Below are 288,358 nucleotides of genomic sequence, written 5' to 3' on the forward strand. Positions count from 1 at the left end.
CCGTTCTAAACTGCACCCCCCTTATCTTGAGGCTGTGCCCTCTAATCCTGCTGTCCTTTCTGAGCAGGAAGAATTTCTCTACCTCTACCCTATCCATCCCCTTCATTATCTTATACATCTCTATACGATCCCCCCTCATCCTTCTAAACTCCAACGAGTACAGACCCAGTCTATTCAGCCTCTCCTCATAGCTCAACCCCCTCATCTCCGGCATCAGCCTAGTGAACCCCCTCTGCACTCCCTCCAAGGCCAAAATATCCTTGTGGATTTTTTTTATAACAATGGAGTAACATCAGAGCAGGGAGGGAGGGTTCCTCAAGAATAAAACCCAGGACGGGACACCATGGAGGAAATTCAGTCCCAAAAATGAGTGGGTTTGAGTTAGCTAAAGTGTTGCGACATCTGAATCCTGACCCCAAATCACCTCCAAATCACCCACTTTTGGTTTTAAATGAAGGTGGGGTGGGGAGCTGGGAGTAGATTTGGTCATTGAAGGTAATGTAAATATATAATGAGGCTGCATGCCCCACATTCATGCACAATTTTTAATTTACCGCTGGGTGATCAGGTGTACCAAGCCTGGAAAGTTGGGTCTTTGAGGTCTAGGAGATAAGAACCTTTCAGTGGCCCACTGAATTCAATCTACCTGCTTCAAAAATTCCCTCCAGTTGGACTCCTCACACTTCTGGTTCTCCTCCACTCCTTCCCCCTGCCCCCCCTCTGATGCCTCCAGTCAAAACACACCCCAGCCTCCAAACCCTGTCGCCCCCATTACCACCAACCTCTGTTCACCACCCCCCCAACCCCCCACCCCCAGCTCAGGATTCCACAGCTCAAACCCACACCTTCCCCAAATCCCTCATCAAACCAGGGGAACTTGGATCAAATTAAAGAGCCTTTCATTCTTAGTGAGTGATAACATTAAAACTCCTCCCTCCACCAACACACCAGCTTTAATTCCTAATAACTTTAACTCAAAACAAAACATCAATTCACGTTGTTGGTGGAAGAAATGAGTCAACTACTTTGATCAACACTGGAGAAGATAGCGATCAGTCATTTCAATTCCTCTGCAGCAGTTACATGCCGTAGATAACATCCTCATCAAATCATATCACAAATGTGAACACTCACATAAAATAATTTCAAACTGGAATGCTGGCCTTTTCCAATTAAGATATAAACATGGTTGCACACTAAACTCTTCCTTGGCAAAGTTTGCCATTTTTATCAGATCTGTTTAGGAGCAATCAATTTTACTACATGATGCTGGATATTGCAGCATTAAGATTAACTGAAATGGAAACATTTATAATGTTTTCTTAAGCAAAACACAGTACATCTAGGTCAATCATCTGAGACTAATAAAGGCGTCTTTAATCAAATACTTTTGTCCCTGATTATGGTTAAGTATGCAATATGGATGTTTCCAAGTTAAATTTTCCAGACGCCAACATCTATGCTTTACAGGCTTGTATGCATATTTCAGATATTCTTTAGGAGGGGCTGGTTGCAGGCTGACTCAAACACTTCTTTTGCCATGGAAACTGCATTAGACTCTAGATAAGATTGATGGAGCTAAAGTTTCCTTCTCAGCTTTTCGTACGAGTCATACATAGATTAAGTCAGGAGTAGTCTCGAACAGGTTCTAATGCAGATATGAATCCACAACACAAATCTGTCCACAGTTCAGAAATATTAAGTATATCTTCTCATTCAGGAACCATGGCGTGTGAAATAGAAAAGTTCACATTGATGGCATTAGTCCTGAATTTTTGCTTGAAGAATGTTTACAATAGTATAAAATATGTTCTGGCTCGCAACTAATTTGAATTAAACCAAACATGTGGATGTATGATAGTGCAAGATTTACTGTACCCAACTCACACTATACTTATCTTGGAAGCTCGAATTGATGACATGTTCCTGTCCCTTTGAGAAAACTGTCCATTTTATTTTCCCAGGATTCTTCTCTCTTAATTTGAACCATTCTATTCCTTATAACACTTGCATTTATAAGTTTTTTCCCTCTTACACCAGCATAATGTTTGGACAGAGAATTGCGTGATAAATGAGAAAGTGTGAGAGCAGTTGGTAGTGAGCCAGGAGCAGATAGAGTGAAGGAACATGACGATGCCAATAAGGACAAACTTGTACTCACATGGTGCCTATAAAATAATATAACATCCCAGGACACTGTACAGAAAGTTATAAAACAAAATTTGCCACTTGAGTGACATGAGGGGATAGTAGAGCAGATGAACAAAAGCTGAGATGGGTTTTAATTAAAATCAACCCAAATCTATGACATCAATTTGCTTTCAAGTGTACTCAATGCCCTTGATTACAATTTGACAACAAAAGTTTTAGTTTGAGATGAATTTGACATCAAATTTGACAGTGCGCTCAAAGCTATTGAGTGCACACTAAGCTGTCCAGTGCATTCAAATATATCAAGTTCACTCAAAGCTACCAAGTACATTCAAAGCTACCAAGCATGACCAAAGCTAACAAGTGTGCTCGAAGCTATCGAGTGCACTCAAAGCCATTTACCACACTCAAAGCTATTTAGCATGTTTAAAGCTATCCAACACATCCAAGGCTATCTGGCATACTCAGAAATCTGCTTTGAAAAATAAAAGAACATTAATTATCTGAATTTATTCCATTTCCTTTAACTCCAGAAAATTGTTCAGTACATGCTGGCAAGTACTAACTGATCCTCATGGTTCTTCATTCATTTTGGTATGAGGGTTTATACTAACTATTCACCCACTCCCCAGTTTTCAAGGTCCAAGCTCACCCCCCCCAACCACTACCACCATCTCAGGATTTAAACTCTCCTTTCCCACTTCAGTTTCCAAACTCTCCCCACCCCCAACCTCTCCCTTTTCCTCCAGTCTCCACCTCCCTTCAGCCTGTAGTAACTTTGCCCCTTAAGGAGGGGCATTTCCCAAGGGCCACATTGTTGATGAGGACCTTATGGATCGTCCCGGTGGGAAAGTGAGTCAGGAGGCTGTGTAGTACAGGTCAAGGACGGATTTGCAGTTGAAGCCTGGGAGCTGTGTAGAGCGGTTGCCTTGTTATTTAGTTTGACCTTGTTGTATATATTGGCTGGGATTCTCCTGACCCACTGCGTTCCTGATGGTGAGGAGACTTGAGCGTCAAGCATGAGAAGAAGTAAGCTATACTTACTTAGCAATGCCAAAAAATCAAACCATTTGACCCCAAACAAGACGACTGGGAACAACACAGAACGGCTGAGAGCCAAATTCTCCATTTTCACTGGTAACTGGAGAAGGGCATGCAAGACCAGAGAACTCCAGTCAAAATCTTTCAACTAGATTGTGGAGTTGTTCAAAAATCATGTTTACCCCCATCCCTCAATCATTACACCGAGATACAAATTTTATACAGCAAACTCTGAGCCAGGCTTCGTGGAAAGACTGAGGGGACTGGCAGAATGCTGCAAATTGGGCCTAGCATTAGCAGAAATGTTCAGGCACAGTATGGTCTGTGATATAGTCAACTTAATAAGACCAAAAGAGCTACTACTGGAGACCAAAATTACCTTTGAAAGAACCTTAGGGCTGATCCAGGCGAGTGAACGCATGGAGCAGGGTTTAACAGAGAGCAGCTTTGTGACGAGGGCCAAACGAGGTCAATCATTTGTGGTGGGAAACAGCTGTGGTGCAGAGCAGCCCAGGTGCCGGCACAGCAGGGCCTGGCAGAGGCAGTACCACACACAGAGACCCAATGTGTGTCTCCAGTGTGGGGGAGGACACTCCCAAAAAACCTATCAGTGCAAGAACCACATGTGCTTCAGGTGTAAGGAAGATCACTTAAAAGCACAACGCAGAGCAAAGCAATCAGGACAGTCAGTGCAGAAGAAAAGACAGCAGGTGGAATTTTACAGCCTCACTCAACCAGAGACCAGAAAATCCCACCCAAGGTCAATGGACATTTCCGATTCTGTTGCGGGAAGGGCAGTACAATTCTGGCAAGTGACTATTAGCTTAACTCCCTCAACCAATTTGGATGAGGAGCCTGGAAAGTGTCATTCACCCTAAACCAGGTCCAGCTAAACAAAGGTGGCCCGAATAGAGATAACTTTGCAGATACATGACAAAGCACTCAGGATGGAAACAGATACAGGGGCTGCAGCCGTACTCATAGAGGGACAGGCAGATTGTTACCTTCAAAAAGGACTTAGAGCAGCATGGAGGCACAGTGGTTAACACTGCTGCCTCACAGCGCCAGGATTCCGGGTTTAATTCCGGCCTTGGGTCACTGTCTGTGAGGAGTCTGCACCTTCTCGTTATGTCAGCGAGGGTTTCCTCCGGGTGCTCCGGTTTCCTTCTGAAATCCAAAATGTGTGGGTTACGTTGATTGGCTATGCTAAATTGACCCTAGTGACGGGGTTAGCAAGGTAAATATGTGGGGTTACAGGGTAGTGCCTGGGTGGGATCGCGGTCAGTGCTGACTCGATGGGCCAAATGGCCTCCTTCTGCATTGTAGGGATTCTGTTCTATAAGACTCCAACCATTAAGATGAAGTGGGTCAGGTGCACATATACCAGGGAGAGACACTGCAGATTTTAGGCGTTGCAGCAGTAATTGTGACATATCAGAACGAGACAGTGAAGCTGCCTGCATTGGTGAGTGAGGATCACAGACCTTGTTCAATGGGCTGTGCTCGGGATTGCATCCGAGGAGTGCTTAGGGGTTGGGGTTCTGTTTTCACAATTTTTTTACATCGGGTCGGCCTTTAAAAATGGTGCCATAACCTTTAAAAAATGAAGTTGGTGGTCGCACTGTTCCAATCAGAGTTCACCTCACTGCGTGATCGTGTGGGGCCTGTCCCTCGGAGTTCGTTTTTCTGTGAAGCTGCTGTTGTGGACCCACAGCTTCAACACCACTTTACCCACCCGCTGCCACACTCTGCATAGAAATGGACAATTCTGCCCTTAGTCTTAACCGGCTATCACACGGTATTTTGGTGCATCAATTCAAAGCACGAACAGATCACCAGGTACACAGGAACAGAGCATTTTCATTCATTTCCAGAATACAAGAGTCGGGATGTACTGATACAGCTCTGGTCAGACCCCATTTGGAATATTGTGGGCGGTTTTGGGCCCCACACCCAAGGAAGGATGTGCTGGTCTTGGAGGGAGTCCAGAGGAGGTTCGCAAGAATGATCCCTGGAATGAAATGTTTGACCAGTTGAGGAGTCTGGGTCTATGCTTAATAGAGTTTAGAAGGGTGAGGGGGGATCTAATTGAAACTTACAGAATACTGACAGGCCTAAATGGAGTGGACGTGGAGAAGATGTTTCCACTAGTGGGAGAGACTAGAACTTGAGGTCACAACCTCAGAGTGAAGGGACGCTCCTTTAGTACTGAAATGAGGAGGAATTTCTTCAGCCAGAGGGTGGTGAATCATTGACTGCCACAGGGAGCTGTGGAGGCCAGTCATTGAGTGTGTTTAAGTCAGAGATAGTAAGGACCCGGATCAATAGAGGGATCAAGGGTTATGGGGAGAAGGCAGGAGAATGAGGATGAGAATCATATCAGCCATGATTGAATGGTGGAGAAGACTCGATGGGCTGAATGGACTAATTCTGCTCCTATATCTTATAGGTCTTAAGAGCAGGAGTGCAGCATTGAGCCCTTTGAGCCTGCTCTATTATTTAATATCATGGTTTATCTAGTTATGGTGTCAACTCCACATTCCTCTTTGCCCCTCATTACCTCTCACTCCCTTATCCATCAAAAATCAGTACAACCCAGGCTTGAATTAATGAGCAAATATATTTCTGCTCAATAATATATTCCATGAAGGCTTAGTTTGTTGTCCTCAGATTGGACACTGCTTCGTTATTACAATTGTCCCAGATTGTAAACAGTATAGGAGTGTGAAAATATGATATGGATAAAATTAAGGGTAGTTATCTCCACTTACACTTGAATAACGGCTACTTTGGTGAGGTACTGCAGAGCTGTTGAAATCCTTGGAAACGATCCAGAACACACATGGGTGCTTTTAAGGAAAACTTCAGCAGAGGGAGTCAGAGGAGCAAAAAACACTCAAGATGTGAAATGAGTTCAGATGTGTTTACTGTTAGATTTTAAATATTAAAAATAATGGTGCCTATTCATTTCCTGCCACATCTGTAATATTACGTCTGTAATCTCCCCCTTCATTTCATCCCTTTTGAAAAGTTCTCACTTTTTGGAAAGGAGATTTATAAAAATACAATCAATCTATAATCATGGAAAGGAGAAGGTTTGGTTTACTCTGTACCAATTTACATCACTACTCACTGGGAACTAAACATAGCTTCACAGGGATTGATGTCTCTTCACTAGTTCATCAAATGGCTTTTCTTAATAGGGCCAGTGATGTGATCTGGACAGTACCTCAGCTGCTAGTCATGCATATCCTCCTAGAAAACAGTGAGATAATGCAGTGAAACCCGCTCATTATCATTGGTATACCGAGAAGTCACAGGTGCAACCTATATTTAAGATGTTCAAGAAGCATCTCATATATTTTAACTCGTGGGAAGCAGTAATGTATAATGTACAGCGGGAGGAAATACAGAATACCATCAATAAATTCTAAGATCCATAATAAGTGAGACTGAAGAAATTAGGTTCCACATTTGGGTTTTGGGCCCAGTGGAGAGAAAACTTAATTTGATTTGGATTTGATAAATATCTGAAGTGAACTCCAATCCCATTTCCCTTTCCAGTGTTTGTGAAGATATCCTGTCCCAAATCCATGCACACCTTTCCCAGAATTCCATGTTTGACTCCTTCCAATTAAATTTACCCTCTACTGTTGTTTCGAGATGACCCTTATCAAGTGACCTCTTGTATGAATGTGACCGAGAAGGTAAACTATTCACAGAGAGATGTTGGAGGAAGATCATGTGCTTAACTGTCAAAGGTTTGCAGCTTTTGACGCAGTTGACAACAATATCCTCCTCCAACACCTCTGTGCGTTCCAGTTGGGTGAGTCTGTTCACACCTGGTTCCATTCTTATCTGTCTAGTCATAGTCAGGAAATTGCTTGCAATGGCTTGACTTGCCGAATCTATTTCCTCTAGAGTTTGCCAGGGATCTGGCCTTGGCCTATTCTATTGCTCATGTGCAAAAATGAAATCAGATTATCTGACCCAATTCCACCTGACGCCACCTCTCTCGACCTCACCATTCTCTCTGATTGGTCAGGCTGCTTGATTGACACTGAGTAATGAGGAAGCAGAAATATCCTCCGAATATATATCGGAATGAGCAAGGTCATCGATTTCAGTCGTCGTGACAAGGTCACAAGCCACTAACTCCATTCCTCTCCCTCACCACTCTCTGAGGCGGATCCAGAATGTTGCACTTTGGCACCCCAGTGTAACTGAGATAAGCTTCCAAATCTACTCTGATGCCAAAACTACCTACTTTCATCTCCGTAACATTATCCTAGTCTACCTCTATCCCAAACTCATCTTGCGCTTAAATACTCATCCATACCAATGGTTACCTCTAGACCTGACTATTCCAATGCTCTCCTGATTTTCCTTCCGCTTTCTACCTTTCATAAACTTGAGCTCACCCTCTGTTACTCACCCCAGCACAAGGGTGATGGTCTCTTCATCCATCACCCTTGTGCTAGCGGGTCACCATTAAATTCATCACAAATGCCTCATTTTGAAATTCTGACCCCTGTTTCCAAATCTGTCAATGATCATGGCCCTTCCTATCTCTGTAATCTCCTCAAACTCTACAACCCTCTGAGCTCTCTGTCTTTCCTCCACTATTCATGGCCATACCTTCAGCTGCCTAGGACCTAAGTTCTGTATTCCCTCCCTAAATCTCTTCACCTCTGTTCTCTTCTAAAATATTTTTTAAAAACGCATCTCTTCGACCAAGCTTTTTGGTTTTTTATTATGTAGCTTAGTGTCAAATTTGATTTGCTAACACTCCTGTGGATTAATCATTAATCTCACTGTAAGAGCCTCCAGATAAAAGTGATTATAACATGATAAAATTTCTTGTTCAGTTTGAAGGGGAGAACTGTGGGTTTATGACTAAAATTTTAAATTTATATAAAAGCAGAGCTGGTAAAATAGAGGTTTAATGTCATACTTAATAATTTTCAGCAAGAAAGAATCGTCCAAAATTCTTTAGGTTCACTCAACCATGGAACACCTGGATAACATATGTCAGACTTCTATTTATCAACTCTAGCTGTGCCTTCAACACCATTATTCTTACAAACTCATCTCCAAACTCTGTGGCCTGGGCCTCGGCTCCTCCCTCTGTGACTGGATCCTGAGCTTCCGAACTCACAGACCACAATCAGTAAGGATAGGCAACACCTCCTCCACCATCATCCTCAACACTGGTGCCCCACAAGGCTGTGTCCTCAGTCCCTTACCATATTCCTTATGCACCTCTGATCATGTGGCCAAATTCCCCTCTGACTCGATTTTCAAATTTGTGATGACACCACCGCACTGGGTTGGATCTCAGACAACGCTGAGACGGAATACAGGAAAGAGATAGAGAATCTGGTGAACTGGTGTGACGATAGTAATCTCTCCCTCAATGTCAGCAAAATAAAAGTGATGGTCATCGACTTCAGGAAGCGTAGTGCAGGACATGTTCCTGTCGACATCAATGGGGATGAAGTGGAAATGGTCGATAGCTTCAGGTTTCTAGGTGCCTCGGTCACCAACAACCTGCCTTGGTCCTCCAAGCTGACGCTATGGTTAAGAAAGCCCATCAACTTTCTCAGGAGGCTAAGGAAATTTGACATGTCAGCTATGACTCTCACCAACTTTTACAGATGCATCATAGAAAGCATCTTTTCTGGTGATATCAAGGCAAGACTGCAAGAAACTATAAAGGATTGTGAACAAAGTCCAGTCAATCATGCAAACCAGCCTCCCATCCATCAATACTATCTATACTTCGGGAAAGCAGCCAGTATAATTAAGGATCCCACGCACCCCGGACATTCTCTCTTCCACCTTTATCCATCGGGAAAAAGATACAAAAGTCTGAGGTCACGCACCAATCGACTCAAGAACAGCTTCTTTCTTGTTGCTGTCAGACTTATGAATGGACCTATCTTATATTAAGTTGATATTTTTCCACAACTCGCTCTGACTGTAATGCTAGCTCTGCACCCTCTCCTTTCTTTCTCTATGTATGGTATGCTTTGTCTGTATAACGCACAAGAAACAATTCACTTCACCATACACTAATACATGTGACAATAATGAATCAAATTGGTAGAGGCGGACACAGTGGGATCGTTTAAGACTTATCTGGATGGCCACATGAACAGACTGGGAATGGAGGGATACAAACGAATGGTCTAGTTGGACTCATGAGCTGCGCAGGTTTGGAGGGCCGAAGGGCCTGTTTCCTGTGCTGTATTGTTCTTTGTTCAAATCTACTTAAATAGATTCAAGAAGACTTCTAGCAGACTGGAAAATAGCAAGACTCCATAATTAAGCAAGTTATTACAGGTTATTTAGAAATTCATGTGATCAGGCTTAGTGAAAGGAAAATTGTGTTTAATTGATTAAATCAGAGCTTTTTAAGGAAGTAACAAGCAAGATGGATAAAGAGAAAACTTGTAGATGTAGTATACATGGATTTTGAAAAAGCATTTGATAAGTGCCACATCAAGGAGGTAACATGTAACCATGGATAATGGATTGTTAGCTAACATGAAGCAGAGAGTGATGATAAATAGACATTTTTCAGGTTAGCAAGATGTAACTAGCTGTGTGCCAACTGAAGATTAGTACTGGACTCTCAATTGTTTATGATCAATATCAGTGACTAAGATAATGGACCGAACGTATGAAAATTAAATCTGCCAATGACACCGAATAGGAATGTGAGTTATCAAGTGGAGGTAGGCAGTCTGCAAAGGAATATAGATAAAAGCAAAATACTGTGGATGCTGAATTCTGAAACAAAAACAGAAAAGGCTGGAAAATCTCAGCCGCTCTGACAGTGTCTGTGGAGAGAGAATAGAGCCAACATTTCAAGTCAGGATGACCCTTCATTCAGAGCTAACTCTGATCTGATCTTTATTGAACTCAAACAGGTTTGAAAGACCAATGTTCCTATCTGAATCATCTTGAGATATTTGTTAAATACGCTTTATAAATAGTAGTTTTTGCCAATCTACATTATTTGTTTGTTTGGGGGTGGGGGGGGTGGTGGGTGTGATACGTGGCGAGTCTCCAAACCAGCACAGTGGGCCGGGAGACTCGAGAGGAAGCAGTTTTGTGGCCTCCGTGAGTCTTCAGCAGCTGGATTTCTGGTGCCATCAGCTCCACACCAGAAATTGGCATGAGCTGCATATATTATGGAATTCCTCATTAGTGGGCTTGGGACTCAAGTCTCCGGGCCCACTAGTCTCTCCCCTCACTCCACCAGCAGCGTTTCACTCCAACAAGATTTACAATAGCTCCGCACTTGCTGGGAACTGGGGGTGCAACTCCACTGGACTGAAGGGGGCGATTGACGCCCCATCCAAAGGGTCAGGGTACCCCTTAGCATGGTCACAATTGCAGTGCCAGCCTGGCCTCTGGCACCGCCCAAGGGGGGGGAGTGCCAATGCCCAAGAGGCACCTTGGCACAGCCCACCAGGCACTGCCAAGGGAGCAGGGCCTCTTGTGGGGGGGGGGGGGAGGGGGGCGCAATCGGTTGGATAGGAATCCAGCTGCTACTCTGCACTCAGGCTGAGTGACAGAGTGAGAGAGGCCAGCTGGCCATTGGGGTGGAGTGGGAGTCGGAGATGCTGGCTGGGGGCCGAGGGAATTGGGAGATCAGGGCTGCTGGAATTGGGTGGGGTTTAAGGCTTGCTCGAGTATATTTGTGGGGCCAGCAATTGGGCCATGGGGGTGTCAGAGGGCCAAGGAAGTTGGGGGCCTGTTGCGCTGACCAGTGAATGAGCCGGCCAACAATTGGGAGGCTAGCAGTGCGGGCTACTGTGCAAGCGCCAATCTCGGCATTGACAGATCGACACACGCGCAGTGCCTGGGTCAATGCTAAACTGCTGGCCTCTCCAGCAGGAATAGGCCCTACTCCCTGAGTTTTTGCAAGATTTACGCTAATGCATTCTGTACTGTACAGAGTGTGGGAGATTCATTTTGAAATTCCCGCTGAAAAAAAACAGCTGCATTTACTCCAGTTTTTGCGCAAAGTCAACACTCCTATTTGGGAGAATCACCTGATCATCGGGTTCCTTGGGTTTCAGCCCCCAATTGATGGGGGCCTAGGATTAAATCAGCCCAGCCTGTGACTAATCAGCATGGTAACAGTGAATGATTATGATGTTGCTGAGGGAATTACATGAGAGGCCTCAAAATCCAACATGCAGGACCATTAATATGGCAATTAACTCCCAAATAATTAGCTTCATTGCCATGCTCTGAGAGTTATTTTTGTTGCTTGGTCTAAAATGGTAGGAGGAGAGTGAAGGGGCAGAGGGTGTGTATTTTATGAAGGGTTAATTCTCAGAAAACACTCCGGTTTTTCCACTGAATTTTTTAATGGAGAATCATAGTCTGAGCTTTGCAACATAGAAAGAGGCTCTTCAGCCCATTGTGTCTGTGCTAGCCATCAAACACCTATTTGGTCTCATCCCATTTACCCAACACTTGGTCCTTGGCTTTTTAACTGCATTTCAAGTGCTCATCTAAATGTTTCTTAGATGTTGCTAGGGTTCCCGTCTATATCACTCTTTTAAGCAGTAAGTTCCCGATTTCCACCATCCTCTGAATGAAAAGGTTTTTCCTCAAACCCTCATACCTTAAATCTTATTTATTGACCCTTCTACTAAAACGGGAAAGTTTCTTCCTATCTACCTTATCTATAACCCTCAATTTTTTACACCTCGACGAAGCTTAAAATTAAAGTTCATTTACTAGTCACAAGTAGGCTTCCATTTACACTGCAATGAAGTTACTGTGAAAATCCCCCAGATGCAAAACTCCAGCACCTGTTCAGGTACACAGAGAGAGAGAATTTAGCGTAGCCAATTCAGCTAACTTGCACATTTTTGGACTGAGGGGGGAAACTGGAGGACCCACAAGAAAGCAATGCTGACACAGAGAGAGAACATGCAAACTCCACACAGACACTGACCCTCGGCCGGAACTGAACCGGGGTTCCTGACACCGTGAGGCAGCAGTGTCTATCCAGCCACTCTTCATAGCTGAAATGCTCCAGCCTGGGCAACATCCTGGTGAATCTCCTCTGCACCCTTTCTTCCTACAGTGTGGTGACCACAACTGCACACAGTAGTCTAGCTGTGGCCAAACAAGCATATTATGCAGCTCCATCATAACTCCTTGTTCTTATATTCTATGCCTCAGCTAATAAAGGCAAGTATCTCTATGCCTTTCTAACCACCTTTTACTGCCTTCAGGTCAAGCACCTCAAGGTCCCTCTGGTCCTCTATACTCCCTAGGGTCCTATTGTGTATTCCTGGCCTTGTTAGTCCTCCCAAAACACATCACCTCACACTTTTCAGAACTAAATTTTATTTGTCACTTTTCTTCCCATCTGACCTTCCCATCTATATTGCCCTATAATCTAACATTTTTCTCCTGGTTCTTTACCATATCATCTGTGAACTTTCTGATCATATTGCCCACATTTCTGTTTAGAACAATAATGTACACTACAATCAGCAAAGGACCCAGAAACAATCACTGCGGTGTACCATTGGACACAGGCTTCCAGTCACAGAACCAACATTCATCCATCACCCTCTGCCTCCTACCACAATTTTGGATCTAATCTGCCAAATTACTCTACATCCCATGAGCTCTTACCTTCTTGATCAGTCTCCTGTGCGAGACCAGGTCCAAAGCCTTACTGAAGCTCTTGGACACTGCATAAACTGCACTGTACTCATCCACACATTATCTACTGACTTTCTGGGCTTGATACAAACCTGGAGACCAAATGATGCTGGCACAATCATTTATTTCAACTGAGGTCCTTGTTAGCCTCAAACGTCCAATGAGCTAAATCCTACAGCAATAGTCTTGAATTAAAATGGAAATGATAGAAAAACACAACAGGTGTGAGGAGAGAAAATCAGAGTTAACGTTTCGAGTCCAATATAACTCATCTTTGCGACTCTGTTTCAATCAAAAGTTTTTCATTGGAAAATGCAACTGAGAAATGAGTAAAACACACTTTGTGATTTATAGATGTAAGTTTATAGACTGCGACACTCACTATAACTTATGTATTTAAGCAATCAACAATAATGTTCATTTGCTAATACATATGAACTAACATATTGCATCAAATCAAACAGAATGGGATTAATTATAAGACAGTATATGAGTTCCTAACATTGTGTTCGTATTGAAGCCAACTGACCCCATGCAACAGAAATCATGCATGCCAATTATTAAATGTAGATAGTTTTTTTTAAAGACAAACCGGTAGTAGAGATATAGTTTTACGATAATAATTATGGCAGTCACTAAGAGATAATCAAACCGGTGGCTAACAATCAAAATAATCCTGTTGGTGCACTTCCTGTTTGAGTCATGAATCGGTTCCTTTCTCGTTGATCTTTTCAATGCTTGAGGGTACACGAGGAATTCAGAGGTTGAAGATTACAAGACAGTAAATCCACAGGTGCGACCACCCACAAAGTTAGTTATCTGTGGAAGGAAAGGAAGGGAATTGGGTCACTTTAAAAGTGTGCATTAGCAGTGCTGAAGCTTCTGATTAAAGTAGTGGAAATGATCCTGCCCAGTCAGGGTTCAGCACCCAGCACATTTCCCAGTCTGATTAGCCAGGCTGGAGTTGGAATGTTGAATAAACAATTTTTTATAACTACAAATGTGGAAATCTGAGTCAAGAACAGAATGTCTTGGAAATAAACAGCATTGGTATAAAAGCTGGAGGTGAAAGAAATTGTAAAACACATTCATTCCCTTAGCCTAGGTTCTGTTTAAAGTGTTTACTTTTCTAAGATCTCCACAACTTTGACCATTCACAATGACTACTATGGAAGAGCTACAAAGGTCATCCTTGTTGACCTTTTGTCATTAAGCAAAGCTTTGACAAAGGGCCATCTGGATTTGAAACATCAGCTCTTTTATCTCCTTACAGAGGCTGCCAGACCTGCTGAGATTTTCCAGCATTTTCTCCTTTTGTATGTAATTTTGAAGTACCCTGCCCCAATGAGAGTGCTGGAGGCCAGGTTCAAGGGCAGCACTTCCAGATTTGGGGCTCTGCTTTTGTGCGGACTGAGAACTTCTCCATCTGTGTTAGAATTCTCACAAAAACATATCACTGAGTGGGGGTTAAGAATGCTTTTGTAATTTCTGCTTTAGTCACAGGATAGCAATCAGGGAGGGACCTAATTATTTTCAGCTGCCACCCCAGAGATCTTGAAAGCATTCGTGGCAACCTGGCTGTGATCGCAGCTAGAAGTTAGACCATCTTAGTTCCATTATGGGGCAGTAAACAAACAAGCTCAGACATCAGCCAGCGCTAATAATTTTCCACTATTCATGCCTTTTATTCAATTGAATAATTCCACCATATTGTGACCCAAAAAAGAATGTAGGGAAAATACCTTAAACCGATGTTTCAACAACTTCGATCGCCACAGATTTTATTATCTGCTGGAGTTGATTCTGGATGGCAAACAAACCTTGCAAGTTCCTCACGGGAAAAACCAAGTTGCTGGAGTATGCCATTGGCTCCAGTACTGTTTGATCAGCTTCCCTCAGGCCAATTCCAAATGCCACAATTCCCATTTTTCTTAATTTTTCTGCTTGCTGTACAATATCATCATGGGATTTCCCTGAAGTGAGAAGAATTAGAATCTGTGGAACAGCACTCTCTATCCTGCTTCCTGCTGAGTTTGTGAATACATTCCTCATGACATGGTCCAGTGCAAGTCCAATGTTGATTCTTTTGCCACGCTTTAGTTTGAGTTTCTTAATTGCAGCCATAACTTCCTTCTTGGTTGAGTGAGAATTTAGGAGGAATTCAGTTCTTGGTGTCTCACTGAACTGGGCAACACCAAATTGCACTTTTTCCTCTCCAACATCAAAATTTTCAACCAATTTAGCTATAAACTTACGAACGGTTGGAAATGCTTTTCCAGTTTTTGCAGAACCATCGATAAGGAAGACGATATCCCTTTTATCAACAGCTGTAACAAGTGAAGGTTGTAAGCCTTTAAAAATTTTTGCGTAATGATGGCAAAACAAATACAATGCAAACCGAATAATTGCTAGAAAAGCTAAATATTTCGTTTGCCTCTTTCTTTCTCCCCAAATCCAATAGACACTGATTCAACTCCCAATGTCATGTGTTAGTGATAATAGAAATAGGAGGATGTGGAAGATAAATTTGTGGCAGGAGAGATGGCACAGAAAGGAGAGCTTTAGATTCTTGGAACAATGGGATCAGTTTTGGCAAAAATGGGACCAGTACAAGCTGGACCTGAACAGAACTTAGACCAATGTTCTTACAGGGATTTTAGCTGTTAGGGCAGGTTTAAACCAACTTGGCAGTGTTGTAAACTGTGAAGAAGATGGTATAGAACATCAAAACAGTATAAATAGCTTGGTGGAATGGGCAAGCAAGTAAGAGATGAAATTTAATGTAGATAAGTGTGAAGTGATTCTTTTTGGTAGAATGAGCCCAAAGAGACAATATAAAATAAAAGGGTATAATTTTAAAGGGGGCACAGAAAAAGAGAGACCCAAGTATATATGTGTGTAAACCGTTGAAGATGGCTGCAAAGGTTAATAAAGCAATTGGCATCCTGGATTTTATCAATAGGGACATAGAGTACAAAGGCAAGGATCATAGGATCCGTATATGAAGGAGGAGGCCATTTGGCCCACTGAGTCTCACCAACTTTTCAATAGAACATCTTATCCAGGTCCAATCTCCACCCTACCCTTGTAACTCCACACATTATCCCACTAATCCTCCTAACATGCACACCTTGGGACAGTAAGGGACTAAAAATTTGACATGGCCAATTCACCCAACCTATACATCTTTGGACTGTTACATTCAACTTGTCCAAAACACTGGTTTGGAGTATTGCATCCAGTTCTGAACACCAAACTTTAAAAGGATACGGGCATTAGAGAGAGAGCAGAAAATATTCACAAGAATAGTTCCAAGGATGAGGAACTTCATTTACACAGAAAGATTGGAGAAGTTAGAATTGTTCTCCTTGAAGAAAAGAAGGTTAAGAGAAGGTTAAAAGGAAGTTTGATAGAGATATTCAAAATCACGAGGCGTCTTAGCAGAACAGGTAGGCAGAACCTGTTCCCTTTCATGTAAGGATTAAGAACCAGATTTAAGATAATTGGCAAAAGAAGCAATGATGACATGAGGAAAAACTATCTGATGCAGCAATTACTTAGTATGGTGGCGATATTTATCCTTTCCACTGAGACCTGGTCCCAGTCTGGCTCAGGTGCAGGTCCTTCCTGTCCCAGTACTCATGCCATTGTCCCATACAATTCAACACCTTTACCACACAGCACTCTCCCTAATCTGCTTTATCCCTACACCAATTTGCACAGGGCTCAAGTAATAAACTAGAGACCATCACCATTGACATCCCGCTCTTCAATTTAGCTCCAACTTCCTGGAACTCTCCAAACAAAATCTTTTGTGTACCCTTCCCTAACTTGTTGGTCCCTCGTGGATCAGAATGATTAAGTTGTTCTCCTCCCTCATTAATATCCTTTTAAGCGAGTTTGAGATGTCCTTCACTCTGTGAAATTCTTGATCCCACTTACAAAGAATGCTATCTGTCCCCCTAACGTAGAATCTCCAAAAACTACCACATTACACTCCTCCTCCTTCTCTCAACTTTGGACTGTCTCCTGCTCCATGGTCTCATGGCCCATATTAACAAACATTATTGTACAGAAGGAGGTGACTATCTCTGCTAGTTGAGGAAACTAGGATTTGGAATATAACCTAAAAGTTAGACACTGGTCTTTCATAAGTTAACATGCCTAAGAAATTAGGAAATACTTCTACATGTAAAGGGCGGTGAAAGTATGGAACTCTTCCACCAACAGTTAGAACCATAGAACATTACAGCTCAGAAACAGGCCTTTTGGCCCTTCTTGTTTGTGCCGGACCATTTTTTGCCTAGTCCCACTGACCTGCACTTGGACCATATCCCTCACACCCCTCTCATCCATGAACCCATCCAAGCTTTTCTTCAATGTTAAAAGCAACCCCACATTTACCACTTTATCCGGCAGCTCGTTCCACACTCCCACCACTCTCTGCGTGAAGAATCCCCCCCTAATATTCCCTTGTCACCAACAGTGAGTTGTTGGCTCATCGTTGATTTTAAACCTGAGACTGACGGATTTCTGTTAACCACAGCACCAAGAAAACTGAGTGTGATAGTGGCACCCCTTTATGGAGGAGGGGAGTCCTGAGGACCATGGGGTGGGGGGTTCTAAGGACCACGTGGTCGGGCTGGGGGGAGGGCCCCTACAGATCACGTGGTCAAGCTGGGGGGGGCTCTAAGGAGTGTCAAGGCAGGAAGCAGAGCCATTCAAGTGTGAGGGCGAGTATCCTGGGCTTGGGGAGGATCTGCAGTTGGAGCCAGGAAGGAGTAATGTACAAATCACGGAGTTTTCTGTCTGACCCTGTTGTAAATCATCGTAGAATCCTACAGTGCAAAAGGAAGCCATTCCGCCCATCGAGTCCACACCGACTACAATCCCACCCAGGCCCTATCCTCATAACCCCATGCACCCAGAGAAACCCATGCAGACACTGGGAGAACGTGCAAACTTCACACAAACAGTGACCCAAGCCAGGAATCAAACCCGGTTCGCTGATCTTGTGAGGCAGCAGTAAGAACTACTGTGCCACTGTGCCATAAATATATTATTTGTTTGCTGGCAATAAAGCCTTTTGTTCTTTATCCTCATCAAGTCGCCTTTGATTTTCTACACTGAGCAAAAGCAATTGTGCAGGTCCCAAACGAACAATTTTCTCATTGGATTGGCAGACCAGGCTCAGGAGACGGAATGTAACCTCAACTTAGGCCAAGTGGCCTGCCCACGTGCTGTAAATCTTATGTAATACTGCAACACGTTCTTACTATTTATTCCTATTATACATGTAAAGTATTGTGATTTTTTTTCTCATTTTCATTAGTTTTCTAATTCAAATTTGATCACTGCTTCCTGATGCTAACAAAAAAAATCCTGACTGAGAAATATTGCCCATTTTGGTGATATAGCAGCACTGCTTTGTCCTGAATTTGTCTCTGGGGACAGGTTTCAAATTTAAAATACCATCAACAACATTTCAATACAATGGCGCACATGCAGTTGCTGTAATTGAAGATTTAGCCACTCATATATAAACTGCATTGCTGGCTTCTGTAGACAGGCTGAGCCCAGCACACTCAGAGCCAAAACACAATTACTGCAACCAAGTACACTGTGTACCAGTAACACTTAGCTTTGGGTGGCAGCAATGGAAAATCCCTCAGTAAGTGGTCTTCTGTGCCTCCAGTGCCAAGTGTGCTGCCTCATTAATATTACAGTGCTCCCTTCAAAGACAGTGCTACCCCTTCTGGGTTCAATCCTAACACTTACTCCTAAAACTTATAATTAGCACTTCACACTTCTTGTTCAAATAGAGTAAAGTGTTGCTAATTTTCGAAATTGCTTGGTTACCTGATGCAGAAATAGGTGGTGTTGTGACACTCTCCACATTCTGTTTGATGCTGAGCAAATGCAAGTCCAGATCTGAAAGACCCCAGTAGTCGTCCACCTGGAAGGTCAGTTTCGGAGAATATGCCACTTGATTGAGTTCATTTCTGTCCACGTTCCCGACGCCAATTGCGAATGTCACAACCCCAGCCCGCTTCAGCTCCTCCGATGGCCGTTTTACATCATCCTGTGACTTTCCAGAAGTGACAAGCACCAGAATTTGAGAGATGCCCAAGTGCTCCCTGCCCCCACCGGACCTGCTGAAGACATTCCTCCTGACAAAGTCTAAAGCAAAGCCTGTCTTCAGTCTTCTCCCACCTTTCAGCCGAAGCCTTCTGGTCGCATCCAAGACCTGTTCTTCATTTGTGTAAGCATTTAATGGAAATTCAATCCTTGCATTGTCACTGTATTGTACCACTGAAATTTGATCTTTGTCCTTTGCAATGTTAAAGTTGGGAATTAAATTAGTAATGAGGTCACGAATTAAATAAAAAAAAGTGCTCACATTGTCAGAACCATCAATTAGGAACACAATATCTCTCTTGTTGCCTGCAATAAATAAGGAAGAGTAATTATTATCAAGGTTACTGAATGAATATAAATACTAATGCTTTTTTTAAAATTATGTTAATTGTATTGTTTTGTAACCTTGACCTACTTAGCTCCAATTGGAATTGTCCTATCAACAGCCAGCATGCAAAAAGCTTGCTGAAGTATCTGTTTTCTCCTCTCATTCTTCTGTTTTAATTCCTCTCGTACTCCTTCACTAAATTATTTCCTCACAAACCACTCTCTGCTGCTCCAGGGATATCTTGCCGCCTTCCCACATTCCCTCTCAGAGAGTTCTTCAGCCCCCATTGCCCCTCAGCATCCCATCCCCACCCATCAGGCGGCCCTCTCTCTCATTCCTTCTTCCCCAACATTTGCGACTCTCTTTATTCCTTCCAGCCCAGCATTGCTAAAATAATCACCTTGTACACATGCTCATTGGAACATTTTCAGGCCATATGCCACCAAAATATTTTTATTCACATCATCCAGCTATTCCTTCTTTTACAAGGAATATTGCAAAGACATCATTTCGTTCTCATTCCCCCCACCTTTATTTTTATTTTGTTTCAGTCTCTCTCCTTTCTTTGTATCTCACTCTGTTGCTCAACTTCAACTTATTGCAGTTTCTCCATTTTACTTAACGTATTACAATCTTCTAAGAACATAAGAACATAAGAAATAGGAGCAGGAGTAGGCCATCTAGCCCTTCGAGCCTGCCCCGCCATTCAATAAGATCATGGCTGATCTGTCGCGGCTCAGTTCCACTTTCCCGCCCTCTCCCCATAACCCTTAATCCCCTCTCTTATCAAAAACCCGTCAACCTGCGTCTTAAAAATATTTAGCGAGGCAGCCTCCACCACCTCAACGGGCAGAGAATTCCAGAGATTCACCACCCTTTGAGTGAAGAAGTTCCTCCTCAACTCCGTTCTAAACCGCCTCCCCTTTATCTTGAGGCTGTGCCCCCTAGTCCTACTGTCTTTTTTGAGCGGGAAGAGTCTTTCCACCTCTATCCTATCCATCCCATTCATCATCTTATACGTCTCAATGAGATCTCCCCTCATTCTTCTAAACTCTAACGAGTACAAGCCTAGTTTATTCAGCCTCTCCTCATAGCTCAACCCCCTCAACTCCGGTATCAGCCTAGTAAACCTCCTCTGCACTCCCTCCAAGGCCAAAATATCTTTGCGCAGGTTCGGCGCCCAAAACTGCACACAGTACTCCAGCTGCGGCCTCACCAATGCCCTATACAGCTGCAGCAAGACCTCCCTGCTTTTATATTCAATCCCCCTCGCTATGAAGGCCAGCATCCCATTCGCCTTCCTGACCACCTGCTGCACCTGCAAGCTGGGTTTTTGCGACTCATGCACAAGGACCCCGAGGTCCCTCTGCACCGTCGCCTGCTGCAGTTTTTCGCCCCGTAAGTAATAGTCCTTCCTACCATTATTCCTACCAAAGTGGACCACCTCGCACTTGCCAACATTAAATTCCATTTGCCATTTCCTGGCCCATTCGCCCAGCCTATCTAGATCCTTCTGCAGACTCTCCACACCCTCCGCACAATTTGCCGTTTCCCCAATCTTGGTGTCATCAGCAAATTTCGACACCCTACACTCGGTTCCCTCCTCCAGATCATCTATATAAATGGTAAAAAGCTGAGGCCCCAGCACCAACCCCTGGGGCACTCCACTAGTCACCATCCGCCAATCCGAATAGCACCCATTGACCCCCACTCTCTGCCTCCTATTTGACAACCAATCCTCTATCCACGCTAACACCCTACCCCCAACTCCATGTCCCTCGACCTTCTGCAATAACCTCTTGTGAGGTACTTTGTCAAATGCCTTCTGAAAATCTAGAAAGACCACATCCACCGGCTCTCCTCTATCCACCGCCCTAGACACATCCTCATAGAACTCCAATAAATTTGTCAGACACGACTTCCCTTTAATGAAACCGTGCTGCGTCTGCTCTATCAAGCAATTCCCTTCAAGATGCCTCGCAATTTCCTCCTTAATGACAGATTCTAACATTTTACCTGCTTTGTCTTTTTGCCTCTCTCTTGTATTATTTTCCTATAATTCTTTTTCAATTCTTTCCTCAGTATTTCTTTCCCTTTCCTCTGTATTTATTGTTTATTTTTGCCACTTTGAGCATTTATCTTTCTTTGTTGTGTTTACCTCTTGCTCCTGTATACTTGAATAGAATATATCCTTCCTCTCCTGGACTGTTTATTCTTTTTAATCCTCAGTATTTTTTGCTCTCTCACTATTTATCTCAGCAATTGCTGCGGTTTCTTCATTTTCTGGGAAGGGAGTGCTGAGAGCTTGTCCCCATTCTCACTGGAACTTTCTCGACTGTGTTTGTCAGAACAAATCTCGCTAACAAAGAGACTCAACAAGAGATAGATTATCTGGTCTACCTTATTCAAACAGCTATTCTTCATGTGTGAGCGGAGACCGTGAAATATTGATCTCGTTGGTGACACTTTTCAGCACAACTTAGAGACAATAATTGGAGCGGTAATGCCTAAGATGAGGGCTTCCACTCAAAGCTATCCTTTTTGATCTGTATCTTTTAGTCTACGGGCAACAACACACTTACTGAGCGAGTCATCAAACCTCCAAATTACTTCATATATTTAACACATTCCAAAAAAACTCATTGAGAAGTATTCAAACTCAAGTACCTTCAGTGACACTGGATGGCATTTTAATAACTTCAACAATCAATGATTTCAAAGGGTGTAACAGCTGATCCTGAATATCTGGAAGGGAATGGAAGTCTTGAACAGCAAACAGCAAATTAGAAGAATATGCAATGTCCTGTAATTCTTTGCCATCTGCATCCACAGCCCCAATTACAAATGTGACCACGGCAGCTCTTCTTAGCGCCTCTGTTGGCTTCTTAACGTCGTCATCTGATCTTCCAGAAACGAGAAGCACCAACAGCTGTGGTACGCCAGCTTCTCGCCGACTTCCAGAAGCTGCCGTGAAGACATTCCTGATGACGTAGTTAAGGGCAGCCCCAATATTCAGCATTCTTCCACCTTTGGGTTTCATCATTTCCACTGCATCCAAAATGTCATTTTTATTCGAATAGGTGTTCAAAAGAAACTCGACTTTTTGGTCCGTGCTGTACTGTACCACCGCAATGCGATTGTTATTCGGCCCAATGTTGAGCTGTTCAATGACACCGCGAAGAAATTCACGTACAGAAGGAAATGAAGAAGCAGCTTTTGTTGAGCCATCAATCAAGAACACAATATCTCGTTCCTGGGTATCAATGACATCTACCAAGGCAACAGTCAATAGTTTGGAGTTAAAATATACTCTTTAAAAATGTACTGCTGAAACTAACATACCTATTGGTTTTTTTCTCTATTTCTTTCCCGTCTCCTTATAAGTGCAGAATATTTCTGGTTGTGTGCTTAGATGATGAATGAAGACCCACTTTACGAGGTGTCATCAAGACAGAAATAAAAATAAATTAAATGATTGTGGCTAATTGATGGCAAACTTGGGCTTTCAAATCTAACAGAGAGTAGTGAGAGAAAACTTGAAGAGGAAAGGAATTTTGTGGAAAAATTTGAAAATACTGAGGATGCAGGAAAAAGAAAGAATAAACCGTGTGGGATATTCAGTGTTTAGCTGAATCGCCGAAGAGAAATGCTTGGAGTAGCACAGGCCATGGTATTTTAACTAGCATGAGACTCCAGAACTTCCAAATCTATAATCTAACAGTGTTGTTATCCTGTAACATTGATAACAAAGTTACCTTCAGATTATCAGCTTTTTGCACCAAACATTTGGTACGACTAAGGTCAACCAAAATTGCTTTGAATTAGACAATTCTGGCTCTCAGAGTCATAAAATGCAGAAGACCCAAAGATCTCCAAGGCGGCCTTCACGACACACGACAGCGCAGAGTTGCTGAGCAGAGACTGATAGCCAAGTTCTGCACACTTGCGGACAGCCTCAACCGGAATCTTGGGTTCACGTCACACTATCTGTAATCCCCATGACTTGCCTGGGGTTGCAAAATCTCACTAACTGGAGACAATAACATCTCTTTAACCTGTGATTAACCCTCTCTCCCCTCACATTGTCTGTACCTTTGAGACTTGATTACCTGTAAAGACTCACATTCCAACCATTATTCTGTAAATTGAGTTTGTGTCTTTATATACCCTGTTTGTGAATAGAACTCCCAATCACCTGACAAAGAAGCAGCAAGTGCTCCAAAAGCTAGTGGCTTTTGCTTCCAAATAAACCTGTTGGACTTTAACCTGATGTTGTGAGACTTCTTACCAACGGAAACAATCCAAGCCTATCCAATCTCTCTTCATTTTGTAAATGTTCCATCCCAGGCAGCATCTGTAAATCTCCTCTGCACCCCCTTCCAGTGCAATCACATCCTTCCTATAATGTGGCAACCAGATTGCACACAGTACTCCAGCTGTTGCCTCAAAGTTCCATATAACTCCAACATGACATCCTTGCTTTTGTAATCTATGCCTCATATAACAATGTATCAGATGCCATTTTCACTATCCTACTAACATGTCCTCCTGCCTTCAGAGATCCGTGTGGACAAACAAGCCAAGGTCTTTTTGTCCCACAGAACTTTCCAGCATCCTACCACTCATTGAGTACTTCCTTGTCAAATTATTCCCTCCAAAGTGTATCACTTCACACTTTTCAGGGTTAATCCATCTGCCACGTATCTGTTAATTTGACCATCGATAGCCTCAGCCTCACTGTTAACCACCCTGCCAATCCATCTGCAAACTTACTAATCCCCCACATAGTCATCTATGTCATTTATATAAATGATGAATAATAGGGAACCCAACACAGACCCTTGTGGTACACAGTGGATCCTGGCTTCCAATCACTAAAGCAGCCTTCTGTCATCACCCTCTGTCACCTCCAACTGAGCCAATTTTAGAGGTTTACAGCATGGAAACAGGTCCTTCGGCACAACTTGTCCATGCCACCTTTTTTTTTAAACCTATAAACTAATCCCAATTGCCCATATTTGGCCCATATCCCCCTATACCCATTGTACCCATGTAACTATCTAATGCATTTTAAAAGATAAAATTGTACCCCCCTTTACTACTACCTCTGGCAGCTTGTTCCAGATACTCATCACCCTTTGTGTGAAAAAATTGCCCCCCTGGACACTTTTGTATCTCTCCCCTCTCACCTTAAGCCTATGCCTTCCAATTTTAGACTCCCCTACCTTTGGGGAAAAGATATTGACTATCTAGCTGATCTGTGCCTCTCATTATTTTATAGACCTCTATAAGATCACCCCTCAGCCTCCTACGCTCCAGAGAAAAAAGTTTCAGTCTATCCAGCTTCTCCTTATAACTCAATCCATCAAGTCCACTTTATCAAATTGCCCTGTATCCCAAGTATATTTATCTTCTTTACAAGTCCCACGAGGGACAAGTGATTTGCTGAAATCCATATAAACTACATCAACTGTGCCACCCTCATCTATACACCTGGTCACCTCCTCAAAAAATGTAATCAAATTTGGTAAGCATGACTACCCTCTGATGAATCCATGCTACCCAAGTGGAAATAGATACTTTCCAGAGGTTTCTTTGATATTTTCCCTACTACTGATGTGAGACCTACTGGTCTGTAGTTACCTGGTCTATCTCCATAACTTTTCTTAAAAGCAGAACCACGTTGGTTGCTCTCTAGTCATTTGTTTTTAATTCATGACAAAAGAATTATCATTTCTAATCAAACCACCATATGATTTCTGCTGATAGATAAAGCAAACAATCCTATGAAGTCTTTCCAGAATTTAGAGGTGATGTTATGTTAATGACATTGAGCTTGGGGGGGGTGGTGGGGAGGGAGAAAAATCAGCTAAAATCATAGAGTCTCTATATAAGATAGAACGAGGCCATCCGGCCCATTGAGTCTGCACCAACTTTCTGAAAGAGCATCTTACCCAGGCCCACCACCCACCCTATTCCCTTAACACCATGCATTTACCATGGCTAATTCACCTAACATACACACCTTGGGACACGAAGGGGTAATCTAGCTCTCCCCAGTTAATTAGTTTTTCTCTGGATTGTCCATTGCCATTTGATATCATCATAAACCTTACAATACAATGATCACTGTCTCCTAAATATTTCCCCATTGACACTTGATCGACTTGGCCCATCTCATTTCCAATAACCAGGCTCAACACTGCATCCTTTCTTGATGGACTGGACACGTGTTGCTGTAGAAAATATTCCTGAACACACACTCTGGAATTTTGCCCCTGTTCATTACAACTTTCCCAGTCTACATCATAACTACTCCATAGTGTTTGTATCTCTCTAATTTCCTTGCAGATTTATTCTTCTACATCCTTCTCACTATTTGCTGGTCTATACACGACACCAAGCAATATAATTTCAAACTCTGGCCAAATTGATTCTTTCCCTGAATCCCTTGGGACATTTTCTTTCTCCTGCACCACAATGTTCTCCTTAACCAAATACAAGGACTCCTCTCCCTTTCCTTCCTTTCTTACCTTTTCTGAACACCTTATACCCAGGAATATTTCACACCCAGTCTTGTCCTTCCGAGAACCAGGTCCCTATTACTGCCACAATGTCGTTTTTCCACAGTGCAATTTACACCTGCAGCTCCCCAATCTTATTAACTATACTTTGCGCATTCACATAAATGCACAGTAACCTCGATTTAGATTTCATTACTTTCTCCCTTACTCTGGCTCCACCTATTAACTTACTATTCTCTATGCTAGTGATCGTATTTTTTGCAATCCTCTCTATAATTTCTTTTTGGTTTCCAGACCTCTGTTGAGTTAGTTTGAAGCCTTCCCAAAAGCACTAACAACATGCAAGGAACTCAATCTCAGCTCTGATCAGGAGCAACCCACCTGGTTCGGAATGTGCACCTTCCCGAGAGCCAGTCCCAGTATCTTAGGAAGCTAAAGCCCTCTCTCCTGCACCATCTTTCCAGCCACATAATCACCTGCCTTATTCTCCTATTTCTGTACTCACTTTCACACGGCACTAGGAGTAATCCAGAGATGACAACATTTGAGGCCCTCCTTGCTAATTTCCTGTCTAGCTTCCTAAATTCAGGGTCTCAACCCTCTACCTACAGAAGTCATTGGTAACAATGTGGTCCACAACTTTTGGCAGTTCACCCTCCTCCAGAAGAATGACCTGAAGCCACTCTGTGATATCCTTGACCCTAACTGTACCAGGGAGGCAACATACCATCCTGGAGTAACATCTTCAGCCATAGAAATATCAGTCTCTTCCCAAGTAATGAATCCCCTATGGTTATTGCTCTTTCCTTCGTCCTCCTCTATTGCTGAGCTGCTCAAACCTGGCTTGACTGAACTCTGTGGAACCAGCAGTCTCATCAGCGCCCAAAATGGGAAACCAATTTCTGATTGGGACCCCAAGGGACTCCTGCACTACCGACCTAATTACTCTAGACTGCCTGGTGGTCACCCATTCCCTCTTTGCCTTCAGGTGCTGAAGTTGAGGCATGACCACCTCTCTGAACATGCTATCCAAGTAATTCTCAGCCTCAGGGATGCTCCACAATGACTTCAAAACCCAGAGCTCAGCTTTCTGCAGCTGGCAGCTCTTCCTACACCTGTGGCTATCTAGGATATTGATGGCCTTCATGACTTTGCATTTATTACAGGATACAAATTCCATTCAACTGAGCAGCCCTGCCATATCTTAACTTTACTTCCCTTGTGTTAACTTTATTCTACTTTAATTACTTGCATTATCTGACGGTGTAAACCCTAACTTTCCCTTCTCCCCGGTGTTAGTTTTTCGCACACCGCCTCTTGTGCATTCACTTGCCAACCAACTTACCACTTTCCTGTGAGGTCACAGTTCTTTTCCCACTGCTGCCCCACAGCATCTGAAATATTTACCAAATAACTGGACTCATCTCCTTGAGCAGGGCAAGACCACTTTCTGAGGGCTGAAAAGATTAGAAAGCAGAAAGCAAAAGAGCACCTCTTTCCAACTTGATCCAAATGTCCCAATAAACTCACTCATCTCTGTGTATTGCTCAGGATGAGGTTTCTCTCACTGCTCCTGTGCCACTTACTGAAAGGTTACTGTACAAAATGAAGAACTCATGGTGTAGAGGATAATATTAGCATAGACAGAGGATTGGTCAGCTAATAGGAAGCAGAGATTAGGCTCATTTTTGGGTTGGCAAGGTGTAATGATTGGAGTGCCGCAGGGATCAGTGCTGGAACTCACATATTTACATTCTATATCAATGACTTGGATGAAGGGATCAAATATACTGTTGTTAAATTACTGATAACACAAAGAGAGTAAGTCATGAAGGAAACATAAGGGCTGGAATTTGCTGACCATTCATGTCAGCTGGATTTTTCCATCCTGCTGCAGTGAATGGAGGATTGGTTTGTAGCCAAGTTCTCTGTCTTCACCGCAGCGGGACCGTGGCATGAATGATGGTAAGATTGTACCCAAGGAGTCTGCAAAGGGATTTAGATGGGTGAAGCAAGGGGGCAAAAAAATGTCTGATGGTGTATACTGTGGGAAAATGTGAACTCGTTCACTTTGGCAGAATGAATAGAGAGGAGCTGCTTCCACTGGAGGGGGGTCAGTATAATCGGAGGATACAAATTTAAGGTCATTGATGATAGAGGGGGAGGGGATATGGGGATGAGGAGAATTCTTTACACAGCGAGTTTTGGTCCACCTGAAAGGGTCGCAAAAACAGATTCAACAGTAACTTTCAAACTCTGAAATGGGAAAGATTGCAGAAGTGCGAGTTAATGCAGTTTTGGAAGGCAAGCAAAGTAAAGGAATACTCAAAAAACAGAAGGGTTGAGAGGGGTTGAGGAAATGAGAGACTTTGTAGTGAATGTCCACAGGCCACTGAAGGTGGCAGGACAGATTAGCTAAAGCGGTTAAAAAAAGGCTTTCCTTGATTGGGTGAGTGGAAATTGTTAGCAGTCTAAGGATTCCTACTCATTCATTACAACGCAAAATGTCATCAAACTGCAAAGTTTAAAATTCGAGCACCTTTGGTATTCTTTACTGTTGGCGGTTCAGAAATTATCTGCACACCAGTTAGCATTGACAATGGTAACAGCACATCCTGTTGTATCTCTGGAAGAGAACTAAATTCATTCACTGTGTAAACCATGCTGGGCTGCAAAGCAATCTGTTGTAGCTGCTGTTTTATGACATTCTCAGCTCCAATGACTAAAGTCATCACACCAGATCGTAGCAGAGATTCTGATGGCTTTTTGACATCATCTCTTGATCTTCCACCAGTAACTAGTATCAGAAACTGGGGAACGCCTTCCTCTTTCCTACTTCCTGAATATTTGGTAAAAATATATTTATGAACATAACTTAGCGCTGCTCCAGTGTTGAGAACCGTACCGCCTCTCAGGCGGAGTCTGTTTACTTCAGAGAGAAGTTCAGCTTTTGAAAAGTGGGTGTTCAGATAGAACTCAGTGTCTGCAACATCGCTGTACTGTACCAGACCAACTCGCACCCGGTCACTTCCAATATCAAGACTTTCAATTATTCTTGAGACAAAGTCACGAATAGGTTGTAAATTTGTGTTTCCAACATGAAATGATCCATCAATTAAGAACACAATGTCTTTCTTGTCAGTTTCTGTTACAAATAAACATAAGAAATACACACAAGTATTTATAATTTCTATAATTTAAATGCATGATTTGTACAGATTATGAAGAGATTTGATTAGTAAAGTCACGTTGATTTTTCAAGCTGAGGTTTTACATTCAAATCTGAACATTTAGATGCCACACTGACAGATATGGCTCTTTCCATTCTTCTAAATGCTCCTGCACCTGAGATAAGGTTTGATTTAAGTTGGTTGAAGAACTATATCTCTCACACCCAATCTATTCTAGCTTTACCCACTTTGTATTCTGAAATTGAGATCTGCATTTCGAGGATCAAAGTACTGTTGCGCCACCCATGACCAAGCCCTGTTCATTCTTGGCACTGATTCTAAGATAGAATTGATGGCACAATGGTGAGCACTGTTGACTCATAATGGTAGGGTGGCAGGTTCAAACCTGGCCTTGGGTGATTGACTGTGTGGGATTTGCACATTCTCCCCATCTGTGTGGGTTCTCTCTGGGTCCTTCCCCATAATGTGCTAGGTAGATTGGCCTGTCAAGTTGCCCCTTATTGCTGTAAGGTGTAAATAGCCATGGCAAATGTGTGGGATTATAGGGATACTGTTTGGGTGGGATGCTCTTTTGGAGAGTTGGTGCAAGCTGGTTGGCATTCTTCTGCACTGTCGGGATTCTGTAGATCCATGGTTCTAATAAGTTGCTGTGAAAGCCCTTTGATGCAAAGAGAGTAAATGAATTTATATTATAATCTGTGCAGAAAGAGAAGAAACATGAAGAGGTGCAGTCGGTGGGTTGAGGTGACATGTGAAAAAGGATAACTGTTTTATTTTTGTTGTTATCACCACCATGAGTCAGAAGGTGGGGCCTGGTTTTCTCTAGCCTGTGAAACTTGTAAAAGATGAACCATTCATATTTCAGGAATGTAATTCTTTCCCACTTCTTTACAACAATCTGAGGTTCCTATCCGCTTTAAGAAGACAACCAGAGGAAATGAAAGATGGTGCTGGTGTGAGAGGAAGGATGATTCTTCTTGAAATCTGGTTGTTAAATCTGGAGAGAGGTTAATTGACATCAAACAAGCTTTAAACATACCTGGAGTGCAGTTGCAAAGAGCGAACTTCTTCCATCGGGAAAAGGACACAAAAGTCTGAGGTCACATACCAACCGATTCAAGAACAGCTTCTTCCCCGCTGCTGTCAGACTTTTGAATGGACTTACCTTGCACTAAGTTGATCTTTCTCTACACTCTAGCTATGACTGCAACACTACATTCATTTCCTTCTCTATGGACGGTATGCTTTGTTTGTGTAGTGCGCAAGAAACAATACTTTTCACTGTATATTAATACATGTGACAATAATAAATCAAATCAAATCAAGATCCTGCTGTTCTTGCCATGGAAGAACTTCAAAACAGTAAATATAGTGTCATCATATAGATAGAGGGCTTTTCTCTTTGGAGCGGAGGAGGATGAGGGGCGACTTAACAGAGGTTTATAAGATGATGAGAGGGATTGATAGAGTGGACTAGCAGTGGATGTAGCTGTTACTAGGGGGCATAACTATAAGGTTCATGGTGGGAGATATAGGAGGATGTCGATTCTTTACTCAGAGAGTGGTTGGGGTGTGGAATGCACTGCCTGCTGTGATAGTGGAGTCGGACACTTTAGGAACTTTCAAGCGGTTATTGAATAGGCACATGGAGCACAGCAGAATGATAGGGAGTGGGATAGCTTGATCTTGGACATAGGACATTGAGGGCCGAAGGGCCTGTACTGTGCTGTACTGTTCTATGTTCTATTATGTTACAAGGAACAAGAATAACTGCCCTAGTAGACATGGAGCAAATGACACTTGCTGAACTAGAGCAGTATTATTCATCACTAACTGTATGGGGCTAACTAGGAATCCAGATGTGGTGAATTGCATTTCTGATCTGTAAATAAAAAGTGAGTGATAGACACAATGATTGAGCATGTGATCTTGAGCTCAATGCTCATTCATGTAACATCTGCATGTGTACTTCAACCATTTTTTTAGATTTGTTGATAAAATATTCAGATAAAAAGCAGACTGAGTTAGCTTTTGATATATAATTAGGAGGGTTTTACTTGTTTGTTGAACATTGGTAGATATTTGCTTAGGGGAGGCAGTGGCACAGTGGTATTGTCATTAGATTAGTAATCCAGAGACCCAGGGTAATTCTCTGGAGACTTGGGTTTGAATCCCACCATGGCAGATGGTGAAATTTGGATTCGATCAAAAAAAGGGATTAAAAGTCTATTGATAACCAGGAAATCGTTTTATCAATTGTTGTAAAAATCCATCTGGTTCACTAATACCAGAGGAAATTTGTTATCTTTATTTGACTTCAGGAGAGCAGTAGAAATTGAAAAAAGGTACAAAAAATCTGTTGTTTGCCTGTTATTTACAATGACATTTTGTAACTTGCTCCTGCGCATTGCAGAGAGCAACATGCTGTCATACTACAATCTTCTGATAAACCCATGTAACGATCTCTCCAGAAACAGAACATTAATTTTTATCATGTCGGTGTGAAAATAAAAATATATTGTTGTTTGGAACCAAGTGAGTATTCAGAGATTGTGTAAAGCCAAGTTTTTCTGATAAATGTATTGCAGCATAAGATAAATTAATCAAAGCATGGTCATTCAAAATGCGGTTACCTTTGGTGGTTGGAGTTGTCTGCCGTTCCGAAGCTTTCCTCACCTTTAGCGTTGATAAAGGTGATAGTACTTCCTGCTGGATCTCTGGGAGCGAAGTGAACTTCTTCACTCCAAATGCTAAACTGGGGTTTGAACTAACCTCCTCTAGCTGCTTGACGACATTCTCCATTCCAATGACTAATGTTATAACACCAGCTTGTTGCAGGGCCTTCGATGGCTGTATCACGTCATCTCTCGATTTCCCACCAGTAATAAGTACCAGAAGCTGGGGGACACCCTCCTCTTGCCTACTTCCTGAATATTTGGTGAAAAGATATTCAAGTACAAAGTCCAGTGCTTTGCCAGTTTGGAGATTTGTGCCTCCTCTCTGCCTCAGCCTTCTCACATGAGAGAGAATTTCATTTTTCGATGAGTAGGTGTTTAGAAAGAATTCAGGTTCCGCAGCGTCACTGTACTGTACCAGGCCAACTCGAACCTTATCACTTCCAATGTCAAACGTCGTAATTATTCTTGCAATAAAGTCACGGATAGCAGCAAAGTTTCTCTTTCCAAGACTATGTGATCCATCAACAAGGAACACAATATCTCTCTTGTCCATTTCTGCTATAATTACCAAATGAAATACACAATTACTGAAACATAGTATCACATATCTGTAGATTCTAAAGAACAAAGGCATAGTTTGCTCTTAACATTAGATTTGTGAAATAAATTTTGGAGCGGCACGGTGGCACAGTGGTCAGCACTGCTGCCTCACAGCACCAGGGATCCAATTCACTTCTGGCCTTGGGTGACTATGTGGAGTTTGCATGTTCTCCCCATGTCTGTGTGGGTTTCCTCTGGATGCTTCGGTTTCCTCCCACACTCCAAAGATGTGCAATTTAGGCCAATTGGCCATGCCAAATTCCCCTTGGTGTCCTTAGATGTAGGTTAGGTCGATTAACCGTAGTAAAATGTATGGGGTTATGGGGAGAGGGTGCAGAAAAGGGCCTGGGTGAGATACTCCGTCGGTACTCAGAGTTGGCGCAGACTCGATGGGCTGAATGGCCTCCTTCTGCACTGTCGCGATTCTTATGATTCTATCTCTGAAGGTACAGAGATAATTCTTAAGTCTGACTCCTGTCAGGTCGACAAGTGTTGCTTGTGTTGTTTTACTTGCCAATTAAATGATTTGTCTAACTATGAAGTATATTGGTATTTTGGGCAATTCTGTTCCTCCTAACCTCATGCAGTTTGTATTCGGCAGGTCTGTCCCCTGCCAATGGTTCTCTGCTGACTCCTACAATAGACCCGATCTTCACTCGACTCACCAATGGATTCTAAGCAGGTATTTAAAATCAACTGGCGATGAAAACTCACCAATGTCTTATCAAAATAGCATCAGGACTAACCTCTTCTAGCCACTTGGTCTCATTATTAGCTCCAGTGTAACACTAATCTGTTAACTGGGCATTTTCTGGCTGTTTCTGCCAATTCTCAGGGTGTTCAGTTTTAAACTGTCCTCCTGAGAAGGACACCTACCTTATACTAATAGCAAACTACTTTAAACATACGAATCAAGGTTCAGCGACAATGCAGCTCTCCTGCCAATAAAGTAAGCAGGAAGAGAAACTGAGGCCAGAAAAGGCACAACCACAACCCTCACCCATTCCCAAATACAACTGGACCTTCCCAAAACTTGTGAATCATTCGACTGGTCCTGAGGTGGGGTGGGGGAATGGTTCTGGAGAGGGGATATGTCGGTTTACAAAGCAAAAGGATATGGCAGCATTGCAAGGCAGCTAATTAGGTAATGATAATGAGGCAGGAAGGGACAGAATGAAGAAACATCAAAAACAACAGCAAATTTATTTCAAAATAGGAATAAATGGTCAAAATGCAAAATTAATGGCTATTTAAATGCAGTATTCAGCACAAAATAAATGAATTAACGGCATGAAGTGAAGTTAATAGGTATGATCTTATAGCCATTACAGAGATGTGGTTACAAGCAGATAAAAGCTGGGAATTAAATATTCAGGGGTATGAGACCTTTTGTAAGGACAGTCAAGAAGGAAAGGGTGGTGGGGTAGCTTTGTTAGTACAAGATGGAATGAGTACAAGAGCAAGAAATTATCTTGGATCAGGAAATGTAGAATCCATAAGGTGGGAGGTAAGAAATAACAAGGGGAAGAAGTTACTGGCCAGAATAGTCCAGGCCACCTAACAGCAACAATTCTGTAGGATGGAGAAAATAAGAGCATGTTAAAAAAAAGGCAATGCATTAATCATGGGTGAATTTAATCTTCATGTAGATTGGGAAAACCAAATTGGCAAAGGTGACCATCAGGACGTGTCAGCTACGATCCTCATCAACTTTTACAGATGCACCATAGAAAGCACAGTGGTTAACAGCAGGGACCCGGGTTTGATTCCCAGCTTGGATCATCATCTGTGTGGAGTTTGCACATTCTCCCCATGTCTAGGAGCACCTGGAGGAAACCCATGTCTGGGTTTCCTCCAGGTGCTCCAGTTTCCTCCGGCAATCCAAAAGATGTGCGGATTAGGTGGACTGGCCATGTTAAATTGCTCATTAGTGTCAGGGACACTAGCGAGGGTAAATGCCTGAGGTTACGGGGATAGGGCATGGGTGGGATTGCGGTCGGTGCAGACAATCAGCCAGCTGGCTTCCTTCTACACTGTAGATTCATTCTTCCTGGTTGCATTACAGCTTGATGTGCTCTGCCCAAGACCGCAAGAAATGAGAAAACATTGTGAGTGTCACTAACCCATCCTGCAAACCAACCTCCCATCTATTGACTCTGTCTACACTTTCTGCTGCCTCGCAAAGCAGCCAGTTTAAGTAAGGACCCTACACACCCCAGACATTCTCTCTTCCACCTTCTTCCGTCAGGAAAAAGATACAAAAATCTGAGGTCACCAACCAACTAAATCAAAAACAGCTTCTTCCCTGCTACCATCAGACTTTTGAATGGACCTGCCTTGCATTAAGTTGATCTTTCTCTACACCCTAGCTATGACTGTAACACTACATTCTGCACACTCTCATTTCCTTTTGTATAAATGGTATGCTTTGTCTGCAGAGCATGCAAGAAAAAATACTTTTTACTGTATGCTAATACATGTGACAATAATAAATCAAATCAAGATCCTGCTGTTCTTGCTGTGGAAGAACTTCAAGACAGCAAATATAGTGTTACCATATAGATTGTGTTACAAGGAACAAGAATAACTCCTCAATTAAGCATGGAGCAAATGACAATACCTGAACTAGGGCAGTGTTCTCCAATATATAACTAGATCCAATAAATCAAATAACTATCAATACAGAGAAAGTTCTTGGGAAACTTGCACAATGCCACAAGGATTAGTGCTGGAGCCATAATTATTTAAAATATATATTAATAACCTGGATGGTGGGATTTTCCTATGAGCTGATGTTGAGTAGGTTGGGCCTGTGCTCAATGGAGTTTAAAGAATAAGATGTGACCTTACTGAGACATCGAGGATTCTCAGGGGGCTTAATAGGGTAAATTCTAAGAAGTTGTTTCCCCTTGTGGGAGAGTCTAGTACCAGAGGGCATCATCCCAGAGTAAGGGGTCACCCATTTAAGACAAAGAGGAGGAATTTCTTCCCTCAGAGGGCAGTGAATCTGTGGAATTCTCTGGGGTGGTGAAATGTCAATAAAAATCTGGAATTAAAGTCTAACGATGACCATGAAACCATTGTCTCAAAAATGCATTGGGTTCACTAATGTCCTTTAGGGAAGGAAATCTGTCATTCCGGTCTGGCCAACATGAGGGTCCAGACCCAGAGCAATGTGCCTGAATCTTAAATGCCCGCGGGGATTGGCAATAAATGCTGGCTCAGCCAGTGCCAGTCACATCCCATGAACAAATAAAACAATAAACATTGATTGGCAATAATTGTCACACAGGAATTTATTATCTTTTAAATGCAATATATTGTCTGATTGATGTGAACAATATATTTGTCTCCAGGGGAACCTCACTAGGGGAATCCTACATTTGACATTCACTTTATTAAGTGTGATTTAAATGCAATGCAGAAATCCAGAGCGAAAGCGCACAACCACTTCATATGAAATGCATTTTCATAGAATCTCTACAGTGCAGAAGGAGGCCATTCGGTCCATCGAGTCTGCACCAACCACCCAGGCCCTATTTCCGTAACCCCACATATTTACCCTGCTAACCCACTGACAATCAATCAACCAACCTAACCTGCACATCTTTGCACTGTGGGTGGAAACTGGAGCACGCAGAGGAAACCCACACAGACACGGGCAGAATGTGCAAACTCCACACAGACTTTGACCCGAGGCCGGAATTGAACCCGGGTGGCTAACCGCTGTGCCACTGTGCTGCCCCCGTGCCACTCCCCAATGCTGTTTTATTTTAGTGACTCTTCAACATAAAATAAGATCTTGCATAAGATCACTACATTTCTCAGCATTGTATTCAATAATAGTTATTTAAAATACCCAAACCCAGAGCGGCTGTTAAAATTCTGGATACCTTTTTTAACTGGATCAGTTGGCTTCTCATAAACTATGGTTACACCAGCCAATGTTGAGAGAGGTGTCATCAACCGTTCCTGTAACTCTTGTAGAGAATGGAAATCATCAACACTGAAAACTAAACTGGAGTCAATCGCAATCTCATTTAGTCGTTCTGGATCTGTATCTCCGACTCCAACTGCAAAGGTCATTATAGCAGCTCGCTTCAGGGTCTCTGCAGGTTGTTTAACATCATCATCAGACCTTCCACCAGTGATAAGCACCAACAACTGGGGGACACTGTCCTCCTTCCTGCTTCCTGCAGCTGTGGTAAAATGGTTTCTGTACACATAGTCTAGAGCTGCACCAGTGTTACGTGTCCACCCACCTCTCAAACTCAGTCTTTTCAGGGCAGTTTGTAAAGCAGATTGTGTTGAGTGGGTATTTAAGTGAAATTCAGTTGTTGCACCATCACTGTACTGTACCACAGCAACCTGAACAGAATCTGGTCCAATTACAAATTTTTCAGTGATACTCATGATCAGTTTGCATATTTGCAAAAAATTTGCATATCCCACACTGGAACTGCCATCAATCAGGAATACGATGTCCCTTTTGCTGACTTGAACTGCAAAATAACCTTAGGTTAGTTGAAATTTTGGTTTAAGTCATTTCATGCTCCAAAACAATAAACGTTTATTTGTAGCTGGCAGCGTAAAGTGAAGGATTCTTTTCATGCAAAGGGTTTGAACAATTTTGAACTGATTGAAGCAAGGCTAACCATGGCACACAAAGAATTGTACAGATTTGAAATCCCAGAACACAGCCTCATATACTGGGATAAAATAAGTGGAATTTAAGCACATGTTCAATGCGATTTTCCAAATTATAGCGGCAAATGATCTAGTCTAATATGCAAAGGGATATGAAATTTAAAATGAATTCTGCCAAAGATACATCCCAAAGTATTTGAAAATTTGTAATTTACAACTCACGTTAAGAGCTTAAACAAATGGTTACTTATTTAATAAATAAGCACACAAAACAACAAATTAGGCAAACGTAGGCACAGAAAATAGGCAAACCTAACAAAGAGCGATAAAAGGTACAACTCTAATTGTAAATTATATACAGAGCAGAAGCAATATCTGTGTCCATTGATACATGTCACATAAAAAGATCTGTTACTGAATTATTCCTAAATGGGACTGAATACATTTCTATTTGGCAGGCAGGGTGCAGAATAGTGAGAAGCATTAACACAAAGGAAAAATATTATGCATCTGAAATAGAAATAGATAATGTGGGAATACTGACCAAACTGAACAACGTATGTGGAGAGAGGAACAGTTCTGGCCAGAGGCCGCCTGCCTGAATTGGTCACTCAAGGGTTTTTTTCCCTCTGGCCGAGCATTTTGTTTCAGTTTCCAGACAATTTATCCAAATCTGGTCATGTGCCAACTTTAGGTTCAAAGACAAAACCAGAAAACAGAAAATGCTGGAAAATCTCAGCAGGTCGGACAGCACCTGTGGAAAGAGAATGGAGCCAATGTTTCGAGTCTGCATGTCCCTGTCCTCTCTCCACAGCTGCTCTCCAACCCGCTGACATTTTCCAGCATTTTCTGCTTTTGTTTCAGGTTCCAGAATCTGCAGTATTTTGCCTTAATCTTTAGGTTCAAAGTCTTGGGTAATACAGACCCAAGCAAGCTAATCATTGAGATGTATCTTGAAAAGGCCAACATCTCTCCAAAGTGAAATAAGAACATAAGAAATAGGAGCAGGAGTAGGCCATCCAGCCCCTCGAGCCTGCCCCGCCATTCAATAAGATCCAAAGGAAAGATATTTGATTAGGGGCAATGTCTCCAATTTTGTTGAATGCTATTTATACAATTATATATGTAAGTGTTTACAGAAAGCTACACACCTTCAGATTTAGTTTCTCCCACCTCGATCACCAATTGTTTGGTGGCCACTAACGAAAAGAGCGACATCAACTCTTGTCTCGTTTTAGCCATTTGTTGGAAATCGGGAATGTGCAGAACAAACGAAGGATCGGTAGCTATCTGTTCAGCTTCAGCTTTATTCACGTCTTTCATCCCAATAACAAATGTAAAAGTGCCACGTTTCTTTATTAAAAACACTCCCCGTCTGATATCATCACTGGACTGTCTTGCAGTCATGAGCACCATCACCTGAGGAACCCCCTCCTGTGCCCTGCTCCCGGCTGATGCAATGAAATGATTGTCAATCAGGAACTGAAGGGCCTTCCCAGTATTGCCTTGGTTTCCGCCTTTCTGGCGAAGACTTTTTATGGCATTGAGGACTCCTGTTTTTGTGGGATAGGTGTTTAAGTAGAACTCTGTACGGGGGGTGTCACTGTACTGCACCAAGCCAATCTGAATGGCATCAAAGCCAATATTGAGATCTTGAATGAAATTTGCCACGAAAGAACGTATGAGCTGAAACTCGGCGCTTCTCAAATCTCCCGATCCATCAATTAGGAAAATTAGGTCAGCTGATTCCGACACTATAAAGAGAATGGTAAATGTAAAATATGAACATTTTAAAATAGATAAAGCAGTACAGCAAAAAGGAAAGACTTACATGGGTATAATATATTTCATGTCCTCACGATGCCGGTATAATATGATCCTGGAAATTTAAATGGCCTGTTGCATCCGGGAGGAGACACTCTGTGATGGAACCATTAAATCCTGGTCTCAAAGTATTTCAGGCTCGCTCTGCACCTCCCCCACTTTGTTCCTAATTGGACCCAAACTGCTTCTTTCTACCCCCACATACTATTTACATAAAAGTTAAAGATTTTTGGGTTTCTTTTCATGTTGACTCCCACACTAATCTCACCTTCTCTCTTTGCCGGTCTTATTTTTCTCTTTGATTCCTACCTCGACCTATTATATTTGGTTTGGTTCATGCTTGAAGAATTCCCTCACATGCATCCTACAACCTTCATTTCTGTTTCATCAATATCTCTATCTCCCTCATCATCCAAGGAGCCATTCTTTTGTTCCCCTCCCTTTCATCCTTGTTAGAATGTACATAGCCTTTACTCGAACCATCTCCTCCTTAAAAACCCATTGTTCCATTACACATTTTCTTATCAGTCTCCCTGGCTAGTTCTCGTCTTTATCCCATTGAAGTTAGGCTTCTTCCAATTTGGAAGTTCTTCTTTAGATTGGCCCTTACACTTCTCCACTACTAATCTGAACTTTCTGATATGATGGTCACTCTTATCCAAGTGTTCCCTCCCGGATACTTGGTTCACTTGACTCAACTGATTTCCTAGCTCTAGACCAAGCAAAACCTTGTTCCAAGTTGGATAAGAATGTACTTGTCCAACTTGAAGCTCTCCTGAACACATTTCAGAAATGATTCTCTCTAATTTTCCTTTAATATTATTCCAGTTGATATTTGGGTAGCTGGTGTCCCCCAGTATTACCACTCTATAGTTCTTGTACATCTCTGTGATCCCCATGCTCCTCTATTTCCATCTCCCAATATTTTGCAGCCTATAGAATACCCCCAATAGTCAGACCATACTTTTGTTGTTTCCAAACTCATACCAAATGGATTTTATTCTTGCTCCCACAAGGACATCCTTTTTTTCCAACATAACAAAGCCCTCCCTAATGAATTCAAGCCACATCAAGTCACCCTCAATCTATTACACTGGGGCTCCTGCTATCACTTGAAACTCAGCACAATGAAACCTCTGTTAAATGCCATATTTTTGGATGAAAATTGGTAGTGAATCAATTTCATATACATTTTATTCTTAATGCTCTAAATATGGGAAACATGCTTTGATTTTATTTGATATCAGACAAAATGAGGTAGTTGTTAATAGTTTGGGCAATAAAATGAAGCCTTGCACAAGTCTTTCAAAGGAAACTCAGCAGTTAATGAAGACTAATAATTGAAGTGAGAGATAATGGAGGCTCCCCTGCAGATTGCAATATATGTTGCAGCATTTTAACAAATGACTTTTTGAAAACTCTTTGCTCACCTCTACTGAAGGCAATGAGCTAGCTTGGTTTTTTTGTTTCTAGAGGAGCAGATGATGAACAAATGTCTTGTTCTTCACATATCGGATAATACATTGAGACCAAGATTCTCTGATGTTGCATGCACCAGCAAGAATGGAGAATGTAATGCTCAGCTAAATCTCTATTTGTATTGGCGAGGTCGGAGAATCCCAACCACAGGCAAGATCAGAGAGTCCAGCCTGAATGTCAGTAGGCAATGCACGCTCTAGATTGTCAAAACTAATAATGACTTTGTTTTAAATCATCAATGTTTTCACACAAACATTGGCTTGGTTTCTCTGGCCTCCCATGGTGCGTTTTTCAGTGACGGGGGATGGATTGCTGTTTGCTGATGGTGAGATCTTCTGGTCCCGCTGCTGTCAATGAGATTCCCCACTGAATCCAGTCCACGCTGCTGGCAAATCTGGGGCAGGGATGTGCCGTTGGGAGGGACCAGGATATCCCATCAGCATGAAGAGCCAGAAAGTTCTGTCTAGTAAAATCATAGTTTGGCCAGAAGGAATCAACAAATTATATGGCATTTTTAATTTATTGTAACATGGTGCATTAAACATCTGTTTTCACTCATGGACTTTGCAGCATTTAAGTTATTTTGAGATGCTTTGACAGGTCTAAATGCCATTAGGCTTCAAATATTGAAAATAGGATTAGTGATGTTGGCTTGTCAAAGTGGAAAGCTTTGGTCACAGTTCTCCGGTTAAGTACAATAAACTTGGAAGTGCCTCCGTGGAATTATCAATTGTGTCTAAATTGACAAATTCCCAATAGAATTTATACTATTACAGAGGATTTAGCGTGGAAAGCAGGGAATGGCATGATACAGCATCCATTCCAGGGCCCAGGAGAATGTTAGCTGCAAGAGTCCTAATGAGAAATAAGTCTAATTTTAATGAACTTGTGCATAATTTACCTCAGCCACTGAAAATCGGCAGAGGTAAGGTTTTCACCCATTAATCTGTTTGCTTATAAACAATATATCTCAAAAACGAATGGGTGGATTTTAATGAAACTTGGTACATGGATATGGTGTTGTCCAAGAAAGAACTGATTGGGTTTTGACAAAGATGTAGATTGGATTTTGCAATTCTTTTCATGAATCTCTTACCACTGGGAAACAGGGTGAATTGACTTTTAGAATTTTTTAATTCATTTGTGGGACATGGGCATCGCTGGCTGGCCAGCATTTATTGCCCATCCCTAGTTGCCCAAGGACAGTTGAGTATCAACCACATTGCTATGGCTCTGGAGTTAAATGTTGGTCAGACCAGGTAAGAGGGCAGATTTCCTTTCCTAAAAGACATTAGTGAATCAGATGGTTTTTCTGACAATGATTTCATGTCATCAGTAGATTTTTTAAAAATTCAAATCCCCCCACCTGCTATGATGGGATTTGAATCGAGGTCTCCAATCGAGGTCTCCAGAGCATCAGCTGAGCTTCTGGATTAATAGTCTAAGTGATAATACCATTAGGCCATCACCTCCCAATAGGTTGTTGAGTACATGGTACTACACAGATGGCATGGTTGCACAGTGGTTAGCACTGCTGCCTCACAGCGCTAGGGACTTGTGTTCGATTCCAGCCTTGGGTGACTGTGCAGAGTTTGCATGTTCTCCCTGTGTCTGTGTGGGTTTCCTCCAGGTGCTCTGGTTTCCTCCTACAGTCCAAAGATGTGCAGATTAGATGGTTGGCCATGAAAAATTGTCTTTTAGTGTCCAAAGATGTTGCAGTTAGGGGGATTATCAGGGTGGATGAGGTGACATGCACTTCAGCCAACTGCATTTTACCACCCAGTATAATGATATTTCATTCATCCATTAAACCCAGTCACTAACTCCCATCTTAGCTAAAGTCTCTTCCTTGTTGCCTGGTTACCCTAGATGCTATTACAGGGGTCAAAGTGGATGTTCCCATCAGATCATTGTCAAATTGGATTGACATGTGATCCCATGTCTGGGCATGTTCCTATCCTAAGTCTAGACAATAAATACACGTATTCATTAATATTACAGTATGTTTTCCCACAGAAGAAACTTTCTGATATGAATTTTCCTAACTGCAAGATTCCTAGGCCTTTAATTCTGAACTATTTGCCTTTACCATCATCCTTGCGGTAACCCGCTTTTGGCTGAAGTGAAGCATAATACTTAAAATATCTTAAAATATCAGTTTATATGTTTTGAAATCATAATGACTTGTTTACTCCTCTCACTACATTCACATATGTGTAAACTATTCTCTCATTGTCTTATTAACTTGTTTCAAGAACCATTTAACTCTTTACTGGGAGCCCTGTCAGTGCCATTATGTATTCTATTAAGTGGTCAGAAATCTCCCATTTCATTTCCTGATTCACAATTATTTTTGGGATGTTATCCACTACAGTAAAGACAGACACATAGGGTGGGATTTTCCACACAATCCACTGCATGTTTAGTGGCAGTAGATGTGGTCCCCTGGCCGGCAGTGAGATCTTCTGATCCCATTGCTGTCAATGGGATTACCCATTGAATGTACCCATCGTCGCCAGGGTACCCATGGTGGGAGATCCTGCTGGCGTGAATGGCTGGCAGGTTCTGGCCAGAATATCTGTTCACTTCATTCGTCATTTCCTTATTTAAGATTAGTCCTAGATCTATTCCTGGCTTCCGTAAACACAATGTGAAATTCAATCTTATCATAATCACTGCTACCCAGTGACAGCTCCATTGAGGTTAGTAATTAATCCTGCCTCATTGCACATGACTACATCTAGTGTAGCCTGCTCTCTAGTTGCTGTTCCAACATGCAGCTGTAACACACTGTCCTAAAAACACTCCACAAACTCATCATCCAAGCTACCTTTGTCAGTCTTATTTGTTCAATCTATATGTAGATTAAAATCACCCATGATTATCACCTTTCTCACATTAGGAAGGGCTGGAAAGTCCCAGCCTTTAACCAGTAATTAGCAACTTAACTGGGAGTTAGCGACCGGATTTAATGGATGAATGAAATATCATTATATTGGATGGTAAAGTGCAGTTGGCTGAGATGCATGTCAGGGATTATTATTGATGTATATATACTAAATGTAATTGATTTTAAGATAATGTAAGGCGGGAACGATTGATAAGAACTATAATTCCTCTGTTTTTGATTGTGTACATCACATTCATCAGAGAGGTTCTGTCACTCTATCTCAGAGTTACTTAACCCTTCTGCTGATTTGTAGCTGCTTGTTTTTCTTTTAAATAAATGTTCCATCTTTACACAGAGATATCTGCCTCTGGGGTTTTGTATTATCTATAGTTAAGACAGCACCGGTCATCTCTTGGTTAGGCTGCACTTGGAATATAGCGTTCAACTTGGTCGCCGCACTACCAGAAGGATGTGGAGGTTTTGGAACAGGCACAGAAAAGATTTACCAGGGCGTTGCCTGGGATAGAGGGCATTAGCTTTGAGGAAAGGTTGGAGAAACTAAGTTTGTTCTATCTGGAACGACGAAGGTTGAGGGGCGACCTGATAGAACTCTACAAGATTATGAGAGGCATGGACAGAGCGGAGAGTCAGAAGCTTTTTCCCAGGGTGGAAGAGTAAATTAGTATGGGGCACAGGTTTAAGGTGCGAGGGACATCTTAAACGAGATGGACGAGGCAGATTTTGTATACAGAGTAGTGGGTGCCTGGAACTCGTTACTCGTTATAGGATGGGAATAGAGGGATATGGTTTTAGTTCAGTCGGGCAGCATGGTCGGTGCAGGCTCGGAGGGCCAAAGAGCCTGTTCCTGTGCTGTAATTTTCTTTATTCTTTTGTTCTTTGGTGATAATGTAGAACATAAGAACATAAGAAATAGGAGCAGGAGTCGGCCATCTAGCCCTTCGAGCCTGCCCCGCCATTCAATAAGATCATGGCTGATCTGAAGTGGATCAGTTCCACTTCCCCGCTCTCTCCCCATAACCCTTAATTCCCTTGTCTATCAGAAACCTATCTACCCGTGACTTAAATATATTTAGCAAGGTAGCCTCCACCACTTCAACGGGCAGAGAATTCCAGAGATTCACCACCTTTGAGTGAAGAAGTTCCTCCTCAACTCTGATCTAAACTGACCCCCCTTTATCTTGAGGTTGTGCTCTCCATCCTTTCTGAACAGGAAGAATCTCTCTACCTCTACCCTATCCACTCCCTTCATTATCTTATACGTCTCTATAAGATCCCCCCTCATCCTTCTAAGCTCCGACGAGTACAGACCCAGTCTATTTAGCGTCTCTTCAAAGTCCAACCCCCTCATCTCCGGAATAGAAATAGAAATTTAGTTCAACGATGAGAAACCCAGGGGGATGGTAGCAGTGTTCATGGCACAGTTAAGGCAGCTAGCTGAGCAATGTGAATTCAGATCGACACTCAACAAAACATTAAGAGATAGGTTAGTTTGTGGTGTGAGGAACCTCAGCATGCATAAAAAAAATTATAGAAAACAGAAATCACTGTGAGAAGTGTTAGAGGCTGCCCAGGCTACAGGAAGTCTGGTCTCAATATTCCTTTCTCATATGCAGCCATTTTTTAAAAAAATCAAACGTGTCAATGGTTTTCCCGTGTTTCAGACGTCGCCTAATTTTGAAATTAATTCAACTGCAAAATATCTTTATGCACACGGGAAAACTAATGATTTGGATTGTGAGCTAATGACTATACTTGTCGAGTTCTGAAGTTATAGCCTGTCTTCACAGCGGGAAAGTTGAGACTATGGGAGAGTCCACTGACCAGGCAACCTGTAGTACTGCATCTACAGTCACAATCTAAACGGGATTTACTGTACATTTAACAATATACCTCTCTCCTAATTCTTACCATTTCCTTTCATAAAATGCATGTAACTTGAGTTGTATCAGGTAATGCTAAGCCTTTCCTTCATATCAGAAGACCCCATGCTGGCTATGTTATTGTCTGGGAGGTCCTTACTATCAGACTGCTGTCTACAAAATGTGCACTATAAACAGAATATCTTGTGTTTTTTAACAGAATCGTAGAACACCCTGTGTTTTTTTTGAACAGGATCTGTTTATAAGACAGCCAGAATTTACCCAGCAATACAATTTTAATATCTCACAACCCACGAGTGAACGGCAAACCCAACTTTGAAAAAGCCCGTCTTAATTATTACCAACTGACAGTAAACTCTGGAAGAGTATCAGTTTTCTCTCGTGTTTACTCTTCACATTTCAAGGCCAGGTTGTGACTCACGCACGACTTTAATTTTTATGACTCCTTACCCCGCTGTGTTTCAGTCACAGAGTACGAGAGGACAAGGCCCAGCATGACCAGCCGGAACACAGAGCGATGCATTCTCATTGTTGTTACCATACACTTTCTACACGACCTGGAATAAACAGGAAAATTGTTAATATAAAAATTCCAATTTTCATATCCCTACAGTACAGAAGGACAGCAACAGAACCATTGCTGTCCTACTCATTCAAATTTATAAGCCGCTTCCAAATACAGAACAAGGTTGAGGTGACTCCAAAGACACTAAAGCGAATCCAAAGATGTGCAGGTCAGGTGGATTGACCATGGTAAATTACCCCTTAGTGTCCAAAGATCTGTAGGTTAGAGGGATTAGTGGGGTAAATATGTGGGGCCACATGGATAGGGTCTGGATAAGATGCTCAGTTGGAGAGTCGGTGCAGACTCGATGAGTCTGTTTCTGCACTATATGGATTGTGTGACTCCCGGAAACTTTGAATGTTGTAGGAGAGATTAGTTACAAAGCACAGATTTAAAATGTGAATGCAGACAGAGTCAGGATGCTGATAAGTATCATACAAATATTGAGTAACTGTTAATCTCATGCAAAAGTAGATCTCAACTTTTGGCCAAAATGTTCTGAATGTTTCATTAAACAGTATTTGGGAAATATTAGAATAGTGCGGTGTGACATTTTCCATTAGCTTGGTTCTTCCCTTTTTCTCCCTTCCCCTGACATCCGAGCAACACTGAAACCGCAGACCCGGCAGATCCCATCATTTCATTTCTGGCTTCATCTCAATGCTTTGCCAGTGTCACAGCAGCACTCAGGTGAGCGAGGAAAGGGTCACCAAGAAGAAGGTTTAGGATGGGAGTCAGCATTGGCTGTTGGTATCCATGAAGGGGAATCATGAAGATCACTTCTGGGGGGGACACTCAGAAGGTTCAGGTTCTACATCCTACCCAGGGAACATGTTCACCTGCAGGAATAACCACAGTATGCATTACGCTTAGATTCTATTAGGTTATCAAACCAAATGGGACAATATGATGGAGAAGCAGAAGCTAGAATCGTGATGAATGGCGGAGCAGGCTCGAAAGACCAGATGGCTTCCTCCTACTCCTATCTTCTGTGTTTAAAAAAAAAGGGAATTGTACAACCATAAAACACCCAGCCCTTTGACTGCAACAAAAAACACACCCAAACTCAGGAAGTGGAATTGTGGAAAGCCACCAAGAAAACAACCAAGATTCTGATGAGATGCAGGCAGCCAGCACACCCACAATTCAACAACACCCCAGTGAGAAGTCCAGATCTCAGCAAGTTCAAACCAGGAGGATTGCCTCTTAAATATTATACAGACCAAAGCAGAAATCCATCTCTTGTGTAAGTAGCTTTCAGAATCACCCGACAGTACAGATAATTTTACTTTAAAGTATGTAATGGTGTCTTGGTGGGGAAAAAGAGAGGCTGTTGTGATATTACTTTCAGGGAATATGAGTAAATAACAGAGCTATAAAACAGAATGTGGCCAATAGCTGGTAGTGTGTGTGTAAGCCTGTGGCTAATAGTTACTGAACCCATAAATTAGATGTCTGCTGAGCCATCAGTAAAATATGGGCTGGGATTCTCCTAAAAAAAACGCAGTGTCCAACGGGTGGGAAAGCAGGAGGTTTTCCTGCCTGGTTTTTGGGTGTACCTTCCTGAATGAATCTCCGACACACTGTGCACCACAGAGTGCCTCAGGGTGATTCACACTTGGGGGGCGGGGGTGGGGGGGGACAGAACAGAGCGCTGAGTGGGCCCTCTGTACATCTGTCAGTGGGAAGATCACACGTACACTGCCCATCCCCTCCCATTGCCGACCTTCCGATTGCTGGCCTCCCAATATCTTCCCAGGCCCCATCCTTCCTGATCATTGGCCTCCCACCCCTGATGGATGGCTTACCAGACCACCACTGCCCCTCCCCGCCCCAATCTCCAACCCACACACTCATGGCCAGCCTTGATTGATCATCTAGTCCCTCCCTCTCCCACCAAATCTATTGCAGAGTGCACAGTGGATCCCCATCACCACTAATCAACCCCCCCTTCGAATAGGCCCTGCCTTCCAGTAGCCCTGCTCCCTCTGGTCCTGCCCCCTTGGCACAGGCTAGTGCCCAGTGGGCAGTGCCAGGGTGTCCCTTGGGCAGTGTCAAGGTGTCAGGCTGGCACTGCCAAGGAGCACTCCCCTTGTCCCCAACCTCCCAGGGCGGGGGGGGCCTCAATGGCCTCTGTCCCCACCAGAGGGATGAGCAAACCTTTTCCCCTTTGGTTGGGAGCTGTTGTAAACCCCTCTGGCTGGAACCTGTCCTGATTGGGGGAGCATGGTAGAGGGAAGCTAACAGACCTGGAGACCACCAATTTCCGGCATGGAGCTGATTATGCAGAAAAAAGAGCTTCAGAGACTGAGTCCCACTGAAGTTGATGTTTCTCGGCCTGCTGTGTTACTTGAGCAGTGCAGCAGTCTGGGGAAAATCCCCGCCATGGGGATTCCCTTTAATGGAACAGGTCTCTGAAAGTGTCATATGACCCAGGCTGACCAATAAGGAACAGAGTTGGGGCTTCAGTCCAACTTGTTTCAGCTTGTCCAAGCAGTTAGAACCTGGAGGTGTGACTGTGAACCTGGAATCTCCCTTTCTCCGCATATAGTTTTAACAGTGAATAAATGTTCTTTGTTCATTAATAATTGGTGGAAGCAAGTCACTCTATTTGGGGTAAAAAGCAGCAAGTGTATGTGTAGAATCTTCAGCGTAGAACCAGGTCCAGTCTAAGTCAAGCTCGCAAAGTAAAAAAGAGCTGCAAAGAATTTGGAAGAATGGGTCCCCTTCAACTCCTCTGAGGATTGGGTACAGGGCATTGAGTAGTTACAGTAAAAAGGAAGGGGATATCACCAAATATGTCTGGGGTCCAAATGTAAAATTTGATCCATAATCTTATGTCACCAAATACGTGTGATGCAGGTTCCTGAGCAGGAGTCATGCAGTTGGTAACAGGCCACCACCATTCTAAGCCTGCTGTGATTTTACAATGATTTAAGTTCAATGAAATGGGGACAGCCCAGTGGAGGACACTGCAGTTTGTATAACACAGCTTAGGGAAATTGTGAAACATTGTGACTTTGGACAACATCAAATGAGGGATTGATTGGTTTGTGGAGTAAATGTTGAGGCAATATAGAGAAAGCTGCTGGAAGAAACTGAGATTGATTTGAAAAGGATCTGGACACAGCAACGGGGAGGTCTGAGAAGGGCACCCAGGAACGTCAGAGCGAGCAAAATGGCACAGTCCACCAGTTAGGGAAGGAAACTGCAGACAGCAGCGGCATCAGAAGTAAGGGCATCTGTTTAAATCAGGAACCAGATACCGAAGCTGGGAGAGTTCGGAAGTCCAAGAGAATGAATCAATTGCCCAGGGTCAGTCTACACGTTCCAAGCGCAGGGGAATCCACCCCGCAGAGATTTGCAGGTTCGGAGATGTGGAATGCTTCACGTCCTACTGAAAGGGACATTGACGCACGGATGTAAGAATAGGGAGAGCCTGTCCAATAGCAATAGAGAGGACAGAGCAGCATCTGTACAGGGATAAATATAAAATACTGCGGATGCTGGAATCTGAAACAAAAACAGAAAAATGTTGGAAAATCTCAGCAGGTCTGCGAAGGGGCGCCTAAATTCGAAACATTGGCTCTATTCTCTCACGATGTGGAGATGCCTGGGTCGGACTGGGGTAAACACAGTAAGAAGTCCGACAACATCAGGTTTAAGCCCAACCAATTTATTTGATAGTAAACTCACAAGCTTTCAGGGTTTGTCCCTTCGTCCGATGAATGGAGAGTTCTGGCCGCAGACAGAGCATATAATGGCACAGACAGTTTACAGATTACTGATTAGAATGCAAATCTTTACAGCTAATTACATCCAGGTCATCCCCTGAAAAATAAGACACGTGGTTCAGTGCAAGAGAGGGTCAAGTATTTGTGCAGATCACAACTTACTGGAGAAAGATCATTGTGTATAAAGGTTTTGTAGTTCCTCAGTTCTGGGGTATACACTGATCTGGCTGTCGGGTGTGGCTCTCTCCTCCCACTCCCCTGAGAACCCCATAACAGGCTCCTCGGAGGGAGTGAGGAGACGCAGCTCAGAAACTCCACTGCCAGTCTTCTCCTGCACCTTCCTGTCGTGGGCCATCTCCTCCTGCAGGGACACTAGTGGGAGGCTTGAAGGACTGATGAGTGGAAGATCACATGAGGTGGGGGGTGTTGGGAGTGCGGTGTCAATGTGCCTGCACCATGAGGTGGGGGGTGTTGGGAGTGCGGTGTCAATGTGCCTGCACCATGGGGTGGGGGGTGTTGGGAGTGCGGTGTCAATGTGCCTGCACCATGCCTTGGCAGGTCGGGGTTGTCATGATGTGGGTGTGCCGGCGTTGGACTGGCGTAAACACAGTAAAAAGTCTGACAACACCAGGTTTTAGTCCAACCAGGGGTTACCAGATGTGTTGAATGAAGGTGCCAGGTAGTCACGTGCTGGAAGGCCACAGGGGGTCAGGGAGTGGGTCGATGTGGACATTCCGGGAATGACAGACAGGACCGATGCCAGGACAGGATGGACACTCACCTTTGCTGCCTGAACGAGATCATTCATTTTATATCTGCACAGCCCTTTGGTCCTCTGTGCCAACGTGTGGACGCTCACTGACACGGCCACTACTTCCCAGGCCACATTGTCAGCCTGACCCCTGGGTTGTTAACCGTCCCGGGGGAACAAGACGGCCCTCGTCACCTCCAGCAGCCGTATCAGCTCTCCTTCGGTAAAGTGTGGAGCTGCTCTGTGTGCTGCCATCTTCCTGGTGTTACTGACTGTGACGGCATCAGGAACATTTAAACACAACTCCCCCTGTTTAACGGTGTACAGTTTTAGCCATCTTGGGCGAGTCTTGCGCCTGGAGCATCCATAATAGTGTGATTCACATGTAGGCTCTTTCGTAGCACTGAGTGTCAAACGATTATGGTGTGGGGCTTGCATGGTTCATCCCAATTCTCTCACGGTTATGACACTTCGAAATTTCGGGGGGAAATTGAGCCCCCAACTTGTGTAAGCTTTCATCATAAGACAATCCCTCCATCCCGGGGATTATCCTAGCGAACATTCTCTGAACTGCCACTAATGAAATAATATCTTTCCTTAAATAAGGGGACCAAAACTGCTCACAGTGCTCCAGATTGGTCATTCCATTAGTCTCCCTGTGGACCATTTGCCTGGACATGAGTCATCCTGAGAGCCCGTGTCACAGGCCGATTCATTGTTACCAGCTGGAAGTTGGCTGTCCAAGCAGTGAAATATCCAACAGTCTGTGACAGGCCAGAGTATTGTTCTGAATGGAAAAGTGGGGGTTCAAACATCCGTCCCAGAAAACAGACCGACTGATAACTGTTCCTACAGGAAGAACCCCAGCAGAAACTCGCCAGCTTGTGGAGCTGTACTGCTCAGTGAAAATCAGAAGCCAACTGAGAGATTGAGTTTTTAATGGACTGATTACTAATTGCTGTATATTATGGGGAACTATATAAGTTAATTTTCATTTTGTGTTTCAGGGAACTTGGGAGGAGGGCTGTAGAAAGCAAGCTGGGCTTCAGAGACAGGGGAGTAGAAGGGTCTAGGAAATTCTGCAAGACATATATCAGAGAAGCTCCTTGTTCTGTTGCCTTGTTGCAGTTTTACCAGAGGTAGACTTCCAGTATGGCAACGGCTGGCATTGGCCAGAAGCCAATTAAGAGATTTGAAATATCAATCAGCCCCAATTTTGACACTTTAATTGCATTTTCCAATGCCAAACGAGACCCCCACAGTGTATGGAGCTCGCCACCTTTCAGGAAGCAAGAGTTAAACAGGAGGTCAGAGTGCCACGGCACGTGTATGTTGAACAGGCTTTCAAAAATCCAAATCCTATTTTGCAGCACACATTCTGGGAAGGACTGTTACCTAGAAGTGAGTGCCTGAAAACAGCTTCAATGGATTATGTTGAGAATGAGGGTGTGACTGCTGGTTCCAGCAGTATCAGTGTCGACCTTCCATCCTGAACCACTATCTCCATCTCCACATACCACAGCAGGACTGCACTCAGCGGAGCTGTCTATCCCTTCAGCCACTTTGACCGCTCCTCATAAATAAAAGCAAATTACTGCGGATGCTGGAATCTGAAACCAAAAGTGAAAATGCTGGAAAATCTCAGCAGGTCTGGTAGCATCTGTCAGGAGAGAAAAGAGCTGATGTTTCAAATCCTGATGACCCTTTGTCAGAGCTCCTCCCCTGTCCAGTCCCCACCCACCCGTCCAGTGCCCACCCACCCGTCCAGTGCCCGCACACCCGTCCAGTGCCCGCACACCCGTCCAGTGCCCACCCACCTGTCCAGTGCCCGCACACCCGTCCAGTCCCCACCCACCCGTCCAGTCCCTACACACCCGTCCAGTGCCCACCCACCCGTCCAGTGCCCACACACCTGTCCAGTCCCTACACACCCGTCCAGTGCCCAACCGCCATCGCTAATTAGCTGCGAATGCTGAGACAGAGATTGAACGGTTTGGAAATGGTCCCTACATTTAAAATGTTTTGTTTGGGGAAAATTATTGCCCAGATGTGTGCAGTGATTCAAATGAAAAATCGTGAGCATCTTGAGGTACTGTTGCTCAGTAATGTCGAAGAAATTGTTGTGGATATCACCTTCTGTCAGCTGTACCACTGAGCTCAGCCTCTCTTTCCTAATTTTACCTGTGAGGAAAGATCGGATAGGCTGAGGCTTTCTCTTCAGAAGAGCAGAGGCCAAGGCGAGATTTAATAGATCTGTAAAAACATGATGAGGTAAATGACAGGTTGATGTAAGAAGGACTGTCTCCCTCAGCAGAGGGATCAATAAGCATTGGGTATAGATTTAAACAACTGGCAGAATTATTAGAGTGGAGTGGCGAACATTTTTTGCTGCGTTATTCTGGGGTTTGGAACTCAGCATCTGAAAGGCTGTTTGAGAATGTACCTCATCACATTTACAAAACACTTGGCTCTGCATTCAGAATGCTGGAACCTGTAGGGACACAGACAAGGGATTAGGCTGCTCAGCTCATTTTCTGCTGGCACGGATACACTGGGATATTTAATTCCCTGCTGAGCCAGGAATTTTCCATTTTCAGATTTCAATGTTTGTAAGAACTGCAGCTGTCGGACTGCCTGTGGGTAATGCTCCTGTGGGTAATACTCCTGTGGGTAATGCTCCTGCTGGTAATACTCCTGGTGGTAATGCTCCTGTGGGTAATGCTCCTGTGGGTAATGCTCCTGTGGGTAATACGCCTGTGGGTAATGCTCCTGCTGATAATACTCCTGCTGGTAATGCTCCTGTGGGTAATGCTCCTCCTGGTAATGCTCCTGCGGGTAAAGGTCCTGCTGGTAATACTCCTGCGGGTAATGCTCTTGCGGGTAATACTCCTGTGGGTAATGCTCCTCCTGGTAATGCTCCTGCGGGTAATGCTCCTGCGGGTAATGCTCCTCCTGGTAATGCTCCTGCGGGTAATGCTCCTCCTGGTAATGCTCCTGCGGGTAATGCTCCTCCTGGTAATGCTCCTGCGGGTAATGCTCCTGTGGGTAATGCTCCTACTGGCAATGCTCCTGCGGGTAATGCTCCTGCGGGTAATGCTCCTGCTGGTAATGTTCCTGCGGGTAATGCTCCTGCTGGTAATGCTCCTGCTGGTAATGCTCCTGCTGGTAATGTTCCTGCAGGTAATGCTCCTGCGGGTAATGCTCCTGCTGGTAATGCTCCTGTGGGTAATACTCCTGCCGGTAATACACCTGCGGGTAATGCTCCTGCTGGTAATGCTCCTGCTGGTAATGTTCCTGCAGGTAATGCCCCTGCAGGTAATGCCCTTGCTGGTAATGCTCCTGTGGGTAATGCTCCTGCGGGTAATACTCCTGCGGGTAATGCTCCTGCGGGTAATGCTCCTGCAGGTAATACACCTGCGGGTAATGCTCCTGCTGGTAATGCTCCTCCTGGTAATGCTCCTGCTGGTAATGTTCCTGCAGGTAATGCCCCTGCTGGTAATGCTCCTGTGGGTAATGCTCCTGCAGGTAATACACCTGCGGGTAATGCTCCTGCGGGTAATGCTCCTCCTGATAATGCTCCTACTGGTAATGCTCCTGTGGGTAATGCTCCTACTGGTAATGCTCTTGCGGGTAATGCTTCTGTGGGTAATGCTCCTGCTGGTAATACTCCTACTGGTAATGCTCCTGTGGGTAATGCTCCTGCGGGTAATGCTCCTGTTGGTAATGCTCCTGTTGGTAATGCTCCTACTGGTAATGCTCCTGCAGGTAGTGCTTCCGTGGGTAATGCTCCTGCTGGTAATACTCCTGTTGGTAATGCTCCTGCTGGTAATGCTCCTGTGAGTAATGCTTCTACTGGTAATGCTCCTGCAGATAATGCTTCTGCAGATAATGCTCCTGTGGGCAATGTTCTTACTGGTAATGTTTCAGTGGGTAATGCTCCTGCTGTTAATGCTCCTCCTGGTAATGCTCCTACTGGTAATGCTCCTGCGGGTAATGCTTCTGTGGGTAATGCTCCTGTGGGTAATGCTTCTGTGGGTAATGCTCCTGCTGGTAATGCTCCTGCTGGTGATGCTCCTGTGGGTAATTCTGCTGCTGGTAATGCTCCTACTGGTAATGCTCTTGTGGGTAATGCTCCTGCCGGTAATGCTCCTGCCGGTAATGCTCCTGCTGGTAATACTCCTGTGGGTAATGCTCCTGCGGGTAATGCTCCTGCCGGTAATACTCCTGTGGGTAATACTCCTGTGGGTAATGCTCCTGCCGGTAATGCTCTTGCTGGTAATACTCCTGCGGGTAATGCTCCTGCCGGTAATACCCCAGTGGGTAATGCTCCTGCGGGTAATGCTCCTGCGGGTAATGCTCCTGCCGGTAATACCCCTGTGGGTAATACTCCTGCGGGTAATGCTCCTGCGGGTAATGCTCCTGTGGGTAATGCTGTTATTCCTCACCAGCAGAACACTATAAAGCAGCACTGTTCTATTTGTTAATTGATGTATCACGGATGGAAACTGAAGATTAGAAGCTCAAGCCAGCAAAACAGTAGAAATGACTTTCGAAATAGTGGAAGGTTGTTCTGAACAATAACTGTCAGCGAAAAACAATCACTTAGGCGAGGAACCTGGTGTAAAGTCTTGGTATTTATGGGATTTCTTTAGCCCCGTTAATCGCTGCCTCGAACTTACCTTATTTTACCCAGTGAGATCCAGAAATCCAGGAAACCAGTGCACCTTCAGTTGAAGTGTAAACCCTTGTTAAAACATCAGTTTATTTCCTCTTAACGTAATAAATTTGTTCACCAATCTCTCCTGTGTATGTTTCTCATATGTAACAAAACACATTGCACTTAAATGCAGTATTTGGTTGGGCAGCTTCTCAAACTTCTGTCTATTTCTGCACCTTTAACCACAAACCCACTCATATATCTGCCTGTATCAGGTCTGCGACAGAAAAGGTGACTATTTTCTGCAAAGCTCTCCAACACGGCAGATTTTTTTTGGGGGGGGGGGTTCCTTTTTCTGGGCTTCTCTGTGCCTGTTGCAGACCGTAATCCCAGAAGACCATCCCCCTATGAGGTGGGGAGCTGGCTGGTTTGGTGATTTAACCTGGAGATCACCACACCTCCACTGAGAGAAAAGGTTAGGAAGGTGGGACCTTCACAAATAACCCCAGCCAATTTGGGAATTGAACCCATGCTGTTGGTATTGCTTTGCATCATTAGTCAGCTGTCCAGCCAGCTAAGCTAAACCAATCTCATATGGTAGCTACTAACTGTGTTCTCATTGCATCTTGTGACAGCTAGGTTGGTAGAAAAAGAACTCCAAGGGCATTAATATTTTTCATTTACAATTTCTGTGCCGTTGCATATCAGTCAGTATATATATGAAAACCTCTGTTTAACAGTTAACCTGAAATATAGTGTTGCACAGAAATGGTCCCATTTTTTCCCATCAACATAAAGGCAAACAAGCCCCTCTTTGCAGTCACAGGGAGCATTGGGTGGCAGAGTGATGAGCACTGCAGCCTCACAGCACCAGGGATCTGGGTTCAATTCCATCCTCGAGTGATTGTGTGGAGTTTGCATATTCCCCTGTGTGGGTTTCCTCTGGGTGCTCTGATTTCCTCCCACAATCAAGAACATGTGTAAATTAGGTGGCACAAAAATAGACCCACAACATTGGCTCTGTTCTCTTTCCACAGATGTTGCCAGACCTGCTGAGATTTTTTCCAACATTTTCTGTTTCAGATTTCAGCATCTGCAGTATTTTGCTTGTATATAGGTTAGACGGCTTGGCCATGTCCATAGAATCATCGAACCCTACAGTGCAGAAAGAGGCCCTTCGGCCCATCGAGTCTGAACCGAACACAATCCCACCCAGGCCCTACCCCCATATCCCTACATATTATACCCACTAATCCCTCTAACCTACACATCCCTGGAGACTAAGGGGCAATTTCTTAGCGTGGCCAATCAACCTAACCCGCACATCTTTGGACTGTGGGAAGAAACCGGAGCACCCGGAGGAAACCCGTGCAGACACGAGGAGAACATGCAAACACCACACAGGCAGTGACCCGAGCCGGGAATCAAACCCAGGACCCTGGAGCTGTGAAGCAGCAGTGCTAACCCACTGTGCTACCCTGCCGCATCCCAAGATGGATTAGCTGCAGTAAATATGTGGATAGGCCGGAAGGAAAGTTGGAAGCTTCATTGCAGAGATTGGAAGAACAACCCTTCTCCTTCTGAAGCTATAAAGGGCCACTTCTGTCTTCAGACCAGCTAAAAATCTCTCCTTAAGCCTCCCTTCTTATCTTTGTTCAAATGTTGGAAACTTGACCAAGAAATGCAATGAAAGCCAAGCATTGGATTGGCCATTCAGTTCCTTCATCAATATAACTTCAGCCTTGCCAACAAGAGGATATGCATTCAGCCAATATCACTGTGACCACCAGGTACACTGGAGCTTTAATATGGAAGTCTAAATATCTGCATCTTCATTGTTGACTCAGTAAAGAAAATGCCATTACTTCCAATGAATAAGGCAGCACAGGAACAAAAATGCCAGTCCAAAAATCTATAATACATCTTTGCAATGGTATTATTTTCAAAGAAAAATAACAGCAACTTGGATCTACAACCTGAACAGCAGTTCAGCTCTGAATGATGCCACCCTGTATTAATATAAATTGTTGTGAGCTTTGAGGGGCAAATGTTCACTTAGGATCAGAATAATAACCTCATGCTGTTAATATCTAACCTACAGCTTCCCAAACAGTGGGGGACATCTCATTTGCATTGCATAAACAGAGAAGGAGGTCCAATTGGTCCATTGCAGTAAGTGAGGTGCAGACTGAGAGGGGTTTCTCAGAGTTTTCTATCATCGGGGAGTATGGAGAACTTGCCTAAAATCTACATAAGTATGTGAAATTATAATTCTAATTTAAAGTACAGAATTTCATGCCTTATATGTTGATCTATAACATGCAAACTTTAATAATTATGTACTAAGTGCTCGAATGCTGGTTTGTTGCTGCTTTATATATTGGAAAATCATTTGGGAAGAACTGAACCAGCCCATAACAAAAAGTACACAAGCACGGTGACACAGACACTGCTGCCTCACAGCTCCGGGGACCTAGGTTCAGCTCCCGGCTTGGGTTGCAGTCTGTGTGGAGTTTGCACGTTCTCCCTGTGTCTGCATGGATTTCTTCCGGGTGCTCCGGTTTCCTCCCACAGTCCGGCGATGTGCACATTGGATGGATTGGCCATGTTAAATTGCCCCTCAGTGTCCCGGGATGTGTATGTTAGAGGAATCAGCAGGGTAAATCTGTAGGGTTTCAGGGATAGGGCTTCAGTGCAGATTCAATGGGCAGAATGGCCTCCTTCTGCACTGCAGGGATTCTGAGATTAGTAAATCTAAGAAGCAAATTACTTACCCAAACACAATCTCAGCTGTAAATAGTGTGTGACCAAATCAGGAAATAATTATCTCTGAAGTAATTTCAGTCACAATAAGAAATCTCACAACACCAGGCTAAAGCCCAACCAATTTATTTGATAGTAAACTCACCCTGACAAAGGGGCAAACCCCGAAAGCTTGTGAGTTTACTACCAAATAAACCGATTGGACTTTAACCTGGTTTTGTGAGACTTCTACTGTGTTTATCCCAGTCCAACGCAGGCATCCCCACATCGTAATTTCAGTCAGACAGCAATGATTTTTAAAGAACTTTTAATTCAGAAACATTTTGCCAAATCTTTACAAAAATGTAATCTTTTCTTCCAAGACATTTTGGAGCTTAATGTATTACATTAGTTGCAGGAAATGAAATAGTGATTGCAAACTAAGTATTTAAATAGCTTATATTCAGTCTAAATGGTTCCTAGCTTTTTAAAGCTGGAGCTCAGGTGATACTGATATGTTTTTACAAAAAAAAAAGAAACCTCAATGAAATCTTGCACAACATAACAAAATTCTTAAAACTTGATGCTTGTTAAAGAAGTTACTGTCTGCTGCATAGTTAGATTTGTGAAATAGGCACTTACCTTCACGGCAGCTCTAATGAAGTAAATAAGTACAAGTTGTGCATCTGCTAAATACTTCTGATGAATGGTGTTGAGTCAGTGCTGCTCCTCATTGTTTGAAGAATATTATTTATAATTCTTTTCTATTTAACACGGCACATGAGACATGTAATGAGTTGAATGCGAGAATCCACCCACTCATTGGTAGATATTTTGGGAATGCTTGCAATAATTATAGGTTCTGACAGAATTCATTTTCCTGTTTTTTTGGCTGTTTTGATGTTTTGCACCTTCTTCCCTTTGCCTGTGTTCATGTGTCCAGAATTGAGCTATTTGTTACGCAGAAAGCGGTCTGTTAGGAATGTGTGGTTGCTAGGCTAACCATTCTACTAAAATCTGCCAAATGTGAAGAAAATACTATGATATTTATTGTTCTGTATTGACGCTATGACACTCTGGAGTCAACAGATTCAACATCTCCCTCTCTTGCTTTTACTTTCCCTGATTTCTCTCTCCTTGTGTTGTCTTTCAGAATTGTTAGCACTCATTCAAATGAAAAATGCTCCAAAATTTAATCTGTCCATTGTCCAATGTGCAACTAGCTAGTGCAAAGGCTAGAGGTGAAATAAGAATGAATAAAGATGAATACTGAAGGGATCATTTTAACTCCGGCTGCTCCAGGAGCCTTACCTGCTGACATCCTGTCCTGCGGTATTCCAACCTGCGATCCTGCTCAGGCAAGGGAGATTAACAAGAGAAACCAGCGAGATGCTTTATTAAAAGTACACTGTTAACGATCAGGGTTATTCTAAGAAAAGAATTCATTGTAGTATTCCCTATAGAAGAGACAAAAGGAAGTAGGAGACCCATAAGGTCGGTTTTGAGGCTTTGGGTGGGATTTTCTGGCCATTCCTTATGTTCCCACCAACGTTGCCATCCCCACCCCTGCCTACAGGCTGCCTGGTGATGGGGGGCACGAACAACAGGAAACTCTGTTGACTGGAAGATCCCACCACTGGCCAATGGCGAGCAACCTCCGCCACAATAAACATGCCACAGGAGGGGGGTGGGGGATGGTGGGGGGAGGAATGCTGCCCTTTTTAGTATTCTATGGAGGGAAGGTGAACAAGAATCCCAAATCTAGAAACCTTCCCAAAAACCTCTACCTCTCAACTTACTGAGTGTCAGGGACTGTTGCCACAATCCCACCCGTTGGCCAATAGCTAGGGATATAGGAACATTATTAGCCTATTAATCTCAGATTTACAGTAAACAATTAATCTAGTATCAAATGCTGTTTTCTGAAGGGAATGCTCAACTTCTGCTTTCCCTGTGGAAATATTTCCTAATTCCATTGCTGAAAAATCTGATTCTTCCACAGTGAGTTCCCTGGCAATGGAGCTGATGAGTCATACAAACTACCATCAACTTTTGCAAGACTGGAAGATCCCACCAGTGGCCAATACCTTGCTGCCTCTGCCGCTGGGGTGGCGTGGGGGGCGGGGGGGAGGTGGGGAGGGTGCAGGCATGGAAAATCTCAGCCAAAGAATTCACCAGTCACGCACCCTCTTTTGTTTCATCATCACCTCTACCTCCTTTGTCATGCAATTAGTCTTGTTTATCCGTGACAACTTGCAGTTAGCTCCGGTAATAATCTGTGGGTTATAATCCTTGATGTTGTGTTCTTTAGATTCTTCCCCCCTCTCCAACATCCTGTCAAGTTGAGTTAAGATGTCCCTCACTCTGGAACCAGGGTGATTCTCTCAATCCTGCTTAAAAATGGTGATCTCCGACCTCCTAATAATTAAATTCCTTACAAGTACCACATGACCATTCTTTTGCTTCAAAGTGTCTGATCAGCATTCTGCGTGGCCTTCGATAGTTTTTATTCCTGTCCTCAAAGGTAACAAGTATCTACTGAATAGGATTAGTTTCTGAGGATCCTCATTCTCTATCTCACTTTGTTTCCCCTTACACTGTATACTGTCAGTCATACCAAGCTGTTCAAAACCTGACCCTCTCTGTGACTCATGACCAAAACCAGGAGCAAACTGTCCAGATACAACTCCCCTCTCTGTGTCAGAGTGTGTCTAACACTCAATCCAGTGTAATGGCTCTGTATCAGAAAGACTCAAGACAAAGACATCAATCCCAGCCAGATGTGTTTGCTCAGGACAGTTCTGCTGTCCAAAAAACTCCCACACACATCAGTCCATACACACAGCTTGCTCTGCTGTATCTCAATCTTCATTATTTATATATCATTATTTTATGAGTTTGTTTTTTTCCCTTTTCGACACTGAGCATGAAACAGTGGAAAACAACTTTAAATACCACTGTCTTATATAAGCAAATACAACTTTTGGAGGCAAAATATCAGCACATCCTTCCCCCTCTGCTTACAATTCTCACTCTCACCAAACTCCCAACTTTTTCATTTTAGTTAGATAGCACTTCTCTCAGGACCTCTCTGTGAGAGCACTCTTGTGCAACTTGGAGCAGGAGACAGATTGGCATATGTACGTGTAAGGGATTTAGTAATTAAGGGGACAGACAGCTGTTTTGTCAGCAAAGTTGAGAGTACCACATGGTAGGTTTCCTTCCTGGAGTCACGATGAGGGACAATCCAAACCAGCTTGAAATGACCTTGGAGAGGATCTGCAGCTGACTGGATGAGGACACAATAAATCATCTAGGTCTCATCTTGCCAAGGTCATAAGTACATAGGAACTAGGAGCAGGAGGAGGCCATCTGGCCCCTCGAGCCTGCTCCGTAATTCAATAAGATCATGGCTGATCTTTTTGTGGACTCAGCTCCACTTACCCACCTACTCACCATAACCCTTAATTCCTTTACTGTTCAATAATTTATCTATCCTTGCCTTAAAAACATTCAATGAGGGAGCCTCAACTGGGCAGGGAATTCCACAGATTCACAACCCTTTGTGTGAACAAGTTCCTCCTCAACTCAGTCCTAAACCTGCTTCCCCTTATTTTGAGGCTGTGTCCCCTTGTTCTAGTTTCACCTGCCAGTGGAAACAACTTCCCTGCTTCTATCTTATCTATTCCCTTCATAATCTTATATGTTTCTGTCAGATCTCCCCTCATTCTTCTGAATTCCAATGAGTATAGCCCCAGTCTACTCAGTCTCTCCTCATAAGCCAACCCTCTCAACTCCAGAATCAACCGAGTGAATCTCCTCTGCACCCCCTCCAGTGCCAGTATATCCTTTCTCAAGTAAGGAGACCAAAACTGTACACAGTAACTCCAGGTGTGGCCTCACCAGCACCTTATACAGCTGCAACATAATCTCACTGTTTTTAAACTCCATCCCTCTAGCAATGAAGGACAAAATTCCATTTGCCTTCTTAATTACCTGCTGCACCTGCAAACCAACTCCTTGAGATTCCTGCACAAGGACACCCAGGTCCCTCTGCACAGCAGCATGCTGTAATTTTTTACCATTTAAATAATAGTCCATTTTGCTGTTATTCTTACCAAAATGGATGACCTCACATTTACCAGCATTGAACTCCATCTGCCAGACCCTCGCCCACTCACTTAGACTATCTATTTTCTTTTGCAGACTTGTAGCGTCCTCTGTACACTTTGCTCTGCCACCCATCTTAGTGTCATCTACAAATTTTGACACATTACATTTGGTCCCCAACTCCAAATCATCTATGTAAATCATAAACAATTGCGGTCCCAACACTGATCCCTGAGGCACACCACTAGTTACTGATCGCCAACCAGAAAAACACCCATTTACCCCCCCCTACCCGTGCTTTGCTTTCTGTTAGTTAACTAATCCTCTATCCATGCTAATACATTACCCGTAACACTGTGCAACTTTATCTCATGTAGCAGTCTTTGGTGGTGCACCTTGTCAAATGCCTTCCAGAAATCCAGATACCCCACATCCACAGGTTCCCCTTTGTCCACTGCATATATAATGTTCTCAAAGAATTCCACTAAATTAGTCAAACATGACCTTCCCTTCATGGACCCATGCTGTGTCTTACCAGTGGGGCAATTTATTTCCAGATGTCTCTCTATTTCTTCCTTGATGATAGATTCAAGCATTTTCCCTACAACAGAATTTAAGCTAACCGGCCTATAGTTACCTGCTTTTTGTCTACCTCCTTTTTTAAACATTTGCTGTTTTCCAATCTGCGGGAACCACCCCAGAGTCCAGCGAATTTTGGTAAATTACCACAAGCGTATTTGCTATTTCTCCCGCCATTTCTTTTAGTACCCTGGGATGCATTCCATCAGGACCAGGAGACTGGTCTACCCTTAGCCCCAGGTCAAACAATTTACAGGTCACAATCAGCCATGCCCAATTTCCACCCCAAGTTAAAATCAGAACTGGAAAATAGAAAATAGTTTCATCAGGGCCATTGACTGCTGATGTCAGGTCCCATCGAGAAGCTTTATCCTCTCAAATATCAATTCAAGTGCTACGAGCATTTCCTACATTTCCTCTTCCAGTTCTCAACAAACATGTTGACTGTTGATATGTTGTGAAGAGATTTCAGGCTTTGTTAAGAACAAGAAATATTTATTGATAAGAGAAACTAGGTATAACAGTTGCAGCTCTTGGCTGCCCTGGAGCAGAGCTCCAGTCCTTGTGATGTTAACCGATTAACTGGAATTAAGGGTTATGGGGAGAAAGCGGGAAAGTGGAACTGATCCACTTCAGATCAGCCATGATCTTATTGAACAGCGGGGCAGGCTCGAAGGGCTAGATGGCCAACTCCTGCTCCTATTTCTTATGTTCTTATGTTCTTATGTTATGTAACTACATGGCTGCTGGAAGATTCTGCCTGAGAGAGAACCCTTAGATAATCACTCACTCACAGTCCCATTGGTTCCTCAGGTCAGGTGTCCAACATTTGCTGTACTGTCTTAAAGAGACAGACACCACATAAGACAACAGCCATTGAAAATGACAATTATTTGACGGCGAAACTCAGTTTCACAAAGCACTGCTTCACTCTTGGCTGCAAAGTCAGAGGTCTAGAATTCAAATTTTCTGGATGCAGTGAGTTATCGCTGCTACGTGGTGTTAGACTGCAGAACAGAAAACCTGAGAAATTATTTACAGTCAATTTCAGTCACCAGGTAACAACAATCCAGTCTACGGAAGCCTCTGAGGCATTCCTGAGAATACAGCTTGGAAATAAAGTCAGTTCTAAAGTACCCGCCCAGAAAAACATCCTTCCAGAATTTTTCAGTTGAGTGAGGCCTTGGCGGGAAGCCAATGGATGATTTAAAAAGATGGTTGCGTACTTGGTTTGCGGTCACTCAGAAGATTGTATATTTTGATAGACAATGGCTTAGAGTTGGCAGATGGGGTAATCAGGTACAATAAGCAAAGGCAAGCAGTTGTGTTTCTCAAGCTAGTGGGTATGACATTATCACCTGTGACACTACTGGATATGGTGCTACAGAAGGTGATCAACCTCCTGCTAATGCACATGATGTCTGATTTGACCCATGCTGCACCTCATCTTGGGAAGAATGTTTGTGCCGATTCCTCTGCCTGCGGCTGGCATTGGTTGTTGTGATGATCTTTTTACAGGCCCATTCAGCTAATTTGCATATCGCTCATCAAAAAACAAGTGTTCAGCTGCAAGAGGGTTACAACCTAACATTACATAAAGGACCAGGCCTCCAACTGGTGTGAAGAGTTTCTGCTCTGGCAAGATCATTGGGATTACTGTAAAAGGGTTTTGAAGATTTCCAGCCATTCACGCCAGTGGGATTCTCTCTGCAGTGAACGGAAATTTGGCTGAACGCAAAATTCATCGTCCTCACTTGCCACACAATGAGATGTGAACAGCAGAAAGTTCAGTGGTTGTGGTTTTTGGAGTGGTTTTTGCATCTTCACAAGGAGGGCAGAGGTCGAGGTGACCTGTCCACACAACAGGCAGAAGGACTGCAGTTCCAGGACAACAAAGAGACGTAACAGGAACTGCAGAGAAGACATGATCTGCACAGTGCCCTCTGCCAATGTACCCAGCATCTCGGTGTGCATGTCCATCAGTGTTCTCCCATTAAGGCCCTTACTTGAGTCCTTTGCAGCAGAATTTGTCTGTCACCTAACTCTCTAGTGAACTGGCACATTATTAGTCAGTTTCCCTGACATGGCTGCAGCTATGAATGCCCAATAAACTAACTACACGCAGATCTCAACTCTATGCCACTGACTATTGCAATGGAGTCCAGCATCTGAGCTGGAAGCTGTTAGAATCAGATAAATGACAGGCTCTCTTCCTCAATGTTATGATGTTTCCCTCCTTCTGCAGCTGTAAGGGGGCAGATGAAATGTTTGAAAGCAGAAAATCAGAAGGGATGGTTGTTGCCGGCAGGGTTGTAGGGGTTGGGTATAAAGCAAGAGGTTCAGGATCACAGAAATGTAGAAAATAGGAGCAGGAGGAGGCCATTTGGCCCTTTGAGCCTGTTCCACCATTCATTATGATCATGGCTGATCACCCAACTCAATAGCCTGATCCCACCTTCCCACCATATCATTTGATCCCTTTAGCATCAAGAGCCATATCTAATTCTTTGAAAACATACAATTGAAACACAGAAACAAGATCTATGTATACTTTCTTCTTGAAATCAAACAACATTTTGGCCTCAACTTCTTTCTGTGGTAGTGAATTCCATACATTCACCACCCCCTGGGTGAAGAAATTTCCCTCACCTCAGTACTCAAACTATGACCTCTAGTTCTGGACTGCCCCACCATTGGGAACATTTTTTCTGAATCTACCCTGTCTAACCCTGTTAGAATTTTATAATTTTCTATGTGATCCTCCCTCATTCTTCTAAACTCCAGTGAATATAATCCTAACCAACTTAATCTCTCCTCACGTGATGGACCTGCTATCCCAGGAATCAGTCTGGTAAACCTTCACTATACCCCCTCTAGAGCAAGGACATCCTTCTTCAGATAAGGATATCAAAAGCGCACACAATACTCCAGATGTGGCCTCACCAATATCCTACCCTACTGCAGTAAAACCTCCCTATTTCTATACACAAGCTCTCTCATTATGAAGGCCAACATACCATTTGTCTTCTTTACTGCCTGTTTTGGCCTGGACTACTCTCTGCAGGTGAGAATTCCACAGTCTCACCACTCTCTAGGTGGATAAATATCTCTCCATCTCAACCTTAAAGAATTTACTCCTTAATCTTAGACTGTGACTCCTGGTTCAGGGCACCCCCACAATCAGGAACCTACCTTCTCGAATCCTTTTTGAAATTTATAGGTTTCTACTCCCTCATTCTTCTGAACTCTAGCGAATATAATCCCAACCCATTCAATCTCTCCTCATATGTTGGCCTGCCATCCTAGAAACAACCTGGTAAACCTTCACTGCACTCCCTCTATAGCTAGAGCATCCTTCCTCAGAGAAGGAAACCAAAACTGCACACAATATTCCAGGTGTGGCCTCACCTGCGTAATTGGAGTAAAACATCCCTGCTCCTATACTCAAATCCTCTCGCTATGTAGACCAACATACCATTTGCCTTTTTTACTGCCAGCTGCACCTCCAGCAACTGATGCATAAGGACACCCAGCTCTCATTACACATTCCTCTCTCTCAGCCATTCAGATGATCTGCTTTTCTGTTTTTACTACCACAGTGGAGCCCTCACCTTTATCCACATTATACTGCATCAGACATGTATTTGCCCACTCACTCAGCTTGTTGGAATCACACTGAAACATCTCTGCATCTTCCTCACAGCTCAACCTCCCACATAGCTTTGTGTAAACTGCAAATTTGGAGATCTAAATCATGTTGTGAATAACTGGGGTCCTGATGCTGATCCTTGTCGTACCCCATTAATCATTGCCTGCTGTTTTAAAAAAGACTCATTCATTCCTACTCTTTGTTTCCTGTTTGCCAACCAGTGTTCTATCCATTTCAATACTTGTTTTCCAAGTGCTCTGCTATGAAATCCTTGATAATGAAGTCTAGAATTTTTTCCACCACCAATGTCAGACTGGTCTATAATTTCCTGTTTTCCCTCTACCTCCCTTTTTAAATAGTGGGGATAGATCACTAAGGGGCTGGGGATTTATTGGCCTTCAATCTCATCAATATCTCCACACCATTTCCCTAATACAGATTTCCTTTAGTTCCTCCCTCTCACTAAACCCTGTGGTCCCCAATATTGCTGGTGCATTATTTGTGTCCTAACAAAGAACAGAGAACAGTACAGCACAGGAAACAGGCCCTTCGGCCCTCCAAGCCTGTGTCGCTCACTGGTCCAACTAGACCATTTGTTTGTATCCCTCCATTCCCAGTCTGCTCATGTGACTATCCAGATAAATCTTAAACGATCCCAGCGTGTCCACCTCCACCACCCTGCTTGGCAGCGCATTCCAGGCCCCCACCACCCTCTGTGTAAAATACGTCCCTCTGATATCTGAGTTAAACCTCACCCCCCCTCACCTTGAACCTGTGACCCCTCGTGAACGTCACCTCCGACCTGGGAAAAAGCTTCCCACTGTTCACCCTATCTATGCCCTTCATCATTTTATACACCTCTATTAGGTCTCCCCTCATTCTCCGTCTTTCCAGGGAGAACAACCCCAGTTTACCCAATCTCTCCTCCTAGCTAAGACCCTCCATACCAGGGCAGCATCCTGGTAAACCTTCTCTGCACTCTCTCCAAAGCCTCCACATCCTCTTTTATAAAAACACAACCAAAGTGTATATTTCATTGGTCAGCCATTTTTCTTTGTGCCCCTTTGTTCCTGACTGTGAGGGATCTACATTTGCCTTCTTCAATCTTTTTCTCCTCACATACCGACAGAAGCTTTAACAGTCAATTTTCATGTTCCCTGCAGGCTTATTCTCCTACTCCATTTTCTCCTTCTCAATCAGTACCTTGGTCCTCCTTTACTGAATTCTAAACTGCTCCCACTCCTCGGGTCTATTGTTTTCTTGTGGCCAATTTGTATGCCAGTCCCCTGGATCATCCTCAGCTTCTCTAGAGTGATGGTGAGCTGGGAGTTGAGAAAAGCACAAAGCATGAACGTACCATCACCGCTATGTTGTCAGCAACACGGCCTCTGCATTCAGCGTCACAATGCACACAGCCATTTCCTCAGGTACCTGCACGCTCCCTACCGTGACATCAGCAAGCAAATTGTCCCCCTCCCCCCCGCCAAAATTGCAACAACCAGTTGTTAGCCTATCAGGCAGTTTCATGAGGGTGTAAGGAAGACATAGAACCATAGGAACTCGACTGTGCAGAAAGAAACCATTTGCCCCACTGAGTCTGCATCAACTTTTCAAAACAGCATCCCATCCCCGCCCTTCCCTCCGCCCTATCCCTGTAACACCTCACTGTCGCCATGGCCAATCCACTTAGCCTACACATCTTTGGACTATGGGAGGAAACTGGAGCATCTGAAGGCAACCCATGCAGAGATGGGGAGAATGTGCAAATCCTACAGAGGCCGGAATCAAACCCGAGTCCCTGTCAGCCGTATTAATCACTGGGCCACTGCGGAGATTTCAAAAATACTGAAGGAGTGTTTCATGGCAAAGCAATCCTAATGAAGCAGATGACCAAGTATGCAATTTCTTTAGTGATTCTCAACAGAAATACACTGTACGTTTGTTTCACCAGTATACACCTGCAGCTCTTACATGACATCGAACACACTGCCATTTCAGTTAGGCACATATTTAAGCTAGGCTCATCTTTCCAGCAGTGTTAAAAATCAAACCACTAAAATCTAAATGTAATCAGTGAGTAATATACAGGTGTGCTTGTACCGTTAGTGATCAGGGAAACTGAGTATCGTGGCATAGTTTACCAGCTGGCTCTCACTACTGACTAGGAAAGAAGTTGAGAACACAGTGACTGGAAACATCAATGTAAGCAGCATAAAAACTGATATTACCATGCTGGCTGGGCAGTGAAGCTTGTGCGTAAGAGTTGAGGGCAGTGGTGCCAATAACCGGTAGTAAAATCCTTATGTTGCAATTGTTGCCTCTGGTTACACGTGCTGTAGATGTAAAATTACCATTTTGAACTCCTGATCCACAATAAGCTTTTGATCCAGGACCCGCTCACAGTCAAGCAGATCACATCAGCCTTGGAATCAGAAAGTCCCTACAGTACAGAAAGAGGCCATTTGGCCCACTGAGTCTGCACTGACCACAATCCCACCCAGGCCCTATCCCTGTAAACTCCACTTAATTATCCTGCTAATCCCCCCTGATACTAAGGGGCAATTTACTCTGGCCAATCAACCTAACCCGCACATCTTTGGACTGTGGGAGGAAATGGGAGCACCCGGAGGAAACCCACGCAGACACGGGGAGAATGTGCAAATTCCACGCAGTCATCCAAGGTCGGAATTGAACCCGGGTCACTGGCGCTATGAGACAGCAATGCTAACCACTGTGCCACCATGCCACCCTCTTTATTGGGTGGGGAGCGTCACTCCCACATATCCAGTTTTTGGTTCATTATAGATACTTGTACCCTCCAGTTTCTAATTCTTGTCCTGGTTCCCCCAAACCTCCCTAGCATCTTCAGGACATCTGACTTGACAGTAAAGGGAACTAAGGATTGATGTGCCCAGTTCCTGGAGAATCAACTGTATGGTCATTGAGTCTCTCCTGCCAGGTAAGTATGGTAGGTTTTAAAAGAGTTTTCTAACTATTGCTCCAGTTTCAGTGTGTATGGTGGTGGATCAGTGGAAATAACTACCAACACTTTTCCTAAATGAGTAAGGATGCAGTCCATTCTGAGCTCAAATAATTGAGTGTCTGCCATGCAGATAATTGAAAAAGATACAAAGTGCAAGTTTTACCTTGTATAGTTTCAACTCTCACTATAATAAGAACATAAGAAATAGGAGCAGGAGTAGGCCATCTAGCCCTTCGAGCCTGCCCCACCATTCAATAAGATCATGGCTGATCTGAAGTGGATCAGTTCCACTTTCCCGCCCTCTCCCCATAACCCTTAATTCCCTTGTCTGCCAAAAACCTATCCGCCCGTGACTTAAATATATTCAGCAAGGTAGCCTCCACCACTTCAACGGGCAGAGAATCCCAGAGATAATGTCAACCTCGATCATGTAAGAATGAAATGTGATTTTCCCAGCTGTAAATGTTCACACTCATGAATTTGACAATGTAGCATTTATCCACAAATCTGGGCTCTATTCTATTCTTTACTGTTTGACACCAAAAAGGGCAACTTTTGTAAAGTAAAAACAGAAGATGCTGACAGTTCCCAACAGGTCAGGCTGGTGGGATGGTGATATACCTGAACCCTGCTATCTTTCTCACTGATCAGAATTAATTCCGGACAGGAAGACCCGTGTTAACCTATCCGGTCTTCTGCCAATTCATAACCATTTAAGGGCCTCATCCCTCCATCACTGGGATTAACTTGGCTGCGAGGAGGCTCATCACCATGCAGTGTATGACAGATGAACTTGTCTCCTCTCCCCTGACCCTGTGGCCTTGGTCACTCCACGATTCTGGGGTCCCAAGGATGGGGTGGAATAGAACAGTTGCCGGCTACCGATTGGGCAGCAGCCTTACGCTAGGCATGACTTCTGCTCCTAGAGTTTGGATCCAGGCTCTCTTTGAAGTGGTGTGCAAAAGAGGCAGTAAAATAACAGGCTGTCACTCAGGATTAGACTCTGTCTACATTGGCCAGGGTCAATGGGGTACTTGAGGTACAGTCAGCTCTGAGGAGATTTCAAAATAAACAGGAATGATTGGATGCTGATAGAAAGCATTTGATCTCTCAGCTGGATCTTCAATGAGGCACTATAGTGGAACTTGTTACAGATCAAAGACTTTGAGTGCAATGGAAAGGGTTTCAACTATTTCTGCGTACTGGGAAGACTTAGTAACTTCAATTCAAAGCTGCGTGCACCGCTGGGCAGACTGGAACTCCCCCAAGTGAAACTGACACCAATGGTTGTCAAAGGAGTTTGCTGTCACCCCCAGCTTCTAATAGGGAGGAAGAGAAATGTCTGCTACAAAATGAAGTGCTGCAATGATTTAAAATCCGGCCAGGTGACCAGGAGGCTTGGAGGTTAAAGTGACCAGGCCACTTCAGAATTCTCACAGCTGACAACAAGAATGCAGATATTGATCACAGGGTCTGCCCGAAATCACAGTGCCCGGGGTGATCTTCAGGTTTGTCAAGACTAGAAGGGGCAATCCAGTCATGACTCTCCCATCCTGGCTGAGCTTGGTGAGGTCAACCCCTTGCCCCAGCCCAGGTTTCCACTGGTATGGGCACTTAGCCCCAGTTCAGCAAAAATCTCATATTCTAATTTACTCCATGCTCAATTCTAATAATTATGGCATCACCCTAAAAATTCCCTTCTGAGAGTCTCTGGTCTCTTCAAATCCAGTCTTTGTACAATCTAGTCACTAACTGCAATGTATTTCATCTTCAACCTCATTCTTTGCTATCCTTGAAATATGGTCCTTGACTGTTTATTTGGATATCTCAATCTTGAGCTGCTGCAACTTCCGAATAAGAACACGTAACTCACTTCAGTAAGTCTGTTTGATGAATAATATTTTGAAATATTGATATTGAGGATGAGATAAATCAAAAAGCCATGTGGTTAGGTGAATCAATCCAACTCCTACTAATTCAAATCATAATATTTTCCATTGTTTAAAATTAAATTGTAGAATTCTGAAACTTATCCAAGGTAGAATAATTAATCATAATATTCAGAGCATGTAAATGGAAAAAGTTGAATCTAAACCAATTTGGAACTGGTTTGGATAAATACATTTAACAACAGTTGGTGTTACTCTAAAAGCGTCTGTATTCTGCAACACAGTCCCAATTTCCAACATTCAGAATTAAATTGCTTATCCCAAAATCTTCTAATATTAGTATTTTCATCTCTTACATCCAGTTATGTTGAGTTACAGGTAGCCTATAGCGTAGAATTAGGTCATGCAACCCTGTGCTGTCTATACAGGAATATATTTTCCACACAAACTTCCTCTTCTTCTTCACTAAATGCTATTAACTTAGTCTTCTATTTCTTTCACAACAAAAGAACAGAGAACTTAGGAGCAGGAGTATATTATGGGGCCTTTGAGCCTGTTCCAACATTCAATAAGACCAGGCCTGGTCTGGGTTGTGGACTTAAATCCACTTCCCTATTGATCCCCCTCCATCACCCTCAACTCCTTTTTCTAACAAAAACCTAACTCAGCCTTGAATTGATTTCAAAGACCCAAATTTCACTACCTCTGGGGAAGAGAATTTCACGCTCTAATAACCTTCTTAAGAAAGGAATTTCTCTTCATCTCTGTCTTAAACAGGAGACTTTTATTCTTAACCAAGGCCCTGAGTCCTAGATTCTCACCTGCAAGAGGAAACATCCTTCAGGGACCTATCAAGTCCCCTCAAGGTCTTATATGCTTCAATAAGATCATCTCATATTCTTCTAAACTCCAATGATAAAATGGTCAAACTTTCTTCAAAAGATAATCCTTACATCGAGTCAAGTGAACTCTTTCTAAAGCAATTGTACCTTTGTTCCAACAAGGAGACCAAAACACATTAATCCAGGTGTGGGTCTCACCAAAGCCTTGTAGCTGCAGCAAAAGTTCCCTACATTTATATTCCATTCGTCTTGCAACAAATGCCAACATTTAATTTGCCTTCTTAATTGCTTGCTCTACCTGCATACTAACTTTATGTGATTCTTGTACCCGAGAATTCTGCAATCTCTCTCCATTTGTATAGTATATTGCTTTTCTATTCATCCAATCAAAATGGAAAGGTTCACATTCACTTACTTAATACGCTATCTGCTAATTCTTTACTCTCTTAATCAGTCTATATCCCTTTGTAGACTCTACACCACACTTTCCTACCTGTCTTGGCATCATCAGGAAATATAACTTCCAAATATTTAGTCCCTTCATCCAAGTCATTGATATAGATTATTGATAGTTGAGGAATTATCATTGATAGCTATGGCACCCTGCTAGTTACAACCTATCAATCTGAAAAATGCCCATTTTCCCTGATCTCTGCTTCCAGTTATCTAACCAATCTTTTATTTATGCTAATATGTTACCCCTTACACTATGTTCTCCTGTCTTCTATAATAACCTTGGCTGTGGAACCTTATCAAATGTCTTTTGGAAATCCAAGCATACCATATCTATGAATTCACCTTCACCCATCTAGAATGTTACTTCACCAAAATAATAATAAATTAGTTAAACACAATTTCCCTTTGATAATACCATGATGGCTCTGTCAGATCACATTGTGATTTTCTAAATATTCTACTATAACCTCCTTAATATTGGATTTTAGCACTTTTCCGATGACAAACATTAGGATAACTGGCTTATAGTTTCTTGCCTCCCTCCCTTCTTGAGTAAAGGTGTTACATTAGCTACATATTCTTTACTATATGTAGGGGAACATTTTAGTGATAGCGAATGCAACATGGTACAAGAAAATAGACAAGCTGTAAAAAAATGTTTTGGATTGGGGGAGACCGGATTTTAGTAAAATGAGACAGGATCTGGCCATGGTAGACTGGGAACAGCCACTAACGGGAAAATCTACAGAAGAGAAGTGAGAGACATTCAAAAAGAAAATCGGGAGGGTGCAAGTCCAGCATGTTCCTTCTCAGGTGATAGGTAGGAGTAACAAGCCAAGAGAATCATGGATGGCCAGAGATATTCAGGATCCAATGAGAAGGAAAAGAAAGGTTTTTAAAAAGTACAAGGAGAACAAATCAATGGAGATATTAATTAGGTGTAGAAAGTGCAGGGTGGAGCTTAAGAAACCAATTAGGAAAGCAATGAAGGGAAATGAGAAAACTCTGGCTGGTAAAAGAAGGGACATGCCCAAAATATTCTCTAAGTATATCAATGGGAAAAGAATAACCAGACAAAGAGTCAGGCCCATTAGGGACCATGGGGGACAATCTGTGGATGGAGCCAGGGGAATTGGTAGAGTGTCAAATGAATATATCACATCCGTCTTCACCCAAAAGAATGAGGACAGGGGTATGGAATTCAGGGAGAGAGACTGTGAGATCCTTGAGCACATTTACATAGGGAAGGACAAGGTATTGGAGGCGTTAGCAGCCTTACAAGTGGATAAATATCCAGGTCTGGGTGAATTGTGCTCTAAGCTACTGTGGGAGGGAAGGGAGGAGATTGTAGGGGCTTTGGCCCAAATTTTCAATTCCTCTCTGGCCACAGGAGAAGTCCCTGATGACTGGAGAACAGCTAACGTGGTTGCATATTTAAGAAGAGTTATAGAGATAAACTCAAGAACTACAGACCAGTGAGTCTCATGTCAGTGGTAGGGAAACTATTGGAGAAACCTCAAAAGGAGATCATCTATCTCCACTTGGAGAGGCAAAACTTGATGAAGGATAGTCAGCATGGTTTCATCAGCTGTGGCATCTCCAACTGGTGGTGCTCACAAAAAATAATTATAGAGTGCTGCTCCCCAACCACACCGTGGCTGGGCCATAATAATGCCTCCCCCTAGCCCCCACAGACATTGCCTCAGCCCCACAACATTACTGAACCCCCTATCCCCCCATCTGTCTGCTATCCAGACCAATCGCAGTCCCCTCCCCACCTTCCCCCATATGATCTCAGGCAGAGTGGCAGCGGACCCCCCCCGTCCCCCTCACCCATCACAGGCAGAGTGGCAGCAGACCCCCCTCCTTCCCCCTCACTCATCACAGGCAAAAAGATCCACCACCCACCCTTTAGATACCAGGCAGAGTGATTCCGCTCAGGATAATCCCCCTCACCACCACCCCGGACCCTCCCGCACAGGCCCCCAAGTCCTCCAAACTCCAATAGCTGCGTGAGACTTTCCTCTCTCCCCCCTGTCCCCACTCATTCCCCCTCCACCTCCCCATCAGTACATCTGCGAGTGCTCACTTGCCTTCCCCTCGATGCTAACATGCAAACTGCATGGAACTTGCTGGAATGTTCTGCCAAATCACCTGCAGCTGATCTGCCCTAACGAGGGGCAGCTCCATTAAACACTCAAGGATGATCAGGTAGGCGTTCCTGTACAAAGTGTGTGTGTACCCAGTCCCCCGATTCCACTACTGGATGCAGTAGAGACAAGATGGGACACCCTCTTCCCTCCAGGAGGACACAGACCAAGGGGGGGATGGAAATGTGGGCTGGGAGGAAGTTGCCACCTCTATTAGAGCCAGGGTGCTGTCCCCTGAACCAGGAAGCAGTGCTGGAAAACAGTCAATGACCTCATCCATGCAGCAAGGATGAGTGCTGAACCCCATTTTGCATCTTTCTCCCCACCCCCCACCCCCAGATCTTTCCATTCCCAGCACTCTGCACGCTTCCAGCTCCTGACCCCTGCCCCCCCCCGCCCCCCTCCCCCCAGTGAGCCCCACTGTGTTGGCTCTCTAAGGACCACCATCTGATACTCTGCAGGAGTCACGCCATTTCTTTTATGGCTCCTTCTGTCTCCACAGGAGAAGACCGAGCGTTACACCTGTGAAAGGGTGAAGCCAGGGAGTGGTGAGCCAGTCCTCTGGGTCCCTTTGAGGAGCAGGTACCGGAGCTCCCCGGAGAAGGGGAGATGCAGGCTGTCAGCAACAGCAACAGCAAGGCCCAGCTGCCGTCAAGACGTGAGCACCTGTCATTCCTTCAATCGCTTTGAGGCAACTTCTCAGGGGCATGAGTTTCAGGTGCAAGGGGCAAGTTCACAAGAGATGTATGAGGCATGTTTATTTGTGCAGAGAAGGCAGTGGGTGAGTGGAACTCAATTTGGTATCATTTATTATTGTCATATGTATTAACATACAGTGAAAAGTATTGCTTCTTGTGCGCCACACAGACAAAACATATCGTTCACAGAGAAGGAAAGGAGACGGTGCAGAATGTAGAGTTACAGTCATAGCTAGGGTATAGAGAAAGAGCAGCTTACTGTGAGGTAGATCCATTCAAAGGTCTGACAGCAGCAGGGAAGAAGCTGTTCTTGAGTCAGTTAGTACATGACCTCAGACTTTTATATCTTTCTCCCACTGGAAGAAGGTGGAAGAGAGAATGTTTGGGGTGTGTGGGTCTTTAATTATGCTGACTGCTTTGCCGAGGGCAGTGGGAAGTGTAGACAGAGTCAGTGGATGGGAGGCTGGTTTGCGTGATGGATTGGGCTACATTCTCAACCTTTTGTAGTTCCATGTGGTCTTGGGCAGAGCAGGAGCCCAGACCAAGCTGTGATACAACCAGAAAGAATGCTTTCTATGATGCATCTGTAAAAGGTGGTGAAAGTCATAGCTAACATCCCAAATTTCCTTTTTCTTCTGAGAAAGGAGAGGCTTTGTTGAGCTTTTGTAGCTATAGTGGTGGCATAGGAGGACAGACAGGTTGTTGGTGATCTGGACACCTAAATACATGAAGCTCTTGACCCTTTCTACTTTGTCCCTGTTGATGTAGACAGGGGCACGCCCTCCTTTACACTTCCTAAAGTCAATGACAATCTCCTTTGTTTGACATTGAGGGAGAGATTATTGTTGCTGCACCAGTTGGATTGCTGGTTTTGTAAATTGACTGCAAACATTCCCTCGATTAATTCTTAAAGAGATCTTCCAGTGAAGAATTACTGTGGATATTTTTTGAAATGCAGCCCCTGGCTGATGATACCTTGTGAGAGGCATAAACTCCCAATCATGTTATCATAAGCGAACAATTATAGTTTTTGTCTGGAGGCCTGTTCCATTTTATTTTATTATATTGTTTAAGGTTTATTGTCCTGTTTATGTCATGTTGAGGAATAGAACAGATTGTTCTTTTGCACCATGTGTCACTCTGACCTTCTGATTCAATCATCTTTGGGACAAATACAGACTCAATTCCTGCTTCTCTGCTCCAACAAGAGACTGAGACTCATCTTCATCTCCCAGGACTGAACAATACAAATTAACTCAGTAATTAATCCATAGGGAATCCAGGCACTGCCTGGGCCTTGGGAATGGTGATTAAAATCTGAAAGGGGTGGGACAATGAAAAGCCCAAAACAGCAGGTTAAACAGCCTCTCGGGAAGGGTGATTTTGCTATTTGAAAATCCATTCACTCACTAAGACTGTCTGTTAATGAATCATTAATATCTATTGCAGGTTCTGTGAACCCAAAAGAGAAACTGCTAGAAAATCTCTGTCTGGCAGCGTTTGTAAGGAAAGAAGAGGGCTGAGTCCCCATGACCCGTTGTCAAATCTTCTTCACAGGTTCTGGGAATGCTGCTTTTCCACAGTCACATCAACCCAGAACCTAACTTTGAGCGTGGTCCTGTGGTACCAAGGAATAAGTGGACAAACAAGGAAAACAAGTGTGGGATGCAGACGACTGATTAAGAAACAGATATATCTTGACTGTGAGGCTTATTCAATTTGAGCTGAAACTGTTTGATGTGTTTGGGAGAACAAGTGCTTCCTTTTGTGGTAGGAAACGAGTTATAGCTCACCGTTTCCTTATTCAGTACAAAGTATTACATTGCGAGATGCCACCTAGACTCAGTCAGAGCGGTTTACAGCATGGAAACAGGCCCTTCGGCCCAACTTGTCCATGCTGCCCTTTTTCTTCAACCCCCAAGTTAGTCCCAGTTGCCTGCATTTGGTCCATATCTCTCTATACCCACCCTACTACACTTTAAAAGAAAATTGTATCCACTTCTACTACTACCTCCATCAGCTTTTCCATATACTCACCACCCTCTGAAAAAATTGTCCCTCTGGACCCTTTTGTATCTCTCCCCTCTCACCTTAAACCTATGCCCTCTAGTTTTAAACTGTCTGACTATTTAGCTGATCTATTCCCCTCATTATTTTATCGATCTCTGTAAGATCATCCCTCAGCCTCCTACGCTCCAGAGAAAACAGTCCCAGTCTATCCAGCCTCTCCTTATAACTCAAGCCATCAAGTCCTGGTAGCATCCTAGCAAATCATAGACCTCATTATTTTGTAGACCTCTGAAAGATCATCCCTCGGCCTCCTACGCTCCAGAGAAAACAGTCTGTCTTTCCAGCCTCTCCTTATAAGTCAAACCATCAAGTCCCAGTAGCATTCTAGTAAATCTTCTCTGCACTCTTTCTAATTTAAATATTTACATTCTATAATAATGTGACCAGAACTGTACACAGTATTCCAAGTGTGGCCTTACCAATGTCTTGTACAACTTCAATAAGACGTCCCAACTCTTGTATTCAATGTTCTGATCAATGAAACCAAGCATGCCGAATGCCTTCTTCACCACTCTGTCCACCTGTGACTCCATTTCTGCACTTTCAAGGACCTATGAACCTGTACCCCTAGATCTTTGTCTGTAACTCTCCCCAACACCCCACCATTAACTGAGTAAATCCTGCCCTGGTTCAATCTACCAAAATGCATCACCTTGCATTTATCAAAATTAAACTCCATCTGCCATTTGTCAGCCCACTGGCCCAATGGAGCAAGATCTTGTTGCAATCCTAGATAACTTTCTTCACTGTCTACTGTGCCACCAATCTTGGTGTTATCTGCAAACTTACTAACTATGCCTTCTGTATTCTCATTCAAATCATTAATATAAAAGACAATAACAGTGGGCCCAGCACTGATCCCTGAGGCACACCGCTGGTCACAGGCCTCCAGTTTGAAAAACAACCCTCTGCAACCACCCTCTGGCATCTGTCAAGAACCACATTACAAAAACAAAATACTGTAGCTATTGTAAATATGAAATAAACACATGGGGTAGGATTTTACAGCCTTGCTCACCCCAAAACTGCAAAATCCTGCCCAAGGTCAACAGACCCTTCCACGGTCCACCCCTGACCCACTCTGATATCCCCTGGCAAGGAGGATGTAAAATTCCAGCCATGAAGTTCCAGAAATGCTCACCAGAATAGGTAGCATCTACAGTTAGAAAGTAGAGTTAATGTTTCATCTCTATGACCTTTCATTTGCTATCAGGTTATACTACAGAAAGCCACATGTGAAGGATAGAATTACAGCCAATCTTTACATACTTCCATAGCATTTATTTACAGAGATACACATTGCAAACCTGCCCCTCCAAACCCAACTACCACAGATTCAGTCTGTTCCCATTTATAATCTTTGTGTGTAACCAATTGATTTCCTATTTGTAGGATCACAAGTGAATCCCCAGTTAATGCCCACCATCTGCATACAATTAACACCTCTTCTCCCCTGTACATGCAGAATATTCCTCTTCCTCTCCAAAGCTTGCTGCAAGGCCTCCATTCTCCATTATATTAAAACACAATTCAACTAAGAAAGGTCACCGACCACAATACACCTGTCCTTTACAAGATGCCGGTTGCACCGGCAAGAATCCGTGCTTCCCAAACGATTTCCCCATTTTAATATTTAAAAACTAATGTGACCCCCAAATGCCAACAAAAAGGCAACACTTAAAACATAATTATTAACATTCTGCATATTACAGATTAACCTATTTGAATAACAGAGGCAGCTCCATGGCTCACCGTGTTTTGAAGCTTAATAATGAGCTGTTTCTCGTGACAGTTTTTGTTGGGGTGTTTGGGATCTCAGAAGCAAGAAGAGAGGCAGGTCCCTGGACTACCTCAGCCGGAATGGGAATTGTTCTATTGGCTTTACTCCGGACCACATGCTGTTCATCTAGCCAACTGAGATAACTGGCCCCAACATCCACTTACAAATAGGAAAATCTATGTTTTTAAAGCAGTTTATAAAGTGTTATTATTCTGTGCACTCACCAGCTCATCACAGCCACTCTGGAAAGTAACATGTAATAATGATTGCATCCCATGCATTTGGCATAACTGATCTATAGCAACATCACACCAAGGTTCCCTAATTTTAAAGCACAATAGATATGGTTTTAAATGATTGTTTTGTGTTAATTTTTTAGAGGAAAAAACCTTGGGCACAATCAAAATTTAACTTGTTTAGAGGACAGCATATGAGGGCTTGCTGTTATGTTTCAATAACAGAATCAAGTAAAATTTAAGAGGACAAAGGAAGAAGCTTCTGTAGTTTGTGTGCATAATTGGCTAGGAATACCATTACTAACGTTCCAAATGCCTCAGTCCTGGACAATATTTCACACACCCTATTTTGACGTCTTTGATTGTAGACATGTGTTGACCTCATTCGCTTACCACCAACATGATAAATTGCTATTTTGCAATCTAGTGCATTTTAATTGCTAAAGTTGGACATGTTTCACTGTATGGCTACTATCAAACACAGCCACTCATCAGACAAGGGCCGATAAGTTGGTTGTATACAGAAATGTTGGTTTATGGGGCACGAAAAACTTTGAGAGAGATATGAAAGCCAGGTAAGTTCAAAGCTGTTTCTGACCCTCCAAGCTTGGCTTTCCAAAGTACCACAGTTTGAGAGTTTAGAAGAGGGTCAGTTGGAGGAGGAATTGCTGCATTGTGGTTTGATTTCAGTCTAATGTGGATGCAGGGAGAAGCAGGAACATGTCATAGGAGTTATGATGGAGGAACATAAGAAATAGGAGCAGGAGTAGGCCATCCAGCCCTTCGAGCCTGCCCCGCCATTCAATAAGATCATGGCTGATCTGTCGTGTCTCAGTTCCACATTCCCGCCCTCTCCCCATAACCCTTAATCCCCTCTTTTATCAAAAACCCATCAACCCGCGTCTTAAAAATATTTAGCGAGGCAGCCTCCACCACTTCAACGGGCAGAGAATTCCAGAGATTCACCACCCTTTGAGTGAAGAAGTTCCTCCTCAACTCCGTTCTAAACCGCCCCCCCTTTATCTTGAGGCTGTGCCCCCTAGTCCTACTGTCCTTTCTGAGCGGGAAGAGTCTCTCCACCTCTATCCTATCCATCCCATTCATCATCTTATACGTCTCAATGAGATCTCCCCTCATTCTTCTAAACTCTAACGAGTACAAGCCTAGTTTATTCAGCCTCTCCTCATAGCTCAACCCCCTCAACTCCGGTATCAGCCGAGTAAACCTCCTCTGCACTCCCTCCAAGGCCAAAATATCCTTGCGTAAGTACGGCGCCCAAAACTGCACACAGTACTCCAGCTGTGGCCTCACCAATGCCCTATACAGCTGCAGCAAGACCTCCCTACTTTTATATTCAATCCCCCTCGCTATGAAGGCCAGCATCCCATTCGCCTTCCTGACCACCTGCTGCACCTGCAGGCTGGGTTTTTGCGACTCATGCACAAGGACCCCCAGGTCCCTCTGCACCGTCGCCTGCTGCAGTGAGCAGCAGGAAGTGAGGCAGATATGGCAAGTGCCTTCCAGAAACAGCACCACAAGTCTCCAAGGCAAGTTACCCAATAAGAAAGGGAGGCGCAATGGTTAGCGCTGCTGCCTCACATTGCCAGGGATCCGGGTTCAAATCTGGCCTCGGGTCACTGTCTGCGTGGAGTTTGTACATTCTCCTCGTGTCTGTGTGGATTTCCTCCAGATGCTCCGGTTTCCTCCCACTGTCCAAAGATGTGCGAGTTAGGTTGACTGACCATACTAAGTTGACCCTAGTATCAAGGGTAAGCAGGGTAAATATGTGGGGTTACAGGAATAGGGTCTGGGTAGGTGCAGACTCGATGGGTTGAATAGCCTCTTTCTGCACTGTAGGGATTCTATGATTCTGTGAATAACAAGTGAATTTTCTCAGAAAAATACCATACATCTGCAGACAATTTCAAAAAGAAGTTCAAAGATATTGTCAGCCAAAGTAATACTAGATAAGTAGTCATTTCTTCCAAGTAAAGTCTGAAGTCATTGTTTTCAGTCTCCACTGCTGATCCCTAGTTACTGAGTCTATCCCCCTAACAATAGTCTCAGGTTAAACCAATGTCTTTGCAAACTTTGTATCACATTTGACCGTGAGGTGAGCTTCCAATCTCATACTTACGGCATCGTGAATATCGCTTTTTTCCCACTGCTTACATTACTTGTCTCAGATCATCTACTGTTGAAAACCTGGGGCCAAGATTTCAACAGCAGAGCCAGGAAGCAGGTGTCACTTGGGCTTCTAACCCGAACAACTGATTGAACAGCTATTTAAAACCATCTGCCCAATTAACTGAGGGCAGCTGGATAGGGCAGCTGTTCCAGGAATGGAGGCCGGCACTGAACCAAAGGCTATGGGATTCGCTGATGCTGATCGGTGTGCTGGCATCATTTTGAATGGACTGCCAGCACTGGAACACGCCAGAGCCTCCCTTGATTGCAGCCAGTCTTGCCTGAAGATCCAGCCAGGAGTCCAGGACTACCAGTGGGAGAAGGCAAACAGTCCGGCAGTAGCGATGCTTCCACAATCACTTCTGAGTGGTCTCGTACTAGGCATGTTCAAGTGGCTCAATATGGATATCGAGGGTGCCAGTTGGTTTTGCGTTGTCTCTGTTATTGTGACACAACCAACATTCCTCTTCCTTCTTCCCGCAGGAGAAAACAAGGAAAGAAAGGATGAGACAGGAAATGGGGTTCCATTTCTCGTCATCTCATGACCGTGAAAGAGGCGGCTCTGGAGATGAGGGGGCAGCATGATGGCCACTCCATCACAAATAGTGAGGTAGAAATGGGGGTGCAAGAGACCCTTAGCTGAGTATGATGGACGGTGTTCCAGTGTCCCCCGGTGTAAACACAGTAAGTTCCAGATTTAAATCACCTGGTTCAATGTTGTTTCATTTTAAAATACTTTACTCTTTATGGCCTGGATTCCGATTAAAATTGTGTTTGACATTTACGTCATTATCATGTTTTGCTTTGTCATTAGCCTTCAGCATGATAATGGAACAGTGTCAGGAGGTTTGTCTGTAGCCTGACTGTTGGCATGGAGGTTCATGGATCAGATAACTTCCCACGCTGCTCCCCATCTCCCTCACCGCCCCCGCTCGCACTTTGCTTTCTCCCTTATTTACTAAAGCCTGCTCACACCCTCATTCCCACCCTGCTCGCTATCCTTCCCATCCTGCTGAGGCCTTCACTCCCACCCTCCTACCAGCAGTGTTCCCTGTCTCACTTCCACTCTATCCAGGGTGCCTCTGGGTACTTTTGAACATGGGCCACCTCTTCCCAGAAGTCTTCAAATACCTCAAAGGGGTGTGTACCTTGGGGGGTTTGTGAACAGCAGCTTGTCACCCAACGGCATTGTGGGGGTGGGGCGGAGCAGGGTTTGAAATGCGTATACTTTAATGCGAGGAGTATTCGCAATAAAGTGGATGAACTTGCAGTGTGGATCAGTACCTGGGACTTCGACGTTGTGGCCATTTCAGAGACATGGATAGAGCAGGGGCAGGAATGGATGTTGCAGGTCCCGGGGTACAAATGCTTTAGTCGGAGTAGAGAAGGAGGTAGAAGGGGGGGTGGAGTAGCATTATTGGTCAAGGACTGTATCACAGTGTCAGAGAGGAAGTTTGATGAGGACTTGTCTGTTGAGGTAGTATGGGCGGGGATTAGAAATAGGAGAGGAGAGGTCACCCTGCTGGGAGTCTTTTATAGACCTCCAAAAAGTTCTAGAGAGGTTGAGGAAAGGATTGCGGAGACGATCCTGGTTAGGAGTGAAAGTAATAGGGTAATTGTCATGGGGGACTTTAACTTTACTAATATTGATTGGAATTGTTATAGCTCTAGCTCGTTAGAGGGGTCAGTTTTTGTTCAAAGTGTGCAGGAAGGTTTTTTGACTCAGTATGTAGATAGGCCAACTAGAGGTGAGGCTATATTGGATTTGGTGCTGGGAAATGAGCCAGACCAGGTGCTAGACTTGGAAGTTGGTGTGCATTTCAGTGATAGTGACCACAATTCGGTTACGTTCACCTCAGTGATGGAAAGGGATAGGCATGAACCTCGGGTCAGTAGTTTTAGCTGGGGGAAGGGTAATTATGAGGCTATTAGGAGAGAATTAGGAAGCATAGGTTGGACTAGGAGATTACAGGGACTGGGAACATCCGAAATGTGGAATTTTTTCAAGGAGCAGCTACTGCGGGTCTGCAATAGGTATGTCCCTGTCAGGCAAGGAGGATTTGGTAGGGCTAGGGAACCATGGTGTACTAAAAAAGTTGATTTGTTGGTTAGGAAGAAAAAGGAGGCTTATGTTCGGATGAGGCTTGAGGGCTCAGGTAGTGCATTAGAAAGCTTTAGATTGGCTAGGAGGGAGTTGAAGAGGGAATTAAGAATGGCTAAAAGAGGACATGAGATGACTTTGGCTGATAGGATTAAGGAGAATCCTAAGGTGTTCTATAGGTATGTCAAGAACAGAAGGTTGGTTAGGGCAAGATTAGGGCCAGTTACAGACAGTAGAGGGAAGTTGTGTGTGGAACCGGAAGAGATTGGAGAGGCATTGAACCAATATTTCTCTTCGGTGTTCACGCAGGGGGACATGAATGTAGCTGAGGAGGACACTGGAGTGCAGGGGTGTAAAATAGAAAGTATTGCAGTTGATACCGGGGATGTGCTGGGCATTCTAGAGGGCTTGAAAATAGATAAGTCCCCTGGTCCGGACGGGATTTACCCTAGGATTCTCTGGGAGGCTAGAGAGGTGATTGCAGGGCCTCTGGCTCTGATCTTCAGGTCATCGTTGGTCTCTGGTATAGTACCGGAAGATTGGAGGACAGCGAATGTTGTCCCATTGTTTAAGAAGGGGAACAGAGACTTCCCTGGGAATTATAGACCGGTGAGTCTTACTTCTGTTGTGGGCAAGGTTTTAGAAAGAATTATTAGGGATAGGATTTATAGTTATTTGGAGAGTAATGAATTGATTAGAGACAGTCAGCATGGTTTTGTAGCAGGTAGGTCGTGCCTTACTAACCTTATTGAGTTCTTTGAGAAAGTGACCAAAGAGGTGGATAGGGGTAAGGCAGTTGACTTGGTATATATGGATTTTAGTAAGGTGTTTGATAAGGTTCACCATGGTAGGCTTCTGCACAAAATGCAGATGTATGGGATTGGGGGTAATCTAGGTACTTGGATCAGGAATTGGCTGGCAGATAGGAGACAGAGGGTGGTGGTTGATGGTGAATATTCGTCATGGAGTTCGGTTACGAGCGGTGTGCCTCAGGGATCTGTTTTGGGGCCACTGCTGTTTGTAATTTTTATTAATGATCTGGATGAGGGTATAGTTGGGTGGATTAGTAAGTTTGCTGATGACACCAAAGTCGGAGGTGTGGTAGATTGTGAGGAAGGGTGTCATAGTTTGCAGGAAGACTTGGACAGGTTGCAGAGCTGGGCCGCGAGGTGGCGGATGGAGTTTAATGCAGAGAAGTGTGAGGTAATTCATTTCAGTAGGAGTAACAGATGTGTCGAGTATAGGGCTAACGGGACGACTTTGAATAGTGTGGAGGAGCAGAGGGATCTAGGTGTATGTGTACATAGATCCCTGAAAGTTGGGAATCAAGTAGATAAGGTTGTTAAGAAGGCATACGGTGTCTTGGCGTTTATTGGTAGGGGGATTGAATTTAGGAGCCGCAGCGTCATGTTACAACTGTACAAAACTCTGGTGAGGCCGCACTTGGAGTACTGTGTGCAGTTCTGGTCCCCACATTACAGGAAGGACGTGGAGGCTTTGGAGAGGGTGCAGAGGAGGTTTACCAGGATGTTGCCGGGTATGGAGGGGAGGTCCTATGAGGAGAGACTGAGGGATTTGGGGTTGTTTTCGCTGGAAAGAAGGCGGCTAAGAGGGGATCTTATTGAAACATATAAGATGATTAGAGGTTTAGATAGGGTGGATAGTGATAGCCTTTTTCCTCGGATGGAGAAAGCTAGCACGAGGGGGCATGGCTTTAAATTAAGGGGGGGTAGTTATAGGACGGATGTCAGGGGTAGGTTCTTTACCCAGAGGGTGGTGAGGGATTGGAATGCCCTGCCTGCTGTGGTTGTAAATGCGCCTAGTTTGGGGGCGTTTAAGAGATCTGTGGATAGGTTTATGGACGAAAAGGGATTGGTTTAGATTAGTGGGTCAGTGTTTTTTTTTAAAAAAACTGGTCGGCGCAACATCGTGGGCCGAAGGGCCTGTTCTGCACTGTTATGTTCTATGTTAACCCTCAACCAAACTCACTGCAGGGAACATTTTAAATTTTGCCCAAAGAGTATGCAAAGGGATTAGGATAGGTTAAATCGGTGGGTGAAAATTTGGCAGATAGATTATAATGTGGGAACATGTGAGATTATCCACTTCGGTGGAAGAATTGAAAAGTAGACTCTGGAGAGACATTGTGGAACTTTGAAGTGCAGAGGGATCTGGGTGTCCTACTGCATAACTCACAAAAATTCAATGTGCATGTACAGCAAGTAACAAATAAAATAAACGCTCAGTAGTGTGAATAATCTGCCATGCTGTGTTACTCAACATTATTACAATTAGGCAGCTCTTCTTTTAGGCTTTTCCCTGTCTGATTGATGGTCTATAATGAGAAAGCTGAAAAAAATCATAAAGAGCACATCCAACAGTCTGCTCTGAAAACACTGCTCAGCTCTCGCTGTGACAAATTCCACCCCAGCTGCTGAGACAATATTGTAAAAGAATCTACAACATTCTAAATTAAACAACTCATAACATTCTAAGATAAAATTTATTCACCCTAATAATGGATTCTTTAAATCAGTTCCAGGATCCGGATAAGTTACCGAAAATGAATCAATTCTTCCTCAGGCCATACTAATTTGTGTTCCAAGTTTTATTGAAATCTTTTAGTTTTTGAGATATATTTGTTTACAACCATGCAGACAAACAGGAACGAAGTCCTTACCTCGAACCACCTTCATTGGCAGGGCTAATTAGGAAGACAGTTGGAATGACAGGCTTTATGTGCAAAGAGATAGAGTATAAAGTTGGGATGTCTGATACAACTGTGCAGAGTATTGATGAGACCACATTGTTTTGCTGTCCTCATTTAATAACGGATAGACTTGTATCACCTGCCATGTAAGCTGTTCGGAATGAGACATCTGCAAACAATGAACCTGCTCCTGACTCGCCATGGTAAATGCCGAGAGGACATTGTCCCTCGTGGTGGAATCTAGAACCAGGGAGTATAGTTTAAAAATAATTCTTCTCCCATTTAAGATGGAGATGAGGGGAATTTCTTCGCATTGAATTTCTCTACCCCAGAGGGCAGAGGAGACTGGACCACTGAATATATTCAGGGCTGAGTTTGACTGACTTTTGATCAAAAGGGGAGTTGTGTGCTTTTTGCGGGGGGTGGGGGGGAAAGAGCAGCAAAGTGGAACTTGGACCACAATTAGATCAACCATGATCTTATTGAATGACATAGCTAACTAAAAGGGTCAAATGACCGAGCCAGCTCTATTTTTTATGATCTGTTCTTATAGCTCAATGCTCAGCATGCATTATTGGCCATTGGTTATTCAATAAATCCTTTTCTCACCACCATCTCTAATTTTATCTCCTCCTATTTCTTAAAGTGTTGATTTATTTTCATCCGAGTGCTACAGGTACCAGCAGTCCTTTTTTAATCTCATTGAAGTGGAAATTCCTCTATACTGATGCCAGGCAGTGAACGTTGGCAGGCTACTGATTTTGGAACATTCTGTAATTACCTCAATCCTTGCTATAGTTTCCTGTAAAAGTCATTAGTTATCATAAAGAAATGGAAGCCTTGACTGATGCATTAAGACCCCTCCAAGGCACACACCATCCACACTCGGGTCAAGGTCCCCTTGTCTTTGGAGCAAAATACCGTAACTCCCCTTCTAACACTATTGTGGGATTCCCTTCACCCTACAGGATGCAATGGTTCATGAAAACTAAAACCACCTTCTCAAGGGCAACCAGAGATGACCAGTAAATTCTAACCCTGCTTGTGATAGCCAATTCACAGAAATAATTATTTTCTGAAATTTAATGCAGTACAACTCAGCAGTATGGGATATGGGCCAAATGTGAGCAATTGGGAATTGCTAGGAGGGCACCATGTTTGGCATGGACCAGTTGGACAAAAGGCCCAGTTTCTGTGTTGTATTGCTGTATGATTCAGTGACTCTAACTGAGCCTGTGGCTTATTTAGTCTATTTGCCGCATCACCACACTCAGCAACGCATAATCACAATAATCAGAGTGGGAGATAGAAACTGGTATCTAAACCTTTTAATTATGGGGACAGGGTTACATAGAAACATAGAAATTAGAAGCTGGAGTAGGCCATTCAGTCCTTCGAGCCAGATCCACCATTCATTTTGATCATGGCTGATCATCAAATTTAATATCCTAATCCCCCTTCTCCCCATATCTCTTGATCTCTTTAGCCCCAAGAGCTATATCTAATTTCTTCTTGAAATCAGACGTTTTGGCCTCAGCTACATTCGGTGGTAGTGAATTTCACACATTCACCACTCTCTGGGTGAAGGAACTTCTCCTCACCTCAGTTCTAAAAGGTTTACCCCTTATCCTCAAACTATGACCCCTTGTTCTGGATTCCCCCCACCATTGGAAACATTCTTTCTGAATCTACTCTGTCTAACCCTGTTAGAATTTTATAAGTTTCTATGACATCCCCTCTCACTCTTCTAAACCCCAATGAAAGTAATCCAAACCGACTTAGTCTCTCCTCATATGACAGACCTGCCATGCCAAGAATCAACCTGGTAAATCTTCGCTGTACTCTGTCTATAGCAAGGACATCCTTCTTCAGATAAGGACACCAACACTGAACACAATACTTCAAGTGTGGCCTCATCAACACCCTGTACTATTGCAGCAAAATATCCCTATCCCTATACTCAAATCCTCTCACTATGAAGGCCAACATACCATTTGCCTTCTTTACTGCTTGCTGTACCTGCATTACTTTCAGTGACTGACATGTAAGGAGTCCAAGGTTTCGTTCACTATCCACCTCTTTAAATTTACACCCATTCAAGTAATAATCTGTCTTCGTATTATTGCTACCAAAATGGATAACCTCACATTTATCCCACTATATTGCACTTACCCACACACTCAGCCTGTCCAAATCACACTGAAGCATCTCTCCATCCTCCTCACAGCTCACCCTCCCACCCAACTTTGTATCATTTGTAAAAATGGAAATAATACATTCAGTTCCCTCTTCCAAATCATTAATATATAATGTGAACAGTTGGGGTTCTAGCACAGATCCCTGCAGAACCCCACTAGCCACTGACTGACAATCAAAAAAAGACCCATTTATACCAACTCAGGGTTGTGTCCTTCAGGTAGTCCTTGCAAGTCTGTGCTTTAGGTTGGATCCTGTAGCCTTTGGCCCCTGCAGTTGGTGCAGACGGATATTTCATAGTGTCATCTGAAAAGATAAGTTTCACATTTAAATACGAAACACTCTTTTATCTTTCCATTTGCTCCTACTGTCCTGTACCAACCATCAACTTCCTAACCAGGGTGACATCCGCACTATTTGTACTGTAATACGTTGACTTTCTATTGGGAGAAATAGTTCCAACGTTTTATTTTGGAACAATTTTAACTGTTTAAAAACTTGAATAAAATGTCATTAAAGAAGGATGAGTATCTATGAGGGAAATAGTTCAATCCTTGGAACATGATTTCAGGTTTTGGTTATGTATATAGAATTAGGCTGAAAGATTAAGCTGCAGAGTCCCAGTGTCAGAAACCAGCCTGTATTGTACCAGTGACAGTCCGTGTGGTGTCCTATTCTGGGAAGAGTATCAGCATTGGGCATGTCACGTATGTGCCAGAGGCTTTTAACATGTGCAAATCAAACAGCCTGTCTGTTTCCCTCGTATGGAATAGTTTCCACACATTTCTGATTTTTAGATTGTGCTGAACCAGTCTCAGCTAAACGTGCAGTGATTTGCACAGGAACCTCCTGTTAATGCTATTCGTAGCTTCAGACATCCAACATGCAGGTGATTTACAGTTTCAGACTTTGTGGAAGTACGGTGGAGATATTTTTTGAGAAGTTGTGGTGAGTTGTTGAATTTGCCAAGAAATGTTAGTGAATCTGGAAACCACAAACAGCTCTGAGGCCTCTGACTGTAACATGGTGGCAGCATTCCGGGCTGGCTGGCTGGCAACAGAAAGAGTCCTGGTGGAGAGAGTGACAACGATGGGAACAACACAAATGCTGTCGTCCTGTGAGCAGAAAGCGGAATCTCTGCCCTTCCCCCAGGGTGGGACCTCAGTAATCTGTTGGTAGGCAGATTGCTGGATTTCTGCAGGAGTCTGTGGGTGAGCCTTTCAGCGTTCTGAGCCTTACTTATCACACACACGACAACCGTCTGAGCTTCCAGTGCAGCACTCAGGCCTCGGGGTGACCATTCCCCACGCTGCTGTGAATGCTGAGAAGGAGGTTACCAGCTACTGCAGCATAGATGGGCCCACAGGTGCTGCCGTGGAGTTGGCCACCATTTGTTCAAAGGGAAGGGTGGGCTCCAATGTCTGCACCGTGCCCTGTGCCACAATGAAACTGAACTTCTCTTCCATAACAGCGAAGAGGAGCTGTCTTACAGATCTGCTAGTGGACCATACTTCTCAGTATGCACGGCTCATCAGCATTCTCTGGCATGCAGAATCCTCACCTACAGCAGAACTCGTGTGCAATCGTGTCCATGGCTGAGCTGGTTGATGAATGATTCTGTCCCCCCCCTACCCTGGCTGGACTCACTTACCAGGTAAAGATCCTGACTCTAGACCATCTTCCAAAGTTCACATAGTGTTAACATCTGACTGACTGGCTGTGAATATCCAGTCAAATGCATCCTGACGGTGTTGTGCTATTGTTTTCACTCCTCCTGGTTCGACTGCCGGGACCCGGAGAAGGTTGGTATCTGAAAGTAGAAGGAGCACATTGAGAAAGGGAGAGTGGAGGTTTGGGGTGAAAATTAGGAAGTCCACAGTCACACTGTAAGCAGCTTGAATCTCATTCCAGACGGAGGATGAGGTGGGAGTTCAGGAAGAGTAAAGACAGGAACAACCATCATCCTCAATATTCTTTGCAATGCTTGATGCAATGGGCTGGATTGCTCCATCTCCATGATCTAGGAAACCAGTTCTTTCACAGGGCTAAAGAGATGTATGCTTCCCTGGCACCTGCAGTTGTGCTTGAACCTGTCCTACAATGGGAGCGAGAAATGTTTAGTGGTTACATTGCATTGAGTTTGAGTGATGTGTTTAGCTGGAGGTATGTGGCAACTGTGGGAGTTGGAAAAGAGGGTTACATCATTGGAATTGTTTGAGAATCTGAATGTTAAACCTATCCACGGCCCCACCCCCACCCCTCACCCCCTCCACTGAAGAAACATGGCCTCCATCATAAGAACATAAGAACATAAGAACTAGGAGCAGGAGTAGGCCATCTAGCCCTTCGAGCCTGCCCCGCCATTCAATAAGATCATGGCTGATCTGTCGTGGATCAGTTCCACCTTCCCGCCCTCTCCCCATAACCCTTAATCCCCTCTCTTTTCAAAAACCCATCAACCCGCGTCTTAAAAATATTTAGCGAGGTAGCCTCCACCACTTCAACGGGCAGAGAATTCCAGAGATTCACCACCCTTTGAGTGACGAAGTTCCTCCTCAATTCTGTTCTAAACCGCACCCCCCCCTTTATCTTGAGGCTGTGCCCCCTAGTCCTACTGTCTTTTTTGAGTGGGAAGAGTCTCTCCACCTCTATCCTATCCATCCCATTCATCATCTTATACGTCTAATGAGATCTCCCCTCATTCTTCTAAACTCCAACGAGTACAAGCCTAATTTATTCAGCCTCTCCTCATAGCTCAATCCCCTCAACTCCGGTATCAGCCTAGTAAACCTCCTCTGCACTCCCTCCAAGGCCAAAATATCTTTGCGCAGGTGCGGCGCCCAGAACTGCACACAGTACTCCAGCTGCAGCCTCACCAATGCCCTATACAGCTGCAGCAAGACCTCCCTACTTTTATATTCAATCCCCCTCGCTATGAAGGCCAGCATCCCATTCGCCTTCCTGACCACCTGCTGCACCTGCAGGCTGGGTTTTTGCGACTCATGCACAAGGACCCCGAGGTCCCTCTGCACCGTTGCCTGCTGCAGTTTTTCGCCACGTAAGTAATAGTCCTTCCTACCATTCTTCCTACCAAAGTGGACCACCTCACACTTGCCAACATTAAATTCCATTTGCCATTTCCTGGCCCATTCGCCCAGCCTATCTAGATCCTTCTGCAGACTCTCCATACCCTCCGCACAATTTGCCGTTCCCCCAATCTTGGTGTCATCGGCAAATTTCGACACCTTATTCTCGGTTCCCTCCTCCAGATCATCTATATAAATGGTAAATAGCTGAGGCCCCAGCACCGACCCCTGAGGCACTCCACTAGTCACCATCCGCCAATCCGAATAGCACCCGTTGACCCCCACTCTCTGCCTCCTATTTGACAACCAATCCTCTATCCACGCTAACACCCTACCCCCAACTCCATGTCCCTCGACCTTCTGCAATAACCTCTTGTGAGGTACTTTGTCACATGCCTTCTGAAAATCCAGAAAGACCACATCCACCGACTCTCATTAAGACCTTAGACCTCAAGCTGAATCCAGGAATCTTAGAGTCCTCTGTCCAAAGACGTGCAGGTTAGGTGGATTGGCCATGCTAAGTTGCTTCTTAGTGTCCCAAGATAGGTGGATTAGCAGGGTAGATACATGGGACTATGGGGATAGAGCCTGAGTGGGATGATTGTCAGAGAGTTGGTGTAGGCTCAATACCCAAATGGCCAACTTCTGCACCAAACGGACTCTATGATTGTTGACTGTTGCCCCACTTGTTCAGCTTCTGCTTGAAGCTAAGACTGCCACAGGGTGTCAGCAACAGGATTGCACTCGAGTGCAGCTCCCTGGAAGGAGACAATTTTCCTATTAAGAGGTCAGACTGTCTGAAACCCGTACTCATCAGACATACTGCCCGCCACACTGAGTATCCTGTCAGCCAGCAAAGCAGCTTGTGTTCAGCTGAATACTAAAATAACGCAAATGAGGAACAGCATGAAGCTTCTACCTGAAAATGTGAGGAAAGCAATTTTTTACCTAAAAGTTTCCTTCTACCTGATCTTACTGTCCAATTAAAAAGTTAGAGCATAGCTGTTTGTTCAGAAAGAGCTAGTGGAATAGCTACCATTTCCAATTGAATATAACACATTCCTGTAACCATCTGTTATGTATTATGATTCATGCTCTTAAAAAATATAGTGTTCCAGTTATTTTGAACTTTTTGACAGGCCGAAAGGCCATCCAGGTTTCAAACACTGACTAAATAGGATTAGTCATGTCAATTGCTCAGAATGGAAATTCAGTTATGGCATTAGGATGATATGATGAATTTAGAAGGGATCGCTTCGAAATATCAATCATGTCTAAAAGATTCACTGTTAAACTGATGCTGTAGTCTGAAAAACAGGGATTTACTTGGGCTTTATATCCTACTTAACGAAGCAATTTCTTGGAATTTATTAGAAAGGTGTTTACTCTCATTTCCATTCCCAGACAGAAGGAAAAGTTGGTTGCCCAGAGGACAACTGCCTTCAAGTCCATAAGGCTCAGAACTAATTTCACAAATCCTCCGATTTATGATAAGTGTGCCCAGCTTGATGTCCGGTGACTGATGACTATCTGCCGTTATGCCCTGTTCACTAATGGTGAGACGAAGTGAGCTTTAATCTTGTATTCTGGACAACTAAACATCTGTGAGATATGTGTCAGTTGAAAGGAATATTGTGTGGACTTTGCTTGAAACTGATACATTATCAGGACAGATGGACCTCCTTCCCGTGTGCCCACTCTGCCCTGACAGTAAACCCATCATCTCACCCAAATTAGATTCACCATGGCATCAAAGTTGTTGGAAGTTTCCAACTTCACACCCAACCCTCCAAAAACACCTGAACACTATCCTGCTGCTAATTACAAAGAAATAATATGCCATTTTTTTTTTGGCTGGAACTATTAGTCAGCAAATTGACATCACATGTCCTTTTACACTGTTATAATCCCCTGTACAACATTCTCTGGGGGGTAATTTTCACTTCAGTTCCACTGAATTTAGGAGGAAAATGGGACAGGTTAGCCAATTATAATCAACAATTTTACATCCAGGCCAACAAAGCAGGAGAGTTCAGAGGATCCGATACTATTGGCATGGTATCTTACCACCTGCTGCCACTGTATATGTTGAGGATCTTGATGTAGATCTCAGGGGATTTGTCTCTATGCTATCTATGCCAAACAAGATATTGAGAATGACAAGGGTGCTGGTTGCAGACCGTTCAATGAAGCTTATTACTCGCAGCACTTTTGTAACACCTTTGCACAGGCCCTTGGTCTATCCTAACAGTTACATTAGTTGATTCCTTGATTCTATTCCTGACTCATAAAGGTATATATGGAGTGTTTCTGATACAAGCAATAGTGAACTCCTGCAGCAGGGATTACAAGCCATAGTGAATGTCTAACGTGGTAGCTGGACCTTTTTTCCTCCAACCTTACACACAGTGATGCCACAGGCATGTAACTCTCCAGCTTCTTAAAAGCACATGTCATTGTCTGCATGTATTCAATATCACAGCTGTCATCATACCATCTGGAAAATATTAAAAAGTTGTTTGTAATGGAGAAAATGTTGAGACCAGAGGTTAAAGATAAAGCACCTTACAGATAGAATCCCTAGAGTACAGAAGGAGGCTATTCGGTCCATTGAGCCTGCACCGACTCGTCCAATAGAGCAGCTTACCTAGATCCTATCCCCTAACCCCGTATATTTACCCTGCTAATCCCTCTAACCTACATACCTTGGGACACTAAGAGGCAATTTAGCATGGCCAATCAACCTGCACATCTTTGGACAGTGGGAGAAAACCAGAGCACCTGGAAGAAACCCATGTAAACTCAGGAAGAATGTGCAGACTCCATACAGACACCCAGGGCTGGAACTGAACCCGGGTCCCTGGCGATGTGGAGTGGCAGTGCTAACCTACTATGCCACATATGAGATAAGTAGCTTCATCTTGTATGGGATGTGTATGTCACTGGAAAGTCCAGTATTTGGTACCAGTCCCTAATTATCCTCAAAATGAATGACTTGCTAGGCTATTCCAGGGGCTGGTTAACAGTCAACCACATTGCTGCAAATATGAAGTCATCTGTCGGCCAAACCAAGTGAGGATGGTAGATTTCCTTCCCAAAATGACCTCAGTGAAGCAGTTGGGTTTTTTAAACAATCAGTTATAGTTATTGTCACCACACTGCCATCAACATGATATCACAAACGTGTTGATTAAACTGAAATCCCACCCGCTGTTATGATAGGATTTGAGAATGAATTAAAAGTCTCGCGACATTACCGTTACCATCTCCTCCTTTGCAGGAGGTAAAGAAAGGTGCCCAAAGAGGCTCCTCTGAGCTGTGCATAACATTCAAGAAAGTAAATGTTGGACAGAAACGAGCAATATTTTTGGAGACTGCTTGAACAATAGGAAGGGATATCGGAATTCTAGCTGTATCTAATTCGGATGGTGAGGCTGAGAATGATTTGGTGAAAGACAAAAGGTGGGAAAGTATTGAAGGTAAGAGTTTGTAGCTCTTGGTTGATCAAAACTAAGCAACATTTTAATAGAATTAGATGCTCCAAGTGGAAAGACATTGTGAAGGGTCAAAGATAGGTGTAAAACATTTACCCACACTCTTTTCTGAGTATTACAATTCACAAATAAGTTATTTAATTAAAAATTCATATGTCGACTTTATAATGTTCATTATCCAATAAAGATCAGAAGGAAAGAGAAAGTATGGGAAGATACTGGCAGCCAACATAAAGGGGATTTAAATGTCTTTGTTAGCACGTGGATAGTGAAATGGTGAATAAAGGAGGACCAAAGATGATTAGGGGTTTAAAAGAGGATTGATACAATCCTTCTATTGGATACAGAGGTGTTGCCAAGAGTGGAAAATTGCACATGTTACACCTTTGTTCAAAAAAGGATGTGAGGATAGGCCCAGGTACTTACAGGCCAGTCAGTTTAACTGTGGGAGTGGAAAGTGTTTGAAATACTGATCTGGGACAAAATGAATAATCACTTGGACAAATCTTGATTGAAGCCAGCAAGGATTTGTTAAGGGCACATCATGTTTAACTTGTTTAAGTATTTTTAATTAGGTAACCGAGAGGGTTGATGAGGATAATGAGGTTGATGTGATGCATATGGACTTTCAAAAAGTACTTAGTAACGAGCCACAAAGTTAGAACTCATGGAGTAAAAGGAACAGTAGAAGTATGGATGTGAAATTGGTTGAAATACATGAAGAGAGAAATGCCAGGCAATGACCAGCTCCAATAAGAGAGAATCTAACCATTTCTCCTTGCCATTACTGAATCCTCATTAGCAACATCCTTGGGGGGTTACTATTGACCTGAAACTGAACCAGACTAACAATACAAGTACTGCGACAACCAAAGTAAACCAAACCAATCAGAGATTGGGAATTCGGCAGCAAGTCACTCATCTCCTGACTCCCCAAAGCCTGTCCATCATTTTAATATCCTAATTATATTGGATGTTGTGGGTTTTAACAGAAAAAAGAAAAGACTTGGTTTGCATAAGTGGCAGCAAGTTTGATTTTTTTTAAACTTGTTCATGGGATGTAGGTGTCACTGGGTTGGGCCAACATTTATTGTCCATCCCTGTGTTGCCCGAGGGCAGTTGAGAATCAACTACATTGCCATGGATCAGGAGTCAGATGTAGGCCAGACCAGGTAAGGATTTCCTTCCCTAAAGGACATCAGTGAACCAGATGGGTGTTTAAAACAATTGACAATGGTTTCATGGTCACATTTCTAGTTTAATAATATGCTTTCTATAATAGGGTGACCAGAACTGTATTCTGGAGCAGGCAAAAAGCTTTGTCAGGAAGGAGATGGTGACTGTGGTAAGGCCACACTTGGAAACTTTTCAAATGTCTTGTACAACTTCAACAAGACACCCCAACTCCTGTATTCAATGTTCTGATGTGGATGTGCCGGCGTTGGACTGGGGTAAACACAGTAAAAAGTCTGACAACACCAGGTTTAAGTCCAACCGATTTATTTGATAGTAAACTCACTAGCTTTCGAGGTTACCTCCTTCTTCACCTGAAAAAGGGGTTAACCACAAAAGCTAGTGAGCTTTCAGACTTTTTCAATGTTCTGACCAATGAAACCAAGCATGCTGAATGCCACCTTCACCAAGACACAAAGGAAGAGCTGTGAATACCAGGAGAAAGTGTCAGCGACACTCCAGCAACTGCAAGACCAGATGGAGGAACCACAAAGACTCAGTTGCAGTACACGGTGCCAACAATGAGAGGACCCAAACCAATATTGCAAGGGTGACATCCACAGTGGAGTCTGCAGCAAGGGGTCAGATACAGGACAGGAATATTCTGAAGCATGGTTCAGTTCCTGAAGGCCATGGCTGAAGGCTTCAAGCGTATGGTGTAGACAATGATGGGCCTCCAGGATAGGCAGCATCAGATGACGTTGAGGGTTCTGGAGCTCACTCCAGTTGCCCCTCCATCTCATGGGGCAATCCTGGAGCCCACAAATACCCAGTAGGAGAAGGAACCAATGGAGCACAGCATGGGTCTTCCAGATTGGCTGGAGACTCCCAGGAGCCCATGGGAGTCTCCAGCCAATCCGAATCTCCCTTTCCTGAGACCAGTGCAACTCAGGCACAGGAACAGAACAGGGCGATCCAACAATATCAGTGCCACCTGGAGATAAGCCTTTCGGACTTGATCTTCTAGGAGACACCTGCCCAGGGCATTTCAGGCAACAGGGCACGGAAAGTAGCAGCTGCCTTCACTTCTGATGTGTATCCTGGGGATAGACCTAGACATAGTGGAAGGGTTCACAAGGCTAACGAATCATAGAGGCACAGCCTGGGCATGGGTGAAGGTAGGAGCTCGTAGTTGGGGGACATTGTCACTTGTCACAATTTGAGATGCCACTAAATTCAATATTATTGCTGCTCACCACTTTAATGTTCCAGAATCTTTAATCCACCTCCATGGTATCGAAATACTACCATCACCAATCCTGCTTCTGGCCTCATGGCATTTAGTGGCTATGATGGGATTTGCGCCTGTGGTTAAGGGGCCCACTAAATTATATCCAGTGATATAAACCAAGGGCAACAGGATATAAATGGGCAGACAAGTGGAAAATGGAATTTAAAAGGATGAGATGATGATTTTGGCAGAAGGAATAGGCAATATAGGTTGAGATTTTCCAGTCACACCTAAGAACATAAGAAATAGGAGCAGGAGTAGGCCATCTAGCCCCTCGAGCCTGCCCCGCCATTCAATAAGATCATGGCTGATCTGAAGTGGATCAGTTCCACTTTCCCGCTTTCTCCCCATAAACCCTTAATTCCCCTGTCTATCAGAAACCTATCTACCCGCGACTTAAATATATTTAGCGAGGCAGCCTCCACTACTTCAACGGGCAGAGAATTCCAGAGATACTGCCTCAAGACCCTAAATTCCCACCCGAAATCAATGGACTTTTGATTGTCCATTCTGCCTGCAACAATTCCTACATCAGGCGTAGCCAGAAAATATACCCAAAGCCTTAATAATACAACTCTAAAGATTGTGCAGGGGGTGCACGTGCACAGAACTTTGAAGTTGACAGGATACATTGGGTGGTTCATAAAGACTATGGAATTTTGGGCTTCATAAATAAGGATATGAGGCAGGGATATTATAGTGAACATTTATAAAGTTCTCGTCAGGCCACAACTAGAGCACTGCATCCAGTTCTGATCATTGCACTTTAAGGAATGGAAAGCCCTCGAGAGGGTGCAGAGAATATTTATCAGAATGTTTCCAGTGATGAGGGATTTTAGCGACAAGGTTAAGTTGAAGATGCTTTGGTAACAACCCCTTGGTGCAAAGGAGATTGGGGGAGACTTGCTCGAGTTGTACAAGACTATGACATGGCTGGATAAAGCAGACAAGGAAAAGAATGCTCCCTTCAGGTGGTGTAGGAGGAGTAGGAAACATAGATTTAATATTTTGAGCAAGAGATACCATGGAAATCTAAGGAAAAATGTTTTTACATAGTAAATGGTAACAACCCGTAACTGTCCATGAGGGTACTGGAAGCAGACAATGATTTCAAATGGAAATTAGAAAGACCCTGGAAGAACACACACACATCGAGTTATGACAGCAGTGAAATGGGACTGATTGGATTGCTCTACAGGGAGCTATCGTGAACCTGATGGACTGAATGGCCTCTTTCTATGCCAAAAATAACTCACTGATTTTGACACCATTGGCTAACTGTCTCCTAACACCGTAAAATGAGCTTCAGAGGTAAAAGTTGAGTTGTCATGGGGATTTTAACAGATACAAACAGTTCCATCCCTGTTTAACTGGAGCTCCAGTTCCAGCATAGGTCTTAACCCTGTCACAGGCCAATAAATGTCAACATATTTCCCACTAGAACACACAAGATGTAAATTTTATTGGTACAAAATGGCAGTTCTAAAACCCTTGGCAGATCACATCAGACTTTAAAAGTATGAACTGCAGTTTGTAAATGAGTATGATACTAGTTTGTGACTCACCTCAACACTTTTGTGTCGACTGGCACAAAACAGTAGCATTCATAAGAGATGGTGGCAATCCAAAATGTGCTCTTCTGTAAATGTTTTGCACAAATTAATGGCCCGAGATTACCAAGGGGCTATTGTGTTGCTAACTGGGATGTCCTCACCATCCTCAAATGTCTCTGAAATTAACTTCATTTTAGCCCACCCATCTTTGGTTTTGAAACTTTACTGGTGTTCAGCTTTTCTAGAATCTTTCTAATTGCATTCCTACAGGAGCAACATTGACTTTATGTGGGGGAAGTTTGTATCGTACCTGTTAATGCTCAAATTATTCATTAGCTTGAAAGTTCTTGATTATTCCATGATCATCTGTAATGTATTTGTCATCACATTTGGACTAGTCATCATCCATTAACTCAACTTGCGGCACTTGGGTGAATCATCTATCATTGTCTTGGATATCTCCCAGAATCTTTCGAAATGACCGAGATTCTCAAAGTATAAACTTAGTTATATAACTGAATTTTTTTATTGCTCTCTGCTGTTACTGCTGGCTCACACTTCAATTCCCATTAATTCACTTGTCTCCCAAGGATCTGTTCTTGACTCCCACTTCGTTCTCTGTTCTGATGAAGGTCTACAGCACCGTGGTACTCACTACCCTCCTGTATGCCTGTGAAACGTGGACTGTGTATCGAAGGCATGCAAGACAGCTCAATCATTTCCACATGACTTGTCTTTGCAGAATGTTACGCATCAGATGGAAAGACAAAGTACCAGACACTGAAGTTCTCTCTCAAGCAAGTCTACCATCAGTCCACACACTGCTGATGACCCGGTGGGCAGGTCATGTCATCTGTATGTCAGACGAGCGCAGACCCAAGCAGCTCCTTTTTGGGGAAGTCTCTGCTGGAAGACGCTCGCATGGAGGGCAGGAGAAACGTTTCACACTCAAAGCCTCCCTGAAGTCGCTTGACATTGACACGACCACCTAGGAAACGCTGGCACAAAACCGCCCTACCTGGCGCTGCCTCGTCCACAAAGGCTGTCAAGCTCACGAAGCAAGGTGCATTGCTGAAGCACAACTTAAGCGCGAGCTGCGCAAGTCCAGAGTCACCAGAGCAACAACTACAGCGTCTACACAAGTCTGTCCAACATGCGCCAGGACATTCTGTGCCCGAATTGGCCCTGATCAGTCATCTTCGGACACACCGCAACCAGCCTCAAAATGACTAATGGTGTCGAGGTCCTTATCGATGATGATGGACGAACAATGTTCTCTGCTCACATCACTGACTTCCTGCACTCACCCTTAAATCTCATTGACGTTTCTCCAACTAATGTTACTTTCTCCATATTGAAAATGAAACATGATCTCATTGTCACCTTTTTCTTCTTCCCCCCAGGATCTCAAGCTTTGAACAATTGAGTTGCAGTCTTCCTATAATCTTCAAGTGGTCAATAATGGATGAGAGATTTTATCCACTTAATTTATTCTGAATGTCTCGCCTCTTTGCTTTGAATTGTTGGCCTTTTTGACCTTGATTGCTGAATTAAAAATGAAACCTTTCATAGAAAATGATCACCATTGGAATTTGTGATGGAATATTCAATCAGAGACCCTGCAGCTACAAGTCTGATGCAGCATTTGGGAGCAAGCTGCCCTTTCCTCCTGTCTCCTAGACTGACCAGGCAACTTTAACAAACTCCACAGATCAGGCACCTGAACTGTTCATATCATAGCTTTAACAATCTGATGTGGTAATCTGAGAAAGCATCGATCTCCATCCCTGTTACTCAGGTTAGTAGTGTGATTTTATGATCTCGTTCCCAGTGAGCAGGTTGAGTGAGTTGCAGGTTGTAACCTCTGAGATTTTAATACAAGAATCGGCAAAGGGGGGTGAATGCATCTCTGGGTGAAATGCACATGACATGCTGCCCAGTTCTCAAGTTGAGAGCTGCACTTCCAAAAGTAATGCTGCTGAAATGGAGGTGAGTGTCAGTTGGGTTGTCATTTTGAAAACCTGAAGGTGTAATTGTTGCGACCATGGATTTAATGAGATGAATATCCGTCTAATCCTTCAGCACATTTTCAGCTCAACAGAAGGCAATTCCATTGATAGGACTCAGTAGCTGGTGATAAAATATTAGTTCCTCCTCCTCATTCTTCCGATTTCAGGAAAAAAAATAAACATAAGAACACAAGAAATAGGAGCAGGAGTAGGCCATCTAGCCCTTCGAGCCTGCCCCACCATTCAATAAGATCATGGCTGATCTGAAGTGGGTCAGTTCCACTTTCCCGCTTTCTCCCCATAACCCTTAATTCCCTTGTCTATCAGAATCCTATCTACCAGTGACTTAAAAATATTTAGCGAGGCAGCCTCCACCACTTCAACGGGCAGAGAATTCCAGAGATTCACCACCCTTTGAGTGAAGGAGTTCCTCCTCAACTCTGATCTAAACTGCGTTTCCACCCCCCCCCCCCTTTACCTTGAGGCTGTGCCCTCTAGTCCTGCTATCCTTTGAGCGAGCAGAATCTCTCTACCTCTACCCTATCCATCCCCTTCATTATCTTATACGTCTCTATAAGATCCCCCCCTCATCCTTCTAAACTAAGGAATCTAAAATAAGATAAAACACAAGATAAAGTCTTCTAAAATAAGAATTACTTCCCTTTTTTAGAAGGCTGTTTTAAATCTGTAGCGTGACACAAGGAACAGAATTTCACAAGATTTTTTCTAAGTATCCAGCGAGCATGATCGGTTTTTTTTTGACTGAGTTTTCACTCCTAATCTTATGCACCCTGTCATTGAAAATATGGGCGAGACTGTTTGACCCACTAGAGGCTGCGGGTGGGCTTTAACTCGACGAACAGTCTGCAGCTCAGATCAGAGTTACAAACTGCACAGGCACAGAAAAAGCATTAAAAAAAGCTCCCCTGGAAGAACCCTCCCCAGGCCGGACACAGCTACCCCACACTGACATTGGGGGCCCCCCAACATTACTGACCCTCTTCCTTACGCCCCCCCCCCCCCCTCCAATCCTTGCACAAGGCCCACTCATCAACCCCCTGGCCCCAACTGCTGAGTGACATGACCCTCTCTCTCCCCCACCTCATCACAGAGGCACATTTCATCCACCCCACGTTGACTTCCCCTTCACGGTAGCAAGGCAAACTGCACTACGTTTGCGGAATGCTCAAACGGGCGCACGACCCACCCAACCTGCCAGTGACTGATCTGCCCTAACAAGGGAAAGCTCCACACGAGCCCCAGGGATGGATGGACAGGCAGTGCAGGAAGAGAGGGCCTCCAGGAAGACAGCTCCCAGATTTTCTCTAGTGCGCAGGACACCTCCGCTGATGTACATCGAGTGAAGGAGGGAATGTCCAAGGTCTCTGGTGGTGGGAGGGGGGGCCTACCAGACGTGAGGACTTAGCTGGCCCCAAGCTATAGCTTCACCCTCAGCTGCTGGAGATGCAGCAACAGAGAAAGAAGTCTCTCAACACCCGGTTAAAATCACCTGACAAAAGGGGCAGAGCCCCGAAAGCGAGTGGCGTTTGCTACCAAATAAACCTGTTGGACTTTAACCTGGTGTTGTGAGACTTCTCACTGTGTTTACCCCAGTCCAACGCCGGCATCTCCACATCAGGGATTGCGGGGGGGCTGAAGCAACACTGGACCGATTACAAGGAGTCCCAACGCTTTCAGGCAGACCAGCTGTTGCCTGTCTTGCATAGTTTCCAGGCCAACACTGTAAGGGTGGTGACTGTTGTGGTAAGGCTGGGCAGGGGATCCCTACCATGAGTGGCAGGTCCCAAGTGACGGTCGAGTCACAGCAGTCCACAGCGGAGTCCCAGAGAGCCTCAGTAGGCTTTTCCAGATTCTGCTGCCCACGGGCGAGAGGCTGAGAACTTGAAGGAGGCGCGGGGGGGCCAGTGCGGAGGCGCGGGGGGGCCAGTGCGGAGGCGCGGGGGGGCCAGTGCGGAGGCGCGGGGGGGCCAGTGCGGAGGCGCGGGGGGCCATGGCTGCAACCCCTCAGAATGTGACCCAATTACAGAGGGTCATGGCTGAGGGTCTGCAAAGCATGGCCTAGTCTCAGAGGGCACTTGCTGCAGGTGGCCCCAACTCAGAGGGCCATCGCTTAGGGCTCTCCCACCATGGCAACTTGGCAGGTGGTCCTTTTGGACTTGCAGGGCCAAGCGAAGTCAGAGCTTCTGGAGCTCACTGCAGAAGCACTATCATCCTGTGGGATAATCGAGGGGCCCATAGGAGCCCCGAGGGAGGAGGAAGGGCTCGAGTCCGAGACTGCAGGTGTGGCTACACCTTCTGTTTCCCCGCTCCCTAACATCAGGGCATCTCAGGGGCAGTGGGATGAAGAAGGTGGCACGGATACTTTGACACCTGGAAGGCAGCCAGGGCCCTCAAGGTTCAGGCCCTCTAGAGAATGATCACCAAGTGCATCACAGGCCATGGGGCAGCTGGTCACCTCCACCTCCGATGTACATCCTGGGGAGACACTCAGACATGCCGGTAGACCACGCAAAGTTACTAGAAAAGCTACAAATGAAAGTAAGATGGATTATGAGTAAGCTTGCTCACAATATAAATAACAGATAGCAAAAGTTTCTACAAATATATAAAACAAAAAAGGGCGGATAAAATAAACATTGGTGCTTCAGAGGATGCGAAGGGGGGTGTAATAACTGGAAATGAGGAAATGGCTGTGGCATCGAACAGGTATTTTGATTTGGTTTTCACAGTGGAAGATACAAATAGCATGCCAAAAATTTGTGACAAGAAGATTATGGCAGGTGAGGCACAGTGGTTTGCACTGCTGCCTCACAGCTCCAGGGACCCAGGTTCAATTCCAGCCTCAGGTCACTGTCTGTGTGGAGTTTGCATGTTCTCCCCATGTCTGCGTGGGTTTCCTTGGGTGCTCTGGTTTCCTTCCATAGTCCAAAGATGTGTAGGTCTGGTGGATTGGCCATGCTAAATTAACTCTTATTGTCAGTGGGACTAACAGTGTAAATATGGGGGGTTATGGGGATAAGACCTGGGTGGGATTGTGGTCAGTGCAGGCTCGATGGGCTGAATGGCCTCCTTCTGCATTGTAGGGATTCTATGAGGACCTAGAAACTATCACTATCACAAAAGAGGGAGTGTTGGGCAAGTTAATGGAGCTAAAGTTAGACAAGTCTCCTGGCCCTGATGGAATGCATCCCAGGGTACTAAAGGAGATGGTGGGAGAAATAGCAAATGCACTAGTGGTAATTTACAAAAATTCACTGGACTCTGGGGTGGTTCCCGCAGATTGGAAAACAACAAATGTGACACCACTGTTTAAAAAAGGAGGTAGACGAAAGGCAGGTAACTATAGGCCGATTAGCTTAACTTCTATAGTAGGGAAAATGCTTGAATCTATCATCAAGGAAGAAATAGCAAGATACCTGGATATAAATTGTCCCATTGCTAAGACACAGCATAGGTTCATGAAGGGAAGGTCATGTTTAACTAATTTGGTGGAATTCTTTGAGAACATTATATGTGTGGTGGATAGTGGGGAACCTGTGGATGTAGGGATCTGGATTTTCAGAGGACATTTGACAAGAGCCATACCAAAGGCTGTTGCATAAGATAAAGGTGCGTGGTGTTACAGGCAATGTATTAGCATGGATAGAGGATTGGTTAGCTAACAGAAAGCAAAGAGTAGGGAAAAATGGGTATTTTTCTGGTTAGTGATCAGTGACTAGCAGTGTGCCTCAGGGATCAGTGTTGGGACCGCAATTGTTTGCAATTTACATAGATGATACGGAGTTGGGGGCCAAGTGTAATGTGTCAAAATCCGCAGACGACACTAAGATGAGTGGCAGAGCAAAGTGTGCAGAGGATGCTTAAAGTCTACAAAGGGATATAGACAATCTAACTGAGTGAGCAAGGGTCTGGCAGATGGAGTACAATGTTGGTAAATGTGAGCTCATCCATTTTGGCAGGAATAACAGCAAAATGGACTATTATTTAAATGGTAAAAAATTGCGGCATGCTGCTGTGCAGAGGGATCTGGTTGTCCTTGTGCAGGAATCACAAGGAATTGGTTTGCAGGTGCAGCAGGTAATTAAGAAGGCAAATGGAATTTTGTCCTTCATTGCTAGAGGGATGGAGTTTAAAAACAGCGAGATTATGTTGCAGCTGTATAAGGTGCTGGTGAGGCCACACCTGGAGTACTGTGTACAGTTTTGGTCTCCTTACTTGAGAAAGGATAAACTGGCACTGGAGGGGGTGCAGAGGAGATTCACTAGGTTGATTCTGAAGTTGAGGGTTGGCTTATGAGGAGAGACTGAGTAGACTGGAGCTATACTCATTGGAATTCAGAAGAATGGAGATTTTATAGAAACATATAAGATTATGAAGGGAATGGATAAGATAGAAGCAGGGAAGTTGTTTCCACTGGCGGGTGAAACTAGAACTAGGGGACACAGTCCTAAATCTGCTCCCCCTTATTTTGAGGCTGAGTTGAGGAGGAACTTCTTTACACAAAGGGTTGTGAATCTGTGGAATTCCCTGCCCAGTGAAGCAATTGAGGTTCCCTCACTGAATGTTTTTAAGGCAGGGATAGATAAATTTTTGAACAGTAAAGGAATTAAGGGTTATGGTGAGTGGGCGGGTAAGTGGAGTAGAGTCCACGGAAATATCAGCCATGATCTTATTGAATGGTGGAGCAGGATCGAGGGGTCAGATGGCCGACTCCTGCTCCGAGTTCTTATGTTCTTATGAAGTGATAGCGGCACTCAGAAAGCACGGGTGAAAGAGATAGATAGAATATTTAGGCAATTTAAACTCTATCACTTATTTTGAAGGCATTTACTTTGGCACTAATAAATGTTATTTCACCCCATATCTGTGATTAACTTGTCTCTGATTAGCCTCCGACAGGAATGAAGTTACCCTGACAGTTACTTGGGGGGGGGGACCCTGCATGTTGGTGTCAGTGGGGGAGGCCTCCCAGCACACTGCTACTGTGAAAATCAAGGTGCTCAAATCTTTCACTGGCTACAGCGGGTGACAGCGAGGTACAACATCTGCCATGGCACCCCCACAATCCACACTGGGAACGGGTGATTTGGAAACAGCGCAAAGGTCTCCAGTGGCCGTCTGCAAGCACCCAGCGGTGTAAAGGTTTCAGGCAGCCGTCACTTCCACAGCCCCTGGGAGTGAGTGCAAACCTGTGCCCCGAGGTGCCAAGTCCTGCAACAGATGGCGTAGGTGTCGTACTGTCTCCATTTCAGAGCTGGAGCCATCAGCGGCATGTGATAGCCAACATGCTCAAAGGATACTCGCGTGTGGAACTGCCAGGGTCTCTGTCCCCTCCTTCTCCTACCCTCTACCCACCCCCTCCTCCTCCTCCACTCACCCAGGCGAATGGCGGCTTCTGACATCCGTCTTTCCTCCTGTGAACGGTAAGGCCTCCTCCTCCTCCTCCTCCTCCTCCTCCTCCACTCCTTTGTTGTCCTTTTGGTTGTTGAACCAAAAGGACAACAAGGTCAATGGGTTGCACTTGTCAACCTGAAGGTAGCGGGTGGGTGGGGTGTTGGGGAAGGGAAGAGACAGAAAGCGAGATTAAAGAACTCTGCTCACCCCCAACCCAGCAACACACAATCCCCAAAAGCCCCCCCAGCCACACACACTCCCTATAGCCTCCTGAATGGCCACACAACCTCCCCCACCCACCCCCATCACAAGCACACACCCAGAACCCATGCAGTAGTGGCCCCAGACATCGCTGCTTGACAAGTCCTGAGGCTGCAGCACTGCCACTTCAGAGAGATCCAGCCCACTCCCCACCGGTAACGGTATCTGCTGCTGGCCTGCACTCGGACCCAGAGTTAGCGCTCACACCCAGGTACACGCTGAGAACAAAGAAAATTACTGCACAGGAACAGGCCCTTCGGCCCTCCAACCTGCACCGACTGAACTAAGACCCCCGTACCCTTCCAGGGACCATATCCCTCCATTCCCATCCGATTCATATATTTGTCAAGATATTGTTTAAAACTCACAATCGTATCTGCTTCCACTACCTCCCCCAGCAGCAAGTACCAGGCATCCACCACCCTTTATACAAAACTTTTCCACGTACAAGTCCTTTAAACATTGCCTCTCACACCCTGAACCTGTGCCCCCTAGTAATTGACTCTTCCACCCTGGGAAAAAGCTTCTGACTATCCACTCTGTCCATGCCTCTCATAATCTTGTAGATTTCTATCAGGTCTCCCCTCAACCTCCGTCGCTCCAGTGAGAACAAACCAAGTTTCTCCAACTTCTCCTCATAGCTAATGCCCTCCATACCAGGGGCAATATCCTGGTAAATCTTTTCTGTACCCTCTCCAAAGCCTCCACATCCTTCTGGTAGCAACCAGAATTGAACACTATATTCCAAGTGCGGTCTAACTAAGGTTCTATAAAGCTGCAACATGACTTGCCAATTTTTAAACTCAGTGCCTCGGCTGATGAAGGCAAGCATGCCTTATGCCTTTTTGACTACCTTCTCCACCTGCATTGCCACTTTCAGTGATCTGCGTATCTGTTCACCCAGATCCCTTTGCCTATCAATACTCCTAAGGGTTCTGCCATTTACTGTATATTTCCTATCTGTATTAGACCTTCCAAAATGCATTATCTCAATTTGTCTGGATTAAACTCCATCTGCCATCTCTCCACCCAAGTCTCCAACTGATCTATATCCTGCTGTATCTTCTGATGGTCCTCATCACTATCCGCAAATCCACCAACCTTTGTGTTGTCTGCAAACTTAATCAATCCAGTTACATTTTCCTCCAAATCATGCATATGTTACATATACATATGTTACAAACAGCAAAGGTCCCAGCACTGATCCCTAAGGAACGCCACTTGTCACAGCCCTCCATTCAGAAACACACCCTTCCACTGCTACCCTCTGTCTCCTTTGACTGAGCCAGTTTTGTATCCACCTTGCCAGCTCACCTGTGATCCTGTGTGACTTCACCTTCTGCACCAGTCTGCCATGAGGGACTTGGTCAAAGGCCTTACTGAAGTCCATGTAGACAACATCCACTGCCCTACCCTCATCAATCATCTTCGTCACTTCCTCGAAAACTCAATCAAGTTAGTGAGACGCGACCTCCCCTTCACAAAACCATGTTGCCTCTCCCTAATACACCCACTTATTTCCAAGTGGGAATAAATCCTGTTTCAAAGAATCTTCTACAATAATTTCCCTAGCATTGATGTAAGGCTCACCGGCCTGTAATTACCTGGATTATTCTTCCTACCCTTCTTAAACAAAGGAACAACACTGACTATCCTCCAATCCATGGGGGACAGCCCCCTCCCCTGCCCCTCCACACACTTACAGGCCCCCCCTGCCCCAAACCGAAACGCAACACCCCTTGGAGCAGCATGGACCAGTTTGAAAGCAGAGACTTACCTCCTGACTCACCCTCACTGCTTCAGAGCCCCAAATCGACTTATATTAAGGGTCATTTCTTCACTGATTTCAGCTGCAGCACGAGGTGGTTAAGACAGGTGAGCTGGGACAATTGGGAGTGAAACTCACTAATTACATTGTGATGAATGCAAAAAAGTGCAAACTGACGTTTTGGGGGGGAGGGGGTGCTGATCACACCAATTTTTGGTGAGGGGTGACACAAGTGGGTGCCATTTCCACCAGTCACAATGTGCCCAATTTTATGACTTTTTCCCGCTGCAAAATGAGCACAATGTGGTCATAAAATTCCACTCAAGCACTCTGTCACTGGGCATCTACTATAATTGAATATGCCGTTTACAGGGGCATAAATAAAACCGGCAAGATGTTTGGCGATAAAATGTAGAAAAATCAGATGGGTTCCCACTTCAGATGACCGTTAACTAACCCCTGCAGGAAGAGGTCATAGTGTCATCGAGGTTTACAGTATGGAAACAGGCCCTTTGGCCCAACTTGTCCAAGCCAGACTTTTTTCTTTAAAACCCTAAGCTAATCCCAATTGCCCACATTTGGCCTGTATCCCTCTATACCCATCTTATCCATGTAACTGTCTAAATGCTTTTGAAAAAGCAAAATTATACCCACCTCTACTATTCCCTCTTGCAGCTTGTTCCAGACACTCACTACCCTCTGTGGAAAAAATTGCCCCTCTGGACAGTTCTGTATCTCTCCCCTCTCACCTTAAACCTATGCCCTCTAGTTTTAGACTCCCCTACCTTTGGGAAAAGATATCTATGTCCATTATTTTATAGACCTCTATAAGGTGACCCCTACGCTCCAGAGAAAAAAGTCCCACTCTATCCAGCCTCTCCTTGTAACTCAAACCATCAAGTCCCGGTAGCATCCTAGTAAATCTTTTCTGCACGCTTTCTAGTTTAATAATATCCTTTCTATAATAGGGTGACCAGAATTGCACACAGTATTCCAAGTGTGGCCTTACCAATGTCTTGTACAACTTCAACAAGACATCCCAACTCCTGTATTCAATGTTCTGACCAATGAAACCAAGCATGCTAAATGCCTTCTTCACCACTCTGTCCACCTGTGACTCCACTTTCAAGATCAGTAAATGACACTAATGAGGATGAGTTTGAATTTGCTTATGAAGACATTTTTAAATTGATTATTTCATGGGATCCAGGCATTGCTGGCAATGACAAGCATTTGTTGATTCTCTCTAATTGTGCTTGAACTGAGATGCTTGCAATGCCATTTCAGATAGCAGATCAGAGTCCATCACATTACTTTGGATCTAGTCACATGAAGGTCAGGGTGGGAAGGATGGCAGATTTCCTTTCCTGAAGAACTTTAGTGAACTGGGTGAGTTGATAATAGTTTCACGATCACCATTGCTAAGATTAGCTTGCAACCTTTGGTTCCTCTGTAATTAGATAGGTGCCAACACTCATGGCAGTTCATAGCAAAAAGGGCCAAGATAATCCTTAGTATTACCTGAGACCCTTCTTGTGGAAGCAGCTACACAATTGGGGATGTATCCCACATCAGCTTCCATCTCTGGAGATGAGAAGGATGGATAGAGAAGGGGGTTCCAGTTTTGACTTCATGGCTTTATCTGCTGGAGTGTGGCAGATTAGATCTCATCAAAACCTGCTGTCTGGTTCAATTTTGGAGGCCAAAATGAGCTGAAGGCTGCTGACGCAAGTCGAGACTCCAAATCACAGAAGTCAGTGGCATCTAGTGATGAATCACAGAAACATATAGTGAGGATGGTGAGACTGAAGGTAAACATGATGTTCTGATCTTTGGTGATACAGCAGTTTGAGTCACTTCAATCTGATTCTACCTATACTGTGAGATATTAAAGAGAATTCATTTTGCAAACTAACTAAAATTGCATGTCCTAACCAAATCCTCATGGAAGTCTGTGCCCTCAAGAACATACCAACACTGGGAGCTCCTTTCTCATTGTTCTTTGATGGGTTGTGAGCTTTGTGGGCAAGTCCAAGTAATTCTTACCTGTCACGAATTGCCCGTGCGAAGGTAATGGTGAGCTCCAATGATACAACGACTCCATGGAAAGGATGAGCAACAATTGTTTCTCTTTGGTCATTTTAAGTAAGACAATATTGACATTGTACTTCAAAAACTAAAACCTCCTTTTTTGCCATCAATGTCACAACAAATCCAAAGCACAATGGGTTAAATAATGATTATTAGCGGGGAGGTGTATTCATTGTAGCTTCAGTATACCTAAGATTGAGGTGAAGGATATATTCAGGATAGACTGGGTTCATGCCTGAGACCACGGGAATGGGCTTTATCCTGAGAGAACATAAATTGAAGTTAGGTTGAGGGAGCTGGGACTCTTCTCCCTGGAGAGACGAAGGTTGAGAGGCGACCTGATAGAAGTTTATAAAATGTTGAGAGGAATAGATAGGGTGGATTCTCAGAGGCTATTTCCCCGGGTTGAAATGGTCGCTACGAGAGGACACAGATTGAAGGTACGGGGAGGAAAGTACAGAAGTGATGTTAGGGGTAAGTTTTTCACTCAGAGGGTGGTGAGTGAATGGAATCGGCTGCCGTCAGTGGTGGTGGAGGCGAACTCGCTGGTGTCTTTTAAAAGACTTCTGGATGAGTATATGGGGTTTAATGGGATTGGGGGTTATAGATAGGTCTATAGATTGGTCGGTGTTGATGTGATCGGCGCAACTCGTGGGCCGAAGGGCCTGTTTGTGCTGTAGTGTTCTATGTTCTAGAAGGGAGATGACATGGGAGTTTCCCTACAACGTACAATTGTGCTAATTGCAGATACCTCGTGTGTATGTGTGTGTGTGTTTGACTCTGTACAATTAGGATGATATTTTCCCTGAAACAAAGGCACCCAGTTAACTGGAGTCAGATTGTCCCTGAAGGCACAGGCTTCTCTGAGAATTTGTTAAGGACATGCAGTTTTCATTAGTTTGAAAAATGAGTTCTATTGATATAAGATTGGCAACTGAAATTGCTGTACCACCATCACCCACTTGAGGGCAGCTGTGAGAAGCAACTGATGGAAATATAAAGTTTAAAATAAAGTCTATTAGTCACAAGTAGGTTTACATTAACACTGCAATGAAGTTACTGTGAAAATCCTTTAGTCGCCACACTCTGGTGTCTATTGAGTACACTGAGGGAGAATTTAGCATAGCCAATGCACCTAACCAGCACGTCTTTTGGACTGTGTGAGGAAACCAGAGCACCCGGATCTTGGGTTCATGTCACACTATCTGTAACCCCCGTGACTTGCCTGGGCTTGCAAAATCTCACTAACTGTCCCGTCTGGAGACAATACATATCTCTTTAACCTGTGCTTAATCCTCTCTCCACTCACATTGTCTGTACCTTTTAAGGCTTGATTACCTGTAAAGACTCGCATTCCAACCATTATTTTGTAAATTGAGTTTGTGTCTTTATATGCCCTGTTTGTGAATTGAAATCCCATTCACCTGATGAAGGGGCAGCACTCCGAAAGCTCGTGGCTTTTGCTACCAAATAAACCTGTTGGACTTTAACCTGGTGTTGTGAGATGTCTCACTGTGTTTACCCCAGTCCAACACCGGCACCTCCACATGGTTGACTACTGTGCCACCATACCCCCGAGTATCTGAATGAACTGGGGAATAGATAGAAAAGATACTCAGAACACGTCCATTGAGCAGGGTGCGGATAGAGTGTTAAATATTGCTGACTACAAGAAGGGATGGTGGGGTTTTTATGTTGATCATAAATACTATAAAGACAATAGCAATAAAAGACGTAACTAACAAACAGCAACAAATGGATCGTGATTAAATGGGGGCCACAACAGCAGGAAGCATGGCTTCATTAGGCAGGATGTGACATTTTGATTTGCTGAGATACAGAGATAAGGTGAACATGGCATGTTGAGTATTACACCAGCACATCTGTAATATAGTTGCTGCCATAAATACTCCTTAGCTTCAAACAGTTTTTACTGAAGATTTACCCTCAGGATAAAGTCAGTGGAGTACGAGAATCTTGTGGTACCTGGTTCACAATTGTTTTTTTAAAAGGTGAATTGAAGCAGATGTGGGTAAGGCAGAGGCTTTTCCTTGTTTAATTACGGCACAAGGGATGGGAGCAGGAGGATGGCATCTTAAATGAAGGCTCAGGATTGGCAAGGGTGAGTTAGTGCTGAGAGTTATGGAGTGGGGGCTGGGGCCTGTAGGAGTAGGAGAGGGAGCTGGGGAGGGAAAAGACTGGGTCAGCGGCATGGAGGAGTGAAGTGGGAAGAGCCTTGTGTGCTGGGTGTGGTAGAGGACACTAGTGGGGACAGTCAGTTCCAGTAATGACATCAAGGATGGCACATCCCAGTCAAATGATTTTTCTCCCCATTCTACAGAATGTGGGAATGAAGGGAAGGGAAAAGTGTGTAGACATGTTTCCGAAATAAGTGAAAAAGACATACAGCTTCATAAATACGGGATTTGCAATTATGTATCACCAACAAACTGGGAAGACCTAGCAGTGAAAGGGATGGTAATGCACAGACTCTTTTCTGCCCACTGTATATGAAGACCAGTGAGGAAGGGAAAGCTACGAGACCTGCCAATAGAAAAGAAATCCAATCAGATAATAGAAATAAACAAATGGAAATATACTAAGTTTAGAAACTGGCATGACAATAATGCCAGGAGCAAATAAGAAATTAAAATACCAAAGCCTATAAAAATAAAGTATCCTATGCATGCAAACGAGAATTAAGTGAGGAATAGGGCCATTAAATGATGAGCAAAGTGGATTCGTGAGATGATACTGAAATGATAGCGATATTCTAAACACACTTTGCATCAGTTTTTAGAGGAGAAGAAATCAAGGTGAATAACTGATAACTGATAAGACAGAAAGAAAGGAGATACCAGCCAAACTTAAAAAAACACAAGTCCAGATGAATCATACCCATAGATACTCAACAAAACTGGAAAGGGGATTACAAGGCTAAAAAACTGTAAAATTCAATAAGAAAAAAAACATTGCCAGAGAACTTAAAAACTAACCTTATTGAATTATTTGAATACCAGAAAGTTCAGGTATGTGTAAAGCAGAAGCTATGGTGCACATGGACTTTGAGAGGCTGAAAAGGTGTCATGGGGACATAATAAAGATCAGGGCATGTGAATCAGAGACCAGTTAGCAGAAGGATGCAAAGATGGTCCCCTTATTTGTGAAAGGATATATTAGCTTTGGAGAGGGTACAGAGAAGGTTCACCAGGTTGATTCCAGAGATGAGGGGTTTAGCTTATGAGGAGAGATTGAGTAGACTGGGCCTGTACTCATTAAAGTTTAGAAGGCTGAAGGGAGATCTTATAGAGACATATAAAGGGCTAGACAGGGTAGAAGCAGCGAGGTTATTTCCACTAACAATGGAAACAAAAACTAGAGGGCACAGCCTCAAAATACCAGGGAGTCAATTTAGAACAGAGCTGAGGAGGAACTTTTTCTCCCAGAGGGTAGTGAATCTTTGGAGTTCTCTGCCCAATGAAGCAGTGGAGGCTACCTCGTTAAATGTGTTTAAGTCACAGATAGATAGACTTTTAACCAATAAGGGAATTAAGGGTTATAGGGAGTAGGCAGGTAAGTGGAACTGAACCCACTATCAGATCAGCCACGATCTTATTGAATGGCAGGGCAGGCTTGAGGGGCTAGATGGCCTACTCCTGCTCCTACTTGTTATGTTTGTGGCTACAAAACAGAAAGTAAGAGGAGTTACGGCAAGTTTCTGAATCTGGCAAAAAGTGTGAAAAGGTGTTCCATAGGGATCCAAACTGGGAGCATAGTTGTTCACAATATATGAAAATTATCAGGAATCAGAGGTATGGTTTCAGTATTTGCAGATGTTACCAAATTGGGGTATAATATATATGATTACACTATCGATCAAAAAGCATAGATAGAGATGATAAAGTGGATGGATAAATAACACAGTAAAATATGAGGTGGTCTAGTTGTGAAAGAGGATTCAGGGGGTATTTACTTCTCAGAAGGCAAAAAAATAAACAAAGAGATAGCAGAATAAAGAGATCTGGAAACAAATATAAAAGTTTTTGTAAGCGCAAATCAGCAGGGCCACACAGGGTATAAACAAACTGTTGGGAGTTTATTTCTGAAATACAAGGAGATAATGTTAAATTTAAGAGTCTTAGTGAGACCGTACTTGAAGTCCTTCAATCTAATCTCCGTGCCGTTAAAAAAATATACTGAAATACTTTGGAAAGCACAGAAAAAAAAACAAAATTGTTATCAGGATTGAAAGAATGCAAGAATCAGCAAAGGTTGAGGAGGCTGGGACTCTGTTCTGTGGGAAAGAAAATCAAAGGGAGATTGAATAGAATTCGAAGATTATTCAGGGATTCAGTAAGGTGGACATGGAAAAACTGTTTCCATTTTGCGAATGAGTTCAGAGTTATTTAAGTTAGCCACCAACAGAAATAAAGAAAAAGTACTAATTAAAGAATTCAGGAGGAACTTCTTGTCAGCAATGAGAATGTGGAATTCACTCCCTTGTGGAGAATTGAAGTAGATTGCACTGACATTAAAACTGAGGCACGATGATGAAAAGGGAAGTAGAGAAGAAGAACAGGACTCAAAGAGCTGATGAGAGGATGAGGAGGCTCTTGGGTGGGACAAGATGAGGTACTCATGGTGAATTAGCTTCAGAGCTGTCTGGTTTGACAGTACCGGCCTTCAAATCAGATGGTTGTGGATTTGACCCTCGTCTAAGGAAAAGGGATGGTAATTTAGATTGACTCCTCAGTGTAATATTGTTGTAGGAGCTGTGATAAGAATTAGCTTTTGAAGAGGAGCTGGGGAATTTCCCGAGTTGGCCGATATTTACAAAAACAGAACAGATTTACTGGTCACTTGAGTTTTAGCAGTTGTACAGGAAGAATCTTTTGTGATTTTGTCATTATTTTTCCTGTTATTTAGCTTTTCCTTCAACTCAAGAACATATTACAAAATAGTTTATGTTCCAGCTGAGATCTTTCAAAAGCAGGTTGTTTCCATTTCCTCCCTCCACGAAGGAACAACTGGGAGACAGTGTGTACAGTTAGTTTTATGAGACGTGCATGTAGGGAGAAGTGAACTTACAATCAAGGATGATTAGTCTCCTAAATTGTCTTGGCAGACTTGCAAAGTTGTGAGTCCCAATGGTAGGGCTTGATTGATACACTTCCAATGAATTGCAAAAACTAAACAGACTAATGAACTTTTTAAACGGTTCAATGGGTTTCAGAAGTAAGAACTTTCACAGCTGTAAAGTCCAAGGTTCCACATGTGCTGGATTCCAGATAGCCTCTACGTGTCTGAGTACTGGATATGGAATGTGAAAGCAGTCAGCTTTCACTCTGGTGATGGTCGTTCCACTTGTGGGCAAAGTAGATTGGGGTCAAATTCAAGACCTTGCAATAATATACCATTTTTGCGATCTCTGGACGTCCCAAAACATCTTACAACCAGTGGAGTACCTTTGAACTTTCACTGTTGAACTGCAGGAGTTGTCCTGCTGAGTCTTTTCAGTGTTTTCTGTTTTAGTTTGAGATTCCAGCACCCGCAGTATTTTGCCTTTATTTTGGGGTTTATACAATAATGTTGATTTCATCCATTTAAAATGTGTCGATCACTCAGGATGATAAAAGAATAGATGAGATGGTCCAAATGTATCCAAAATGTATTCAGTGGTGGGGTGTTTTAGTAACTGAAAGGCAGTTTCCAGAGGGGTTCTGCAGGGTCCATTACATTTTACAATAAATATCATAGATATAAAGTAAAATATAGGGGCGTGATTAGGAAGTTGCAGATATATAGACATTGGTTTTGTGATTGGAAATGAGAAGAAAATGGCCTCAGACTGAAGGAAGATATCAATGGACTGGTCAAAATATAAGAACATAAGTAATTGGAACAGGCCTGGATTATTCATCCTCCATTCAATATCGTAGATAAACTTTTACCCTAACTGTACTTCCCTGTCTGCTCCCTGCAATCCCCTGATTTCCTAAAAGGTGAAAGCTCAACCTCTGTCTTGAATATAATCAACTGTGGGGCATCCACAATCCTCTTGCACAGACAATTCCAAAGACTGGCAACCTCTGAATTAAGAAATTTCCCCTCATCTCAGTCCTAAATGATTGATCCCTTACCCTGAGTCTGTGTCCCCATGTGTTAGATTCCCCATATTTCAGTTCCTACCCTATCAAGCCTCCCACCTATGCAGTAGAATGGTAAATTGGATTCAATCCAGAGAAATGTAAGATTATGCATTTGGGAAAGCAGACAAGGCAAGAAAGTACACAGTAAATGGTGGGACATTTGAGAATTTGAGATATCATGTCCATAGATCCCAGAAGGTGAGGTAGATAATGTGGTTAAGAAAGCCTACGGATACTTCCCTTCGTTCAATGAAACATGACTATCGTCTGGTGGCTCTGACATCCATCATTATGAGGTTCAAAAGGTTAGTCATGACACAAATCAGTTCCAGCCTCCCAGATTGTCTGGATCCACTACAGTTCAGGGGTGGCATGGCAGCACAGTGGTTAGCACTGCTGCTTTACAGCTCCAGGGACCTGGGTTCGATTCCCGGCTTGGGTCACTGGCTGTGTGGAGTTTGCATGTTCTCCTCATGTCCATGCAGGTTTCCTCTGGGTGCGTCGGTTTCCTCCCACAGTCCAAAGATGTGTGGGTTAGGTGGATTGCCATGCTAAAATTTACCTTAGTGTCCTGAGATACATAGGTTAAAGGAATGAGTGCATACACATATGGGGGTAGGGCCTGGGTGGGATTGTGGTCGGTGCAGACCTGATGGGTTGAATGGCCTCTTTCTATACTGTAGGGATTCTAGATTCTAGGGTTTGCCTACTGCCGCAGCAGGTCCACAACAGAGAACATCTCCTTAGCCCTGCACTCAACCCTGGGACACCTAGATAACAAAGACACCTATGCCACACTCTTATTTATTGACTACAGCTCAGCCTTCAACACCATTATTCTTACAAAACTCATCTCCAAACTCCATGGCCTGGGCCTCGGCACCTCCCTCTGTCACTGGATCCTGAACTTCCTAACCCACTGAGCACAGTCAGTAAGAATAGGCAACACCTCCTCCACGATTATCAGTCCCCTACTATACTCCTTATACACCCAGGACCGTGTGGTCAAATTCCACTCCAACACAACTTTCACGTTTGCTGATGACACCACCGTAGTGAATCGCATCTCAAACAACGATAGAGTACAGAAATGAGATAGGAAATCTAGTAAACTGGTGCGACGACAATAATCTCTCCCTCAATGTCAACATAATGAAGGAGATTGTCATCAACTTCACAAAGTGTAATGGAGAACATGCCTCTGTCTACATCAATGGGTTTGAAGCGGAAATGGTTGAAAACTTCAGGTTTTTAGGTGTCCAGATCACCAACAACCTGTCCTGGTCCCCCCCATGCTGACACGATAGTTAAGAAAGCCCACCAATGCCCCTACTTTCTCAGAAAACTAAGGAAATTTGGCATGTCAGCTATGACTCCCAACAACCTTTACCGATGCACCATAGAAAACATTCTTGCTGGTTGTACCACAGCTTGATATGGGCTCCTGCTCAGTCCGTGACTGCAAGAAACTACAAAAGGTCATGAGTGTAGCCCAATCCATCAGGCAAACCAGCCTCCCATCCATTGACTCTGTCTACACTTCCTGCTGTCTCGGAAGAGCAGCCAGTATAATTAACGACCCCACGCATCCTGACATACTCTTTTCTCCCATTGGGAAAAAGCTACAAAAGCCTGAGGTGCAACCAACTCAAGAACAGTTTCTTCCCTGCTGCCATCAGACTTTTGACATTAAGTTGATCTTTCTCTACACCCTAGGTATGACCGTAACACTACATTCTGCACTCTCTCATTTCCTTCTCTATGAACGGTATGCTTTGTCTGTATAGTGTGCAGAAAATACATGTGACAATAATAAATCAAATCAAATCATAGAATAGAAGATCAGGGGGATTATGCTAGAACCGTATTAAACATCAGTGAGTTTGGAACTATAGAGTGTGCCGTGTTCTGATCATCATATTGCAGAAAGGAAGTGAGATTACAGACAAGATTTATGAGGATGCTGTCAAAATTAAAGACTTTTGTTTCTGAGGAAAGACTGGATAGGCTGGGATTGTTTACTTTGCAACAGAGGAGATAAAGAGAAGATTTAATTGAGGCATACAGAATTATAAGGGAGCTAGATAGAGTGGATAGAAAAGATCTATTTCTATAGCACAGAGGTTAATAACCAGGGTGTAGATTAAAGGTAGTTGATGGAAGGATTACAGAGGAGTTTGAGTTCTAACTCACTAGCTGGAAGAATGAAAGAGGCCAGAACTGCCTTTGCATTTAAAAGGCATTAGAACAGGCACTTGAAGTGCTGTAACATATAAAAATTATAGGTTGGAATGTAGGATAATGCTTATTCAGACAACACAAACATGCTGAGTTAAAAGGGCTCCTTATATTTTGATGATTCTGTGGTCCTATGAGAACATGGCCATTGGTTTGCTCCTATATCACTGCCAAGTCAGACTGCAATTCACATTTATTTTGTTCACACCAGTGTGCTCTATTCATTGCAGCTGATACAGTCTTTCCAGCTGCAGGCACCTGTCTGTGTCCAGCCACTTCAATCACTCATCCCACTGGGACTCTGATCTCTGTTTTTAGCCTTCTAGACTGTATCTCTGAAGCTTAGCACACACTGAAGGAATAGCTATCATAATAACAGAAAATGCTGGAAATACTCAGCTGGCATTCTGTGGAGAGAAAGAAGAGTTAGCTTTTCAGATTGGTTGTCGCAGGTGAGAGATGGAGGTTGAAGGGGCTCCTTAGTTTGAACACTATTCTGGGGCAAAGATGGACTGCAGCCTGGCATCACCACCTTCTTCCCTTGTTTCCAGTTCCTAGGCAATTGAGTCCTGCTCACTTCACTTTTCTATTTTATTGCCATATCAATTCTGACAAAGGGTCCACCTGGACTCGAAACGTCAGCTCTTTTCCCTCCTTACAGATGCCGCCAGACCTGCTGAGATTTTCCAGCAATTTGTCTTTTGGTGTCCCTTCACTAATCTGTCTGAAATATTCCTACGTGTTCTGTAAAGTTTTCGACAGCCATATGGATTCAGTCAAGAGAAAGGTTACACTGTTGGATTTGGTTCTTTGAAGTGAGGTGGACCAAGTAGATTAAGTGTCAGTGTGAAAACAATCAGGAGAGAGTGATCACCGTGCCGTGATACTTAGGATGGTCACAGAAAAGGACAATAGTCAAAGATAATTAACTGGGAGAGAACCAACTTCAATAGGGCAAGAACAGAGCTGGGCCAATTAGACTGGAATGAAAAGTTGGTGAGAAAAACTGGAGCTGAACAATGGGCTACCTTCAAAACAGAAATGGTTCAGACACAGGCAAGGGATATTCCCCTGTGAGGGAAATGTAGGACAAACAAATCCAGATCTCCCTGAATGATAAAAGGAGATAACCATCAATTAAGACTCAGGTAGTTCTTTTCATGTGTCAAATGAGTAAAATGAACTCAAATTAACTTAGGGACAAATTAAGAGGGGCAGCCCCCCAAAAAGGAAGTGGGGGGGGAAACGGCCCAAACAAAAACCAAAGTCCAAAGGAAACTTAAAACATTAAATCAAAATGTGATTGTCAGGATCTATAACGCACCTCAGCCCCTGCGGTGCCCAGCGGGCGCGGAAGGCATCAACTGCGCCCGTGGACACCTCCTCACGGTCTGGAATGCGGTGGCCTCACAACGCAGCTCTCCCCCGTCAGGAGTAGTGGCTCTCGTGCGAAAGCCACTGCTCGGGAATCTGTATCTCCAGCCTTACAACTTCACTTTGCTACTTTATATTCCAGTTCTTTTGTGATGAATACTAATATTCCATTTGCCTTTTTACTACGTGCTGCACCTGCAAACTGATTTTCCCAGTCCACTTGCATATCGAAACCCCCATGATTATTGTAATATTGCTTTTTTTTGTATGCCTTTTCTATCTCCTGATTTATTTTCTGCCCCACATCCTGATTACTGCTTTCAGGGTCTTTTTATCTTTGCAATTCCTCATCTCTACCCACAGAGACTACGCCTTCTGATCCTGTATCACTTCTTGCTATCGATTTAACTTCATTCCTTACAAACATAGCAAGGACCCCCACCTTTTCCCATCTGCCTGTCCTTCTGATAGGACACATATCCTTGGATATTTAGATCCCAGTCCTGATTCCCTTGCAGCCACATCTCTGTGATGCCCACAACATCGTCCTGGCCAAGTTCAATGTGTACAACAAGCTCATTTACCTTCTCATACTTGTCATCTTTTTGGCTCTGTGTGAGGTTAGATTCCTGCCACCTTCTATACTCTCTGTTCTATTACATGGTCTGGAAACTTTACTAACCTCTCCTGAGCCCTCAGCTCCATTAACCTGCACTTCTATCCTCTCCTTTAATTTTGATTTTCTAATTCTCCATACAACTGAACCCTCCCCCCTACACACACTATTTAGTTTAAAGTTGGGGAATGGTGAGGCGAGGGACCACAGTTGTGGGAACTGGGGATGATGTGGAGATGCCGGCATTGGACTGGGGTAAACACAGTAAAAAGTCTGACAACACCTGGTTTCAGTCCAACCGATTTATTTGATAGTAGACTCACACACTTTCAGGTTAGCCCCTTCGTCAGGTGAATGGAGAGTTCTGGCCTCAGACAGAGCATATAAAGCACAGACAGTTTACAGATTACTGATTAGAATGCGAGTCTTTACACCTAACCTGCTGTTCAAGTCTTAAAGTGGCCGACAATGTGAGTGGAAGGAGCACTGATCACAGGTTAAAGAGATGTGTATAGTCTCCAGACAGCACAGTGAGGTTTTGCAAACCCAGGCAAGTCACGGGGGTTACAGATAGTGCGACATGAACCCAAGATCCCTGTTGAGACCATCCTCATGTGTGGAACTTGGCTATCCAAGCCGCATTCATGTCCTCATACGGCTTGGTGTTGTCAGACTTGGAACTGGGGATGCCAGGGATGGCCGTTTGGGGGGTGGTGGGTGCCAGCATCGATCGAGTGGGTGGATGGGGTGGAGAGAAGGGGTCCGATGTTCATGGGGAAAGTGGAGGGTGACGCTGGCTCCAATCAAGGAGTTGGGGGAGGGGAGGGGCGGTACTGGGCTCTGATCGGGGTGGGGGTGGAGAGGTCTTTGTTTAATTGTCTAGTGATTAAAGTTCAGTTGTTAATAGTTTCTCCCATCCACACAAGCTTAGGATGGACATACAGTAGAAGTTGTAGATGTCCCTAGTGGTGTGGGAGTTGCTGCCCATTTGTTAATTCTGTGTGAGGCCTGAGCCATGTTAAGATGCAGACCTCTGGCAGTCACCTCCTGTTACTGTTCTGCTGTGTACACCAAACTCCCAGCTCTGTGTACACCTATGTCCATCAACCTCCCAACTTTGAGTATCTCTGTGTACATCAAACTCCATGCTCTGGGCACTCGTGCTTACATGAATCTTGCAGGTCTGCGTACCACTGTGTGCGTCAAACGCCCAGCTCTGAGTAACCCCATGTTCAGCAAACTCCCAGCTGAGTACGTCTGCATCCATCAAACTGTGATGTGGAGATGGCCGTTTTTCAGTATGTCGTCTGCCTTCTTGCATCTTTGTAGAAACTTGATGTCTGTGTCGACATGCACAATCTTCTTGGAGATCCTCTCCACTTGGAGCCGGCAGTTTGTGGTGTCGAACTGAAATGGACTCCATCAGTCTCACAGAGGACACAGAGGGATTCATCAGGCGAATGAGGCTGCTTCACAAACCCCAAGAGGCCAATAGTGAACACAATGAGACAGCCAATGAACTGGAACAGCCGACAGAGAGAGCCGCAGTGCAACAACCAAAGAGGAAAGAGTGGAATTGGACTCCTCCAGAAGACCACTGCCCTCGACTGGACTTGTCTGCCCAAACCACCAGGAGGTGCATCAATGCCAAATTCATTAGCTGCACTCATAAGACAGCCCTGAATGTCACCCAAGCACAACACAACGTCATCCACGCTGTCAAGACCAACTGCAACATTGTAATCAAACCAGCAGACCATATAGAGGGCATCGTCATACTGAACAGAACGGATTACTGCAAACAAGTGTACCGGCAACTGAGCAACCACGAACACTACAGACTGTTACCCGCAGATCCAACCAAAGAACATACCCGTCAACTCAACTGATCCAGGCCTTTGATCCGAACCTCCGTGCTCTCAGCCCACATACTCCCCACATTGGAGATCTCTACTGCCTCCGAAGATACACAAGGCAAACACACCCGGCCATCCCATCGTATCAGGTAATGGGACCCTGTGCAAGAACCTCTCCGACAATGTTGAGGGCATCCTGAAACCCACTGTACAAAGAACCCCCAGCTTCTGTTGTGATGCTACGGACTTCCTACGGAAACTCAGCACAGATGGAGCACTCCTCGTCACAGTGGATGTCTCAGCGCTCTGCACCAACATCCCCCACAATGACAGCATTGCTGTGACTGTCTCAGTACTCAACGCCGACAACTACCAATCTCCAGATACAATTTTACAACTCATCTGCTTCATCCTGGATCACAATGTCTTCATCTTCAACAACCAGTTCTTCATTCAGACACATGGAACAGCCATGGGCACCAAATTTGCACCTCAATATGCCAACATCTTCGTGCACAGATTCGAACAAGACCCCTTCACCGCACAGGATCTTCAACCGATGCTATACACTAGGTACATCGATGACATTTTCTTCCTTTGGACTCATGGCAAACAATCATTGAAACAACGATATGATGATATCAACAAATTCCATCCCACCATCAGACTCACCATGGACTATTCCCCAGAATCAGTTGCATTCTTGGACGCACATATCTCCATTAAGGACGGTCACCTCAGCACCTCACTGTACCGCAAGCCCACAGATAACCTCACAATGCTCCACTTCTCCAGCTTCCACCCTAAACATGTTAAAGAAGCCACCCCGTACAGACAAGCCCTCCGTATACACAGGATCTGCTCAGATGAGGAGGATCGCAACAGACACCTCCAGACGCTGAAAGGTGCCCTCGTAAGAACAGGATATGGTGCTCAACTCATCGATCGACAGTTCCGACTGTGCCACAGCAAAAAACCGCACCGATCTCCTCAGAAGACAAACATGGGACATGGTGGACAGAGTACCCTTCGTCATCTAGTACTTCCCCAGAGTGGAGAAGCTATACGCTGCAGGAAAGGATATCCCGAGGCATGGTACACTGGGGAGACCATGCAGACACTATGACAACGGATGAACGAACATCGCTCGACAATCACGAGGCAAGACTGTTCCCTTCCTGTTGGCAAACACTTCAGTGGTCACGGGCATTCAGCCTCTGATCTTCGGGTAAGCATTCTCCAAGGCGGCCTTCATGACACACGACAGCGCAGAGTCGCTGTACAGAGGCTGATAGCCAAGTTCCGCACACATGAGGACGGTCTCAACCTGGATCTTGGGTTCATGTCGCACTGTCTGTAACCCCCGTGACTTGCCTGGACTTACAAAATCTCACTAATTGTCCTGGTTGGAGACAATACACACCTCTTAAGCTGCACTTAACCCTCTCTCCACTCACGTTGTCTGCACCTCTAAGACCTGATTACCTGTAAAGACTCACACTCTGATCATTATCTTGTAAATTGAGTTTGTGTCTGTATGTGAGCTGTTTGTGAACACCATTGCTCACTCACCTGATGAAGGAGCTTCAGACTCCAAAAGCTGGTGCTACCAAACAAACCTGTTGGACTTTAACCTGGGGTTGTGAGATTTCTTACTGTGTTTACCCTTGTGTATACCAATCTGAGTGCTGCTGTATATCAAACAGTCTCTCTGCCGTTCCCCTGGAAGCTGTGTTCATTCTTTGGGAGAAGTTGGTTGCGTCAACATCATGCGGTTGGAAAATCATTTGAAACATTCCTTGGGTTGCATGTGACTGTTTTCTCGCCGGCCAGCCTGCAGTCTGTGAGCCTGTGGGTCAGGATCTGAGCCGTGACATGTGATGTGGAGATGCGGGACAGAGAACTCTTGAGGCTGAGTGCAGAGTGTGACACTGCAGGGCTTCGGCAACACCGTTCAGCAAACACACCCATTCCTCATCAGCAATTTGAAATTTCTACTTCTCCACCAGTTAACTGCATCCTGGTGGCGGCTTGCTCTCAAATTGGTAATGTACTGAATTCTGAAATTAAATCTGGGAAGTTAATAGCGAGGTTATAGATAACATCGTAATTATTAAAGTTAAATTGTCAGTGCCTAGTATAAAATTATTATAAAAATGGGCTGTAATGAAAATATAAAATCATCAAAGTTGGTTGTTGTTACTGAGTAATATCAGTGTTATACAGTTTAAGCAGGTGACATTAATAAGGGAACTGTGAGGTCTGTGTGTATTTTATTCAAGTGCTAGACCTTTCATACTGAACGCATTGTGGGAATCATTTAGTTGTATGCGTGTGTCTTGTCATAACAAATATTTTGGTACTTTTTCTTGTCATTTTTAAAAGAACAGGTACAATTACAACAGAAATATCAGGGTAAATCTTCACAAATATACACAGTGCCTGAGAGAGGGGAGAGTATTATAAAAATCTACTGAGGAGCAGATCAGGAAAGGAGAAACAGGTTTTATTAGTCCTCTAGAATGCAAATTAAACCTTTAAAAAAAATTATATGAATTGTCAAGGGTTTACAACATGTTTTTAAGTATATTGCTGTTTAAAATGATATTTTTGATTCTTTCATGGAATTTGAACATTGCAAGCTAGGCCAGTATTTATTACCCATCCCTAACTACCCTTAAGCCACCTGCTTGCACTGGTTCATTTAATGTTTCCACTGCAAACTTCCTGGTCACCGCTTGTGTCGCGATCTCTGTTTCCAGGCTGGGCAACCTTGCCTGGAAATATTTCAACCATTGTGTATTTCTAAAAGGTTTTGGATGAGTCTGTCTGTGGCATCGATTCAATATCCAAAACTTTACATTTTTAACTTCTCTTCCTTAGACAGTTACGAGTTTCGATGGATGCCTGAATTATAGGAAATGTTTCTCCTTTAACAATCCCCTCAGTGTGACTTGTTGGCTTCTGACCTTCATTTGGAACGTGGCCTCACATTTTTAAGCGGTTTGCTCTCTCTCACTTCAAATTGTAACGTTTGCAGTGAGTTGAAAGTTGAAAAATCATACTTTCAAAAACAAAGGAGCTCTCTAAGATATATGTATGTTTAGTGGAGTTTACCCTATTCTCGTGTAGTTGTACCTTTTTAGAAATAGCAAATAGAAAAAAGTATCAAATTAATATGTCATATTAAACTGACATATTAAACTGAAGCTCCATTTGAACTCTTAGGTGAATATAAAACAATCCTGAGCACTTTCTGAAGTAGAGCAGAGGATTTCTCCCACGATCCCAGCCAATATTTATCCATCAATGAGAATCACTAGGAATTATTTGGCAATCTACTCATTGGCATTTGTGGGACCTTGCTGTGGGCAATTGATATAAGAACATAAGAACATAAGAAATAGGAGCAGGAGTAGGCCATCTAGCCCTTCGAGCCTGCCCCGCCATTCAATAAGATCATGGCTGATCTGTCGTGGCTCAGTTCCACTTTCCCGCCCTCTCCCCATAACCCTTAATCCCCTCTCTTATCAAAAACCCATCAACCCGCTTCTTAAAAATATTTAGCGAGGCAGCCTCCACCACTTCAACGGGCAGAGAATTCCAGAGATTCACCACCCTTTGAGTGAAGAAGTTCCTCCTCAACTCCGTTCTAAACCGCCTCCCCTTTATCTTGAGGCTGTGCCCCCTAGTCCTACTGTCTTTTTTGAGCGGGAAGAGTCTTTCCACCTCTATCCTATCCATCCCATTCATCATCTTATACGTCTCAATGAGATCTCCCCTCATTCTTCTAAACTCTAACGAGTACAAGCCTAGTTTATTCAGCCTCTCCTCATAGCTCAACCCCCTCAACTCCGGTATCAGCCTAGTAAACCTCCTCTGCACTCCCTCCAAGGCCAAAATATCCTTGCGCAGGTGCGGCGCCCAAAACTGCACACAGTACTCCAGCTGCGGCCTCACCAATGCCCTATACAGCTGCAGCAAGACCTCCCTACTTTTATATTCAATCCCCCTCGCTATGAAGGCCAGCATCCCATTCGCCTTCCTGACCACCTGCTGCACCTGCAGGCTGGGTTTTTGCGACTCATGCACAAGGACCCCGAGGTCCCTCTGCACCGTCGCCTGCTGCAGTTTTTCGCCACGTAAGTAATAGTCCTTCCTACCATTCTTCCTACCAAAGTGGACCACCTCACACTTGCCAACATTAAATTCCATTTGCCATTTCCTGGCCCATTCGCCCAGCCTATCTAGATCCTTCTGCAGACTCTCCACACCCTCCGCACAATTTGCCTTTCCCCCAATCTTGGTGTTTCCCACTATTATAACTGTGTCTGTAGTTCAAAAGTTGTTTATTGGCTAAGAAACACTTTGGAATGTTCTAAGGTCATAAAATGTGTGATATAATTCCAAGTTATTTTACCTTGTTAGATTTTTGACTGTAGGCCTCCAAAGAGATGTCAAATTAATTGCACTAAAATGTTGCTAACATACCCAGTTGAAATATTTGGAGAGAATGATGGACCCTGAACATCACCTTAAGATAAATGTAATAAATAATTTTACTGCCATTCACATTAGCACTGTGTGTGTTTGTGTGTGTGTGTGTCTGTGTTCTAATACCAAGTGCTCCCTATGTTGGAGTAACATTGACAATGTGGTGCTCAGCTCAGTGTGAGATGCGTGGGTTACAGATGGCCTACTATCTTTATCTGTGACTGACCGTGCAACATCTGCTAAAGGTTTTCACATTCTTCCATTATCGTTAAATGTAATAACTTTCCAAGTGAGTTGAAGCTAGCCATTATGATGTGGACTGAAGGATAAATATGAGTCAGCGCATCTAGGCTAACTTCAAGGCTCTTCAAATAATGCAATGCAATCTTTTATGGTCATGTAAGAGGGCCAGGGACAGCTTCAGTTTATCATCTCAACATAAAGATAGCACATCTAATAGTGCAGCACATTCCCTCAGTACTGCACTAGTCTATTAACTTTGATTTTTCAACTCGAGTCCAGGAGAAGGGCTTCAATCCATAATCTCCTGACTCAGGACAATGATGCTACTCACTGAGCCACAGCTTATACTGCCTAAGAGAGAGAGAGATTTATTGTATGACTGGAGGAAAAGGAATCAGGGCCTCCAGGGGACAGGATTACATGACATTGTTAGATGGGCAGGAGCTCACTCATATGAGGTATGAGTACTGGCAAAGATTGCTTAAGCCAAATGGTCTATTTCTATGTTGTAGGTTTTTTGCAAGTCTTTGTCTTCAAAAACTATTTGTGAAGCTTTATATTGCTGTTCATACCTTATTGTTTTTGGTCTTTTTTAGATTCTGCAACATCTTCCAGACCATTTTCCAGGTTAGTGGACGTTATATGGACTGTTTATGTCAAACTACTGTTATATTTGCTCCTAATGTCTTCTTTCAGGATGTCTCCCTTTGGAAAAAAAAACGATTCTCATGTTTCTACATCGTATGGATTGTTAACACTTCACAGTTAGTAGCAGTATGAGAGATGGCCTTTCTTTCATGCCTAAAAGGTGAATAAAATTCAGGGTTTTGCTGATATTGGTGGGAGTACACAGTGATTTTGAGGCCAGTATGAGGAGCATTTCAATATGATATTTCCAACAAAGAAGGAATGTTGGATATTGTTGACTCATGCTTTTGCATGAATATATTTAATCTATCGTCCAGGAATTTTTTTAGTGTACTCCTAAGGGGTGGCTTATGTTTATTTATTGAATTCCAACCATTTATATCCAATTAATTCTTGGCACACTAAAAAAAGTATTTTCTGATTACACATACAAAGCATTGTTGACTTATAGTAAGGTGGGCCACTTGTTTCATCTGTGAAACAGTCTTTGTGATTGAGATGAATTTGCTCAGTCTGGGAGGTGGTGATTTCATGGTAATGTCCCTGGACTAGGTCCCCAGTATCACAGATGCCAATCTTCAGCCAATTCGATTCACTTCACAGGATATCAAAAAATGGCTGAAGACGCTGGATATGCAAAGTCTATAAGCTTGACAACATTGATAGGATGCAGAGCTGGGCCGAAAAGTGGCAGATGGAGTTTAACCCTGATAAGTGCGAGGTGATTCATTTTGGTAGGACAAATTTGAATGCAGATTACAGGGTCAATGGCAGGGTTCTGAGGAATGTGGAGGAACAGAGATCTTGAGGTTCATATCCACAGATCTCTGAAGGTTGCCACTCAAGTGGATAGAGCCGTGAAGAAGGCTTATAGTGTGTTAGCATTTATTAACAGGGGGTTTGAGTTTAAGAGCCGTGGGGTTATGCTGCAACTATACCGGACTTTGGTGAGACCACATTTGGAATATTGTGTGTAGTTCTGGTCACCTCACTATAAGAAGGATGTGGAAGCATTGGAGAGAGTGCAGAGGAGATTTACCAGGATGCTGCCTGGTTTGGAGGGTAGGTCTTATGAGGAAAGGTTGAGGGAGCTGGGGCTTTTCTCTTTAGAGCGGAGGAGGATGAGAGGAGACTTAATAGAGGTTTATAAGATGATGAGGTGGATAGATAGAGTGGACATACAGAGACTATTTCCTCGGGTGGATGTAGCTGTTACTAGGGGGCATAACTATAAGGTTCATGGTGGGAGATATAGTAGGGATGATCGAGGTAGGGTCTTTACTCAGAGAGTGGTTGGGGTGTGGAATGCACTGCCTGCTGTGATAGTGGAGTCGGACACTTTAGGAACTTTCAAGTGGTTATTGGATAGGTACATGGAGCACACCAGAATGATAGGGAGTGGGATAGCTTGATCTTGGGTTCGGACATAGCTCGGCACAACACCGAGGGCTGAAGGGCCTGTACTGTGCTGTACTGTTCTATTATTCTAACATGACAGTAATAGTACTGAATGCTAGTGCTCCAGAACTACTTGCATGTCTAGCCTCTAGCCAGTACAGCTACAACACTGGCATCTACTCAACGTTGTAGAAACGTGCCCAGGTGTGTCCTGTATACACAAAAGGCAGCAAATCTCATCATTTCCCCTTGTTATGCAATGGCATTAGTATAGAATGTTATCATTAACCAGAAACTTAACTGGACCAGCCCTATAAACACTGTGGTTACAGAGTCAGCAGCTGGGAATTGTGCACTGAACAACTCAATTACTGACCCCCCAAAGTCTGTCCATCGTCTACAAGTGGGAAGTGTGATGGAATATTCTCCATTTGTTTGGATGAGTGAAGCTCCAGCAATGCCCAAGAAGTTCAACACCGTCCAGGACAAAGTAATCCGCTCAGTTTGGCACCCCACCCACCACCTCAAACATTGACCCCTCCACCACTGGGCAGACAATAGTAGCTGTGTGCACTGCAGCAACTCGCAAAGACCCCTTCAGTAACAAATCAGTGACCTCCAACTGAAAGGACAAAGGCAACTGATGCATGGAATCACTATCAACTACCGAGTTTCCCTCCAAGCCACACATCATCCTGACAAGGAACTGTATCAGAGGGAGGGTAGCTAAATGGTTTATGAATTTCAAAAGATGGCCAGTCATGTATGATTCCTTTAGGTCGATAACTTGGATGGTTTCAGGCTGCGTTTGATGCTCTTCCAGATTTTGTGTTGAGACCATTTTAAATATTGATGGACAATTTCAATCTCTTCTTCTGGAATCATCTGCTTCTTTAATGTTAAAGATGCTGCCCGTGGTGTTTGACAGGGCAATCTTGCAGAATACATGGAGAGAGAAAGAAAGGGATCAGGGTCTTGTATTCTCCTTGTCGTTACACACACATGGACTGGATTTTCCGCTCCTGTTTGCTGTAGACATCATGCTGGGTGGAAAATCTTGTGAGATTGCAGGTATTGGTTTATGCAATCATAAAACCAGTTTGCGATTCTCTTTTTTTCCTGCCACTGCTAAACATCAGGAAGGTAGATTTGCATCTAATTATAACCCCTCCTGTCTCTGGAATCATCCCCCTCACCTTGGATTGTGAAACCCCTGCTCCTCCGGAATCAGGAAGTGCCTGCTGACCGGAATTCTACTTCCGCCTCCCCCTTCCCCACTCCTGCCCCTGCCCCTCCACCCACCTATGGTCCTAACAATTGAATCCCCTATTACTATAGCCCCACCATTCATTTTCCTCCCATCCCTCTGAGCAGCAGAGCCACTCAGTGTTGTGAATCTGCTGCTGCTTTCCCTCGAGAGGCCATCCCCCTCAACAGTGTAGAAAAATAGTATATCTATCTGGTAAGGGGCTGACCACATGGGGCTCCCTCACTACCTTCCTTAGTCGTTTATTGTTTGCGGTGGTCACCCGTTCCCTTTCTGCCTGTGCAGAGGTGTGAGCGCCTTGCTAAATGCACTATCCGTGACTCGCTCAGCATTGCGGATGCTCCACAGTGAGCCCACCCTCAGCTGCAGCTCTGAAATCCAGTTAGCTAGAAGATGCTCACATTTCCCACTTTGTGCGAGGGAAGCATACCAGAGGTCTGAGATGACCAGCCCTGACGTTCCTCCTGATTTAAGCTAGGTCTCTATCTTGTTTCAGGGGATTCATTGCCAGGCTTCGCTGGCAGCACCACACCTGGTTCAGAGGCACGAACGCAAAAATATTAATCCACCAGACCAGCAGGAAGGTGAAGATGATTTTTCAATGACTCCAGGATGAGGGCTTGCTTGGCAACAGAGAGAAAATCCCAGGGTGTGTGTGGGGAATCATATTTAACAGTACAAGTGGCCCCGTGATGTTGAGGGCTGAGGTGGACATGGGACAAAGACACCTCCACCCCAATGTCCATGGGTTAACTAATGGATATGCACCAGAAAAGTAATGTGATCAAGGGATTATAGGGGAAGGGTTAAGAGGTCTATGAAGGAAGGTAATCCCTATACTCATTTCTTCAGCAATGAAAGCGGTTGGGTGGGGTGGGGTGGGGTGGGGGGACAGCTGGGAGTCCCATTACCTGCACAGGGAAGCTGGCTAGACAGTGAGACCTCACACAAACACATCTTTATACCTGCCGCAACTGCACAGAGAAAATGTAGAATGAGAACAAACCCTGTTTGCTGGAGTTAAGTGTACTTGGACACCTAGATAAGCTCTTGAAGCATGTTGCAGTAGTGGCACAGACGGTTTCCAGAAGACAAATCTCAGACAGCCTTCAATGTGTTGGGCAATCTGTTTAAAAATTGATGCTCGTGTATTTTCCAAACATTGTTTTGTTCCAGTGCTGTGTATGAGGATGCCAATACCTGGGCTCAGCACATCCAGGCACCTGGCCAATGCAATCACACAGCAGTGGCTCATGATTAGATGGGAGGGGGAGCACCTTGGTGCGGGCCCCACATTGCAGATCATTTTGGTGGTGAGTAGTTAGTGACACCAGAACTAGGGCCATGGACCCACAGAGTCATTGACAGAAAGATTAGTTTTTGCAAGTGAGTGCTGTCCCTTGCAAGGTTATCACTAATACTGCAGAGAGGAAGCCATCAGGAAAATGGAGCCAGGATTCATTGTGTAATTGCAGACAGGAATGAAGAAGGAGAGGATTTCAACTATAGGAGGCTGGTTCACCAAAGGATGGAGCAAAATCGAACCTTCCAGACCAAGGACCAGCAGGGCCCCTTCCAAATGTAGAGGATGTGGATAGAAGAAATGTAATGTGTAAGTGCCTATCTAGAGCCAGGATATACAGACATCGCCTGTCTTATCTGTAAGTGATGGAGAACCAGTGTCGTTGACTCCTCCGCATGTTCAGAGACCTGATAACTCCCATTTGCTGCTCTCTCCGTGAACTGGCAGGGATTGAGAGGGTGTCCCATTTCTAGTGATTGTGACAGTAACAGCCGCACTCACCTTCTATGCCATTTGGTTCCTTCCAGGGTTTGACTGAGGACTGTGGGATCTCTCGGGCATCTGCACGCCCAGGTATTCGTCAAGTCAGCTTTTGCTAAGGCCCACATTTACATTAACCTCAGAGATCAAGCACATCAAAATGGCTTTCACAGAGATTTCCAGGTTTCCACGGGTGCTATTGACCGCACTCATGTGGCAATCAAGGCTCCCTGGCAACAAGTGTTCCAGGAAAGACTTCCACTCATTCAATATTCAGCTGGTATGCAATCATAACAAGTAAAGTTTTACAGGTTTACATCAGATATCCAGGAAGCCTCCACAACTCATGTATCTTGAACCGATTGTAGATCGCGAACGTCTTTGCAGAACCATACAGATACCAGCGCTGGCACCTGCAGAGTGTTTGTACAAGGCTCATACCACTACAGAGACATTGGTCAAGCACACCATAGGGATGCGATTCTGATGGCTGGTGGATCACTCACCAGAGGGTGTCACAGGTCATTGTGACTTGCTGCACACTACGTAACCTAGAACTGCAAAAGGGGGACGGCTAGCCAGATAACCAGATAGAGGAGCTGAATGTCTCCTCCGATGAGGATGATCTTAAAAAGAATGACAACAATGAATTTGAGGAAACCAATATGGCCAATGAAGGGGCCATTGTTGAGAGGCCAGCCCGAGACGGGAGGGCCCCGTAGTCACCAGATTACAGGAGAACATTGAGATGGAATGAGCATCCTCTTGGACAAGGGACCGACATGAGGAACCAACATGAACATGAGCTTTTGACTGTTATCATTTCAACTATACACTTCAAATGAGAATCAGTTATGAAGTCTGTCAGTGAATACTGTGAGCACCGTCCGAAACATGGTAAGAGAATTGATTTTTTTTTGGAAGATGTTGAAGCTGAGACATGCTCCCTCGTGAGATGAGGTGCTGTCTGAAGGAGGACATGTTGCCATCTAAGGTGCCAGGGATGCCAGCCTGCATTTGTTCCCATTGTAGAATGGATGTGGACCATCCAAGGATTACAGCATTCGAATAATTGTGTGTTAGGCACTAACTTGCCGCCTATTTAATACAGAGATTGTGGCCCATGGACAGCGCTGGCCCTGACAATATGTGACACCATGAAGCTCTCAAGGTAGTTTCCAATATAAAGCACGTTTAAGCTTCAGTAATCTATCGCTCATACCCCATTTCTCCCGTCGATATTGTGCGAAGCAAAGACTGGCGGCTCCCCATCATGCTCAATGAACCCATGGTCCACCATGTGACCATTTGGAATTAGCATTTGTGACTGTGGTTACCTGAGAGAATGCACAGTACTGATTTCTGTACTGAAAATAGAGCTGTGTGGCTGCAGCAACAGAGAATTAGTTGATGAGAGATGCTCAGGCCTATAGGTTTGAGCACCAGAATATTATTTTGGCTGAGAGGGCCAGAGTCTCATAGACTTAAGGTGGCAAGGTGCTCATGCCTATTGCTCACCTGATTTGACGTAAGCAGGAAGTCACAAGTGTGGCTGCCAGACAGAAATGCACTCTCCCTTATAGTATGGGCCATAGAATGGAAGCTCTGGCAGATGGAGTTCAAGGACCTATCACCCCTTCAGAGTTCTGTCCTCCTACCTTTCAATCATGCGTACAACTTGGGAGAACACCTCTGCCTCTATGTCACACGACCAAGAGTCAAAAATGAGATGATGCTGTACAGCATGCCTTCCACAAGCAAATGAACATTACTGACAAAGCATCGCCAATATTGGATCTGATACAAAAACAGCCAAACACTGGTGAAATGAAAGCAGACAATACGTGAACATCTGAACACACCCATGATAGCGACATCTGCAATAAGTGGGGGGGAGGATATGGTCTTTATAGAGTGAAAAAATTGAAAAGTTGAAGTTATGCTGAACCCGTATCAGACTTTGGTTTAGATCACACATTGAAGTATAGCTTGCAGATTTGGTTGCTGTAATATAAAGAGGAAATAGAGACATTATGGGGAGTGCAGAGAAGATTTGTAAAATGATAGCAGAAATTTGTCAGCATACATATCGGGCAAGGATAAACAGGTGGGCTGGAATCTTACCACTGTTCACCCCGGTAGGGTTTTCCCATCCTGCTGCAGTGAATGGAGATTTGGCTGGCCACCAGATTCTCCAACCTTGTAACAGCTGAAGCGTGGCGTGAACAGGCAGTAAGATCGCACCCCCAGTCTCTTACTACCTGAGCCGTGGCAAAAATTCAGCCAAAGGTTTGTGTTTCAGGTCTCACTAAAGCCAATATAGTGAAAAGGGAAAATTGTCAATTCTTATCAATAGGTTAAACATAGACCAAGATTAGCAAATTAAGTTTAATGACTCATTTTGATAATTTCATACCTTTAAGTCTGAAGGCAACTGTGAATGAGATAATCATAGCAACATGAATTCAGGCATTTGGTTCAATTTACATCACAGTGTTCTTTTCAATATTTCATTAAAATAAAATAAATTTTAAATAAATCAGCTTCTGATATCTCAGTTGCCCTTCCATGTAGAGTCATTAAAGTTTGTTGGAAGGAGAGTAGTTTTTAAGATACTGTTTCTGAAATGTTGGATGAAAAGTGATTTAGGTGTGTGTGTGATTTGTAACCCTGTCACTTAATCATTGATTACTCATAATGAAGAATTACTCATAGTGAAGAAATTGATTACTCATAGTGAAGAATTACTCATAGTGAAGAAATTGATTACTCATAGTGAAGATGCGGGTAGATAGGTTTTTGGTAGGCAAGGGAATTAAGGGTTATGGGGAGAAAGCGGGAAAGTGAAACTGAGCCACTTCAGATCAGCCATGATCTTATTGAATGGCGGGGCAGGCTCAAAGGGCTAGATGGCCTACTCCTGCTCCTATTTCTTATGTTCAAATAGGCAAAGTAGTTTGTGATTGCCCTCATCCGTGTATTCAAGCATGATTCACACCCGAAGGGTAGAAGAGAAAAGTTAAGTGTATGTGATCTATTATGAGCTATTTAGTAAAGTATGTGGGTGCATCTACTACAGACTGTCATTTTGCAATGAGCCTTTTGCCGAGAAGCCTAAAAACCAAGGCCCATTGTGGGATACTCCCACACTTGAAAGAGGTAGAGGAGAATAAGCCCTGTGCCCATCATATGATCCACCTTGGGTCTAACCATGGGCAAATACATACTACTTTTTAAACCTATGTCAGTGTCCAACATGTTTTAAGATGGGTGTAAATTGTGTACCTCTCCTCTAAACTATATCAAAGTCTTTGTCTTACCTGTTATGTGAAGGACCTCATAGAAGAATAGACTTTTTTTTATTGAGTCATATGGGCAATATAACCTAATGCCTTCTTGCTTTGGTTATCACTTTACAACATTGCTTATGAACCATAGGAGAATCATTTGCCATAACACCTAATCTTTCATCTTGTCAATAGATTTCAGTTCTATACCCAGTAGGATGTATATATACTTAATGGTTACATACATGGACCATCAATATGTCCCATTTTGTAGATGGAGGCCTATTTCCTCAAAGAGGGCCTATGCCCCAGTCTGATCAAGATTTGCTTAAGCTAATCTATTTAGTCTATTCTTGTGCACACTCCTAACGCTCGCACAAGTCATCATATCATCTTTAGCCATTATAGGTAATTTGTATTTGTAAATTCCCCCAAATTTATAGCCATTAATGGAGAAAATTTACAGCAGTCACTGTAACACGATTCCCTGAGAAACACTACTAATAGATAGACATTTCAGGCAAAATAAAACATTTTCTACCTCCAAGAATTTAGCCAATTATTAATCCATTGAAGCAACTTCCCATTGATCCCAAATAATTCTATCTTGTGGAGCTGGCTTTTGAAAATCTATAATATTATGTCTATTTATTTTATTTTCATCTATCAGCATTGTCACTTCTTAAGAAGAAAATTCATTCAAATTAGGAAGTCAGATTCGGAGTACAGTGCCTCACAGCGCCAGGGACCCGGGTTTGATTCCCAGCTTGGGTCACTATCTGCGCAGAATTTGCACTTTCTTCCCGAGTCCGTGTGGGTTTCCTCCAGGTGCTCTGGTTTCCTCCCACAGTCTGAAGATGTGCAGGTCGGGTGGATTGGCCATGCTAAATTGTCCATTGGTGTCTGGGGGGATTATCAGAGTAAATACATGGGGTTCCAGGGATAGGGCTTGGGTGGGATTGTTATCAGTGCAGACTCGATGGGCTGAAAGGACTCCTGCACGGAAGGGATTCTATAATCCGAAACCTTCTCCAGAAGCCAAGTTGAACACTGAAATAATCCCACCAAGGCCAGTCTTCCATCACCCAAAATCCTTTATTCACAAAACAGAAAAGAGCCGCGTCCATGCTCACAGAAACAAATCCAAACCCAAGTTCCTACAGAATGACGGTCTGTCTTGAAGCAGTGGGTTTTAAACCCCCACCGCTTGTATCTCATTGGGAATGCCCCCACTCGCTCAATAGTGGAGTTCATACTACACGAAGCCCATAGAGTGACCTAATGATGATCCTCCATGTCTTTTGTGGCCATCATAACAAATAGCTGATGACTGCTTGATTGAAATAGTGATAATGATGTTGTAAGCAATGATTAGCGAATCTCGGACAAGGAGAATGCTACATGAAGAGAGAGATTAGAACATTTTTGGCCACGTGGTGGTTGAGTATAAAATGGATGTATATAATTTGACGGGGTACGAGTTGGCCAAGTATAAATTAACTGCTATGAAATGGCTGGACCGTGTTGAGAAATCAATTGCCATCAGTAAAATCTCCGGCCATTAATTTTGACCTGTAATTTTCTGTAATCGTGGAATTTGCCAGAGCAGTGTACACATTATCATAACCCAGGGTCAGATACTGACTCAACAGTTTGTGCTTAATGTTTTTTCAAACTTACAAGAATTTATTTCAGAACTGTTCCTATGTTTCTCAGATGTGGCCATTTAAAATAAGAACAACCAATTAAGTTGTCCTGAATGTATAGAGCATCCTTTTACGTTTTGACAATGATGGTTCATAATAAATGTTTTTGAAAAAAAGCCTGAAGTTATAATAGAAAGGATTTCTGTAAGTTCAAAAGGATCTGCAGCAGATTATTAACAAAAGCCTCCTTTCACTGAAATCTGTCACATGCTGGACTCATGCTTTTCCTCACTGTGCTAAACTTGATCAGTAAATAGCACAGTAATTTGTCTCAAAAAGCATCAGAATATTTAATAAAATGGATTATTAAACAGTAGCAAGACTATAGATCATCAGTATAAGTTAACAAAGAGCTATTTGGGATGAGGATCAATGCCCACATGCTATGCATTAACAAATTTTTAGAAAATCACCGGAAAGTCATTAGGGAATTTGGAAGAATCTTCTTTCATCAGCACAGAGTGGTGAGATTTCCACCACTACAAAGGCAAATCGTACAGATGCATTTAAGGGGAAAAGAAATAAAGGGTTATGCTATTAGATTTAGATGAACAATCTGAATTGTTACACACCTGTATACACCTAAATTGTTATACACTTCATAGAATCATAGAACCCTACAGTGCAGAAAGAGGCCATTCGGCCCATCGAGTCTGCACCAACCACAATCCCACCCAGGCCCTACCCCCATATCCCTACATATTTTACCCACTAATCCCTCTAACCTAAGCATCCTAGTACTCTAAGGGGCAATTTTAGCATAGCCAATCAACCTAACCCGCACATCTTTTGGACTGAGAGGAAACCCACGCAGACACGAGGAGAATGTGTGAACTCCACACAGACAGTGACCTGAGCCGGGAATCGAACCCAGGTCCCTGGAGCTGTGAAGCAGTAGTGCTAACCACTGTGCTACCGTGCCACCCGCACGGTGTAGACTGGTTGAGCTAAATGTCCTGGTACTGTAATATAAGTTCTATGTAATTCTCTGACAGTTGTTTAAGACTTGCCATACTTTCTGCTGCTGAAATAAATTCTCTTGCAAGTTATGAAGTCTTTTAATTTTTAATTTCTCTGAAAAACACCATTGGAGTCACCTAAATACTAATTCTTGATTTCTCCTGAGTTTTCTTCTGGTCTTTTATATTGTATTAAGTGTCACTGTAATGGTAATATAAAAATGTTTTTAAAAATCTAAAGTGCAGTTAAAGTTTATTTATTAGTCACAAGTTCAGCTTACATCGACAATGCAATGAAGCTACTATGAAATTCCTCTACTCGCCACACATTGGCACCTGTTCGGGTCAATGCATTTAACTAGCACATCTTTCCAACTGTGGGAGGAAACCAGAGCACCCCGAGGAAACCCACACAGACACGGGGAGAACGTGCACTCTCCACACAGACACTGACCCAAGCCGGGAATCGAACCTGGGTCCGTGGTGCTGTGAGGCAGCAGTGCTAACCACTGTGCCACCATGCTGCCCGTATGTTTATGTTTATACACAGGCTCCCATTTTGAGGTCCAGTCTGAGACGTAAAAAAATCATGTTTTCGTTTTATTTTATTTGAAAGATTAATTTCATATCTAATACAGGTATAATATATATGAAGAAACACGTACAAAATTTATATCATAGAACATTATAAAACAGTCTACCGTTGGCTGCATTTAATATACTTAAAAATGATGTGTTTGTTAATATTACTAACATTGACTAAGTGATGTTGAGATGACCATTACATGGCACATGGCTTGTTCCAGTCCTGCCCTGGGTTCACCCATTGGCACAGCCCTGACATTATATTCTCCAATGTGCATTATTCTCTTTTCCTTAGGGTGGAGTAACTGAATGTTTCCAATCTAGATCCCACCATTGAGATTGAATTGAATAAACTTGGATGGAATTCCCCAAAATAAATTCGGGACTTTCAAAATGAATCTCCCACACTCTGTGCATCACAGAGAGCTCCAGCGTGAATCACAATGAAAAGTTGGGGTGGAGCCTTTTCCCTCTGGAAAGGCCGGCAGCACAGCACTGAGTGCGCCACTGCACATGCGCCAATCTGTCAGCACTGAGATCAGCACATGTGCAGTAGCCCCACATTACCGGTCTCCTGGTCGCTGGCCAAACCCACATTGGGGCCTCCTTTCTGGACCAACCCCGACCACCCCTTCCCAACATTGATCTCCCCACCCCCCCCCCACCACTCCCCAACCCTGCAGTTTCCACCCCCCACCCAACTGGCTGACCTCCCCTCATCACCCCCCCACCCCACCACCCCAATGGCCAGCCCTGATCGTTGGCTTCCCTCCCTCTGTCACCAATCCCGAGTGCAGAGTGGCAGCCGGACCGCCACCCCCCATCGATCACGCCAAGAGTCCCTGCCCCTATAGGCTCCGTCCCCCAGCTATGCCCCTTTGGTACTTTCCGATGCCCATTTGACAGTGACAAGGTGTCCCCTGGTCATTGCCATTTTGCCCCTTAAGCAGTGCCAGGGGGTCAAGCTGGCATTGTCAGGCTGGCAGTGACCAGGGGACATTCCCCTTTATTCCCGACCCTCTGAGGGGCCTCCATGGCTCCCCTTTTTCAGTGGGATCGGGCCACCGGCTCCCCATTAGGGAGGAGCTGTTGTAAACCCCACTGTAGTGAAACACTCCTGGTGCGGAGGAGAGATGCCTGGAGACTTCAGTCCCGAGGCCACTAATGAGATGTAACTGAACATTTAAATAATTTACTCCGTGCCCATTTCTGGCATGGAGCTGATGATGCTTGAAACCTGACAGAGATCCAGAGACACGGTCTCTGCTTATGTACCTCTGGCCCGTGCATTGCTAAAGCAGCACAGTAGGCTGGGAGAATCTCACCACTATCCCCACCCCAAGTCTTTTTAGGTTGACACCATAAACATTAGCATGGAATCTTCGAGGTTGATGTAAAAAAACCCATCTGATTCGTTGATGCCTGTTAGCGCGAGTGGGCGGACACGACCACTCCGGACTCAGGGTCAGGTTCAACAGCGGGACAGCTTTATTTTAACGTCGACGGAGGTGCAGTCAGGACAGACAGACCGAACTGTCCCGAACGCACTCTAAAGACCCACCGCAATGGGTTACAGTTATACCTGAACTTCAATACATTGTACAATTCAAATACTAATGTTTTGTTTACAGTGTTCGACTCTGACCATCCTGTTTCGATGTCTTCAAGTATTGTAATGATGTTTTTAAGTGTGTGTTAATGGTTTCTGTCTGATGGGTTTATTAATGGTCTAGAATCTCCGGGGTTTGAACAATGGGTGTTTGACTGATCTCAGGAAGTTTGTGGGGCCAGGGATGCTTCCTTAGTTATGCTAATCTTCAGGTGTCTCCATAGAGGGTTGCTTGCTTAGATCAGAGGTGCTGATTTGGTTAGATGGGGGTGTACTTTTTAATTTAGTTCCTGTAGGTGCCATCCTGTCCGGTTCCCTTTGTGTGCGAGCCCTCATTTGCATTCTAAAAGCATGTCCTTGCCTGCGAGTCTGTGTCTGTTCCCTTGTGATCTTTAGTGGGGAGGCTCTGAGTGCAACTTTAGTCTGCTTCCATATTGAGTACCCAATTTCATAAAATTTGTTGTCCGATAACAGTGCCCTACAGGGGAGGGAGTCTGTGGCTTGTACCCCACAGGACAGAATCCTGGAACCAGAGGTGATAATGTTGACACGTTGGTGAATTTCCAATGGAGAGAAGGATTTCCTGTGTCCCAAGGCAAAGCTCTTTCAATCAAAACTCAAGTCTTTGCTCCCGAGGATAAAATGGCTGATTCACACTAGTAGGGTTCTCTGGTCCTGCCTGTGGTGCACCTCCAGTCACGGGTTTTCTAACCGCATGGAGTGGCTTCAATGGGAGAGACCAGAGAATCTCACCCAGGGATTGGCCAGCACTACACTCTGAATGAGATCCTTCTGAATGATGGTTGTTGTGTCATTCAGTGAACTATAGTCTCTCAGCAGAATAAGTATCTGAAGCTCTCTAATAATCTACACAGGTTTTTTTTATTCCCAAATTCATGCTTTCTGCAAGGAAATTGCCTGAAAAACCAATCAGAACATGATGAGACACTCTTCAAATTCCTCCATCTGTTAATTTTAATAGTTGCCTGATACATTCTCACAGCAGGTGAGACTCTCTACCGTAAACTGTACTTGTAAAATGTGCCTTTAATGTATTTCCTATCCAAATAACATGTGTACTGTTATTTAAAAGGATTCCTAAAACAATATAAGCTAACAAAAGTCAGCATGATTACTCTGCCTCCAGTCAGCTAATACATAATTCTTCTTGTAAGTTTCAGAGATAAGTTACAAAGTTGGTTCTACTAATCAGGAATTTAGAATTTGATGAAACTTTAAAATGTTGAACTTGTTTTCCTTGGAAAGGAAACTTCATCCAAAATGTCCCAATTTCAGAGCACTAATCCAGAAAAATATTAATTCTGGTGAAGAACTGAAATAATCAGTTGATAAACCTGAAAAGTGGTGGGGAAAAATCCCAGCTACTTCTGCCCAGAAGTTAGTCCAGTTTTAGAATAAGTCACCGGGGAGGCATTTGAACCAGAGAGCAGATGAATCTGACTTTAACGAGATAAAGGGTTGAAGGATATGAGAAGGTGAGGTTGAACTATATGATCATTTGCTGATTTTAAAAATCCTGTGTAATGATTTAAAACAGTGTGATATGTCTTGTTACCATTTCTGAAAAGATCTGAAATATGTGTTTATGCAGGTTTCTTCACTTGTGACTATTAAAATCAAAAGAATACTTAAAACTATGGCAAGGAAGCTGGATCTATCAAAACTAACAGAAGATGAAGCCCAACATGTCTTGCAGGTTGTTCAACGGGATTTGGACCTGCGCAAGCAAGAAGAAGACAGACTTGGGTAAGCAGAGCTCAGTAAATTAAAAGGGAGAGACCAAAATGAAGCATCACAACACGAGATATGACCAGGGCTAGAGAGCAGGAGAGAAACTGAGTTACGTAGGTGACGGATAATTGGGATTCTTAAGGTCTGTAGCTTATAAGAAGATGGGATGTTCCACAGACTTGATGTTCTATGATGAAGTTATTGAACTGAAAAGGTGCAATTTTGTAACAGACACTGAGATGGGATGGAGGGACCTGCAGAACTGTGCATTTTGAATGGAACAAGACTGGCCCTAGAATATCAAGTTTTACTATTTTGCTAGTGGTGCTCCAGTCTGATCAGAGCATTGTCACAAGTTGGCAGCTACTGATCTGTTATAGCCATTCTATAAAATTCAGGTGGGCACTTAGTCCAGCACAGCATGTGTTTCATTTGCACCTGTGATATTCACAGCACTCAGAAGCCAAAGTTTTCTCATTCCTGGTTACTCATGAGGTTGAAGTTGGACTGGGTTCTCAATCTTTTCTTGTTTAGATTCGCACATAAAATATGGTGACTTCAGTGAAACACTGGAGGGAGATCTCTGGAACCATCTCCGCCATAAGGAGAGGCAAGAGAATGAGGGAAACGTAATGAATTAGACAGCGGTATCAGTACATCTAAGGAGATGCTATTTGGAAAGATTATCTGTGCTTGATTACTGGAATACTATTCTGAAGCAACATTCCCAGGCCTTTGTTTATTGAGGGTCAGACTTGGAGCTTTCCAATGCCTAGTGACACATAAGGCAGATAAAGCATCTATTTGTCTTTTTACATGGCCTTTCCTCCCTGGAACAGATTGCAAACCTGTCACCAGAGGTTGTAACTTAAGGGGTGTCACTGTGCACCAAGCTTGACGAAACTCCTTCTCCTATTGCCTGCCTGCCATCAGGTGTATTTCAAGGATTGAAAGGTTAATAATCAAGCTGTTTAACCATGTTAAGAACACCCCTTTGGTGGCCATGGGGAGGGACTCAAACTCACAACTTAGACGATCAGGGAGTGGAACCCTTGCAGTTGATGAGGGAAAATCCCTGATGCCACAGGGCTCGTAATGCCATCTATAGCTCCCTGTGTCAGAGGCATTCCTGCGATAGTGGCAAAGCCTGCAGCCCAGGCATCTTGCTGGGCCTTGCCCAAGTCAAAACGAATGTGGTGGGGTGCCCAGCCATACATGGCATCCATGAGTTTCTGGGTGCACTCAGGCTGATGCCTGAGAGATGCCTGCTTGAGCCTTGGAATGATCCAGTGGCGAACATTCAGGGCTGCCTTGATCTTCACAACCACCGGTGGTGGGTGTTCTCCTCCCCCATGAGGCACCAGGCCTGTGAGGATGTGGCACAGGGGTGGCACAGTGGTTAGCACTGCTGCCTCACAGCGCCAGGGACCACGGTTCAATTCCCGACTTGGGTCACTGTCTGTGTGGAGTTTGCACATTCTCCCCGTGTCCACGTGGGTTCCCTCTGGGTGCTCCAGTTTTCTCCCACACTCCAAGGATGTGTGGGTTACATAGATTGGCCATGCTAAATTGCCCCTTAGTGTCAGGGGGAACTAGCTAGGGTAAGTGCATGGGGTTATGGGGATAGGGTCTGGGTGGGATTGTGGTCAGTACAGACTAGATGAGCCGAATGGCCTCCTTCTGAACTGTAAAGATTCTATGTGGGGATTCTTGATGCCGCACTGTCTCCTTGATCAGGCAGAGTCTCCAGCGGCACTGCTGTCCAGCAGCTCATTACAGGACCAGTGAGTCTCATACAGCCGGGGTCTCCTCCTCCGTATGTTCTGGCTCCCTCTTTGGGCTAGTGGGTGGTTAGGTTCTGACTCTGGCCAGCAGCCCCATTGTTCCGGTTTGGCCTCCAGCCTAGGATGGCCTGGCAGCCACCACAGTAGCAACGACAATTGCTGCCAACTCTACTGGCTCAGTCTCCACCGTAGTGATGATGTGGAGATGCCGGCATTGGACTGGGGTAAAACAGGAAGAAATCCCACAACACCAGCTTAAAGTCCAACAGGTTTATTTGTAGCAAATGCCTCAAGTTTTCGGAACAGGCAGTCCCTTCATCAGGTGGCTGGGAGTTCTGATCACAAACAGGGCACAAAGACACAAACTCAATTTATACGCATAATGATTGGAATGTGAGTCTTTACGGCTGATCAATTCTTAAAGATACAGACAATGTGAGTGGAGAGAGCTTTAAGCACAGGTTAAAGAGATGTATATTGTTTCCAGAGAGGAAAGTTAGTGAGATTTTGCAAGTCCAGGAAAGTTGTGGGGGTTACAGATAGTGTGACATGAACCCAAGATCCCGGTTGAGACCGTCCTCGTGTGTGCGGAACTTGGCTATCAGTCTCTGCTCAGCGACTCTGCGCTGTCGTGTGTCGTGAAGGCCGCCTTGGAGAATGCTTACCCGAAGGTCAGAGGCTGAGTGCCCGTGACCACTGAAGTGTTCGCCAACAGGAAGAGAACAGTCTTGCCTGGTGATTGTCGAGCGATGTTCATTCATCCGTTGTTGTAGCGTCTGGGGAGACCGTGCAGACGTCATTGGCATTTGAATTTTGTAGCATGATTTAATACAGGATTTTTTCAGCCACGCTGTCTGGAATGAGATTGCTGAAACCCCTTTGACTTAACACCCTTGTAGCCAGACGCCACAAAAGACTTGTTTGTGGTTGGCTGATTTTTATTTTTGCACTAAAGCAATTCTGCTTGCCTTGGGCATGTATTGATTCAACGATAAGGGCAATGTAATGTTTAGGAAAACTTTTGTGATATTGACTGAATGTCCAAGGACCTAAACCACCCACTGAACAAACAAAATGTTTGATTTTTATATTTGGAAGAAGCATGAGTTATTCCTATGACTAAAGTATGTCAAACGGAAGTTTTTGTGTTCTTTAAGCTTCATAAAAGATCTTTGGATATTTAACAGACTTGCCATAGAATTCTCAGATTTCATTTTGACCTGGCAGAAAACCTAGTGTTGAGTGAAATTTGTGTTTTTGTTTTACCGATTACAATTGCCTAGCCAAAGAATTTATAAGAGGGGAAAATTGAGTGCTTAGCTAAAAAAGCAGCTATTTATCAGTTACTAGCACTGACTCCGAGGTATGAGTCACAAGATGCTTGGAGTTGAATTAGACTTGGGTGGGGACAGAAACCATTTAGAAACCCTATTTACCGACCTCCATACAACACATCCTGTTGAAATTAATGGAACTAAGTATGGGGCAGTGAATGAACAAGCAACCAATGTAATGACACCTGTTTTGTAATTCTCCCACTACCTCACCACGATGTCCAGTTCCATCTCCCATGTGTTTAAACCTTCAGAATTGCAGCAGGTAATTCAGACCAACACCTCAGCGACACTCCTGCATTGTTCGAAGTTTTGAATAAGAAACTAGAATGGATGGCCCTGTGCTCAAACCTGTGGTGTGACTTTTCAGGTATCTGCGCCTCACTGCTTCTGAACAGGGTGTGGCCTTGTCAAATTCAAGCAAATGCATGTCAAAGAGCTTGTCCACAGATTTCCAAAATAGGTCAGGGGCAAACTGGCAGCAAAAGCCCTGATAATGCTAATTCCTAAGTTGCTGATTGAAGTGATATCAGCTTCAAGAAACATGTTGGTCTTGTCAAGAAAAGCCTTTATTTTTGACCTTTTGAATAAAAAAACTGAAGTGGGAGAATTCATCAAAGAACATCGAGCAATGCTGTTCTGAGGAATTGGATGATCTCCTACAGGGCTGCTTGGAGTCAGTGGACTGGTCAATATTTAAAAACTCTGACCAGTCTGAATGCGTACGTCACTACACTAACTGACCTCGTTAGTAAGGAGACTGTGTGCCAAAGAAGCAAATCCACTTGTTTCCCAACTGCAAACCATGGATGAACAGGGATATCCACTGCTTACTGAAGTCCAGGTCTGAGGCATTCAAGTCAGGAGACTCTGACCTATACAAGAAAGCCAGATATGATCTAAGGAGATTCATCAAAGATGCCAGAAGATAATACCAGACCGAGCCAGAGTCCCAGGTTAGCCATGCAGATCCCTGCCAACAATGGTAAGGTCTGCAAGACATAATAGGCTACAAGATGAAGACATATAAAATCACTGGCACCAATTCAGGCAATCTGGAAGCCAGCAGAGGATAGACGTTAAGGCATGATCATCATCTTGAAGCAGATACAGACCTCAAATTGTTGTAAAGAGAGGTTGAGGACGTCTGCGAATACCCCACCAGCTGATCCGCGCAGGATCTGAGCGTTCATCCAGGCCAGTCACTTTCCGTGAATTGACTTTCGAGAAGGCTGCTCTGACATCTGCAGTGGACACCTCGGATATAGGTTCATCCGAGGCTTCCAGGGTAGGTGCCCCAATCAGCTCAATGCGATCTGTGCCTATTTTGAACAAGAAGTCAGTGAGAGCACGCCTGCACATCCTGAGCAGACCAGCAGGTGGAGATATTCACAGACACCTTCAACCTCCCTTTACAACTACCTGCTTCAAGAGAATGATCATCATCCCAGAACCTAAGGAAAGCCGAGCAGTGTGCCTTAGTGACTATCCTCTGCTGGCTCTGACATCCATCATTATGAAATGCTTCGAAAGGTTAGTCTTGGCACGAATCAGTAACAGGTCCACGGCAGACACCAACTCCTTGGTCTTGCACTCAACCCTGGAACACCTCAATAACAAGGACATCTATGTCAGACTCCTATTTATCAACTACAGCTCAGCCTTCAACACCATTATTCTTACAAAACACATCTCCAAACTCCAGGGCTTGGGGCTCGTTCTGCCGGACTGGATCCTGAACTTCCTAACACACACAGCGCAACCAGTAAGGATAGGCAACGATACCTCCTCCACGATCATCCTCAACCGGTGCCCCACAAGGCTGTGTTCTCAGCCCCCTGCTATACTCCTTGTACACCACGACTGTGCGGCCAAATTCCGCTCCAACTCGATTTTCAAGTTTGCTGACGACACCATCGTTGTGGGTCAGATCTCAAACAACGATGATATGGAGTACAGGAATGAGAGAAAATCTGGTGAATTGCGGTGTGACAACAATAATCTCTCCCTCAATATTAGTAAAATGAAGGAGATAGTCATTGACTTCAGGAAACAGCCTTGTCTGTATCGATGGGGATGAAGTAGAAATGGTCAAGAGCTTCAAGTTTGAGGTGTCCAGATCACCACCAATCCATCCTGGTTTCCACCACCCCACCCATGCCGACACTATAGCCCACCAACGCTTCTACTTTCTCAGAAAACTAAGGAAGTTTGGCATGTCCACTATGACTTTCACCAACTTTTACAGATACATCACAGAAAGCATTTTTTTCTGATTGTATCACAGCTTGGTATGGCTCCTGCTCTGTCAAAGACCACAAGAAACTACAAAGGGTCATGAACTCAAACCAGCATCCCATCTATTGACTCTGTCTCCACTTCCTGCTGCCTTGGAAAAGCAGCCAGCATAATCAAGGACCCCACACACTCCGGACATTCTCCCTTCCACCTTCTTCCTTCGGGGAAAAAGATACAAATGTTTGAGGACACTTGCCAACTGCCTCAAGAACAGCTTCTTCCCTGCTGCCATCAGACTTTTGAATGGACTAGCTCGCATTATGTTGATCTTTCTTAACATCCTAGCAATGACTGTAACACTACACTTCTCACTCTCTCTCTCCTTTCCTTCACTATGTACGGTAAGCTTTGTCTGTATAGTGTGCAAGAAACAATACTTTTCATTGTATATTAATACATGTGACAATAATAAATCAGATCAAAAAGTAGTTTTGTAATTTTAATAATGATTGCAGAATTTTCTTCGTGTTTTAGTAATGGAATCATGTTTAGCCATGTGTCACTGCCCTCTTCTGAAATGTTTACCTCTTTGTTGAATTAAACAAAGGAACTTTTGTCAGCTGCTAAAGTCAAATTCTGGATGTCCCCAATGCACTTCTTCTTATTTGCTCCCCGATGGAGTGGCGTAAAACTGACTTTTTCATATATTTTTGTATCTATTGTTAGGGTGAGAGACAATGGTCTAGTCTTCCTATCTCCAGGCCTGACGCTCTGGGTTCAAATCCCACTTCAGGACTGGATGGCCTCAGAGGGTGTCTTCATAAGGTGGCCATGCAGCCTGTAAATCATTCCAATATGGCAGGCAGAACAGGAGAGTTTCCTGGTCATCCATACTGCAGAAGGTAACGGCTAAGCCACTCAGTACTTTGCCAAGTTTAATCATGGACCAAGCTGATGGATGTCCATGGGTGCTAAGAGGTAATGGGACCAAGAGGAGGAGGAGGAGGAGGACAGGCACTATTTCATGTATAGCATAGTTAAATGTGTTAGCTCTGGTTGCATTGCATTATTAATGAAGCACTCCCAAGGTAAGTAAAACAGAATAAATTCACTTTAGATTGGCCCATAGCACAGGTTAGGAGAAAGGCTGTTTCACACATCAGGCAGATGTCTCTCTTTACGTTACCTATTATGTATAGGAATATCTAATAATGAGAGACTGAGATAAAGATAATGAGATAAAAACCAATTTAGCCTGTCTCAATTAGTTATGATGCCTTGCCTGTCACTGACTACATACTTGCAACCATGTAATCTAATCCAGACCAATGATATTCTCTCTAAAGTGTGTTGAGCAGAGCTGGACACGCTGCTCTGGTTGTGGTCAAATGAAAGCTTTATAAAGGTTCAGATCACTTTCCTGATTTTGTCCTTCAAACATCTATGCCAGGAATGCCCAGGTCCCCTGTGTCCTTGCATAATCTTTAGAATTGTGCTATTATACTTGCTGCCCGTACTCCTTTTGCCAAAATGCATCATCTCATACTTTTGTTTATTAAATTCTATTTGCCATTTGTCTGCTCATTCTGTTAACCTATCTATGTCCTGCTGCAATCAATTGATATCATCCTTATGTTTGCCACACTGGTGTCATTGACAAATTCCAATATCCAAGTTATTTATAAATATACCAAAAAAGAGTGGTTCTCAGGATGTTTATGAGATGTGGAATATTCACCACACTATTTCTTCTCCTTATTGTCCTAGATCTGCTGGCCTGACTGAATCATTTACATGGTGAAATCTCTAATTCTCAAATATAGACACATTGAGCAAGATTTATACATTGCAATGTTACATCTGAGAGCAGTACTTTTTAATTGTGTCTATTCCATCACCAGCAGAGGTCACGTTTGGCAAACCACAGCATACTCATATACCTACTCTTAACAATTCTACTCTCTCAGATACTTCTAATATTGCATAAGAAGATGATAAATGTTCACAATAAAAATGCAGTTACGAAATTATCAAGTGTACAGTTGAGACAACAAATTCACATCCAGGATTCCACAAAGTGGCACCCAGCTGAGGTGATAAGGACTTGTTCAGCACTAGGGTTTTATGAAGTTATTATGCACAAGGGTGCGATGGTAGGACGTAACCAACAAAAAGTCAGATTCATTCCAGTTCTTCCACCACTTTACCACTCTATCGTATCGAGGACAAAATCCCAAATGCAACCAGGAACAACATCCAAGAATGACAATCTCACAGTTTGCTGTGAGCAATTAAAGAAACCTCCAGACAAGATCACCATCACTAGACCTGTATGTACCAGCAGATTACCTTTATATTTACCTTACCTTCAAAAATCTGTTTGTTTTGTACACATATCTGAGGGCAACTAAACATGAACATGTATTGTAAATAGTTATACTTCTCTGGAAGGGACAAAACTAAAGGGTGATGTTGTAATATGTCTTTAATGAATAGCAGCATGACATTGCTAGAAGTGAAATTATCTTATGATCCACTCGTAATTTTACTTTATCTTTGAGCAGAGCACAGCAGACAGCTGTATTGCCTTCAACTTTATATTGATGTCTAACTATTATCGTGTGCTGAGTCTTAACAAATGAACCCATAATGTGTCGATCCATTCCTTTATTAGGTATTTTATCATTATAACACGACAGTGGTGAGGATATATGGTGGTGGGCAATAATTGGCCAGATTGGATTTGTCCTGCCCTTTTTGTAGCCAAGACATATCCAGTAAATCATTCACAAATTTGCCGTGTTGTGGCTATAGCAGAAAGCTTGGATAGGGGCATGGCTAGTTCCGGAACACAATCTTCATTCAGTTCTACAACTCTGATGCTGTCAAGGCCAATATCCTTTGCTGTATCCAGTATCTTCTGCATTTCCTTGATAACACATGGAATGAATCAAATTATCTGAAGAATAACATCCTTATTGCAGGGGATCTCAGCAGGAGGCTGAAATGGATCATCCGTTTTCAACATTTTAGCCTTGTGTTTTCACTGATGTGTTGAGCTGTGCTGTCACAGAGGGTAGGAATATTTGGAGTGTCCTTTTCTTATTTGTTGATTGGTTGACCAGCTCAATTCATGACTGGAATTGTTATGACTTTTAGAGCTTTGATCTGATCCATTGGTTGTGAAATTAGTTAATTATGTCTATCATGTGTTGCTTCCGCTGCTGAGCATCCTGTGTTATAACTTCACCATGGTTACATCTCAGTTTTAGTGATTGGTGATGGTCCTGATATATTCTCCCATGTTCATCATTGACCAAATGTTTGTTCTCTGGTTTCATGGTGATGGTAGCATGAGGGATGTGACATGCCACGAGGTTACAGATTCTGTGAAAGTTGGGAATCTGGCCAGGAAAGTATTGGGATAGTCAAACCTAGAGGTGAAAAATGCATGAATGTGAGTGTCAACAGCAGGGAAGCTGAGGCAGGATCATAGGTGATTTTATGGAAGTCAAGGAGGTGTGTTACTGATGGAACATGTATGTAATTGGAAACTCTTCTCGTACCGAAGGAAGTCATTTAGCCCATCAAATCTGAACTGACAATTGATATATCTAATTATTCCCAGATCCTATTTGGGTGCTGCTGTATTTCAGTTAAATTTAATTTCAGACAAGCAATATCCTTCTGTCACCAAACTCGAATCTGCATTTTCTCCTCTTCAGTTTCATTGGGGCAGTCAGGATCATGGTCTCTCTGCCCAGTGCTGTAACCTTCACTCTCCCCTGGTATTGAGCACAATCCACATACCTGATAGAATCATGTAAGGAAATCATAGAGTCCTGCAGTGCATAAGAGGCCATTCAGCCCATCTGGCTAAGATACTCAGTCTGCACCGACTTAGTATCTTACCTAGGGTCTCTCCCCACCCTAACCCTACAACCCCGCACATTTACCATGGTTAATCCATCTAACCAACACACCTTGGGACACTAAGGAGCAAGTTAGCACGGCCAGTCCGCCGAAGTTGCACATCTTTGGACTGTGAAAGGAAATCACAGCACCTGGAAGAAACCCACACAGACACGGGGAGAACGTGCAGACTCCACACAGACTGTCACCCAAGGTTGGAATTGAATCCGGGTCCCTGGAGCTGCGAGGCAGCAATGTTAACCGTGTGCCACCATGCAGCACCGGCACAATAACATAATAAGAAAAGGTAGTTTCAGTTATCGGATCTCTTTCCTCAGTCACTGGATCATAGTGAGGATTGGTCATTTACCTAGCTCATGGGCACCGCGGCCAACTTTGACCAAGTACCTTTATGACAAATTGTAGTTTCTGTTTCAATTCAAAATATTCCATAATGTTACTAATGTCATTTCCAGAATTTATTCTTTTGCTGCATCAAGATTGAGAATTGAGATTGAGAGGAGACAAAACTTAGCTGGAAAATCAGTGCCTTTGGGATATAAGTCATAAGGAACAGTAAACATCACATGTCAGTGACAATCTGTGGTTTCTTCACTCATGATTTCCCTGTTTTATCAGGACAGAAAGTGCCTTATTCATTCTGTCCACAAAGCTTAGTCTGTGTCTTTCGATAGTTTATAGATCAAAAGGTCAGCTTCAGTGTCAGTAATGTAAGGGCTGAATTTTCGGGAAGCCTGAACTCAGGAACGTGGGTGCTGGTTGGGATGCAGCTGATGCAGGGAGGAAGTGGGGAGTGGGGGGAGGGAGTCCTGAAAAGACGGGCACCGGTGCCAGCGTATCATTTTTTAAAAATTCTTTCCATCTCACCATGGAAGATCCCATTATCTCACCACCTCAATGCACTTTTAAAAAGAGGCCCAGACATGTGCCTTAATGTGTTATCATTTATACAGGGTACATAGAGGAAATCAGTTCAAATTCAAGAGGAAGCTACCACTTAGTGCTCTGCGTGATGCAATGGTCTCTATGCTTGGTCACTCCTACATGGTTTGATTTGATTTATTATTGTCACATGTATTAGTATACAGTGAAAAGTATTGTTTCTTGTGCGCTATACAGACAAAACATACCGTACATAGAGAAGGAAAGGAGAGAGTGCTGAATATAGTGTTACAGTCATAGCTAGATTGTAGAGAAAAATCAACTTAATGCAAGGTAGGTCCATTGAAAAGTCTGATGGCAGCAGGGAAGAAGCTGTTCTTGAGTCGGTTAGTATATGTCTTTAGATTTTTGTACCTTTTTCCTGGAGGAAGAAGATGGAAGAGAGTGTGTCCGAGGTGCGTGGGGTCCTTAATTCTACTGGCTGCTTTTCCAAGGCAGCAGAAAGTGTAGACAGAGTCAGTGGGTGGGAGGCTGGTTTGACTGATGGTCTGGGCTTTATTCATGACCTTCTGTAGTTTCTTGGACAAGGCAGGAGTCACACAAAGCTATGATACAACCAGAAAGAATGCTTTCTGTAGTGCATCTGTAAAAGTTGGTGAAAGTCGTAGCAGACATGTCAAACTTCCTCAGTCTTCTGTGAAAGTAGAGGCATTGTTGGGCTTTCTTAATTATAGTGTTGCCATGGTTGGCCAGGACAGGTTGTTGGTAATCTGGACACTTAAAACCTTGAAGCTCTCGACCATTTCTAATTTGTCCCCATTGATGTAGACATGTGTCCCCCTTTGTGTCCTGCTCCCTTGTTTCAGCCTGAGGCTGAGATGCAATTTTTAAAATATATCCTTTCAAAGGATGTGAGCATTGATGACTAGGCCAGCATTTATTACCCATTCCTAATTGCCCTTGAGATGACAGTGATGAACCACTGTGTAGTATAGACACACCCCACAATGCTGTTAGGGAGGGAGTTCCAAGGTTTTGACCCAGCGACAGTGAAGGAACAGTGATATATTTTCAAGTCAGGATGGTGAGTGACTTGGAGGTGAACTAGCAGAAAGTGGTGTTCCCATTGTATCTGCAACACTTATCTTTCTAAGCAATAGAGGATTTGGGAAACGCTGTCTAAGGAGCCTTGGTGAGTTGCTGCAATGTATTTTGTAGATGGTATACGCTGTTGCCACTCTGTGCTGGTGGCAGAGGGAGTGAATATGTTGAGTGGTGGATAGGGTACCAATGAAGCACTGGCTAGTTGTCCTTGTTGTGGAAATGTTCGTAGGGTCCCATCCAGAGGCTGCTGTAGCCTTTGTCACTTGTTGTTACTCAGTTAGAGTTAGTGGTTTCTCAGTTACAGGGGACTGGCATTGATTAGGACATCCCATCAGTGGTCGCACTTTCAGTCTCCTCTGTGACACCCTCAGCCCTGGCTGGGCATGCTCAATGCCTGGTGGAGATCACCAATTGGGGAGGTAGCTGGCATTGCCTCTCCAGATCTCTTCAGCACCAGCGCCACTAATCAGTGCAAGCTGCCCAGAATTTCCAGTATCCTATGGATGTCAGTGCATCAGGTCAACTCCTCAATTCTCTGCCCGGTGCCCTGCAGTGCCCGAGGGAACTCTGGCAGAGCGAGCATAATCCCCACCAATGGTCAATGTGGAGCCTCCGGTTTAGCAAAACCCAGCGTCCTCCTGTTCCACTTTGGTGCTAATTCAGTAGAAGGACAGCACCTCACCTCCCATGCGATTCTGTCCCCTTAAGGATATTGTACAGCCATTTCTCCAAGGAGGACAAAGAGATTGAGATAAGACTCAGCAATCCTCAGTGTCCAATACCATTTGTCTCTATCCATTCAAAGTTACCTGTCTCAGAAGTGACAGATTCTTACTCTGAGGGGTGTGTAAGTAAGTGCCCTGGGCGCGCACACTGTGATAAATTGCCATATCAAAAATTATTGCAGAAAATAGAAGCTCATGTTATAGAGGGTACCATATTGGCAAGGATAGAAGACTGGCTGGCTAACAGAAAGCAGAGAAGAGGCATGAATGGGTCTTTTTAGATTGGCAGTGAGTGGTGTGTCACAGGGATCATTGCTGGAATCTCAATTGTTTACAATTTAGAGAAATAACTTGAATGAGGGGACTGAAGGAATGGTTGCCAAATTTGCTGATTACACAGAGCGGTAGGAAAGTAAGATGTGAAGAGGACATAAGGAAGCTATAAAAGGTACGGATAGGTTAAGTGAGTGGGCAAAAATCTGGCAAATGGAATATAATGTGGACAAATGTGAATCGTCAACTTTGGCAGGAAGAATAAAATGTCATTCTCACATCAGTGGTTTGGTCTGGAATGTACTGCCTGGAAGTGTGATGGAGGCAGGTTCAAGAGGGCATTAGATGATTATTTGAGGCAGGGAAGCGGTAGTAAGTCAAAGTGTTCATTTTGAGAGTTGGCGTGGACACGCAGGTCTAAATGGCCTCCATCTGATCGTAACAATTCTGTAATTATGGAAAGCAGTTTATAATAAATTAGGATTAAGGTTGTTCAAATTGCTATCATATAGCCACCAGTATCAGGTCGCAGTTGAGAAAAACAGATGACAGAAGTTGTGACTTTGTGACTACGATAATGCTTTGCTGTACAATTTACAATCCACAGTTTGAAAGTTAAATGTACTTGAAGTTTCTAGTGGAAAATAAAATCTCTTGTTAAAGTAATTTTAGAATTTATGTCATGTAGTTGTATAATGGATATTAGCACCTTGAGAAGATTCTCATTCAAGCAATAAAGATGAGCTGTGGGTAATTGTGTTTAACTCATGATGCAGAAGTCAAGGAAGTCAGGCTTGTTCTCTTCAGAAAAATTAGACTTTGATGTGAACTAATTAAGGTTTTATTTAAAGATTACGAAAGGAACGGGCAAAGCAGATCCCAGTAAGTTTTACACTTTGGGGGGGGGGGGGGGGGGGGGGTGCAGGGAGGGTGCAGAAAGCAGCAAAAATGTGTAATCGAAAAGGTTTATAAGGTGGGGTAGTGGAATATTCTGCAGTCAATGGTCTTGTGAATAAGTTACCATGGGATGGATTGAAACAAACAGCATAAATGTGAGTAAGAAGCAATTCGCTATGTTTCTGCAAAGCTAAGACATTGGGGGGACAGGGGGTGCGCTGGGAGCTGACCAAGCTGTTTAAAAACCCATGTGTTCTTATCAATAATGCTGGGAGATCCTAGATAAGATCAAATATATTTCCTTATGACAATTGATCCGCAGAATTCTTAATTTTTCATTGAACAACGAATTTAGATATTTTGTCGATAAGAGTTCTGATAACATAGGTGTCCATATGATTTGGGATGAGGAAGTTGAATTGTTCGGTCAGATAACTATATGGGTTACCCTACCCTATGCAGGGATGTAGCTGGGTTGGGTTTCTATTTTTGGAGGTGCATTTCTGTTTTACATATAGGTTAGTGTGGCCCTACTCAGATATGCTGCAACATTCACAGGCAGTGAGTATGGGGAAGTTTAATTCTCTTGGCTGAATTTTATGTTGGGGGGGGGGGAAGGGGAAGGGTTAGGGCAGCAAGGTGGGATGTTGCAGGGTTGGGCTTTTAGTGAAAAAGCCAATGGTGGGTCCCATCTGCGTTTAGCCAGCCCACCCACAGTGATCCACTGGCCATCAGAACGCTCATCGACTTGGGTGGAGCTTCCACTCCCAGCAGAATGAAAGATCTATCTCTGAGCGATTAGACAATACAATAGAGAGAATCTCTTCCCAGCAGCACCATCTGAACAGAAAGCATTCCACCACCCCCCCCCACGCCTCTCACTCCCCCCCCTCCCCCCCCACGCCTCTCACTCCCCCCCCCCTCCCCCCCCACGCCTCTCACTCCCCTGGCCTGATCAAAAGGCCACCAGGTGACTCTTGGCACAGTCTTCCCATGCTGCAGGAAAAGTCCCAGCAGTGTCAGGTGGAAACCCTTATTCCCCATTAATTGGCCACTTCCAGGTCTCCACTAGCCTACAGGACATGAGCACGCCATCCAACACCTGGTCTGCCATGGGTATAATACCCTTGTGGGATGATGGGGTCAGTCTAGGGATGGGCACATTGCATGCATCTGTGGGGGCATTGCATCTTCATACATAAAGGATAGATTTTAATAATTTTCACTAAGCTTGTACACTGGGTATTCAGCTTGGGTTGTTGATGAATCTCATAGGATTGTCCATCTGACCCAATCAATTTGTAAATTTTATCCTCTAGTTTTTATAATCCTTAAATTTAGGGAAGTAATTTTATAATCAGCTTTAATAATTTTATTGTTGTGGCAACCATATGAATGTACGTGGGGGCAACTTATACACCAGGTTTTATAGTAGATATCTTTGTTTTACTTTAATTCATTCATCTTTTTTTCCTGTATTTCCTCCTGTCCCTTCTATCCTGCTCCCTGCTGTCTAGGGAATTAAGGTCTAAAATTGAAGAAGAAACAACTAAGAGGAAGTTTCTTACGAAGCAAGCCAAATTTAATGAAGGTCATTGCATTCACTGCCTGGAACCCTTTCAGTTCCTGGTGAACAGCAAACGTCGATGTCTGGATTGCTGTCTGTACACCTGCAAAAGCTGTAGCAAATTCAACAAAAAGGAGTACGGCTGGGTGTGTGATTCCTGCCGGATTGCCAGGTGAGGCAATGCATGGAACCAGTCTCCCGTATGCATGGACATCTCACTTATTCCCCATTTCTCTTTGTTATGCATGCACCTCCCAGTTTTTCTCCAAACCCATCGGAATCCCTATTCCTGATGTTTTACCTTCCATTATTCATTTGCCCTGCCATTCTCTCCCTCAAAGTTGCTGGCTTGTGCTCGAGTTTCCACAGCTGCAAGTAACGCCCATTACCGTTGTACATTGATACATTTTGCATTCCTGGAGCAAGTCAGAGCAATTCAATGTTAAACTTGATCTGGCTCTGGTCCAATATTATCCAAAGACGCTTTCCACTGTGACCAGGAGTGACACAGACTGATCAGCTCAGCAACACTGAAGACAACCATAGTCTCCCAGCTTCCAATGACTTCAGCACAGATCCTAGGCTGTGTTGTTCAATACCTTTTCAAAAGTTGTGTCGTAAGGACGAGATACAATAGGACAAGCAGCTTAATTGTACAGGGCTACTTCTATTGGTTTTGCACAGACATAGCCAATCATAGAAGTATGGGAAATGCCCCTGCTCCTCCCCTTTGTGCACCCAAAGAAGGTGAAAGGGTTTGATCATGGCATCAGACATCAACAGGGTGACAAAATTCACTGGCACTAAACTGGGTCAACAAATGTGCACAGAATACGTGAAGCAACAAGTATTATGAAGCAAAGTAGATCCTGTTCTGAAGCCATTTGAACAGCCAATTAACAAGTTGCAGCTGAGGTTCTTCTGATCTAAAAGCTCAGGCAAAGTTGGTGAAAGCATTGTGGTACGCTGTTATACTGCCCACGTGAATTCAAAGATTCTGTTGAGCACAGAACGGCGGGAAGAATTACATTGCTTACATAAGAATGGGGCCAGTAGTTAAGGTGCTACTTGCTGTGTGGAATGTGCAGAGCAGACACTGGAGGAGGAAGCGAGGGGAACCTATTCAAGGAGAGATGATGAGGAGAGCTTTCTTTAGTAGGCCTTACCCCAAGAGCATCTTCTGGAAACATGCCTCCTATATTGAGATAAATTGGGAAGAATGCTCCTTCACTAAGGAGTTAGTGAGCTATCAGGGCAAGGGCAGCTATCCCCACTGGTTGTGATGATCACCTTTCATTCTTCGCACCTAGTTCTTTCTAGCTAGAAATTGGTAACAGCACAAATCGTCATTGACAGAAATGTTTTGAAGGAGACTCAGACATTCTGTAGGAGTTGGAATCAAAGGGCGGGAATTTACAGCCTTGTTCATCCTGAAACCATCAAATCCTGCCCAAAGTCAACGGACCTTCACATTGTCCGCCCCTCTCACTCGTTTCACTTCCTGTGGCAGGTAGGGTGGTAAAATTCCGGCCATAGTATTTTACAGAACGGAAACCTATTGTGAATAAGCTATTTTGCCGATTGTGTCTGCACCAGTTCCTGAAAGAGCTCCAGCTAGTCCCATTCTCCAGCCCTATCTCTATAGCCCTTTAAATTCATTACTTCCAAATATATATCCACCTCTCTTTTGAAACCTGCGATGGAATCCACTCCACCACTCTCCCAGGCAGCGCGTTCCAAATCCCAATAACTCTCTGAATAGGGAAGTTTCTCCTTATCTCACTCTGAGCTGTCTTGCTGACTATCTTGAAATTGTGACCCCTAATCACTGACACCCAGCTGGTAGAAACAGAATATCCTTCATTACCCTGTTGGGAGGACTTCATCTTCTATAACCTAAAGAGGAAAAACTGGGTTGAAAAGACACATGGATTTGCCAGGATAGCAGATTTCTCAAGGGGTGCAGGGTACCCCAGTGTAGCACGGCGTTGTCCTGTGTCAATGGGGAGCAATGCCACAATCACTCAATAAAATGTGTTTTGGTGTGTGACCACAACAAGAAATCCAACTCAGTGATTTCTCATTAACCTGGCACACCCACAATGCCATCCTCCTTCAACAGTCTGCCATAAGATGGCTGCTTGGTGAAAGAGCTACCCACTCCACCCATGGCTCAAGACCCCATTCTATTATCCCATTACACAAAGGTAGCAGAACTTCAACAAGAGCCATGGAACTGCACTTACATAACACACACTTTGGATCTGCAAATGGAATTTCATTGCTTAGATCACTCAGTGTCCTCGTAGCCCACATTCAAGAGGGTCTTTACAAAGACCCTGGCAAAGCCACGTGTCTTTTCACATGGGAAAGTCCTCCCCAACAGGGTAATGAAGGATATTCTCTTTCTGTTAGCTGGATGTCAGTGATTAGGGGTCATAATCTCAAGTTAGAGAGCAAGAGAGCTTGGAGTGAGATGAGGAGAAACCTCCTTACTCAGAGAGTTATTGGAATTTGGAATGTGCTGCCTGGGAGAGTGGTGGAGGCAGATTCCATCGGAGGTTTCAAAAGAGAGCTGGATACACGGGTTTAGAGAAAACATAACTCGTTTATTTACAGGTTAAAACTATACAGAGACTTGCAGCCTCAGGGCTATCAGCTCCTGAGTATAGAATGCCGTGGTTACCAGAGTGATCCCCCACCCTGCTCTCTGATCAGTTCCTCGGGTCATGTGACCCTTACTCTGTCAGTTGATCCTTTAAAGGGACAGTCAGCACTCCATGTTTATATTAGTGTGTGGCATCCACCATAACCTGACAATCATGAGGACCCAGCTTCCCCTTCCTGCAACCTGTTTTGCTGATACCTATTATACACCAAAATTTTCTGACAGAATGCCACACCACAGACATTTTGGGCCAATCAGAGTCAGAAGTACTTATCCAGAAACAAAGCCACTTCCCCTCCAAATGTAGTGTGGGGTAGGGGTGTCAAGTGGTCAGTGGTAGTGTGTTGAGTGGGCGGGGGGTGTGGAATTAGTTAGAGGATTATCATTCGGGGTGGGGGTAGTCAAAGGAAGGTGGTTGGGGGGGGAGGGGAGTCAGGAGATTGGGGGAATAGACTGGGAGATGTAGCGGTGAATGGGGTGTGTAGTTGGTGGGTGAGGGATATAGTCTGAATTGTGTCATGTTTACTTGATCTTTTATATTCAAACATCTGCCCTGTGCTCTGATTACACGTTGTCCTTGGTTGCCAATACATAGAATATTCCACCCCACAGTGAGAAAGAAAATTGTAATGTATAAACTTAATGTATGACATATAATGCTAATGTTTTGTGCAGTGTAGCATGTCTTGAATCACATTATGCAGTGTTTTATGTCAATAGATAGCTTAGTAAGATCATCAGTAAAAAAATAGGGTGTATAGGAATAATCTCTGTATCTAGTTTGTAAGTGCAGTTGAGAATGGAGCTGAAGGGTTTGAATCATTTCTCAGCATGTGCTGGCAGTGTGGGATCAGTGAAATTTGCCATTACGTGTACGTTGATCACAGTGCTGAACATTCGCAATACTTGGTCACCATCTTGTGGTAGGATGGAAGTATTTAACACTTCTTTGCATCAGTGAAACAAAATGTTGACTCCAATATCTAAACAACTGCAAGTTTTTGCAAGACTTAGATCATTCTGCAATATATTCATTATTTGCATTGTTAGCAAATAATTTCCTTGTATGCTCACTTTAATGACAAACCAATCTATATTCCACTACACATTCTCTCTTGTCCCTCCTATGCTCCAAATACTTTGTCTTGTATGTTCCTTCTCTTCTCCATTTAACTCTCAAAATCTCCTGGTCCAACTTTCTCACTCCTTCATGGGATGTGGGTGTCGCTGGCTGAGCCAGCACTTGCTGCCCAATTACCCTTGAATTGAGTGATTTGCTAGCCATTCCAGAGAAGAGTTAAGAGTCAACCACATTGCGATAGGTCTGGAATCACATGTAGGCCAAACCAGATAAAGATGATAGATTTCCTTCCCAGTTGGGTTTTTACAACAATTGATAATAGTTTTGTGCTTATCATTACCGAGATTAGCATTCAGTTCCAGACTATTTTCAATTGATGCGTTTAAATTCACTGGCCCCCGTAGTAACATTTGAACCTATTCCCTAGAATAGAGCCTGGGCCTTTGGATTATTATCCAGTGGTATCATCGTCAGCACAACACCACCACCCCAGATTATTGTCCAGGGGTACAACGCTGTGAACTTTCCTATCTCCTTCAGCTGAACCCTTCCTCCTGGAGGGCACAACACGTAGTTGCCCAATCGCTACTTCTAGATTCATTCTGTTTTCTCTCCTGCCATTTTCAACTTTGGTGCTAACTTGTAATGGAAAAGGTGACAATTTGTTAGAAAATTCGAACCTTGTGTTGTGGGGGGGGCTGCGGGTTCAGTTTTCCTCCATCCCTAACGGGAGATCAAGGAAACAGTGCAAATATCTTAAAAGATCAGTCCATGCTAATTCTCCAGGCTTTCTGTTCATCTCCCACTGAAGCTACACAAGGATGTCACGTAAGTCGGGGGTTACATCTTTTAAGTGAGATTTTAACTTGGCCAATACCTGTATTGTTTTTCAAATGGATTTCAGCCAGTGATCCCCTGGGTTTCATGATTGTTTTTGTAGCTTGAAATATGACGTTGAGTTGCCTGGCTTGTAGCCGAGTTGGCATTTGAACGCTAGTTAATAAAATCCTGGATCCTTACGAGAACAATGTACGTGCTATTCTGTAAAGCATATCAAGTATCAAAGATTCAGCATCAAGCCACGTGTCAGAAGCCAGCCACGCACGCACTCTCTGCTTGGAAAATATATATACTTCGTTTGAAACTTTGTTTAACTGTTTATTGAGAAAGAATTTGGAACTCCTTAGAAGAAGCTTAATGATGGAAATAGTCGTTTGTCTTCAGTAAGCTGGCTGGAATAGGTAAACGTACGTATCTACCGTCAGAATACGCATAGGAAGCGTAACAAAGACTGAAGAACAAAAGTGCTAGAAATCTCGGATGACGTGATCGGTGCTGTTCAGGATATTTCTATATTATCACCTGATACTCTGTGAAATGCTGTATCTTCTTTGTATTATTACCTAAGCAAAAAAACATAAACTATAGAAGTGAGAGTAGACCATTTGGCCGTCGAATCCTGCTTTGCCATTTAATCAGATCATGGTTGATCTGGTTGTGGCTTGAATTCTATTTCTCTTCCTGTTCAGTCATAATCCTTAACTCCTCTGTTGATGAAGAATCTGTCTAATTCAGCCTTGAATATGATCGATGATCCAATATCAAACCCAGTGAGGATATCTTAATTTTTTTCTTAACTTTCAAAATGCAGTCTTCAGTCAGCATTTTCTTGAAATTAAGTTTAATAAGTGGTTAAAATGCTGCCCGAGATGCAGCAGAGGGACAGATGATGTTTTGTGATTTCCAGAGAGGCAAAGGGTTAACTCGTGTTTGAACATGATTGGGGATCATGGTGGGGCTGAACAGAGCAGATAGGAAGAAAACAGTTCAACTCATAAAAGGATTAAGAACGAGAGGACACAGATGATGTAAGAAAATCTTTCTCATATGATTGGATTGAGTCAGAAAGGCACTGCCTACAAGTGTGATGGGGGCAGGTTCAATTGAGGCATTGGATGATTATCTGAGTGGAAACAAAGTTCAGGGGTATGGAGAAACAAAGAATGACACACAATGCTCGCTTGGAGAACTGGTGCAGCTATGTTGGGCTAAATGGACTCCTTTAGTGCCTTAATTCTGAGATTCTGAACATGCTTCTGGAAAGTTCTTAAAATATAAATAACCATGGGTGGAATGCTCTCCCTTAAATGGACAAGACAAAATCCATTTGTGGCATTTGCACCTTCTATTCTTTGTGAACATATCCAAAAGCCATAGGAAAAGAAACCATAGTGAGGTAATGCATTTTGAAAGGTCTAATACAGATAGGAAATATAGAAAGAACCCCTAAGAGTATTGATAGCAGAGGGATCTGGGTGTACAGGTACACAGGTCACTGAAAGTGGCAATGCAGTGGGAGAAGGTAGTCAAGAAGGCATACAGCATGCTCGCCTTCATCAGCTGGGGTATTGAGTTTAAAAATTGGCAAATTATGTTGACACTTTATAGAACTTTAGTGAGGCCACACTTGGAATATAGTGTTCAATTCTGGTCGCCACACTACCAGAAGGATGTGGCGGCTTTGGAGAGGGTACGGAAAAGATTTACCAGGATGTTGCCTGGTATGGAGGGCATTAGCTATGAGGAGAGGACCATATCCCTCTATTCTTCCATTATACATGCCAAAAGACAGTACTGAATCAAGCTAGAGTCCCAGGCCAGCCACACTGACTATGGCAAGGTCTGCAAGACAAAGCAGGTTACAAGCTGAAGGTATGTAAAATCACCAGCTCCAACGCACCCCTTCCTGATGAGCTTAATGCATTCTATGCCCATTTTGAGCAAGAGGTCAGCGAGAGCATGCCCTTCACCCCGGAAGCCCAGAATGAACCTGTATCCGGGGTCACCATTGCAGATGTCAGAGTATCTGTCTCGAAGATCAGTCCACGGAAAGTGACTGACCCGGATGGGGTACCCGGACGTGCACTCAGATCCTGCGTGGATCAGCTGGCGGGGGTAGTCACAGACATCCTCAACTTCTCTTTATAACAATCTGAGATCCCTATCTGCTTCAAGAAGACGACTGTCATCCTGGTACCTAAGAAAAGCCAAGCAGTGTGCCTTAATGACTATCGGCCGGTGGTTCTGATATCCATAATTATAAAGTGCTTCGAAAGGCGAGTGATGGCACGAATCAATTCCAGCCTCCCGGACTCCCTGGATCAAATACAATTTGCCTACTGCCGCAACAGGTCCACAGCAAACGCCATCTCCCTGGCCCTGCATTCAACCCTGGAACACCAAGATAACAAGGGCACCTATGTCAGACTCCTATTTATTGATTACAGCTCAGCCTTCAACAACATTGTTCCCACAAAACTCATCTCCAGACTCTGTGGTCTGGGCCTCGGCTCCTCCCTCTGTGACTGGATCCTGAACTTCCTAACTCACAGACCACAATCAGTAAGGATAGGCAACAACACCTCCTCCACCATCATCCTCAACACCGGTGTCCCACAAGGCTGTGTTCTCAGCCCCCTACTATACTCCTTATACACCTATCACTGTGTGGCCAAATTCCCCTCCAATTCGATTTTCAAGTTTGCTGATGACACCACCGTGGTGGGTCGGATCTCAAACAACAACAAGGTAGCAAGTAGAGATGAAATAGAGAATCTAGTGAACTAGTGCACAACATTAATCCCTCCCTCAATGTCAACAGAACAAAGGAGATTGTCATCGACTTCAGGAACTGTAAAAGAGAAATGCCTCTGTCCACATCAAATAGAAAGGGTTGAGTGCTTCAAGTTTTTAGGTGTCCAGATCACCAACAACCTGGCCTGGTTGCCCTATGCCAACGCTACAGTTATGAAAGCCCCACCAAAGCCTCTCCTTTCTCAGAAGACTAAGGAAATTTGGCATGTCAGCTACCACTCTCACCAACTTTTATAGTTTCACCAGAGAAAGCATTCTTTCTGGTTGTATCGCAGCTTGATATACCTTCTGCTCTGCCCAAGACCTCAAGGAACTGCAAAAGGCTGTGAATGTATCCCAATCCATCACACAAACCAGCTTCTCATCCAGTAGAGGAAGTGTAGAGTCTATCTACACTTCCCGCTGCGTCGGAAAAGCAGCCAGCACAATTAAGGAACTCACGCATCCCGGACATTCTCTCTTCCACCTTCTTCCATCGGGGAAAAAGATACAAAAGTCTGAGGTCACACACCAACCGAACAGCTTCTTCTCTGCTGTTGTCAGACTTTTGAATGGATTTACCTTGCATTATGTTGACCTTTCTCTACACCCTAGCTATGAATGTAACGCTACATTCTGCAATCTTTCGTTTCCTTCTCTACAAATGGTATGCTTTGTTTGTGTAGCGTGCAAGAAACAATAGTTTTCACAGTATGTTAATACGTGACAATGATACATCAAATCAAATCAAATATTCCCAAGCTATTCACGTATTTGTCAAGATGCTCCTTAAAAGTCACTATCATATCTGTTTCCACTACCTCCCCTGGCAGTGAGGTCCAGGCGCCCACCACCCACTGTGTAAAAAAAACTTGCCTAGTACATTTAAACTTTGCCCCTTGCACCTAAACCTTATGTCCCGAGTAATTGACTCTTCCACCCTGGGAAAAAGCTATTGATTATCCACTCTGTCCATGCCCCTCATTATCTTGACTTCTACCAAGGCCACCCCTGAACTTCCATCCTTCCAGTGAGAACAAACCCAAGTTTCTCCAACCTCTCCCCATAACTAATGCTCTCCATACCAGGCAACATCCTGGTAAATCTTTTCTGTAGCCTCTCCAAAGCCGCCACATCCTTCTGGCAGTGTGACAGCCAGAATTTAACACAATATTCCAAGTGAGGCATGACTGACCAATTTTTAAACTCAGTGCCCCAGCCAATGAAAATAAGCATGCTATACGCCTTCTTGACTACCTGCTCCATCTGCACAGTGATCTGTGTACTCGTATATCCAGACCCTGCTACCTATCGATGCTCTTAAGGATTCTGCCGTTTACTGTGAATTTCCCATCTATGTTAGACCTTCCGAAATGCATTACCTCACATATAGCATAACATGGATGCTAATACGAAGTTATCCACTTAGGATGGAGAAACAGAATGGCAGAGTATTATTTAAATGGTGATTGATTGGGAAATGTTGATGTGCAGAGGGACTCGGTTGTCCTGGTTACTGGGCAAATGGAATGTGGTATTTAGTTCAAGAGGATTTGAATACAGCAGCAAAGATGTCTTACTGTAGCTGTACAGGATCTTGGTGAGACCACACCTGGAGTACTGTATGCAGTCTTGATCTCTTTATCTCAGAAAGAATACACTTGCCACAGAGGGCAAGCGGTGAAGGTTCACCAGACTGATTCCTGGGATGGCAGAATTTCGAATGAGGCAAAATTGAGTCAACTGGTCATATATCCACTGGAATTCAGAAGAGAGGTGATCGAATTGAAGTGTATAAAATTCTGACATGGCTGAATAGACTGGATGTTATTCCCTCTGGCTGATGGATCAAAACAAGGGATTATGGTCTCAGGTTAGGGGGGTAGGCCATTTAGGATTGCAATGAGGAGAAGTTTCTTCGCTCAGAGGGTAGTGAACCTATGGAATAGACAACTACAGAAGGTTGTGGAGGCTACATCACTGAATATATTCCAGAAGAAATCGATTTCTAAACTTTAAGGAATCCAAGGGGTATGGTGAGACCACAGGAATATGGAGCATGATCATATTGAATGGTGGAGCAGGCTTGAAGGATCGAGTGGCCTACTCCTCTTATTTTCTATTTTCTTTGTTTCTATGGGTGCAATTTTCCTGTATTTTTTCAGTATCAGGCTCGAGCTGAAAACCAGTATGTTACTCTCCAGCTGCACAGACCAGATTTCACTCCAGATCTTGAGCCTCTCTGAGAAAAAAATTGAGTGATTCTAACGAGGGAGGGTTTGATAGAGCTGGCAAGACCAGCTCCACAGAAATTAGAATGCCATTTTTAAAGATGGCACTGGAAGTGGAGCCCGATTTCCACACACACACACTGCCCCCCACCACCCCCCCCAAGTCCGGATATAAACACGAGGACCCCTTCACAAGCACCGGGGGTTCCTTACTGCCACCACAGCACAAGCTGTCTATCACCATAATGTCAACATCAGGGCAACTGCGCCCCCCTCTCCCAGTTTCCATGGCATCAGCGCAAGCCTCTCTCATCCCCAGCTCCTTGCAGACATTGGAGCCACCAATGGGGTCACAGGGGTCAGCCCTCCCCAACACTAAGGGGAACCCCTCCCATGGAGCTGTATGGAGTTTCTGGCATGGTATCTTCTGATCTAGAAGTGACAACGAAACCAGCCTGCAAACATGACCATGTTTCTGCCCTAACGCTGTTATAAAAAGATATTGGGTGGGATTTTCTGGCCACGCGTGCCCCAAGACCTGACATTCCCACCTGAGATCAAAGGACCTTTAAACAGTACTCCGAATGTTCTGTTCCACCTGCTATGATTCCTGCAATAGACAGAACAGGAAAGTTCCATCCATTATCCGTAAGATATCCCACCTCCCAGTTTGGATGACTGTAAATCACTGGAACTTCACCCAAACGGATGTATTACTTTGTGCCCTTTGACCTGAAGTATGTTAATGATAGAGGAACCAGTTAAAGCACTGATTGGAGAATTTCTGAGCGTTAGGAACTCAGAGAGAGGGATCCTGGCTAGCCAAATCTAACCTTTCCCATTTTACAGTCCCAATGAACATTAAGCAACAAGCTCCAAATCAAGAAAGAATGCTAATACAGTTAGATTTTAAAAGCCTGTCGACTGGAGCAGGAAAGAAAAGAGGAATAAGAAATCCCAAAGAGAAAGAACATTGGATGAGGAGCCAAACAGGGAGTGGGGGCGAAAGGAGAAGATAAAGTGCGGGAGAGTGCATAAAAATGTGGGCAGAGGAACAAATAAAACCAAAGAAGAGATTAAAAATAAAACATTTGGCATTTACTTCTTGTAGGGAGTTAATATCAGTGAGAGATGGTAATTGTATTACCCAATCTGAGTAACTCTGAGTGGTTTTCTGCTAAAATATAGAATATTGGTTTTAACTAGGTACCTTTTTTTTTCAGGATTGTAAATACCGGGTCACTGGACTGGTTTTATAACCACGTGAAATCTCGCTTCAAAAACTTTGGAAGTGCAAAGGTGATGCGCTCTTTACACAAGAGACTTCAACTTGGAGAAAAACATCGCATTCTTCGACATTTAGGTATGCTATTTATTCTTTCTAGTTGTGTTATCAGTGGCTTTTTATCCAGGATGCACTTTAAATGCTCAAAAATATAGATCTAATTTATCATCAAGCGAACAAGGTGATTTGCAGAATGCCTTGAGTTGTAACCACTCAATGTTAATGAGGAACAGTAAAGAAGATAACACATTAAATCTTAGTGATAATGTGATGCAAAGGGTGAAGTTAAAGAATCATAAGTTTTCAGCAATTTATTTCAGAATATAAGAATGCAGCCACTCGTGCTTGGCCTGCTATTCATTTGATTTTGACTGATCTGTGTTCAATTCCAGCCTCGGATGACTGCCTGTGTGGAGTTTGCACATTCTCCCCAGGTCTCCATGGGTTTCCTACTGGTGCTCCAGTTTCCTCCCATGGTCCAAAGGTGTGTGGAGATACCTTTGTCCCTGCAGAGACACCTTTACGTCAAGCCTCCTCCATGATGGTTGCCCTGGCGACGTATTTCTTCAGCCAGTGGCGTGGCTTCAATTATGACGCGCAGCTTCTGCGTATCAACCTGGGGCGCGTTTCGACCTCCTTGCAGGAGTTGCCCATCTTTTACCAGGACCTCCTCACTATCTGCTGCTGCACACCTTCCACTACCGCATCCTCGCCTGTCGCCCGGATACACCTTGGTGGGCCTTGTTGCCATGGGGTGGCGGAGGTCCCCAGTGGAGGTCCCTTTACAGAGGGATCTCCCCCAATTACATCGGGGACCTGGGGTGGAGGGTGATGCATGCAGCAGTTCCGCAGGATTCACTGGTTCACAGGCTCCGAAGCTTGCCCCTTCTGTGGCCTTGTGGAGTCCGTGGACCATGTCTATGTTTCCTGTCTTAGGTTGCTCTCCCTTTTTGCTTTCCTGAACAATCTTTTATTAATGTTTTGTTTGCATTTCAGTCCTGATCCAAGGACGCCTGCCGCGGAGAGGGGAGGGTCGGGATGGCAACCTCCTCGTGAACCTGCTCCTGGGCCTGGTGAAACGCGCTGTTTACAGGTCCAGGCAGCGGGTGATCGTTGGGCCGTCCATCCTGACTGTCTGCCCCTCTACTGCGGCTACGTTCATAGCCAGGTGTCCCTGGAGAGGGAGCACGCAGTGTCCATGGGCGCAGTTGATGCCTTCTGCAGCCGCTGGGCACCGCAGGGGCTGGGGTATCGACCCTGATAATCACATTTTAATTTGACGTTTTCAACTTTCCTTTGTACTTTGATTTTGTTCGGGCTGTTCCCCCTCCTTTTGGGGAGCTGCCCCTTTTACTTTGTTCTGATTTAATTTGAGTTTGTTTGTTTGATTTGACCTTGAAAGAGACCAAAGGTGTGTGGATTAGGTGGATTGGCCATGCTAAATTTCCCCATAGTCCCCCTGACACTATCAGGGTAAATACAAGGGGTTAAGAGGATAGGGCCTGGAAGGGATTGTAGTCAGTGCTGACATAATGGGCTGAATGGCCTCCTTTTGCACTGTAGAGATTCTATGGTTAAAACTCCATGTACTCATCTTTGCCACAAGTTCTTTCAGACCTTTAGTGAATACAATCTATTGCTATCATATTAACAATCCAGCACCATTGCTGTTTGCAGAAGAGAGTTCCAAACTTTCACCACTCTTTGTGCGTAGATGTGTTTCCTAATTTTCTTCGTCCAACTTTTAGTCATCGTTTCCACAGCTAGCAGAAATATTTCCCCTCTATTTCCTCTCTGTTTTCTTAATGCCAGAAGACTCCATTCAAATCACCCCTTTGACCTTCTAAATTCCAGAGTACACAACCCATTTTTATCTTATCATTCCTTGTAATTTAACCCTTTGATTATCTGATCACTCTCATAAATCTATGCCACACTCCCTCCAGGACCAATGTGGCCTGAAGTGTGATGCTCCAAACTGTTCAAATACTCTGATTTAACCTGGGCTTTGTGTAGCTACAGCACAACTTCTACCTCCAGTAGAAACCCCAGCTTCCCGTTAGTCTTAGTCATTTTCTATCTCTGAGCGTGCCATTTTAATGATCTCTGTACTTACCCAAGTTTTTCAGTGGACCTTCACTGTTTCCAACCTTCTCCCATTTACAAAGTACTCTGTTCTATTCTTTTGAGCTCCAAAGTGGATGACCTCACATTTACCTGCATTGCAATTGTTTTGCAACATATTCCCCAATGTTATACTTGCAAATGCGTTGCTTACCTGTCTTTGTGTTGTTATCACATTAGGATCTTTGACTTTCTATTCCTTTTGAGGAAGTTTGGTCCAGGGGAATAGGGGAAGGGGGGACAGAGGGGGAGGAGGTTGATTGAATGGGTCAATCTGAGGTGGCAAAGGAGGGGCTCCTCAAATTGATTGTGGGAAGTGAGGGTGGAGGGAGCAGGAGAACAGAGTGAACAAGGATGGTTGGAGCTGAGGAATTACCTTTACATTCCAGGATGATTCTGGAACTGTGAGTGGAATCATAGGATCACAGAACCCCTCCAATGCAGAAGAAAGCCATTCAGCCCATCAAACCTGCACCAGCAGCAATCCCGTCCAGGACCTATCGGCATATCCCCATGTATTTGCCCTGCTAACCACACTGACACAAAGGGACAATTTACCATGGCCAATCCACCTAACTATGACACCTTCGGGATTGTGGGAGGAAACCAGAGCATCCAGAGTAAACCCAGGCAGACACGGGGAGAATGTGCAAACTCCACGCAGACAGTCAATCGAGGCTGGAATTGAATCCAGGTCCCTGGTGCTGTGGGATAGCAGTGCTAACCATTGTGCCATCATGCCGCCCCCCACCCCCCAGTAGTTTTGGCAGAAGAGAGCAGTGCCCAGTTGTGCTTCGTATGTTACAATCAGATCCAGTGATGAATGGCAAAACCAGTTCTGCCATAAAGGAGGAGGGTCGTACTGGGCAGTGCAAGTAGGGTGAGAGAGTACTGGTTTAAATAGGGCTAGAGCATTAAAGGTGGAGGTGAGGATGAGAGATCAGTGGCTGCAGAAATGTTGTAGTGAATGGAGGGTCAGAGCAAGGTTAGTCAGAATTTGAAGGTGAATTAAGAGGGAGATTTTCCAGAGGCAAACACAGAAGTGGGTAGGTTTGGGAGGGGGAAGGTTGATGTGGGAGAGAGCAGGAAGTTATGGATAAGGCTTTGACGCAAAGCCTTTTGAGCTGGCAAGGTGAAAAGGTTTATTGTGAATAGAGGCTGGGAAATATATATGGAAGAAGAGATTACGGACCAATGGGAGAGCATTGAGCTCAGGAGAGAGAACACAATGGAGTTTAAAATCGCTATGGATGAGAATTCACAGAGGAGACAGGAGGAAAGCAGTGAAGATAACGCAATGATAAAATGTAATGGTTCTTCAGTGGTCAGTAGAGAATTAGGATTGTATGTGAGAGTTGAAAGGATTGGAAGGAGGTGCCAGAGGAGTAAGGCACCTGGTGTGATTTGATCATTTGAGTAACAATCTTGGTACAGCGGGCGGTAGAAGCTATAATCAGGCTATTATCATCTCTCTTCAGCACTGTCTACATCAATACTGATGAACTGGATATCGTTGAGGATTTCAGTTTCTCGCTGTCCAGATCACCACCAACCTGTCCTGGTCCCTCCATGCTGACACTCTAGTTAAGAAAGTCCACCAACACCTCCACTTTCTCAGGAGGCTAAGGAAATTCAGCATGTCCGCTACACACTCACCAGTTTTTACAGATACACTGTAGAAAGCATTCTTTCTAGATCTGTCACAGCTCCTGCTCTGACCAAGACTGCAAGAAATTACAAAGGGCCATGAATAAAGCCCAGTTCACCATGCAAACCGGCCTCCCATCCATTGACTCCATCTACCATCTCCTGCTACCTCAGAAAAGCAGCCAGCATGATTAAAGACCCCATACACCGGACACATTCTCTTCCAACTTCTGCTGTCAGGAAAACGTCTAAGTCACTGACTCAGTAATAGCTTCTTGCCTGCTGCCGTCAGACTTCTGAGTAGGCCTAATGTATTAAGCTGCTCTTTCTCTACACCCTGGCTATGGCTGTAACACCATATTCTGCACTCTCCCCTTTCCTTCTCCCCTATGTACTCTATGAACGGTATGCTTTGTCTGTATAGCGTGCAAGAAACAATACTTTTCACTGCATCCCAATACATATGACAATAATAATAAATCAAATCAGGTTTCTAACAAGGTTATTATATCGATGCAACCATGTATAATGTATTCTTGGATGGCTAGAGCCTTATCCACAGGTGAAGGGACAATCTAGTGGGCGATGCAGAAAGGAGCAGCAATACCTGATTCAGTGGCAGAGTTCACAATGTCAGCACCAAAAGGGATGATTGGGATGGAAAGGAAGTGGGAAAAATTAGTCTACACCAGCTGTGCGAGGTGGGAAAGTCAGAGAGAGAATAGGACAGAGCCGTTGGGTTTGCTCCTTGTAAGAAGTCAGAGCTGAATGTCTTGATGGACCCTTAGGAAGATTTTGAAAAGGTAATAAAAGTGGTGGCTTGGGTCAAGAGTGAGTAACAATTGAACACATGAATAGACATCGGAAAAACTCAAATTACATAGGCCGGGTTGTGTAGCCAGATTAAGATATAGAAATCCTTGTGATAGATGGGGAATATGGAGGAGGCAATCACCAGAATACGGGATTGACCTCTGACTACAAACAATACGAGCTATGCTAACATAGATTAAACAAAATATCATGACACTTGACATGAGTGATTGAGAGAGAGGTTAATGGTCCTTGTAGCATTCTAGATTACTGTGTAAATTAGACATCATTGATCACAATGTAGGAAGAAATGTGCTGCCTTTGAGTTAGCTTTCTACATTATTAGCAGATGGACGATGGAGTTTCCTTCCATACCCCCCCTCATCCATCCAAGCAGCTGAGATATGGGGCAGGATTTTACACCCTTGCCCATCCCAAAACTGTAAAATCCCATCTGAGGTCAACGGACCTTCCCATTATCTGCCCCTCGCCTGCCCCGATTCCCGACCCAGGTGGTGTGGTAAAACTCCAGCCATTATTGCCAGTTCTCTCTCAGGTTTTTAATGGTATCCAGCATGGGAGCGGTGAAAAATCTGCTGGACTTTCCGAGATTGTGGAGGCAAAGCTCCCCATTGGAGTGCCGCTAGTTCCTAATGGGGATGGAATAGTTTGACCAGCGTAAGGCGGAATTTATCAACCGGTTATTGAAAGGTTGTGATATGTAATAATCGGTAAACTAATTTATATGCTCAGGAGAGATTGTAAACTGAGCTTTTCTTACTGAAGGGTATCTTGAGTGGTATGTCAGCTTTCTTCTAGGCTAATGAACTTCGTGATATAATGCGATGTGTTCAAGTCTCTGCTGTATTCAGTTTATACTTTACTTTTAATTCATTTTTTACTTCTTATAGATGCATGCTATGAACAAGATGGATTTGACAATGTATCAGGTAATTACTTACATGGTGACTAAACAATAGAATACTTCATTTGTCTTTTTTTAATTTTACAGTAACCCTTGTTATAAATTGATGAGGAAGGCTCCCCCTCTTATTCCTCATTTCACTGTAACCTTTTTTTTGTGTGAAAAGGATGCGAGAAGCAGGTTTTTTTACACAGAGGGTGTTAAGAGCCGGGGATGTGTTGCCAGAAGAGGGGATCGAGGCATGTTGACAGATACGTGAATAGGCAGGGAATAGAGCTGCTAGAGGCAAAAGATCTTTAGTTTAGAAAGGCATCATGTGTCGGTGCAGGCTCCTGGGCTGAAAGGCCCTGTTCCTGTGCTGTACTTTATCTTTTGTTCTTTGATATATTTGAGTATTGCTGAAAAAAGACATTTTGTTGAAGTTTTTTGTCATCACAATGAGGGGCCCATCAGGAGGGCCCCAATGCCGGCAACCCATGTCAGGCAGAGGGTGCTGATTGGTGGGTTTGAGGGTGGGGAGGGGATGGGGTCACGGGTCATTTGCAAAACGATGCCCAAGCTCTGAAGCTGGGCTCACTGGCGTGTTTAGGCTCCGCTCCCCAATACCAGAGCACAGCTCACCACTTTGACTGGTTGTGGGACTATTGAGGTGTAGAGTGTGCCTAATGGATTGACACAGAACACTACTATGACACTTAGGGTTAACTTCTCTAACCTTGCTCGGAGCTGGGATTCTCCTGTCCCATTGCTGTGAATGGAGATTTAGCTAAGCACCAAATCCTCCACCCTCACTGTCAGTGACAGCAGGGCCTGAGTGGCCGGAGAATTCCAGCCTTAGTCTTTTTGGGGGAAAGCTCTTCCCCAAGCTTAAAGAAATATTGTTTGACTTAAAGCATGTCTTTGTGACAATTTATTGATGCCACTGTCTAGCTCCCAATTGTATTCGGTGAAAGTAAGGCAGCATTGACTGCCTGTCCATCTATGACCCTCAGCAGACTAGGTGACCTCTGCTCATTGAGATGAAGAGCACACAGTACAGAGTGGGTAATTGTTGGAGTGATCCCACTTGGTATTATTCAACAGGGCAGCATGTCACCCAAGTCCTGAGTGTGACTTTCAAGTGCGACATTGATTGAATTTGTGGTCTGTAGCAAAGAGTTAATGAATAACGTGGGGCTATAAACTTGTGGAGGAATTTAAGTGCATGTGACAGCTTGATACAGAATAACGTTGTGTTGGAGATAAGAGGATTCTGATGATGTTGATGTAATTTCCTACATAAGGTCCTGGGACACCATTTGCTCCATGTGCAGGCGTGTGAAAGAGTTTCTGACTCACTACCAACTGTTTTTCATTATCATACAAAGCCAGGAGTTATCCTTTTGGTTTGGAAGGCTGAACTGGGAATAGATGGCTAAACTGGTAGATTTTGATAAGAAAAGATGGGCAGAAGCTCAATGCCGCAAAAACACCAGCACAAGGACCAAATAGCCTGTGATTGTGCAGTGTGAACCTGTGCCCAGATACCAGCTGTAGCTCACTGCACGCACTGATACTACAGCATTCACATTTACAATGCTTTGTTAACCTGCAGTGTATGCATTGACAAACAAAAAAAAAACATCCAATTGTTCCTAAGATAAAAGCAAAATACTGGATGCTGGAATCCGAAACAAAAATAGAAAATGCTGGAAAATCTCAGCAGATCTGACAGCATCTGTGGAGAAAGAACAGAGCTAACATTTAGAGCCTGGATGATTTCATCAGAGCTCTGTTCTCTCTCTTCACACGTGCAGCTGTGATCCTCCAGCCTTTTCTGTTTTTGATCTACTTGCTCCTTCTGGAGAGGAGGAAGGAGCAAAGAAATATGTTTTCTATGAGTACCTTTTTATTCCTCCAGAACACATCAGAGTGTTTCATCACTCATTCATTAATACTGCAGCCACTGGAGTGTAAGTAGACACAGCTCATTTGTCCATCCAGCCTGTTTTTATTGTCTTAAAACTAGTGGACAATGGCAAATGTTCACCTTCTGATGTGGAGCTCATGATCAAAGACAAGAGCAGCTGCACCGGCTCCTGAAAGAGTGACCCAGCTCGTCCCATTCTCCAGTTTTATCTCCGTAGCCTGCTAAATGCATCAATTTCAAACATGTATCCAGCTCTCTCTTGAAACCTCCAATGGAATCCTTATTAGGATCCAGCGTTGCTACGTCCTCGTACCCTGTTACCGATACGGTGACTGCAATTTCCGTGTCTTTGGCTGGAATTTTCTTGTTCTGCCCACCACAGGACCAGAAATTCCTGTCCAAACTCATCAGATCTTTGGCTATTTCATCAAATTTTCCATCCCGCGCTTGCAACGATTTCTGCTACAAGCAGGACTGGAAAATCCCAGCCTCTGGGTCAGCAAGACAATCGAGGATGGAACAGAGGCCGAAGAGAAAGGAAACTCATCGTGGATGGATAAGGAGGTGGAAGAGGCATTTCCGACATTTCTCCAGATAAGCTCCCTTGAACACCTCTTTAGACCACACCCCAGCTTCCTATTCATCTGCCATTGGCCGTTTAAACAAAATCCTGCAATAAAAGAAGCTAATAGCTTATAGGATCTTTGGGTTTATAAATAGAGGCACAGAATATAAAAGCAAGGAAATGATATGACATCTCTACAAGTCATTGGCCAGAGTGCTGTGTTCAGTTTTTGGACACCTTGTTTAAGGAAGAATGTTAAAACCCTAGAGAGAATGCAAAGGAGATTTACTAGAATTATATCAGGAATGAGGAGCTTAAGATGCAAGGAAAGATTAGAGAAATTGGACTTATTCTCCTCTGCTCTAAAGAGAATAAGAGATGACCTTTTTTTATTGGTGCCTTTCGGTATTTTATTTCTAATCAAAAGTCCAATCATGATCCCCACATGAGGGACAAACCAAATCTAAGCTGACAAGACAGGAATATTGCATCCCATCTTGGGCTAAATCAAACAAGATTTAAGCTGACAGATTAAAACACTACATCCCCCTCCTGGGCGTGATCTAAAGCTTCGTCTTCACCAAAAGGCTGAGATGCCTTTGAAATTGAGATGTTCAAAATCATGAACGTTAACAGGATAAAGAAGAAAATTCTATTCCCATTAGTTGGCATCTCAGTGACTAGGGGGTCACAATTTCAAAATAGCCAGCAAGGAAGCCCGGAGTGAGATGAGGAGAAACCTCTTGGAGAGTAGTTGGAATTTGGAATGTGCTGCCTGGGGAAGTGGTGGAGACGGATTCCATTGGAGCTTTCATGTTTGAAACTGATGAGTTTAGAGAGCGACGGAGATAGGGCTGGAGAATGGGACGAGCTGGGTCACTCTTTCAGGAGCCAGTGCCGACATGATGGGCTGAATGGCCTCCTTCTGTAAAATTCTACATGCTTTGCTATAGCATTTTTATCAAACAACACATTTGATCACACAAACAAAATTAAACAATTTATCCTTGTATGCCCCATTGTAGGGCAGGTGTCCTTGCCTGCCCTACACAATACTAGAACAGCTGGTGGGAGGTGGTTGATTTTAATGGGGAAAGGCCACAGTTTGGCTCAGGGCAGCTCTGCTGAGCCTTGATGACCTGACTTCAGGCTGTGCCACCTCAGCAATGGGTGACAGCAGTCTTGGCAGGTTGACTGATTGCCAAAGCGTAGATACTGGTGGAATGGCAGCAGTGGGAGCAGCACAAGTGCTGTCAGAGGAGAGCAGATTGGCTCTCCACTGCCAATTCCCTCCAGGCAGTTCCTCAGCAAATTATAATTCTGTTTGAGGGCAGTTTGTGGTAGGAGGCAGCATGAAGACAGTTCCAGTAGCGTCTTACACAGGGAGGAACATGTTAACCATGATTTACCCCTTTCAAATCCACGCTACCTTTTTAAAGTAACCCTTGTTTCCCACAGTGATTATTTATTTGTGGGCAGCGTGGTGGCACAGCGGTTAGCACTGCTGCCTCACAGCGCCAGGGACCCAGGTCCAATTCCGGGTTTGTGCCACTCTGTGCAGAGTCTGCGCCTTCTCCCTGTGCCTGCGGGGGGTTCCTCCGGTTTCCTCCCACAGTCCGAAAGACATGCTGGTTGGGTGCATTGGCCGTGCTAAATTCTCCCTCAGTGTACTTTAAAACTTTAATATTGTCATTTCTAAAATCTCCCCAACACCAAGGTTAAACTGATTTACATTAGTTGCTGGGTTTATCCTGGTACCTTTTTGTTTCAACATAGGTATAATATTTACAATCCTCCAGTCCTCTGACACCACCACTGCATCTAAGGACAATAAGGGGTTTAAGGCCTATAAACAATGAGCCCCTCAAGCTGCCTTCACCATTTAATGAGATCATGGCTGTCTGATAACCTCAAATCTCCATCCTGCCAACTCATGATAATCTATCATCTCTTTGCTTACCAACAATCTATCCACCTCCTGCCTTAAAACCATTTATAGACTCTGCTTCCACCACCTTTTCAGTGAGAGAGTTCCATGTTCTCCCCATTCTGCGAGGGTTTCCTCCCACACTCCAAAGGCGTGCAAGTTAGATGGATTGGTAATGCTAAATTGGCCCCTAGTGTCCCACGGTTAGGGGGATTAGCAGGGTAAATACTTGGGGTTACAAGGTTAGGGCCTGGGCTGGGATTGTTGTTGGTGCAGACTCGATGGGCTGAGTGGCCGCCTTCTGCGCAGTGGGGATTCTATGAAAGACTCTCAGAAAAATTTGCAGTATCTCCATTTTAAATAGCTGACCCTTTATTTCTAAACAGTGACTCTTTAGTTCTAGATTCTGCCGGAAGAATCCTTTCCACATCCACCCTGTCAAACCCCTCAGGATCTTACAGATGGTACAATACTTTTATCTGAATGCTCTGGGGACCCCAGATGTATGGGTTCTGATGTAGTAACATCTCGTCTATCAGCCCCAGATGATGAAGGTGTCCTAATTTCCCACCCATTTAGATTTGTGTCCTTTGATTGTTTTTCCTGTAAGAGAGAGGGTTGTATATGCCAGAGAGTTTGTCACACTGTGTGTTTGGTTGGTTTGCCTGCTGCGGCTAAATGCCTGGAGGCTTGGGGAAGGAGAAGAAGGCGGGAATGAGGTTGCTTATCCTTGGAAGATTGAGTTGGGGCACTGAATCCCCCCTGAGCGCTTGGAGTTGCTGATAGGTGAATGATGGGGATGTTACAATCAGTGACATTGTAAAAAGTATGTGTGCTGCTTGCTTCAGTGAGAATGGGCAGGTTGTACATTGCAACCCTTCCACCCAAAAACAGGTCTGAATGGATTTTATCCTAAAACATTTGTTGATTTTAAAATATTGGTTTTGGTTTCTCAAAATGTTGGAGATGTATGAAATTATATCATAAAACTTTTCTGAAGTAAAAATGAAGGGAGCTGATACTTTTATACTAGGTTCTTTTTCATGTCTTACATCTACACATTTTGAAGAGGTGCAATTATTCTGGCTGATTAGTCTCTCTGATTGGTAGGTAGATCTGCCCAATGTGCACCACATGAGACAGATCTAATGGGATATTTGGTAAATAGATATACAGACAAGAGTTGACCCAATCCTTATTCCACACTCATTTACTTGCTCACAAACAGGGCAGTGGGGATGTGCTACCTTTGTGTTTCTAGAACAGACCGGTCATAAGCCAAAAAATACCAGCCAAGGTTCCCACCTCTGGCTCTCATACCACAACCAGATTTACATGATGACAGGACTGGGGTCAGTAGTGATGGCTCTTGCAGTGGAATAGCCCACCAGCATTCACGGTCACACACGAATGATGATTTGAGTGAGGTTCCTGGGACTGGCTGACACCTGTGAAACTGTACTTTGTCATGAGTCAATAACTTCAAACTGTCTCTTTTGTTGAAGGGATTAATTGAAATGGTGTGCTTTTGGAAAGATTCTAAGTGAAATAAATTGAGCAGTCCTGGCCTAGTTTTTGAGGATTTAGGACCATGGCATAAACTGCCCACATTATTTATACAACTGATCATCTCAATCAGGATACAAGGATGGCTGATTAACTGTCAGAGAACAGGGCTACCTTTTTGTTTCATAGAGGAAAGCAAAGGAAGACTTACAGTTGAGTAATTATGGTACAGCTGAACTTGGCAGAACCTGTCCTCTAAATACTTGATGCTGATGATGGAGGGAAAAAGTGCTCATTAGAACATAAGATGCTCCCTTCATCTTTGCCAATAACCATCAGATTCAAAAATAAATATTATTACTATATTTTTCAAAATATTTCACCGCTATAATAAAATAATCCAATGTGAGAAATGTTCAAGCCCAAGTGTTTTACTATCATTGACTTCCTCCCTCTTCCTCCAGCAGGAGGGGAAAAAAAAAGAAAACTTAAAGGATAGTCTTTTGCTCATCAAACAAACTATTTCTCGGAGCTAGATAAGACCTACTGCTATACTTCCTGCCAGCTCCCACCATCTATTATCCAATCTGTAGTTAACGTCATTTGTTAAGTGGAAGAGATTTGATTGATTGAATATCTACCGAATTCAAAAGACATCCCGTTGTCGTCAACAAGAGCAGAGGTTGCCTTAATTCCTCACACTCACTAATTAGGCATGGAGTTGATTAATACTAGTTTATGTCGAGCAGTCACATTTGCTTCCTGTGTCATGGTCCAAGCGTGTGCCTTCTGGTTTGATGTGCGTGCCAGAAGAAGGGTAGCGTGGCATTAAGCAAAATTGATGTTTTTTACCCATTTCCTGGAGTACACGACACATTACATGATCTTCGAACACACAGCTTTGTGGGGTGTTAAGTATCATTCGCAACATTAATTGTGTGTCTTTCTCATCTGTTTTATGTTCCTGTAGGGGAATACAATCCTCAGAAGATAACAGGAGTTATTGAAGAGGATGAACCTTTCTTAGATCATACAGAGGCTCGCCGCTTTATTGAAGTAATGTCCCTTTTAGCTCTTCTATTTTGAAAATATTAATCATGTGTGGAGTAAGGTTTTACTTTAAATATTATTTTCAAAGGACTTCCTTAAGCATGAATAATTTAGTAATTGCATTTATTGTTTGAAATAACTGCTGTCATCCACCAGTTACTGGAGATGGAACTTAACTGAGGCTAACTGTAAATTTCAAAATATATCTATACAAAGGTCTTATTTTGACAAGAAATTAGAATTATGGGCTGCATCTTAATTATTATTGGCTTTAATTGAACACTCAATGTTTCACTCTATATTGAAAAGCAAGTTTGAATTTGATGTTCTATTGGGCTAAAAATGATTTGTTCCAGATTCCGCTCCCAATCTTGCTGCTCCTGGTTCCATTGTTACTTTCTTTCTCTTATCTGTTTCCATAAATAACTTGATGTTCCCAAAATCTCTACACCTGGTTTGTATTACTAACTTCTGTTCTCAATCTCTTTAACTAGTTAATTTAATGATTTAATTACCTTCATATCCATATTTGATTTGTGTTACAGACTCCATAATTCCCAAAATCTATGTCTAGTTTACAAAGAACCTAGAAAGGTACAGCACGGGAACAGGCCCTTCGGCCCTCCAAGCCTGTGCCAATCATGATACCCTAACCAAAACAAAGACCTTCTATCCTTACTCGGTCCGTATCCCTCTCCATTCGTGTTCCTGTTCAAATGCCTCTTAAATGTTGTTAACGTGTCTGTTTCTACCACACCCTCTGGCAACGCGTTCCAGGCATCTGTCACTCTCTGCATGAAAAATCTTCCCCCACACGTCTCCCTTAAACTTTCCCCTCTCACCTTGAACCTGTGCCCCCTTGTAATTGACACTTCAACTCTTGGAAAAAGCCTCTGATTATCCACCCAGTCTGAGCCTCTCATAATTTTGTAGACCTCTATCAGGTCTCCCCTCAGCCTCCATCTTTCCAGTGAAAACAATCCTAGTTTATTCAACCTCTCCTCAACACCATCGAGATCAGGCAACATCCTGGTGAACCTTCTTTGCACTCTCTCTCTAAAGCTTCCACATCCCTTCTGGTAGTGTGGTGACCAGAACTGCACACAATATTCAAAATACAGCCTAACCAATGTTTTATATAGCTGTAACATGATTTCCCAACTCTTGTACTCAATGCCCCAGCTGATGAAGGCAAGCATGCCATATGCCTTCTTAATCACCTTGGCCACTTTTAGGGAACTCTGGACCTGCACACCCAGATCCTTTTGTCTGTTAATGTTCCTAAGGGTTCTTCCATTTACATTTCATACCTAAATTTGATCCTCCAAAAAGGCATTGCCTCGCATTTGTACGGATTAAACTCCATCTGCTATTTCTGTGCCCAAGTCTCCAATCTATCTATATCCCGTTGTATCCTCTGACAATTCTCAGCACTATCAGTAACTCCACCAATCTTCATGTCATCTCCGAGCTTACTAATCAGACCACCTGTATTTTTCCCCAGATCATTTATATATGCTACAAACAACAGAGGTCCCAGCACTGATCCCTGCAGAACGCCACCAGATACAGATCTCCACTCTGAAAAACACCCTCTACCGTTACTCTCTGTCTTCTATAACCAAGCCAGTTCTGTATCCATCTAGCCAGCCCACGCCAAGTCCCAGGTGATTTTAGTGTTTGTACCAGTCTCCCACGTGGGACCTTGTCAAATGCCTTACTAAAATCCATATAAACCACATCCACAGCCCCTCCCTCACCAATTTTCTTTGTCATCTCTTCAAAAAACTCAGTCACGTTGGTGAGACATGACCTTCCCCGAACAAAACCATATTGCCTGTCACTAACTAGTCTGTTTTCCTCCAAATGTGCGTATATCCTGCCCCTCAATATCTTCTTCAACATGAAGGAGATTGTCATCGACTTCAGGAAGCGTAAAGAAGAACGTTTTCTATCAACATCAATGGGGACTAAGTAAAAAGAGTCAAGAGCTTCAAGTTTTTAGGTGTCCAGATCACCAACAACCTGTCCTGGTCCCCCATGCCAACACTATAGTTAAGAAAGCCCATCAAAGCTCTACTTTCTCAGAAGACAAAGGAAATTTGGCATGTCAGCTACAACTCTCACCAATTTTTACAGATGCATCATAGAAAGCATTCTTTCTGGTTGTACCACAGCTTGGTATGGGCCCCTGCTCTGCCCAAGAGCGCAATGAACTACAAAAGGTCATGAATATAGCCTATCACACAAACCAGCCTCCCATCTATTGACTCTGTCCACACTTCCCACTGCCTCAGCAAAGCAACCAGCATAATTAAGGACCCCACACACCCCAGACATTCTCTCTTTCACCTTCTTCCATCAGAAAAAAGATACGAAAGTCTGACGTCGTGTACTAACCGACTCAAGAATAGCTTCTTCCCTGCTGCTGTCTTTTGAATGGACCTGCCTTGCATTAAGTTGATCTTTCTCTACACCCTAACTATGACTGTAACACTACATGCTGCACTCTCTTGTCTCCTTCTCTATGAATGGTATGCTTTGTCTGTATAGCGCACAAGAAACAATACTTTTCACTGTACATTAATACATGTGACAATAATAAATCAAATCAAAAGCTTTCCCACCATTGACATCAGGCTCACCAGCCTACAATTTGCTGTATCATCCCGGTTTCCTTTTTAAACAAGGGAACAACATTGGCTATTCTCCAGTCCTCTGGAACCTAGCCTGTGGTCAAAGAGAATGTGAAGATATCTGTTAAGGCCCCAGTTACTGCTCCCTTACCTCCAGCAGTAACTACGGATAGATCCCATCTGGTCCCATGGATTTGTCGATCTTAATGTAATTTAGGATACTCAATACTTCTTCCTTTGATACATTGGAATTCTCCAGAGAATTCACACACCTATCCCTGACTTTAACATCAGTTATATCTTTCTCCTTGGTGAATACCGATACAACATAGTCATTCAGGATTTCACTCCCTTCCATGCATAACTTCCTTCCCTTATCCTTGAGTAGACCTACTCTTTCTCTTGCTATCCTCTTGTTTGTTTTAACAACTCAATTTTACCAATCTCTTTCTGGTTTTTATTAAGAACTGTTTTTTCCCATCTTTATATCTGCTATTGCGTTTCGAATTCTATGGGCAGGATCTTGTATCTTCCCCCACTGTGAGGGTGGGAAAGAGGCATTTAATCAGGCATCCCATTCGCCAACAATGGGAAACAATCCATAGAATCACAACAGTGCAGAAGGAGGCCATTCGGCCCATTAAGTCTGCAACGATTCTCCAATGGAACAACTCAGTCAAGACAATGACCCCACCCTATCACTGTAACCCTGCATATTTACCAAGGCTAATCCACTGAACCTACTCATCTTTGGACGTGGGGATGATTTAGCACGGCCAATACACCTAATCTACACATCTTTGGTGTAGGAAAGTAAGTTATGATGAGGTCACAGGGAGGCCACAGAGGGCTATAGATAGGTCAAATGAGTGGGTGAAGATCTGGCAAGTGATTGTATAATGTGGTCAGATGTATAATTGTCCATTTTGGCAGAAAGAATAAAAGGAAACATTTTATTTAAATAGTGAGAGATTGCAGAGCTCTGAGAAGCTGAGAGATTTGAGTGTGCTTGTGGAAGAATCACAAAAGATTAGGTTGCAGCAACACCAAGTAATTAGGAAAGCCAATAGATTCTTCTTTATTGTAAGAGGAATTGAATATAAAAGGAGGGAGGCTGTGCTTCAATTGTAAAGGGCATTGATCATGCCACACCCAGAGTACAGTGTAGAGTATGGGTCTCATTATTTAAGAAAGGATGTAAATATGTTAGAAGGAGTTCAGGGAAGGTTCACAGCACGGTGGTACAGGGGTTAGCACTGCCTCACAGCACCAGGGACCCGCATTCAATTCCTGGCTTGGGTCACTGTCTGTGTGCAGTCCGCACATTCTCTGGTGTCTGCATGAGTTTGCTCCACGTGCTCCAGTTTCCTCCCACAGTACAAAGACATGCTGGTTAGGTGCATTGGCTAAATTCTCCCTCAGTGTACCTGAACAGGTGCCGGAGTGTGGGTGACTACGGGCTTTACACAGTAACTTCATTGCACAAGCCTACTTGTGACACTAATAAATAAATTTTTTAGACTAATACCTGGAGTGAATGGGATGTGTTATGAGGAAAGAGTGGACAGGCTAGGCTTTTATGCACTGGGGCTTAGAAGAGTAAGAGGCAACTTGATTGGAACATTCTGAGGGATCTTAATAGGGTGAATATGGTGAGGATGTTTCCACTGTGGGAGAATCTAGAACTAAAAGTCACTGTTGAAAAACAAGGGGTTGCCCATTTAATTCAGAGATGAGAATTTATTTTCTCTGAGGGTAATGAATCTCTGGAACTCTTCCTTAAAAGGCAGTAGAAGCAGAGACTTTCAATATTTTTAAGGCAGAGATGGATATATTCCTGATTAACAGGGGGTGAAAGGTTATCAGGGTTAGACAGGAGGTCACAATCCATTCAGCCATAATCTTATTGAATGGTGGAGCAGGCTTGAGGGACCAAGTGGTCAACTCCTGTTCTTAATGTGTACATTCATACTGTTGGGCCCTGGACCAGAATCCCAAATTACATTAGGAAGCCAGATCACAACACAATTTTTCTATTTTGGCATAAATGTGAGGACAGTGTGCTTCACTCCAAGAGTAATTCAGCTGATAAGTTAGGGATCCTTTATCGTAAAAACATTTTATTTAATATTTGAAGTGTAACTCTAACAAAATGAAGCAGCTTAAACCATTAACAGTTGAACAATAGTTACAAAATGAAAGGAAACAACTTTAATTTCTAACCTATCACTGTCAGGATCACTGTTTCTGTTCCAAATAAGCAACATTCCTTTACAGACTGAAAATCCCACTTTAAATGCAGTTGGGAACCATAAATATCTTTGCTGCAAGGAGCTTTCAGAGAAAAAATTGAGTTTCAAAGCTGTTTGCAGAAAACCTCTGTCGGTTAGTCATATCCACATAGTTCTATTTAAAAAGATTCTTCTTTTTTCAAAAGAGAGGACTGATGCAGGCAGTATTTTTAATTGGAAAGTATTTAACACTTTTACTGACTATATTCCTTAGTTACGCAGAAACAAGCGCCTGCTCTCCGTGCATCCCATTGACTTTGACATGGACTCGGAATACTCTGCCCAGTCTCGACGGCAGTCTTTCCAGCTTTCTTCCCCACATTACGATGGGAGTGGTTTACAGGTAACTCCACTCAATTCCTTAGCTACAATGAACCTTATTATTTGTGTCATTTCAGGATGGCTGCAAAGGACAGTTGCAGTGTTTAATAAGCTACAGATCCCTGCAGCCCAGGGACTTACTGCTGAATTAGTTGATATTCTGTGGGGATAATAGTAAGTTGCTGTAAAATAAGCCTTGGTTGCTTTAACTAGAGTCATGGAATCCTGCAGTACCCAGGGAGGCCATTCAGCCCATTCTATCATTGCCGGCTCTCTGAAAGTGCTATCTAATTAGATCCAGCTCCCTGATTTCATCCCCTGTGTGTTTATTCCTTTTCAGGCATGTAGTTAATTACCTTTTGGAATCTGCTTCCATCACTTCTTTGGGCAGTGAATTTTAGATCCCCCAGCCTTAAAAACACTCGACTTTTCTTTTGTTCCTTTGCAAAATCATCTTAAATCTGTGCCCTCTGGTTATTGACCCTCCTGTTACTGACGAGAGAGACGAAAGTGAAACCAGGTTCCTGATTTTTTTTTTAATCCATTTGTTCCAGCTGGAAAATGTTTATGTATTGGAGGAAGTTGAGCCTCAGCCGTGATTCCAATCAGCTGAAGTTATCTGGGATTTGACATGAACAATGATCCTTCAAGCCAAAGTTCCGGAGAGTGGCTTAAACCTGTACCTCTGAGCCCCAGTATGCGTTAGTACAAAGTACAGCACACAAACAGGCCCTTTTGGGCTTCCAGGCCCATGTTAATCATGATACCTCTTTCCACCACTTCTTCTGACCGTGCATTCCAGGCACCCACCACTCTCTGCGTGAAAAAACTTCCCCTGTACATCTCCCTTTGATCTTTCCGCCTCTCACCTTGAACCTGTGCCCCCTTGAAATTGACACTTCCACCCTGGGAAGAAGCCTCTGACTCTCCACCCTGTCTGAGCCTCTCATCATTCTGTAGACCAGGTCTCCCCTCAGCCTCCGTCTTTCCAGTGAAAACAACCCTAGTTTATTTAACCTCTCCTCATAGGCAACACCCTCGAAACCTTCTTTGCACTCTCTCCAAAGGTTCCATGTAACTTTGGGGTAGGTGCAGAAAATGGGGAAAAGCCCCCAGATTGGACTCTATTTTCATTATCAAACCGACTAATCTGATTAAATTCTGGATACGTTACGTTCTTCTTCAAATTTCAAATGTCTAATATTTTTGTGTTGATGCAGGAAAGTATTCTCAGTTTTCAAAGTGTTAATTGATGATTGCAGTAGAACAGTGTGTTGGTGGAATAACTGAGGAAAATTTACTTCCTTTTTAAAGTGCATGAAAACAGTAGACCAAAAGATGACAGTGATAAAGATGTTCCAAAATACATACAATTGATTTTCAAAACCAGCTAGAAATCTACACACATGACTGCACCTATGGTTTCAAGTTAGCATTTGGACAGGCCAATTTTTCTAATGTGTTTTTTTAACTGTGCAGAATTTTGTGTTTATAAATGTTTTGCACAAAATTACTGGGAACTGAGACATTTTCCCATATTAGGCATCAAGTTCAGCATTTGCAATCCCAGCTAATTAAAGCAGCCAAGCACCCTCTAGTCTGTGTCAGCAAGCTGTCTTGCAACATGAAAAGACCATTCTTGCTAAAACCAAATGTGAAATTGTTCCACTCCTTACAGCAAAAGCCTGAAATATGTTATAAAGTCCTGGAGAACCGTCCATCTTTCAAAATGTGCCTCCCTTCAATTTGCTCTGGTCCTTTCACTCCTGGAAGCATTTACTTCGGTTGGGATATTATTCCATGTAAACTGACAGCTCTCCAATACTTTCCTCACCTGGCTCTTTTTTATTCGGTGGCCTGAGCAGCAGCTGCCTATGTATTTTTGCAAGAAGCTGATCCTTAAGCAGCATTGACACGTACACACGTTGCAGTGTGGGCCATCGGATAGAGATCAACAGCAAGGAACTTGCCTGATTTTTCCATTCTCCAGTTCCTGCGTTCTATTCTACCCCAGACATCTTTCACTATCACTCCCCAGACGCTATCTCTCCCCAAACACCCTGCACTTCCTCTCCCCAGATGCTATCCCTCCCTGGACATTATCCCTCCCCAGCTTCTATTCCACCCCAGCTTCTATTCCTCCCCGGACACCTTCTCCCACCCTGGACCTTCTCCATTCTGCCTTCCTTGGACATCCTGCACAATCCTTCCCAGGACAATCTGCTGTATCCCTTCCACCTTCTTCCGCTCCTCCCTTCTCCATTAATCCTCCCTTCTTTCCTTTGTTATCTTGCATCCTGCATTGCCATTACCCAGCCTGCATGTGCCGGGCAGCTATTTTTATGCCAGGTATCCATCTTTTTGGTCTTTTTCCCATCACAAAGTCTAAACGCCATGTTTGTTGGATGCTGACATGACAGACCTCTCTAAAGGAAAGCTGTGACAGTGATCACTGTTCTTCATTTCCCTTTCCAAACAGTCATTTTCAGAGTTTTCATTTGCTGGCAATGGTTTAGCAGAGGGGAAATCCAGAAGAGGGTCTTTGATTGGAGAAGCAGAGCTGGCTTCAGTATTTCGGAACATCCTACATGAGAAAGGACAGAACTTATTGCCAGAATCTGAGTTTGACACTGAGGCCCGGTTGGAGATGAACAAAAGGAGGAGAAGTTTGGACAAATCTTCCAAATCCGGTATGTTTCTTTATCCTTCACTTCAAATATATTGTACACAATTAAAGTATATAGTAATGATTAACTATCAAAAAAGTTCTGAAATGAAGAGCTGAATTAATTATTGTATCAGAGAATCATACAGCGCATCGAGGCCTTTCGGCCCATCAAGTCTGCACCAACACGTTAGAAACTCCTGAACTCCCATCTAATCCCATCTGTCAGCACTTGGCCCAGAGCCCTGAATGTTATGATGTGCCAAATGTTCATCCAGATACTTCTGAAAGGATGTGAGGCAAACCGCCTCCACCACCCTCCCAGGCAGCGCATTCCAAACATAAACATAAGAACATAAGAAATAGGAGCAGGAGTAGGCCATCTGGCCCTTCGAGCCTGCCCCGCCATTCAATAAGATCATGGCTGATCTGTCGTGTCTCAGTTCCACATTCCCGCCCTCTCCCCATAACCCTTAATCCCCTCTCTTATCAAAAACCCATCAACCCGCGTCTTAAAAATATTTAGCGAGGCAGCCTCCACCACTTCAGCGGGCAGAGAATTCCAGAGATTCACCACCCTTTGAGTGAAGAAGTTCTTCCTCAACTCCGTTCTAAACCGCCCCCCCTTTATCTTGAGGCTGTGCCCCCTAGTCCTACTATCCTTTCTGAGCGGGAAGAGTCTCTCCACCTCTATCCTATCCATCCCATTCATCATCTTATATGTCTCAATGAGATCTCCCCTCATTCTTCTAAACTCCAACGAGTACAAGCCTAGTTTATTCAGCCTCTCCTCATAGCTCAACCCCCTCAACTCCGGCATTAGCCTAGTAAACCTCCTCTGCACTCCCTCCAAGGCCAAAATATCCTTGCGTAAGTACGGTGCCCAAAACTGCACACAGTACTCCAGCTGCGGCCTCACCAATGCCCTATACAACCGCAGCAAGACCTCCCTACTTTTATATTCAATCCCCCTCGCTATGAAGGCCAGCATCCCATTCGCCTTCCTGACCACCTGCTGCACCTGCAGGCTGGGTTTTTGCGACTCATGCACAAGGACCCCGAGGTCCCTCTGCACCGTCGCCTGCTGCAGTTTTTCTCCACGTAAGTAATAGTCCTTCCTACCATTATTCCTACCAAAGTGGACCACCTCACACTTGCCAACATTAAATTCCATTTGCCATTTCCTGGCCCATTCGCCCAGCCTATCTAGATCCTTCTGCAGACTCTCCACACCCTCCGCGCAATTTGCCGTTCCACCAATCTTGGTGTCATCAGCAAATTTCGACACCGTACACTCGGTTCCCTCCTCCAGATCATCTATATAAATGGTAAATAGCTGAGGCCCCAGCACCGACCCCTGGGGCACCCCACTAGTCACCAACCGCCAATCCGAATAGCACCCATTGACCCCCACTCTCTGCCTCCTATTTGACAACCAGTCCTCTATCCACGCTAACACACTACCCCCAACTCCATGTCCCCTGACCTTCTGCAATAACCTCTTGTGAGGTACCTTGTCAAACGCCTTCTGAAAATCAAGAAAGACCACATCCACCGGCTCTCCTCTATCCACCGCCCTAGACACATCCTCATAGAACTCCAGTAAATTCGTCAGACACGACTTCCCCTTAACGAAACCGTGCTGCGTCTGCTCTATCAAGCAATTCCTCTCAAGATGCCTCGCTATTTCCTCCTTGATGACGGATTCTAACATTTTACCTACAACAGACGTTAAACTAACCGGCCTATAATTCCCCGCCTTTTGCCTGGCACCCTTCTTAAACAACGGCGTAACATTAGCCGCTTTCCAATCTTCCGGCACTTCCCCGGAATCCAGCGACGTCTGGAAAATAACCACCAAGGCATCCACTATCACCTCCGCCATTTCTTTCAGAACCCTCGGATGCATTCCATCCGGTCCTGGGGACTTGTCCACAATCAGTCCCTCCAGTCTGTCGAGCACTGCCTCTCTAGTAACAGTAATGTCATCGAGACCCTCCAGTCCTACCACCTTTCCATCGCTAACACCCGGCAAATTATTCACGTCCTCCTCCGTGAAGACCAAAACAAAAAAGTTATTCAAGACCTCAGCCATTTCCCCATCCCCTACCACTAAGTCCCCCTTCTCATCCTCTAAGGGTCCCGTCACCATCCCCGGGTAAAATAAATTTTCCTCACATCTCCCCAAAATTTCCTGCCCCTCACCTTGAAACTAAGGCCCTTCGTGACTGACCCTTCACCTAAGGGGAACAGCTGGTCTTTATCCACCCTGTCCATGTCCCTCATAATCTTGTACACCTCAATCAGGTCACCCCTCAGTCTTTTCTGCTCCAACGAAAACAACCCTTGCCTATCCAACCTCTCTTTATAACTTAAATGTTCCATCTCAGGCAGCATCCTGGTGAATCCCCTCTGCACCCCCTCCAGTGCAATCACATCCTTCCTATAATGTGGCGATCAGAACTGCACACAGTACTCCAGCTGTGGCCTCACCAAAGTTCTATACAAATATAACATGACTTCCCTGTAATCCATAACCGATTGATAAACACGAGCCTTTTTCACCATCCTACTACCATGCATGGTGTCAGGGAGTGATCATGATTTGAGAGGTGGATGGAGAAAGCTCTTCTTTGCGAAGGAGATAGCAGTGCTGTCCTGGACTCTTGGGGTCCAGCATGTCAGATCCACATTGGTGATGACCAACACCAAAACCAGCCTGGTGCATTTCCTGCTGGAGAGGTGGGTGAATGGTGGGAGCTGGGAACAGGCTGTCAATCACTAATTGGAGCACAGTTAACAAGTCTGACAGGAACCCAGTGGGGCAGGTGGGGTGGATCCTGACAGCTCTCACACCAGCCAGGAATCTCACCTTGACACCCAATTTAGCAGGCGATCAATATTCATCAGCGATCGGGTGCAGTGAATCCTCCCCCTGTTGTGGGGAGTGGGCTGTGGACCGTCTGCTGAAAGTAGTCAAAATCGGAACTGTGGCAACACTGCCATTGTCACCTTTACCCAGAATGTTTGTTCACCTACATGATGGGGTTTGCTGTCATGTGCCCTCTGATTTTTACATTAAAATTAACAAAAGAAGAATTTCAATCTCAATTTGGCCATTTTTTGGCAATTGAGAAGAAATTAAATGGTTTACGCCAGCATCAGGGCAGCACAGTGACACGTTGGTTAGCGCTGCTGTCTCACAGCACCAGGTACCCGGGTTCAAACCCGGTCTGTGTGGAGTTTATGCATTCTCCCTGCGTCTGTGTGAGTTTCCTCCAGCTGTTCCACTTTCCTTCCACAGTCTAAAGATGTGAAGGTTAGGTGGATTGGCCATGCTAAATTGCCCCTTATCGTCCAAAGATGTGTAGGTTAGATGGATTAGTCATATGTGGGGTTATAGGGATAGGGCGTGGTAGAGGACTTAGGTGAGATACTGGCTGGAATTTCACCATCCTGCCTGCCACGGTTTTTTTAATCGAGGGAGTATTAACACAAAACTGAGTGAATGCTATTTCCCCATGGTCATGATTTAGATCAGCAAACTCACCCTAGACCAGGAAATAAGCTCGGGACTTCCATTCTCTGTGTGCCTCAGAATCTTTCCTTGTAATTTTTTGGCATTTATAAATGCGCTAAGCAAAACTCTTCCTCCTTTTCCTTTGAAAATCTAACAAATTTTACAAAGAAATTCAGTTCCAGTGTTTTATATTAGATTACGTAGGTTTTAAGGCACATTTGATAAAAGGTTCTAACCTTCGGGCATCTATTGCTACAACTAAGTCAAACCCTTCTCAGATGTACTGGAGCAATATTGCAGACATGTGCATATGTTTGGTGACAGAAGGTGGTTCCTCTCCATTTGTTAACATCTCCTTTTATTTGTCTTTGTCCGTCACTCGCATGGTAATTGTATTCAGACGAGGTGCTGCATCATGAACGCAGACTTCCCCGCACTCGCTCGGTTCCCGGAATATGGACCTCCCCTGGGGAATCAGAGCTTCACCATTCACTGCCTTATCCAATGCATGGTGCCTCATATTACGCTGACATGGAGAGCTCTGACAACGATGAGGCTCCTGAGCATCCAGTTTATCAACGGCACTTTGTACGTCACAGGAATAAAAGTTTCTCACAGGAAAATTCAGCCTCTGGAGGAAGTCAGGTATATCTTCAAAGAATTACAAGCAATCTGGATTCTACCGATGTACACTTTGCTTCTAATTAAATTTGGCATTTATATTGTAGCCTTTAGAGATAGCAAACAATATGACAAGAGTGATGTGTGTCTGATGGGATTGGCCAAGTGACTGGAAGAGTCTTTTCATTCAGTAGGTTGGTGTAAATTAAATGTAAATGCACTGGCTAAAGGAAAAACCTGAACCTGTGTTTGCAATTGCACTGAGTGTTGATTTTTGAATCACTGTATGTATTTTCAGCTTTGAAGCCGTCCCAGTTCCAATGAATAATTATTTCGCTCTGGGGATGGGTTTGAGACTCAAAAACAGTTCCTTTTTCAAGTTTCCTATCCCCAAACTGAAAACTCAACTCATTAACGTGTCGACCACATGGTGTTACAGTGAGTTCCAGCTAAACTCCTGTCATTTAACTTTTGAAAATCCATGTGCAGAAGTCAATATTGCCCTGAAATTAAAGCAAAACACTGTGGAGCTGGAAATCTGAAACAAAAACAGAAAATGCTGGAAAATTCAGCAGGTCTAGCAGCATCTGTGGAGTGAGAAATAGACTTTCACCATCAGAAAGTACAGCGACGCAGGCAGAAGATACAGAGAGAATTAGAAAGTACCGTTCTCACCAGTGAGATCAGCGTCCTGATTTTCCCCACCACTCACTGGTGATATAATGAGATGATGTTTACAGGGCTCCGTCCCCATATTCTCTCCCTCACACAATATCAAAACATTGCCGATGTGATATCACCTTGGTGAGGTTCACAACAGTTTGTGAAGACAGGGAGCGGTCAAGGGATCCTGCTGGGGGAGGTGCGGTGCCAAGCTATGTATAGCCCCGAGTGGGTAAGGGATGTGCCTGGAGCATTATGCCTGCTACTGGCATTGGGGGGGGGTGGATTGCCCCCAATGTTCACATTGTGTGGGGGGAAAGAGGAGAGCCTCATTGCTTTTGCACTGGCAGTGGGGCAGGAGGACCAGTGCTTGTGAGGGAAGTCCTAACATGTCCATGGGGATGGGGGGGCCATTCGGTTTTTGTGCTGATTGGAGCACCCTTTAAAGATGGCTCCCCGATCACTATGGAGTTGGTCTTGGCAGCTCTATCAGGCCACTCCCCACCAGAGTGATGCTATAAACCCCGCCACTCGCTCCTTTTCACAGAGGCTCGAGATCGAGAGTGAAAACTTGTCTGTGCAGCTGGAGAGCTATCCATTGGTTTTCAGTCAGAGCCTGACACTCGGAAATATATTGGAAAGTTGCCCGCAGTGTTTCAAGTCTGTATGACACATTGGGCTCGATTTTACCATTGCAAAAAACGGGTGCGAAAACTTGGTGAAGTCGGGCGTGATGCCATTAACACGATCTGTGCCCACGCAGACACCCACTTTACCAAGGCTCAAAGGGCCATGATCCAAATCGCGCCCACAATGGAAGCAACGGTGATTTAAATGCATTTCGATGTATTGACATTGAATCAGTGGGCTGTCCGCCCACCTTTACCAGCATTTCCCCTCTTACCATCGCGTTCGCACATCCAGATTCAGCGCAAAGCAGAAATGCTTGGCAAGGGTCTGTTTCAGGCACTCCAGCGGTTGAAGGGGTAAGTTCAGAGCATCCAGCGTCTCTCTAACACAGACTGGGGCGGGGGGGGTGATGGGGGGGCCAGTTCATTCTCTGGTGGGTGGGGAGGGAGGCGGGTAAGATGTATCTCTGCTGGGGGGGAGGCCAATAACTCACTGGAATGGGGGGGGAGGGAGGGAGGCCAGATGGATCTATGGTGGGGGATAGGGGGGCACCGCTCACACTCTGCGGGCAATCGGTGGGGGGGGAAGGGGCAGAAGGTCGCAATCGGTCTGGGTAGGGAGGGTCGATAAGGGGGACAGTTATGTTGTGGGGGCGGGGTGATGTCCGTGGGGGCCATCTCTCCCGTGTTTTGCTCCTAAGCCGCTGTATCTGTTTTTTGCAGCATGGGAGCGATGTGACTGGGGCGCATTTTTCACATTTTTTTTCTTGCTGTTTATGCGCAGTTTAAAGCTCCAATCGGAGCTGCAGTATTTCGGGTGCCGTAAGCCCTGCCCACAGCACAATTCAGACCCACGATTTTTTTTTCCAGACTATTTGCGTGTGGGGAACATATTTCCAGGTCGGATCTGAATTGTGCCCAGATTCAGCAGTTAGAATGAAAATGGTAAAATCAGGCCCATTAATTCTGTTTCTCCCTCCACAGAGACTGGCCACATTTCCTGTTTTTGTTAAGTTTTGCCCTGATTTCAAGGATATACAATCGAGATGCAGGGTTAACAACTTTTTTAATTGGTGATTTACCCAATTATAACTTTCCCAAAATGTTGCAGTAGTTATCCCATTCTCTTTCTCTCAGTTTAGGTAATTTCTGCATCTCATTTTCACACTTGTGACTTTTTGATTGTCTTCTACATGCTTTGCTTGTAACTCTGACAGGAGGTCTGTAGTGTACGAGGAAATATGAGGAATGGTACACACCACTCCTTTGGCACTGTGGTAAATATGATTTATCGTTTTAAATTTAGCACAACGCCAAATCTTTGGATTCAGTAAACACCATTTCCTCTGACACTAAAGATCCTTCCTAAACAATTGAGTTACATAATCCTGTTCATCCTGGGGGTGGTGGTGAGCTGGTGATGGTTTGAAACTTTTCTACCCTAAAGCTTTCAGATCTGTCCAAGCGCATGTCTTCCATTGAGCGAATGCTGTGCAGATTGGAGGAAAGGATGACTCTCAGCTCTGAAGAGGTAATCAATTGCAAGTGTAAGATTGATTAATCACAGAAAATAAAAATAAAAAACATGCTAATATTTATTAATAAATATAAAACATGTTTGATTAGAGACAATCCAAGAAAATGATTTGTATAATCTCATTTGAATTTGCTGCCCGACTGCTAATGTTTTTTTTATTTTTTTAAAATCCCAGAGATCGTGTTAATATTGATTCCTGAATGATCATAAGTAACCAAGACAGAACATAGAACGTTACAGCACAGTGCAGGCCCTTCGGCCCTCAGTGTTGTGCTGTGTCCAATCTGTCTGTTAAGGCAACTAAACCAGGATTGCTGAAGAAAGTTAGGTGCAATTTGTAACTTGCCTGCTTATACCCAACATGTTGGATCTCCCAAACCAATCCCACATTGCTGCTTATTTCTTAATATCTGCCTTGTGTTAGTTTAATGTGACAAAGGAGGGACATAAGGGCCTAGAACCTTCTCTTTCTGAATCAGCAAAACTTGCAGCTTGTTCTCGTGTGTATTGTGTTTTCCATAGGTGGACAGGGGATTAGGAAAATGATTTACTTCTCTACTAGGTAATTGCTTCAGAATAAAAATTAGGCCTCCTGATATAAACTGGTGAATAGAGTATTGCCATTCACCAGATTTTGCAGAAACTTTTTAACTCTCACTGGAAGTTGAACGAGAACTGTAATTTGTGAGTGGCAGTATTGGAATGTATGATGAAATTTTCTGATGGAGTTATCACCTGAGGCACTTCAACACACAATGATTAGGTAGCATTTATGCTCGATTCCAACTGTTTTCCCCTCAATGGACTACATTATCAAGCAAGGATTTTATAGAAGGAAAATTAGGCAAGAAATTGGAATTAGTTGTAACTGTTTTTGGGCTGTATATGGGCTCCAACACTTCTGGAGAGAGAGAGAGAGAGAGACCTCTTGCTTCTTTCAGCATAACAGCAACTGCTTGCTTTTCCCCTTTCAGCTCAGCTCCTCCTATGACTCTGTCTCTTGTCAATCAGCCTAACCCTACTCTGAAACCCTAGGGGAAAAACAAAAAGTAAACAAAAATGCATTAACTCAGCTTGAAACAAACACTGCATTAGTTAAGATCAGTTATTAACCTGTATTCTCAGCGTGTGAGTTGCCTGATACAGACAAATAGACATGGTGTAAACAGAGCTGAATTCCACACATGCCTTACAGGAAACATGATAAAAATACATTTCTTAAAGACACAGTATCATCATACCCCCCTCTTAAAAAATCAACTAACAATATGAAAAGATGGATTCATTTTTCAAAACCTCTAGTTTCATTCCACAATATGTATTTTGTGAAATCTAAGTTTGCAAATATATTAGTTGTATGAACCAGTTCAGGCTTTTTCTTCCAACATTGAACAGTCCTTCCTTTAATAAAGCTGCGATAAAACATCGGTGATCACATTCTTTCTTCCTCTTCTTCTTGACACGCTGCTGTTGTTCAGCTACTTCCGTTTTCTAAACAAAGTCCTCCGTCAGTTCTTGATCCCACTTTAATTCCAGGTCTGAGCTCAATTTCATCGTCATGATTGTAAATTTGGTTCTGGTAATGTCCTCAGAGTTATGCAGGACCTGGACGGTTGAACTTTACATTGGATGCAAACTAGCACAAACCACTTTGAATTTGCGTTTTAATTTCTTTCTCTGAGTCCAAACAGTTCTTCTGATTTTCAAAGTCCCAAAAGATCAAAATGAAGTCACCTTTCATTCAGAATGTTGAGCCGTTCACAGACTTTGTCAGAAATAACCTGCCCCTTTGTTTGCTTTCTCAAATTCACAAGTGTGTGCTCAGAAAGGTTGTTTTATCTCTGTTCCCTTTTCGTGCTAACTGCTCCTAGTTCCTCTGTCAGGCAGTCCATCTCCTGTTGTGAAATGGTACACTCAACATTCTTTCCAGAGTCTCCCATTGTATCTCTTTTTGTTCCAATGCAGTTTATCAATTCCTTTGTTTATTCTGGATCTTTATCAATATTGACTGCATAATCTTTGGCAAAGATATTTAGCAGATTGGCTTCTTGGTCTACGTCACTGTCCTTTTCATTTTATCTGCAGTCATAAAATACTTCTGCTCCTCAGTCTCCATCTTGAGATCACATGTGACTCAGCATGGGTGGCACGGTTAGCACCACTGCCTCACAGTGCCAGGAACCCGGGTTCGATTCCCGGCTCGGGTCACTCTCTGTGTTGAGTTTGCACGTTCTCCCTGTGTCAATGTGGGTTTCCTCCGGGTGCTCCGGTTTCCTCCCACAGTCCAAAGATGTGCGGGTTAGGTTGATTGGCCAAGCTAAAATTGTCTCTTAGTGTCCTGAGATGTGTAGGTTAGAGGGATTAGCGGGTAAAATATGTAGGGATTTGGGGGTAGGGCCTGGGTGGGATTGTGGTTGTTGCAGACTCAGTGGGCCGAATGGCCTCTTTCTGTACTGTGGGGATTCTGTGACTACCTCACAGATCATGCAGGAAGTGATTGGTAATGGAAGCTGTACATGAAAAACAGCACAAAGTCTCCGGTGTAAGGCACTTTCACACTCCACTTCTTCTTTGTAAGAGGCTTCACTAAAATGCAGTGATCGTGCGTATATTTCCTTATCAGACTAATTAGCTGCAACCTCTATGTACACTTCCAAAATAAAGCTAATGACTGATCAGGGAAAGGTTGAGTCAGTTGTTGTGGACTTTTTTCTCCTTACAAAGCTGAATCATTTTCTTGCAAAGCATTTTAATTCCTAGAATGTTGAGAGACATTGATCATTTCCATTAAGACATTTGAATAAAGATGCTTTTAGAAGAAAATGAAGAGCAATGTAATTGGTAAGCTTTTCTGTAGTTTTAATAGAGAACTCCCTTTGGGCTAATGTTCACAGAGTATCTACTGAGAGAAACAGTTTGTTCCATATTTTTGTTATGGTGACATTTTCTGCTGGTTTGGAAAGCTTCATTAATAAAGTTGGGAATAGGGAGCTGGCAGGATGGGATTCATTGAGTTGCACTTTCAAAGATCTCTCATAAATATCATGGGCTGAATGGCCAATTCCTCCTGTGCTATTTGATTCCACAGCAGTGCCCATTACCACTTAGATCGTGGTTTGCCTAATCTAACTGATTTCTTTTTGTGAAGGATTAGGTTGATGAAAGGAATGCAGTAGATATTTTCTGTATGGATTCTAAGTGACAAAACACAATATAAAAAGGCTGCTTAACAAAATTAAAACTCATGGAATAGCATCAGCTTGGAAAAAAAAGATTGGTTGAAGGAAAGAAGACGCTGGGCTGTGAGAAGTGGTCGTCTTTTTCAGGCTGGACATCATACTCCCACGCTCTCCCCATACCCTTTAACACCTTTAGAGTCTAGAAATCTAATTACTTCTTAAATATATTCAGTGAGTTGGCTCCCACAGCCTTCTCTAGCAGAGAATTCCACAGGTTCATCACCCTCTGATAGAAGACATTTTTCCTCGTCTTATCCTAAATGACCTCCCCTCATTCCTGATACTATGACCCCTTGTTCCACACTTCCCAGCCGGAGTGAACAATAGGTGGGATTCTCTGGCCTCCCAGCCACGTGTTAATGGTAGGAGGTGGTGTGCCATTCGCTGGCAGTGGGATACTCTGGTCCTGCCACTTTCAATGGGATTTTCCATTGAAGTCACCCAGTGTCGCCTGGAATTCTGCAGGTGGGGGTACGCTACTGGCAGGACCAAAGAATCCCATTGATGTGAGAATTCCAGCCAAGATCTCTGCATTCAGTCTATCTAGGCCAGTCGGAATTTTATACATTCAACTTGTATCTCCACTCATTCTTCTAAACTCTTGTGAATACAGCTCCAGTTGATTCAATCTCTCCTTATATGACAGTTCAGCCATCCCAGGAATCAGGCTGGTGGTCCTTTACTGTACTTCCTCTATGGCAGGTATGTCCTTTCTTAAATAAAACCAAAACTGCAAACAATACTCCAGGTGTAGTCTTGTCAAAGCTCTGTACAGCTGCAGTAAGACATCCTTGCTCCTGTACTCAAGTCATCTTGCAGTGAAGGCCAACATACTATTTACCTTCCAAAGTGCTTGCTGTAACTCCATGCTTGCTTTCGGTGACCGGTGTACTAGAGCACCCAGGTTCCCTGGTACCCCAACATTTTCCAAGCTATCACCATTTAAATAATTCTCCGCCATTCTGTTTCCCCATCTGAAATGGATAACTTCATACTTCTCCACCCTATGCTGCATCTGCCACATATTTGTTCACTCCCATTCCCACCTTGTATACAGGGATCTTGGTTTCAGCACGAATGTCTTGGCGTCCAAAGACGGTGCTCGTGGACTGGATACAATGTTGGGTCTCCACATTAAGATCAGTGTTAGATGAGCGCTAAGGGATGTATTCCACATTTGAAAGGGTGGCTCCATTGATGGAGAGACCGGATCTTGTCCTGGGGCAAATTGGTAAAGAACTTGAGTCTAGTTGTGGCTGAGACCAATTCTTCGATATGCTTCCACAAAGGAGTCAAACATGTCTTGAAGATTCTTTCCTGAGAGCAGTGAAGTCATCCACATTCTGAAGTTCCACAAATAATGTCCAGTGTCATTTTCTTCTTGGATTTGAGGTTGAAAGATTTTCCTGTGGATGACGTCCACTCCACTGCGAAACTTGTCCTTGACAGGATGAAGGATGGTGGCGATGAAGATGGAGAAAAGGGTGGGGATGATGACACGTCCCTGCTCGACTCCAATCTTGACCTCAAGGTGCCTTATTTCCATCGGTGAGGACTGTCGTCAACATCTTGTCATGGAGGAGTTGGAAAATGTTGATGAAATTCCCTGGATAGCCAGCCTTTGACAGGGTCTTCCATAGCACTTCCTGATTGACTGAGTTAAACATAAGAACATAAGAAATAGGAGCAGGAGTAGGCCATCTAGCCCTTCGAGCCTGCCCCCCCATTCAATAAGATCATGGCTGATCTGTCGTGGCTCAGTTCCACATTCCCGCCCTCTCCCCATAACCCTTAATCCCCTCTCTTATCAAAAACCCATCAACCCGTGTCTTAAAAATATTTAGCGAGGCAGCCTCCACCACCTCAACGGGCAGAGAATTCCAGAGATTCACCACCCTTTGAGTGAAGAAGTTCCTCCTCAACTCCGTTCTAAACCGCCCCCCCTTTATCTTGAGGCTGTGCCCCCTAGTCCTACTATCCTTTCTGAGCAGGAAGAGTCTCTCCACCTCTATCCTATCCATCCCATTCATCATCTTATACGTCTCAATGAGATCTCCCCTCATTCTTCTAAACTCTAACGAGTACAAGCCTAATTTATTCAGCCTCTCCTCATAGCTCAACCCTCTCAACTCCGGCATCAGCCTAGTAAACTTCCTCTGCACTCCCTCCAAGGCCAAAATATCCTTGCGTAAGTACGGCGCCCAAAACTGCACACAGTACTCCAGCTGCGGCCTCACCAATGCCCTATACAGCTGCAGCAAGACCTCCCTACTTTTATATTCAATCCCCCTCGCTATGAAGGCCAGCATCCCATTAGCCTTCCTGACCACCTGCTGCACCTGCAAGCTGGGTTTTTGCGACTCATGCACAAGGACCCTGAGGTCCCTCTGCACCGTCGCCTGCTGCAGTTTTTCTTCACGTAAGTAATAATCCTTCCTACCATTATTCCTACCAAAGTGGACCACCTCACACTTGCCAACATTAAATTCCATTTGCCATTTCCTGGCCCATTCGCCCCGCCTATCGATGAAGGCCATGTAGACTCATTGATGTTGCTTCTGGCATTTCCCTTGAAGTTGTTCCACAGTGAAAATCATGTCCCTTGTCCCATGGTTTCATCAGAAGTTACTCTGGCTTTCCAGGAGGATTATTTCAGAGATTGGAGAAGATGGCTGGCTTGGCTTCAGGAGGTGATCTTCCCAGCATGGAGAGTAGGGAGATTCCTTGGTAGTTCCCAGTGTCCGGTTTATCTCTTTTCGTGAAGACCGTGGTGATGACAACATCCCTGAGGTCAGCAGGAATATCCAGTTTTTTAGGAACAGCTGATTCCTAATGAGGAATCATTTCTCCTCCAAGTTTGAAAATCTCCGCTGATTCCCCATCCACTCCTGTGGCTTTTCCATTCTGCACTTTGACTTTGTCTATGCCTGGTGGGAGTCCAAGATTATATTTGATGGAGAGTTGGGAGGTTAGGTCAAGCACATACTCAACAATGATTGCATCATGGCTTAAAGTTTATAGTTTATTTATTAGTGTCACAAGTAGGCTTATATTAACACTGCAATGAAGTTACTGTGAAAATCCCCTAGTTGCCAAATTCTGGTGCCTATTCAGGTACACTGAAGGAGAATTTAGCATAGCCAATGCACTGGGAGTTTTTTGAAGTATTCCCTCCACTGACGGTTGATATTTTCTCTGTCTCTCAAGAAGGTTCAATGCTTACTCTGCACCGGTTTGAGGCAGAGGGTGTTGTATATATTGTCTTGCTGGTACTGCAGAAGCCCTTACTTTTCAGCAAAAAATTGCAGCTCCTTAGCTTTCTCAGTCCATCATTGGTTCTTGATTTCCCTGGCTGTTCTTTGTACCTCCGCTTTTTCTGATTGATGAGCTCTCCTCTTTGCCTTGCTGGTTATATCATTTTGCCAGGCATAGAGTAGATAGAGTGAATAGTATAGATGTGTTTGCAAAGAAGCTAGATAGATGTAAGAGGGAGAGGGGAATAGAGGGTTAGGTTGATAATGTTAGAAGAGGAAAGATAGGATTAGGCTTCAGGGGAGTATAAATACCAGTTTGCTTGAGTCAAATGATCAATGTCTGTGCAATATATTCTGTATAATTCTATGTATTTTTTTTAATTCTCATTGATTTCGCAGTCACCAGCCAACGCAGGTGGGCTTCCAGTGTCACCTCCAGTTGACTCTGAGGCCTCAGGTCTCGATTTGACGGATGCAGACATAGAAGAAAAAAAGCTAAAGCAGAAATTGGGTGAATTAGCCAGCAATATCAGTGACAAAGGCGCTTCATCTGATGAGGAAGAGGTAAAAAGGAAAACGGAAAGAACACGAGAACTTACTTCATCCAGTGAAGACCTGCACAGTGAGGCTGTAAAGGTATGACATACTCTTGGAAGTGAGACTATGTTTATACTCTTTAGAATGCTAGAATTATCCAGGTAAAGCACGCCTGGTAAATTCTGCTGGCGGGGCTGAGTGTAATATTAGCGTTCAATGGTTTATTTCCCATCTCTTCAGCAGATTCTGGGCACTGTGGTGGGAGAGGAGTAGCTATATTCTTCCGACCTCTTATCTATGCATGTTCCCCATTTTGTAGCTTCTTTTCAGGGGAAGGCATCATGCAAAGACTGAGCAGTATCCAATTGTTTGAGAATATAAATTCTATCCTGAAACCAATATGCATGGCTAATTTGCTAGCAATGTTGAAAGAAGCATGGAAATTTAACTTTGCTCCCCTTCTAATAATTAAATGGTGTGGAGAAAAGGTAAATAGAGTAAACAAGACCTTCAATTATTAAAATCTAAATAGTTGAACATCAACAAATGAGTGTGAAAAGCAAAGCAAAAACTAAACAAGAAGTTTATTAAATATGGAGACAGTGGGATGAGGGGTAAACAATATGGGTAGTGTGAGAGCAACTGAGCAGATAAATGATGCAAGAGAAATGAAAATAATTTTTAAACTTTCCCAATTGTTCTTTAGATCCCGTTACTGATCTTCATTCTGTTAGATGTTATCAGCAAATTATGTATTGGGATGTCACAGTTGACATCAGTTAGAAAGTAGAAAGGGGTAAGTCAGATGAACCTGATTACAGTTCAGTGACCATGCTGGAGAGGGTGTTGAGTGAAATGAGGTTAGGACTTGGTTGAGATGCCTGCAGTGATCTGCACTAACTACATTTACGTAACAGCTGTTTAAGTATATTAGCAAAGAGCTGCCAATATCTACCCAGGAGTAATCTCCAACTTCCTGCATTGTGGGATGAAATTGCTGATGAGAGAGGAAAGATTTCCATGTTATCATTGCTGTTGCTGAATCCCCTTCAATCAAAGAGAAAAGGTTGGGTTTGGCTGACAGCATCAATCTAAAAAGACATATGTTGTAGGTAAAATAATACCTCTGAGACTTTTAGTGAGTCAAAATACAGTGGTTTTTATTTCAAAACTCTAGCGTACATTCCAGGATTTTGAGAGAAGTAGGACTATAGACTTCTCATAGAACACAAACACAAGACTGGTCCCTCAAGGGTCTTGGGGTTGAGTGGGCTTGGATTGGGGGCAAAGGGTTGACTTTGCCACTCTTTGCTGGAATGGGGGTATTGTGCCCCACCTAGCCCTGGTGGACCTGAATATTTTTAGAGTCATTTGCAAAAGAGGAACTTAAATCACAAACTGTCAATCAGGCTTCAACTCTGTCAACATTGTGGTCAGGATCAATGGGGTACTTGTGATGCAAGGAACTAACTCCCTGACACCATTTATCCCTAACTGAACACCATTAGAAAACAGATGATCTGATTGTTCTGTCATTGTAACTCTTTCTGTGCATAAAGTGGCAACCATATTTACCTACATAAGTGGTTTCACCTTTATACGCAATATATGTCAGTAAAACATTTGGTAACATCCTACTGAGATGTGTGCTATTGTAGTTAAGTCGGGGAGAAGCAGCTGGGGTTACTCTGAACTGACCATTAGAAAATCTGAGAGATTGACCCACTCTTTGCCTGTTCCCCCTTCCCATTATGTCAGAACTTATTACCATTTTGATTATTGTGTATCGTTATCAGCCATAGCAAGACGGCTGATATTAACAAAGCAGCATCAATAAGTAATGAACATCTTTCCTGTACCAGTGATAAACAGTAAATATTAATTTTTCTGGAATCAGTTTACTAACAGGCCATCACCAAGAAATCTAATGGGCCTTTAATGTAGAAAGGTAACATGTTTGTTCACAGCTCAATGATGTGACAGTCCATGCGATCCACATCTTAATGAATGGAAGCTTTTCTAGTGTTCCATTAGCTCATTATTAAAAGGGAGACGGAGCTAGCCCTTCGCCTCATTAACCTGAAAAGCAACTCTGCGTAATTTGGTTTTATAATGGTTCTTTTGTCTCATTTTCCTTTTGGTCATAAGTAGTGATGGAGAATATCTGACTGTGGTGTGTTTTTTTTTGTTTTGATATTAACTGATATAAATGAGACATATAAACATTTTCAGATTCATTCTGGTGCTGACAGCACTAGCGAATCAATTAACAGAATCAGCAATAAGCAACATCTTACCTAATATTGACCTCTCCCCTCCCATAGTTCTCATCAATGGACCATCTTGTTGTTTTGAAAATGCAGCAAAAATAAGGCCTTGTTATTCAGATATAAGCATTAGTTGGAGTTGAAGGAGTGGAGTGGCTGGGAGAGGGGGGTTAACAGTGCAGAAATATACTAAGAAGTAAGTACAGTAAGATCATAATCATTCTTAACTGTCTAGACCCAGAATTAATTCAACCTATGCTGTTAGATAATGCCAACTGGTGCAGTGTAAGAGGTACAATTGTTGTCCATTTCAATCATGGGTGAGAAATAACAGGTAATTAATCATAATTTCTACTCCTTCCCACTAGCCAGTGGTTATATAGGGCTAACAGTTGAGTGGGGACAAGACTGGACTTGGCCATGTTATCCTACATGACTGTGTATTCTATTAGTACTCTCCAGGGTCACACATAAAACACAACAGCATATTTGAGTACAGGATAGTGTGTTGCCTCCCAGGTGCCAGGGTCAAGAATATCTCAGAGAGGCTGCAGATCATTCCCAAGGGGAAGGGTGAGCAGCCAGTAGCTGTTGTGCAGGTTGACACAAATGACAAATAGAAATAGGGATGAGGTCCTTTCAAAAGATTTAGAGCACTAAGAAAAAGGTTAAGAAGCAGGACCTCGTGGGTGCTAATCTCTGAATTACTTCCACTGCCACATGCTAGTGAGAGTAAGAACAAGAGAATGAGGCAGATGAATGAGTGGCTAAAGAATTGGTTCTATCATTCTCGAAAACCTTGTATCCAGGAGTATTAAACATCCAATCATCCCTTTTTTGAGTCAGATCTTAGATATGATCAGTCCATCATATTTCTAAAGGGCTATTTGTGCCTGCAGCTCACATATACACTCTCATCTTAATTTAGGCTTCTATGTATTTGAGCAAAGAAGAATCTGTCTCTATTTAAAGATGCAAGGTTTGATCAGGGATAGTCAGCATGGTTTTGTCATGGATCTTTGAGTCCGTACCAACACATGAAAGGTGCTGGTCTATCCCAGCAAATCTCACTTGGCCCATTGCTTTGAATGTTATGACGTGCCAAATACTCATTCATGTGAGGCATCCAGCTTGCAGCACTCTCCCAGGCAGTGTATTCCAGACTGTCACCACCCTCCTGAGTAAAAAGTTTTTCCTAAAATACCCCATAAACCTTCCACTCCTAATTTTTAACTTGTGTCCCCTCATGACTGACCCTTCAGCTGAGGGGAACAGCTGCTCCCTATCCACTCTATCCAAGCCCCTCATAACCTTGAGCAATGCAATCAGGCCAGCCCTCAGTCTTCTCTGCTCCAGAGAAAACAATCCAGGGATATCCAGTCTCTCTTTATAACTGTAATGTTCCACCCCAGGCAACATCCCTGGTGAATCTTCTCTGCACCCCTTCCAGTGCGATCATATCCTTCCTATAATGTGATGACCAGAACGGCACACAGTACCTCGGCTGTGGCCTCACCAAAGTTTTATACAACTCCGTCATGGCCTCCCTGCTTTTGTAATCTATATCCCGATTGATAAAGGTGAGTGTGCCATATGCCTTTCCGCCTTCAGAGATCTACAGACAAACATGCCAAGGTCCCATTGTTCCTTGGAACTTCCCAGTGTCAGACCTTTCATAGTATACTTCCTTGTCAAATTACTCCTTCCAAATTCACCTCACATTTTTCAGGGTTAAATTCAATCTGCCACTCATCCATCCATTTGACCATCTCGTCTATACCTTCTTGTAACCTAAAACACTCAACCTCACTGTTAACCACCCAATCAATCTTTGTGTCATCAGCAGACTTAATGATCTACACCCCACGTACTCATCTATGTCATTTATATAAATGATGAACAGTAGGGAGCCCAGCCTGGATCCCTGTGGTATGCCATTGGTCACTAAACTCCAGTCAGAAGCAGCCATCTGTCATCATTCTCTGTCTTCTACCACTAAGCCAATTACGAATCTACCTTATCAGATCACCCTGTATTCCATGTGCATTTGCCTTCTTAATAAGTCTCCTATGTCAGATTTTGCTACAGACTTTGCTGAAATCCATATAAACTACATTAACCACATTACTCTCATCCACATACTTGGTTACATGCTCAAAAAATTCAATTTTATTTGTTAGGTGTGACCTCCCTCTGACAAAACCATGCTGACTATCTCTGATCAAACCTTGCCTCTCCAAATGGAGATGGATTCTCTCCTTCAGAATCTACTCCAGTAGTTTCCCAATCACAGATGTGAGACTCACTGGTCTGTAGTTCCCTGGCTTGTCTCTATAACCTTTCTTAAATAATGTGACCACATTAGCTGCTGTCCAGTCCTCTGGCACCTCCTGGTGATGATGTGGAGATGCCAGCGTCGGACTGGGATATAAACAGTGAGAAGTCTCACAACACCAGGTTAAAGTCCAACAGGTTTATTTGGTAGCAAACACCTCTAGCTTTCGGGGCTGTGCTCCTTTGTCAGGTTCATAGGGAGTTCTGATCACAAACAGAGCATATAAAGACACACACTCGGTTTACAGAATACTGATTAGAATGCGAGTCTTCAGGCATTCGACCACTGATTTCCGGGTAAACATTCTCCAAGGCGGCCTTCACGACATACAACAGCGCAGAGTCACTGAGCAGAGACTGATAGCCAAGTTCCACACGTGTGAGGACGGCCTCAACCGGGATCTTGGGTTCATGTCACACTATCTGTAACCCCTGTGACTTGCCTGGGCTTGCAACATCTCACTTACTGTCCTGTCTGGAGACAATACACATCTCTTTAACCTGTGCTTAATGCTATCTCCACTCACATTGTCTGCACCTTTAAGACTTGATTAGCTGTAAAGACTCACATTCTAATCAGTATTCTGTAAACTGAATGTGTGCCTTTATAATGCTCTGTCTGTGATCAGAACTCCCCACTCATGTGATGAAGGAGCAAAGCCCCGAAAGCTAGTGGTGTTTGCTACCAAATAAACCTGTTGGACTTTAGCCTGGTGTTGTGAGACTTCTTACTGCTGGCCAGAGAGGAATTAAAAATTTGTGTCAGAGCCTCTCAGTTTCCTCCCTCGCCTCCCACAACATGTAGATTTTATTAACCAATCTCTAAACATGCCCTGTCACCTTCAGTGAGTTATACACCAAGGACTGTCTGTTCCTGCACTTCTTTAGAATTGCATCCTTTACTTTGTAATGTCTCTCCCTACCAAAATGAGTTATATCACACCTCCCTGCATTAAATTTTATTTGTCACTTGTCCTCCCATTCCACAAATGTATTTATATCCTTTCAAAGTTCTACCCTCCTTACAGTTCACAATGCTTCCAAGTTTTATATCATCCACAAATTTTGAAAATATGCTCCATACACCATGGTCTAAATCATTAATATACATCAGGAAGAGCAAGAATCAGAACACTAGCCCCTGGGGAGTTCAACTACAAACCTCCCTTCATTCTGAAAAACATCCATTAACCATTGCTTTCTGTTTTTTTTGTCACTCAGACTATTTTGTACACATGTTGCTACTATCTCTTTTATTTCAGGATCTATAACTTTGCCCAGAAGTCAGAAAGTCAAAATTTAAATATCGACAACATTATGCTCATCAACCTTTTCTGTTATCTCATCAAAAAACTTCAGAAAGTTAGTTAAACACCATGTTCCCTTAATAATCCATCTTGGTCATCTTTAATTAACTCACATTTACCCAGGTGACTATTAATTTTGTCCCAAAGTATTATTTCTGGAAGCTTCCCTAGCACCGAGCTTAAATTGACTAGGCTAATTTTACACAATTTTTGAATGAGGCTGTAACTTCTCAAATTTTCCAGTTCCTTGGCACCAGACCTGAGTCTCGGGAAGATTAGAAAATTATGGACGGTACCTCCACAATTCCACTCACTTCCCTCAGTATCCATTCCATTCAGTCCTGGTGCCTTATCGACTTTCCAATATCTCCTCATTATCAGTTTTAAACCCTTAAACTGTCTGAATTACCTCCTCTTTCACTACGATCTGCACAGCATCTTGTTCTTTAGTAAAGGCCAGGGCAAAAGTATTTGTGATATTTCAGCTATGTCCCTGCCCCGTGAATAAATCCTGTTTTGGTCCCTAACTGGCCCAAGTATGAGTTGGTGCAATCAAGAGGGGAGGAGTTGATTTAAAAAAAAAAGTTAAAGGTGAAATAGAAGAAAACTCAGAAGTAGACGTACCTGGAAAAAACAGAAGAGAAAGTCCATTGTTTACTTTTCAGCTGTGAAGCAATAGGAGGAGAGAAGGGTAGAGAATACTACAGGAATCTCTGATGACTAGTTCCACCCAGGCCACCCCACTGCAGCTTCTAGTAACCAGAACTAACATTTTTTTCTCTGGTTGTCTATAGGACCTTAAGTTTGTGAGGCAGGAGGCAAAATAAAGCTCCTCTGAAGGGGGAAAAATAAATTTAACATAAATTTAGCAGGTGCAAGTAAACATGATTTGTCAAAAAGTGTATGTTGATGCGTATCATCAAGGACCTCCTAAAATGTGATGATTTTTACCAGTGTAGTGTGCCTTTTGTTTGTTTTGGTGTGAGTGGAATGCTGGTAAATGTGAGAAGTGTCCATTCTGCGGAAGAGCAATTTTTACACAAGTGTCAGCATCCAGTAGGCATTAATCAGGTCGATTATGGTCACGCTTTCACAACACTCACCCAACAAGAATTCCCAGTTCAGGCATTGTACATACCAAATATAATATAAAAATCCCTACACACTCAGTCAACATTGTGCCATAATCTCAACTTCAGAAGAGCTTGTCTCTGCCACATTATTAATTTCTTTCTCTTCACACACTTGCTCCATGCAATGAAGCAGAATTATGTCAGAGTAAGAGATCTACTTGAAAACAGTGATCACAATATAATAGAGTTCCACTTTACCTTTTGAAAAAGTCATTCTCCAATCACAAACTAGAATCTTAAACTTACACAAAGCCAATTACCGAGGAGTGAGGAGAGAAGAAAGTTTGATTGGATAAATAGACTAAATGTTATGGTGGAAATCAGCGCAGGGAAGCATTTGAAGAAACAAATCAAAATGTTCAACAGTAATGTATTCCATTGAAAAACAAAACCTCAGTGAGAAAGATCTGCTCGTGGCTCAGTAAGGAGGGTCAAAGATAGGATTAGGTTAAAAAAGAAGTTTGTGATATTTGCAGAGAATTGGTCAGGATTGGCAGTGTTCCAGACGTCTGCAGAGGGTCCCCAGAAAGTTGATAAGAAATAAGTAATAAAATATTGTAAACTAGCCAGGGAATGAAAAGAACATTGTGAGAACATTTACAAATGTATAAAAAGGAATAGCATAGCCAAAATAAACATTGATCCCCGAGCAGCAAAGACAGGAGAAAGACAGAGGAAAGGGCAGAGGACAAATACTTTGTTGTCTTCACAGTAGGAGACACAGGTGGTAACCTAGGGGCCAACAAGTGTGAGGTAATTGATATCTGCAGAAAAACGGTATTGGAGAAACATAAGAGATTGAAATCTGGCATATCCACTGTTGGCCGATATCCCGGGGTTCTAAAACTGATAGCTGCAGGGACAGTAGATGTGCTGGCTGTGACTGTTCTAGAACCATCCCCTCAGATTGATGTTAGCAAACGTAACACTGTCATTTAAGGAAGGAGGGAGAGAGAAAACAAAGAAATACAGGCTAGCTAGCCTGACATTAGTCATTGAAAAAGTGCTATTATTTAGGAAGTTTTATCAATGCACTTAGAAAAGCAAGTATGGTTAGAGCCAGTCAATATGGTTTTACGAATGGGAAATCCTAATTGACAAATTCAGTAGAGGTTTTTTTTGAGGATATAACTGGTAGGGAAGATAAAGAGGAAGCAGTAGATGGAGTATGCCTGGATTTCCTAAAAAAAAAATTTGATAAGCTGCCACAGAAAAGGTTAATACAAAAGATAAGAACTTGTGGAGTTACAGATTATATATTAGCAGAGATAGAGGATTTGTAATTGATGGGAAGCAGAGAAAAGTGATAAATGGGGCATTTTAGAGTTGGGAGGCTGTGACAATGGAGTGAATGCACCAGCTGCTGTTGGTCTTCTGGTGGCATGAGAAGTTTCAGTGGGAATTTCCATTGACAGTGGCGGAACCACTGAGAAAAACGCTTAAGGGAGGCCAGAGAATCTCACCTATCTAATGAAATGTAGTGGGAATTCAAGGTGTGAGGAGGACACAAAGAGATATAGATAGGTTAAGTGAGTGGACAACATGGTGGCGGATGGGGTATAACGTGGTAAGTTCACTTTGCTCGTAAAAATAGAAAAATGTGCTTTCAATGTAACTTTCAAATTTTGCCAAGAGGCTTGGATGTACTTGTACAAGATACACAAAGTTTACATACAGGTACAGCAAGCAAATAGGAAAATAAATACATGTTAACCTTTATTTCAAGGGGATTGGAGCACAAGAATAAAGAAATCCGACTACAGTTTTGCTGGGACAACATCTGGAATATTGTACCCAATTTTAGCCTCTATAATTAACGAAGGACAGCTTTACATTGGAGATGGGGCCAGGAATATGCAATAAGTTTATTCCTGGGATAAGAGAGTTGATAGGCTGGGTAATTGGGTCTATATTCTTTTCAGTTTTGAAGAATGAGAGGTGATCTCATTGAAACATTCCAGAATATGAAGGGGCTTGACAGATAGGTAATGAGAGGTTGTTTCCCTTGGCTAGGAAACCTAGAGCAAGGGGAATAGTTTAGGATTCAGATGAGGAGAATGTGCACGGTTACGGTGTTAAGGCAGGGGAGTGGGCTAATTAGAATGCTCTTTCAGAGAGCTAGTACAGAATAGATGGGTCAGATGGCCTCCTTCTGCATTATGGATATTCTGTAATTCACTCAAATTGTTTTGAATCTTTGGAATTCTCAATTCCAGGGGTTATGGATGCTCCATTATTGAACATATTTAATGGACAGGTTTTTGGCCTCAATGGATAGAGTAAAATTAGAGTAGAAGGCAAGAAAGTAGAATTGTGGTGGAAATCAGCCATGATCATATTGAATGGCAAAGCAGGTTTGATGGGCCAGGTGGTCTTATTTCTTAGCTCAATTCACAGGAGAATTACCAAACAAAGTTTGACACCGAAATACAAAAGAAGATATTGAGAAAGGTGACCAAAAGCTAGGTCAATGAGTTAGATTGTGAGGCATCTATTACAGAAGAGGAAAAAGGTGGGGAAGGGGGTGGGCAGAGATATTTAGGGAAAAAAAATCCCGAGCTTAGAGCCTGCACAATTGAAGGGCAATCGTGGAACAATGAAAACCAGAGATCACAAGATGCTGGAATCAGAGGGGCACAGATTCAATGGAGGATTGCATTGGCTGGGTGTCAGGAGGGGCGAAGCCATGGAGGAATTTGAATGTAAGATTGAGATTTTTGAAATTGAGGTATTGGTTGACTTGGAGCCAGCATAGCTCACTGAGCACAAGATGGGTGAATAGGACAAGGGTTAACATAGGATACAGGCAGTAGTGTTTAGGATAAGCTCACATTTATGAACGATGCAAGGTGGGAAACTGGTGAGGAGAGCGTTCGAACAGTCTGGAGTAAACAAGAGCACAGATTACCCATTTTCTGAGCACAAATTAAAACTTGTCTTTTCCACAGGAATTACAGGATAGTGATCAGAAGTAGGGACTTGCCAAAGAACATTGAAGTCAGTTGTAGCTACTAATCAATGTTACGAATGACTGAGGTCAACAGTATAGACTGCGAATGAAATCTTCAGAGGTTGCACTCAGACCCAAAAGCAATAACTGTATATAGTCCCTTTAATGTAATAAAACAATATAAGGTGTTTTAGAGCAGCATTATAAAACAAGGTGTGATATTGAACTACATAATGAGATATTGGCTGGAATTCTCTCCGCCAGCAGTTTTCTCTGATCCTGCCAGCAGTGCAACCCCGCCTGGGGTTTTACCGCAGCATGGGTGACATCAGTGGGAAATCCCATTGACAGGGGCGGGACCAGAGAACCCCTCTGATAGCAAACAGCCCACCGCCGGAGAACAGAGAATCCTGCTCATTAGGGTCAGTGACCAAAAATCTAGTCAAAGACGGATTTTAAGGATTGTCTTAAAGGAGGAAAACAAGGTGTAGAAGCAGAGAGGTATAAGGAGAATATTCCAGAACTTGGGATCTAAGCAACTGAAGACCCAGATGCCAATTGATTGGAATCGATGAAAATTGGGATGCACGAGAGGCCAGAATTAGAAAAGCACAGATATCTTGGCGGGTTGTGGGGATGGAGGAGATTATAGAAATAGAGACAGGTAATGGAGGGATTTGAAAACAAGGATGTGAATTTTAAAATCAAGATGTTTGCCCAGGAGCCAAATGTAATTCAGTGGTCACAGAGGTGATAGGGGAACGTGACTTCCTGCAGGGAAAACAGGAGCAGCGCCCATGCACGTGTCAAAGAGTTAAAACCCAAGGTACGATTTTGATATCATCTCAACACTTCATAAATTGCAATCTTAACTGAAAACATGAAATAGAAAGAGGCAAAAGGATTGAAGAGGATGGGAGACTGAGCAGGGCTCAGCATTATATAACCTATTAAGAAGGAAGCCGATGAAAGTGTAAGCTTAATACACATAATAAAGCACATCATTGTTGAGCCCTGCAGACTTCCACTGAATCAATAGCAAAAACTCTTTAACTAAATAAATGTGCATTACAGAAGCATGTTTACTAATCGCAAAGTGTGCTTGACAAATGCTCCTTGCTCTTGCTAATGACTAATGTCAAGTTTAACCTTTCAAATTAATGTACCTCTCGCAGTACCGTATACAATTCAGTATATATCATGATGATCTGAGTGCTGGAAAAAATGAACATTTCCCATTTCAAGCAACCTGTGTCAGAAACAATCATTCTCATGGCAGCCTTTTTATATATAAAATACTGTTAGATTATGAATAAAGCCATTAGCCTAGTTCAATAATGTTTGTCAGTCCTAACTTTAATGAGCCATGCCGAGATTAATATAGTTTCTTTTTCATTTTGTACACTAGTGGGGGAACGGGGGCAACTCCTTGTTTAAAGATAGATGTTACTGCTGATGATTTTAAACAGGTTAGAGCCTCCACTAAGAGAACAATGGGCAAGTCGACATTAAATGCTTGCATTAAATATTTGAACCGGAACATGGCAATTTTCATCCAAACACACGTAATGAGAAATAGGTTTGTGCTGTGAGCCAAGGTTCACTAATAACTGAAACAAAACAGGATATATAAACCCTCCCAGTTTAATGGACTAAAAAACATTAAATCCCTCAGCCAGGGTGAATTAAGACATCTTTTGCACTCATACTTTATTTTTAACTTCCTGAGTTTTTACTAACTTTTGTTTTCTACTTATGTATGTGGCATTCACAGCGCTCATCAGCAGTGGCTCTTTGTGACATCACAACGAAAGCTTTAAGGATCATTAACGCAACTGAAAAAGCATTGCATGACTTTGCAGAAGTAGATGGCACAGTTAATGAACCTCTCTCAAATCCCAGTTTTCATCTAAAGTCCAGTGAAAAAGACCTAAGTGTGAGCGAGGCTGATGAAGCATACAGAAAACTTGAGGAAAACGTAAGAACAGTCTACCTCACAGAAGAAATATATTTTAAAATTAGTACCTATGAGATATCTTTGCATTTTCTGATAGTTTTTATCTTTAGTTAATATAAAAGGGTCTGAATTGATCTTTGTGGATGTGAAACGTACTTAGGTAACTGCATCTCTTGGCATGGTACTGAATTATGGAAAAGCACATGTTACATCCCTCCATTGCTGAGCTCGTTGATCTCAGAAAGAGAAGGAATTAAGGCACTTCCATTGACTTCAGCACCTCTTGGATAAATAGCTTTCCAGTGGTTTCTACTGAAAAGCTAACAAATGCGGACATTAGAGCAAGCTTAACTGAGCTGCCTTTGTGCTAAAATAACCTGACAGCACATTGTCTAAGTTGATCGGGCTGGGAAGCTGTAAAAGTTTAAAGTTTGTTTATTTGTCACAAGTAAGGCTTACATTAACACTGCAATGAAGTTACTACGAATTCCCCTAGTCGCCACAATCCGGCGCCTGTTCGGGTCAATGCACCCTAACCAGCACGTCTTTCAGAAAGTGGGAGGAAACCCACGCAGACATGGGGAGAACGTGCAAACTCCACACAGACAGTGAACCAAGCTGGGAATCGAAGCCGGGTCCCTGGCGCTGTGAAACAGCAGTGCTAACCACTGTGCCATCCCTGCTATCATACCACCCAGGATGGGAAGAAAATTAGGGCTGACTTAGGGAATAATTTGGCACATTATCTTCTTGTAGGTGTATATGGCAGCCAGCACAAATTATGGCCTTGAAAGGCAGCTGAAGGACCTGGAGGAGCGAGCGCGAAGCAGACAGAGTCACACCACAACAACAACAGACTCTGAGCTTTCAGAACTGGAAGATAAGGTGGCTTCAGCTGTTGCTAAGGTTCAGTACACTGAAAGCGAGGTACAGTGTAACGTGCTACACATCTGGAAGACAGTTCAGCAGCTGCATGTTGAACCTGAGGGGAGATGATTCTCTATCTCTAATGACCCTGTTGGTCAAAACATTGTCCAGTGCATGTACAGTGCAAAAAGCTTTCCAGGTTTGATCTTTGATCTGTAGCTGGTCTCAGCTGGTAGGGTAGAAAAGGAACTGGAATTGGCTTTAGATTCCCCTGGATTAGTGAGGGGTTAAGATAAAACCAGTATACCTGAAAATGTTCTCAAAACTGATTGCTATCCAATAGTTTCTGCTGGAAGTGCATTGTCATCGACATTGAATGAACTTAGGCTTCATTATAGTGGTCAGCATTTTTAAGTATACCATTAATTACATTGTCTCGACAAGATTTACTCAGCACATTTTGTAGAGAACCAAATTCACAATCAATTTCTTGCTCAGAGGTAGATGTTACACCACTCAGTCACGGGTGGGTGTTGAATGCTTTTCCTCAAGACAGCGAACTTCTGATTCCAGCCATCTCAGCCTGGGGAGCTGATGAATGGAGGCTGAGCACTCTCCCATAGAAAGAGGGAAGAAAACTACACCTTAAATGAGTATCCTTTATCTGTAAATCTGAAAATCGAGCATATCCAAAAACAGCACTTCTTTTGAATCTCATCGACCTTTAGCATGGGGCATCTGTGATCTGAGCTAACACGACCTGCCCAACTGCACCTTATATTTATTAATTAGTGGTATATCTTACTTTTCTAGCCATTTTCTTTCACTTAGACTATAGCTAGCCTAGGCTCCAACCATTGTAATGGAAGTAACCCTGGGTCTATATCCATCAAATTCCAGAGTGCTGCTCCGAGACATGTTTTATCTGTTTCCATAGCTAATAATTCCCGCAACAGTCTGTCACCGGGGCATATAGCTCGAGGGGTACCACTGCACATCAAGCATAGTCAACCAGGAATCTCTCTTGCTCTTACCGCCAGCCATTGGCGTGTTTGGAAGGATTTGCAGTTGGCACACTTCACCTGTTTGACCATGTTAAAAATGCAACTTCTTTGGGGTGGGACTCAAACCTGCAATTCAGAGGCAGGGGTGCTTAGACCCCTTAGGCCTAAATGCAGTATGAAAAAACCAAAATTATCTGAAGTGCAAAACACAATGAGCCCCAAGAGTTTTGGATGATGGTTACTCAATCTGTATAAAGAACAAAGAAAATTACAGCACAGGAACAGGCCCTTCGATCCTCCAGCCTGCACCGACCATGTTGCCTGACATAACTAAAACCCTCTACCCTTCCAGGGACCATATCCCTCTATTCCCATCCTATTCGTGTATTTGTCAAGACGCCCTTAAAAGTCACTACCATATCCACTTCCACTACCCCCCCCGGCAACGAGTTCCAGGCACCCACCACCCTCTGTGTAAAAAAAAAAGTCTGTCTTGTACATCTCCTTTAATCCTTGTCCCTCGCACCTTAAACCTGTGCCCCCCAGTAATTGATTCTTCCACCCTGGGGAAAAGCTTCTGACTATCCACTCTGTCCATCCTCTCATAATCTTGTAGACTTCTATCAGGTCTCCCCTCACCCTCCGTCACTCCAGTGAGAACAAACCAAGTTTCTCCAACCTCTCCTCATAGCTAATGCCCTCCATACCAGGCAACATCCTGGTAAATCTTTTCTGTATCCTCTCCAAAGCCTCCACATCCTCCTGGTAGTGTGGTGACCAGAATTGAACACTGTATTCCAAGTGCAGCCTCACTAAGGTTCTATAAAGCTGCAACATGACTTGTCAATTTTTAAACTCAGTTCCCCGGCCAATGAAGGCAAGCATGCCGTATGCCTTCCTGACTACCTTCTCCACCTGCATTGCCACTTTGTCATCTGTGTACCTGTACACCCAGATCCCTTTGCCTATCAATGCTGTTTAGTGTTCTACCATTTAGTGTACATTCCCTGTCTGTATTAGATCTTCCAAAAGCTCATGCTACGAAATAAACCTGTTGGATTTTAACCAGGTGTTATGAGACTACTTAAGGAGTTTGCATTTCCCTGCCCACTAGTTTGCTACAACATTAACCCAATTATTTTAAATGCATCAATTTGGAATATTTCAACTTCCACCACAATAGCATTTATGAAGAGAGAACATAAGAACATAACAACTCGGAGCAGGTATAGGCTCTGCCATTCAATAAAATCAAGGCTGTTCTTTTTGTGGACTCAGCTCCACCTACCCGCCCTTAATGACCAAAACCTTTAATTCCTTTACTGTTCAAAACTTTATCTATCCTTGCCTTAAAAACATTCAATGAGGTAGCCTCAACTGCTCCCCTGGACAAGGAATTCCACAGATTAACAACCTTCAGGTGAAGACGTTCTTCCTCAACTTAGTCCTAAATCTGCACCCCTAATTTTGAGGCCATGCCCCCCAGTTCTAGTTTCACCTGCCAGTGGAAACAACTTCCCTGCTTCTATCTTATCTATTCCCTTCATAATCTTATATGTTTCTACAAGATCTCCCCTCATTCTTCTGAATTCCAACAAGTACAGTCTACTCAATCTCTCTTCATAAAGCAATCCTCTCAGCTCTGGATTCAACCCAGTGACTCTCCTCTTTACCCCCCCCAGTGCGAATATATCCTATCTCAGGTAAGGAGACCAAAACTGTACACAGTACTCCAGGTGTGGGCTCACCAGCACCTTATACACTGCAACATAACCTTGCCGTTTTTCAACTCCATCCCTCTTGTAATGAAGGTCAAAATTCCATTCATTACCTGCTGCACCTGCAAACCAACTTTTTGTAAATCATGCACAAGGACACCCAGGTCCCCCTGCACAGCAGCATGCTGCAATTTTTTAGCATTTAAATAATAGTCCATTTTTGCTGTTCTTCCTACCAAAATGGATGACCTCACATTTACCAACATTGTACTCCATCTACCAGACCCTCACCCGCTCACTTAGACTATCTATAAACTTCTGTAGACTTTCAGTGTTCTCAGCACACTCTGTCACTCATCTGCGAATTTTGACACATTGCACTTGGTCCCCAATTCCAAATTATCGATGTAAATTGTAAACAATTGTGGTCCCACCACTGATTCCTGAGGCACACCACTCGTCACTGATTGCCAACCCATTTCCCCCACTCTTTGCTGATCTTAGTAACAAGGCATTGATTCCATCAACCTCTCTTTCTGCCAGGAACCTTGGATTAACAAGTTATCATTTCAAGTTGATGAATTTATGAACAGTTAGCTTTAATGAAAGGTCATCGACCTTAAATGTTTGCTCTCTTCACAATCACATTTCCAGAATTTTCTGTTTTCCTTACCTACCACTTGATATTTTCTTTCACTGCCTTATTTTCACAGTCACAATGCAACACGCAATGATTTCTTAAATAAAAACAGAAAATGCTGTATATATGCTGAAACCAGAGGTAACATTTCATATCTGTGATCTTCATCAGAATGGAATCACTTCTTGTTGGATTACAGTTCTCCATGTAACAGGTGTGTTTGAGGAACTTGCCCAAGTCCTCATTATTCAGAGCTGAGCTCTTAACAGAATCTAATCACATTCTCAACTGTGTACTTCCAGCAAGACCACTAGATAATGATCAGAAACAGGAAATCTGTTTAACATTCCCTTACTGAGGGGAATTATAGTGCCCTATTGGCAGCCCAACTATGAACAGTATAGCTGAAGGATCAAATCTAGGATTTTTAGGAGGCATTTTCATTGCCATTTTCTTGGTCAGCATAAAATCAGTATGTTGGCTATCCAAGGTTCAGCAATGTCCATTTAGACGCTTGCTTTGTTCTCAACTTGACTATTCCCTGATGGCAATGGAAGCAACGGCAGAGCTACCATCTGGTCAGGGAGCCTATGAGCATAAATTGGTTGCATCCTGCAACTCACTTGCCAGCTCATTATGTTGATCAAGGAATGATGATTTGGTTTGTGGGGAAAGACAGTCCAAATTCTAAAGGGAGAAGTGGGCAGGGGGAGGGGGATTCTTACAATTAGCACATCATCAAACGCTGCCTGCAGACTATTTCGCTTCTTTGGGGCCAGATAGTGCTGTGGGTCACTAATTGTGTGATCCGTGTGCCAGTCATCATTGACTAGGCCTGGATCATCTGTGGAGCAGCAATTATCTGTGGATTGCTGACGTGTCCAGAAATGTTCTCAACCCGACACTGCTACACATTACTACCAGGCTTCCGAACCCCAGCTGTGGCAGAAATGTGGAGTGCATACTGGAGAATTCCATTGGATTGTAGTAGAGTTGGGGAAAGACAAGACATGCCCCCTTTTTTCCACACTATCTACAGTATGGTAGGTTTAAATGTCCAGTCTTACTGTTAGTTAACAAATGTTAGTGAATGGTTGAGTGAGTGAATGGATAGTGAGCTGTGTAGGGGTGCAAACGGGTAGGAATAGGTGGATGAAGTGGGCAAATAGAACATAGAACATAGAACATTACAGCGCAGAACAGGCCCTTCGGCCCACGATGTTGCGCCGACCAGTTACAAAAACAATGACCCACTAGCCTATACCAATCCCTTTTCGTCCATAAACCTATCCAGAGATCTCTTAAACGCCCCCAAACTAGACGCATTTACAACTGCAGCAGGCAGGGCATTCCAATCCCTCACCACCCGCTGGGTAAAGAACCTACCCCTGACATCCGTCCTGTAGCTACCCCCCCTTAATTTAAAGCCATGCCCCCTCGTGCTAGCTTTCTCCATCCGAGGAAAAAGGCTATCACTATCCACCCTATCTAAACCTCTAATCATCTTATATGTTTCAATAAGATCCCCTCTTAGCCGCCTTCTTTCCAACGAAAACAACCCTAGATCCCTCAGTCTCTCCTCATAGGACCTCCCCACCATACCAGGCAACATCCTAGTAAACCTCCTCTGCACCCTCTCCAACGCCTCCACATCCTTCTTGTAATGCGGGGACCAGAACTGCACACAGTACTCCAAGTGCGGCCGCACTAGAGTAGTGTACAGTTGCAACATTACACTGCGACTCCTAAATTCAATCCCCCTACCAATAAACGCCAAGACACCGTACGCCTTCTTGACAACCTTATCTACTTGATTCCCAACTTTCAGGGATCTATGTACACACACACCTAGATCCCTCTGTTCATCCACACTATTCAAAGTCCTAGATCCCTCTGTTCATCCACACTATTCAAAGTCCTATTCAAAGTTCAAATGGATAGGAATAGGTGGGTAAGGTGGTAAATGGACAGCGGTGAGCTTGTGGCTATAAGGGAGAAGTGGGTGAATGGGTAGTTTGGTCAGAGGATAAATGGATCAGATTGTGAGAATAGTCAGGTTGGGTGGAGGGCCATCAAGAGGATAGTTGGGGGGTCAAAGCGGGTGGTCAGATGTCAGGAGAGGCAGTTGGCCGGGGATCAGGAGGAGCTGGGTGGGTAGACAGGGATTGGGGGGTTGGTGTTGGGAGAGGAAATGAGAGGGTAGTTAGGGAGGTTGGGGAATGGTCAGGTCATAGTGTGAGTGATTGGGGGCCCTGTTCGGTAGATACCCAGGAGTTAGACTAGGATTTTTCGTCAATCACCTCCTGGTTAGGAATCCAGTCAAGTATCTTGGAACTGTTCGAAGACTCCAACTGTAACTTAGATTTGGAGACATTCACGGATGAGCTTGGGAATTACCCATCCGAAGTTGGAACTTCCCAGGCATTTTCCAGAGAAGGATGCACATCAGGACTTGCACATTTCACTCATCTCTGGCCTTTGACAATCCGGAGACCAGAACATTTGGCCTGTACTATCTGCCCTTGAAGAAGCGACATAGTCTGCACGCGGCACTATGTGAATGCATTTTTCTCCCAGTAAGTATCTTTACACAAAAAATGTTAATGTGTTAGCAATTGAAATGTTAGTGCGGTTTTGTACTGCAGGTTTCTGACATAGAAAATCGGATTGCAGCACTGAGTGCAGCTGGGATGAATGTTTCAACTGAGGATAAACCCAAAAGGAAACAACATGGACAGGTGTGTGTGTGTATGTGTGTGAGCGTGTGTGTGTGCACGCACGTGTGTACATGTATAGTGTGTTAGTATCAATGTGTTACATCACTGATGCTGACTAAATTAGAGAGTGGGTAACACAGTCCTAGTCCATGAACTGGAAACATCTGTGTGTATTTGGTTGCCACTTCCTGATCACTGTCCAGTTGCTCTACGCATGTGTGCAGACATCAATTGAGTAAAGACTGCATCTCTCTCAGACTCCACTGTTTAAACAGCTTGCTCATTGACACTCTTTTGCTTAAGTTCAAACTTGAAACATAGTCACTTAGAGGAGACACTGGATGGGAGACAGTGTATGGAACTGTTCTTCAGGGAAATGTGGGGGAAAGAGAGACAGTGATGAAACACCAACGGACGTGAGAAGGTATCTATTTCCCATCCAAAACCCCCACATGATTTTGTATGAGAGTGGTGAAGGATACAGGAAAGGACTTTTTCATCGACTGTTGGGAAAAGTGATATTTTTTGGTCCGACCTGTGTGTTGAACATCACGTATTCCTTTATCTTTTAATATAATTAAATATTTGTGAGTAGGTTGATAAAATTGCTTGGGCAAGAAACATGATATCTCGTGATAAATAATTCCATTTCTTGTCTCAGAATTTGACAGTTTTTGTAGCCTCAACCTGCCTGTAAAAGCACTCAATCTCAGTGTCTGGTTTCTACACTACTTTAGATTCCCTTTGTCCAACTTTACAAACTAGAATTACCGGAAGAATTTCTACATATAGCTTATTGGTTCCAAGAATGGCATTTCAAGCAATTCAAAGGTTCACCAGGCTGATCCCTGGGATGGCAGGTCTGTTATATGAGGAGAGGATTATGTTCACTGGAGTTTAGAAGAGTGAGAGGGGATCTTGAAGAAACTTATAAAATTCTAACAGGGTTAGACAGGGTAGATTCAGAAAGAATGTCCCTGATGGTGGGGGAGTCCAGAACTAGGGGTCATAGTTTGAGGATAAGGGGTAAACCTTTTCCAACTGAGGTGAGGAGAAATTTCTTCACCCAAAGGGTGGTGAATGTGTGGAATTCACTCCCACAGAAAGTAGTTGAGGCCAAAACATTGTCTGGTGTCAAAAAGAAATTAGATATCGCTCTAGGGACCAAAGGGATCGAGGGTTATGGGCAGGGAGGGGGAATCAGGATATTGAATTCAATGATCAATCATGATCTAAATCAATGGCACAGCAGGCTTGAAGGGCTGGATGGCCTACTGCTGCTTCTAGTTTCTATGTTGTTGTGGAATTTATCCTTCAATCGTCGAAACGTTCATGCAATTCAGTTGAACAACACTGTGGTAAATGTTAAGTGGATGGCGTCTTTCAAAAGTATAGAAATATTTTTCGCTTCACCACTTTGAAAATGAAATCAAGGAATTTGAAAAGCTCTTTGCCAGTTTTCTGTAACGTGAAAGGGTGATTTGCATCATCAACTCTGTGCTAATTATTAGCTTGTGGGGCTCCGGAACCCACCCTGACATTGCAGTCTGTGCCACATTTGCTGTGAAGATAAAGTGCGCTGGTGTTCTGCTGGTGGGTAGAAATGAACGGAGATTAAATGTGATTTAGAAAGTGTGGTGGTGCTTGTTCACCTGGACAGTAAACATCTCACTGTGGGACTGAGTCAACAGATCAGGAAACTTTCAGTTTTGATGTCCAGTGTGTTCCATGTTAACTGATCGTGAAGTGTTTCAATTAGCTTGTGCCTCAGTTCTATTGGTGCAATTTTTTTGCTGAAAAGTGGGTGTTTTATGAGGACAGTGTTGGGCTCAGCTGCAGTACCCTCCAGAGAAATATCAATGTGATATTCACTGCCACACTTTAAACTGGGAAAAATCATAGCTTGGGCAAAGCACCAAGGTATGGAAGATCGTCATATTCAGGAGAGGAGTGGAGAAAGCTGAAGGTGGGACTAAGGTTTTTTATAAATGTGTCTAAATTGAAGTATAAAGTTTCAATATATGGTTATAATATTTTATCTGTATTCTCAGTAGCCGATACTTCCCTGAATAATTAAATGCAGAGGCCCACTCTGTGCCTGAGGTATGTACCTCAGGGAGTGCAGGGTTTGTGTCAATGTGAATGAAGCCTTGTTCTCATTGAAATGAGGCTTGCTTCCCACAAACAGACCGGAAGCCTGAATATTAGTTCCTCAGGATTATGTGCAAAAGCACACGCAAGAGAGGACCATGAGAATTTTAAAAACTTATCCCGTGGCTCATCCAACTTACCTGCTGCCAAAATATTAGTCCTAAGTGTCATTTTGGCCATCTTCACAGCAGCACCACATCCACCATCACCAACCCCTACGTTTTTTCTCCATGAAGTGTCAGCAGGAATTCCCACCCTGATGAATTTTGCTGATCTCTTAGTGTAGCGCATTGAGGGCAATATTTAAATATTACAATACATCTTGCGCCAAGGACCTGGGTCCGCTAGATGCCTAGGTCTGCACAGAGTGGCTCTGGCAGCACGGTGGCACAATGCTTAGCACTGCTGCGTCACAGGGCCAGGAACCCGGGTTCGATTCCAGCCTCAGGTGACTGTGAGAAGTTTGCATGTTTTGCCCCATCTGCTTGGGTTTCCTCCGGGTGCTCCGGTTTCTTCTCACACTCCAAAGATGTGCGGATTAGGTGGATTGGCCTTGCTAAATTGCCCCTTAGCGTCCCAAGATGTGTATGTTGGATGGATTAGCCATGGTGTGAATATGCGGGTTTACAGGGATGGGGGGGAGAAGGTCGGACCCTGTCAAAGAGTCGGTGCAGAATCAATGGGCCAAATAGTCGTCTTCTGCGTTATAGGGATTCAATGAAAAACACTGGTTACATTTATCAATCCCACATTCTCTTTAGCCTTGAGAGTGATGTTATATATGAAGGCTATGTCTGTGCTTAGATAAGTGAGCTGTGTGACATGTGTGGATGATGATTCATTTCACCACCAATTTGTTTAACAAACGTGCATCTCTTTTACAGGCAATGATGGTGCACCAGTATCCTCGCCGAAAGTGTTTAAATTCAACTGGAAATAAGGAATCAAAAAGTCAGTCAAAAATAGTAGCAATGTAATTTGAATATATTTTGAATAGAATATTTATAATTTTTATTTGAAAATGGGTTGGGTCTTTTTAGATTGTAATACAATGAGACATCTCTTCTATGCCCCACCCAGGTGTATCGAGATACTTATGGCCTGCCTTCTCAAACATACTTCTCTTTTGCCTGTTCTATTTCCTCAATCCTACAACGATGAGCAGACTCTCCGGTGCTTTATTTAATCTTTCCTCCTTTTCTCTCACCTTTTCACTGCCTGAACACACATCACTTTCTTTCCCCTTGTCCCATTCATTTCTTATGGTCCTCAACCCTCTTGCATATTCTTCTTCTTTTTCTGCATCTTCATACTGAGAGTTTGTGACTCTTAACTCATTTTCTTTTCCCCAGCATCTCAAAAGAATGAGTCTTCTTATTCTCCAGTCTCCCTTACCTCCTCCTATTTTTGGTCTTGAAATATAACGTAACAATAAGTTGAACAGTTGTGACTGCGACCAGATTGCCTTGCTCCAGCCCTACTTAACCTCAATAACAGTTACATTCCATTCAATTTATACTGCCAACATGACTTAAAGGGGAAGGAATTTTATGAAACAGCCACTGCCCAAATCCATCCCTCTCTAAATTATGTCTTATCGTTAGTCTTAATGCTTTTAATAAAAACAAATTCTAGGTATTTGCTATCAAATCCATACTTCTAATTTTGTATTATTGTAGCTATTAGTCCCAGGTATGACCATTTAATTTGGGGAAAGTCACTTTGATGAAATCTAGTTAAGGAAGTGAGTGATTTTTTTGTTTAATGCAGTAAACACATGGTGATCACTTTTTAAAGCACTAAGAAAGATAGTGGAGAGTTAGGGTTAGAACATTGTAAGAAAATTTTTAACAGCGATGTTATCACCCTGGCATCAACTAGTTAAATGATAATACAAGGAACTTTCTTCTAACACAAGGTTTTGTGGGGTATTTATGATCACTTAATTAAAGACAGTAAGGGTAATTGTATATAATTTTTTGAAAGTAATTGTTTCACCTATTTCTCTTCTTTAATGATGAGGGCTAATGAATGACCTTGTCCAGGCCCCTTCTGAAACAGTCACCATCGAGTACCTGTGGAGAAGCAGAGTGTTGTTTGAAAGGAATTATTAATATATTAATGTTTAATATTAAGAGCCTCTTGAAAGAGAAAACTCACACAGTCAATGTCAATTAGGGTGGATTATAATTTCAGATTTTCACAAGGACAAAATACAATAGGGTTTTTTATTGATCTTGAAGAATTGTCTATCAGACCAGCATTGAGGTTCATTTGTACTTTTGATGTATTTCAGTTACCGGTACATTTTTAAGGCTCCTTCTCGATGCTTGTACCACACAGTGTTTATTTTACCTACATGGAATGCAGAGTTTCCATAAGCACACAGCCTACCCTACGTTAAACAGAAAGCTGCGGTGCTCACAGAATTATATGAACCTAAAGCCTTATCCTGGGTCACTGCCTTATTATGTCCAGTGACAATACAACTATGCCACCACCTTCCCTGGCCACTGGCCCACTCTCACAAATATATCCCTCAGGAATTGGTCAACTCAGGCAGTAATGCTGATACCGAGCCCCTCTTCTTTATGGGCATTGAAGTTCCCTCCCAGAATACATTCTGTACTCTTGCTTCTCTGGGCTTTTTTTACTGATTCTTCAGCTGAGGGGGTGGAGGTGAGGCGTGGGGCATGGGGTGTAGTGGGGCTGGCTTTGTGGCTTCATATAATTAAACTGAGCCTTACAATCACACTCAATCCTCAGTCTGTGCTGAGTTGGTTAGTCTCAGCAGAAGCAGTGGTAGGAGGACTTTGGGCAATTTTATACATGCATTCATTTGGGAATAACTAGCAAGACTGGAAGCATTTATTGTTTAAACCTAGCTGTTCTCAAAAAGGAAATGGTGAGTAACCATTTATAAACCCCCATAACTCCCCACAATGCTGTTAAGGAGAGATTGGAGGACTCTGTGGCTCTGTAGACTCAGGGCAATGTCATTCACTCTTTGCTGTCCTCTGAAAAGGCCTAACAAACCATTCAGTTGTACCAAACCACTAAAGAAAAGTCAGAAAGGAATGAAACTGGACAGACCACCTAATACTGACCCATACATCAAAAAAGGCAAAAGCACACCTAGCCCAGTTGGCCCTGCAAAGTTTACCTCATTAACATCTGGGGCTTGTGCGAGAATTGGGGGAGATGCCCCACAGATTAGTCAAGCAAGAGCCTGACATGGTAAACCCCGGATTCCTCCTCCACATTCCGGAGTATACTATCCCAACAGCCTGGAAGATCTACCAGAAATGGTGGCACTGGGGTATACAGTTGGGAGAGAGTTCCCCTGGGAATCTTTAACATTGGTTTCAGACCCCAAGAAGTCTCACGGCACCCTGCTGACTATCATCCACAAAGCCAGCCCCACTACACCCCATGCCCCACGCCTCACCTCCACCCCCTCAGCTGAAGAATCAGTAAAAAGCCCAGAGAAGCAAGAGTACAGAATGTATTCTGGGAGGGGACTTCAATGCCCGTAAAGAAGAGGGGCTCGGTATCAGCATTACTGCCTGAGTTGACCAATTCCTGAGGGATATATTTGTGAGAGCGGCCAGTGGCCAGGGAAGGTGGTGGCATAGTTGTATTGTCACTGGACATAATAATCCAGTGACCCAGGATAAGGCTCTGGGTTCAAATCCCACCACCGCAGATGGTGAAATTTGAATTGGGTAAAACTCTAATGATGACTATGAAACCATTATCAATTATTGTAAAAACCCATCTGATTCACTAATATCCTTTAGGAAAGGAAGTCTGCCATCCTTACCTGTCCTGCCTTCTGAAATGGCCTGGCAAACCACTCAGTTCAGGGGCAATTAGGGATGGGAATAAATACTGGCCCAACCAGCGATGCCCATAGCCCGAAAACAAATAGAACACAAGTGAGAGAAAAATCTACCAATCTTGCCCTCACCAATCAAACAGCCACTGGTGCATCTCTCCATGATAAAAGGGGGCGTACACACTCCTTATGGAGACAAAGGCCCATCTTCAGACTGAATATTCCATTGTGCTGTGTGGCAATACCAGCATGTGAAGTGACAGAGCAGATCAAAACTGAGCATCCAGGAGATACTGTGGGCCAACAGCAGAAGAATTATATCCAGACACAATCATGGCTCAGCATTTACCATGACCATTGAGCTGTTGGTTCAATGAGCAGGCCAAGAACAGTCGCGACACACCTGAAAATGAGCTACCAGCCTGGTGAAGCTACGATACAGGACAACAATCATTCTAACCATGGGAACCAGCGTACGAACATCAGAGCTAAACAATCCTCCAATCAACAGATCAGGTCAAAGCTCTGCAGTCATGTCACATCCAGTTGTGGATCCCGAGGGGGCCTCAATGGACTCAGTCCCACAGGGTGGTCATCACTCCTGCTCCCTGTTGATGGGGACCAGCTTTAATCCCCCCTGGTGGGAAACATTAGCGAGCCTGGACAATAGTGTCCTGGGTTCACTAATAATATGAAATGTCAGTTTCAATATGGTAATCAGGCTCCCGTTGATTTCCAGCATGAGGCTGATTACACCATAAAAAATGGCATGGGAAAGTTGCAATCAGCTAGACGCTGGTTGTGAATCCCATTACATCCCCTCTGCTGACTATTTCCCGGTCTACTGTGCTACTCGAGCAGTCATGATGTGGGTATGCCGGCGTTGGACTGGCGTAAACACAGTAAAAAGTCTGACAACACCAGGTTTTAGTCCAACCTATTTATTTGATAATATACTCGCAAGCTTTCGGGTTAGCCCCTTCGTCAGGTGAATGGAGAGTTCTGGCCTCAGACAGAGCATATAAAGCACAGACTGTTTAGAGATTACTGATTAGAATGCGAATCCTTACACCTAACCTGCTGTTCAAGACCTGAAGTGGCTGATAATGTGAGTGGAAGGAGCACTGATCACAGTTTAAAGAGATGTGTATTGTCTCCAGACAGTACAGTAAGTGACAAACCCAGGCAAGTCATGGGGGTTACAGATAGTGCGACATGAACCCAAGATCCCTGTCGGGATCCCTGTTTGCAAAACCTCACTTACTGTACTGTCTGGAGACAATACACATCTCTTTAAACTGTGATCAGTGCTCCTTCCACTCACATTATCAGCCACTTCAGGTCTTGAACAGCAGGTTAGGTGTAAGGATTCGCATTCTAATCAGTAATCTGTAAACTGTCTGTGCTTTATATGCTCTGTCTGAGGCCAGAACTCTCCATTCACCTGACGAAGGGGCTAACCCGAAAGCTTGCGAGTATATTATCAAATAAATAGGTTGGACTAAAACCTGGTGTTGTCAGACTTTTTACTACTCGAGCAGTGCAGGGCTGGGAAATCTACACCCTTCATTCCAGAGGTGAAGTGAGAGTGACCGCCCTTGGCATCAAGGCGGCATTCGGCCAAGTGTGGCATTAAGGAGGGCCAGCAAAACTGCAATCAGTGGAAATCAGAGGGAAACCCCTTTCTCTCGACTTGTTTGAATAATATTTAGCAGAAACGAAAATGGTTGTTATGTTTGAGGTTGATCCAAAACATCGCTGCAGAAGATCCTCAGGGTAAGTATCCGAGACCTGATCATTTTCAACTGCTTTGTCCATGATATTTCCTCCATCGTGAGAAATGGGGATCTGCTGATGCTGGCTCACTGTTCAATATCATCCACAACTCCTCAAGTACTGGAACAGTCTATGTCCAAATCCAAATGCAACCAGACTTGGACAACATTCAAACTTGGTCTAATAATTATTTTACTTGTCAGGTAATGACCATCTCCAACAAGAGAGACTCTTACAATCAGGCTTGACACTCACCAGCATTACCATCAATCAACCCCCCACCATCAATATCATGGGGGTCACCATTGACCGGAAACTTAACTGGACAAACCATGTAAATACTGTAGCTATAAGGGCAGGTCACAGGCTGTGAATTCTGCAGCAAGTAACTCACTTCCTGACTCCCCAGAGCCTGTCCCTCGTCTACAAGGCACAAGACAGGAATGTAATAGAACACTTTCCATTTGTGAGTGCAACTCCCATGCAACGTTCATGAAGCTCAACATCATCCAGGACCAACTTAAACATTTAATCCCACTACCAGTGCACAGTTTCAGCAGTGTGTACCAGATGGAGGTACACCCCAGGTGGAGTTGAGACCACACCCAGATCAGTCAGGATCTTACAAATGGCTTAAGGGGTCAAGTTGCCTGGTCCTGCCCCAGGTCCTGTGTTCCCATATTTCTATGTACAAGCTGCACTGTGGCAACTCGCCCAGCCTCCTTCGACAGTGACTTTGAATCTAATGACCTTTGCTACTGAGGTGGACAAGGACAGCAATGCTTAGGAATAGCCGGATCTGCAAGTTCCATTCCAGCTAGACTTAGAACAATATTGCCTTTCCTTTACTGTCACTGTGTCAAATCTTGGATCTCTCATAGTACTGTGGGTGCACCTACACAAAATTGACTCCATTGGTTCACCATTGATGCAGGGTGAGGTATCTAAATGGATACAAAATTGGCTTCTTGATAGAAGCCAGAGGGTGGTTGTGAAAGGTTATTTTTCAAACTGGAGACCCTGTGACCAGCCTCAGGGATCAGTGCTGGGTCCACTGTTATTTGTCATTTATTTCAATGATTTGGATGAGAATATAGGAGGCATGGTTAGTAAGTTTGCAGATGACACTAAGATTGGTGGCACAGTGGACAGTGAAGAAAGTTATCTCCAATTGCAATGGGATCTTGATCAATTGGGCCAGTGGGCTGATGAATGGCAGATGGAGTTTAATTTAGACAAATGCGAGGTGATGCATTTTGGTAGATTGAAAAGGGCAGGACTTACTCAGTTAATGGTAGGATGTTGGAGAGAGTTACAGAACAGAGAGATCTAGGGGTACATGTTCATAGCTTCTTGAAAGTGGAGTCACGGGTGGACAGAGTGGTGAAGAAGGCATTCAGCATGCTTGGTTTCATCGGTCAGAATACAGGAGTTGGGACGTTTTGTTGAAGTTGTACAAGACATTGGTAAGGCCACACTTGGAATACTGTGTACAGTTCTGGTCACCCTATTATAGAAAGGATATTATTAAACTAGAAAGAGTGCAGACAAGATTTATTAGGATGCTACCAGGACTTCATGGATTGAGTTATAAGGAGAGGCTGGATAGACAGGACTTTTTTCTCTGGAGTGTAGGAGGCTGAGGGATGATCTTATAGAGGTCTATAAAATAATGAGGGGCACAGATCAGCGAGATAGTCAATATCTTTTCCCCAAAGGTAGGGGAGTCTAAAACTAGAGGGCATAGGTTGAAGGTGAGAGCGGAGAGATACAAAAGTGCCCAGAGGGGCAATTATTTCACACAGGCAGTGCTGAGTGTCTGGAACAAGTTGCCAGAGGCAGTAGTAGCGGTGGGTTCAACTTTTGTCTTTTAAAAAGCATTTAGATAGTTACATGGATAAGATGGGTATAGAGGGATATGAACCAAATGCGGGCAACTGGGATTAGCTGAGGGGTTTTAAAAAAAGGCTGGATGGACAAGTTGGGCCGAAGGGCCTGTTTCCTTGCTCTATGACTCTATGCCTTCTCGAGGACAGTTAGGAATAGGCCACCAAAACTTACATCCCATGAAAGATTTATTAAAAATTGACCCAGTGACAGTAAAGGAACAGCAATCTATATCTGAGTTAGGATAGTGTGTGACTTGGAGAGGAAATTTGAGAGACTGCACTTGTCCCTGTTCAGGTCACAGCTTTGGAAGATGTTGTCAAAGAAACCTTGGTAAGGTTTTCAATGTCACGTTTAGATGTTAAACACTTCAGAGGAGAGAAAGAAACCTTCTGGTGATCCTGGTCCTAATCTCTGTTCAGTCAATATGCAGCACAGTGACTGCCACCTCGGTTAGATTGTCAATAGTCTGAATCTATGCTCGAGACCGGAAGCCTTTGTCGAACCGTAATTTCCAGGTGTTAGATTCTTTAAAAGAAGAGTTGTGACAATTTCAACAAACACACAATTCCACTGAATGCTTTGTCTGCAAATCGATATTAGAGCCATAGCGACATCAGAGTCTGATTCATTGAGAAGGAGAAACTTTAGATGTAACAGGAGATTTTTTTTGAATTCATAATGATTTGAGGAAGGTACCAGGTTCCTCTGAAATTCTCATTATCTCGCTCCTCTGGTTCAAAACATGAGGCCTCATTACCTAAGTTTTCAAACTTTCCACTGATGTAAATGCAATACTTCCTGTGCTTCTGAATGATGCAGAGCGGAAGGCCATGAGTTTAATTTATGTGCACAGTTGTAAATCAATCTTTTACTGCCTGGTTTAGAGTTGTTATACTTATCACAGGAAAAGAGTACGTGAAGAACCAGACAATTTGCCATCTGAGGGAAATTGAATAAATGGGGAGGGAGAAAATAGATGGGTTCACAGACCCCTGCTCTTCAAGAAAAAAGGTCAACATCAAGATTGGCATACTTTCATAGTCCGTCATGTTATTCAGATTCCCTTTAAAGGCCTATGGCCTATGGATGTTGCAGTTACAATAACCATTACTGGGTTGTAAATATACCATTACATAGAATTTATGGCACATAAAAACCAGTCAACCCCACACATCAGCATTGGTGTTATGCTTCACATAAACTTTCTTCATCTGTATGTGATCGTGTATATCCTTATATTGTTCTCTCCATTACGCACCTATCCACCAACCCCTTAAGTGGATTTATGTTATTTGCCCTTACTACCTAAATGTAGTTCAGTGAGTTCCAATTTTTCACCACATCCTAGAGAAAGATATTTTTCCTGAATTGCTCGTTGAATTTATTTGTGACTACCTTATTGATGACCCCAGTTTTGGATTCTGTCAAAAGTGGAAACACCTCTAAATATTACATCATTAAACCTCCAACTGAGTGATCTCTGTTATAGTCACCAGAGAGTCTCAGCCTATATGGCTTTTTCTTCATTTTTAAAGCTATGAAAATATAAATATTGTTTTTCAGTAATTAGTATTCCTTCTCTACAGCTGCCAAGAATGATACATTTCATCAAAATTTACAGAACAGAGGATCACTCACCCAACGGAATCCAAGTAATAAAAGAGGAAGATTGGACCGTGTTTTTGGGGTACGCTGAGGTTTCATCCTTTAGGAATGTTCTGGTGAAACAAAGCACAACATTACTTAGAATATGGCGTGGAACTTTGTTATTTGCTTCCCCTTTGCCTGTAGTCCTCAGCAGACTGCAGCGCCAAGCCTCCAACTCAACCCTGTTCAGCTCTCGGATATCACCAATACTCGAATTCAGATCCTTCGAAAATTGCCAAATGTTAGACGGTTCAAATTTATGGTACAATATTTTGGAATCAAGGGGATCAATTTGGGAATGTGATTTTCGACTGAGGGTCGGGGAATATCCCCTGGTCTGAAGTAATTACTTTCTCTGAAAGGAGAAGGTGATGAAGGTGATCTACGGAGGGTAGAGAAGTGCATGGTGTCCACGTGGATTTTAGTAAGGCTTTCAACAAGATCCCTCATGGTCGGCTTTTCCAGACAATTAAGATGCATTGGATCCACGGTGGCTTGGCCACTTGGATTCAGAATTGGCTTGCCTATAGAAGTTAGAGAGTCGTGCTGAAGGATGTATTTCTGGCTGGAGGTCCATGGCTAATGGTGTTCTGCAGGGATCCGATTGTGATGAAATGTAAGTTTGCAGATGACACAAAGATAGGTGGAGTTGTGGATGGTGCAGGAGGTTGTCAAAGGGTTCAACGGGATTTAGATCAGCAGCAGATACGGGCAGAGAAACGGCAGATGGTATTTAATCCAGGCAAGCGTGAGGTGCTGCACTTTGTGAGATCAAATATTAAGAGTAAGTATACAGTTAATGGCAGGACCCTGAACAACATTGATGTAAGAGGGATCTTGGGATCCAAGTCCACAACTCTCTGAGAATGGCCACACTAGTAGATGGAGTGGTAATGAAAGCATATGACAAGCTCGCCTTTTATAGATCGAGGCTTGGAGTACAAATGTCAAGATGTAATATTGCAGCTTTATAAAACTTTGGTTACACTGCACTTGGAGTATTACATTCAATTCTGCTCGCCATATTATAGGAAGGATGTGGAGGCTTTGGAGAGGTTGCAGATGAGGTTTACCAGGATGCTGCCTGGATTAGAGGGTATGAGCTGGACAAACTAGAGTTGTTTTCTCTGGATCAGCGGAGGCTGAGGGGAGACCTGATAGAAGTCGATAAAATGATGGGAGATATAGATAGGGTTGACAGTCAGAATCTTTTTTCCAGAGTTGAAATGTCTAATACTAGGGTGCATACACTTCAGGTGAGACAGGGAATGTTCAAAAGAGACGTGAGGAGCAAGTTTTTTTGCACAGAGAGTGGTAAGAGTGTGGAACACGCTGCTGGGTGGTTGTTCAGGCAGATGCAGTAGGGTGCTTAAGGAGTTTTTAGATAAGCACATGAATATGCAAGGAATGAAAGGATATAGATCAAGGTCAGGCCGAAGCAATTACTTTAATTTGGGGTCCATGTTCAGTACCACATTGTGGGTCAAAGGACCTGTTCCTGTGCTATACTGTTCTATGTTCTATGACAGTGGAACGGTGGTTCCTTTGACTGACCTTCAGATTGTCAGGCTGTTTAGCTGCTTCAGTTAGACTGTTCTTTACTTGCTTACTGACCTGTGCCTCTACTTTCCTGGAGGCTAAAGCAAGTTTGGAAAATGGAAACTCTTGCTAAGGAAGGGAGATGTGTCAGATGGAGGCAGTGATCAGAAGTGTCCATCTGCCTGTGCACATCTGTGGGGAGAAAGGGAAATGATTGTAAATGTACAGTATGGGTGAAGGCAATCTATTTCTGCACTCTGAGAAGGAGAGCTTGTTTCTCAACCTAGAAAACATAAAACCTTGTAAGTTAAAGGAAAGTTTGAGTAGTATTGTGTACAGCTATAGAAGAAAATGTCTGTGAGCATTTTTTTGCTGAAAATGTAATGTGAGGAATAACACACATTTATATACATGTTTTTTAAAAAGCCCTTTTATTTTAACGGTACATTGAACTATTTGCTATTTGGCATAATAATTCAAGGAAGTGTTAATAGGTATCAGGGTCAGATCTGTACCCTTCTCTAACTGATAAAATTTCACATCTCTGTTCCAGCTGCAGAAAACAAAAGTATCAAAGCTTTTTTTAAAAAAAATGTGTCCAGTATTATTATTGCAACCCTGAGATCATGCACACAGTTCTTACTGATCTATATGCAAGTATGGGAAGGTTTCCCTTAGCTGGGACAAAGACTCAGCCATTAGCCTGGTCATTCAAACAATGGCCTGACAAATGGTAAAAGATTTAAAGAACTTTAGCTGAAACCAAAAGGGACAGAGCAATAGCTGACCTGTTAACTTGTACTTATTGCTGTTCTCCCTGATTGTTTACATTTTATTTGTTTCTTTGTTTGTTTGCTTAACAGAAACCAGTCATGTCTATGCGACCTTGAAGAGAAAAGCCATTAACAGGAGTTACGTGCTGCAGCATTAGAAAAGCCCAGAATCGGAATAAATATCTACATTTCAAAGAGCTTGTTAAATGATACATCATACAAAACAGTTTGTGTTATATGTTTATTTTATGCAGAGTTATGTACAAATGATCCTGCGTAGTAATGGATTTGTGTAGAGTTACGTCCAATTGATCCTTTGAGTAATGGGTATCCCTTCCACTGAAATATATGCAAGTACATTCTAACATAGTGCATCAACTCCAATGCCTTTTACAATTGTGATGTTTTGATACAGCGGTGCTTTGCATATTATGGCTTTTTAATATTACTTTTGTGATAAATTAGGTGACAAGTCTTAAATCCTTCAACAGCTCAGTTGCTAAATGAGAAACTAAGCTACAAGGAAAGTTCCAGCCTCATTCCTGGTCTACACTGAAATAAATGATGGTTGGGTTGATAGTTGGGGGATACTATTGCCATTATTATCCTTGGCCATTGCAGGGAAAAAATAAATCATGATTTTCAATCACAAAACCAGTTCTGTTACTTTAGATTGGAAAACTGCACGTCACTCTAATATTTAAGGAAGATGACAGAGAGATATAAAGGAATTTTAAACCAGTTCACTGAATGTATCCCCACTCTACCTCTTTCACCCCAACTTTCCCATTCCTAATTTTTGTGTCTTCCGATAATCAAGAACTGCTGCCTGCGCAGCCAAAGCAACCTCAGGAGAGAGGGAGAAAATAACACCATACCATTGATGCTCCATCACTTTAGCTGATGCTTACACCCAGCAGCTCAGATACTGGCAGTGTGAGAACTTTAGAGGCTACAAGAAGCATAGAAATTCCATACTGTTAAGTCACTGGACATGAAGAGGCTGCAGTTAAGGCAGGGGAAGCCTAACTCGTATGCCAGCTCACGGGAGAGCTCAGTTGTAGACGGGTTCTTTGACAGGAGACTCAGATAAGAAATTTGATGGGGCAACATACAGGAAAGTGCTGATGAGAACATACAATGAGATGCCTGGTAGGTTGATGAGACTGTCAGACAACATCCATGAAGCACAGAAGAATTTGGTTAAAAATAAATTGACAGAGAACATTGTATAGAGCTTAGACTGCATTCCCTTCAGTCCTGAAATGAAGGACAATTTCAAAACAGCACTTTCAGACCCAGTCATGACACAGCGTCTGGTGGTAATTGACTCAATTTCCACTTCAGTATCGGTCAGAGCCCTCTAATGTTTCAGAGCTGCAGATGGAAGCTATGAGATCCGTGCTTGCTGTTATATAGGCTCAGACTGCTGCCGTCATGGCTGCAGATTACAATTTCTCAGAGGGGCACGCAGTTGCTGGAGGGATTCCGAGAATTTGCTCTGCAATCAATGACTAGGATTAAGAATGACGTGGGTGTGGCAGTGTGACAAAGCTGCTCTCAGCTCTCACCCAGCAAGCCGAGAATAATGCCACATATTCCAAAACAGCGCAGTCAAAAATTCAACCTCCTGGTCTCAGAGCTGCTTAAGGCCATCTCCAAATCAGCAGGCATGCTGCACTCACTGGATAGTACTGTATAGAAGCAAAGTTATCCTCAATTCAGGCACTTTGGGAATGCACAAGGATAAACAGATCATTTTGGTTTGTATAACTATAGGTGTGTTTTTGGATAAGCAGGTAAGGAAAAGGATGATGACTTTTATTGCAAGTTCTTGGCCAAGGTGATACTGTGATGGGATGGCTCCTATGGATGTTAAAGTGGGGAATGGTGGAGTTAAGGTGGTGAAGAGGTGTTTACGCCAGGGAAGCAGAGTCTGAACTGATGTTCATGGACAGTCTTTATAGAAGAAATGAGTCCTGGCTGTATACTGCCTGCCTCATTTTTAACCACCCCTTTTTCTTCTTCTTTCCAAAATGGCATCTGGATGCTTGGCTATGCCCTGGTGACGGCAAGGTTGTGGCGGGTACAGCCAACCACCATGAACTTGGAGACATGTTCCAGTGAGTATTTTAGGGCTCCTCCCAATCAGTCCAACACTAAGAAAGCCACTCCCAAATGATTGTGGGAAACCCCCCACTCCTGACCCCAAGTTGAACCTATCCATGTCTCCCAAGGCCTGTCAGGTGCCCCCTGAGCAGGGCACACCACGCAAGGTGTTGGCTGCCTCAGTGCTCACCTCTGAAACCCCCTCGGAGGTGAAGGCACCAAATATCTATGAACGATAAGCTTTGTCTGTATAGCATGCAAGAAACAATACTTTTCATTGTATACTAATACATGTCGTAATAAAATCACAAAGACTGGAACTCTGAAACTCGCTGGTGTGAATCGTGCTCTCTGGATTTTGAGTATTGGTGTCATTCTGCAGACAGAGAGTGCGGGCTGAAAATCTCCCCCAACAGCTTTTGAGCTCACACCATCCTGGTCACTCTGTGTCCTTTCATCCTATTTCTCCCTGCTTAGAACCTTCAGCACCTTCCTGTTGGAATGATGGACACTATCCTGGGAAATGTTCACTGTGACATGCCACAACTTTAATTAACCCAATGAAATCAGAGTTTAATGCAGGGGTGACCTTTATACCACTGGCACTGCTATCCTTACTCTTATCCAAGCCTGGAAGTCATCTTAAAACAGGTGAAATTTCTACGACATCTTCTTGCTGAATCTGAGTCACCTCAGACAATGTTCCCGAGTGAGGTGGAGATGGGAGAAGTGTTCTCTGAAAACTGTGCTGGGTAGGACCTCCTGTGTAGAGGGGTCTTCCTTCCTCATTGCAGAGCTCATCCGCTCTGCAGCCTGCATTCTACTTGTTGGTCAGCTCCAGCCTTCGTACCTTTTTCAGACTTGGGGCAGATTTTAATTCAGCCTGTTGCAGCTGGAAACACGTGTCCAGGCCTACTAAATCATCGGGAAAGAACATGCATCGAGTCTGGTTGTGGCAGCAAAGTCAGTGATTTGGTGATGGAAAGAGGCTGATGTTCACAACTCGCCCACTTGCAGTGGGGATATCAAGTGGGTTCATTAATGATCATTGGATACGACAAACAAGTACCTGGTCTCAAAACCCAAACCAACAGCTGGCTGATTTCAGTCTTCCAAGAAAAGAATGGTCCACCCTCCATAGGTTCAGGAATGACCACAGGCTCCTGCTTGGCCAACCTCTATGGATGGGGCATTAGTGTCAGCTCCCTTTGTGCCTGTGGGAAAGAACAAACTCTATACCACATCATAGAAGAGTGCCCAATCCAGAGGCTCAGTGGAAGCCTATCTGAACTCAACACAAAAGGACCGGAAGCTTAGGAACTTTGCATTCACCAATAAAATAAAATGAGCCACTTGATACCAATTATCCTTAAGGCCCCCACCAGAATAAGCAATTAAATGACAATCGTGTAGTTCTCTCATGCCTCCTGTGGATTGCCCTGTCCAAATCTTTTTCCAGGAGCCTACCAGGGCAGGAACCTCCTTATCAGGAAGTCTGTGCCTGTTTGAGGGATGTGCCATTGGGAATTATAGAATTCCTACAGTACAGAAGGAGGCTCACTGAGCCTGTATTGACAACAATCCCATGCAATCTCCATAACCCCATGTATTTACCCAGCTAATCCCCCTGACACTAAGGGGCAATTTAGCCTAGGCAATCCACCTAACGTGTATATCTTTGGACTGTGGGAGGAAACCCACACAAGAGGAGAACGTCTGTGAGAAATTTGCACAATCATCCAAGGTCAGAATTGAACCCAGATCCCTGGCACTGTGAGGCAGCAGGACTAAACACCATGCCATCCCTATGAAAAATGGGAAGGGATGAGGCCATTGAAAGCCACCTGCCTGCCTGTGCCTCTGATCCCCTTTCCCTCTCACAATCACTTCCCCACAATCCCCCTTACCACTCTTACTTAGCAATGTCCAGGGATCCAGTGATGACCATTACTGACTGTAGCCACCACCTCTGGCTGCCCTCTGATGAGCTGGCAGTTTCTGGGGGCAGAGATTCTGCCCCTGGTATCCTAAATTTCAGGATTGGCACAACACTGGTCAGATAAGTGTCTAATTTAATTTTAGGCCTACCCACGGAGGTTTTCTGCAGTTTTTTTTTTAATAGTAGGTGAAACTTTCATCAACCCCATTACATCCAGTTCTTAGTGTCCACGGATGGCCAGATCCTCTAATCTCTAAACGGATTCCACCAATTCACTCCAAAAACAAACCACAGCACTTCCACAATCTTTGCTAGAGAGAAGTAAATCCAAAGTACCTTCCACACAAGTTGAAGGTCTGGTCCTTTAAATAGGATTAGTGGATAGGTTGGTGGGGGGCGGGGAGTGGAGGCTAATGACCCTTGTGCAACTGAACCCATTTTCAGCTGAGAATGATTAATATGTACCTTCCCTGGACTGGCACAGAGGAAGTTTCAGAAATGGCTGCCCAGCATCCTGATCTGACTGCTCCTGACCACATATAGCATGGCTAAACTAACACCTTCCCCAGCATATACCATGCCTGAAACAGCTTGAAGCATGGCGGCAATATAGAACTCAATTTCACAATCTATAATTAAGGATAGAGTGAATACCATGAAATATTCAGCTAATTCAAGAGTGCTGAAATAGTGCCTAACAAAGCTAATTAAATATTTTGATGAGGTGACTAGTGGACAGGGGAATATTTATGAATTTATGACTCCCTGAATTATATGATAAAGTTCCGCATAAAAGATAGTTAAAGCTGAATCTCGTGGAATTGAAGACAAATTATTGATCTGGTTAGGAAATTGGCTCAGTAGCGTGGGGCTAGCAGGAAGGATGTGAGTAGTGATGTCCAGCAAAGATCAATAGTTTGGCCTCAATTTTTTAATGCTATTTATTAATGATTTCAATAATGGGATAGAAAGCCACATATCCAAGTTTTTCAATGACGCAAAGTTAAACAGTAGATGGAAGGTTAAGATTACAAAGAGATTATTGATGGATTGAGGGATCGGGAAAAACTGTGGCAAACGGATTTCAACATCAGTAGTTGTGAAATCATCCACATTGGACCTGAAAAGGATAAAACAGCTCACCCTCAAAGTGGTTAAAAAAAAACAAAGACGGTGAAGTTCCAAAGAGATCTTGGAGTTCAACATTCATAGATCATTGAAATGTCACTGACAGATACAGAAAATAATCAAAAAGGCTAATGAAATGTTTGTCTTTTATATCTACAGGACTGCAATACAGGAGGTACAGCCATATAAATCATTGGTTAGACCACACCTGGAATATTCTGATAAGTTCTGGATACCACATCTTAGGGAGGATATATTGGTCTTGCAGATATTTACTAAATTTATACATGTACGCTCATGGTCAAATTAAGATAAAAGATTACACAAAGTAGGGTTGTCTTCCCCAGACATTAAAAGGTTATGGTGTAATTTGATCAAAATTTTCGAGGACATAATTTTTTATCCATTCCCGCTGGCAGGATCTTCTCAGTCTGCTACTTGGGTAATCTATGATTATAGAATCATTATAGAAACCCTACAGTGCAGAAAGAGTTGGTCCATCGAGTCTGCACCGACCACAATCCCACCCAGGCCCTATCCCTGTTTCCCTACATATTTTTCCACTAATCCCTCTAACCTACTCATCTCAGAACACCAAGGGGCAAGTGTTTTTTTAGCATGGCCAATCAACCTAACCCGCACATCTTTGGACTAGGGGGCAAACATTTCAGGATTGAAGTTAGGAAACACTTCTATCCCTAGAGGTAGTATCCAGTAAACCCATCTAGTCTGCTTGATTCCTCTGTAGGAGGGAGTCAGTTGATATATCTCTGAATAATTCAATTATAGAAAGTTTAAGATGCAGAGCTAAAATTGTCAATTAAAATATCAAAGAGTACATTTTAATTTTGGTGAATTGTGTACTGCTTAGATGATGAATGCCTGTGTTGGACTGTGGAACATTTTCCAATTGTAGAGCTTGTGGGTAAACTTGAGCTGTGATCCCTTAGAGAAGAAAGCATGTTGCTTGTCAACCTTCTTCCTCAACAGCCCAGTAAACAGTGAAACTTTGCAGTCCTTCACACATCCTTTTATTGTATCATCTCCCAGAAGAAGCAAAAAACATTCCAGTTAATTTGGGAAAAGTCTCAAAAATTCATCTCTGATCCCCTAAGGCAATCAAGGGAAGCTCTAATAGACAATGGTTCTTGCTGGCTCCTAAATGTAACTAACTCGAACTAGAAATGACCTCTTTAAGAAAGATTCTTTATCGCGAGTCTGTAACCTCTCTAGTTCAACACATCATTACAGTTCATTTCAGAGTGTGATAATGCTCCATAAAAGGAAATATTTCCTGGCATCTAAGTAGAACCTGTAGATTTTATTATCAGGATGTTTAGTTTTACCATTCCAATCTGTTTCAAATGTCCCTTTGAACGAGCAGCATATTAAGTGAAATTTTATCATGGAAATAACTCATCTGCTACATGTCACAGCTTGGAGCAAGGAAAAGAATTTCAAACTGGACTTTGCCCCACCTTTTATCTTTTAAAAGTTCATGTTGCCGCTACGTGTGCGTTTCTCCGAAGCAAATCAGGTAATTCTTCCAGTTTGTCTTTCGAACTCAAGGCTCTTCACTTTGGAACAATTTGATCTGCGTGTGCTGCCTGTCCTAGTAATCATCTGGAGGTAAAACACCACAGTGCCAATGTGCATGTATCAGAAGCTTGTATAGGATAAATGTATGACTCTTGTACTTGATTCCCTATCAATATATTATTTGCTTTTCCTGTAGCTAATTAATACAGTTTGTACACCTTAACGAGTGAACATTTATTATCCCAGGATTATCGGTGACCACAACATAATCCAAAGAGAATCCAAACAACTTCTACAAATACATAAGAGCTTCTACAAAAACAAAAGAGTAACAAGGAAGAGAACAGGGACTCTAAAGGATCAACAAGGTAATCTATGTGTGGATCCACAAGAGATGGGTGAGATCCTAGATGAATATTTCTCATCAGTATTTACTGTTGAGTAAAGCATGGATGTTAGGGATCTTGGGGAATTAAATATTGATGTCTTGAGGAGCGTACATATTACAGAGGAGGAGGTGCTGGAAGTCTTAAAGTGCATCAAGGTAGATAAATCTACTGGATCTGATGAGGTATATCCCAGGACATTGTGGGAGGCTAGGGAGGAAATTGCGGGTCCCCTAGTCGAGATATTTGAATCATCGATAATCACGGGTGAGGTGCCTGAAGATTGGAGGGTGGCAAATGTTGTGGCTTTGTTTAAAACGGGCTGCAGGGAAAAGCTTGGGAACTACAGGCCAGTGAGCCTCACATCTGTGGTGGGTAAATTGTTGGAAGGTATATTGAGAGACAGGATCTACAGGCATTTAGAGATGCAAGGACTGATTAGGGACAGTCAGCATGGCTTTGTGAGTGGAAAATCATGTCTCACAAATTTAATTGAGTTTTTTGAAGGTAGATGAGGGCAGTGCAGTTGATGTTGTCTACATGGACTTTAGCAAGGTCTTTAACAAGGTACCACATGGTAGGTTGTTGCATAAAGTTAAATTTCATGGGATCCAGTGTGAGGTATCAAAGTTGGCTTCTTGACAGAAGGTGGTTGTAGAGAATTGTTTTTCAAACTGGAGGCCTGTGACCAGCGGTGTGCCTCAGGGATCAGTGCTGGGTCCACTGTTATTTGTCATTTATATTAATGATTTGGATGAGAATACAGGGGGCATGGTTATTAAGTTTGCAGATGACACCAAGATTTGTGGCATGGTTGACAGTAAAGAAAGTTATCTCCAATTGCAGTGGGATCTTGATCAATTGGGCCAGTGGGCTGATGAATGGCAGATGGAGTTTAATTTAGACAAATATGAGGTGATGCATTTTGGTAGATTGAACCAAGGCAGGACTTACTCAGTTAATGGTGTGGCGTTGGGGAGAGTTACAGAACAAAGAGATCTCGGGGTACATGTTCATAGCTCCTTGAAAGTGGAGTCACAGGTGGACAGAGTGGTGAAGAAGGCATTCGGCATGCTTGGTTTCATCGGTCAGAATATTGAATACAGGAGTTGGGATGTCTTGTTAAAGTTGTTCAAGACATTGGTAAGGCCACACTTGGAATACTGTGTGCAATTTATTATAGAAAGGAACTAGAAAGAGTGCAGAAAAGATTTACTAGGATGCCACTGGGACTTGATGGATTGAGTTGTAAGGAGAGGCTGAATAGACTGGGACTTTTTTCTCTGGAGCGTAAGAGGCTGAGGGGTGACTTTATAGAGGTCTGTAAAATAATGAGGGGCATAGACAGGGTAGATAGTCAATATCTTTTCCCAAAGGTAGGGGAGTCTAAAACTAGAGGTTTAAGGTGAGAGGGGAGAGATACAAAAGGGTCCAGAGGGGCAATTTTTTCACACAGGGTGGTGAGTGTCTGGAACAAGCTGGAAGAACATAAGAAATAGGAGCAGGAGTAGGCCATCCAGCCCTTCGAGCCTGCCCCGCCATTCAATAAGATCATGGCTGATCTGTGGCTGCTCAGTTCCACTTTCCCGCCCTCTCCCCATAATAGTAATATAATAATATTATAATAATAGTAGAGGCAGGTACAATTTTATCTTTTAAAAAGCATTTATATAGTTACATGGGTACAATGGGTATAGAGGGATATGGGCCAAATGTGGGCAATTGGGATTAGTTTAGAGTTTTTTTTTAAAGAAAAGGCAGCATGGATATTCACGCCTTGTTATCCATAGGGCTCCGATGTCACAGCTCTCGAATGGAATGATGCTCACCTCGGTATGTGTGCGAGTGTCTCAGGGGTAAGACTGCATCAGGCACAGTGCAGTCAAGACACCCAAAGCTGGATCCCAACGCCGGCATCTCCACACCGTGGTTACTGTCGACACCACAAACTGCCGGCTCCAAGTGCAGAGGATCTCTAAGAAGACCAACACCGATCCTCACATCTCCCCTGGGTCTCTTAATCAGAGCTTCCCTTTCCGCACCCTCTAACTATTATCTTCAACAATTATTTTCAGAGATTTTAATTTGAAAACATGAAAGCTTTTTTAATATATTTTAAAGGAGAGATAACAAACTGGGGGATTGAGAAACAAAGAGAAGTAGTTTTGTGCAGAGGCTGAAGCAAAATAAAGGACAAGGAGAGCGAAAGAGCTGGAACGGATGGTCAAACAGCAAGGGAGACACGAGGAGGTGAGGCTAGGTGCTGTAGGTGGTCCATGTTAGCGGGGGGACGCTTCTTAGCACTTGGACTTTTGGTTTCATTCAAATAGCGGAGGGGTGTCATAAAAGTTCACCGTTATGGCCAATATTCATTTCTGAGTTTAGATCGTGTCAGAGACTTGGAGATAATCGAGGTACAGATACACAGACCAGGGGATCTCCCCACGAGTGGGACAGAGGAGCTTGAGGAGATGGACTTTGGGAGGAGCGCAGATAACACTGACACCGTTGTGTTAACAAGCTCCCCTTTGAAGAACCCCGCTGGGTGATGCTTATAAAGTGGAACTGGGCAAAGTGAATTCGGGCAGTCACTGACGTAATCGCCAAATAACGAAATAAAAAGCGGATCTCGGTGGATGGGATCAGTAATTTCACAAAGCGCCTGCCTGATACCTACTGGTGAGTACACTTGGGCAGGAGCCAGGAATCCCTCTTTAACTTCGCTTAAATTAGATTTACGATTAATACAATGTTTTTGCTGAGTGCAAACTTGCACTGCAACTTCTCTTTGCATTTCAGAATTCAAAGTTCAGAGTTTTTAAAACATTTCCAGTAATTTTTGCATTTAATAGAAAGGTATTCTCTAATTCTGTAATGATTGTATTTGAACTGACGGCGCTCGCTCATTCCCCGCAGCGCTTTCTCTCCTTCATACACCCCATCAGGAAGAACTTCCCCAAACCTTGTGGAGGAATGAAGCTGCTGTCGATTTGCTGTGTCTTTTGCCTGCTGGTGTGCATCGCGTTTCCCGATGCCGGGTCTCGAGTCCAAGGCTCCTCGGTGGAGATCAGGAGGAGTAAGTGATCGCTTGGCCATGGGAGGATTGATTTGTGTTTATGAAATGATGAGGATTTCTGCAACTCAAATCGAACTAAACAAAAGGAGAAGGGACAACGTGTGTATGATTGCAATGGGAAATAAATAAACAGGTGTTGTTAATACAAAAATACACTCTTGTATGGGGGATCTCTCAATGTGCTTCAACATAAAGCTAAATTTAACATGAAACCACATAAGATATAAGATTAGTTAGCCAGAACCTTGGTCAAAGAAGTATGTTTTAAGGAGCATCCTAAAGGGGGAAAGAGATATTTAGTGAGGATGCCAGATTTTAGGGCATGTCAGGACACGGTGGATGTGCTGCTCTGAATCTTATCGCTGCTGGACAGGAAAGGGTGCCCAGTATGCTGATAATGTCCAGGTGTGTATACCAGGCAAGGGAGGTGCAATGCCAGTAGAGAAGTGGTGCCATCAGCTCTGTGCCGTCTTGCAGTTAGGGAAGAACAATATACTTTCTATATGTGAAAATAATTACAATTGCAAAGAATAGAAAACTTGTGTTGTTGCCAACTTTGAAGAAGAATTAGAAGTTTGAACAACAGGAAACTTTATGCTTCACTTCACTCCAGTTGCATTTATGTTTAGCTGGTGAAAAGTGTTGATGATGTCAGATTACATTCTAGACTTTGATTTACATTGCTTCTGTAAATGTAATCCATGGTACCTCACACCCAGTTAGACTACAGTGGGTGAATGTAGAGCTAACCCACTTTAAGTTTTTTTTAGCAATATTACACTGCTTTGGAAACCTTAAAATGTATTATTCTGTGTTTTAGGAAATAAAAATTCTAGCTACTTTTCTAAATATTCTAAAGTAGTTACTTTTTCAAGAGTTCAGAACTTTAAAGTCAAGTTTAAAATTTAAATTATTTCAGGAGCTTTTTGCTTTTAAGAAATAGAGGGAAAGGTGTGGGCCTGGGTAAGATACTGAGATAGTGCAGACTCGAAGGGCCAAATAGCTTTCCTCTGCGCTGTAGGGATCCTGTAATTCTATATGATAATGTCAGTGGATGGTTCTAATGAGAAATGTTGCAGCTGGAGTTCTTCCTCCTGAGGTTGGGGCAAAAGAATAATAAAGATGCCAGAATAGAAGGAACTTAGTTACACCCAATTTGGGAGCATATGGTGAAGAAAAATGGAGAGAACTTAGTCTTGTGTTTTAACAGTAGGGCAGCTAAGGAACCTGGGAGAATTTTCGACAATGTAGGGAAAACTTAATGCTGCATTTAATATCCACCCTACACCTAACTCTGGCATACTTGACAAAGGAGAATGGAGACAGTTTAATTTTAGCATCTTGTCTGTGATGTACCTGGCTTGGAAATGCTGGATGCTGATAGTGTTGTACAAACACTGACCTCTGTTCCTCAGCATGATGTTTCTCACTTGATCGATGCAAAATTTGCCAAGAAAGTCTTAAAAAGTGGGAAGAACGTTAATATTTCAAATTACAACTCATGCTGCAATTTTTCTCTGGTCTCTCCTCGCTCTTCACCATGAATGGATACACGTTAATCTGGGTCTTGATCAAAATTTTCCAGCAGCAACCAGAACAGAAGGGAGGGTTGAAATTTAGTTTATAAAAAAATCTAGCTGCACAAATTAAAAAGGAGCAAATCCAGTTACCATCTGTAAAGAGAAAATACAGTTAATGGGGCAAAATATATCAAGTTAGTACTCCTCTCAGTCTAATTTATATTACAGCAACAATTACCAAAGATTTTGACAGGCAAAGCAATGCCCCACTTTCAAATAGTGCAAGTTAAATCTCCATTCCTTTTTCCAGTCGCTTTGCTTTTTTGAAGAGGGGAAGAGGTATATTTGAGTGAAGCCTGTTGAGGTGCAGTATAACAGAACAAATTACTCTCTTAATGTCTGAGTAAATAAATGATCCACCTAATGTTATACAAAGACATGTTGACAATAAAATTCCAAGTTTAATCCTTGATCTTTGCCGAATTTGCTCATCTTACACTGGTCAGTAAGCCGGTATTTGAGGAAGTAATAATTTTGAGAATTCCCGTAACTGATTGTTTTCCGAAGATCCCAGCCAGAAAGAGAACATGGATATAATCTCTGTGTCCGGACAAAATCTGGCTCAATTGTCAATTAACTTTCTTGAATTAGGCGTGCTAACAGGGAGAATAGCTCCTTAGCTGAGGTGAAAACGCACTCTACCTTGATGAGACTCAAATAATCGAGGAACCAAGGTGATAAAATTGACAGTGGAAAGGAGTGGAAGAAAAGACAACATAAAGGAAGAAGTATTGACAGGTAATACCAAGCTTGAGTTTTCAAAGTCCTACATTGTAGCAGGAAAAAAGATTTATCGCCCATCATCTCATTAACCATCTCATGGTTTTCTTTGCGGTCTTAGCAGCATTCTTGATGGAGATTTTCCTGCTCTGCTGAAGGCACAACACTGCTGCTGACAAACTTGAATTGGCTGTTAAGTTGCATTTTAAATAATATATACTGTTTTATGATGAATTAATACATCTTCCCCTCTTCAAAAAAAGCAAAGCGACTGGAAAAAGGAATGGAGATTTAACTTGCACTATTTGAAAGTGGGGCATTGCTTTGCCTGTCATTAATCAACTTAAAACCTATTTAGTTTTGAAATATTTTACAGATACGAATAAAATTAAACGTATTGGCCGAAAACCTAGGGCACTGATAGATCCTCATAACTTAAAGTACTGTTTGCAAAATGGACCTTGGCTGCAAAGCCATCATTCCCTCCAGGGTTGGTTGAGCTGGTATTTTTTAGTTTGTGAAGAGAAGAGAAATAGTTTGTTGTGTGAAATGCAAAATAGCACAATCGGCACCTTCAGCACCTATTTTTCGATCAGCTTCAAATTGTTAACAAAATTCCTAAAGAATAATTTGATCGTAATTGTCCAGCTAACTGAACATGCCACTCATAATTATTTTGCGCCCTTATTCAGAGTATTCCAACTGAATTGCTTGTAAATTATTAGTCGTATAATCATAGGAAGGTTATTGTCCTCGGGTGAGGCTGAAATGACTTGGTAATAATGAAGATAATTCTGGCTATTAAGAATTTAAATTAACAGGCTAAAAAAATTGGGTTTACTTTTGTTAGAAATGGCATTTGGCTATGAATTGGTATGTATCGCATCCACTTTACTGGCATAATTCAGGTGCAAATCATACCAATTTAGCAATGTAGCATCTTGTGCCAATCTACACAAGCAAAAGGACCACCACTACATTCAAGAGCCTCTTTTTTAGGTGTCCCCGGTTCTTGAATATGAAAATGAGGAACTTATCCCTTCCCATGACCGCTTTCAGAAATTTGTCTCTGATGAGAGAGGCAGTGTTGTACTTCCTCTGCTCAGGAATCTTCAACATTCCCAAACCTAAATGTTGTGAACATTTTCTTATCTTGTGGGGCTGAAGTCCTCTCCTGACTCTGTGTAGCCCACTCAGACCTTTCTTCCAGGATTTATCTGACATGGCAGGCGGTCACAGTTGAAGTTTTCAATTGGGTGAGCAGTGGAAGTACGATGGGCGTGTGAGAAGTATGTTTATAAGATCCAAGGACCAATTATTATCAATTCCAGTGCCTACTGCTGAAAACTGGAAGCTGGTGAATTTTTACTCCTTTTAAACTAACTGAAGTTTTCAACATTACAAAGGGAATTGCCAGGGTTCATCAAAGTAAATCATTTACTGTGTTAAAGGAGAACAAATTTTAAAGAGGGAACTCAACTGAAGTATCACACAGTTTAGGGATAGATTAGAAGTAGGCCATTAAACAGATAGTATAACAAGATTTAAGGGTTGTGAATGTCTGTAGCAAGAGAAAAGATTGAACTACTTAATAAAAAGCTCAGTAATGATAATTTTATTTGATTTATGATTGTCACATGTATTGGCATAGTGAAAAGTATTGTTTCTTACATGCTATGCAAAGCATACTGCTCATAGAGAAGAAGAGGAGAGAGTGCAGAATGCAGTGTTACAGTCATAGCCAGGACATAGAGAAAGATCAACGTAATATGAGGCAGGTCTATTCAAAAGTCTGATCGCAGCTGGGGAAAGGCTGTCCTTGAGTCAGTTGGTGTGTGACTTCAGACTTTTGTATCTTTATCCTGATGGAAGAAGATGGAAGAGAGAATGTCTGGTGTGTGCAGAGTCCTAGATTTGGCTGGCTGCTTTTCCAAGGCAGCAGGAAGTGTAGACAGAGTCAATGGATGAGAGGCTGGGAGATTTGAAATCAATGGTTCTTTTCATGTACCTAAACATTTTTGAATTCTTATTTCCAGATAGAACATAGAACATAGAACAGGCCCTTCGGCCCACGATGTTGCGCCGACCAATTAAAAAGCCAATGACCCTCTAAACTAAACCAATCCCTTTCCATCCATAAACCTATCCACGGATCTCTTAAACGCCCCCAAACTAGGCGCATTTACAACTGCAGCAGGCAGGGCATTCCAATCCCTCACCACCCTCTGGGTAAAGAACCTACCTCTGACATCCGTCCTATAACTACCACCCCTTAATTTAAAGCTATGCCCCCTCATGCTAGCTTTCTCCATCCGAGGAAAAAGGCTATCACTGTCCACCCTATCTAAACCTCTAATCGTCTTATATGTTTCAATAAGGTCCCCTCTTAGCCGCCTTCTTTCTAACAAGAACAACCTCAAATCCCTCAGTCTCTCCTCATAGGACCTCCCCTCCATAACAGGCAACATCCTGGTAAACCTCCTCTGCACCCTCTCCAATGCCTCTACATCCTTCCTATAATGTGGGGACCAGAACTGCACACAATACTCCAAGTGCGGCCGCACCATAGTTTTGTACAGTTGCAACATGACGCTGCGGCTCCTTAATTCAATCCCCCTACCAATAAACGCCAAGACGCCGTATGCCTTCCTAACAACCCTATCTACTTGATTCCCAACTTAAACATTTTTGAATTCTTATTTCCAGTGTTGCCAGATCGCCAAGAGAGTCACTGAAACCAGGCACCAGGATGTGTACAAAATAAGCTAGTTACTTTTTTTCTCCTTTCTCAATTTTTCCTTGTGGGGAGATGTCTGACCAATGTCTGAGGCACCCATCAAAGTTGTGATCAGGAGCTAACTCTGTGCAATACCAGTTTAAGTTTCATTTTAAAACACGCTCCCTCCCCTTTAAATAAACAGTTTTCAAACATTCATTCTCAAGTTCTTAAACTGTAATTGAAGGATAGAAACTGGAGAAAATTAAGAGCAAGGTACAGAAAACGTCCAATCCCTTAGAACCATACCTGGTATGGGTTACTAAGATGAGAGATCATAATGAAGTAAATGAAAGAAGTTTTGATGTAAATGAACATCTTTTTCTTGATCACGTGAGCCAATAACAGGATGCAATGTGCTGATGGTATAATCCTCATGCCTTGTTTTGCAGATGCTGACATTGATTCCTCTTGGTATACTGGACGTGGAATAAGGCCCGTGGGCCGATTTGGGAGGAGAGGACTAACCTTGGAAAACATCAGAAAATATGAATTTGGCACTCGTCGTGTTTGCATCCCAATCCAAGAAAGTGAAGATTCCAACCAGGATGAATAAAATAAAATCCTGCCTGTAACTCGAGACTTACAAAGCCAACTTTATAAATTCTCAATTTACCTTCTGTAATTGTGTAATAAAAACAAGTTACAAACTGACAACTATCAGGCGTGAACAGTGTTAAATAAAAATAATGACCAATATGTATAGAATGTCAAAGCTTTAATGTTGATTGTTGATTGTTGATTGTTGAGTTTCAACTCAATTAACAGTCAATGTACATCCATGTACTATCCTGCCATTGCTATTTATTATTGTTTGACAGGATTCTGGGGAAGTGTTTAGGAAATAGTACAGCCATGTCAGGGATGTGCTTCTACTCTTCCTTAATCCTGGAGCTTTTCCTCACACCTCAGCTCTCCAGTTACTCCTTTCTACTCAACTTGTTATTTTTGTCTTTTACTTATCCTCCCCTTTTCTCTTCGGCTGTATAATTTTAGATTGTTCTTTCTTAACTTGTTCATTCTTATTTCAATTGTTTCACTCTGAAAGTGTTAGAAGAAAGACGAACAAAGAAAATTACAGCACAGGAACAGGCCCTTCGGCCCTCCAAGCCTGCACCGATCATGCTGCCCGACTTAACTAAACCCCCTACCCTTCCGGGAACCATATCCCTCTATTCCCATCTCAATCATGTACTTGTCAAGACGCCCTTAAACGTCACTACCATATCCACTTCCACTCCCTCCCCCGGCAACGAGTTCCAGGCACCCGCCACCCTCTGTGTAAAAAATCTGCCTCGTATATCCCTTTTAAAACTTACCCCTCGCACCTTAAACCTATGCCCCCCATAATCTTTAAATTTAGTGTTCTTTAAACTTTGCTCAGATTCAGTACCAAATTATTCTTTTCAGCTAAATGATGAATGCATAACTTGTCTTTAGCCTTATCCTGTGACTGTTCTGCACTCTGTAAAGTGCATATTTTCCTATATTGCAGAACTACCCATAAAGGATAAAAATTCAGGCAGAAAATGGTAAGGTGATGATATCGTCATGATTCTTACATCACCTAATTGACACCAGGTTGTCATATTCTGTCATTGCAGCCACTGCATGACTCTGTGGGACATAGAAAAACTCAGTTGTGATGTTCTATAGATAATTTGGTTATTGCAATGGATCAGAGAGCTTTTGTCCATCTTTACCTTATGTTATACCTTCCTGCAACTGCTTGCAGGCACCTGGGTGTCAAATCTGGAAAATGTTCTTCTTATCAGTATTGACATCCCTCATCAGATTAAGCTTAAAATAATTCACCAAACATTTGCCAGGATCTACACATCGCTCTTTTGAGGATTTTTAAAACAGGTTGATGCAAAGCAGGGAGTTTTCAATAGTGTCTGCGACAAACATAGGGTTCTCTAGCATTCATTTTGTACTCAGAAACGTTTACCAGTTCTTGACCAGATATTGTGTAGCTGCAGAGCATCTTGTCTGTGGCACTGCTCTAAACAAAGGCAACATTTTGATGTTGACCGTATGTTTTCCAAAAACTGAGTAAGAGGATTAGTTTGGGCTAAAGTGAAGATTTGTGTTGGAATAAATTGATCCTAACTCTCATTAATATTTCTTTATAGCAACTTTTCTCTGCCTTCCTTCCAGTAGCTATTATTTGTTTTCTGAACTATATAGTCAGTGGTTATTTGAATCCATCTCCCTTCACCAGTAGCCTCACGCTGCTTTATTGTCTCTTGAGCCTTGGGATGTGAAGAACAAAAAGTCAGTGTCATTCCCTCTTGCTCCCCTATGATTATCTTAATACTGTTGATCCCATTCTTATTGAGAGGTACCCAATTCGATTTGATTTATTATAGAATCTATAAAATCCATGCTGTGCAGAAGGAGGCCATTCAGCCCATCAAGTCTGCACCAACCACAATCTTACCCAGGCCCTATTACATTAACCCTACATATTTATCCCAGACACTAAGGTCGATTTAGCATGGCAAATCAACCGAACCTGCATATCTTTGGACTTATTGTTACATGTACAGGGATACAGTGAAACTATTGTTTCTCACATGCTATACAGGAAAACACACCATTCATAGAGTACACAGGGAGAGGGAAAGGATGGAGTGCAGAATATAGTGTTACAATTACAGGTAGGGTTAGAATTAGAAAGATCAGCTTAAGATATGATAGGACCATCCAAAGGTCTGGTAGGGTGACCAAGAAACTCAGCCAGATCTGCTGGTTGCTATATACAATGACTCCTGTCAACAAGTTTGAAGTGTGGATATTGGGAGAAGACAGGTTTGATCAGAGATGCAGTAACCTCCAGAAAAATACTATATACTAACATTCTTCACCTAGATAACTGCAGTGTGTGAAAAATGTATATGGAATAAAGGCAATCTGTTAAATGATTAAAATCAGACGTTATGTTACACACCATAGGCTATTTAATCTTAACAAGACAAGTACTTCTTCTGTTTGTACTCTCTGAAATTCAGCAGTTCCATTTCCTTGCTCGTAAATGCTCTTGTACCAATTATGCAGTTGATGAGTCTGCGGTATGTGTGTGTACTCAAGTGAAGCATGTATTGTGTAGGAAAATTATACTCCCGTTGGGAAAAAAATTTTAAAGAAACTTCACTCATGAGTGCCTATTTCGGATGTCAACTAACTTATTTTTTTCCTGTTCTTTTTCATTCCTTTTTGTCTAATACCTGTGCTGACACCATCATTGGAAAGCTGGTTTGAAGAAGTTATTGAGCTGAAACTTGATAGAAACAGGTTTGAACATACACACATAATCAAAGCAGCATCACTCAGTTTCTCACTGTATCCCTGCATTCGTCCAAACACTCTGATTTGAAGGTTGAGTGATTAGTGTTCTCTGTAATAGAAAGAGGCTATTTGGCCCATCAAGTCCGCACCGACTCTCTGAAAGAGCATCCAGCTCAGGCCCTCCCTTCCACCCTACCTCCGTAACCCAATGCATTTAGCATGGCTAATCCATCTAACCTATACACCTTTGGACACTAAGGGGCAATTTAGCGTAGCCAATTCACTAACCTGCACATCACTGGGACCTTGGGAGGAAACCAGGGGACCCGGAGGAAACAAGCAGACACAGGGAGAAGGTGCAAACTCCACACAAAGTGTCACCCAAGGCCAGAATCGAACTCAGGTCCCTAGCGCTGTGAGGCTTAGATTGGAGTTGAGGAGGAACCTCTTCACTCAAAGGGTGGTGAATCTCTGGAATTCTCTGCCTGTTGAAGTGGTGGAGGCTACCTCGCTGAACATATTTAAGTCACGGGTAGATAGGTTTCTGATAGACAGGGGAATTAAGGGTTATGGGGAGAAAGCGGGAAAGTGGAACTGATCTGCTTCAGATCAGCCATGATCTTATTGAATGGCGGGGCAGGCTCGAAGGGCTAGATGGCCTACTCCTGCTCCTATTTCTTATGTTCTTATGCTCTAACCACTGTGTGACCGTACTGTGATAGACTTCATCAGCCTCTGTTCATTCTGCCACATCACCTAACAGCAATTTTCTCTGCCTTTTAATCTATTGAAAGCAATTCTTCTCAGTACCAACATTAAAAAATATTACAATGTGACCATGGCTAGGATGATCCCATGATTTGGTGTTCCTAATGGACAGTGTTGGATTACAGAATTACTTATAGTGTGGTAGCATACTCACCCTCTCCACTCCTGTCTCCTCATACGAATTCGAGAGCCCTTCCATTAATCACTGTTCAACTAATTAATCTTACATCAGTAGCAGAATAACTGATAAAACCTCCAGTCTTCAATGCCACACTAGTAACCACACAGCATTTTATTGTTACACATTATTAATCTAATTTTGCAATTGTACAGTAAAGATTTCAGGTTGTGAAACAACACTTTTACAGTTGTCTTGTTTTACTTGTCCATTTGTTACTATTTGTCTATGGAACTAAACAATTTTATCCACCTTCTCTATTTTGGTAGGCAATCTCTTGCAGATTTGCTTACATTGAGACATCATTGATTTTTGTCTTTTTTCACTTACTTTCAATGCTAGATATTTACCCTGTCAGATGTTTTGTCTCACTAATATGTAAACTAACTCATCATTATTTCTCTGCCTTCCTATGCTCCTGCCATTCCAGGCTTCAGTCCCTCTTTTGGCATTCTGTAAAGTACTCGTCAAAGCACCCATCACCGTGTCTTTATGAGCGATGAAACTTACCTATCCTCCTTTTTTCATTGATCAGCACGCTTGCTGAGAGCTAATCTTGCTACCTTCCTTTTGCTCACTTCCTCCCCTCCACTATCCTTTTGGATTCTGCAAGTGGCCCACCCTGCCCTTGCCCCCACATTTGATTGTTCACTTATGAACGAGACTCCTGTATCTATTACCTTACTGTGGATGAATCTTAGAAATTTACAGCACAGAATGAGATCATTTAACAATTAAATTCATGACCAGTCTAAAATTAGTTTAATCTTACTTTCCAACTCTTGATCTGTAGCCTTGCAAGTGCATATCAAAGTCTGTTTTAAATGTTATGAGGATTTCTGCCTTTACCACACTCTCTGGCAGTGAGTTCCAGATTCCCACCACTGCTTGAAAAGAATTCCTATTGATGCCCCCCTAAACCTCCTATCTCTTATCCTAATTCAGTGCTGCCTGGTCATGGATTCCTCAACCAAGGTGAATAAGTTATTCATGTTCATTCTACCCTGACCATTCATGATTTTACACACTTCAATTAGATCTCTTTTCAGCCTCCTTTTCCAAAGCAAACAACGGAACCTATCCAATCTTTCCTGATGCCTAAAATTCTCCAGTCTAGGAAACATTTCCTTAAACAAAAGAAAATTATTGTAGATGCTAGAATTTGAAACAAAAACAGAGAACGCTGTAAAACCTCAGCAGGTCTGACAGCATCTGTGGAGAGAGAACAGAGCTAATGTTTCATGTCTGGATGACTCTTCATCATTCTTGTAAATCTCTGTACCTTTTCTATTAGTCACATCATTCCTATAGTGACCAGAACTGCTAGCAGTTCTCCTGCTTTGGTTTAATACTGTTTTACACAGTTCCAACATAACCTCTCTTTTGTTATATTTTATGCCGTCAGCGAATAAAGGCAAATATCCCTTATATCGTCCTAACACCTGTCTTGCAGCCTTTAGGGATTTGGACATGCACTCCAAGTCCCTCTGTTCCTCTACACGTTTCAGTATCCTACCATTTATTCTCTTGCCTTTTTCAACTTCCCCAGGCGCTTCTCTGGATTTCACTCCATTGACCACCGTTCCACCCATTAGACTAGTCCATTGACAGCTTTCTACTGTCTACAGCTTTCTTCTTCACTGTCAACAACACTGCTAATTTTTGTATTATCTGCAAACTTGTTTATCATACTTCCAACAAACAAATCCAAATCATCAAGACACACCATGAAGGGTAATGAACCTGATACTAAGCCCTGATTGCAATGATATATGGGCTTTGATTGATGCTTGGTCCAAAGATGGTGATGCCACATCCTTTATTAAAGTCTCATCATCTGCCCATCCCAATGATCAAGGTGCAGCTTGTATCAATAAAGTCTCTTGGTTTTCTCATATGCTCCCACTCTTCTTTAGAGCACTTCACTTGTTCCATCTCTCATTTCTCCTTTAAACTCCATTGTTCAGTGCCAGTCAGCCTTGTTGAGTTTCTCAAATACCCTTTCTCAACCTCTGTGTTGACCAATTCCTTACTCTTGGTCATTTCAATCCTTTTTGCAATTCAACTTGCCCATAAAATTTGCCCTCCGTTAATCTCCCCCTCCACGTGAATTCTTTACCCAAAACAGTGTCATTCCTTCAAACTTGCCATCTCTTAGGGCTTCTTTAATTCCATGCTCTCAATTACAGAAAAGCCCAGCTTTGATCACTTCCTACCTCACGATGCATATTCTCCTATTCTCTTCCAACCCCATTCTAGTATATCCTTGGGAAAAATTCCCTCCTCTAATCTAATTTACAATAATATTTAAGCTTCCCATTACACCACAATATTTCTGCAGCAAACCTCTTCAACCACTCCCTCACGTGCACTTTTGATATTCTTAGTCCCCTCTCATATATTCCCCTCTTTTTCAAAATCTCAATTATCGCCCTATCTTCAAAAACCCCAGTATCAATTCCTCCATCCTTGCAACATACCACCGCATCTCCATTTCTTTTCCAAAGCACTTCTCACCTCTGGCATCTTTGTCCAGCTTTCTGGGAACTCAATATTTAAATCTCTCCAATGAGATTTCCATCCTTGTAGTAGTTCTGACTAAAGTCACAAATTACACTCTCTGTGTTGGTGATGAGTTGCACCTCTTTATCTTCTGTCTCCTTTCACGTGGTTGACCAGGGTTTTCAACACTTTTCTGGTCCAGCGGAATAGCCTTCATTTTATCCTACTGTAAACTATCTGATCATAGCCACTCCACCTCCAGTAATGGCTTCTTGGTCTACCTTTCCTCTGTTATCTCTGGAGTCCATTAAGGATATGTTCTTGGCTCCGTCAATTCTAACTACATGCTGCTATTTGACACTACTACCCGAACATTGGTCACTTCCATGTGTACAACCAGCTCTGTCCACTACCTGATTTGTCCATTTTGAAGTTGTCTGATATTGAATCACGGATGAGCCACCATCTCCTGCTGTTAAATATTGACAAGACCAAAGTTATTGTATTTGGCCCTCGCGGCAAACGTCACACACTTTTGAGCACCATACCCATGTATTGGCTTTAGAGGGGGACTGAAATGGGGAAAGTCATGACGATGGGTACCTGGCACACAAGATGGTGGCCTGGCGTATAAAATGGTTACCTGAGAAAGAGATATTGACTTTAGCGCTGATAGTTATTTGAAAATAAAACATGCAGCACAGACAGTCATTTAAAGTTAAACATGCAGGAAACAAATACTGCAGGAAGCCAGTAAGAGCTTGAGGCACTTTAAAGATAAGGACAGACTCAGGACAATAAAGTCTGATAAACAGATTAGCCATAAATGGAAATGGGAATGCATAGATGCAGGAAAACCAATTACTGTATGAATAGACCAAAACTAAGTCACTGATTGGGTGGTAAGAAAGTCACTGATAGAGGAAATGTATCTATTCTATGAAACAATGCAATGTTAAATGCCAGTGTCTGTATGTGTCCGACAGTAATGATGTGTTAAACTATCGATCCTACTCAACTATAATGATGTGTTAAATTGCTAATGTCCAGACTATCCATTATCTGAAAAGTATAAAAATGAACTACTCCCATTGTATTATTGAGAAGGTAGCTGCAGAGTACCAGTGGTTTCTCCCCGAAGCTTCGTGTTCAAAATAAAGCTGTACTTTTGAACCTCCAGTCTGACTCCGGTGGCAATTTCCCACAACAATTGGCGTAGTCGACAGGATCCTATTACTGGTAAGTTTCGATTGATTGGCCAAGTTCAGAAAGCCAGATAGAGATCACTGAATCTGTGAGAGTCAGACAGGGTCAAGAATACAGTTTGAAAGGGGTTAAACTTAAGGGGTATTTGTAGTAATAAGTATTGTTGTATACGGCATAGTGATAAGTACTAACTGCTGATAGTAATAAGTAACTGTTTCTTGTGCTGACTGACAAGAGGACAAGGTAGTGCCTGTCTCAAACACCCAGCCTTAGACCGGTTGTTAAGAGGGGATTGCCCCCACACGAAGGTCAGGAATTGAAGTGGGCATAGAGGCACCAAGGGCACTGAGGATTGTGAAGCACAAGTGGCAGAGGTTGGTTAACATGTAGGCCCCCTAACATCGGAGATAGATGCCCAACAGGCACCCTTTACCCAGTTGAAAGCAGGGATTCAGAGGGTATTAGGGAATGCTCCCACTAACTTGAGCAGAATTACCAGAACAAAAATTAAAAGGGGAAGGAGCTTCAGAATACGGGGAACGATTCTTCCAGGTATATCAAGAGTGCTCAGGACAAGGGAACCCAGGTCGAGGAGATCGAACACTCATCCAGGCTCTGAAGGATGGGCTCTCTAGTGCTCACCAAGTCATCCTAAAAATGGGAGTGATTATGTCCCAAGATTATGATGAATTGGTTGAATGGGCTAGTGACATACCCGGAGGCGGAGAGGAGAAATCTTAGTTTTTGTATTTCAGTGTGTTTGTGTGGTCTGGTTGCTTGTCGAATGTAGGTGGTTGTTGTTGCATTAGAGTGAGAGCAGGAGTTGTTGAAGCCTGTTTGTTGCTGAGGAGTGTTTGTTGCAGGCAGTAGATGTGCTGCTTTGCACCTCAGAGGGGCTGGGGAAGCATCAAAACTGTTAAAGATTAAAGTGATAAGATTTCTTGAATTTACTTCTGTTTTTGGGTTTAATTACAGTTTGGAAGAAAGAAGAATAAAAGTGACTGCCTTAATCAACATTCAGTAGTCTCTTTAAATATTGTATTTTCATTCCAGTTTAAAATATTAAGTTTGAATGAAAGAGGAAGTGCTATTGAACGAACATTGGAAGCTTCCATGTGTGTCTTTGTGTGTTTAACAAAATGGTTACATGGATATTTTGTTGTTGTTTGCTTTAATGTTTTAATGTTCTTCCCCTAATTGTGATTTTACAACAGTGGGTTTGATACAGAGTTTAAATAAAAATTGGAAAGTAAATTGAAATTTAAAGGATTTAAACCTTGAATGGAACCAAGTGCTCTTTCCTTTGTCTTGAAGTAGAAAGTATGAGAGAGTTAGTTGAGAAGTTAGAAGAAAATAAGTAATTTTGTGGAAAAGTAGAAAAGTAGGAACAAAGCAATGAGATAAATATACTGTCTGTGAGTCAGTTTAAAGGCCCATGATGCCAATTTGAACAGCAGTTGCCTTTATCTTAAGTGCAGTCACTCTTATTTCATCTCTGGATTTCAGTTACTTTGTCCATATTTGCACCAAGGCTCTATTGAGGTCAAGAGCCGCAAGGCCCTGGTGGAACCTATTGAGCCTCAGTGAGCATGTCCTTGCTGTGCAAGTGCTGTTAATTAGCACTGTTGACGACAACCTCCATCACTTTGATGTTCAAGAAGAGGCTGATTGGGTGTTAATCGGCCGGATTGGATTTGTCCTGCCTTCTGTAAACAAGATATACCGGGACAATTATCAATTAGATACCAGTATTGTAGCTTGGCAACGGGTGTGACTAGCTCTAAAGATAAGAAGCGGAATAGTAGCAGCTGGGACATGGAACATGCAAAAGTCCATTGTCCTCGGGTGGGCTGTTCTGGTCTTGGGGCAGAGCAAGGCTGGAAAATCCTGCCCAATGTCTTTCGTGGTTCAGTGTAGACCCCTGGAACTAATACTGGGATTTGAAGATTTAAATTCTGAGGACATATTGCATAAACCTAGCCTGCATTCCTTTAAATTTAAAGATTGAATGGTTAGCTAAGTTTTTTTTACATATAAACAGAGGTAGACAAAGAAACTATTCCCCCTTGTGAGAAAATTCAGAACAAGGAGCCACAGTTTTAAAATTGGAACGAGGCCATTCAGGAGCAAAACCTGGAACCCACCCCACTAAAAGTCTGTAACCCCTTCAACATTCCGTAGGCAATATTGGTGCCCCTTTTCCCCCCCTCGAACTTAAAATTCCTGATCTTTGTGTTTAAATCCCTTCATGGTCTCACCCCTCATTTCACCTGATTAACAGCTGTCCTTAAGCCAAAACTCTATGCTATGAAATTCCCTCACTACACTGCTTTGCTTTCCCACCTCCATAAAATTAACTTATTTTATTGAACTTTTGGTCACCCTCCAAGAGTTCCTTCTCTGTTTCAGTGGCACAGTGGGTTAGCACTGCTACCTCACAGCGCCACGGACCCAGGTTCAATTCTGGCCTTGGGTCACTGTCTGTGTGGAGTTTGCACATTCTCCCCGTGTCTGTGTGGGTTTCCTCCGGGTGCTCCAGTTTCCTCCCACAGTCCAAAGATATTTGGGTTAGGTTGATTGGCCATGCTAAATTGACCCTAGTATCAGGGGGATTAGCAGGGTAAATGTGTAGGGCTACGGGAATAGGGCTTAGGTGGGATTGTGGCTAGTACAGACTTGATGGGCTGAATAACCTCCTTCTGGACTGCAGGGATTCCATTCAATCATCTCATCTGTTTACACATCTGGGAGACTAGGCAGACGGCGCATGCGGGATGCCGGGCCCGGGGAGACTGGGCAGACAGCGCGTGCGGGATGCCGGGCCCGGGGAGACTGGGCAGACAGCGCGTGCGGGATGCCGGGCCCGGGGAGACTGGGCAGACGGCGCGTGTGAGATGCCGGTCCCCGGGAGCTGGGCGGGCGGCGCATGCTCGGTGCCGGCGGCCCGGCTCTCCATGGCGGATGTGTTGGAGTGAAGACGAGGTTGAGTAGACTCGTTCCGGTGTTTTCCTCGCTGTCTGTCTGTCCGGCCTCTGTCCCGCGCTCTCGCTGCCTTTCAGCCTTTGGGACCCGCCGCGCCCGGGAGGATGGGGGAAGGGAGAGGAGGCGCGACCTTAGCTGAGCCCTCACCAGGCGCTCTTTTAATGAAAGCTGCAGCGCAACAAAATGGCGAGAGTGTGCAGCAGGCTGTCAGACAGGGAGAGAGGGTCCCTGTCTACTGGAGAGTTAGACTATAGAGGGGTCCACACACATCCAGGGCAAAGCAATATTACCGCTACATCTTAAAAACAACACTTTAAAACATTGATTATAATACATTAATATTGACCTTCACATTCGTGGAAGTATTTCCTCAGCAGGCGGTATGAATTTTCAGTGTTGAACCTCTGGGTACTTTGGGATGGTGTCTGCCGCTGTTTACTTGGAAAAGATTAAGCCTTTATTTCAGGAATGTCAATAGTCGGAGGCTGAAGAATGGGGTCTTACAGTTTGATCCTGAATTTTGCAGGATAACTAATTTCAGTCTCTCCCTCGTAAGCGAAGCTTTTACAAGAAAAAAGTAAAATGCAAATCATGAAGCATTGGTAAAAATGGGAATTTTGTGATTAAAAGTTTCGTTTGTATTATTTCCACACTGAACTAGTGACGCTGGTCTATTCCTTAAAACTCATTGACCACCTTTTTCCCCCCCCAGAGAGATTGTATTTAAATGCTTGAATCATTTTGACCCATCTAAATAATTCAGTTGACTGAATTTAATATGACAAGGGTTAACAAAAATCCTTACAATATTATCATGTGTAGTGGGGAGAGATTTATAAAATACATCAGAGCACATGAGAGGTTCTTGTCTCTACAAGTGTTTTACTTAGCAGTGATAGTTACTGATCATATAATTAAGTTAATGTCATGTGATGTATTTATTTAGTGTGTGTTTGTAAATAAATGTGACAATAGTTCATGCAAAGCTACGCTTGCTGGAAGTGGGTGATATTATACGAGAACCTGTAGGCAGAAAATTTGTCATTTACATAAAGAATTTGTTAGTGTCAGATTTGTAAAGCTTTATGATAAAATACACCTCAAGTGCAAGTTGTTTTATGTTGACACCTGAATGCAGTTGTCAGTGTTAAATTGCTATTGTTGATCTTAAAAAAAATCTTGAATTGTGTTTCTTCCATATTCAGTTCAGAGCTGGATAGAACTAATACAGAGAGGCTCTTGATTTATTCTTTCTGTTCAGAAATACCTAGCTTTCACTATTCACACACATCATCATGCTTGTGATCAGAAACTGAACATGTGAAGAACTACATACTTGTGCCAGGCATCTATCTGTGTATGTGTCCAACCACCCCATGGCAGTGTTGAATCTCTGGCATATATGAGTTGCTAGGTTTATTGGTGTATGCTTGTTACAGTACTAATCAGAAACAAGTACATTGATCCAAACTATCAAAGCTTTTCACCTTGCACTCATCACATCAGCTATGCAAAATAAAACAACAGTAAAGGGGATTATAATTTATACTCCATGAGAAGAGAATGCTGTTTGTTTGGCAAGTGGACTCTGGTAGAGATGGTGCCTTGGAGCATGCTATAGAGGACAATTAACTGCCAGGTATTCATTTCAAAATCATATCAGGCATGTCAACACTAATTGATCAAAACATAAGAAATGGACCAGGGAATGGCAGTCCCCCAAGCTTTTGTTTAGGCGCAAAAGACACTGTGTTAATATGCTCCTTGTTGCAAAAGTCACAGCCCGATATGTGTCTTCTAGCATCTGTAAATGAGCCATTGAACACTACAGCACAAACAGGCCCTTCGGCCCACAAGTTGCACTGATCATATCCCTACCTACCAGGCCTATCTATAACTCTCAATCCCATTAAATCTCGTACTCGTCCAGAAGCCTCTTAAAAGACCCCTAGCCAGAAGCCTCTTAAAAGATCATACTTGCCAACCAATAAGCACTTTCTTCTCATGTAGTATAAATTGTATTTTGCTATTTTATCTTGCATAGCTGTCCTGATTGGTGCAAGATAAAAAGCTTCAACCATCCATCTTTTTCACGCAGTACTCAGTTCAGTTTATTTATTAGTGTCACAAGTAGGTTTACATTAACATTGCAATGAAGTTACTGTGAAAATTCCTGAGTCGCTACACTCTGGCTCCTGTTTGTGTATACTGAGCGAGAATTTAGCATGGCCAATGCACCTAACTAGCATGTCTTTCAGACTGTGGGAGGAAACGTGCAGACACAGGGAAAACATGCAAACTCCGCTAGACAGTGACATAAGCCAGGAATTGAACCTGGGTCTCTGGTGCTGTGATGCAGCGGTGCTTGCCAGTATGCTGCCCTAGTAGTTCTGTGCTGCCATGTGACTAATTAAAATGAAGCAGTTGAGGTCAAATGTCCTTGCTCCCAAAATGGCTTACTGGATCTGAAATGCTGATATCTGCATAAAACACCAACTCTAGTATGGAAAGAAGGTCTAAAGTGAAGATCAACTTTAAGAAAGGGTGTTAAATAATAAGCTTGTTACTATACCAGACTTCTTGGAGACATCGCCCTTTCTTCATTGTTTTTTGTTATTCTAAATGAGAAACTAGCAGCTTGGGGTGTTTATCATGACTTGGTAATAACTGCTTACCCTGGAGTTAGTTTCCAATAAAAATTGGCTGAGTTCAGGACCTCACTGAAGTTGTGAACCAAGTTTTAACTAGCTTGTTTTAGGAATTGTAGAATCTGTACAGTGCAGAAGGAGGCCGTTTGGCCCATCGAGTATGCATCAACCACAATCCCACCCAGGCCTTATTCCCATAACCCCACATATTTACCCTGCTAATCCCCTGATACCATGGACAATTTAGCATGACCAATTCATTTAACCTGCACATCTTTGGACTTTGCAAGGAAACCAGAGCTCTTGGAGGAAACCCATGCAGACATGGGAAGAACATGTAAACTCCACACAGACTGACCCAAGTCTGGAATGAAATCTGGGCCCCTGGTGTTGTGAGTCAGCAGTGCTAATCACTGTGCCATTGTGTATTCCCTTATTGGTATTCCAACCAATATTTGTCCTGCCGACTAAACCAGCCTATTCGTAGAAGCTTACAGTGCAGAGACCATTCATCCTGCATCGACCCCAATTCCATCCAGGCCCTATCCTCATAACCCCATGTATTTACCCTGCTAATCCCCCTGATACAAAGGGTCAGTTTAGCATGGCCAATCCACCTAATCCACGCTGTGAGAGGGAAACAGAGCATCAGAGGAAACCCATGCGGGGAGAGTGTGCAACCTCCACACTCTCTCCTGATGCTGAAATTGAACCCCGGTGCCTCGCGCTGGGAGGCAGCTGTGATAACCACCGTGCCGCCCCAAAGCTGGATATGTTTTCAGAGTGACGACTGGTTTTTCCACATTGCCAAAGTTTGGGTGTGAGAATTAAACAGCAAGGGTGATGATACATTTTTATATGCCAATTTCCTGTGTCAGCATAGTCTCTCAAATGCACCACAATGAAAATGTACAACATTTTGATGAAATATGTGTCTGTTTACAAACTATTGAAATATAATAAAAGCTCTTTTTTTAATAAATGATTACAATGAGCTATCATGAACATCATTCTTGTTTGTTATGGTCTTTGTTGTGATTTTTTTCAATTTTAGGCAGGGCCATGAGCAGTGAGAGAACTGGTTGATACCCAGCAGTAGCAGGGAATTGAATTAATTTAAATAGAGATATAACTAGACACAAAGTGTTGGCAGGGAGAAGTTGCTTAAAAAGGTGTGAAAGCTTAAGTGACATTAAGAAGTACCCATTAACCTTGGGTTTTCACCTTTAACTGTTGTATATTAATTTATCTTCCTAAGTGAATCTTTGCTCCAAATGAGTTAACCTGTTATCAGTGCTGACTGAGCCAAGATGACAATGAGATTCTTGTGTAGGGTGAAACAACATTTATGTTTATTTAACACAGTTCCATTTTTAATAAAAAAAAATCCTTCAGGGCATTGTTATTTATAGGAATATTTTAAAATACCTTTTGTGAATGAGCTGCATTGTTAAAAATGATATTGTATCATGTCACCATAAATACTAACCAAAGTGAAAAATCCAAGAGTAATGTATTTTGTATTACAATTGGAGCGTTTTTAATTATAAAAGTATTTTTGTTTACTTGAGAGGTATGGTAGTGAACTTTACCATGAATACCCTTGTTCCACATGCTTCTTGGAGGCACCATGCTAATCTAATGTACTGGTTAGTATGAGTGATGAGGTGGCATGATGATGCATAGCCTTAAGACAGCCAAACTGACCTGTGCTTATGGTTCTCCATTTGGTACATTTCCAGAGCCGCTCTTTAAGCTGTTGGGAATGCGGTTGAGGGAAGAACTGATTGAAAGTGACTAGAATTGTTCTTGCCACTTCCCAGTGGCCAGTTTCAGAGCAACATTCAGTATTATCAGGGATAATGTAGGCTGCCATTTCAGCCATAATGGTGCATTGTGATCAAAAAGCCTGAAGGGGGAAAACACAAAATTTCACTCTCCGCAAAATAAATTATTCGGCTGCTTTCTACAAGTTTGTTTACATCGTATTTTAGATCCTTTGAAAGAAGAATATCTCTTTTTCTCTCTGCTCTGTTTCTAATCTGAATATGGCATCCTTTTCCTGATTTTGCTTCCAGTTCCAAACTTACTTCCTCAGCTTAATTAGAACAGAAGTTAATTATAGTTCTCACATGGAGGACTTTTGCCCATGAATATCTATTAGAAGCCTATTTGGACTATACTTCATGTTATCAGTTTTTAGAGGAGTAAAATTTAAAAAATTGCGCAACAGTCAGGCATCAGGATGGGAAAGGAAATTAGGTGTTTTTAAGAAAATGGATTTCCATTAGTAGCTGTACGATTTCTTATCTTTAAAGTTGGCCAGCTGCTGGCAATGTTGTGCAATGAAAAGCTGTAAATGGTAGTTTAATTTTATAATGACAATATCTTTGTTTGCCATTCTTTTTGTTCCACTTTGTTTCTCTTGTCTTTATGAACATTCTGATTCATGTTAACTGACACTCCATTAGAAGTGAGAAAGAAACTTAGCACATCAAGCAGCAGCAGTGGAGAGAAAAAGAAAAGCATTAAATGTTTTGGGTTGCTGACTTTCATCAGAGGTGCTGGTTGTCTTCTGGTACTCTTTCCATGTGCTCATTCTTCACAAGTGAGTCTGGGCACTTAGTTTTGGCACGTTATTCAGCCTGAAGACATAAGATTGACTCTTTACTCATCTGGAAACCACATATGAAGCTTCCAGGACAACTTTGCCATAAAAGTGCAAACATACTTCTCCTTTATTCAGAGTTAAAGTGACCAAGTGTATGTACCACCAGCCTGTCTAAATCAACAATTTTAGCATAAACCAGGAATTGAACTTAGTGCTTGTTGCTTAAGTTCATATTGAGCTTTGCATTGAGGAATAGTGCTTTCAAAGGTGCCGTGGTGTGAGTACTGCTTTTTGCCACTTTTCATTGAGTGTGAAGTCTTTTGAGAGATGTAATGGTCATGAAGAACAGTATATCCCTTTTTGAATTACTTTTGGGCTGTTGCATTAGGGATCCACCTACTCTAGTTAGCATTGTTGCTATTATGAAAATCAAGTGACGAAAATTAGCAGCTAGAATGATGCTTTAGGTGTACCTTAGCAACTTTAAAAAATAACACATTTCAGACACAAAATATCTTGTTACTATTAATGAAAGTAAACATACAGCACATGATGTTGAATTAAGAACTTATGGAAAATTGCTGGTCATGAGTAAATAAAAATGTTCAGCAACGTTACACTCAATGTATTTATTCAAGGGGGTGATGCAGTGTTTAGTCCTGCTGCCTCACAACTCCAGGCACCAGAGTTCGCTTCCAACCTGTGTCTGACTGTGGAATTTGCACCTTCGCCCTACGACTGTAGGTTTTCGCCGAGTGCTCTAGTTTCCTCCCACAACCCAAAGACATGCAAGCTAGGTGGATTGACTACAGTAAAGTGCCCCTCAGTTTGTGTGTGTCTGTGAGCCCTGTGATAGATCGGCATCCTGTCCTGGGTGTATCCTGCCTAACATCCAGTGTCTCTTGGGGTAGGTTCCGACTCCCTGACCCTGAACTGGAGTAAGCAGTTCAGTGAAGTGTTTACTCAATTTATGCATCTAACTTTTTAGATAAAACAAACTATGAAGCAATACTTTTCACTGTATCCAAATACATTGACAATAATAAATCAAATTAAGTGGACTTTGATGTTAAAATTTAGGCTGCTTTGGGGGAGTTGTCATGTTGCTCATGTCTTCATCAGTTGGCATTTAGTTGCTGAAGATCAAGTGACAAACTACTAGTGGCAGGGTATTAAGAAGGGAATGCTATGATGGAACATGTGTGGTGGTTGTACGAAGAGACTACAGTGCAGTAAATGATATGCTGTCTAGTTATTAGTATACTGGTCAGAAGGCTTGTTTGATTCCCGTTGTTTAGGCTGTGTTTAATAGTTTGACGTGGGTGTGTAAGTATTCCCGTAAACTTTTTTTATACTGTTGACGTTTGAACATGCAATCACAATAGAAGTCAGACAATGAGAATAAGTTTAAAACTTAACTTGCAGAATGACTTCTTGGTCAGTTCTCTCTAAGGTACTAAATTCTGTCCGACCTGCAGGTAAATTACACCGTATCATTTTGAGTCATGCTTCATCAGTCATGAAAATGAACACTTAGATGACATTATTGATTTTCATTGAAAGAGAATATTTGTCCCTAGGGTAATAGAAGCAAGGGTATCTTGCAGTGCATTTATGATAGCTCTGTAGTCTGCAATTTGCTGCCAAGAAGAAAGCTCTGTGCATTGTGCTTGCATGTATGCCCCAAACTTAAGAGGTACTTGACAAATAAATGGAGGATATGAGATGTTTGTGCCATTTTAAACTTGTAAATAATATTCCAATGTCTGTCTGAGCCCCATTTACAACCATTTGACACAACACTTGCAGTTAGACCACATACGAAGTTAAACCCAAACAGTATGAAATTCCTCTCTTTCTGGAGCTTGACTTTGGAGTGATAATGCAAAAGTTGTTTAGCAATGACACAAACAATACAATCCAAACACACCATAAATTAATAGTAAGACTTCGCAGTGCATATACATAGTCGGAAATTCACAAAATATGGATGGCACGGCAGCACAGTGGGTAGCACTGCTGCTTCACAGTGCTAGGGACCCGGGTTCAATTCCCGGCTTTGGTCACTGTCCGGGTGGAATTTGCATGTTCTCCCCGTGTCTTTGGGGGTTTCCTCCGGGTGCTCCGGTTTTCTTCTGAAAGAAGGGGCTGGTTAGGCGCATTGACCCGAACAGGCGCTGGACTGTGGCGACGAGTGGAATTTCCCAGTAAGTTCATTGCAGCATTAATGTAAGCCTTATTTGTAACCAATAAATAAACTTTTACACATCTTCATTGAGTGAATAAGCTGACTTATTTGCATATTAGATAGGCAGGGAAAATTGATAAGTGTTTGTTGAACAGCAATTGTTTTGATCCCCTGTGATTAATTCGTAAATGATAAGGGGAAGAGTATTTGTTACAATATGGTGTTTTGTAATGTAGGTAACCATATAGAAGATTCAAGATTTTGCAAGAGATTTGGATACTAACTGGATTGGCGAACGAACAGTGAATGGATTTTAGTGTAAGTAAATGAACGAAAATGCACGTTGGTACAGGACACATACACACCTGAAGGAATATCCATTTATGATGTCCAAAAGCATGAATGAATAATCTTTTTCAAATCACCACAATTGTTCCTTTCACACATCATGTACATTCCATTCTATCTTATACTCTGTGTAATCAATTGAAGAAACATTATGTAAACTTTGTTTCACTTGCCAAAAAGATGTATCCATTTCACATTTATTTGGATTAACCCATTCGACCATTTGAACTCAATTATTTTGAATGCTATCTTTATCTTGCTTTTGTATTGTACACTAGTTACATGTCATGAGCCAGGTTTATGATATTTCAACTCTGGTCCATGTCGTACAATTGAACAGAAGAGACTCTGAATTAAAATCTTTCAAGTCCAATTTAATCATTGCCTTGTCATTTTAAGGAAACCAACAGCCCCAGTATCTTTTCTATATAACCATTCATACATATGCCTTGACGGTGAACGTCAGCAAGCTATCCTATCACTGGGAACATTACATCTAAACCTAAACCAATCTTCATCCAGCCCTTCATGACGACTGACTGGCTTTCTAAAGAGGAGCTCTGATTGTCTCTCTTCAGCCTTGGGGAAGTTCAGGTCAATTATAGTATCCTGAGATGCAGTAGCTTCCCAGAAGCATGAAAGTCAACTAGATTATTCCTATTGTTTGTCAATTCCATACTGGATAGTGCAATGTAATCCATTCCCCTGATATTTCGCCTTAATTTTCCGTTAGTAAATATGCTTGCTCTGCTTTGTCTTATCTGTGCATAAAGCTGAAAGTGCTTTGAATTACTTTTTTTTAATTCTACAATCTGCCTTTCTTTAAAATTCTTGTATCTTGCATGTATTTTAGTCTTATCCTTCTCTATATGAATTCCAATATAACTGTACTTTGCTTTTTTATATCTTCAGGTGTTTCAACTTGACTCTGAAACTTTTGATTTATTTCTTCAGCCATTAAGTGTCATTTTCATTTTATTTTAGTGGTTATTTCTGAGATGGCAGAAGATGTCACTGAGGATGAGATTGGTATTGAGAGAAACACTACATTATTGCGACCAGATGCTGACATAACTGAGGATTGTGAGGCAGAACGTCAAGTCTTTCAGGTAAGGTCACAGTAGACAAAAAAAAATGTTTGATCAAAACGGAAAATGATGGAAATATTCAACAGGTCTGTCAGCATGTGTGGCGGGAACAGACAAATTAATGTTTTGGGACTGATCTTTCTTCACAAGCAATAAGTGAGTGAATTTTGCAACTCCAGGAAGATAGAATAAATGTTCAGTTGCAGGTAATACAAATATCATGTTGCATTTCAATGAAGCTCTACATTTAGCCATTTTAAGATTTGTGTGAATTGCTTGCCCATCAATTTTGTATAAATCTCTCTGGGGATTTGCTCTGATCTCCAATTAGTGGGCACCCTGCCCCAAATTAAGAGGTCTCACTATCTAGGTACTTTGCCACCCTATTCTCAGATAAAGGTAAATATCCAGCTAGATTAAAAATTGAATGTGTCTTCAGGTATTCCCCCTTCCAGCTTGTCACACTGGTGTTGAGCTATCACTGTATGCTGCTGCTCAAATACAAAAGTTGCTAAATTCACTTTTCTGTTTGTTTAACCTTCAAAGCAATTAGCCTGGATAGATGATGGAGAATCTGCATTTGGAAGGAATGATCCCATCACTGTCATTCCCATCACAGTACACATTACAGATGACTCTGCTACTTCTCAGAATGCTACAGTACAAGTGTCCCAACAAGCACAGACTGTGTCCACTGAGCCGTTTCAGCTGATGGATCAGAATGGGCAACCTATCCAGTATGAACTGCAATCATTGGGGGAAACAAATGCACGTATGGTTAGTAGCAAACTGAACTGTGAGCAAAATTATACAATCTTTGTTTCTCATTGACTCATGCAAGAATCCAGTGATGCTGGTTGTTAGACTCCTCAAAAGTGACAGGATTTCCGTATGGTAATGGTATAATAACCCCAAAATGTAATAGCTTTATAATCTGCGGGAAAAAAATCCAAATGTGACCACGTTTAACACGAGTTGAATAAATCAGAATTTAACACAGTATTGATTTAGGTCTGACCCCCCTTTCAGAAGGGTTCAATAAGACCTCATAGAGCTAGTGGAAGAAGGTTGGACCTTTGATACAGAGTCAAGTTCTTGACTTGCATTCTCCTCAATAAGAGGCTTACACCATGTACTAGATATACGGAGCCATCTAGTTAAGTGGCACAAGTCATACCTCACAAAACTTCTCATCCAATTGCTAAATCATAAGTTTTTAAAAAAGGTGCCATGGAGAATGCTATTATTTAGACTGTACGTACTAATACCCTAGTAAATGAATGACCTAATGGGTTTTAGATGATAACTATTATGCTTTATATTGTATGGACTATATGCGCTCAGCAATAGTGCCAGTTTAGCATTTGGCCAGGCTGCTGTTGGATTGGGATGTACGTGTATGTACTTGTAAATTTTGTGAAATATTCAGAAAAATTTACGTAATTTATTCAACCTTAAAAAATGGAATTATAATCCATAGAGAAAAAGCATTTGCTGATGCATTGGTAGGTTAAGGGAATCACCTTCCATTTAACTGCATTATATCATCTATCTGAGATAGAACTTTAATTATTTTGATTTGGTGTGTTTAGACCTGTATTTGTTACAGCAGAAAACATATTAACATTGTTTTCTTTTTATTTCCAGTATTTTTAAGGTGTAAAAAAGAACTTTAATTAAAACTTTTCAGTTCTTGTTTTTAAATCTTCAATTTTGGCCAGGAAAGTTTGTGGCTATTCAATTTATACTGCCTTGAATTATGGCTTGTGCAGGCATGTTTTGATCACGTAAGCCTCAGTCAAACTCTGCATTGACTACCGCTGTTTTTCCACCGAGGTACATAAGGATACCTGTTCAACTGTGTCATAGCGTGGATTCAAGTCCTCTCAGAGCATGGGAAAAAAAATGTGGCAAGACGAAAGATATATTGTGACCCATGTTCCTGTCTGAGGTCACAGACTCAATGCAATTGAAATAAAAATATAAAATGCTGAAATTAATCAGCAGGTCAGGCAGCAGGGACTGTGTCCTTTGCAACTCTCAGATCCACTTTTTAGTGACTCCCAATATCACCTTCCTGTGCAAGTGCAGAAGATGCATCATCTGCCCTTTTACCTCCTTTGTTTCAACCATCCAGGGCGCAACAACGACTTTAGGTGAAAAACAATTTGCCTGTGTGACTATGGCAAGGTGGCAGAGTGGTTAGCACTGCTGCTTCACAGCTTCAGAGATCTGGGTTTGATTCCAGGCTTGGATCGCTGTGTAGAGTTTGCACTTTCTCCCGTGTCTGCATGGATTTCCTCCGGATGCCCCGGCTTCCTCCCACAGTCTAAAGATGTGATGGTTAGGTGCATTGGCCATGCTAAATTGCCCCTTAGTGTCCCGGGATGTGTAGGTTAGAGGGATTAGTGGGGTAAGTATGTGGGGTTATGGGAATAGGCTGTTGTTGTCTGCAGACTCAGTGGACCAAATAACATCCTTCTGCACTCTAACGTTTCTGTGCTGCTTTCAATTTAATATACCTGTTTGGTGTTCATGATGTGACCTTGTCTGCCTTCTCTAGCTGGCAGGGAGGCAGTGGCCTAGTGGCTGAACTAGTAATTCAAAGATCTAGGATAATGTTCTGGGGACCCAGGTTTGAATCTCACCATGTCATTTAAATTCACTAAAAATCTAATGGTGACCTTGAAACCATTGTCAGTTGTGGTAAAAACCACAGGTTCACTCATGTCCTTGAAGAAAGGAAATCTGTAGTTCTTACTTGATCTGGCCTATGTATGACTGCAGATCCACAGCAATATGGTTGACTCTTATGGATAGGCGATAAATGCTGGCCCATGAGTGAAATAAAAGATTAATGATATAATGCAGTTGAATAGAAGGTGATCCCCTTAACCTACCAATACATCAGCAAGTGCTTTTCCTCTATGGATTATAATTCCCTTCTTTAAGGTTGAATAAATGACCAAATGCAGATTGGAGGACTGCTTTGTAGAATAACTATTCAACCTGTCAGTTTAATTTTCCTCTTCACTTGCACTCTGACTTTTCTGCCCTCTGCTACTGTTCCAATAAAACTTAATGTACGCTCGAGTATCAGTCTCTCATATTTCAATCAGATGCTTCACAAATTTCCAAACTCAACACTGAGTTGTATAATTGCAGATCACAACCTTTGCGCCTTTTTTTTAATTTATGAACTTGCCCAATCACTATCTTCTTTTGCTTTGCATGATCACCCCTTTTATCCTATACTCTCCTGCTGTTGACCCGATGTTTTCTCTTTTGTTCTCTGTGATCCCTTTTCTTGTCTTTGGACTTTAACCTTTTCCCCATCTGACAAATGGTCAACAACTTGGAACACTAATTGTTTTCTGTCTACAAATGTTGTCTGACTTATTGTGCAATTCCAGCATTTTCCATTTTCTCTTTCAGATTTACAGCTGTATTTTGCTTTTGTATTAGAATAAATCATTTGATTATTTTTGGCATCTTGGCCTTAAAAATATTTGATTAATCACCATTGAGACCTTGGGATCTATCTTGGCAAAGCACTCTTATGTAACCAGACCTGACAGAAATTGAGTGCAAGTAGAAAATATGTACATGATCATTCCTTAAAGATATACTGACAAATTATGGTTTACTTCACATTGCATAGGAAGGGAGAGGACTACCACCTAATGGTGGTCATGAGTAAGTGCCTGTTAGTGTTAAAAGAATTGTTACTAGTTTTTGACAATGAATTGGTTATCTTGATGCTGAAAGGGTACCAATCCCTTTTCCATAAATGAGATACTCCTGGCTAGACATGTATACTTTACTGCTAGCATGTTTATCCAGAGTATGATTGCTTTGACTGAACTTCCAAGTGGTTCTGAGGTTGTAGTCATCTTTTCAACCTTATCTTTTTAAGCTCCATTTTTTCTTTTTTGAATAGATCTCATGTTTCTTCTACAAAAGGTAAGTTACTTCATGTTTACGGGTTAGTAACCTCTAGGACAGGATGAAAGAAAACTTTTAGTCAATCCATGCAGTTGTTTACTTCATGAAAATTCCCACCACTGAGCAGCAGTTAACAAATAATATATTACAATACTAGTATTAGAAAATCCAAATTTTTTTTGGCCAACGCAGTCCAAGCCATGATATCTAGAATCTCTTCACTCTGTGTTACTTGTTCAGCAAAAGTAATTGCTCATTCTGCCTGATCAACGGGCACTTTTTGATTAGTACACATTTATCTCTGTGTCACGTACAAAGCAGTTACTCGGCGAAATCTATATGCAATCACGAAGTATGCGGTGAAGATTAGTGGGAAGCCAAGGGTTCGGGAAGCCTTCAAAAACCAACAGGGGACAGCTAAAAAAAGCAATAAGGTGGTAGAAGATGAAATATGAGGGTAAGCTAGCTAGTAATATAAAAGAAGATTACAAGAACCATTTTTAGATATATAAAGGGTAAGAGCGCGGCAAGAGTGGACATTGGACCACTGGATAATGACGCTGGAGAAGTAGTAATGAAATAGATAAATAGCAGAGGAACTGAATAGGTCCTTTGCGCAGTCTTCGCAGTGGAAGACCCCAGCAACATACTAAAAATTCAAGAAAGTCAGAGGACAGATGGCTATTATTGTGTAACAAGAGAGCATTAATTAGTGGTGCGAAAAGTGACAATAATATGGTGGAATTCTCCATTAAGATGGAGAGTGACATAATGATGCCTGAGACCAGAGTCCTGACCTTGAGGAAAGCTAACTTTGATGGTATGAGATGTGCATTGGCTAGGATAAGCTGGCAAAGGACACTTAAGGGGTTAACAATGGATAGGTAATGGCAGACATTTAAAGAATACCTTGATGAACTTCAACAACTGTACATCCCTGTCTAGCATAAGAGTGAAACAGTGAAGGGGGCTCATCCATGGCTAACAAGGGAAGTCAAGGATAATGTCAAAACAAAAGAGGAGGCATATAAATTGGCAAGAAAAAGCAGCAAACCTGAGGACCGGTAGAAATTTTGAATCCAGTAGAGGAGGACGAAGAGTTTAATCCGGAAGAGGAAAATAGAATACAAGAGGAGGCTTGCAGAAAACTGACAACAAAAGCTTATATAGATGTGGGAAGAGAAAAAGACTGGTGAAGACAAATGTAGGTCCCATACAGTTAGAATCAGGTGAATTTGTAATGGACGACAAAGAGATGCAGACTAACTGAACAAATACTCTGGATCTGTCTTCAGTAAGGAGGACACAAATAACCTTCCAGAAATACTAGGGGGCACAGGGTCTAGCATGAAAAAGGAACTGAAGGAAATCCTTATTAGTCAGGAAATAGCATTGGGGAAATTGCTGGGATTAGAACCTGATAAGTTTCCAGGGCCTGATGCTCTGTATCCCAGAGTATTCAGGGGAAAGTCGCCCTAGAAATAGTGGATGCATTGATGATCATTTGTCCAGCATTCTATGGACTCTGGAAGTGTTTCAGTGAATTGGAGGGTAGCTAATGTAACCCTACTTTTTAAGAAAGGAGGGAGAGAGAAAACAGGGACTTAAAGATTGGTTAGCCTGACATTGGTGTTGAAGAAAATGCTGGAGTCAGTTATTAAGGATGTAATAACTGAGCATTTGGAAAGCAGTGATAGGATCAGTCTAAGTCAGCATGGATTCACTAAAGGGAAATTGTGCTTGACAAATCTTTAGGAATTTTTAGAAGGTATGACCAGTAGAGTAGACAAGTGGATGTCGTGTATCTGGACTTTTAAAAGGCTTTTGACAAGCTCCCCCATGAGAGATTAGTGAGCAAAATTAAAGCTCATGGTATTGGGGGTAATGTATTGAAGTGGATACCGTATTGGTTTGCAGACAGGAAGCAGAGTAGGGGAATAAACAGGTCCTTTTCAGAGTTCAGACAGTGACTAGTGGGGTACCGCAAGGTTCTGTGCTGGGACCCCAGCTATTCACAATATACATTAATGACTTAGATAAAGGAATTGAATGCAATATCTCCAGATTTGCAGACAACACTAAGCTGGGTGACAGTGTGTGTTGTAAGGAGGATGCTAAGAGGCTGCAGGATGACTTGGACAGGCTGGCTGAGTGGGCAAATATTTGGCAAATGCAATGTAATGTGGATAAATGTGAGATTATCCACATTGGTGGCAAAAACGGGAAGGAAAATTATTATCAGTTTAGGAAAAGGGGAAGTGTGATGTGACCTGCGTGTCATGCCGGAACGGTTGCTGAAGATACAGCAGGTGGTGAGGAAAGCTAATGGCATGCTGGCCTTCATAGCAAGAGGATTTGAGTATAGGAGTAAGGATGTCTTGCTGCAGTTATACAGGGCCTTGGTGAGGTTATGCCTTGAGTATTGTGTGCAGTTTTGGTCTCGTAGTCTGGGAAAGGACGTTTTTGCTATTGAGAGAGTCCAGTAAAGGTTCACCATACTGATTCCTGGAATAGCAGGTCTGACATATGAAGGGAGACTGGATTGACGAGGCTTGTACTCACTGGAATTTAGAAGAATGTGCGGAAATCTCATAGAAACATAAAATCCTGATGGGACTCGATGTGGGAAAAATGTCCCTGATGTTGGAGAAGTACAGAACTAGGGATCACAGTCTAAGCATAAAGGGTAAGCCATTCAGAACGGAGATGAGGAAGAACTTCTTCATTCAGAGTTGTGAACCTGGGGAATTCTCGAGAAAGCTGTTGAGGTCAGTTCGTTAGATTATGTTCAAGAGGGAGCTGGATGCGGCCCTTACAGCTAAAGGAATCAGTGGTATGGAGAAAGTGGGAGTGGGATACTGAAAGTGCATGATCAGCCATGATCATATTGAATGATGGTGCAGGCTGAAAGGACTGAATGGCCTACTCCTGCACTTATTTTCTATGTTTCTAAGAGGTGCTGGGGAAGCTGAAAGGCCTGAAGGTGGATTAATCACCTGGGCCAGATGGACCATATCCCAGAATTCTGAAAGAGATAGCTGATTGTGGAGCATTAGTGGTAATCTTTCAGGAATCACTAGAGTGAGGGACGTCCCAAAGAACTGGAAAATCACTAATGTAACACTCTTGTTTAAGAAGGGAGGAAGGCAAGAGATGGGAAATTACAGACTAGTTAGCCTGACAGCAGTCATTGATAAGATTTTAGAGTCAGTTATTAAGGATGAGATTTGAGTGCTTGGAAGAGGATGGTATAATAGGGCAAAGTCAGCATGGTTTTGTCAAGGGGAAGTCATGCCTGACAAATCTGAAAGGAGCAAGCAGGTTAGACAAAGGAGAGCCACTGGACGTTATCTGCTTGGATTCCTAGAAGACCTTTGACATATGCTGCATAGGAGGCCGCTGAACAAGATAAGAGCCCATGGAGTTAGAGGCAGTTGGCTGACTGGCAGAATGCAGAGAGTGGGGATGAAGGGGTCCTTTTTAGGATGGCAGCTGATGACAAATGGAGCTCCGCAGGGGTCAGCACTGGGACCACAATGTTTTAGTTTATGCATCCATGATCTAGATGAAGGAATTAAGAGCATTGTGGCTAAATCTGCAGATAATACAAAGGTAGATAGAGGGACTGGTAGTATTGAGATGGCGGCGCAGTGGCTAGCACTGCTGCCTCAGGGATCCGGACTTGATTATTGGCTTGGCTATCTGTGTGAAGTCTGTATTTCTCCCTGTGTCTGCGTGGGTTTTCTCTGGGCGCTCCGGTTTCCTCCACCAGTCCGAGAGATGTGCTAGTTAGGTGCACTGGCCGTGCTAAATTCTCCCTCTGTGTACTCGAACAGGCACCAGGATGTGACAGCTAGGGGATTTTCACAGTAACTTCTTTGTGGTGTTAATGTAAACCTCTTTGTGACACTAATAAAAAAAAACTTCATGAACTTTAAAAAAGAAGTGGGGAGGCTGCAGAAAGACTTGGATAGGTTAGGTGAGTGGACCAAGAAGTGACAAACAGAATACAAAATGGGAAAGTGTGAATTTATGCACTTTGGCAGGAAGAATAGAGGCGTAGATTACTTTCTAACTGGAGAGAGAATTCAGAAATTGGAAGTGCAAAGGGCGTCCTAGCTCAGGATTCTCGTAAGGTTAACTTGCAGGTTCAATTGTAGTTAGGAAAACAAATGCAATGTTTGAGAGGATTAGAATACAAAATACTGCTGAGGCTTGATGAGGTTCTGGTCAGATCACATTTGGAATATTGTGAGCAATTTTATCTGAGGAAGGATCTGCTGGCTTTGGAGAGTGCCCAGAGGAGGTTCAAGGGAATGATCGGGAATGAAAGCCTTGAGAACATTTGAGGACTCTAGGTCTGTACCCAATGGAGTTTAGAAGGGGGGGCGGAATCTCTGAAACTTATGGAATACTGAAAGGCCTGGATAGAGTGGATGCGGAGAAGATGTTTTCATGAGTGAGAAAGACTAGGATCCGAGGGCACAACCTCAGAGCAAAGGGATGATCTTTTAGAACTGAGATGAGGAGGAATTTCTTTAGCCAGAGAGAGGTGAATTTGTGGAATTCATTGCCACAGAAAGCTGTGGAGGCCAGTTCATTTAATGTATTTAAGACAGAAAAATAAGTCGTTGATTAGTAATGGGATCAAAGGTTATGACGAAAAGACGGTGGGAGAATGAGGTTGAGAAACGTGTCAGCCATGATCGAATGGCAGAGCAGACTCGATAGGTCGAATGGCCTAATTCTGCTCCTAGATTTTATGGTCATATACCCCTTTGACTTAATAATTCAACATAGTAATGTCAAGTTTAATTTTAAATAATATAAACAGAATAAAATATTGGTAGGTTGAAAAAATGAAGATAAAAGGCATATTGCTGATCTTATTTTTGAAAAGATGCTCAAGTGTCTACGTACAATTTTGTTGTATCATGTTGGTATGTAATCCATCAGGCCGTTTCCTCTTTTTTAGCTCTGGAGAAAAATCATATAGACTCGAAATATTAACTCTGTTTCTCTCTTTACAGGCGCTGCCAGACCCTGTTGAATTTTTCCAGCATTTTCTGTTTGTAGGTCATGGGGTCATTCTACTCTTACATTACTGACATCGAGGAAAAGTGCTGATCTAACATGATCCATAGCATTTTGGTGTTTATTTCTAGATGATTGTTACCAGTCAGTCAGAGAATGGCCAGGTGCTTCATGTGATTCCTTCCAACTCACCCGGTGTTGCACAGGTGCTGATTCCACAGGGACAGATCCTTGACGTCACAAACTCGCACGGTAAAGACACTTACTATATGTAATCTCTGTAATTTGGCATTTCACTTTGTGATTGAGTGTGTGGGTTGTCTCGTAAAGAAATAATAGAATGCTGGGGCTTAATTGTGCACTGAATGGGACAATGGGTGAAAATAACAAGATTTGTAATAGGGGAAAAGGTAGCTATTATGCAACGCAGTTTGTTTCATAAGCAATTTCTTGTTCACTCAGTAAAATAGTGTGCTCTTTAATTTTAATGAAATTTTTATTTGAAGTCGTCAGGGGTAAGTTTTTCACTCAGAGGGTGGTGAGTGAGTGGAATTGGCTGCTGTCGGTGGGGGTGGAGGTGAACTCGTTGGGGTCTTTTAAGAGACTTCTGGATGAGTACATGGGATTTGATGGGATTGAGGGTTATAGATAGGCCTGGTAGGTAGGGATATGATCAGTGCAACTTGTGGGCCGAAGGGCCTGTTTGTGCTGTAGTGCTTTATGTTCTATGTTCTCAGTCAACTACCTATATTTGCAATGTTATCCATAAAGAAACAATAAAATGTCCAATTAGAATTTCCATTGCTAATGTTTTGCCCAAACTTTGCTGGTCAACGACTATTAAACAACGTTTGTCAAATGTCACATTCTTTTTGAGGTACAAAAAGAGAGCATTGTTACCTCTTTCTGCAAGACTTTTTATATGAAACCATACCTTAAATGAAGTTTGATGGTCAATTGAAGACATTATCAGAATAGTTATTCTTAGTATTTTCAACAAGATTCATTTGTTTCAGCACCTTTTTTAGATCACAATTCTTTCAATAAATATACAAATGACTACAATGCCATAGAAATCAAATGTTGGGATTGCATGCCTGATTATTATGATTCTAATGCAATTTGCTGAGCAGAATCAAGGAGAGGACATGTAAATTTGGTCACCAAATTAAAAAAGCTAAATTTTGAAGATGGAGCCTGACAATCAGAATTCCTCTTAATAATGTTTACCTTGTTCCATCAGAATTTGCTCTGTTTATTATGCTCTGAGGATGCTGTAATGATTTAATTTCTTAAATGTTAATTTTTATTTATTGCCAGATACAATAGATGACAAGCAGCTAAGTGATGAGCTTCAGACAGTGACCGTAGCTGCAATAACAGACAACACGGGTTATGTTTTGCAACCCCCGTCTTCATTAACATTACCCAAAAAGGCCTCAGCCAGGTATGTATGAAACAAATTTTGCCAAGAAACCTAACAGAAAATTGAGTGGTATTTAGGGAAACAATGTTTTAGTTACAGGTGAGGTTCATTTCAACAAGAAAGAAAGGCAGAGAAACCAAAGCCCTTAGATGCCGAAGACGATAGAGCGTGATGAAACAAAAAAGAGGATATATGATGCCTCTTGGGTGGATTCTTCAAGCGAAAACCAGGCCAAATACGATAAGATGAGGGAGGCACAACATTTAAGAAGCATTTATATGAACACTTAAAATGTCATAGAATGCAAGGCCATTGAGAAAGTGCTGGAAAATGGAATTAAAATGGATAAGTACTTGATGGCTGGCACAGAGACAAAGGTCCTCATATTGTGCTGTGGAAACACTACCTCTGTGTAAAGGAAGTGAGAAAGAAGACTGGCAAAGAGGGAATATAATTAATGGCTGGTGGTTAACCTAAAAGGAAACCTAAAAAACATAATCTGGCATGTCAGAGGTTTACAACATGGAAACAGCCCTTCAGCCCAACTTGTCCATGCCACCCTTATTTTCAAAGCCCTGAGCTAATCCCAATTGCCTGTATTTGGCCCATATCCCTCTATACCCATTTTATCCACGTAACTGTCTAAACGCCTTTTAAAAGACAAAATTATACCCACTTCTACTACTACCTGTGGCAGCTTGTTCCAGACACTCAACACCCTCTGTAAAAAAAAATTACAGTCCTGGACACTTTTATATCTCTCCCCTCTCACCTTAAACCTATGCCCTCTAGTTTTAGACTCCCCTACCTTTGGGAAAAGATATTGACTAGCCAATCTGTGCGCCTCATTATTTTATAGACCTCTGTAAGATCATCCCTCAGACTCCCACGCTCCAGAGGATAAGTCCCAGTCTATCCAGCCTCTCCTCATTTCCTAAATCATCAAGTCCCAGTACCATCTTAGTAGATCTTTTCTGCACTCTTTTTAGTTTAATAATATCCTTTCTATAATAGGGTGACCAGAACCGTACACAGTATTCCAAGTGTCGTCTTAACAATGTTTTGTACAACTTCTTAAACACAATGCAGCTAGTAAAAGGTGGACTGGGTCTGTTAGGGATAAGGAAAGTGAAATATGCTTGGAGGGACAGGGTGAGTTTAGAATACTTAATGGGTAATAAAAAAACACAAAATGCTGGAAAAACTCAGCATGCTGTCAGGCCTGTGAAGCAGTTCGAGTACTTTTTTTTCAGGTTTCCAAACACTCACAATATTTTGCTATTGTACTTAATGGGCAATTAATATTAACGTTTATGAAGGCAGAGGATACTTACAAAATACCAGTTGGCGTGGAGGAAGTAGAAAAAATGGGTGAGATGAAAATTGAGAGATAAAGGATGTGAAACTGGAGATAGCAAAAGGATTTGCCGTATATCTCCCAATCTACCTTATGGCTACAGCCAGAGAATTGGAAAGTGATTAAACGTGACGCTCTTATTCAGTAAAGACTGGGATTTTCTCCAATACCCACAAAGGCTGATTTGGATTGGAAAAATGGTGTTGAAGCCACTGACAGGAATGATGACCTTCTCTGCTAGATAGTTGCAGCACTTTGATTTAAATTCAAATCATGGATTCCATGGTATATTGCTAAAACGTTTGATTCACCCGCCTGGCTATCAACTGAGACACTCGATGATCCAGCATGCCATTTTTAAAGGATATCCCAATACACACCTACCTAATCAGCCCATCCAGGTATTCTAAACTCACCCTGTCCCTCTAAGCATATTTCACTTTCCTTACCCTCCAACCCTCCCTTGGCACCAAGCTGGTAGCCCTTCCTGATATTGAATGCAGGAGATACGTCATGTTGTGAGGAGGAGCTTTTCATGCTTGGATATCACTGCTCAGGCAGTAGCATAAATGGATCATATTCTGGCTGGCAGGATGTGATGAGTGGTGTGCCACTGGGGCCAGTGCAGGGCTTCAACTCTTTACAATGTATATAAATGATTTGGATGAAGGGATCAATGGTTTGCCTGTGAAATCTGCAGTTGACACAAAGATAAATAGGAAAGTAAGTTGTAAAGACGACATGAGGTTATAAAAGGATATAGGTCAGTTAGGTGAGATGGTGAATGGAGTATAACGTAGGAAAATGTGAGGTTTTCCATTTTGGCAGGACAAATGAGCATATTATATAAATGGTGAGAGAGGTCAGAGCTCAGGGATGCAGAGAGATCTGAGCGTAAGTTGCCAAAGCCAGCCGCTGATGTAGCAAGTAATTGGTGAACAGGGCCCCGTGTATTAATCTATGTAACTTCCAATATATGCAAGTGTGCCACACTGCAAAAGGGTCCTGTTCTTTGTAGACTGAAAGAACATGTATACACATTGCACCTGTTTCAGTAAAACAAAACAAAGCGGTAGCCATTCGCTTGTTGATTCTTCAGGGCAGTGCCTTGACCAATGAGAGTTTGGTTTACAATGCTTGGAGTTAATTGTTCATTTAATTGTTAATTTATCTCTTCATGAGGATTTATTAGACTCCATCTGACACTACAATTCTGGTTATTCATACATAGAAAAATTGTGCAAGGGTATGCCACACAGAATCATAGAGTTTTACAGTACAGAAGAGGCCGTTCGGTTCATCGTGTCTGTACTGGCTCCTGAAAGACTTACCCAGCTAGTCCCGTTCTCCAGCCCTATTTCCCTAGCCCTCTAAATCCATCACTTTCAAATGTGTAACCAAATTTCTTTTGAAACCTGCCATGGAATTAGCCTCCATCACTCTCCCAGACAGCGCATTCAAAATCCCAACAACTCCAAGTAAAGAAGTTACTCCTCCTCTCGCTTCCAGCTCTCTTGCTTTCTATCTTGGAATTGTGACCCTTAGTCACATACCAACAGGTGAAATAGAATATTCTTCTTTGCCCTGTCAAAATTGTTCAGAATTTTGAACACCTCATTAAGGTCACCTCCTAATCGTTCCAAAGAGAATAAACCCAATTTCTCTAATGTTTCTTTGTATCTAAAATTCCTCAAACTTGATATCATTATAGTAAAAATCCTTTGCACTGTCTCTAGGGCTTTAACATCCTTCCTTAAATAAGGTGCCCATAACTCAACTCAGTACTCCAAATGTAGTCTAACCAATGATTTGTAGAGGTGTAGCATCACTTCCTTCCTTTTACACTCTATGCCTCTAAACCCTTATGATCCTGTCAGCTTTTCTAGCAACTGTTTCAATTTGCCTGGCCACCTTTAGCGAATTTTGCACTTGAACCCTGACGTCCGTCTGCTCCCATACTCACCTCAAAGTTGTACCGTTGTCTCCATGACCTCGCATTTTGCTTCAGTGAAATTCATCTGTCAGTTGTTTTTCCATTTAGCCAACTTCTCACCGTCCCTCTGAAGTCACTCAGCATCATCCTCACAATTCACTGTTCTTCCTAGCTTAGTATCATCTGCAAATTAGAGATTTTGCCCTCAACACCCATCTCTAAATCATTTGTATAAATCAGAAAAAACAAGGATCCCAACATTGATCCCTGGGGAAACACCACTTTCAACTCATCTCCAGTTTGAGAAATGCCCACCTATACTATCCTCTGTTTCCTATCTCTTGGGCAACTTCTAATCCATGCTGCCAAGAACTCATCCACCCAAAACATTTCAAATTTGTTAACCAACCTGCCATGTGGCACCATGTCAATGCTTTCTGAAAGTCCAAATATAACATCAACAGCACCACCCTTATCCACTGCTTGCATCGAAAAACTCAATAAAATTTGTCAGCCATAACTTGCCCTTGACAAAGCCATGTTGACTGTCGAATATTAGCATATTGTTCTCTAAGTGCATATTTATATTACCCTGTATTATCGCCTCCATCAGCTTTCTCATTGTTGATGTCAAGCAAACAGGTCTATAGTTTCCTAGTTTATCCTTTGCCCCTTTCACATTTGCAATCCTCCAGTTCCCAGGACTAATCTGTGTTCAGAGAGACCTGGAAAATTTCTGTCAATTGCTCTGCAATTTTTTTTCCCTTATCTCTCTCAGCTATTTAGGATGGATCCCATCCGGGCATAGCGACTTCTCTACCTGGATACCACCAGTCCTTTTAGCACCTCTTTATCTATCACTATATTGCTCAGTTGCTCAATACCCACTAGGGCCATTGTCACCATCTTCCAATTTGCTAAAACAAAGTACTCATTTAGTACTTGTCCTATACCCTCCTCTTCAGTGAGCAGTTTATCCTGCTTGTCTCTTATGGGCCCCGCTCTATCCTTCACTAATCTTTTACCATTAATATGTTTGAAGAACATTTTACTGTTTGCTTTAGCATAACTTGCCATCCTTTCCTTACTCCAGCCTTAGCCTCTCTACTGCATTTGAGATACGTTTCCTGACTTCTATTGCTATTATTATTCTGGCATGCACCATATGCACGTATGATTTGCACGTATGACTTTTTTACAATTTTTTTTACAAATTATAGATAACATGCTTTAGTAATAAGAAATTTCAAGCTGATATCATTAAAGGCAGATGATGAGTGACTTTGAAGAGACCTTCCAGGTGGTGGAACATAGAACACTACAGCACAAACAGGCCCTTCGGCCCACAAGTTGCACTGATCATATCCCTACCTACCAGGTCTATCTATAACTCTCAATCCCATTAAATCCCATGTACTCATCCAAAAGTCTCTTGAAAGACCCCAACAAGTTCACCTCCACCACCACCAATGGCAGCCGATTCCACTCATTCACCACCCTCTGAGTGAAAAACTTATCCCTTAAACCTGTGTCCTCTCATAGCGACCATTTCAGCCCTGGGAAATAGCCTCCGAGAATCCACCCTATCTATACCTCTCAACATCTTAGAAACTTCTATCAGGTCACCTCTCAACCTTCGTCTCTCCAGGGAGAAAAGACCTAGCTCCCTCAACGTATCCTCATAAGGCATGCCACCCAATCCAAGCAACATCCTTATAAATCTCCTCTGCACCGTCTCAATAGCTCCCACATCCTTCTTGTAGTGAGGCGACCAGAACTGCGCACAGTACTCCAAGTGGGGTCTGACAAGGGTCTTGTAAAGTTGCAGCATTAATTTAAAGTTGCAGCATGGTGTTGGAATGTGCTTGCTGCCTTTGGCCTTTTGGATGGTAACGGTCATGGGTTTGGGTAGTGGTATCGAAGGAGTCTTGGTGAGTTCCTGCAGTGCATCTTGTAGATGGTACACACTGTTGCCACTGTTCATTGGTGGTGGAGGGAGTGAATGTTTGTGGATAGGGTATCAATAAAGTGGATTGCTTTGTCTTGGACGCTATCAAGCTTCTTGTGCTTTGGGAACTGCACTCATTCAGGCAAGTGGCGAGTATTCCAATGGAATACTCGTCCATTGTAGATGGTAGACAGACTTTGGGGAGTCAGGCAGTGAGTCACTTGCTATGGGATTCTGAACCTCGCGCTGGCACAGTGGTTAGCACTGCTGCCTCACAGCACCAGGGTCGCAGGTTCAATTCCGGCCTCAGGTCACTGTCTGTATGGAGTTGCACATGCCCCCCATGTCTGCGTGGGTTTCCTCCAGGTGCTCCAATTTCCTCCCACGGTCCAAAGATGTGCGGGTTAGGTTGATGGGCCATTCTAAGTTGACCGTAGTGATGGGGATTAGCAGGGTAAATATGTGGGGTTATGGGGATAGGGTCAAGGTGAGATTGTGGTTGGTACAGACTTGATGGGCCGAATTACCTTCTGTACTGTAGGGATTCTATGATTAGCTCTTGTAGTCATTATATTAATATGGCCAATCCAGTTCAGTTTCTGGTAAGTGGTAACCCCCCCAGGATGTTGATAGTGGGAAATTTAATGATGATAAGGCCATTGAATTTCAAGGGGTAAGATTCTCTCTTGTTGGATATGGTCATTGCCTGGCCTTTGTGTGACATAAATGTTACTTTTCACTTGTCAGTATCACTGATGTTAAATGCAATTCACAGCAATTATGTAGAAAAATGCTTTAAATACTTTTTTTTTGTATTTCAGAATGATTGAAGACAATTTTCCTGCCCCATTGCAGCCACTGCCACACAACACCCCTGCCTGGGCTCGAAGGCTTCGGAGTTGTGAGGTTGATTAACTGCTTACATTTCTGCTTTCTTTAAGATATTGCTCCATGTGGATCTCTCTTTCATTAGCAATTGACTTTATTTTTTTGTCAGGTGCAATATATACTCTTGAGGCATTAAATAAAACTGCATTTAAGTACAAGATAAATCTTTCTAAATTTGCGTTTGTAAATTTATTCAAAACTGATCAGGAGAGCATCGATTTTTCAACAAAAGCTTTGAACCACAAGCGAAGCAAACTACAGTACAGCTACAATAAGAGCATGCATCTAAAAGGTATAGGGTAGATGTTTATGAATCAAGAAATAAACAAGTGCAAAAATTCTGAGGAAAAGTTAATATTTCTGGGGAGACCTTTTTTCCCTTTTAGATATTGACTGACCTGTGTGCATTTCCAGCAATTTCAGTTTTTATTTCTCAGGATTCATTTTAAATAACTTTTGCAAATTTATACACCAAGTGGAAAGAGGTGCATGTTGATTTTGTGCTGATACAACAGGAGGCTGTATTCCTGTCTGGTCCTCCTGGATTAACTGGTTTGGAGTACTGATCTGAGCCTCCTAAGATGTGTAAGAATGACCCAAAGTTATCTTTCTTCCCTATCCCTCACTGAAATTTAGCCTGAGATTATTGATGATGCACTTGTAATAGCTGCTCCATAACAGTTAAGAGTGTTCGGGATCTTGTACTTCAATTAAGTCACCCCTCCCTCTTCTAAACTCTTCACTGGAAATAAGCACAATTTATCCAACCTCCAATCTTTCCTTATAGTCAAGCTGCTTATTCCAGGTACCAATCCAGTAAAATTCTTCTGAACTGCTTACAAACAATAGTGACAGGTTGGTGAAATGTGCAGACAAATGGCAGATGAAATATAATGTGAAAGTGCAAAGTGATAGGAGAGAGGCAATATAGATAAAATTCTAAGAGCAGCTCAGGGATATAGAGACTTGCGGATACAAGAACTCAAGTTGTTGAATAATAGGGCAGGTTGAGAAAATACTTAAAAAGACACCTGGGTTTTCTAAATATAGGCATGGAGTTTAAAAGCAAAGACGTTATGATGAGCCTTGTAAAACACAGCTTCAACTCCTGCTGGAGTATTGTATCCAATTCTGGATGCTGCACTTTAAGAAGATTATGAAGGTTTTAGAGAGAGGGCAGGAAAGATTTAAGAGAATGATTCCAGAGATTAAAGATTTCAATTACACAACCTCATACAATACTGGAAAGGCCCTTCAACCCATCGAGTCTGCGCCAACAATAGCTACCAAGTCGCACTAATCCCATTTTCCAGCACTTATCCCGTATTCTTGAATGTTGTGATGTTTCAAGTGCTCATCTAAATACTTTTTAAAGTTGTAATGTTTAAAGCCTCCATTATCTTCCCAGGCAGTGCATTCCAGATTCCCACCATCCTCAGGATGAAAATATTTTTTCTCAAATTCCCTCTGGTCGTCCTGCCCCATAGCCTAAAACTATGCCCGCTCATGGTTGACCCTTCATCCAAGGGGTGCAGTTGCTTCCTGTGGCACAGTGGTTAGCACTGCTACCTCTCAGTGTCAGAGACCCGGGTTCCATTCTTGGCTTGGGTCACTATCTGTGTGGTGTCTGCACATTCTCTCTGGTCTGCATGGGTTTCCTCCGGGTGCTCCAGTTTCCTCCCACAGTCCGAAAGACATGCTGGTTAGGTGCATTGACCATGCCAAATTCTCCCTCTGTACCCAAACAGGCACCGGAGTATGGCGACTGGGGAATTTTCACAGTAACTCATTGCGGCATCAATGTCAGCCTATTTGTGACACTAATAAATAAACTAATCAAAACTAAACCTGTCCATACTTCTCATAATCTTATACATCTCAACCATGTTCCCCACTCCCATCCTCAGCCATCTCTAAAGAAAACGATCCAAGCCTATCCAGTCTTTCCATGTAGC

At 43.1% G+C, this 288,358-nt stretch overlaps 3 protein-coding genes across 8 annotated transcripts in view; 2 read left to right on the forward strand and 1 right to left on the reverse strand.

The window, feature by feature from the left end:
• Positions 1–13,284: 13,284 nt before the first annotated feature.
• Positions 13,285–58,384, reverse strand: LOC145349816 (collagen alpha-3(VI) chain-like). 3 transcript variants are annotated; one of them, XM_080198366.1, is made up of 10 exons: positions 58,189–58,384; positions 45,548–45,654; positions 38,155–38,757; positions 36,250–36,858; positions 31,712–32,311; positions 28,427–29,032; positions 22,031–22,633; positions 18,757–19,341; positions 14,640–15,224; positions 13,285–13,716 (listed from the first exon to the last, which is right to left on the reverse strand). In XM_080198366.1, the coding sequence occupies exons 2-9, from the start codon at positions 45,636–45,638 to the stop codon at positions 14,641–14,643; spliced, it is 4,281 nt and encodes a 1,426-aa protein (XP_080054492.1). In that variant the 5' UTR covers positions 45,639–45,654; positions 58,189–58,384; the 3' UTR covers positions 13,285–13,716; position 14,640. The 3 variants fall into 3 exon arrangements, with proteins under 3 accessions (XP_080054492.1, XP_080054491.1, XP_080054494.1); XM_080198365.1 differs by having other exon boundaries at positions 31,712–32,314; positions 58,189–58,383; XM_080198368.1 differs by lacking the exon at positions 28,427–29,032 and having other exon boundaries at positions 31,712–32,314; positions 58,189–58,382.
• Positions 58,385–100,058: 41,674 nt separating this feature from the next.
• LOC145349817 (melanophilin-like) lies at positions 100,059–237,230 on the forward strand. 4 transcript variants are annotated; one of them, XM_080198370.1, is made up of 18 exons: positions 100,059–100,577; positions 127,890–127,920; positions 142,148–142,302; positions 156,975–157,196; positions 167,861–168,000; positions 173,418–173,456; positions 180,309–180,394; positions 185,530–185,658; positions 188,116–188,326; positions 192,222–192,466; positions 195,182–195,265; positions 202,164–202,400; positions 214,067–214,270; positions 215,006–215,176; positions 221,124–221,216; positions 224,231–224,297; positions 232,437–232,537; positions 234,900–237,230. In XM_080198370.1, the coding sequence occupies exons 3-18, from the start codon at positions 142,193–142,195 to the stop codon at positions 234,924–234,926; spliced, it is 2,166 nt and encodes a 721-aa protein (XP_080054496.1). In that variant the 5' UTR covers positions 100,059–100,577; positions 127,890–127,920; positions 142,148–142,192; the 3' UTR covers positions 234,927–237,230. The 4 variants fall into 4 exon arrangements, with proteins under 4 accessions (XP_080054496.1, XP_080054495.1, XP_080054497.1 ...); XM_080198369.1 differs by lacking the exon at positions 100,059–100,577 and adding an exon at positions 124,446–124,601; XM_080198371.1 differs by lacking the exons at positions 100,059–100,577; positions 195,182–195,265 and adding an exon at positions 124,446–124,601.
• Positions 237,231–260,890: 23,660 nt separating this feature from the next.
• LOC145349818 (calcium-responsive transcription factor-like) overlaps positions 260,891–288,358 on the forward strand; it is a 64,860-nt gene continuing 37,392 nt past the window's right edge. The window contains exons 1-7 of the mRNA XM_080198373.1: positions 260,891–260,989; positions 268,673–268,754; positions 269,769–269,893; positions 270,419–270,649; positions 278,983–279,103; positions 280,172–280,298; positions 286,337–286,421. Coding sequence (XP_080054499.1) covers positions 269,783–269,893; positions 270,419–270,649; positions 278,983–279,103; positions 280,172–280,298; positions 286,337–286,421 — 675 coding nt within the window. The 5' untranslated portion in view covers positions 260,891–260,989; positions 268,673–268,754; positions 269,769–269,782. The remainder of the gene's footprint in view (positions 260,990–268,672; positions 268,755–269,768; positions 269,894–270,418; positions 270,650–278,982; positions 279,104–280,171; positions 280,299–286,336; positions 286,422–288,358) is intronic.

This window comes from Carcharhinus amblyrhynchos, chromosome 11 (assembly GCF_965287045.1).
Source record: "Carcharhinus amblyrhynchos chromosome 11, sCarAmb.v2.hapA, whole genome shotgun sequence".
NCBI lineage: Eukaryota > Metazoa > Chordata > Chondrichthyes > Carcharhiniformes > Carcharhinidae > Carcharhinus > Carcharhinus amblyrhynchos.

Bases quoted from the DNA above. Each gene is read 5' to 3' on its own strand.
- LOC145349816 (XM_080198365.1), bottom strand. From the start codon at position 45,638: ATGGTAACAACAATGAGAATGCATCGCTCTGTGTTCCGGCTGGTCATG. The intron at 38,758-45,547 runs GTAAGGAGTCAT...TTCTCTTTATAG, and splicing joins TGTGACTGAAACACAGCGGG to TGTCGGAATCAGCTGACCTA. The intron at 36,859-38,154 runs GTGTGTAGCTTT...GTTATTTTGCAG, and splicing joins GGGAGAAACTAAATCTGAAG to TTCAAGTCAGCAAAAGGGAC.
- LOC145349817 (XM_080198370.1), top strand. From the start codon at position 142,193: ATGGCAAGGAAGCTGGATCTATCAAAACTAACAGAAGATGAAGCCCAA. The intron at 180,395-185,529 runs GTAATGTCCCTT...TATATTCCTTAG, and splicing joins AGGCTCGCCGCTTTATTGAA to TTACGCAGAAACAAGCGCCT. The intron at 232,538-234,899 runs GTACGCTGAGGT...TTTGCTTAACAG, and splicing joins GATTGGACCGTGTTTTTGGG to AAACCAGTCATGTCTATGCG.